Source organism: Taudactylus pleione, unplaced genomic scaffold (assembly GCF_031769625.1).
Source record: "Taudactylus pleione unplaced genomic scaffold, aTauple2 ptg000484l, whole genome shotgun sequence".
Taxonomy (NCBI): domain Eukaryota; kingdom Metazoa; phylum Chordata; class Amphibia; order Anura; family Myobatrachidae; genus Taudactylus; species Taudactylus pleione.
Genome location: NW_028284886.1, coordinates 6,818 through 295,175, shown reverse-complemented (window position 1 = coordinate 295,175; position 288,358 = coordinate 6,818). Strand labels below are relative to the sequence as shown.

The 288,358-nt window shown below is 47.1% G+C and overlaps 1 protein-coding gene, 1 long non-coding RNA gene and 1 pseudogene across 2 annotated transcripts; all 3 read right to left on the bottom strand.

Annotated features, from left to right (window-relative positions):
• Nucleotides 1-134,943: 134,943 nt before the first annotated feature.
• On the bottom strand, nucleotides 134,944-241,430 carry LOC148502728 (transport and Golgi organization protein 6 homolog). The gene is made up of 13 exons (XM_088449432.1): nucleotides 239,699-241,430; nucleotides 207,400-208,061; nucleotides 207,083-207,199; nucleotides 206,035-206,185; nucleotides 204,644-204,780; nucleotides 203,210-203,409; nucleotides 183,023-183,164; nucleotides 172,987-173,349; nucleotides 172,854-172,911; nucleotides 164,281-164,433; nucleotides 151,640-151,791; nucleotides 151,113-151,226; nucleotides 134,944-136,079 (listed from the first exon to the last, which is right to left on the bottom strand). The coding sequence occupies exons 1-13, from the start codon at nucleotides 239,754-239,756 to the stop codon at nucleotides 135,903-135,905; spliced, it is 2,484 nt and encodes an 827-aa protein (XP_088305558.1). The 5' UTR covers nucleotides 239,757-241,430; the 3' UTR covers nucleotides 134,944-135,902.
• Nucleotides 183,166-189,729, bottom strand: LOC148502729 (uncharacterized). The gene is made up of 3 exons (XR_015869977.1): nucleotides 189,712-189,729; nucleotides 183,719-183,831; nucleotides 183,166-183,199 (listed from the first exon to the last, which is right to left on the bottom strand). It is a non-coding gene; the product is annotated as an uncharacterized LOC148502729 (long non-coding RNA).
• Nucleotides 241,431-241,644: 214 nt separating the features above from the next.
• Nucleotides 241,645-266,242, bottom strand: LOC148502727 (hyaluronan synthase 3-like; annotated as a pseudogene).
• Between the last annotated feature and the right edge of the window lie 22,116 nt (nucleotides 266,243-288,358).

Here is a 288,358-nt window from a genome sequence, read left to right as displayed (position 1 = left end):
TGCAGCTCCTTGGGGTGAAGTGAGTGTTGGGAGGAGACCACACAGAGACAAGAGCTTCCTACAAGCAGAGGTAAGGATCTGTGGAGGAGGGGCAATTCTCAATGATATCTGGGGATTGGGGCATACTTACCAACTCTCCCTGATTGTCAGGCAGACTCCCTGATATAGCAGCAATCTCCCTGTCTCCCTGAAGACTCCAGCACTCTCCCTGATATAGCAGCAATCTCCCTGTCTCCCTGAAGACTCCAGCAATCTCCCTGAGTGCACCTTACCCCCATTATGAAGTTGTTATATAAAAAAACACAGAGATATGTACATTCAAATGGGATCATTAGTATAATTTCCCTGCATTGGGTATAAGGCACAATGATCCCTATGGCTACATGCATTTTCTGAGAAGAATCCGTGTGTTTTCATCACCAAGTAGATCTTAAGGCGGGTATCCATTTGCCAATTAAAATGAGCGATTGCAATGTTGTAATCGTACCATTGTTCCACTATCGGCTAGTGGATACGCACCTTAACTAACTGCTTTGGGGCTCATTTACATTTGGATGTAAGTCAGGTGTATGACACACGTCTCAGATGCAGCAGGACACGCCCACTTTACCGCCGCGCTCACAGGTGCTGCTTTCTCCCTGAAATGCTTTTTCAAAAGTAGGCAAGTATGGGTTGGGGTGTTCTTTACTTTTATCTTGTGCTGTATTAATATTATCTGTGGATAGGTTGTGTTGTAATTGTGTGTGTGTGTGTGTGGGGGGGTATTAACATTATGGGTTTGTGCAGTAATGTTCTATCGGGGTATATTGGGTATGTAGTCATTATATCGACATATAGAATGTCGACATGGTTGAGACTGAGTAAACATGTATGTACATAATGTGACATCATACCCCCCAACAAATGTTCCCTTAAAATCAAGACCCCATGTGCGCCAAAGGTGCGTGCGTCCAAAAAGAGGGGGTGCCAGATAAAGAAAGTGGTAAAGCAGTTCTTTATTAGTGAGATAAAGCATATTTTCCTTTTTTTAAAAAGTTAAATATATATACAGTGTGTGTGTAGGTGTGTATATATGTTTTGCTTTTGTTTGTTTTTGGGTTTTTTTACAAATGCATTATTTTCTTTATATTTTTCATTGAATCTGCCCCTGAAAGCCACTGACCGAGCTTCCACTACAGTACACCTGTGTGACCCGGCAATATCGGGTCACGTATGCGCAGAACTGCCCCGACTGACCAGCAATGTGGTTAGTCTCTTCCTGCTGCTACCTGCCAATATCATAGGGGAGCTGAGCATTACTTTGTCCTTACATTTAGGCTCACCCCCATTTAGATATCTTGCTGCAGCAGTGGAGCCTGGGCAGCATTTTGCACTAGACCTCCGGGTACCTGGACTGCAGACTCGCCAGCCAGGACATAGTTGCCGACTTTCTGGCTGCTCCTCCCGGGAGAGCACAAAGATCGGCAGGGCAGCGGGGGGGGGGGGGGCGTGGCCAAATGGGTGCCTGACCTTTGTAGGCATCACGGGGCGGGGTCACGCGATCGTGTCATTTTGGCCCCGCTACACAACGCCGATAATACAGGCATTGTGAGGCAGGGGGCGGGGTCAAAATGACGTGAATCGCGTCACTGGCTGCCCTCGCAGCGGGGGTTAAGAGTAAATTGTGGGGGATGTCGGGGGGATCGCCGGCTGCCGGGAGGCTTGCCTGCCTTTCCGGGGGGACGGGAGCTGCACCCGATTATCGGGAGGCTCCCGCCCAAATTGGGAGGGTAGGGCAGCCCTAAGCCAGGATCAGGCAAGAGTTCTCATTTTTATCATAAAAAATTGACGTGTGTGAGGAGCTGGGTGGTGGGTATTTGGGGGAGGAGGGGGAAGGCTTACATTTTCCCTTGGGCGCAGAGAACCCCTTGCATCGGCCCTGGTGGCAGATGCCCAAGGCAACCACATACATCCCTACAAGTGTAATATTATGCGGGGTGGGGCAATATGAATTTTATGAGGTCAAATTAACAATCAAATGTGTTGAAAACTAATTATAATAATAATAATAATAATTTTAGCTATTAGGCATTATTAATTGAAAACAAGATAGGGGCGTTATTTGTACTTTAATCACAGCTTGTACCTGTAGAACTAACGTGATGTCGTGTGCGTTGTAGGTGGGAACAGCGCGCAGTATGAGAAGTGCACCAGCGGGACGAGGGTCTCCATTGATTCATATTGGATACAACACAAATACTTTATATCTTCATAGGAGTGTTAGAAGTCGCGTTTGTAGCCCCACCCAGATGTAATTTTCACTGCCCTAGGCACTTTTATGCGTCCACCACTCCCATCACTTGCACAGTGCTCCGCAATTAAGCTGTACCCCACCCCTTATGGCAAATGTATTCTTTATAAACTCTATTACATGCATAAGTAAGCATATCGGAATTAGGCCGTTTGAAGTCGCTATTGATTAAATGTGTTTCTACTTCAGGGTCCATAGGGGGTCCACAGGGTTGACCTTGGGGTATAGGTTGGGAACCAAATCCGGGCACCACGCAGTTAAAGCTTTTAGCTCCCAGGGTGCACTTGGGTCCACTCTCCCTATAACCCCACCCCCCAGCCAGAGGCACCTCAGTTTAAGTTGGTGCCCGGCCGGAGTTGGGTCACCGTTACTGCAGGGGGGCTGCTTAGCAGCCCCTAAGCTTAAAAGAGTTTTATTTTATTATTTTTTACTACTCTTCAGAGCGGCAGCATCAGACTGTCCAATGGACGTCTGAGCTGCCGCTCCTACACCCCGCCGGCGCTGCGACGCCAGTACAGATCTGGGGATCGCAGCGGGACCCCAGAGTCTGTACTAGCCGGGCTCTGGAGGAATCCCTGGGCTGCTGCCGGATCGACTGGGACAGGTAAGTCGCGTGGTCACCGCTTGCGGTGATCCACGTGTGAATATGCAGCCTTATGCCTCCGGTCTCTGGGGACAGACCGGAGGCGCTAGCGGTGGCGGCGGGCTCCCCCTCCATGGAGGCATACCCCGCGTGTCCACAGCCCACCAGGGATTATAGCGGGAGCCGGCATCCCGGGGGGTTAATTGCTAGCCAGGGGAGGAAGCCTTCCCTGTCTAGCGGCTCCTCCCCTCAGCTCAGCGCGCCTTTCAATAATACAGTCTGGCGTCGCTGAGCTGCTTCCTCCGCGGGCCACGCTTCTTCTGAGGTCTCCAGTGGCCATTTTCTCTCTGTGGTTCTGCAGAACTCTTAGGAAGTCAGTGAGCCCAGTCCCCCTGCGTACCTGGCCATTTTGGGTGAGTGTACACAGCGCTATAGCCTTCCCAGACACTGAATCTGGGCAGTTGAATGTAGCGACATTGTGCAGTATATTATATGTCATGCTTATGTATGTATATATATTTTTCTGCATTGTATGTGACTTATGCTAGTGCTGACTGTCTGCTTTTTCTCTCACCTGTCAGTGTATATCTATCCCTTTTCTTTATCTGCCCTAATACAGGTGTACCTGGGGTGGTTCTGAGACCTCACATATATATATTTGTTAATATCTGTGAGGTTTGTCACATACTGTTGCGTGCTGCACGTTGCCATATTTTAGATGGAACTGTGAGTTGCATACGCTGATAATGGGTCCCTGCAGCTAATCTTAGCGTCAGTCAGGACCGGTATGGCGCTGCTTAATATTTCCGTCAAGATAGTCAGATATATCTGACCAGGAGATTGCACAGTACATGAATTACCTCCGATACCACATCGGTCTGTCATTCCCCTTGCAGGGATTACCACAACGGCCACCCTGGTGGATGTCGTTTTATAGAAATACTAATTGGCGTGATATACGCCCTGTGGTTACTGACCAGTGGCTCTGCCGTGAACTGGATGGTATATTCGGCTCTTTCCCTCTCACATGGGGGGAGCCGATTTCAAGTATTATTATCCCTGCTTTGGGGCTGGTAGCCAGGTTCATTCTGGATATAGAGAATGTCGATCCTGCACCTGTATCATACATCTCCCGTTTTCTGCCCAGCGGGTGGATCTCATAGCGGGAGTCTGGCTGTCGCCAGATACGAGGAGTCACAAAGGCCTCCTGTTTCCCATTCCCTGAGGGTCCTCACAAGTAATGGAAATCCCCTTCTGGGATGGATTTGTATGTTAATCATCGGGTTACAGGCATTAATACGCCTCCCATCCCGGCCTGGACGGATTTTACGGATCCGTAGGTGGTAACTTTGCCTGAAATCAATGTACTCGTTTTCAGGGCCTGTTGCCCGTCCTACCATGGCCATCGCATGGTGATGCTTTTGTAACGTTTTTCCCCTCCAACACGTCCTGAGGTTCAAATATCTTTTGCCGCTCACATAAAATATGCAGTGGTCATATGTGGGATTACCTCATGGGATGCCGGTCTTCTAACTTTCAGGGTTTCGGCGGCGTCTGTATCCGCCGCAGTACCCTATGGCTGCGTTATGGGAAAGCAGAGGTGCACACTTCTTCCATGGGGAAGATCTTGTTTGGTCCTGACCTTGACAAGATCGTTGCATCATTGGCAGTATCACTAATGGGGAGATACCGTCTTTAGCTACTCCCACTACATTCTGACTAACTCTGTTAAGTCTTTTTGTCCTCAGGGTCAGCCTAAAGGCCTGTTTTTTCCTAGGCTGTCGGCCTCCATGGGGGCCACCATATCCAGTACCGAGCAGTCCTGGACTTCCGGACGACCCTGTTTCTACACCTGAGGATATACCCTCAGCCTGACGGGACAGGTCTACATCTGGGGAATTTCCAGAGTGAGGTACTGATTCTCAACGGCCTCTCATTGCTCAGGCAGCCTCCTCACAGGCATTGTTACACGGGCCCTTCTTCAGACCTGATCAGGGCCTTACAATCCCAGAAAGCTATACAGTCTTTGTGGTAAGCAGAGCTATTTCGGCCAACCTCACTATCTCAGTGAGGGACTGGTTGTTCTACTTTCTTTCTGGGGCGGTGACCGACTGGTCCTCATTTGCCTATACTCTGTCTCAAATCCCTGAATCAGATTCCAACGGTGCCTGGACTCAGGTGGAATCGTCCATGCTCCATCATCCGACGTTTGGAACCTGGGGATTTTAGGGTATATCTGAGTATTCAGGATACGTACCTACGGGTACGTACAGGGGTGGGGTTATAGGGAGAGTGGACCCAAGTGCCTCCTGGGAGCTAAAAGTTTTAACTGCGTGGTGCCCGGATTTGGTTCCCAACCTATACCCCAAGGTCAACCCTGTGGACCCTATGGACTTCGTAGAAACAGAGATAACAAAGGTAAGTTCTTACCATATCTCTTGTTTTTTAATCACATTTTCTATAAAAACTGATTTTAGATAAGCCAGATTATGCCCCCATGTCCCAAGCACCAAGAACAGTTTGTACGTTCAGCTGGGTAGCGAGACCCGCTAGGACGACTATGTTGTGCCTTTCCGGCAGCCGTGGCCTGGTGGGCCCTAGTTCAACTGTAAGATCCACGGCGGCTGGAGACTCACAGCTAGGGATGGACAAAGTGATGTAGAAGAAATTCAGCAATTTGCAAATCGTTCCAGATTTGCCAAAAATGTGCAGAGCAATTAATTTATCAGGTCCATCCGAGTGCAGGAAACATGGAGACCAATCAGCAAGGATCCCTCCCATCTCTATACATAGTCTTATATGCCACTCATTCTTCCTGGGTTATTCCAGGCAGGGGAATAGTCTGTGGATGTTGGTATGTGTGGCTGTGGCCTGTGACTTATTAGTGACCTCTAACTATTCTGCTCTTCATCTTCTCCTCTATGTGCCCTTGCTATATCGCAGCATCCTCGGATTAATCTTTTTTTATGTTATTTTTTAATAAGTTACCCCAACAGCGACTCACATTGCTGGAATCCAGCAGCTGATTTGTGTGGGGCAGACCACATCCCACCTCCCTTTTTATTTAATTCAGTACTGCAATCATTCCAAGGGCCATTGTTTCTGTGATTATTACCCATATTTTGGGGAATTCAATACAATGCACCGCGGCTGCGCACATATCGTCCATATACGGTAGGGCCAACAGCACACTTGCACCTGTAACAGGTGCGAGGAAAACTTGTGATGCTGGAGGGCGCGATGTGCCGTTCCGGATCGGGACACCAAAAAAAAAAGTGCTGAATTGAATTCTTCTCCAGGTACATACTTGGGATCAGTGCCGTACCAGAGTAACCATCCTTGTTGAGGAGACAGGACTGCCAGCACTAGGAAGAACTTAACCACCTGGAGCTTCCTAAAGCTGGGCACACATTGAGACAATAATGTTACAATTTGTCCGATTTGGCCAAACCGTAATGGTGCATACACACAGTCAGATTTTTCTTCAGATCTGAACGATAACGATTTCAAAAATCGTTCATATCTGGAGGAAAATCTGACATATCTGACATGCCTGAACAATGCGCGTTCCCGATGGTCAGATAACGATATCTAACATATGATGTGTTTGCAGTCAGAGTTGGACGATTCCATTCATTTTAATGCACTCAAAAATCGTTCATAGTTCAAATTGTTCATCAAATCGTTCAGATCGTTCAAATCGTTCAATCATTCATCTGACACATCTGACCGTGTGTATGCTCCATAACAACAGATATTGCAGTGTGCATGTACAATGTGCGCGCTCCCGTGCGCGGCTCCATGCATGTTAAAGGAGGATGGAACGAGGGATCGTCGGCCGATGTAGTTCCAGTACACATCGTCTCAGAGTGTACCCAGCTGAATGGTAACTCTGTGCTGGCTCGCTAGGCTGCAAGGTGCCATTCCAGACACCCTGAAAGCCAAACACAGGTGCCACTACTGGGCAGCGATGGTGCCTCATCCTAGGCAATGCACCCTGGTTGGTGACACCGCTATCTCTGCTGGTGAATGACGCAAAAAAAAATATTGTAAATGCTGCAATTTGCTGTACACATGCCAAGGAAAACAAATGCCCAGAAAATAAATTACTACCGCTAACAAGAGCTGGAAAATACAAAAAGCCCCTAACCAGATTCTTTCTCCAATAAATAAATGAATAAACTGTAATATCTAAACAAATAAAATAACATAATAACTTGTAACAGAGGCTTATCTAAGGAATTGGCAGGTAGAATTGAATAATCATGTCAAATGCATTGTCATATTCTGAGCACCACATTGGCCATGTCTTGGCACATAGAACATATTCACTGTTATGCACCTGTAGGTACAGGCTGTCATTACTATTATCATTAATTGCAAACTGTGCAGCACTGGGTAGATCATACAGTGCATCCGGAAAGTATTCACAGCGCTTCACTTTTTCCACATTTTATTATGTTACAGCCTTATTCCAAAATGGAATAAATTAGTTTTTGTCCTCAAAATTCTACACTCAATACCCCATAATGACAACGTGTAAAAAGTTTTTTGAGATTTTTGCAAATAAAAAAAAAAACACTAAGAAATCACATGTACATAAGTATTCACAGCCTTTGCCATGAAGCTCAAAATTGAGCTTAGGTGCATCCTGTTTCCACTGATCATCCTTGAGATGCTCATACAGCTTAATTGGAGTCCACTTGTGTAAATTCAGTTGATTGGACATGATTTTGAAAAGCATACACCTGTCTATATAAGGTCCCACACTTGACAGTGCATGTCAGAGTACAAACCAAGCATGAAGTCCAAGGAATTGTCTGTAGATCTCCGAGATGGGATTGTCTCGAGGCACAAATCTAGGGAAGGGTACAGAAAAATATCTGCTGCTTTGAAGGTCACAATGAGCATAGTGGCCTCCATCATCCGTAAATGGAAGAAGTTCGGAACCACCACTATTGGCCGGCCATCTAAACTAAGCGATCGGGGGAGAAGGGCCCTAGTCAGGGAGGTGACCAAGAACCCGATGGTCACTCTGTCAGAGCTACAGAATTCCTCTGTGGAGAGAGGAGAACCTTCCAGAAGGACAACCATCTCTGCAACAATCCACCAATCAGGCCTGTATGGCAGAGTGGCCAGACGGAAGCCACTCCTTAGTAAAAAGCACATGACAGCCCGCCTGGAGTTTGCCAAAATGCACCTGAAGGACTCTCAGGCCATGAGAAACAAAATTCTCTGGTCTGATGAGACAAAGACTGAACTCTTTGGCGTGAATGCCAGGCGTTATGTTTGGAGGAAACCAGGCACCGCTCTTTACCAGGCGAATACCATCCCTACAGTGAAGCATGGTGGTGGCAGCATCATGCTATGGGAATGTTTTTCAGCAACAGGAACTGGGGGACTAATCAGGGATAGAGGGGAAGATGAATGCAGAAATGTACAGAGACATCCTGGATGAAAACCTGCTCCAGAGCGCTCTTGACCTCAGATTGGGGCGACGGTTCATCTTTCAGCAGTACAACGACACTAAGCACACAGCCAAGATATCAAAGGATGGCTTCAGGACAACTCTGAAAGTATTTGAATGGCCAGCCAGAGCCCAGACTTGAATCCGATTGAATATCTCTGGAGAGAACTGAAAATGGCTGTGCACCGACGCTTCCCATCCAGCCTGATGGAGCTTGAGAGGTGCTGCAAAGAAGAATGGGCAAAACTGCCCAAAGATAAGTGTGCCAAGCTTGAGGCATCATATTCAAAAAGACTTGAGGCTGTAATTGCTGCCAAAGGTGCATCAACAAAGTATTGAGCAAAGGCTGTGAATACTTATGTACATGTGATTTACTTTTTTTTAAATTAAATTTGCAAAAATCTCAAAAAAACTTTTTACACGTTGTCATTATGGGGTATTGTGTGTAGAATTTTGAGGACAAAAATTAATTTATTCCATCTTAAGGCTGTAACATAACAAAATGTGGAAAAAGTGAAGCGCTGTGAATACTTTTCAGATGCACTGTATATAATAATATATGTGAGGTAAATGTTGAAGGTGTGAGAATAGTTAATTAAGTCACCTGTACCCAAGCATGGTTATCCTTAAAACCTGGACCGTCAGGGTGCCTTGAGGACTCAGGGCCTGATTCAGACTCGGACGTTAAGCCTCGATCGCTCGCTATGGGTGATGGATCTAGTGACTTTTAGCGAACTGCGCACGCATTGGGGCCTGCATACGCAACTTAGAGAAATTACAGGTGACTCAAATTGCATGGAGGTAAACGTGGAGGCAATTTCTATAGTTAGTCACAGTCACATTGCCAAGGAGTGAGCGTGAGTAATACACATCAGGGGGTATTTGGTAATTAGCACATGACTGGCATATGAGACTGAAGTGTACCGGTGGGCTAACTGTCTGCTGTTGCACCTCTTAGTAACTGACTAGAACACAAAGCTGGGAGATGTAGTTCAACAATAACTGTTGTGCTGCAGAAAGACTGATTTTTTTTAGTAATAAACATCTAACTTTTCCCTTTTCACCATTTAGCTCCTGGCTTCCTGCCCGAGAATGGAGATCTAGATGGCCGGGGAGGAAGAGGCTGACGGCAGTCACCAGAGGATGACAAGGTGCCAACCAGGTGTGCCGAGCCTGCCAGCTGCGGGAAAATGGCATTCCAGCAACCGCCTGTGGGCAAACTGACACATTTTATGCCACTACGCCAGGCAAGTGGTTAAGGGGCACCCATGCAGATATTTCCTATGTATAGGGCCCCATGTATATATTTCCTATGTATAGGGCCCCAAATAGATATATCCTATATATGGGGCCCCATGCAGATATTTCTTATGTATAGGGCCCCATGCAGATATATCCTATGTATAGAGCCCATGCAGATATTTCCTATGTATAGGTCCCCATGCAGATATTTCTTATGTATATGTCCCCATGCATATATTTCTTATGTATAGGGCCCCATGCAGATATTTCCTATGTATAGGGCCCCATGCAGATATTTCTAATGTATAGGGCCCCATGCAGATATTTCTTATGTATAGGGCCCCATGCAGATATATCCTATGTATAGAGCCACATGCATATATGTCCTATGTATAGAGCCCATGCAGATATTTCCTATGTATAGGTCCCCATGCAGATATTTCTTATGTATATGTCCCCATGCATATATTTCCTATGTATAGGGCCCCATGCAGATATTTCTTATGTATAGGGCCCCATACAGATATTTCCTATGTATAGGGGCACCCATTCAGATATACCCTATGTATGGGGCCCCATGCAGATATTTCTTATGTATAGGGTGCCATGCAGATATTTCCTATGTATAGGGGCACCCATTCAGATATACCCTATGTATGGGGCCCCATACATATATGTCCTATGTATAGGGTGCCATGCAGATATTTCCTATGTATAGGGCCCATGCAGATATTTCCTATGTATAGGGCCCCATGCAGATATTTCCTATGTATAGTGCCCCATGTAGATGTTTCACACTCGTATTCAATTCATTTTAATTAATTTTAACCTGTTTTGTGTATTAACACTGGGCCTGTTTTAGGAATAGAGTAAAGGTGCCCACACACATACCGATCTGCCCACGATCAGCCGATGTGTACGATTTGTGTACGATTTCCCTTGAAACTCTCCCCGGCAGCTCTGCACACGATCTCCACACAGTCTGTACACGTTTTGGTTGCCCAATCTTCAAACGATCTCTCCTGCATCCAGACTGTCACAGTGCATCGCCTCCTAGATTGTCAGATCTGCCCTACTGCACGGCAGATCTGACGATGCAATGTGCGACCAACGGGGACGCGTTTCGCATCGTGATCATGAGTGTCTCACGATTTCCTCACGATTTGGCCATATTTTACACGATCTGTCGTTCCAATGTGTCGGAATCGGCCAGATCGTGTAAAATATCGCTATGTGTGTGGGCACCTTAAGATACAGCCAGTGACTGTGCACCTTGGTAACACCATGCTGCACTGCAGGTGGGACAGGTGTAACATGGGCAGAGAGAGTTAGATTTGGGAGTGGTGTGTCCAAATTGAAAACTAAATTGCAGTGTACCAATAAAGCTGTCCAGCATTTGTGGGCCGCATACAAAAGCAGCCAGTATTTACACGGGTTCAACCCGGCTCGCTATACAGTGTACACGGGTAACCCGTGTCGATGCAATCTGGTTCCCATTCACAGAATAGGAAGAGCTGGCACTTGGAGATGCTGGCTCAGCACGTGGTGGTGGTGATGTCAGGAAAGCATCTCTAAACTTCTAAATACGTATCCTAAACCAGTGGTCTCCAACCGGTAGCTCGCGGTCTTCATTTTGGTAGCTCCCCCAGCTGCAGTACTGCCGAGTCATCTAGGAGGAAGTGACCTCTGATGTGTGCTCCCCCGTGGTGTCGACGCCATGGGTGGAGCCACAGGGAAGCACGTCCGGTGATTGCCGCAGCCTCTACAGCAATGCCTAACCTGGTTCCACCCACAGCGTGTACGCTACGGCAGAGCGATTGACTCCCACCTTCCAGAAAATCACACAGCAGCTCTGCCTATATCTTTTAGTAGTTCTTCAGGAGGTTTCATTTTTCTAAAGTAGCTCACACCTCAATTAAGGTTGGCGACCACTGTCCTAAACACATTACATGTCTGTGGGGCCAGATCACAAAGTCAAGCAGACTACAAAGTTTCCTAAATGTAGGGTTCCCTCAACAAAGAGGAGCCATTGACCAAATATATGTTTTCAAGCTACACCATTAAAATCCAGTTTGAGACACTTTCAAGAGAATGTAAATGTGTTTAAGGTCGGACTGAATGCACCCGAACACAAGTGGTAATTGCCAGTCTATGTGATATAGCTACAGATGTGGGAGAGCCCGGCTTCCACTCACCCTAGAAGACCTGCGCTAAACTCTTTCCACGTCTGGGGGTTGTAGTGCACCAGAAACAAAATCATGCTCTAAAAGTCCATGGGAATTATATTTATAGCAGCTACTTTAATCCCACCAGCGTCTGATTGGTTGTTATTGCATGAGCCAGTGCTTTCTATGCAGACAAAGATAAATGGTCGGAGTGGCCGCAGCATAAGAGCAATTCTTACATAAATTTTGTTCAACTCTACATAAGACTATAATGAATATTGGGCACAATAATAGTGACACAGGTGCTTGTTACAATAGGTACAATAACAAAATATGATACAGGTGCTTGTTTATACAGTACAGGTACAATAATAAAATAATACTGGAATAAAAGAGAGGGGGAGGGAAATAACCGACCCACCCAACCTTCCAGTCATTTATACGTTCCAGGCCCAGAAAATAAAGACGTTCTCCTCACAGAGATATTACTGCACCTTCCGTGGAGTTGATGTCACCCTGCTTTGGAACCTGGGTAAAAGCCCCCAGACCTCTCACAGCTGCCCTATCCCAGCAAATTATGACACAACATAAATAATAGATTCAAGCAGAATTTTATTTATAATTGTCTCTAACTACAGATAAATGCTGCAGCTGTGCGACACGGGAAGCAGTCACTTTGGTGGGAGGAACTTGGCTTCAGCCGTGGGATACAGGTGGTCTTCAGTTAGGATGTGGAAGCACCTACAGCAGATGTGTTTATGAGACTAAGCTGTGGGATACGGGAGGACTTGACTGGATTTCTACTCCCTCAACCACAGTGGAGCCCTAATTCAGGTGTGTGGGAGGTGCTGGGATACAGGAAACCTTCCCCCTAAGGGCGCCTCTGGTCTTCAGTTTGGGAGCCGGAGTATCAAATGTCTTAATTGGCTTCAGCGCCGGGAGATGGGAGGGTTTCGGATTTAAGGCAGGAGCTGGTCCAGATATTTTGCTCAGGTTCATCCATGGCAATAACGGCAATTTAGTAACGAGCAGTGGAGACGCTGGTAGTTTGCCCAGGGTTGCCCAGCTACAGCCATCGGCAGAGTCTCTAGATGGCTGTGCTTTGATGCCGTGTCTTTGTGCAGGGCACTGTTCCTGCCGGCCCACGTTAGATGGCTGTTTGGAGGCTGAGTTGTGTAACAGCCTGGCGCAGATTCTATTTTCTGCCTTCTTTTTATAGCCATAGAAGTCCTCACCTAGGCTGTATGGCTTTCTAGGTGAGACATGTTTCCCCTCTACCTGTATCTCCTGCATGGTGGCATATGGACTTGTACAGCTGTCCGGCCTGGATGAAAATGGACTTGTTGATGCAGAGCTACATGCTGGGCTCCTCGATGGAGGGAGATGGGAGAGTTTCACATCTGAAGCATTATACACTGGTCCAAATGTTTTCCTTGGATTCATCAGTGGCAATAACGGCAATTTAGTAATGAGCAGTGGACATGCTGGTGGTTTGCCCAGTGTTGCCCTACTACAGCCATCACCATCAGAGTCTCTAGATGGCTGTGCTTTGATGCCATGTCTTTGTGCAGAGCGCTGTTCCTGCTGGCTCACGTTAGACGACTGTTTGGAGGCTGAGTTAGGTAGCAGCCTGGCGTAGATTCTATTTGCTGCCTCCTCTGTATAGTCATAAAGGTCCTCACCTAGGCTATATGGCTTTCTAGGTTTCTCCTCTCCATGTGTGCCCTTCATGGTGGCATATGGACTTGTTCTGCAGCTGTCCTGGCTGGATGAAAATAATGTGGAGCTACAAGCTGGGCTCCTTGATGGTATAGAACCACGACTATACGTGGCCAATTCTCTCATTTCTCTGGGAAATTGTAAATAATTCACTGACAAAAACCTCTGCTGCTCTGTAGGCTTACAGGCACACAGTGGTACAGAATTGCCAGCCAGCAGGGTTCTTAACTGTCACCTGACAATGCCCTTTATGACATAACACTGCTTACAGGTTCTGATGTCACCACTTATGCCTTAAAGGGCCAGTGACATGCTAAATTATGTTTGTATATAATGCTTTTTAAATATAGGGTAATATAGGTTTAGGAACACTTCAGCTGCCATTAAAGTGCAGTAGATTGGCATTGCCCAGGTTAGACCTGTACAATCTAGCTGGTGTTGTCTCTACCCCATGAAAGCCCTTCCACCATCACTGAGGCCACACTGAGAGGCTTCCACCAGAAAGCAATCACAATAAACATAATGGATAAATTATCTTATACAATATGTCAGTGGAGGGTTCCAGACTGTAGATAGACAGTAATTAGTTAGACAATGTCTAGAGAGACCCCAGATGTTAGACAGTCAGTAGGTCGACAGGTACAAAAGTTCGACACACTATAGGTCGACATGTAAGAAGGTCGACATGCAAAATGGTCGACATGAAAATTGTCGATACAAAAAATTTATTGACACTTTATTTTTTTTTAGGTTTATGCACTTACCCCCACGGTTAGGCACTTACCAAGATGGTTAGGGTTAGGCACTTACCAAGACGGTTACAGTTAGGCACTTACCAAGACGGTTACGGTTAGGCACTAGAAGGGAGGGTTAGGCACTAGAAGGGAGGGTTAGGGTTAGGCACTAGAAGGGAGGGTTAGGGTTAGGCACCAAGGGGAAGTTTAGACTTAGAGTTAAGTGCAGATTAGGGCTAAAAAACAAAAACCATGTGTCGACCATTTTCATGTCGACCTTTTGACCCTGTCGACCTTCTTACACGTCCACATTTAGTGTGTCGACCTTTTTCTACCTGTCGACCTATTGACTGTCTAACATCTGGGGTCTATCTAGACATTGTCTATCTAATTACTGTCTATCTCTTATACCACACCCATCAGTGGAGGCTGAGTGACCCTGTCACTGCTGATAAGGAGGATGATTCATGCACCTTGTCCCTGGTCAGATATTGTATATATAATAACATAAAATACAGTATGTTGGTGCATTTTAGCAACTGTGGAGATCTCAGTGGCTGCCTGTATTCCTGCACCTATATAGCTAACAGCATTAATGACAAGTACAGAACATAATTGGGTATTGTGGTGACCAGTGACCAGTGTGTTTGGAGAAGTGTTGGCAATGGATTGCCTGTATAAATCGACACTTGATAGATTCTGTGTCGACCATTTTCATGTCGACCTTTTGACCGTGTCGACCTTCTTACACGTCCACCTTTAGTGTGTCGGCCTTTTGTACCTGTCGACCTATTGACTGTCTAACATCTGGGGTCTATCTAGACATTGTCTATCTAATTACTGTCTAGGTGCGGGCTAACAGGGCCGTCGCCCGGAGTGCAGACACCTAGAGGGCGCCACTGAGTCCCCCCCCACCGAAAAAAAATCAGAATGGAAAAAAAAATGTGCCGGTCCAATCCCCCCCCAGCCGCCGCCGGGACGCTGCATTTGCCGGGCGCCCGCTGATATTTGTTATCAGCAGGCACCCAGCTCCCGCCCTGCAGCAGCAGCCGAAAGCTGGAGCTCACTCCTGAGCTCCGGCTTCCGACAGAGAGAGAGTACTATGGGAGGGATGTCATGATGTCATGACGTCTCCCCATAGACCCGAGGAGCCGCCGTCTGACCAGAAGGCAGCGGCAGCAGCAGCGGAAGCAGGAGCAGGAGCGCGGCTAAAGGTAAGTATTGTGTTTTTTTTGTTTTTTTTACAGTCGGAAACACCAGCACTGGGGGGCATTACTACTGGGGGACAACTATAGGGGGCATTACTACTAGTGGCCACAACTACAGGGGGCATTATTTCTGGGGACATTACTACAGTGGGCACTACTATAGGGGGCCAGTACTACTGGGGAGCATTACTAATGGGGGCAGTACTACTGGGGAGCATTACTAATGGGGGCAGTACTACTGGGGAGCATTACTAATGGGGGCAGTACTACTGGGGAGCATTACTAATGGGGGCAGTACTACTGGGGAGCATTACTAAAGGGGACATTACTAATGGGGGGCATTACTACTGGGGAGCATTACTAATGGGGGCAGTACTACTGGGGGGATTACTAATGGGGGCATTACTACTGGGGAGCATTACTAATGGGGGCAGTACTACTGGGGAGCATTACTAATGGGGGCATTACTAATGGGGGCATTACTACTGGGGAGCATTACTAATGGGGGCAGTACTACTGGGGAGCATTACTAATGGGGGCAGTACTACTGGGGAGCATTACTAATGGGGGCAGTACTACTGGGGGACAACTATAGGGGACATTACTACTAGTGGGCACAACTACAGTGGGCATTATTTCTGGGGACATTACTACAGTGGGCACTACTATAGGGGGCATTACTAATGGGGGCAGTACTACTGGGGAGCATTACTAATGGGGGCAGTACTACTGGGGAGCATTACTAATGGGGGCATTACTACTGAGGGAACTACAATAAGGGACATTACTACTGGCATTACTACTGTGGGCACTACTATAGGGGGCATTACTACTGTGGGCACTACTATAGGGGGCATTACTAATTGGGGAATAACTACTGTGCAGCTTTACTACTGGGGGAACTACTATAGGTGGCATTACCACTGGGGGTACTACTAATGGGGGGGCACTGCATGGGGGGCACCACTACTGGGGCCAATGTGTAAGGTGCACCACTGCTGTGGGCATTGTATAAGGGGCACTACTATTGTGGGCATTGTATTAGGGGCACTACTACTGTGGGCCTTGTGTATAAGGTACACTAATTTTGGCATTATGTAAAAGGGGGACCACTTTGTGTCATAACATAAGGGACTACTGTGTGGTGTAATTTGAATTGGGGATAATGTATTATAAAGGTAATTACTGTGTGTGGCACAATGTATTATACAGGTTATTACTGCACATAGCATAATGTGTTATACAGGGCATTACTGTGTGTGCATAATGTGTTAAACAGGGCATTACTGTGTGTCGCATAATGTGTTATAAAGGGCATTACTGCGTGTGGTATAATGTGTTATAAAGGGCATTACTGCGTGTGGCATCGTGTGTTATAAAGGGCATTACTGCGTGTGACATAATGTGTTATAATGGGCATTACTGCGTGTGGTATAATGTGTTATAAAGGGCATTACTGCGTGTGGCATCGTGTGTTATAAAGGGCATTACTGCATGTGGCATAATGTGTTATACAGGGCATTACTGGGTGTGGCATCGTGTGTTATAAAAGGGCATTACTGAGTGTGGCATCGTGTGTTATAAAGGGTATTACGCGTGTGGCATTGTGCGTTATAAAGGGCATTACTGCATGTGGCATAATGTTTTATAAAGGCCATTACTATGTGTGGCGTAATGTTATGTTATCTAAAAAAAAGTTCTTTCTTTTTTTTTTTGGGGGGGGGGGGGGGGGGGCGCAACTGGGAACTTTCGCCCTGAGCTCCACAATGTCTAGAACCGACCCTGAGTACACCTGTGCACCAGCGAGGTGGTCTGGAAAACATGACCTGTTAGGGATCCTGAGGACGGAGTATGAGAACCACTGCTCTAGAACGAACCAAGATGAATTAGGGGTAGATTTACAAACGAGCGGTTTGTCAAAGCCAACGATCATCAGCGCCTTTGGCTCAGTTTTAAAAGGGCAGTAGAAATAAATGCCAGACAAGCCTTGTTTAGCGTTTATCACTCAGTGTGTGAGGGGCTGGATGCTCAGTGTATAAGGCCATAGACTAGTCATGTGTGTTGATGCATTACTCTCCATGCACTATGATACGTCTGTTTCTCCGATGTGAATTATTTATTCAGAAATTGTATACATTTTTTAACAAATTTAATTTCAGAATCAATTGAGTCAATAACCCAACAGTAGTTACAGTGCAGCCCAGGTCTCGGGACCAGCAAGCAGAGGAGTACCTGGCGCATCCTATAGACACTCCAGGTGACTTTACAAGCTGTAGGGTTAGGGGACATTCCTGCCGCCTCTACAGGCTGCATTGTGCCGTGTCAGGCTCTCTGCAAACCAAATGCAGGTGTCATGGAGCAGCGACGCTGACACTCCCCTGGGCCCTGGGCGTAGGCACCACTCACACATCCCTAGTTACTGCCCTGAAGGTGCAGATATGGTGCCATGCCCCTGAATCTGTTGTCAGTTTGTATCTATCCCTTCGCTGCTTATCTGTCTTTACAGTAAAGGTGCCCATCCACTTGTAGATGCGGGGGTGACGGCACGATTACGACATCGTAATAATGCCGTTGCCTCCCTAGGGGAGAAGTGCATACACTGAACGTTCAGACGTTCAGTGTATGCACATCAATCATCTCCGGTAGACCGTCAATCATCGTCAGCAGGGCCGGATTAAGGGGGGGGCGACAGGGGCGGTCGTCCCTGGGCCCCCACACACGGAGGGGCCCCCACTAGCAGCGTTGCGCTGTCTGGGCCCGCAGCTAGCGTCCTCTCCGCTAGTGTAGTGTAGACTAAATAGTGACATAGTCAGACAGACTCTCATTGGCTGCTGTACAACGGAAGGGAGCCGGCTCCCCCCCGCAGCTGGTGATCATGACGCTGACGTCTCTCCCAACTGTGCAACAGAAGAGCCGGGACTCATGTAAGGAGCAGGGATTCAGGTAAGCTTTTTTTTTTGTGTGTGTGTGTGTGCGGCACTGTCACTGCATAGGGGGTGGGGGGAGCGTTACAGGCGTCCCTGTATAGGGGGGCAGCTACAAGGGTCACTGTATAGGGGGGCCATTTCATGGGGCACTGTATACGGGGGCGGTTTGCTACTGGGGGCAATGCATAGGGGGGGGCTACTACTGGGGCACTGTATAGGTGGGGACTTCTACTGGGGTAGAGCATGGGGGACTACTACTTGGGCACTGTATAGGGGGGACTACTACTGGGGGCAATGCTTTTGGGGGAATACTACTGGGGGCACTATAAAGGACACTGCATAGGGGGGGTTACTACTGAGGGCAATGCATAGGGGGGAACTACTACTGAGGGCAATGCATAGGGGGGAACTACTACTGAGGGCACTATATAAAGGACACTGCATAGGGGGATTACTACTGGCGGCACTGTATAGGGGGGTACTACTAATGAGGGCAATGCATAGGGGGTAACTGCTACTGAGGGCAATGCATAGGGGGGACTACTACAGGGGGCACTGCATAAGGAGCACTGTATAGGGGGGACAATTACTGGGGACATTGAATAAGGGGCACTTCTACAGTGGGGATTGCAAGAGGGGCATTAAGGTGAATAGAAAGAAAAAAAAATCCTAGGATGACGAGAAACGGTGGTATATAGGGGCTCCCACAAGTTTGTTGCCCAGGGGCCCCCACAAACCTTAATCCAGCCCTGGTCGTTTTAGACATTTAAATGCCCGATGTGGAGTTGATAATTGAGCGATTGCATGATTACGATGGCGTAATCGTGCAATCGCTCAGTATTATCGGCACGTGGATGGGCACCTTAAGTTCTTTCCTGAGATTCAGCTCGGTTCCGTTTATTGCGATAACTCACTGGGATGCTGACCCCACAACCAGTGGTAATTAAGGCCCTCATTCAGAGCCACTCGCAAACAGCAGTACGCTCGTTGCGTTCCGATGTTGACTAACCACGCATGCGTCGGTGTTACACTGCGCATGTGCGTACGGCAGATTGCGAGCTTTTTATCTGTCGTTCCTAAAATAGCGTACAGGAAGTGACATGTCAAATGTGATTGACAGAACAGGGCGTTTTTGGGTGTTGACGGGGGTGGAGATGGAAAAACGCAGGCGTGGCGAGGCGTTTTTGGGGCGTACATACATTAGCAGATGCGAACGTCAAATGTGTTCGGACCGTCACATACGTTACTGGAACATCCTCTTTCCCTTCAAAATGCTCGCACAGTTTCGGGTCTGGATTACTCGACCACATTGGCGATGGCCTTCTCCTCCGTCCCGGGACTCCACGATGTTGCAGCGATTAATCGCGGGTGGTCACAAAAGCAATTAGTGTTGTATTGAAAACCGGCTTGGTATGTGTTTGGAAAGCAGTTTATTGGGATAGCACAAAACCGTACGCAGGTGGAAATCATACCTGCTAATGTCAGGATTACACAATCAATTGGCGTACATTTTTTGGGGTTTTTTTTGGCCTCAATTTGTTGTTTATGGCCTATTGTGACAATAATGTCATCATGTTTTAATTAGCTCCCCTTTTTTTTTTTAATGTGCAATTTGCATCGTTATGTGTTTTTTTAAACGTTCCTTCAAGAGGCCTTTTTTTTATACAAATGAAATGGTTTTTGGTGTCCTTTTTTGCCTTTAGGTCCAGGATTAAATGTAACCCATTTGTCCAATAATGTCACAATACAATGTCAGATTTTTTTCATAAATTTATTGTTTAAACACAAACCAATTGGCATAATATTTTTTTTTAGTTTTTCTGCCAAAGATACTTTTTTTCAAAAATAAATAATCAATAACTGATAACATAAACGTACAAAAATAACTTAAAAACATTTCACAAGAAAGGAGAGGGAAGTTTTGACCAGAAAGGAATATGAGCCAAGCACAGAAGGAGTGTGGGAAAAGTCGCCATTGCTGTCACCGTTTTTTCGCCCGTTTGGATGGGGGAGGGTGGGCGCCAGACCGGGTCCGGGATGCCATCGGGCTGGCCTGTCCAGAGGCAGATGTTGTGGCCTCTGGACTAGGCACAGGGCTAGGCACATTTGGAGGATTGGCTGATGTTGTGCCAGAGGTGGAGGATCCTGATGTTCCGGCAGGAAGGGAGGTCGGCTCCACCATGTGCTGGCGAACGAGCTGCTCCAGGGCATCGGTGATGCGGATGTTGGCCCTGGTATTTTCCGCCAGGGCTTGACCAATGGTCACGTTGGCCGCAGCATTTTGCTCCAGGGCCTCAGCCACCCGTAGCAGACTGGCGTCCATCCTCTGCAGAATCTCCGTATGGAAATCCGATTTGAAATTGAGTTCTGTGAGGAGGCCCACTGCCTGCGAGGGGGCACGCCCTGGACTGGCTTCTGCAGGGTCCTCAGCCGGATGTACTGGTTCCTCCCCTGCAGAGCCAGCAGAAATTCTGCGGCCAAGGCTTCCCTCTGGAGCAGACTCATCCGCCTGTGTCTCTGTTGGAAAAATGAGAAAAGACTCACATTAGAATCTACATATTGGCACAATAGCATTTCAGAGTTGGTGACATCACAATACTTACCTGGGCCAACATGAGGAGCCGCAAAGTCTGGCATGTCCGTATCCATGTTGGACACGCCAAACACCTCCACAGGCTGCACACACCCCTGTGCCAGCTCTTCTAAATCCGTCAACTCCAATGACACAGGGGTGGGACCCCCACCTGTCCCCCTTGCATGCCTAGCCCTGTCCGCGAGTTTTTGCTTTAGGCGATATTTGAAGTCGCCCCATCTGTGGGGAAAAATGGAAGCCATTATCCTTTGGTTTAAAATGGGGTTTGTTTTTAGGGGGGGCAAGGGTTTACTTACCGCCGTTTGACATCCCGGGCTAGACGGACATAATCACCCACCGTATTGACAGCAACGGCTACCTCTTCCCACATTCTCCACTTCTGGCTTAGACTCATATTCCTGTCTGCCTGTGGCAGGATGTCCACACACTTCTGGATCAAAACCTCCATCTCCTTTCTTTTGAAATGTGGCTGCCTTTTTTTTTGGCCGCTTTGGCCGGAATACTGGGCCCAGCAGCCTCTTCCATGTCATCCTCCTCACCTATTTGTGTAAATTTACAGAATTCACAAAATCACAACTTGCCTCATCTTATGTTTCAAAGTAATCGTTGATAGAAAATGCATGAAAGACTTACCGCCTGACTCTTGGGCATTTTTTCCCTGGTCTGTCGCCATGTCTGCGGTCCAAACAAGAAATACACCAGAATTTGAATGTGTTTTCGTGACGTATTTATACATGCGTCCTTATTTTGCGGCCGCATCATTGATTGTGCGGCCCTATGATCCCTCCTTAATTTGTGCGGGAAACGAAACACTATTTATGGCTTGGTGTGTCTCAAGTCGAGGTGGCGTTTTTGGATTGTTGGAGGTTATCTTGGCTGGAGGTTATTGATTGTGTAGAAAGGAGTTGGAGGTTGGAGAATCGTTTGTTGTTTAGATTTGCGTTTTTTTTTTCCGTTATCTTTGTTGGTTTATATTTTTGGGACCTCGTTTGTTGATTTGGTAAGTTTTGTGAAGTCTAACTTTTGTTCAATTGTTGTTTCATTGTGTTTTGTATATTTTGTAATTTTTGGATACCTAATTTATTCTATTTTAGATTTTGTTTTTTTTCGACCCCAAAGACCTTTTGATTTTGCATCTTAGATATTTGCTCTTGGTAAGTCCATTTTTTATCTTGTATTAGCGAACTAATTAGCGCATTTTTAGTAGTTACTCTTGTGACTTGTATTTGCGAACTAATTAGCGCATTTTTAGTAGTTACTCTTGTGACTTGTATTTGCGAACTAATTAGCGCATTTTTAGTAGTTACTCTTGTGACTTGTATTAGCGAACTAATTAGCGCATTTTTAGTAGTTACTCTTGTGACTTGTATTAGCGAACTAATTAGCGCATTTTAAACAGCTTAATAATCATTCTAACTTTTTGATGGTTTAGCTTTCGCTTTTTGAGCCAACATTTCGACCCGTTTTGATGTACTGTGTTAAATGTCGCTTTGCGGTTTTGCTAAATGGGTGTTTGGCATATTTGAACTTTGGTCTAGCACAAAATGTATCCACAAAAATGCACAGAGTGAAATGTGTCAAGTAATTTTGTTGTTTATTTTCAGTTTGGACGTATCATGACAATACCCCGGCATGTAAGCAGCAATGGATGGTATCATCAAGCTAAGTTGTTTTAATATAGTTTGGGGGTGGGTCAAAAGCCTTACTTTTAAATTTTGGAATTTCAGGTTGATCTGGGGAGGATTGTTCTGGCCATGCTCCCGGAAGCCGACCAACCTCAATCTCATCCCAGGCGTAGGCATCGTAGGCATGCAAGGCCCCAGATATTTCGAACACGTGTCACCCTTTTTGGAATGCCCGATGATGAGGTTTTAAGACGCTACCGTCTACCTCCCAAAATCATCATAGACACTCTCTCATTAATAGAAAGTGATCTTGAGCGGCAAATTGACAGTCCAACAGCAATACCACCACTGACGCAATTTATGGCGGTGTTACATTTCTGTGCCTCAGGATCGTTTCAAACAACGGTGGGAATAGTGGCGGGCATCTCCCAATCCTCCTTTTCCCGGATCCTGAGGGCAGTGATGGAGGCACTTTTCAAGCACCTCCATCATTTTATTCAAATGCCTTTGGATATGGGTGCCCTTAGTGTGGCCAAGGCCAATTTTTACCAAATAGCTGGCTTCCCACATATCATAGGGGTTGTGGATGGTACTCACATACTTCAGCCTCCAGCACGGCTGGAGGCAATATTTCGAAACAGGAAACACTATCACTCCCTGAATGTAATGGTGGTATGTGATGCCTCCCTCCAGATCCTGTCCCTGAATGCTAAGTTACCAGGAAGTGCACATGACTCCTTCGTCATCCGGCAATCAGGGATATGGCAGAAATTAACCAACCTACATGCTGGTGATGCGTGGCTTCTGGGTAAGTGGAGACCTTTAGTACATAACAATGTTAAGCTTGATACACAGTGTTCCTGATGTCTCTTATTTTTCACAGGAGACAGTGGATACCCTTGCATGTCCTGGCTGCTCACTCCTTATTTGGCTCCCACACCAGGCCCACAAAGTGAGTATAATTCCGCACTTACAGCCACCAGGCAAGTGGTGGAGCGCTGTATCGGCCTTTTAAAAGGCCGATTCAGATGCCTCCACCGCTCTGGTGGCGAGCTCATGTATTTGCCGGATATGGTGTCGAAAATTGTGGTGTAGTGTGGGATATTTCACAACATCGCCATAAGGAGTGGTGTCCCAATGCAGCCAGAGGATGCCTTACCTGAGGATGGCCCCCCCGAGGTTGGTCGGAGGTCAGTATGTGGGGTGGCCATACGCGATGATGTGGTGGCCAGATTTTTTAGGTAAGTTTGACCCAAACTACAGTGTTTATACCTAATGTGTTTGTGTTTGTTTGCGAACATCTAATTTTTTTTTTTTTTTTCACCATCTTCTGTTTGTTCACATAATCTTTGCCACTCCAATGCTCACTACTTCCTGCTACCCTTACCAAACCTGGATCTGGTGATTTTGTCCATATATTCTGGAACCCATATCGCAACGCCATGTTTGTGGAATCATGTTGGCATGGTCCTTCGTCAACCAGTTCTTGATTGTTTTTTTTAATTAAATATTTTATTTGTATGTGTTGTATTTGAGATTATCACTGTTTTTTTTTTTGGGGACTGACCACTTTGATTTCTCATTTATGTTGTGAATAAATGTTTGGAGAGTGAAATGGTCTTCCTTTTTTTGGACGTTAACAGCAAGTGGAACCAGGTTAACACACCTTACAATTGACTAAGGGGTAATCCAGTACTGACACCAGTTGATGTAAACTAAAATATGTTTGCAGGTTCCCAACCCACACCAAAAGGAAGCCTGTCCAAACCTTTGGATTTTGAAGATTGGCCTAAGCAGCTTGCACACCAACTAGGAACCTGTAAAATTGCGAAATATCTAATTGACACTACACCCAAAAAGGGAAATGACATTGTTACTGTTATGTGTTTCTTGTGGCTGTTTAACATACAAATACAAAATACAATCTAACTTTTAAAAAATGGAAATCCGTGCAGGAACAGTCTACTTATGTCAGGGAAAACTATTTGTGTTTTAGAAAAAAAGAATGAGCCAGAACGTATATTAGAACTACAAAATTTATTTACAAAACGAAAAAAAAAAAAAAAATCTACTGGCGAAGGATGCCAGACAGCCGGTCAAGGGCCACAAGAAGGCCAATTACATGTTGGCGCATCTGGCCAACACAATCCTCCACCTCTTGACGACGCCTCTGTTCCTCTGTGGGTGAGAAAAGTGTGTGGATTAATAAAACAATAGGGAATCCACATTAAAAAAACAAAAACACAACGAAATCACTCCTAAACCGAAAAAAAACAAAACAAAACAAAAAGGGGGTGCTGGCAAAAATACAAGGCCTATGTACAAATTCACACAGGTGTGATATGTGTATGTTGAAATCAGCAGGAAGAGGTAAAGGCAAACTGCTAAATCACCAAAAGTAAACCAAACAAGCACGAATAAAGGCACGACACATGATTACATACAAACAGTTTGTGGTTAAAAAAAATTAGAAATAAAAACATACCGGGAGCCAAAACGGGAGCTCCGGAAGTCCCTCCATGTTCTTCCTCGGAGGAGCCTTCATTCCCCAAAGAACGGGGAGGGGTAATGATGGACTCCGGGGAGGGGGTAATTGGAAGAGGGGTGGGTGGAGGAGAGGGGGAAGTGGGACGGAGGGGAAGGAGGCCCGACAGTTCCGGGAGAGGGTCTGGGAAGGCTGGGGAGGAGTGGGGTATAGGGGAAATATTTGGGGTGGAGTGTTGGCTGGGGGTTGGGGATAGTGGCCGGGAACGCCGTCTGGCCGGACGGTGATGGCGTAGTCTTGGCTGTCCTCCTAAAATATGTCAAACAAATTGAGGTTAGTTTCTGGGCAAATCCGGGGCCCAAATTAAAAAAAAAAAACCAGCAACAAAAAACATGCAAAACGGAGTAGAATGAAAAAAACAGAAATAGAGGGAAAACAAGCACACGCTGATATGAGGACAAATAATTAATAGGACAGACAGGAAAACATGCACACGCAGATATGAGGACAAATAATTAATAGGACAGACAGGAAAACATGCACACGCAGATATGAGGACAAATAATTAATAGGACAGACAGGAAAACATGCACACGCAGATATGAGGACAAATAATAAATAGGACAGACAGGAAAACATGCACACGCAGTTTGCCCCACAAACACAAACATGAAAACCACAATACATAACACTTACTTTCAACGATCTGCATGCGAAAGCATGCCAGCAAGCGGGGCGTTCGCCGTTGCAGGTCTGACCACCTGCGCTCAAGCTGGCCGATGTTGCGGCGTGAACCCATCGACCGCAGGCGGGACCGTGCCTCCGCATACGCGGAGCGCTTCTGCCGGTTGGTGATGGGTGGAGGCTGGCTGGTGATCCGCCTATCCATCACCTCCGTAAGCACCAGCAGCTCGCGCCTGGTGAATGCGGAGGCTCTCATGATGGCAATGGAGTTTTTCATACAAAACATTTTTGATAAAGTGTGGCCAAAATTTCTGATTGGCTAATGTATTTTGGAAATTAACAGGAGCAATTTTATTGGTTAGTGTATGAGTCATGTGTTCAACAGGGCCAGAAATCTCTGGAGAGTTATGATAGGCTTGATGCAGTGACATGCGTTTGCAAATTTAAATAAAGAAATGAACCCCGGAAAATATGCGGGGATCCACAGCAATAGAACAATTGTTTAATTGTGGTTCACATGTTTTTTGAACAATAAAAGCGAATGTTCCATCCGTACGTATTCTGCGGGTAAACACAAACACGGACAAGAGTAAAGTTTCTTGCATTGTGTTGAAAAAAAAACAAACAATTAAGCTAATTGATACATTGATTGGCATGATACGATTGAGGGAGGTAGGCAGAATAAAGGAGCAGGTAATCGACATCTGACAAGGCCACTTCCGGTTTCACTGTGCGTGCGTTCCCTTCAAGCCATTTCGGGGATGTACGCTCGCTATTTCGCACGCTCGTTAGTTAGAGGAGGGGTCGCCTGAGTTTAGGGAGGAATTTTAGATGCGAACGAAAATACGAGCGAGCCATTGAATTTAAATATTTTTGTACGTACGCCTAACGTACGTGCGCCCGCTTGCGAGTGGGTCTGAATGAGGGCCTAAGGCCTCACTCAGATTACTGTCTGGACCGTGTAAGACCAGTCTGTATGTAACTATGGCTTCTGCTTCAAACAATCGATGGTCGGTCTAGAATATCCGGTTACTATCATATTTCTCTTTCACACAGCGCCAACATATTCTGTAGAGCTGTATAATCAGAGAACATTATTCAGGCACATACGTTTCTGCTCCAGCGGAGCTTACACTCTAATTTCCCATAGGCATAGATGGTATATACAGAAGTCAGGACCAATTCATTTAATGTCAAATAATTTACCAGTATGAGAGGAAATAACTCACACAAATGCTGGGAACACATACAAACTAGGCACAGAGACACCCTGGCCGGAGTAGAATGAGGCCCCTGCGCTGCTATTATGCATCCAATAAGGTAAAATTGCCCCTTACCATTAACCAGCAGAAACGTCAGCATCAATCATTTGCAGATTATCATGTTACTAACTGGCTGCATTCATTTCACTACCAATAGGTGTGAGGCGTTTCTTTATTACTGCATTAACATAACAAAGGAACATAATATGTATTCAGGGACACAAAGGTTTTTTTTTTTTTAATAATGTTTTCAGCTTTTGTGCTTATATACAGCTGAAGGTTAGTACAGCGCCAGCCACATTATCCACTGGGCACAGTGGGTCTGATTCAGAGCCGGACGCTATTTGCGGACGGTCGTTCTGAAAAAGGGGCTGGCTATTTAAATTGAGCGCTCGCTCTTTGTGGTCTGTTGACGCCTCTATGTCTGAGCGAGCGAGCGAACGAAACATGCGCTCGCTATTTTGTAAAGATGCCCCCTGGCCGCTCGCATCATACGTCATCTCCGCTATTTATTAGATTAATCGAGTACATCGAGAGGCGTATGAACTGCTCGCTATTCTTGTGGTAGCAATCATGCGAGCAGTTCACGGTAAAAGACAACCAAGTGACGTGGTTGATGACGCTGCTTTGTTAATTATGCACTCCCATTAAACGCCCATTTTGACCGTTTGGCACGCCTGCGTTCAGATCTCCACTCCCCGTTTTCATGCACCTTCCCCTATTACCACCCACAAACGCCTCATCCTGTCACTCAAATTAGCAGGCATTCGCCATTTTGCGAGCACACGATTTCCGACCGCACTGACTGGTTGGCGCATGCGCATTACAACCCATACGCATGCGCAGATGTGCGAACAACGCTCGGAGCGAACGAGCGGCTCTGAATCAGGCCCAGTGTCTGCACAATAGTATAAGTATACCTGCTTACAGAACATCCGGGAGATTCATGAATCTTGGGTGACTCTCCTGGATGCCCAGAAGAGTGGGCAAGTCTCCCGGAGGCCACCCACCCACGTTCCCTAGTGAAGTGCGTGGTATGGACAGACAATCACGTGATTCCGCTGAATTGTGTGGCCCTGCCTCAGGCTTCGCAGTGCAGATAACCCTAAGTGCGATATCGGGCACAAAGGGCCTGATTCTGAGTTGCGTGCAATCCCACCTGCTTATGGATCTAGTGACTTTTAGCGAACTGCGCACGCATTGGGGCCTGCATACGCTACTTAGAGCAATTACGGGTGACTCAAATTGCATGGAGGTAAACATGGAGGCAATTTCTATAGCTAGTCACAGTCACTTTGCCACGGAGTGAGCGTGAGTAATACACATCAGGGGGTATTTGGTAATTAGCACATGACTGACATATGAGACTGAAGTGTACCGGTGGGCTACCTGTCTGCTATTGCACCTCTTAGTAACTGACTAGAACACAAAGCTGGGAGATGTAGTTCAACAATAACTGTTGTGCTGCAGAAAGACTGATTATTTTTAGTAATAAACATCTAACTTTTCCCTTTTCACCATTTAGCTCCTGGCTTCCTGCCCGAGGATGGAGATCTAGATGGCCGAGGAGGAAGAGGCTGACGGCAGTGACCAGAGGATGACAAGGGGCCAACCAGGTGTGCGGAGCCGGCCAGCTGCGGGAAAATGACCTTCCAGCAACCGCCTGTGGGCAATCTGACACATTTTATGCCACTACGCCAGGCAAGTGGTTAAAGGGCACCAATGCAGATATTTGCTATGTATAGGGCCCCATGTATATATTTCCTATGTATAGGGCCCCATGCAGATATTTCCTATGTATAGGGCCCCATGTATATATTTCCTATGTATAGGGCCAGAAATAGATATATCCTATGTATGGGGCCCCATGCAGATATTTCTTATGTATAGGGCCCCATGCAGATATTTCCTATGTATAGGGCCCCATGCAGATATTTCCTATGTATAGGGCCCCATGCAGATATTTCTTATGTATAGGGCCCCATGCAGATATTTCTTATGTATAGGGCCCCATGCAGCTATATCCTATGTATAGAGCCACATGCATATATGTCCTATGTATAATGCCCATGCTGATATTTCCTATGTATAGGGCCTTTGCAGATATTTCCTATGTATAAGGGCCCCATGCAGATATTTCCTATGTATAGGGCCCCATGCAGATATTTCCTATGTATGGGGCCCCATGCAGATATTCTTATGCATAGGGCCCCATGCATCTATTTCTTATGTATAGGGCCCCATACAGATATTTCCTATGTATAGGGCCAGAAATAGATATATCCTATGTATGGGGCCCCATGCAGATATTTCTTATGTGTAGAGCCACATGCATATATGTCCTATGTATAGGGTGCCATGCAGCTATTTCCTATGTATAGTGCCCATGCAGATATTTCCTATGTATAGGGCCCATGCAGATATTTCCTATGCATAGGACCCCATGCAGATATTTCCTATGTATAGGGCCCCATGTAGATCTTTCACACTCATATTCAATTCTTTTAACCTGTTTTGTCTATTAACACTGGGCCTGTTTTAGGAATAGAGTAAAGGTGCCCACACACATACCGATCTGCCCACGATCAGCCGATGTGTACGATTTGTGTACGATTTCCCTTGAAACTCTCCCCGGCAGCTCTGCACATGATCTCCACACAATCTGTACACGATTTGGTGTCCAATCTTCAAACGGTCTCTCCTGCATCCAGACTGTCACAGTGCATCGCCTCCTAGATTGTCAGATCTGCCCCACTGCACGGCAGATCTGACGATGCGATGTGCGATCTGTCGTTCAAATGTGTCGGAATCGGCCAGATCGTGTAAAATATCACTATGTGTGTGGGCACCTTAAGATACAGCCAGTGACTGTGCACCTTGGTAACACCATGCTGCACTGCAGGTGGGACAGGTGTAACATGGGCAGAGAGAGTTAGATTTGGGAGAGTTGTGTCCAAATTGTAAACTAAATTGCAGTGTACCAATAAAGCTGTCCAGCTGTGGGCCGCATACAAAAGCAGCCAGTATTTACACGGGTTCAACCCGGCTCGCTATACAGTGTACACGGGTAACCTGTGTCGATGCGACCTGGGTCCCATTCACAGAATAGGAAGAGCTCGCTCAGCACCTGGTGGTGGTGATGTCAGGAAAGTATCTCTAAACTTCTAAATACGTATCCTAAACCAGTGGTCTCCAACCGGTAGCTCGCGGTCTTCATTTTGGTAGCTCCCCCAGCTGCAGTACTGCCGAGTCACCTAGGAGGAAGTGACCACTGATGTGTGCTCCCCCGTGGTGTCGACGCCATGGGTGGAACCACAGGGAAGCACGTCCGGTGATTGCCGCAGCCTCTACAGCAATGCCTAACGTGGTTCCACCCACAGCGTGTACGCTACGGCAGGGCGATTGACTCCCACTTTCGAGAAAATCACACAGCAGCTCTGTCTATATCTTTTGCTTCTCTACTGCACGTACCTCCAAGGAGCCAGTAATTAAGATTGAAATGTGCCTGTTATTAAATTTTATTTACAAACTACAACAATGGCCCTCATTCAGAGCCGTTCGCTATTTGCGTTCGTTCAAAAACAAGGGGTGGCTATTCAAATGATCCGTTCGCACATTGCAGTCTGTTCACACCTCTAAGTCTGAACGAGCGAGCAAAACATACACTCGTTTATTTGTTAAAAACGCCCCCTGGCCGCTCGCACCATACGTCATGTCCGCTATTTATTAGATTAATCGAGTACATCGAACAGGATATGAACTGCTCGCTATTCTTGTGGTTGGTTTTTTCAACCGCTATTTTGCGAGCAGTTCGGAGTTAAAAAAAAAACAAGTGACGTGGTCAATGACGCTGCTATATTAATTATGCACACCCATAAAACGCCCGTTTTGACCTTTACGCACGCCTGCGTTCTGATCTCCACTCCCCGTTTTCAAGCACCTTCCCCTGTTACCACCCACATACGCCTCATTCTGTCACTCAAAATAGCAGGCACTCGCTATATTGCGTACAAACGATTTTCAGCCGCACTGACTGGTTCGCGCATGCGTACTAAAAAACGTACGCATGCGCAGATGTGCGAACATCGCTCGGAACGAGCGTACTGCCGCTAGCGAGTGGCTCTGAATCAGGGCCAATATCACCGTAATAATTAAATACATTGTTATTTTCTATGAAACTTTTTTTTCATGTTCATTAAATGACCTTCAATTGTTCAGTTATTAGCCAGATTTTTTTTTTATACAATTTTAGTAGCTCTTCAGAAGGTTTAATTTTTCTAAAGTAGCTCACACCTCAATTAAGGTTGGCGACCACTGTCCTAAACACATTACATGTCTGTGGGGCCAGATCACAAAGTCAAGCAGATTCCAAAGTTTCCTAAATGTAGGGTCCCCTCAACAAAGAGGAGCCAATGACCAAATATATGTTTTCAAGCTACACCATTAAAATAGAGTTTGAGACACTTTCAAGAGAACGGAAATTTGTTTAAGGTTTGATTGAATGCACCCGAACACATGTGGTAATTGCCAGTCTATGTGATATAGCTACAGATGTGGGAGAGCCTGGCTTCCACTCACCCCAGGAGACCTGCGCTAAGCTCTCTCCACGTCTGGGGGTTGTAGTGCACCAGAAACAATAAAATCATGCTCTAAAAGACCATGGGAAATATATTTATAGCAGCTACTTTAATCCCACCAGTGTCTGATTGGTTGCTATTGCATGAGCCAGTGCTTTCTATGCAGACAAAGATAAATGGTCGGAGTGGCCGCAGCATAAGAGCAATTCTTACATAACTTGTGTTCAACTCTACATAAGACTATAATGAATATTGGACCCAATATTAGTGACACAGGTGCTTGTTTATACAATACAGGTACAATAACAAAATAATACTGGAATAAAAGAGAGGGGGAGGGAAATAACAGACCCACCCAACCTTCCAGTCATTCCTAAATTACAGGCCCAGAAAATAAAGACGTTCTCCTCACAGAGATATTACTGCACCTTCCCTGGAGTTGATGTCACCCTGCTTTGGAACCTGGATAAAAGCCCCCAGACCTCTCACAGCTGCCTTATCCCAGCAGATTATGACACAACATAAATAATAGATTCAAACAGAATTTTATTTATAATTGTCTCTAACTACAGATAATTGCTGCAGCTGTGCGACACTGGAAGCAGTCACTTTGGTGGCAGGAACTAGGCTTCAGCCGTGGGATACAGGTGGTCTTCAGTTAGGATGAGGAAGCACCTACCCCAGATGTATTTATGAGAGTCAGCTGTGGGATACGGGAGGACTTGATTGGACTTCTACTTCCTCAACCACAGAGCAGCCCTAATTCAGGTGTGTGGGATGTGCTGGGATTCAGGAAACCTTCCCCCTAAGGGCGCCTCTGGTCTTCAGTTTGGAAGCCGGAGGATCAGATGTCTTTCTTGGCTTCAACGCCTGGAGACGGGAGGGTTTAGGATCTAAGGCAGGAGCTGGTTCAGATCTTGTGCTCCGGTAATAATGGCAATTTAGTAACGAATAGTGGGACGATGGTAGTTTTCCCAGGGTTCATCTGTCCAATTATCCGATCAACTAATGCGGGGGATCAAGCGACTATCGATCATGATGGTGATCCTAGCCTGCGAGGTCAGTCGCAGTGCTGGGATTGCTAATGCAGCAAGGAGGGTGTCTGACACCTCCTTCTGCATTCATATCAGAGATGGACGGATTTGTACAGGCGCTTGTGTGCGGCCGTGCAAATCCGTCCATCTCTGATACAATATGTGTTCGGGAACAAATAGAAGGGATGCTGAGCGCCCAAGCATCAGGCTACAGTGTTGCTGGAAAAGAGAAATACTTATTTTCTTTGTTCAAACCCAAGAAGATCCATTTTTGCACCACAGGAGCCGTGGACTGGTCACGACCTAAGGACCTGATTCAGAGCCGCTCGGAAAGGCATTAGCACGCCCACTTTGGCTGTGCGAGCGATCGCTCTGTGTATGCAAACATCTGTTAGCGTATGTTGAGACGCCCACTAGCATTGGTACATCGAGGACCATCGGAAGCGATCGCAGCGCTTGTGGTTGCCTTACCTTACCGCAAGCACTGCGAGGACTTCAGAGTAAAAAACAGGCATGTGATGTGTACTATGACGCTGCCTGTTAATTATGCACGCCTTAGAAAGCATGCGCAGTCGCATACCATCGGGCCGCTTGCGAGCAGCTTCGAATCAGGTCCTTAGTGTGCTCTGAGCAGTACAGTAATATCCGCCCTTTCCAATGCAAAGCACAATTGCATTTCTGCAACTGTAGCGCACCCTCCGGTATTACAGCACTCGTATAATTCTGAGGGCAACAACTCTGAACCTGAGGGGACATCAAATGAAAATTGATTCACAAGCCCCAGCGTTTTACCTCCTGCAGCTAACAGCTTGCGCAACTACAAAGGCTGCCGCAAGCAGCGATTATACAACGTCATCTGTTTCTGTGGAAAACGTATTGGTTTTAGAATTGATGAAATAGCAGCATATTTTGGGAAAGAAAGCACCAACCATTTATTGAAGGCAATATAATAAAAACCAGCAATAACAATGTGTTGCAGGAAATGCAGGTGGCCGCTATGGGGGGCGTGGAGGGATGAATCGCGTTATAATTGCCTCAGTGCAAATTGCAGAGGGCGGAGTCGTGGGGATGCAAATACTGATACCACACCCATTTTACTAGGAAGTGGGAGGGACACCTGCTCTTCAGGGAGTCAATGGGGACTCTAAGAAATTTGGGAGACTCCCGGGCATTCTGGGAGCATAAGCAAGTGCTGATTGTACAATACACCAATGTGCGTTTAGACTGCACCATGTGTAACAAGCTTCCATTTACCTCAGCACCAGCACTGGCTTTACTATATGCCTGAATTCCACTTCACACAGGAGCACTTGTATGTTACCTCTCAGAGGCCACTGTCCAATGTCACGTTGTCACCTTCACCCATCAGGACATTTATAGAAGAGGCAGCTGCACGTTTTAACATTGGCAGTTGTGGCAGCCAGGGCCGGTGCTGCCATCAGGCAGATTTATAGCAGCTGCCTAGGGTGCCGACACCTGAGGGGCAGAATTGAGGCTGCCTAGCACAATAATAAAAGATGTCTCTGAAAGATAAATCCTTATTGTACTAAATCCTGGCCTCAGCCACAGAACTTATAAGCTGTTCCAGCCTTTGCTCTCTGCATGGTGGCTGCTGCTACCTCCCCTGGGACCAGACACCACTGGTGTACTGCAGTGCTAGCTGTCCTCCATGAGTCCCTGCCCCCTCCTACTTCTCTGCTCCTAACATGTGCCACCTTCCTGTCCTTCCCCTGCCTGCAGCTCCTTGGGGTGAAGTGAGTGTTGGGAGGAGACCACACACAGAGACAAGAGCTTCCTACAAGCAGAGGTAAGGATCTGTGGAGGAGGGGCAATTTTCAATGATATCTGGGGATTGGGGCATACTTACCAACTCTCCCTGATTGTCAGGCAGACTCCCTGATATAGCAGCAATCTCCCTGTCTCCCTGATATAGCAGCAATCTCCCTGAGTGCACCTTACCCCCATTATGAAGTTATATAAAAAAACACAGAGATATGTACATTCAAATGGGATCATTAGTATAATTGCCCTGCTTTGGGTATAAGGCACAATGATCCCTATGGCTACAGGCATTTTCTGAGAAGAATCCGTGTGTTTTCATCACCAAGTAGATCTTAAGGCGGGTATCCATTTGCCAATTAAAATGAGCGATTGAACGATATCGTTATCGTTCAATCGCTCATTAATCGTGCACAAATCGGGCATGAAAATGTCGGAAATGACCAGCAAAGCGCGCTCCCGCTGGTCATTTCCTACATCAATCATCGCCTGAACATGCTGTTCAATCTGCCGATAATGACAGATTCACCATATTCAGGGATGAGGGAGGGTGTCTACACTGAATGGCATATCGGTCAGTGTAGGCACTGCAGGGGAAGAGGAACGACTGTACGATTACAATGTTGTAATCGTACCATTGTTCCACTATCGGCTAGTGGATACGCACCTTAACTAACTGCTTTGGGGCTCATTTACATTTGGATGTAAGTCAGGTGTATGACACACGTCTCAGATGGGGGTAGGGGGGGTAAGGTGCGCTCTTCCTGCTAGTGATGGTGATGACTTGTGTGTGTTTGTGAGTGGTGTTAATTAGAATGTTTCTTCTGGTGGTGGTGATGTTTTGGGAGTGAGGAGGGTGTGATTGGGTATGGAGTGTAGTTTGGAGTAATGTGAAAAGGGGAATGGAATAGGATCAAAATGAGGCCAGCGAGACACAGAAATTTTGGGCAAAATCTTTTATTGAGTAGTCACAATGCTGCTCTGTTAAGATCCCGGGCAGGTGGGTGGGGTTCAGTGATGAGTGGTGATGAGACTGGGGGAGGTAGGTGGACCCTTTTAGGGGGCTCCTTCCCGTGCGGTTCAGTGACCTTGCACGTCACCCCTGCTGGACCTATGGTCGACAGTCTAGGAAGTCTCGGGGGGTGGGGGGATTTGCAGAGTGGGTTGGAACACCTGTGCGGCGTCCCGCATGTTGGTGTGAGTCTTGGTAGTACTTACCTACCGGTAGGTTTTTGTTATGGTGATGTAGGTCGACGTTGCGGCCGTTGCAGATAGGTTGGAAGCTGCAGGTTTGTTGGTGAGCTGGATCAGCGTGTTGCTGGTGTGCTGCAAGTGCACGGATGTTCTGATTGGTCTGCGGAGGTCAGCGACCGGAGTATGCAGCTGAAATAGGCTCTTGGTCATGCCGCTGGTGGTGCGGAGCCAGAGGTGTGGATGGGTGTGCTGCTGGGAGGCTGGGTTGCAGCGTGTGTGCTGGGACCACCCCTGGGGGGTGGTCTGCCCGGGATACTGATTCAAAAAAAGCCAGGGAGGAGGGGGGATGTGGAAAGTGTAACCGGGATGGAGCTGGTCACTGGCGATGTTGGCTGGGCGGACTTGCGGCCGGATGTGCGGGATGCTCTTATCACTGACGGTCCCTCGTGGAAATGGGGATTGACGGTGGAGACACCCCTGGTCAGGAGTGAGTTGCTGAGCACGCCTGGGAGCAGGTGGGAGAGGGGCTGGTCCGGGGTGGAGCCGGTCAATGGAGGTGTGAGCGGTGCGGACCAGCAGGCGGGTGGGCTGAGAGCTTTCTGCACTGGTGGTCCCTGGTGGGGATGGGGATCTTTAGTGGAGGTCAGCCTGGATCGGTGTCGGGTTTGATGTGAGGGTCTCCAACGCGTTTCGGCACAGGTGCCTTCTTCGTCTCAGATGTAGCAGGACACGCCCACTTTACCGCCGCGCTCACAGGTGCTGCTTTTTCCCTGAAATGCTTTTTCAAAAGTAGACAAGTATGGGTTGGGGTGTTCTTTACTTTTATCTTGTGCTGTATTAATATTATCTGTGGATAGGTTGTGTTGTAATTGTGTGTGTGTGTGGGGGGGGTATTAACATTGTGGGTTTGTGCAGTAATGTTCTATTGGGGTATATTGGGTATGTAGTCATTATATCGACATATAGAATGTCGACATTTTTGAGACTGAGTAAACATGTATGGACATAGTGTGACATCATACCCCCCAACAAATGTTGCCTTGAAATCAAGACCCCATGTGCGCCAAAGGTGCGTGCGTCCAAAAAGAGGGGGTGCCAGATAGAGAAAGAGACGTGGTAAAGCAGTTCTTTATTAGTGAGATAAAGCATATTTTCCTTTTTAAAAAAGCTAAATATATATACAGTATATGTGTAGGTGTGTATATATGTTTTGCTTTTGTCTTTTTTGTTTTTCTTTTTTTACAAATGCATTATTTTCTTTATATTTTTCATTGAATCTGCCCCTGATAGCCACTGACCGAGCTTCCACTACAGTACACCTGTGTGACCCGGCAATATCGGGTCACGTATGCGCAGAACAGCCCCGACTGACCAGCAGTGTGGTTAGTCTCTTCTTGCTGCTGCCTGCCAATATCATAGGGGAGTTGAGCATTACTTTGTCCTTACATTTAGGCTCACCCCGATCTACATATCTTGCTGTGGAGTCTGGGCAGCATTTTGCACTAGACCTCCGGGTAGCTGGACTGCAGACTCACCAGCCAGGACACAGTTGCCGACTTTCTGGCTGCTCCTTCCGGGAGGGAGCAGCCAGATCGGCAGGGCAGCGGGGGGCGTGGCCGAAAAAGGGGGCGTGTCCGGGCGGGTGCCTGCTCCTTCTGGGAGGGAGCAGCCAGATCGGCAGGGCAGCGGGGGGCGTGGCCGAAAAAGAGGGCGTGTCCGGACGGGTGTCTGACGTTTGTAGGCATCACGGGGGCGGGGCTACGCGATCGCGTAATTTTGGCCCAGCCCCCGCTACACAATGACGATAATACAGGCATTATGAGGCAGGGGGCAGGGCCAAAATGACGTGAATCGCGTCACTGGCTGCCCTCGCAGCGGGGGTTAAGAGTAAATTGCGGGGGATGTCGGGGGGATCGCCGGCTGCCGGGAGGCTTGCCTGTCTTTCCGGGGGGGCGGGAGCTGCACCCGATTATCGGGAGGGTAGGCAACCCTGACAGGATCAGGCAAGAGTTCTCATTTTTATCATACAAAATTGACGTGTGTGAGGAGCTGGGTGGTGGGTATTTGGGGGAGGAGGGGGCAGGCTTACATTTTCCCTTGGGCGCAGAGAACCCCTTGCACCGGCCCTGGTGGCAGATGCCCAAGGCAACCACATACATCCCTTACTAGTGTAATATTATGCGGGGTCGGGGCAATATGAATTTTATAAGAGGTCAAATTAACAATCAAATGTGTTGATAACTAATTATAATAATAATTTTAGCTATTAGGCATTATTAATTGAAAACAAGATAGGGGCGTTATTTGTACTTTAATCACAGCTTGTACCTGTAGAACTAACGTGATGTTGTGTGCGTTGTAGGTGGGAACAGCGCGCAGTATGAGAAATGCACCAGAGGGATGAGGGTCTCCATTGATTCATATTGGATACAACACAAATACTTTATATCTTCATAGGAGTGTTAGAAGTCGCGTTTGTAGCCCCACCCAGATGTAATTTTCGCTGCCCTAGGCACTTTTATGCGTCCACCACTCCCATCACTTGCACAGTGCTCCGCAATTAAGCTGTACCCCACCCCTTATGGCAAATGTATTCTTTATAAACTCTATTACATGTATAAGTAAGCATATCGGAATTAGGCCTTTTGAAGTCGCTATTGATTAAATGTGTTTTTAATCACATTTTCTTTAAAAACTGATTTTAGATAAGCCAGATTATGCCCCATGTCCCAAGCACCAAGAACAGTTTGTACGTTCAGCCGGGTAGCGAGACCCGCTAGGACGACTATGTTGCGCCTTTCCGGCAGCCGTTCAACTGTAAGATCCACGCCGGCTGGAGACTCACAGCTAGGGATGGACAAAGTGATGTAGAAGAAATTCAGCAATTTGCAAATCGTTCCAGATTTGCCAAAAATGTGCGGAGTAATTAATTTATCAGATCCATCCGAGTGCAGGAAACATGGAGACCAATCAGCAAGGATCCCTCCCATCTCTATACATAGTCTTTTCTACTTCAGGGTCCATAGGGTATCCACAGGATACATTGGGGTATAGGTGATGACGTCAGTCTTCAGGCACCACAGAGTTAAAGTTTTCAGCCTCCCAGGATGCATCTGGGTCCCTCTCCTATACCCCGCCCCCGGGCCAAGGCATCTCAGTTTCGTCGGTCCCTGGCCGGAGTCGGAGGCACTGTGCAGAGGGGGGCTGTGAAGAGCCCCTGAAGTTTCTTTTAAAGGCAGCGCTGGCTGCACATCTGGGAGTACAGCATGGACAGTCAGTACTGATGTCCATGCCATCTCCCCTACACCCCGCCGGTACCAGAACGCCGGTACTGATCCGGGGATGCTGGTAGACATCTGGGGTCACGGCTAGCGGTGCCCCCAGATGTCTTGGACCATGGCCGGATCCCAGGGGATAGCAGGTAAGCAGCGGGGTCCCGCGGTGGGTCCCCGCTGGTCACATGGTCCTGAGTCCCCAGGCAGGGGGCTCCCTGGGGACTGGCTGCAGCGTGGAGCCAGGCGACCAACCTGCGCTTCCACTACCCCCTGGGACAGCGGGCCGCTGCTGAACGGCATGCACTGCGGCGTCCCAGGGGTTAAATGCATGCCAGGGGAGCGCGCTTTCCCTGTCTCACAGCCGGCGCCTCCCCTGCTGCACACAGCCTCTCTGCTCTGTCTGATTGGCCATAGTGTGTCAGCGCTCCTCCCCCAGGCCGGCCACCTTCATCCTCTGCTCCTCGGTGGCCATCTTTGAAGCATGGTGAACGCTGCTGGAAGCCTGTGAGCGGTGGCATTGCGGTCTGGGTCCCCCAGCATACTTCTCCTCTGTTTGTCACAGGTCAGTGTATGCAGCGCTGAGTCCTACCAGCCTGAGGGTCTGAGTAGTTGAGAACCAGCGCTAATAGTGCAGGGATTTGTTTCTTTATGCATTGTATGTGACTAACTGCTAGCCTGCTGTCTGTACTTTCACTTTCTACTGTCCCTGATCTTGCTCTGCTCAAAGCCCTTGCGGTGCGCGGTGTGCAGGGTGTTATTCACACTATACCAAGTATAGGTGTGAGTGTCACATACTTACCATCATGTCTGAGACTGACTTTCCTCTCCAGCTCATGTGTACTAAATGTAAGGTACCAATAGCGGAGGGGGAGGGTAACGCGGAGGGGTTATGTCCCCAGTGCCTGGCACTGTCACGGCCGATTATGGTCACGTCCCGGTACAGGAACCTCCCTGGGCTTGTTTTGCTAAGGCGGTTACAACCCTTGTGGGCCAGCTAGCTCCGCCACCTGCGTTTACCCAGACGGGTTTGTCCCAGCAGTCAGTGGTGTCGTCACCCATGCGGGAGTTCCCGAGACAATTGATGGTACCCCACAGTCTCCCTGTCCCTTCCCAGGTTTCTCCGGAGCCTGCGTGGGTTAATACTCTAACTACATCGGTTCAGCATTTGTCCGATGTTTTACAGGGGGAGTCTGTGTTGCGGCCTCATAACGGCCGGTGGCGTCTTTATCTGCTCCTTATGGGGATGACGATGAGACGCCAGATGATGGGGAGATTCTGGATCTATCTGACCAAGAACCTCTCCGTACCAAAGAGCCGGACGCTAAGTCCAAGGTGTATATCCCTGGTCTTATTCGAGCGGTCCGCTCGGCTTTAGTTATTGAGGATATTGATCCTTCGGTGGCCACATTCATATATGCCTTTTTAAGGATATTAAGGGTGAGGCTACGGTGTTCCCTCTTTCTGATCAATTAGTGGATCATTTATAGGAGGCGTGGAAAAATCCAGGTAAACGGTTTCAGCCCCAGAGGCGCTTAGCCGTGGCTTATCCGTTTGCGGTCAATTATTTTTCTAAGTGGGAATCCCCTACGCAAGTGGATTCACATGTCACACGCCTAGTCAAAAGTGCCACGTTGCCTATGCCTTCGATGTCATCCTTGAAGGATATCACTGACCGCAAGGTGAAGATCTGCCTCAAATCCGTTTATTCCCTTGCAGGGAAGCATCCAGACCGGCTCTGGCCGTGTGTTGGGTAGCCAGAGCTATGGAGCGCTGGGCGGATAATTTGGAGGCGTCTTTGGACTCTGACTGTTCGGCTGAACAGACCGAGTTGGTGGGCAATCTCCGAGACTCGGCCACTTACATTAATGAAGCGGCCTTAGATATTTGTATGCTCACCTCTAGGAACTCCTCTGCAGCCGTGGCTGCTCGTCGCACCTTATGGTTGCGTTCTTGGAAAGCGGACGCGGATTCCAAAAAGGGATTAGAAGGTCTGGACAGGTACTATTTGGTCCAGATCTGGACAAAATTGTAGTTACGTTGGCAGCAGCAAAATCTGCATGTCTTCCATCTGCTACGATTCCTTCTAGTGCTGGTGGGTCGTCCTTTCGGACTCACAGGGCCCAAGGTAGGCCTAAAGTACAGTCCTTTCCACGGCAGGCTGGGACCAAGAAATTGTCCAAGCCCAAGAAACAGGTCTGGAGTACCAGACGTCCGGCTCCTAGGTCAGATAACAAACCTGCGGCCTGACGGTCCAGGCCTCCTTTTGGGGGACCCCAAAGTGGGGGGCGCCTGCTTCAGTTCATCCACTGCTGGTCGAGGACTACGACAGACACTTGGGTTCAGGAGGTGGTCTCTCACGGGTATGCCCTCTCCTTTCGGGACAGGCCTTCCGCTAGACCGGAGCAAAGCCTCGGAACTGCGGAAGGTTTTGCACATTATGCTCCAGGCCGGAGTTTCAGTGCATGTTCCAATTTCCCAGAGGGGCCTGGGTTTCTATTCCATTCTATTTTTGGTGCAGAAACCCAATGGGTCTTACCGTTCAATACTAAACTTAAAGGCCCTCAACAAGTCTTTGAGGGTGCCTCTGTTTCGGATGGAGACCCTGCGGTCCATTATTCTGGCACTGGAACCTGGGGACTACATGGTGTCATTGGACATCCAGGACGCTTACCTGCATGTCCCTATTCTTTTGCGCCATCAGCAGTTCCTCAGATTGGCAATCTGCAACGAACATTTCCAGTTCCGGGCACTGCCTTTTGGCCTGGTGACTGCTCCACGGGTATTCACCAAGGTCATGGCGGTCATGGCGGCTCTCCTGCGGACGCAGGGAGTCCGACTGTTGCCTTATCTGGACGACCTCCTGTTGATAGCGGGGTCTCCAGAGCTTTTTTTTTTTTTACACCATCTGGATCTGACGATTGCGGTACTGCAACGTCACGGCTGGTTGACAAACTGGCAGAGGTCCACTCTCACACCGTCTCAGAGGATCCTGCACCTCGGGGCCTTATTGGACTCCAGGCAGCAGTGGATCTTTGTGACGGAGGAAAAGATCCTTGCTTTGTAGTTGAGGGTGCGCAGTTGTCTGCAGTGTCGTCGAGTGTCGATACACTCGGCAATGAGGTTATTGGGCTCAATGGTGTCGGTATTCGACATGGTGGAGTACGCCCAATTTCACTCCAAACCTCTGCTGCTATTGATCCGGTCCAGATGGAATGGATTGCCTCAGTGTCTCAAGTTCCAGACGATGGGGCTCACTCCGGACGTTCGCCTGTCTCTAACCTGGTGTTTGCAGACGACCCACCTCAACAAGGGTCGCCCGTTCTGGGTTGCGAACTGGGTCCTGTTAACAACGGACGCCAGTCTCCGGGGCTGGGGAGCTGTCACGGGTCCACACTTGTTTCAGGGCAGGGGGACTCGGGTGGTACCTGAGCTTCCAATAAACATTTTGGAGCTCCATGCGGTGTCAAGAGCTCTCCAGCTGGCACAGCCGGTTCTCCATGGTCACCCTGTGCAGGTCCTGTCGGACAACGCCACCACGGTGGCCTATTTAAACCAGCAAGTAGGAACCCAAAGTCGGGCAGCACTCGCAGAAGTGTTCCGTATTCTGGTCTGGGTGGAGCGCAATCTCCCAGCATTATCAGCAGTGTTCATCCCGGGAGTCCTCAACTGGGAAGCGGATTTTCTCAGCAGGCAGGACGTGCATCCGGGAGAGTGGTCTTTACACCAGGACGTCTTTCGGAGTCTGGTGGACAAGTGGGGTCTTCCAGAGATAGACCTCATGGCGTCCCGGCACAACAACAAGTTGCCGGTGTACGGGTCTCGAACAAGAGACGAAAAGGCGTCTCTGGTGTATGCCCTGTCCGTCCAGTAGACGTTCCAGTTTGCCTACCTTTTCCCTCCGTTTTCCCTTCCGCGGGTAATACGGAAATTCAAATCAAGAAGGAGGTACGCTACTGTTGATAGCTCCCGAGTGGCCCAGATGGCACTGGTTCTCTGACCTCCAGAGTCTGTCAGTAGACGTTCCTCTGAGGTTACCATTACGACCGAATCTGCTGTCACAGGGTCCTTGTCTTCACCCGAACCTGACTCGGTGTGGCCTTTGAAACGGTCATGCTAAGGTCCAGAGGGTTTTTCTGGCTCCGTGGTGCAAACCATACTAAGAGCTCGTAAACCTTCCTCGGCAAGAATCTACCATCGTGTGTGGCATACTTTCTTCCAGTGGTGTAGACCTAGAGGGTATTTCCGCCTGTCTAGGGTGTTGGCTTTCCTACAGGCTGGACTGGATCATGGGCTTCGCCTGGCTTCTCTGAAAGTGCAGGTGTCTGCCCTGTCAGTCTGGTTTCATCGTAGGATTGCTGCGCTCTCTGATGTGCCCGCCTTTATGCGAGGTGTTCTTCGCATTCAGCCACCTTTTGTTCGGTGGCGCCTTGGAATTGGGCTGTGGTCCTGAGAGTTCTCCAGGGACCGCCGTTTGAACCACTGGACTCAGTGGACTTTAAATGGCTTACAGCTAAAACCATATTCCTTCTGGCCATTGCCTCGGCCAGAAGGGTTTCGGATTTAGGGGTTATCTCTTGTAGACCCCCTTTTTCTGATTTTTCATAGGAATAGGGCGGTGCTTCGCACTCGTCCGGGATTCCTTCCCGAAGTGGTATCCAGTTTTCACATCAATGAAGAAATTGTTGTGCCGGCTTTCAATTCACCTGGACTTTCAGTGGGTGACGCCACTTGGGATGTTGTGCGGGCATTGAGAATTTATGTTGACCGCACTTCTTCTTTTAGGAAGTCGGACGCGTTGTTTGTCCTCTATGGCTTCCGTAAAAAGGGTTGGCCTGCTTCAAAGTAGACTTTGGCAGGCTGGATTCGTATGGCAATTTCAGAAGCTTATCTTCATGAAGGTCTTCCAGTTCCCTCCTTGGTGAGGGCTCATTCCACTAGGTCTGTGGGTCCATCGTGGGCAGCTAGACGTGGTGCCTCTGCAGTTCAGATCTGCAAGGCTGCTACGTAGTCTTCTGTCCATACCTTGTGAGGTATTCCGCTTTTGACACCTTTGCCTCTCAGGATGCTTCCTTCGGGCGGCGGATTCTCCTCTCAGCACAGGAGCGTCCCCACCCTTAGAGGATACTGCTTTGGGACATCCCAAGGTATCCTGTGGATACCCTATGGACCCTGAAGTAGAAAATATGAGATATGGTAAGAACTTACCCTTGTTATCTCTATTTCTACGAAGTCCATAGGGTTCCACAGGACTCCCGCCCTGTCGCACCTGTACTGCAGATGGGCTTTATTCTGGTCACCGGTTTTTCCGTCTCCCTATGGTGAGAATGTGATTCTTGTGAGTGTCCAGATTTTTTTCTTCTCTCTCTTTCTTCTCCTCCTCCGGCCTATGGCTTGTGACGTAACTGAGATGCCTTGACCCGGGGGCGGGGTATAGGAGAGGGACCCAGATGCATCCTGGGAGGCTGAAAACTTTAACTCTGTGGTGCCTGAAGACTGACGTCATCACCTATACCCCAAGGTATCCTGTGGAACCCTATGGACTTCGTAGAAATAGAGATAACAAGGGTAAGTTCTTACCATATCTCATATTATATGCCACTTATTCTTCCTGGGTTATTCCAGGCAGGGGAATAGTCTGTGGATGTTGGTATGTGTGGCTGTGGCCTGTGACTTATTAGTGACCTCTAAGTATTCTGCTCTTCATCATCTCCTCTATGTGCCCTTGCTATATCGCAGCATCCTCGGATTAACCTTTTTTTATGTTATTTTTTAATAAGTTACCCCAACATCGACTCACATTGCTGGAGGTCAGCAGCTGATTTGTGTGGGGCTGGCCACATCCCACCTCCCTTTTTATTTAATTCAGTACTGCAATCATTCCAAGGGCCATTGTTTCTGTGATTATTACCCATATTTTGGGGAATTCAATACAATGCATCGCGGCTGCGCACATATCATCCATATACGGTAGGGCCAATGGCGCACTTTTACACTTGCACCTGTAACAGGTGCGAGGAAAACTTGTGATGCTGGAGGGCGCGATGTGCAGTTCCGGATCGGCACACCGCAATAAAATCGCTGACTTGAATTCTTCCCCAGGTGTTTACATACTTGGTATCAGTGCCATACCAGAGTAACCATCCTTCCCGAGGAGTCGGGACTGCCAGCGCTAGTAAGAACCTAACCACCTGGAGCTTCCTAAAGCTGGGCACACATTGAGACAATGACGTTACAATTTGTCCGATTTGGCCAAACCGTAATGGTGCATACACACAGTCAGATTTTTCATCAGATCTGAACGATAACGATTTCAAAAATCGTTCAATCGTTCTTATCTGGAGGAAAATCTGACATGTCTGAACGATGAGCGATGCGCGTTCCCGATGGTCAGATAACGATATCTGACATCTGATGTGTTTGCAGTCAGATTTGGACGATTCCATTTATTTTAATGCAGCCAGAAATCGTTCATAGTTCAAATCGTTGGTCAAATCGTTCAATCGTTCATCTGACACATCTGACCGTGTGCATGCGCCATAACAACAGATATTGCAGTGTGCATGTACAATGTGCGCGCTCCCGTGCGCGGCTCCATGCATGTTAAAGGAGGATGGAACAAGGGATCGTCGGCCGATGTAGTTCCAGTACACATTGTCTCAGAGTGTACCCAGCTGAATGGTAACTCTGTGCTGGCTCGCTAGGCTGCAAGGTGCCATTCCAGACACTCTGAAAGGCAAACACAGGTGCCACTACTGGGCAGCGATGGTGCCTCATCCTAGGCAATGCACCCTGGTTGGTGACAACGCTATCTCTGCTGGTGAATGACGCAAAAAATATATATTGTAAATGCTGCAATTTGCTGTACACATGCCAAGGAAAACAAATGCCCAGAAAATAAATTGCTACCGCTAACAAGAGCTGGAAAATACAAAAAGGCCCCTAATCAGCTGCTTTCTCCAATAAATAAATGAATCAACTGTAATATCTAAACAAATAAAATAACATAATAACTTAAAAAAAATGACAACCCCCGCCCATGCCACAAAACAAAAATCTATAAATATACATACAGTACAACATGAAAGTGATCCTAAATGGAAAGAAATAGAACATAAACTAGATTGTAACTTTAAGTGCCCTCCCTAGCTGTAAGTCGCTGAGCTACCGGTAGATGGCTGATCCGGAGGTGGATCAGAGGCTTATCTAAGGAATTGGCAGGTAGAATTGAATAATCATGTCAAATGCATTGTCATATTCTGAGCACCACATTGGCCATGTCTTGGCACATAGAACATATTCACTGTTATGCACCTGTAGGTACAGGCTGTCATTACTATTATCATTAATTGCAAACTGTGCAGCACTGGGTAGATCATACAGTGCATCCGGAAAGTATTCACAGCGCTTCACTTTTTCCACATTTTGTTATGTTACAGCCTTATTCCAAAATGGAATAAATTCGTTTTTGTCCTCAAAATTCTACACTCAATACCCCATAATGACAACGTGTAAAAAGTTTTTTGAGATTTTTGCAAATAAAAAAAAAAAAAAACACTAAGAAATCACATGTACATAAGTATTCACAGCCTTTGCCATGAAGCTCAAAATTGAGCTTAGGTGCATCCTGTTTCCACTGATCATCCTTGAGATGCTCATACAACTTAATTGGAGTCCACTTGTGTAAATTCAGTTGATTGGACATGATTTTGAAAAGCATACACCTGTCTATATAAAGTCCCACACTTGACAGTGCATGTCAGAGCACAAACCAAGCATGAAGTCCAAGGAATTGTCTGTAGATCTCCGAGACAGGATTGTCTCTAGGCACAAATCTAGGGAAGGGTACAGAAAAATATCTGCTGCTTTGAAGGTCGCAATGAGCATAGTGGCCTCCATCATCCGTAAATGGAAGAAGTTCGGAACCACCACTATTGGCCGGCCATCTAAACTAAGCGATCGGGGGAGAAGGGCCCTAGTCAGGAAGGTGACCAAGAACCCGATGGTCACTCTGTCAGAGCTACAGAATTCCTCTGTGGAGAGAGGAGAACCTTCCAGAAGGACAACCATCTCTGCAACAATCCACCAATCAGGCCTGTATGGCAGAGTGGCCAGACGGAAGCCACTCCTTAGTAAAAAAGCACATGACAGCCCGCCTGGAGTTTGCCAAAATGCACCTGAAGGACTCTCAGGCCATGAGAAACAAAATTCTCTGGTCTGATGAGACAAAGACTGAACTCTTTGGTGTGAATGCCAGGCGTTATCTTTGGAGGAAACCAGGCACCGCTCATTACCAGGCCAATACCATCCCTACAGTGAAGCATTGTGGTGGCAGCATCATGCTATGGGAATGTTTTTCAGCAACAGGAACTGGGAGACTAATCAGGGATAGAGGGGAAGATGAATGCAGAAATGTACAGAGACATCCTGGATGAAAACCTGCTCCAGAGCGCTCTTGACCTCAGATTGGGGCGACGGTTCATCTTTCAGCAGTACAACGACCCTAAGCACACAGCCAAGATATCAAAGGATGGCTTCAGGACAACTCTGTGAAAGTATTTGAATGGCCAGCCAGAGCCCAGACTTGAATCCGATTGAATATCTCTGGAGAGAACTGAAAATGGCTGTGCACCGACGCTTCCCATCCAACCTGATGGAGCTTGAGAGGTGCTGCAAAGAGGAATGGGCAAAACTGCCCAAAGATAAGTGTGCCAAGCTTGAGGCATCATATTCAAAAAGACTTGAGGCTGTAATTGCTGCCAAAGGTGCATCAACAGAGTATTGAGCAAAGGCTGTGAATACTTATGTACATGTGATTTACTTTTTTTTTAATTCAATTTGCAAAAATCTCAAAAAAACTTTTTACACGTTGTCATTATGGGGTATTGTGTGTAGAATTTTGAGGACAAAAATTAATTTATTCCATCTTGGAATAAGGCTGTAACATAACAAAATGTGGAAAAAGTGAAGAGCTGTGAATACTTTTCTGATGCACTGTATATAATAATATATGTGAGGTAAATGTTGAAGGTGTGAGAATAGTTAATTAAGTCACCAGTACTCAAGCATGGTTATCCTTCAAACCTGGACCGTCAGGGTGCCTTGAGGACTCAGGGCCTGATTCAGACTCGGACGTTAAGCCTCGATCGCTCGCTATGGGTGATGGATCTAGTGACTTTTAGCGAACTGCGCTCGCATTGGGGCCTGCATACGCAACTTAGAGAAATTACGGGTGACTTAAATTGCATGGAGGTAAACATGGAGGCAATTTCTATAGCTAGTCACAGTCACATTGCTGTGGAGTGAGCGCGAGTAATACACATCAGGGGGTATTTGGTAATTAGCACATGACTGACAAATGAGACTGAAGTTACCTGACTGCTGTTGCATCTCCTAGTAACTGACTAAAACACAAAGCTGGGAGATGTAGTTCAACAATAACTGTTGTGCTGCAGAAAGCCTGATTTTTGGATTAATAAACATCTAACTTTCCCTTTTTACCATTTATTTCCTGGCTTCCTGCCCGAGGATGGAGATCTAGATGGCCGGGGAGGAACAGGCTGACGGCAGTGACCAGAGGACGACAAGGGGCCAACCAGGTGTGCGGAGCCGGCCAGCTGCGGGAAAATGACATTCCAGCAACCGCCTGTGGGCAATCTGACACATTTTATGCCACTACGCCAGGCAAGTGGTTAAAGGGCACCCATGTAGATATTTCCTCTGTATAGGCCCCCATGCAGATATTTCCTATGTCATAGGGCCCCATGCAGATATTTCCTATGTATAGGGTCACCCATACAGATATTTCCTATGTATAGGGCCCCATGTATATATTTCCTATATAGGGCCCCATGCAGATATGTCCTATGTATAGGGCCCCATGCAGATATTTCCTGTCATAGGTCGCCATGCAGATATTTCCTATGTATAGGGCCCCATGTATATATTTCCTATATAGGGGCACCCATGTATATATTTCCTATATAGGTGTAGATAATGGGCCTATGTAGATAATGGGCCCATGTAGATATTTCCAATTGAAGGGGCCCTATGTGGATATTTCCTATATAAAGGGCCCCATGTAGATCTTTCACACTCATATTCAACTCAGTTTAACCTGTTTTGTCTATTAACACTGGGCCTGTGTTAGGAATAGAGTAAGATAGAGCCAGTGACTGTGCACCTTGGTAACACCATGCTGCACTGCAGGTGGGATAGGTGTAACGTGTGCAGAGAGAGTAATGGTGCATACACACGGTCAGATTTTCCTTCAGATCTGTACAATAACCATTTTAAAAATCGTTCATATCTGAAGGAAATTCTGACATATCTGACATGTTTGTCAGATGAACGATGCGCGTTCCCGCTTGTCAGATAACGATATCTGACATCTGATGTGTTTACAGTCAGATTTGGACGATTCCATTCATTTTAATGCTCTCAGAAATCGTTCAAAATCGTTTGTAAAATCTTTCAAATCGTTCATCTGACCTTGTGTATGCACTATTAGATTTGGGAGAGTTATGTCCAAATTAAAAACTAAACTGCAGTGTAACAATAAAGCTGTCCAGCATTTGTGGGCCACATGCAAAAGCAGCCAGTATTTACACGGGTTCAACCCGGCTCGCTATACAGTGTGAACGGGTAACCAGTGTCGATGCGATCTGGGTCCTGGTCACAGAATAGGAAGAGCTGGCTCAGCACGTGGTGGTGGTGATGTCAGGAAAGCATCTCTAAACTTCTAAATACGTATCCTAAACCAGTGGTCTCCAACCGGTAGCTCGCGGTCTTCATTTTGGTAGCTCCCCTAGCTGCAATACTGCCGAGTCAACTAGGAGGAAGTGACCTCTGATGTGTGCTCCCCCGTGGTGTCGATGCCATGGGTGGAGCCACAGGGAAGCACGTCCGGTGATTGCCGCAGCCTCTACAGCAGTCGCATAACATGGTTCCACCAACGCCGTCTACGCTATGGCAGAGCGATTGACTCCCACCCAGCCCTGCCAGAAAATCACACAGCAGTCCTGCCTATATCTTTTGCTCCTTTACTGCACGTACCTCCAAGGAGCCAGTAATTAACATTAACACAATGTGCCTGTAATTAATTTTTTTTACAAACTACAACAATATCACCGTAATAATTAGATGCATTGTTATTTTCTATGAAACATTTTTTTTCATTTTCATTAAATGACCTTCAATTGTTCGGTTATTAGCCAGATTTTTTTTTTATACAATTTTAGTAGTTCTTCAGGAGGTTTCATTTTTCTAAAGTAGCTCACACCTCAACTAAGGTTGGCGATCACTGTCCTAATCACATTACATGTCTGTGGGGCCAGATCACAAAGTCAAGCAGACTACAAAGTTTCCTAAATGTAGGGTCCCCTCAACAAAGATGAGCCAATGACCAAATATATGTTTTCAAGCTACACCATTAAAATAGAGTTTGAGACACTTTCAAGAGAACGGAAATGTGTTTAAGGTCTGATTGAATGCACCCGGACACAAGTGGTAATTGCCAGTCTATGTGATATAGCTACAGATGTGGGAGAGCCCGGCTTCCACTCACCCCAGGAGACCTGTGCTAAGCTCTCTCCACGTCTGGGGGTTGTAGTGCACCAGAAACAATAAAATCATGCTCTAAAAGACCATGGGAAATATATTTATAGCAGCTACTTTAATCCCACCAGTGTCTGATTGGTTGTTATTGCATGAGCCAGTGCTTTCTATGCAGACAAAGATAAATGGTCGGAGTGGCCGCAGCATAAGAGCAATTCTTACATAAATTTTGTTCAACTCTACATAAGACTATAATGAATATTGGGCACAATAATAGTGACACAGGTGCTTGTTTATACAATACAGGTACAATAACACAATAATACTGGAATAAAAGAGAGGGGGAGGGAAATAACCGACCCACCAAACCTTCCAGTCATTCCTAAATTCCAGGCCCAGAAAATAAAGACGTTCTCCTCACAGAGATATTACTGCACCTTCCCTGGAGTTGATGTCAACCTGCTTTGGAACCTGGGTAAAAGCCCCCAGACCTCTCACAGCTTCCCTATCCCAGCAGATTATGACACAACATAAATAATAGATTCAAACAGAATTTTATTTATAATTGTCTCTAACTACAGATAATTGCTGCAGCTGTGCGACACGGGAAGCAGTCACTTTGGTGGCAGGAACTAGGCTTCAGCCGTGGGATACAGGTGGTCTTCAGTTAGGATGAGGAAGCACCTACCCCAGATGTATTTATGAGAGTCAGCTGTGGGATACGGGAGGACTTGATTGGACTTCTACTCCCTCAACCACAGAGTAGCTCTAATTCAGGTGTGTGGGAGGTGCTGGGATACAGGAAACCTTCCCCCTAAGGGTGCCTCTGGTCTTCAGATTGGGAGCCGGAGCATCAGATGTCCTTCATGGCTTCAGCGCAGGGAGACGGGAGGGTTTCGGATTTAAGGCAGGAGCTGGTCCAGATATTTTGCTCAGGTTCATCCATGGCAATAACGGCAATTTAGTAACGAGCATTGGAGACGCTGGTAGTTTGCCCAGGGTTGCCCAGCTACAGCCATCATCGGCAGAGTCTCTAGATGGCTGTGCTTTGATACCGTGTCTTTGTGCAGGGCACTGTTCCTGCCGGCCCATGTTAGACGGCTGTTTGGAGGCTGAGTTGTGTAACAGCCTGGCGCAGATTCTATTTTCTGCCTTCTTTTTATAGCCATAGAAGTCCTCACCTAGGTTATATGGCTTTCTAGGTGAGACATGTTTCCCCTCTACCTGTATCTCCTGCATGGTGGCATATGGACTTGTACAGCTGTCCGGCCTGGATGAAAATGGACTTGTTGATGCAGAGCTACATGCTGGGCTCCTCGATGGAGGGAGATGGGAGAGTTTCACATCTGAAGCATTATACACTGGTCCAAATGTTTTTCTTGGATTCATCTGTGGCAATAACGGCAATTTAGTAATGAGCAGTGGACATGCTGGTGGTTTGCCCAGTGTTGCCCTACTACAACCATCACCATCAGAGTCTCTAGATGGCTGTGCTTTGATGCCGTGTCTTTGTGCAGAGCGCTGTTCCTGCCGGCTCAAGTTAGATGACTGTTTGGAGGCTGAGTTAGGTAGCAGCTTGGCGTAGATTCTATTTGCTGCCTCCTCTGTATAGTCATAGAGGTCCTCACCTAGGCTATATGGCTTTCTAGGTTTCTCCTCTCCATGTGTGACCTTCATGGTGGCATATGGACTTGTTCTGCAGCTGTCCTGGCTGGATGAAAATAATGTGGAGCTACAAGCTGGGCTCCTTGATGGTATAGAACCACGACTATACGTGGCCAATTCTCTCATTTCTCTGGGAAATTGTAAATAATTCACTGACAAAAACCTCTGCTGCTCTGTAGGCTTACAGGCAGACAGTGGTATAGAATTGCCAGCCAGCAGGGTTCTAAACAGTCACCTGACAATGCCCTTTATGACATAACACTGCTTACAGGTTCTGATGTCACCACTTATGCCTTAAAGGGCCAGTGACATGCTAAATTATGTTTGTATATAATGTTTTTTATATATAGGGTAATATAGGTTTAGGAACACTTCAGCTGCCATTAAAGTGCAGTAGATTGGCATTGCCCAGGTTAGACCTGTACAATCTAGCTGGTGTTGTCTCTACCCCATGAAAGCCCTTCCACCATCACTGAGGCCACACTGAGAGGCTTCCACCAGAAAGCAATCACAATAAACATAATGGATAAATTATCTTATACAATGTGTCAGTGGAGGGTTCCAGACTGTAGATAGACAGTAATTAGTTAGACAATGTCTAGATAGACCCCAGATGTTAGACAGTCAATAGGTCGACAGGTACAAAAGTTCGACACACTATAGGTCGACATGTAAGAAGGTCGACATGCAAAATGGTCGACGTTAAAATTGTCGACACAAAAAATTGATTGACACTTTATTTTTTTTTAGGTTTATGCACTTACCCCCACGGTTAGGCACTTACCAAGACGGTTACGGTTAGGCACTTGCCAAGACGGTTACAGTTCGGCACTAGAAGGGAGGGTTAGGGTTAGGCAACAAGGGGAAGGTTAGGCTTAGAGTTAAGTGCAGATTAGGGCGAAAAAACAAAAATTATGTGTCGACCATTTTCATGTCGACCTTTTGACCCTGTCGACCTTCTTGTACGTCCACCTTTATTGTGTCGACCTTTTGTACCTGTCGACCTATTGACTGTCTAACATCTGTGGTCTACCTAGACATTGTCTAATTACTGTCTATCTCTTATACCACACCCATCAGTGGAGGCTGAGGGACCCTGTCACTGCTGATAAGGAGGATGATTCATGCACCTTGTCCCTGGTCAGATATTATATATATAATAACATAAAATACAGTATGTTGGTGCATTTTAGCAACTGTGGAGATCTCAGTGGCTGCCTGTATTCCTGCACCTATATAGCTAACAGCATTAATGACAAGTACAGAACATAATTGGGTATTGTGGTGACCAGTGTGTTTGGAGAAGTGTTGGCAATGGATTGCCTGTATAAATCGACACTTGATAGATTCTGGGGGAGATGTATCATGCCTGGGAGAGTAGTAAAGTGAGGAGTGATAACAAGACTGAATACACAGACATGTAGCATTAGACTAGTGTACAGTAGACCAGGGTACTTATATCTGGTCACACATTGCATCCGCAGACACTTTCTACTAGAATCCGTGTTTCTCAAACTCCGTCCTTAGGACCCTCAACAGTTCATGTTTTCCAGACCACCTGTGGATCTTTTAAAATGTGTCGGTTAGTACTGAGTACACCTGTGCACCAGCGAGGTGGTCTGGAAAACATGACCTGTTAGGGATCCTGAGGATGGAGTATGAGAACCACTGCTCTAGAACGAACCAAGATGAATTAGGGGTAGATTTACTAACGAGCGGTTTGTCAAAGCCAACGATCATCAGCGCCTTTGGCTCAGTTTTAAAAGGGCAGTAGTAATAAATGCCAGACAAGCCTTGTTTAGCGTTTATCACTCAGTGTGTGAGGGGCTGGATGCTCAGTGTATAAGGCCATAGACTAGTCATGTGTGTTGATGCATTACTCTCCATGCACTATGATAAGTCTGATTCTCCGATTTGAATTATCTATTCAGAAATTGTATTAATTTTTTAACAAATTTAATTTCAGAATCAATTGAGTCAATAACCCAACACTAGTTACAGTGCAGCCCAGGTCACGGGACCAGCAAGCAGAGGAGTACCTGGCGCATCCTATAGACACTCCGGGTGACTTTACAAGCTGTAGGGTTAGGGGACATTCCTGCCACCTCTACAGGCTGCATTGTGCCGTGTCATGCTCTCTGCAAACCAAATGCAGGTGTCATGGAGCAGCGACGCTGACACTCCCCTGGGCCCTGGGCGTAGGCACCACTCACACATCCCTAGTTACTGCCCTGAAGGTGCAGATATGGTGCCATGCCCCTGAATCTGTTGTCACTTTGTATCTATCCCTTCGCTGCTTATCTGTCTTTACAGTAAAGGTGCCCGTCCACTTGTAGATGCAGGGGTGACGGCACGATTACGACATCGTAATAGTGCCGTTGCCTCCCTAGGGGAGAAGTGCATACACTGAACGTTCAGACGTTCAGTGTATGCACATCAATCATCCCCGGTAGACCGTCAATCATCGTCAGCAGGGTCGGATTAAGGGGGGGGCGACAGGGGCGGTCGTCCCTGGGCCCCCACACACGGAGGGGCCCCCACTAGCAGCGTTGCGCTGTCTGCTCCCGCAGCTAGCGTCCCCTCCGCTAGTGTAGTGTAGACTACACAGTGACATAGTCAGACAGACTCTCATTGGCTGCTGTACAACAGAAGGGAGCTGGCTCCCCCCCGCAGCTGGTGATCATGACGCTGACGTCTCTCCCAACTGTGCAACAGAAGAGCCGGGACTCGCGTAAGGAGCCGGGATTCAGGTAAGCTCTTTTTTTTTGTGTGTGTGTGTGTGTGGGGCACTGTCACTGCATAGGGGGTGGGGGAGCGTTACAGGCCTCCCTGTATAGGGGGGCAGCTGCAAGGGTCACTGTATAGGGGGGCCATTTCATGGGGGCACTGTATACGGGGGGTGTTTGCTACTGGGGGCAATGCATAGTGGGGGTTACTACTGGGGCATTGTATAGGTTAGGACTACTACTGGGGTAGAGCATGGGGGACTACTACTTGGGCACTGTATGGGGGGGCTACTACTGGGGGCAGAGCATGGGGGGACTACTACTGGGGTCAATGCTTTTGGGGGAATACTACTGGGTGCACTATATAAAGGACACTGCATAGGGCGGATCACTACTGGGGGCACTGTATAGGGGTGGACTACTACTGAGGGCAATGCATAGGGGGGTACTACTAATGAAGGCAATGCATAGGGGGGAACTACTAATGAGGGCAATGCATAGCGGGGAACTACTACTGAGGGCAATGCATAGGGGGGACAACTACAGGGGGCACTGTATAGGGGGGACCACTACTGCGGGCATTATATAAGGGGCACTGCATAGGGAAGACCAATACTGGGGGCACTGCATAAGTGGCACAACTACAGGGGGCACTGCATAGCGGGGACTACTACAGGGGGCACTGCATAAGGAGCACTACTACAGGGGGCACTGCATAAGGAGCACTACTACAGGGGGCATTGCATAGCGGGGACTACTACAGGGGGCACTGCATAAGGAGCACTGTATAGGGGGGACAATTACTGGGGACATTGAATAAGGGGCACTTCTACAGTGGGCATTGCAAGAGGGGCATTAAGGTGAATAGAAAGAAAAAAAAATCCTAGGGTGACGAGAAACGGTGGTATATAGGGGCCCCCACAAGTTTGTTGCCCAGGGGCCCCCACAAACCTTAATCCAGCCCTGGTCGTCAGGTTGACCGTCATGTTCGGGCGATGATAGATGTCAGAAATGACCAGCGGGCGCACGCCTTGCTGGTCGTTTTAGACATTTAAATGCCCGATGTGCAGTTGATAACTGAGCGATTGCATGATTACGATGGCGTAATCGTGCAATCGCTCAGTATTATCGGCACGTGGATGGGCACCTTAAGTTCCTTCCTGAGATTCAGCTCGGTTCCGTTTATTGCGATAACTCACTGGGATGCTGACCCCACAACCAGTAGTAATTAAGGCCTCACTCAGATTACTGTCTGGACCGTGTAAGTCCAGTCTGTATGTAACTATGGCTTCTCCTTCAAACAATCGATGGTCAGTCTAGAATATCCGGTTACTATCATATTTCTTTTTCACACAGCGCCAACATATTCTGTAGAGCTGTATAATCAGAGAACATTATTCAGGCACATACGTTTCTGCTCCAGCGGAGCTTACACTCTAATTTCCCATAGGCATAGATGGTATATACACAAGTCAGGACCAATTCATTTAATGTCAAATAATTTACCAGTATGAGAGGAAATAACTCACACGAATACTGGGAACACATACAAACCAGACACAGAGACACCCTGGCCGGAGTAGAATGAGGCCCCTGCGCTGCTATTATGCATCCAATAAGGTAAAATTGCCCCTTACCATAAACCAGCAGAAACGTCAGCATCAATCATTTGCAGATTATCATGTTACTAACTGGCTGCATTCATTTCACTACCAATAGGTGTGAGGCGTTTCTTTATTACTGCATTAACATAACAAAGGAACATAATATGTATTCAGGGACACAAAGGTTTTTTTTTTTTTAATAATGTTTTCAGCTTTTGTGCTTATATACAGCTGAAGGCTAGTACAGCGCCAGCCACATTATCCACTGGGCACAGTGGGCCTGATTCAGAGCCGGACGCTATTTGCGGACGGTCGTTCTGAAAAAGGGGCTGGCTATTTAAATTGAGCGCTCGCTTTTTGCGGTCTGTTGACGCCTCTATGTCTGAGCGAGCGAACGAAACATGCGCTCGCTATTTTGTAAATATGCCCCCTGGCCGCTCGCATCATACGTCATCTCCGCTATTTATTAGATTAATCGAGTACATCGAAAGGCGTATGAACTGCTCGCTATTCTTGTGGTAGCATTTTCCTACCGCAATCATGCGAACAGTTCAGGCTAAACGACAACCAAGTGACGTGGTCGATGACGCTGCTTTGTTAATTATGCACTCCCATTAAACGCCCGTTTTGACCATTTGGCACGCCTGCATTCAGATCTCCACTCCCCGTTTTTATGCACCTTCCCCTGTTACCACCCACAAACGCCTCATCCTGTCATTCAAATTAGCAGGCATTCGCCATTTTGCGAGCACACGATTTCCGACCGCACTGACTGGTTGACGCATGCGCATTACAACCCATACGCATGTGCATATGTGCGAACATCGCTCGGAGCGAACGAGCGGCCGCTTACGAGCGGCTCTGAATCAGGCCCAGTGTCTGCACAATAGTATAAGTATACCTGCTTACAGAACATCCGGGAGATTCATGAATCTTGGGTGACTCTCCTGGATGCCCAGAAGAGTGGGCAAGTCTCCCGGAGACACGTTCCCTAGTGAAGTGCGTGGTATAGACAGACAATCACGTGATTCCGCTGAATTGTGTGGCCTTGCTTCAGGCTTCGCAGTGCAGATAACCCTAAGTGCGATATTGGGCACAAAGGGCCTGATTCTGAGTTGCGTGCAATCACACCTGCTTATGGATCTAGTGACTTCTAGCGAACTGCGCACGCATTGGGGCCTGCATACGCTACTTAGAGCAATTACGGGTGACTCACATTGCATGGAGGTAAACATGGAGGCAATTTCTATAGCTAGTCACAGTCACTTTGCCACTGAGTGAGCGCGAGTAATACACATCAGGGGGTATTTGGTAATTAGCACATGACTGACAAATGAGACTGAAGTGTACCGGTGGGCTACCTGTCTGCTATTGCACCCATTTTATGCCACTACGCCAGGCAAGTGGTTAAGGGGCACCAATGCAGATATTTGCTATGTATAGGGCCCCATGTATATATTTCCTATGTATAGGGCCCCATGCAGATATTTCCTATGTATAGGGCCCCATGTATATATTTCCTATGTATGAGGCCCCATGCAGATATTTCTTATGTATAGGGCCCCATGCAGATATATCCTATGTATAGAGCCACATGCATATATGTTCTATGTATAGGGCCCCATGCAGATATTTCCTATGTATAGGGCCCCATGCAGATATTTCCTATGTATAGGTCCCCATGCAGATATTTCTTATGTATATGTCCCCATGCATATATTTCTTATGTATAGGGCCCCATGCAGATATTTCCTATGTATAGGGCCCCATGCAGATATTTCCTATGTATAGGACCCCATGCAGATATTTCCTATGTACAGGGCCCCATGCAGATATTTCTTATATATAGGGCCCCATGCAGATATTTCTTATGTATAGGGCCCCATGCAGCTATATCCTATGTATAGAGCCACATGCATATATGTCCTATGTATAGGGCCCATGCTGATATTTCCTATGTATAAGGGCCCCATGCAGATATTTCCTACGTATAGGGCCCCATGCAGATATTTCCTATGTATGGGGCCCCATGCAGATATTTCTTATGTATAGGGCCCCATGCATATATTTCTTATGTATAGGGCCCCATACAAATATTTCCTATGTATAGGGGCACCCATTCAGATATATCCTATGTATGGGGCCCCATACAGATATTTCTTATGTATAGAGCCACATGCATATATGTCCTATGTATAGGGTGCCATGCAGCTATTTCCTATGTATAGGGCCCATGCAGATATTTCCTATGTATAGGGCCCATGCAGATATTTCCTATGTATAGAGCCCCATGTAGATCTTTCACACTCATATTCAATTCTTTTAACCTGTTATGTATAGGGCCCCATGTAGATCTTTCACACTCATATTCAATTCTTTTAACCTGTTTTGTCTATTAACACTGGGCCTGTTTTAGGAATAGAGTAAAGGTGCCCACACACATACCGATCTGCCCACGATCAGCCGATGTGTACGATTTGTGTACGATTTCCCCTGAAACTCTCCCCGGCAGCTCTGCACACGATCTCCACACAATCTGTACACGATTTGGTGTCCAATCTTCAAACGGTCTCGCCTGCATCCAGGCTGTCACAGTGCATCGCCTCCTAGATTGTCAGATCTGCCCTACTGCACGGCAGATCTGACGATGCGATGTGCGACCAATGGGGACGCGTATCGCATCGTGATCGTGAGTGGGGACTCACGATTTCCTCACGATTTGGCCATATTTTACACGATCTGTCGTTCAAATGTGTCGGAATCGGCCAGATCGTGTAAAATATCGCTATGTGTGTGGGCACCTTAAGATACAGCCAGTGACTGTGCACCTTGGTAACACCATGCTGCACTGCAGGTGGGACAGGTGTAACATGGGCAGAGAGAGTTAGATTTGGGAGAGTTGTGTCCAAATTGTAAACTAAATTGCAGTGTACCAAGAAAGCTGTCCAGCATTTGTGGGCCGCATACAAAACCAGCCAGTATTTACACGGGTTCAACCCGGCTCGCTATACAGTGTACACGGGTAACCCGTGTCGATGCGACCTGGGTCCCATTCACAGAATAGGAAAAGCTCGCTCAGCACGTGGTGGTGGTGATGTCAGGAAAGTATCTCTAAACTTCTAAATACGTATCCTAAACCAGTGGTCTCCAACCGGTAGCTCGCGGTCTTCATTTTGGTAGCTCCCCCAGCTGCAGTACTGCCGAGTCAACTAGGAGGAAGTGACCTCTGATGTGTGCTCCCCCGTGGTGTCGACGCCATGGGTGGAGCCACAGGGAAGCACGTCCGGTGATTGCCGCAGCCTCTACAGCAATTGCTTAACATGGTTCCACCAACACCGTCTACGCTATGGCAGAGAGATTGACTCCCACCCGGCCCTGCCAGAAAATCACACAGCAGTCCTGCCTATATCTTTTGCTCCTTTACTACACGTACCTCCAAGCAGCCAGTAATTAACATTAACACAATGTGCCTGTAATTAATTTTTTTTACAAACTACAACAATATCACCGTAATAATTAAATGCATTGTTATTTTCTATGAAACATTTTTTTACATGTTCATTACATGACCTTCAATTGTTCGGTTATTAGCCAGATTTTTTTTTTTATACAATTTTAGTAGTTCTTCAGGAGGTTTAATTGTTCTAAAGTAGCTCACACCTCAATTAAGGTTGGCGATCACTGTCCTAAACACATTACATGTCTGTGGGGCCAGATCACAAAGTCAAGCAGACTACAAAGTTTCCTAAATGTAGGGTCCCCTCAACAAAGATGAGCCAATGACCAAATATATGTTTTCAAGCTACACCATTAAAATAGAGTTTGAGACACTTTCAAGAGAACGGAAATGTGTTTAAGGTCTGATTGAATGCACCCTAACACGAGTGGTAATTGCCAGTCTATGTGTTATAGCTACAGATGTGGGAGAGCCCGGCTTCCACTCACCCCAGGAGACCTGCGCTAAGCTCTCTCCACGTCTGGGGGTTGTAGTGCACCAGAAACAATAAAATTATGCTCTAAAAGACCATGGGAAATATATTTATAGCAGCTACTTTAATCCCACCAGTGTCTGGTTGTTATTGCTTGAGCCAGTGCTTTCTATGCAGGCAAAGATAAATGGTCGGAGTGGTCGCAGCATAAGAGCAATTCTTACATAAATTTTGTTCAACTCTACATAAGACTATAATGAATATTGGGCACAATAATAGTGACACAGGTGCTTGTTTATACAGTACAGGTACAATAACAAAATAATACTGGAATACAAGAGAGGGGGAGGGAAATAACAGACCCACCCAACCTTCCAGTCATTCCTAAATTACAGGCCCAGAAAATAAAGACGTTCTCCTCACAGAGATATTACTGCACCTTCCCTGGAGTTGATGTCAACCTGCTTTGGAACCTGGATAATAGCCCCCAGACCTCTCACAGCTGCCCTATCCCAGCAGATTATGACACAAACTAAATAATAGATACAAACAGAATTTTATTTATAATTGTCTCTAACTACAGATAATTGCTGCAGCTGTGCGACACGGGAAGCAGTCACTTTGGTGGCAGGAACTAGGCTTCAGCCGTGGGATACAGGTGGTCTTCAGTTAGGATGAGGAAGCACCTACCCCAGATGTATTTATGAGAGTCAGCTGTGGGATACGGGAGGACTTGATTGGACTTCTACTCCCTCAACCACAGAGCAGCCCTAATTCAGGTGTGTGGGAGGTGCTGGGATACAGGAAACCTTCCCCCTAAGGGCGCCTCTGGTCTTCAGTTTTGGAGCCGGAGCATCAAATGTACTTCATGGCTTCAGCGCCGGGAGACGGGAGGGTTTCGGATTTAAGGCAGGAGCTGGTCCAGATATTTTGCTCAGGTTCATCCATGGCAATAACGGCAATTTAGTAACGAGCAGTGGAGACGCTGGTAGTTTGCCCAGGGTTGCCCAGCTACAGCCATCATTGGCAGAGTCTCTAGATGGCTGTGCTTTGATGCCGTGTCTTTGTGCAGGGCACTGTTCCTGCCGGCCCATGTTAGACGGCTGTTTGGAGGCTGAGTTGTGTAACAGCCTGGCGCAGATTCTATTTTCTGCCTTCTTTTTATAGCTGTAGAAGTCCTCACCTAGGCTATATGGCTTTCTAGGTGAGACATGTTTCCCCTCTACATGTATCTCCTGCATGGTGGCATATGGACTTGTACAGCTGTCCGGCCTGGATGAAAATGGACTTGTTGATGCAGAGCTACATGCTGGGCTCCTCGATGGAGGGAGATGGGAGAGTTTCACATCTGAAGCATTATACACTGGTCCAAATGTTTTCCTTGGATTCATCAGTGGCAATAACGGCAATTTAGTAATGAGCAGTGGACATGCTGGTGGTTTTCCCAGTGTTGCCCTACTATAGCCATCACCATCAGAGTCTCTAGATGGCTGTTCTTTGATGCCATGTCTTTGTGCAGAACGCTGTTCCTGCTGGCTCATGTTAGACGACTGTTTGGAGGCTGAGTTAGGTAGCAGCCTGGCGTAGATTCTATTTGCTGCCTCCTCTGTATAGTCATAGAGGTCCTCACCTAGGCTATATGGCTTTCTAGGTTTCTCCTCTCCATGTGTGCCCTTCATGGTGGCATATGGACTTGTTCTGCAGCTGTCCTGGCTGGATGAAAATAATGTGGAGCTACAAGCTGGGCTCCTTGATGGTATAGAACCACGACTATACGTGGCCAATTCTCTCATTTCTCTGGGAAATTGTAAATAATTCACTGACAAAAACCTCTGCTGCTCTGTAGGCTTACAGGCACACAGTGGTATAGAATTGCCAGCCAGCAGGGTTCTTAACTGTCACCTGACAATGCCCTTTATGACATAACACTGCTTACAGGTTCTGATGTCACCACTTATGCCTTAAAGGGCCAGTGACATGCTAAATTATGTTTGTATATAATGCTTTTTAAATATAGGGTAATATAGGTTTAGGAACACTTCAGCTGCCATTAAAGTGCAGTAGATTGGCATTGCCCAGGTTAGACCTGTACAATCTAGCTGGTGTTGTCTCTACCCCATGAAAGCCCTTCCACCATCACTGAGGCCACACTGAGAGGCTTCCACCAGAAAGCAATCACAATAAACATAATGGATAAATTATCTTATACAATGTGTCAGTGGAGGGTTCCAGACTGCAGATAGACAGTAATTAGTTAGACAATGTCTAGATAGACCCCAGATGTTAGACAGTCAGTAGGTCGACAGGTACAAAAGTTTGACACACTATAGGACAACATGTAAGAAGATCGACATGCAAAATGGTCGACTTGAAATTTGTCGACACAAAAAATCTATTGACACTTCATTTTTTTTTTAGGTTTATGCACTTACCCCCACGGTTAGGCACTTACCAAGATGGTTAGGGTTAGGCACTTACCAAGACGGTTACAGTTAGGCACTTACCAAGACGGTTACGGTTCGGCACTAGAAGGGAGGGTTAGGCACTAGAAGGGAGGGTTAGGGTTAGGCACTAGAAGGGAGGGTTAGGGTTAGGCACCAAGGGGAAGGTTAGACTTAGAGTTAAGTGCAGATTAGGGCTAAAAAACAAAAACCATGTGTCGACCATTTTCATGTCGACCTTTTGACCCTGTCGACCTTCTTACACGCCCACCTTTAGTGTGTCGACCTTTTTCTACCTGTCGACCTATTGACTGTCTAACATCTGGGGTCTATCTAGACATTGTCTATCTAATTACTGTCTATCTCTTATACCACACCCATCAGTGGAGGCTGAGTGACCCTGTCACTGCTGATAAGGAGGATGATTCATGCAGCTTGTCCCTGGTCAGATATTGTATATATAATAACATAAAATACAGTATGTTGGTGCATTTTAGCAACTGTGGAGATCTCAGTGGCTGCCTGTATTCCTGCACCTATATAGCTAACAGCATTAATGACAAGTACAGAACATAATTGGGTATTGTGGTGACCAGTGTGTTTGGAGAAGTGTTGGCAATGGATTGCCTGTATAAATCGACACTTGATAGATTCTGTGTCGACCATTTTCATGTCGACCTTTTCACCCTGTCGACCTTCTTACACGTCCACCTTTAGTGTGTCAACCTTTTGTACCTGTCGACCTATTGACTGTCTAACATCTGGGGTCTATCTAGACATTGTCTATCTAATTACTGTCTAGGTGCGGGTGCGGGCTAACAGGGCCGTCGCCCGGAGTGCCGACACCTAGAGGGCGCCACTGAGTCCCCCCCCACCAAAAAAAAAATCAGAAAGGAAAAAAAAATGTGGCGGTCCAATTCCCCCCCAGCCGCCGCCGGGACGCTGCATTTGCCGGGCGCCCGCTGATATTTGTTATCAGCAGGCACCCAGCTCCCGCCCTGCAGCAGCAGCCGAAAGCTGGAGCTCACTCCTGAGCTCCGGCTTCCGACAGAGAGAGAGTACTATGGGAGGGATGTCATGATGTCATGACGTCTCCCCATAGATCCGAGGAGCCGCCGTCTGACCAGAAGGCAGCGGCAGCAGCAGCGGGAGCAGGAGCGTGGCTAAAGGTAAGTATTGTGTTTTTTTTGTTTTTTTTACAGTCGGAAGCACCAGCACTGGGGGACAACTATAGGGGGCATTACTACTAGTGGGCACAACTACAGGGGGCATTATTTCTGGGGTCATTACTACAGTGGGCACTACTATAGGGGGCCAGTACTACTGGGGAGCATTACTAATGGGGGCAGTACTACTGGGGAGCATTACTAATGGGGGCAGTACTACTGGGGAGCATTACTAAAGGGGACATTACTAATGGGGGGCATTACTACTGGGGAGCATTACTAATGGGGGCAGTACTACTGGGGGGATTACTAATGGGGGCATTACTACTGGGGAGCATTACAAATGGGGGCAGTACTACTGGGGAGCATTACTAATGGGGGCATTACTAATGATGGCATTACTACTGGGGAGCATTACTAATGGGGGCAGTACTACTGGGGAGCATTACTAATGGGGGCAGTACTACTGGGGAGCATTACTAATGGGGGCAGTACTACTGGGGGACAACTATAGGGGACATTACTACTAGTGGGCACAACTACAGTGGGCATTATTTCTGGGGACATTACTACAGTGGGCACTACTATAGGGGGCATTACTAATGGGGGCAGTACTACTGGGGAGCATTACTAATGGGGGCAGTACTACTGGGGAGCATTACTACTGGGGAGCATTACTAATGGGGGCATTAGTAATGGGGGGCATTACTACTGAGGGAACTACAATAAGGGACATTACTACTGGCATTACTACTGTGGGCACTACTATAGGGGGCATTACTACTGTGGTCACTACTATAGGGGGCATTACTAATTGGGGAATTACTACTGTTGAGCTTTACTACTGGGGGAACTACTATAGGTGGCATTACCACTGGGGGTACTACTAATGGGGGGGCACTGCATGGGGGGCACCACTACTGGGGCCATTGTGTAAGGGGCACCACTGCTGTGGGCATTGTATAAGGGGCACTACTATTGTGGGCATTGTATTAGGGGCACTACTACTGTGGGCCTTGTGTATAAGGTACACTAATTTTGGCATTATGTAAAAGGGGCACCACTTTGTGTCATAACATAAGGGACTACTGTGTGGTGTAATTTGAATTGGGGATAATGTATTATAAAGGTAATTACTGTGTGTGGCACAATGTATTATATAGGTTATTACTGCACATAGCTTAATGTGTTATACAGGGCATTACTGTGTGTGCATAATGTGTTACACAGGCCATTACTGTGTGTCGCATAATGTGTTATAAAGGACATTACTGCGTGTGGCATAATGTGTTATAAAGGGCATTACTGCGTGTGGTATAATGTGTTATAAAGGGCATTACTGCGTATGGCATCGTGTGTTATAAAGGGCATTACTGCGTGTGACATAATGTGTTATAAAGGGCATTACTGCGTGTGGTATAATGTGTTATAAAGGGCATTACTGCGTGTGGCATAATGTGTTATAAAGAGCATTACTGCGTGTGGCATAATATGTTATAATGGGCATTACTGCGTGTGGTATAATGTGTTATAAAGGGCATTACTGCGTGTGGCATCGTGTGTTATAAAGGGCATTACTGCGTGTGGCATAATGTGTTATACAGGGCATTACTGCGTGTGGCATCGTGTGTTATAAAAGGGCATTACTGAGTGTGGCATCGTGTGTTATAAAGGGCATTACGCGTGTGGCATTGTGTGTTATAAAGGGCATTACTGCATGTGGCATAATGTTTCATAAAGGCCATTACTATGTGTGGCGTAATGTTATGTTATCTAAAAAAAGGTGATTTCTTTTTTTTTGGGGGGGGGGGGCGCGCAACTGGGAACTTTCGCCCTGAGCTCCACAATGTCTTGAACCGGCCCTGAGTACACCTGTGCACCAGCGAGGTGGTCTGGAAAACATGACCTGTTAGGGATCCTGAGGACGGAGTATGAGAACCACTGCTCTAGAACGAACCAAGATGAATTAGGGGTAGATTTACTAACAAGCGGTTTGTCAAAGCCAACGATCATCAGCGCCTTTGGCTCAGTTTTAAAAGGGCAGTAGAAATAAATGCCAGACAAGCCTTGTTTAGCGTTTATCACTCAGTGTGTGAGGGGCTGGATGCTCAGTGTATAAGGCCATAGACTAGTCATGTGTGTTGATGCATTACTCTCCATGCACTATGATACGTCTGATTCTCCGATGTGAATTATGAATTCAGAAATTGTATAAATTTTTTAACAAATTTAATTTCAGAATCAATTGAGTCAATAACCCAACACTAGTTACAGTGCAGCCCAGGTCACGGGACCAGCAAGCAGAGGAGTACCTGGCGCATCCTATAGACACTCCGGGTGACATTACAAGCTGTAGGGTTAGGGGACATTCCTGCCGCCTCTACAGGCTGCATTGTGCCATGTCAGGCTCTCTGCAAACCAAATGCAGGTGTCATGGAGCAGCGACGCTGACACTCCCCTGTGCCCTGGGCGTAGGCACCACTCACACATCCCTAGTTACAGCCCTGAAGGTGCAGATATGGTGCCATGCCCCTGAATCTGTTGTCACTTTGTATCTATCCCTTCGCTGCTTATCTGTCTTTACAGTAAAGGTGCCCATCCACTTGTAGATGCGGGGGTGACGGCACGATTACGACATCGTAATAGTACCGTCACCTCCCTAGGGGAGAAGTGCATACACTGAACGTTCAGACGTTCAGTTTATGTACATCAATCATCCCCGGTAGACCATCAATCATTGTCAGCAGGGCCGGATTAAGGGGGGGGGCGACAGGGGCACCTGTCACTCAAATTAGCAGGCATTCGCCATTTTGCGAGCACACGATTTACGACCGCACTGACTGGTTGGCGCATGCACATTACAACCCATACGCATGCGCATATGTGCGGCCATCGCTCAGAGCGAACGAGCGGCCGCTTACGAGCGGCTCTGAATCAGGCCCAGTGTCTGCACAATAGTATAAGTATACCTGCTTACAGAACATCCGGGAGATTCATGAATCTTGGGTGACTCTCCTGGATGCCCAGAAGAGTGGGCAAGTCTCCCGGAGGCCACCCACCCACGTTCCCTAGTGAAGTGCGTGGTATGGACAGACAATCACGTGATTCCGCTGAATTGTGTGGCCTTGCCTCAGGCTTCGCAGTGCAGATAACCCTAAGTGTGATATCGGGCACAAAGGGCCTGATTCTGAGTTGCATGTAATCCCACCTGCTTATGGATCTAGTGACTTCTAGCGAACTGCGCACGCATTGGGGCCTGCATACGCTACTTAGAGCAATTACGGGTGACTCACATTGCATGGAGGTAAACATGGAGGCAATTTCTATAGCTAGTCACAGTCACATTGCCATGGAGTGAGCGTGAGTAATACACATCAGGGGGTATTTGGTAATTAGCACATGACTGACATATGAGACTGAAGTGTACCGGTGGGCTACCTGTCTGCTATTGCACCTCTTAGTAACTGACTAAAACACAAAGCTGGGAGATGTAGTTCAACAATAACTGTTGTGCTGCAGAAAGACTGATTTTTTTAGTAATAAACATCTAACTTTTCCCTTTTCACCATTTAGCTCCTGGCTTCCTGCCCGAGGATGGAGATCTAGATGGCCGAGGAGGAAGAGGCTGACGGCAGTGACCAGAGGATGACAAGGGGCCAACCAGGTGTGCGGAGCCGGCCAGCTGCGGGAAAATGACATTCCAGCAACCGCCTGTGGGCAATCTGACACATTTTATGCCACTACGCCAGGCAAGTGGTTAAGGGGCACCAATGCAGATATTTGCTATGTATAGGGCCCCATGTATATATTTCCTATGTATAGGGCCCCATGTATATATTTCCTATGTATAGGGCCCCATGCAGATATTTCCTATGTATAGGGCCCCATGTATATATTTCCTATGTATAGGTCCAGAAATAGATATATCCTATGTATGGGGCCCCATGCAGATATTTCTTATGTATAGGGCCCCATGCAGATATATCCTATGTATAGAGCCACATGCATATATGTCCTATGTATAGGGCACATGCAGATATTTCCTATGTATAGGGCCCCATGCAGATATTTCCTATGTATAGGGCCCCATGCAGATATATCCTATGTATAGAGCCACATGCATATATGTCCTATGTATAGGGCACATGCAGATATTTCCTATGTATAGGGCCCCATGCAGATATTTCCTATGTATAGGGCCCCATGCAGATATTTCCTATGTATAGGGCCCCATGCAGATATTTCTTATGTATAGGGCCCCATGCAGATATTTCCTATGTATAGGGCCCCATGCAGATATTTCCTATGTATAGGGCCCCATGCAGATATTTCCTATGTATAGGGCCCCATGCAGATATTTCCTATGTATAGGGCCCCATGCAGATATTTCTTATGTATAGGGCCCCATGCAGATATTTCTTATGTATAGGGCCCCATGCAGCTATATCCTATGTATAGAGCCACATGCATATATGTCCTATGTATAGGGCCCATGCTGATATTTCCTATGTATAGGGCCTTTGCAGATATTTCCTATGTATAAGGGCCCCATGCAGATATTTCCTACGTATAGGGCCCCATGCAGATATTTCCTATGTATGGGTCCCCATGCAGATATTTCTTATGTATAGGGCCCCATGCAGATATTTCTTATGTATAGGGCCCCATACAGATATTTCCTATGTATAGGGGCACCCATTCAGATATATCCTATGTATGGGGCCCCATGCAGATATTTCTTATGTATAGAGCCACATGCATATATGTCCTATGTATAGGGTGCCATGCAGCTATTCCTATGTATAGAGCCCATGCAGATATTTCCTATGCATAGGGCCCCATGCAGATATTTCCTATGTATAGGGCCCCATGTAGATCTTTCACACTCATATTCAATTCTTTTAACCTGTTTTGTCTATTAACACTGGGCCTATTTTAGGAATAGAATAAAGGTGCCCACACACATATACCGATCTGCCCACGATCAGCCGATGTGTACGATTTGTGTACGATTTCCCTTGAAACTCTCCCCGGCAGCTCTGCACACGATCTCCACACAGTCTGTACACGATTTGGTGCCCAATCTTCAAACGATCTCTCCTGCATCCAGACTGTCACAGTGCATCGCCTCTTAGATTGTCAGATCTGCCCTACTGCACGGCAGATCTGACGATGCAATGTGCGACCAACGGGGACGCGTTTCGCATCGTGATCATGAGTGTCTCACGATTTCCTCACGATTTGGCCATATTTTACACGATCTGTCGTTCCAATGTGTCGGAATCGGCCAGATCGTGTAAAATATCGCTATGTGTGTGGGCACCTTAAGATACAGCCAGTGACTGTGCACCTTGGTAACACCATGCTGCACTGCAGGTGGGACAGGTGTAACATGGGCAGAGAGAGTTAGATTTGGGAGGGGTGTGTCCAAATTGAAAACTAAATTGCAGTGTACCAATAAAGCTGTCCAGCATTTGTGGGCCGCATACAAAAGCAGCCAGTATTTACACGGGTTCAACCCGGCTCACTAAACAGTGTACACGGGTAACCCGTGTCGATGCAATCTGGTTCCCATTCACAGAATAGGAAGAGCTGGCACTTGGAGATGCTGGCTCAGCACGTGGTGGTGGTGATGTCAGGAAAGCATCTCTAAACTTCTAAATACGTATCCTAAACCAGTGGTCTCCAACTGGTAGCTCGCGGTCTTCATTTTGGTAGCTCCCCCAGCTGCAGTACTGCCGAGTCATCTAGGAGGAAGTGACCTCTGATGTGTGCTCCCCCGTGGTGTCGACGCCATGGGTGGAGCCACAGGGAAGCACGTCCGGTGATTGCCGCAGCCTCTACAGCAATGCCTAACCTGGTTCCACCCACAGCGTGTACGCTACGGCAGAGCGATTGACTCCCACCTTCCAGAAAATCACACAGCAGCTCTGCCTATATCTTTTAGTAGTTCTTCAGGAGGTTTCATTTTTCTAAAGTAGCTCACACCTCAATTAAGGTTGGCGACCACTGTCCTAAACACATTACATGTCTGTGGGGCCAGATCACAAAGTCAAGCAGACTACAAAGTTTCCTAAATGTAGGGTTCCCTCAACAAAGAGGAGCCATTGACCAAATATATGTTTTCAAGCTACACCATTAAAATCCAGTTTGAGACACTTTCAAGAGAATGTAAATGTGTTTAAGGTCGGACTGAATGCACCCGAACACAAGTGGTAATTGCCAGTCTATGTGATATAGCTACAGATGTGGGAGAGCCCGGCTTCCACTCACCCTAGAAGACCTGCTCTAAACTCTTTCCACGTCTGGGGGTTGTAGTGCACCAGAAACAAAATCATGCTCTAAAAGTCCATGGGAATTATATTTATAGCAGCTACTTTAATCCCACCAGCGTCTGATTGGTTGTTATTGCATGAGCCAGTGCTTTCTATGCAGACAAAGATAAATGGTCGGAGTGGCCGCAGCATAAGAGCAATTCTTACATAAATTTTGTTCAACTCTACATAAGACTATAATGAATATTGGGCACAATAATAGTGACACAGGTGCTTGTTACAATAGGTACAATAACAAAATATGATACAGGTGCTTGTTTATACAGTACAGGTACAATAACAAAATAATACTGGAATAAAAGAGAGGGGGAGGGAAATAACCGACCCACCCAACCTTCCAGTTATTTATACGTTCCAGGCCCAGAAAATAAAGACGTTCTCCTCACAGAGATATTACTGCACCTTCCCTGGAGTTGATGTCACCCTGCTTTGGAACCTGGGTAAAAGCCCCCAGACCTCTCACAGCTGCCCTATCCCAGCAAATTATGACACAACATAAATAATAGATTCAAGCAGAATTTTATTTATAATTGTCTCTAACTACAGATAAATGCTGCAGCTGTGCGACACGGGAAGCAGTCACTTTGGTGGGAGGAACTTGGCTTCAGCCGTGGGATACAGGTGGTCTTCAGTTAGGATGTGGAAGCACCTACAGCAGATGTGTTTATGAGACTAAGCTGTGGGATACGGGAGGACTTGACTGGATTTCTACTCCCTCAACCACAGTGGAGCCCTAATTCAGGTGTGTGGGAGGTGCTGGGATACAGGAAACCTTCCCCCTAAGGGCGCCTCTGGTCTTCAGTTTGGGAGCCGGAGTATCAAATGTCTTAATTGGCTTCAGCGCCTGGAGACGGGAGGGTTTCAGAATTAAGGCAGGAGGTGGTTCAGATCTTGTGCTCCGGTTCATCTATGGCAATAACGGCAATTTAGTAACGAGCAGTGGAGACGCTGGTAGTTTGGCCAGGGTTCCCCAGCTACAGTCATAATCGGCAGAGTCTCTAGATGGCTGTGCTTTGATGCCATGTCTTTGTGCAGGGCACTGTTCCTGCCGGCCCACTTTAGATGGCTGTTTGGAGACTGAGTTGTGTAACAGCCTGGCGTAGATTCTATTTTCTGCCTTCTTTTTATAGTCATAGAAGTCCTCACCTAGGTTATATGGCTTTCTAGGTGAGACATGTTTCCCCTCTACCTGTATCTCCTGCATGGTGGTATATGGACTTGTACAGCTGTCCGGCCTGGATGAAAATGGACTTGTTGATGCAGAGCTACATGCTGGGCTCCTCGATGGAGGGAGATGGGAGAGTTTCACATCTGAAGCATTATACACTGGTCCAAATGTTTTTCTTGGATTCATCTGTGACAATAACGGCAATTTAGTAATGAGCAGTGGACATGCTGGTGGTTTGCCCAGTGTTGCCCTACTACAACCATCACTAGCAGAGTCTCTAGATGGCTGTGCTTTGATGCCGTGTCTTGGTGCAGAGCACTGTTCCTGCCGGCTCACATTACACGACTGTTTGGAGGCAGAGTTAGGAAACAGTCTGGTGTAGATTCTATTTGCTGCCTCCTCTGTATAGTCATAGAGATCCTCACCTAGGCTATATGGCTTTCTAGGTTTCTCCTCTCCATGTGTGTCCTTCATGGTGGCATATGGACTTGTTCTGCAGCTGTCCTGGCTGGATGAAAATAATGTGGAGCTACAAGTTGGGCTCCTTGTTGGTATAGAACCACGACTATACGTGGCCAATTCTCTAATTTCTCTGGGAAATTGTAAATAATTCACTGACGAAAACCCCTGTTGCTCTGTAGGCTTACAGGCACACAGTGGTACAGAATTGCCAGCCAGCAGGGTTCTTAACTGTCACCTGACAATGCCCTTTATGACATAACACTGCTTACAGGTTCTGATGTCACCACTTATGCCTTAAAGGGCCAGTGACACGCTGAATTGTGTTTGTATATAATGTTTTTTATATATAGGGTAATATAGGTTTAGGAACACTTCAGCTGCCATTAAAGTGCAGTAGATTGGCATTGCCCAGGTTAGACCTGTACAATTTATCTGGTGTTGTCTCTACCCCATGAAAGCCCTTCCACCATCACTGAGGCCACACTGAGAGGCTTCCACCAGAAAGCAATCACAATAAACATACTGGATAAATTCTCTTATACAATGTGTCAGTGGCGGCTGAGTGACCCTGAGTCACTGCGGATAAGGAGGATGATTCATGCACCTTGTCCCTGGTCAGATATCATTCATATAGTAACACACCTGTGGAGATCTCAGTGGCTGCCTGTATTCCTGCACCTATATAGCTAACGGCATTAATGACAGCTACAGAACATAATTGGGTATTGTGGTGACCAGTGTGTTTGGAGAAGTGTTGGCAATGGATTGCCTGTATAAATTGACACTTGATAGATTCTGAGGAGATGTATCATACCTGGGAGAGTAGTAAAGTGAGGAGTGATAACCAGACTGAATACACAGACATGTAGCAGTAGACCAGGGTACTTATATCTGGTCACACATTGCATCCGCAGACACTTTCTACTAGAATCCGTGTTTCTCAAACTCCGTCCTTAGGACCCTCAACAGTTCATGTTTTCCAGACCACCTGTGGTTGTTTTAAAATGTGTCAGTTAGTAATGAGTACACCTGTGCCCCACGAGGTGGCCTGGAAAACATGACCTGTTAGGGATCCTGAGGATGGAGTATGAGAACCACTACTCTAGAACGAACCAAGATGAATTAGGGGTAGATTTACTAACGAGCGGTTTGTCAAAGCCAACGATCATCAGCGCCTTTGGCTCAGTTTTAAAAGGGCAGTAGAAATAAATGCCAGACAAGCCTTGTTTAGCGTTTATCACTCAGTGTGTGAGGGGCTGGATGCTCAGTGTATAAGGCCATAGACTAGTCATGTGTGTTGATGCATTACTTTCCATGCACTATGATACGTCTGATTCTCCGATTTGAATGATCTATTCAGAAATTGTATTAATTTTTTAACAAATTCAGATCACGTATTTAATTTCAGAATCAATTAAGTCAATTCACCCAACAGTAGTTACAGTGCAGCCCAGGTCACGGGACCAGCAAGCAGAGGAGTACCTGGTGCATCCTATAGACACTCCGGGTGACTTTACAAGCTGTAGTGTTAGGGGACATTCCTGCCGCCTCTACAGGCTGCATTGTGCCGTGTCAGGCACTCTGCAAACCAAATGCAGGTGTCATGGAGCAGTGACGCTGACACTCCCCTGGGCGTAGGCACCACTCACACATCCCTAGTTACGGCCCTGAAGGTGAAGATATGGTGCCATGCCCCTGAATCTGTTGTCACTTTGTATCTATCCCTTCGCTGCTTATCTGTCTTTACAGTAAAGGTGCCCATCCACTTGTAGATGCGGGGACGACAGCACGATTACGATATTGTAATTGTGCCGTCGTCTCCCTAGGGGTGAAATGCATACACTAAACCTTCAGACGTTTAGTGTATGCACATCAATCATCCCCGAACTTGGGCAACCTGACGACGGTCGTCGGGTTGACCGTCATGTTCGGGCAATGATAGATATCAGAAACGACCAGCAGGTGCGCGCCACGCTGGTCGTTTTAGACATTTAAATGCCCGATGTGCAGCCTATAACTGAGCGATTGTACGATTACGATGTTGCAATCGTGCAATCGCTCAGTATTATCGGCAAGTGGATGGGCACCTTTAGTCCCTTCCTGAGATTCAGCTCGGTTCCGTTTATTGCGATAACTCACTGGGATGCTGACCCCACAACCAGTGGTAATTAAGGCCTCACTCAGATTACTGTCTGGACCCTGTAAGACCAGAATGTATGTAACTATGGCTTCTCCTTCAAACAATCGATGGTCGGTCTATAATATCCAGATATTTCTTTTTCACACAGCGCCAACATATTTTGTAGAGATGTACAATCAGAGAACATTATTCAGGCACATAAGTTTCTGCTCCAGTGGAGCTTACACTCTAATTTCCCATAGGCATAGATGGTATATATAGTCAGGACCAATTCATTTAATGTCAAATAATTTACCAGTATGAGAGGAAATGGGAGTTCCTGGAAAGAACTCGCACGAATGCTGGGAACACATACAAATCAGGCACCAAGACCTGAAGGACTCTCAGACCATGAGAAACAAAATTCTCTGGTCTGATGAGACAAAGATTGAACTCTTTGGCGTGAATGCCAGGCGTTATGTTTAGAGGAAACCAGGCATCGCTCATTACCAGGCCAATACCACCCCTACAGTGAAATCATGGTGGTGGCAGCATCATGCTGTGGGGATGATTTTTAGTGGCAGGAACTGGGAGAGTAGCCAGGATAGAGGGAAAGATGAATGCAGCAATGTACAGAGACATCCTGGATGAAAACCTGCTCCAGAGCGCTCTTGACCTCAGACTGGGGCGATCTTTCAGCAGGACAACAACCCTAAGCACACTGCCAAGATATCAAAGGAGTGTCTTCAGGACAACTCTGTGAAATTTTTTGAGTGGCCCAGCCAGAGCCCAGACTTGAATCCGATTGAACATCTCTGGAGAGATCTGAAAATGGCTGTGCACCGATGCTTCCCAACCAACCTGATGGAGCTTGAGAGGTGCTGCAAAGAGGAATGGGCGATACTGCCCAAAGATAGGTGTGCCAAGCTTGTGGCATCATTTTCAAAAAGACCTGAAGCTGTAATTGCTGCCAAAGGTGTGTATTGAGCAAAGGCTGTGAATACTTATGTACAGTCAGGTGCATAAATATTGGGACATTGACAGAATTTTCATATTTTGGCCTCTATTCACCACCACAATGGCTTTGAAATAAAACAAACAAGATGTGCTTTAACTGCAGACTTTCAGTTTTAATTACATCCAAAGCAGGTGAATGGTGTAGGAATTACAACGGTTTCTATATGTGCCTCCCACTGTTTAAGGGGCCAAAAGTAAAGGGACTATCAACTCATAAGCTATTTCATGAACAGGTGTGGGCTATTCCTTCATTATTTGATTATCAATTAAGCAGGTAAAAGGTCTGGAGTTGATTCTAGGTATGACATTTGCATTTGGAAACAGTTGCTGTTGACTCTCAATATAAGATCCAAAGAGCTGTCACTATCAGTGAAGCAAGCCATCATTAGGCTGAAAAATCAGGAGAATGCAGAAGCTATGATGGGACTCTTCTTCCTGCCACCCAGTCTCTCCATCAAGTAAGCAATGTGTTGTCCTCCGATAAGGTAATGCCAGTGGGGGGGAGGGGGTCTGAGCCAAGCACTCAAGGAACCCGCTGATTAAATCAGCACTGTACCCTACAGCCGTGGCCAAAAGTTTTGAGAATGACACAAGTATTGGTTTTCACAAAGTTTGCTGCTTCAATGTTTTTAGACCTTTTTTGTCAGATGTTACTATGGTATACTGAAGTAAAATTACAAGCATTTCATAAGTGTCAAAGGCTTTTATTGACAATTACATTAAGTTTATGCAAAGAGTCAATATTTGCAGTGTTGACCCTTCTTTGTCAAGACCTCTGCAATTCGTCCTGGCATGCTGTCAATCAACTTCTGGGCCACATACTGATTGATTCTTTCCTAATCAATGCTTGGAGTTTGTCAGAATTTGTGGGTTATTTGTCCTCCCGCCTCTTGAGGATTGACCACAAGTTCTCAATGGGATTAAGGTCTGGGGAGTTTCCTGGTCATGGACTCAAAATTTCGATGTTTTGTTCCCCGAGCCACTTAGTTATCACTGTTGCTTTATGGCAAGGTGCTCCATCATGCTGGAAAAGGCATTGTTCCTCACCAAACTGTTCTTGGATGGTTGGGAGAAGTCGCTCTTGGAGGATGTTTCGGTGCCATTCTTTATTCATGGCTGTGTTCTTAGGCAAAATTGTGAGTGAGCCCACTCCCTTGGCTGAGAAGCAACCCCCCATATGAAGGGTCTCAGGATGCTTTACTTGGGCAATATAGCAAAATAATCGGTAACATCGGACCCATAAGCACAGTTAAGACAGGTCAGATCTCACTCAGGAATTGCTAACTTCAGCACGCGCTATGAGGTCTTAGGCTGCGTATGGTATTGCAGTGGATAATTTATGCACGGCCCTGCAACATCGTTGCAACGCACTGACATGCCTGCATTCGCCTGACCACTCCCCGTCACCACCAACAAACGGCACTTCATGTCACTCTATGTGCTCTGGGTCTGCGTAGCCTCTGCAGTTCCCATCGCAAATGTTAGTTCGCGCACTGCGATGCATACGCATGCACAATGCAAATTAATCGACCCATTGCATTTTAATTTTAATTAAAAAGAGCCTTTAAATTTCTGATGCACTTAATTTATAAAGAAATTTTAATACATGTTCCCATAACTGTTCTTTTTGTTTCTGGGGCCTAAATGGAAGGGTGGGGTGGATTTTACTAGCTCAGCACCTTCTAGGATATGCTGGTGTTCTGGATTTAGAACTTAGGACCCTATTAGTATTAGGGGTGTGCACCGGCCACTTTTCGTGTTTTGTGTTTTGGTTTTGGATCTTTCTTCGTGTTTTGGATCTGGATTGGTTTTGCCAAAACCACCCTTCCGTGTTTTGGGTTCTGGGTTTTGTGTTTTGGATCTGTATTTTTTTTTTAAAAAAAGCATAAAAACAGCTAAAATCACTGAATTTGTGGGTTTTTCTGCTCCTATGCTATTATTAACCTCAATAACCTTAATTTCCACTCATTTCCAGTCTATTCTGAACACCTCACACCTCACAATAGTGTTTTTATGTCCAAAAGGTTGCACCGAGGTAGCTGGATGACTATGCTAAGAGACAGGAGTGGGAAGCACAAACACGTGGCCAGGGCTGTCTTAACAGCAGTGTGGGCCTTGGGCAATGCACTGGGGCCCCTACCCACCCATTCACGGGAAAAAAATGTCACTGCACTGTGAGAACAGCTCTCATCCACTCATAGTAAAAGAAGATATATATATATATATAAATATTCAGTACCTACAGTACTGTGTATATATGCTGGCTGCCCAGAACACTGATATGACACAGCGAGCCACCACCATATATTACACAAGAGAAGCCTGCTTCCCGTATTGGTGTTATCTAGCCTGGTACTGTATGTATTGCACTTTTTTAGTGGGAGATCATGTAATGTAACATCTGATCCATTCCTGAATCCCAAACCCTAATGAAGGCCTGCCCAGTCAGACCCTGTCACGGAGAACAGGCTCTCACCTGCCGGGTTGGGCAGTGCCAGATTAAGGTCCACATGGGCCTGGAGCTGACATTTATGAAAGGCCTATTGTGTGGTGTTGGGGGGGGGGGTGACCTACACTGTGGGTGTGTGTCTACTGATGTGGGGTGTGGCTAGTACCATGGAGGACATAGCTACCACCTACCGCCAACTACCTCAATCTCTCTCCCCTCTTCCCATATATGAAGTATGCACCATCTGCTTATACATACACACATATATACACATCCACATATATATATATATACATCCACAAATCTCTAAAAATAAACACACACACTGCGAGGGAGACGGGCTGCCGGGCTAAGTATGGGGGTGGCGATGGGGAGGGGGTGTTGGGATAGAACCGCGATGGGGTGGGGAGGAGGTACATGGCCACGATGGGGGTGGAAGAGGAGGACAGCAGAGAGGGGTGGGACCAGTGAAAGAAAAGGTGGTGGTGCAGAGCAAGGGAGGGGGGATATATATATATATATATATATATATATATGCACCAGAGAATGCCTCCCATTCTCTGGTGCATACATTAGCTTTTTTGGGGATGGACACCAGAGCCTGTACACCAGTTTGAGCAGAGTGCCGGGTATTACAACTTTATCACAATGTCCACCAAATGTAAGTGCTTGCATACCAAGTCGTAGAGATCAGTCAGTAGCAGCTGGCCAGCAGGAAGTGACACCTTACTCAGCAGCACTGCAGGACTGTAGTGCTGCACACTATGGTCAGGAAGGATCATTCATCCAGTTGGTCGGGGCCAGGCAGCCTTCACAGAGCTGAGGCTGAGCTCCTACTTGGGGGCAGTGTTTATGTTGCAAACGTCAGGGTGACATCACATGGAGGCGCAGAGACGCTGCACAGTGAGGCTAGTGAAGCCGCTGCGTGTGATGTCTGGCATTTGAACAGCGAGCTGAGAGGACTGGTCCGGAGGGGGCGGGCGCCGCCGGGGGCTTCAGTGGGCGGGGCCTTGACGGCAGCTGCCAGTGAGGCAGGTGGTAACAAAAAGTAATCATTACCCGGTCGGGAGTCGCCGGGACAGAGGCAGTGGCTGGCCTGGCCTGGCAGTCAGAGGAGTCTCCTAAGTCCTGACTCCTGAGGAGGCTGAGACCGGGACGCCGACGACGAAATAGATCCTCCAGTCTGGCACCGTGACCAGACTACGCGGCAGGCGGCGGCGGCTGAGCGGCACACATGGAGCCAGCAGCAGGTCTCAAGGCAGGCAAAGCCCAACTGCCTGGCCTGGGCGGAGCTGCTGTGGCTCGCGCATCTAGCAGTCACTGAGGTGACAGGTCAGGTGAGTACTCGTCACGGGGGGGGGTTAGGGGGGTGTCGCTTGTCACCAAGGGGGATCGGAATACATACAGTGCTCTCAAAAACAACAATCATTTACCAACTTGCCACGGCTGCGAGGCAGGGGGGCTGGCGGGCCCCTTGAAGCCTCGGGCCCTTGGGCAGCAGCCCAACGAGCCCAATGGAAGAGACGGCCCTGCACGTGGCCCATCTAGGAGTGACACTACAGTGGCAGACAGGATGGCAGTTTGAAAAACTAGGCCCCAAACAGTACATAATGCAAAGAAAAAAAAGGTGCAAGATAGAATTGTCCTTGGGCCCTCCCACCCACCCTTATGTTATATAAACAGAACATGCACACTTTAACAAACCAATCATTTCAGCGCCAGAGTCTGCCACACGACTGTGGCTGAAATTATTGGTTCGTTTGGGCCCCCACAAAACAAGCTGGCAATTAATCTGTCCCTGCACAAACTGGCTCTACGGAGGCAAGATGTCGTCCTCATCCTCCTCATCCACCGATTCCTCACCCTCTTCAGTGTTGTGTACATCCTCATCCTCACAGAGTATTAATTCGTCCCCGCTGGAATCCACCACCACAGGTCCCTCTGTACGTTCTGGAGGCTGGTCTCCCTGGAAGAGTTGATAATTAATTTTTATGAACATCATCTTCTCCACATTTTGTGGAAGCAACCTCCTACGCCTTTCGCAGACAAAGTTCCCGGCTGCACTAAACACTCTTTCGGAGTACACACTGGAGGGGGGGCAACTCAGGTAAAATAGAGCCAGTTTGTACAGGGGCCTCCAAATTGCCTCTTTTTCCTGCCAGTACAGGTACGGACTGTCTGACATGCCTACTTGGATGCTGTCACCGATGTAATCCTCCACCATTCTGTCAATGGTGACAGTATCATATGCAGTGACAGTAGACATGTTAGAAATTGTTGCCAGGTCCTTCAGTCCGGACCAGATGTCCAAACTTGGTCCTGCCTGCCCTGCATCACCGCCAGCGGGTTGCTTAGGATACCTAAGTTTTTTCCTGGCAGCCCCAGTTGCGGGAGAAAATGAAGAAGGAGCTGTTGACGTGTCATGTTCCGCTTCAGCTGACAACGTTTTCACCAGCAGGTCTTTGCAGCTCTGCAGGCTTGTGTCGGCTAGAAAGAGAGACACCACATAGGCTTTAAACCTAGGATTGAGCACGGTGGCCAAAATGTAGTGGTCTGATTTCAACAGATTGACCACCCTGGAATCCTGGCAAAGCGAATGAAGGGCTTCATCCACAAGTCCCACATGCCGAGCGGAATCGCTCCGTCTTAGCTCCTCCTTCACTTTCTCCAGCTGCTTCTGCAAAGCCTGATGAGGGGAATGACCTGACTTAAGCTGGCAGTGTCTGAACTGACTTCACATGTGGCAAGTTCGAAGGGCTGGAGAACCTTGCACAACACGGAAATCATTCTCCACTGTGCTTGAGTCAGGTGCATACCCCCTCCTTTGCCTATGTCATAGGTGGATGTATAGGCTTGAATGGCCTTTTGCTGCTCCTCCATCCTCTGAAGCATATAGAGGGTTGAGTTCCACTGCGTCACAACCTCTTGCTTCAGGTGATGGCGGGGCAGGTTCAAGAGTGTTTGCTGGTGCTCCAGTCTTCGGCACGCAGTCGCTGAATGGCGAAAGTGGGCAGAAATTTTTTCGGGCCACCCAAAGCGTCTCCTACACGCCCCTGTCGCTTTTCAGAAAATTCTGCACCACCAAATTTATTGTGTGAGCACAACATGGGACGTGCTGGAATTTGTCCAGATGTAATGCCCGCACAATATTGGTTCTGGAGGCTGGTCTCCCTGGAAGAGTTGATAATTAATTTTTATGAACATCATCTTCTCCACATTTTGTGGAAGCAAATCCCCAGGAGAGTTTAAGTGGGGTAAGCCACTGGGCGATGATTTCCCTCAATTTCTCTAAGAGGTTGTCGGCGGTGTGCCTCTTACTGAAACCGGTGATACACAGCGTAGCCTGCCTTGGAACGAGCTGGCGTTTCTGAGGTGCTCCTACTGGTGACGCTGCTGTTGTTGCTGCGTAAGGTGATACATCTACCCAGTGGGCTGTCACAGTCATATAGTCCTTAGTCTGCCCTGTTCCACTTGTCCACATGTCCGTGGTTAAGTGGACATTGGGTACAACCGCATTTTTCAGGACACAGGACACTTTTTCTGACGTTTCTGTACAGTCTCGGTATCGCCTGCCTAGTGAAGTGAAATCTAGATGGGATTTGGAACCAGGGACACATTACCTCCATCAATTGTCTAAATCCCACTGCACTAATGGCGGATACCGGACGCACATCTAACACCAACATAGCCTCAGTTATACGTTTTGCTTCAGGATGACTGCTGTCGTACTTCATCCTCCTTGCTAAGGACTGTTGGAGGGTCAATTGTTTAGTAAAAGTAGTGGTGTTCCTACTTCCTCTCTGGGATGATGAACGACTCCCAGCAGCAGTAGGCATAGCAATGCAGGATCCTGCGGAGGAATCCCGGATAGGAGAGTCAGTCATGCCAGTGACATGGCCTGCAGGACTACTTCCGATCCTGACTAAGGAGGAAATTGATGAGGAAGGAGTTGACGGTGTGGTTTGCAGGCGCTTGGATACAGGTCGAAGGGATTTAGGTGTCCCTGGACTGCTTACGGTCTTAGCCAAAGTTTCTGAACTTGATAGTAACTTTTTATGAATGCGCTGCAGGTGACGTATAAGGGAGGATGTTCCTAGGTGGTTAACGTCCCTACCCCTACTTATTTCACCTTTACATATGGTACATATGGCAAGACAGTTGTCCGGATTTGGATAGAAATATTGCCAGACCAAAGAGGTGGAATGTTTGGTCTTCTGCCCAGGCATGACCGTGATGGGCTTTTTTGATCCCACGGACAACAACTGTCTTCCCCGGAGCCTGATTTACACAAACCACATCACCATCAGAATCCTCCTCACCAACTTCCTCCTCAGCGCCAGATACACCAGTATCCTCATCCTGTTGTACTTCAACAGTGACATCTTCAATTTGCATAACAGCAAGTGGACTGTGGGTGCTCCTTTCAGCACTTGCAGGGGGCGTGCAAATGGTGGAAAGAGCCACCTCTTCCCGTCCAGTGCTGGGAAGGTCAGGCATCGCAACCGCCACCACACTTGGACTCCTTGGGGATTTGTGATATCTTCTTAGAACGCACAGTTCTTCGCAGTCCTTTTGCCAGCTTAACTCGTTTGATTTTTTTAGCGGGATAAAGGCTTCCATCGTCATGTGAAGCTGAACCACTAGTCATGAACATAGGGAAAGACCTTAGCCGTTTCTTGCCACTCTGTTTCGTAAATGGCATATTGGCAAGTTTACGTTTCTCCTCAGATGATTTAAATGTTTTTTTGTAAGGTCATTTTCCTGAACTTTGTCATTTGGGATTGTATATGCCCTCTACTATGACATTGGGCATCGGCCTTGGCAGACGACGTTGATGGCATGTTATCGTCTATGTCATGACTAGTGGCAGCAGCTTCAGCACTAGGAGGAAGTGGTTCTTGGTCTTTCCCTATTTTATTTTTATCGGAGAAAGTTTGGTCCCCCATTTATGTTATATTGATATATAAGGCGCACACAAACACAGAAAATAATTTTATATTTTTGTTGGAGACTAGTGCACTTTGTGGGTTACACCACCTTTTAAGAAATAAGCCAGCCGGCTCTTTACTTATGGGACACAGGCGCACGCTTGGCGCTGCTCCTTTGTTGATGCACGTGCAGCTACAGTGCACACAGTTCACAAAGACAGAAAAAAAATCATTTTTTATTTTTTGTGGAGCGCACTTTGAGGGTTACACCACCCTTTAACAGACAGACGCACGCTTGGCGCTGCTGCTTTGAGGATGCACGTACAGTGCAGACAATTCACAAACACAGAAGAAAATGTTTTTTTTTTGTTTGGAGTGCACTTTGGGGGTTACACCACCCTTTAACAGACAGACGCACGCTTGGCGCTGCTCCCCCCTTGTTGATGCACGTGCAGCCACAGTGCACACAATTCACAAACACAGAAAATAATTTTTTATTTTGTTTGGAGTGCACTTTGGGGGTTACAGCACCCTTTAACGGTCAAGCCAGCCGGCCCTTTACTTATGACAGAGGCGCACACTTGACGCTACTTTGTTGATGCACGTGCGGCTACTGTGCACACAATTCACAAACACAAAAAAAATATATATATTTTTTTTTTGGGAGTGCACTTTGGGGGTTACAGCACCCTTTAACGGTCAAGCCAGCCAGCCCTTTACTTATGACACAGGCACACGCTTGGCGCTACTTTGTTGATGCACGTGTGGCTTCTGCGCACACAATTCACAAACAGAAAATAATTTTTTATTTTGTTTGGAGTGCACTTTGGGGGTTACAGCACCCTTTAACGGTCAAGCCAGCCGGCCCTTTACTTATGACACAGGCGCACGCTTGGCTCTACTTTGTTGATGCACGTACGGCAACAGTGGACACTGGGCCTGATTCAGAGCCAGGCGCTCTGACAGAGCGCTCGCTCTGAATCAGGGCCAGCCCTCTGTTTTTTTAGAGCGGCCTCCGGGCCGCTCACATAGCTGTGGGTGACCACCCATAGCTATAGCGAGTGCCCAGGAAGATGGTCGCGATGGTCAAGACCATCGAGACCACAGGGCTTGCGACGAGACCCTTATGGTATGGTCTCGTTGCCGCAAGCCCAATAGTGCTTTCGGCTCTAACAGAGCCGAAAGCACTCCCACTGACATCACTTGTGATGTCAGTGGGGCTGGCCCCAGACGGTAGGCGTTCCCATGGGAACGCCTCTGTCTAGGCAGCCACGCCCACGGCCCGCCCACCAAAGGGGTCGTGCTATCACTCAACATCGACAGCACGCCCCCTTTGGTATTAGACACGGAGCGTCGGCTTGGCCATCGCTATCCGGGTCTCGCACATACGCACGACGGAGCCGGCTCCGTCGTACGCATGCGCACTGGGCCACCATCGACCCGCTTGTGAGCGCTCAACGCTCGCGAGCGGGTCTGAATCAGGCCCACAATTCACAAACACAGAAAATTATTTTTTATTTTGTTTGGAGTGCACTTTGGGGGTTACAGCACCCTTTAACGGACAAGCCAGCCGGCCTATTACTTATGGGACACAGGCGCACGCTTGGCGCTGCTCCTTTATTAGACACGGATCGACGGCTTGGCCGTCGCTATCCGGGTCTCGCGCATGCGCACGACGGAGCCGGCTCCGTCGTTCGCATGCGCACTGGGCAACCATCGACCCACTTGCGAGCGCTCAACGCTCGCGAGCGGGTCTGAATCAGGCCCACAATTCACAAACACAGAAAATTATTTTTTATTTTGTTTGGAGTGCACTTTGGGGGTTACAGCACCCTTTAACGGTCAAGCCAGCCGGCCCATTACTTATGGGACACAGGCGCACGCTTGGCGCTGCTCCTTTGTTGATGCACGTGCAGCAACAGTGCACACAATTCACAAACACAGAAAATAATTTTTTATATTGTTTGGAGTGCACTTTGGGGGTTACAGCACCCTTTAACGGACAAGCCAGCCGGCCCTTGATTTATGACACAGGCGCACGCTTGGCGCTACTTTGTTGATGCATGTGCGGCTACTGCGCACACAACTCACAAACACAGAAGGAAAAAAAAATTTTTTTTTGGAGTGCACTTTGGGGGAGCACCCCTGATGCACAGATCACCCCCTGGACAACACTACAGCACCCCTCTAGGACTACAGCCTTTATGGTACACTGCACAACACAGTCCAGCCAGCCCCTATGACAGCAGCACAACACAGCCCAGCCAGCCCCTATGGACAACAGCAGCACAACACAGCCCAGTCAGCCCCTATGGACTGAGTGGTCACAGCCCCTATGGACAACAGCAGCACAACACAGCCCAGTCAGCCCCTATGGACTGAGTGGACACAGCCCCTATGGACAACAGCAGCACAACACAGCCCAGCCAACCCTAGCTCCTACCCTCCCTCTTCACTGTCCACAGCCGGAGTGAGAAATGGCACCGACGCGGGGACCTTTTATAGAATCCAAAACCCGCGAGATCTGGAAGGCGGGATGATGACGTTTTGCCTCGATTTCAGATCCGAGTCAGGCTGGAAAAGTCGAGCCTAACTCGGATACGTCTCGGATCGGGGGGGTTCGGATTTCAGAAATCCGAACCCGCTCACCCCTAATTAGTACAGGTATCTAACTAAGAGCCTGAGGGCCTGATTCAGAGCCGGACGCTCTGACAAGAGCGCTCACTCTGAATCAGGGCCCTCCTACCTAAAATTGGAGCGGCCTCCTGGCCGCTCGCATAGCTGTGGGTGACCACCCACAGCTTATGCGAGCGGCCAAAAAGAAGGTCGCGATGGTCAAGACCATCGCGATTATCGGGCTTGCGATGAGACCCTGCGGTAGGGTCTCGCTGCCGCAAGCCCAGGAGTGCCTTTGGCTCTATCAGAGCCAAAAGCACTCCCACTGACATCACTAGTGATGTCAGTGGGGCCGGACCCAGACGGTAGGCGTTCCCATGGGAACACCTCCGTCTGGGCAGCAACGCCCCCGGCACGCCCACCAAAGTGGGCGGTCTGTCACTCACCATCGACAGCACGCCCCCTTTGGTGCGAGACCCATAGCGACGGTTGGCCGTCGCTATGCGGGTCTCGCGCATGCGCACTAGGTCACGAGCGGGTCTGAATCAGGCCCTGAGTCCGCTGAGGACGCAATTGCAAAGCCGCACACAGCAGATTTACACTTCTGTCCTTGCTAAAATGCAAATGCAGCAAGAGGAGCCTGACACCTCCAGCTGCATCTGCGTGATCCCGGCGCTGGTTGCGATGTTGGATGGCGCTGGCCAGCTGAGTAAGCCTGGGTCCATGGACGCAGATCCTGGCCTTGCCCCAATTTCTTTCAATCAGGCAGAGGCATAGCAGGGGCTGCGAGCGATCTTGCTTTAGTGAGACCCCTCTGGCCACCTATAATCACACTCATGAACTAGCAAATTTCGTATCATAATATTCAGTAATTAAGGGCTTGATTCTGATCCGGACTAGATTCCAATTGCATTTGTGATTTCACCTGCTCCACAAATGTGAATATATGCTAATGACTCAGAAGTTTACCTGAGCATAGGGACGCCCACTGCTGCCTCCTCATATCCGTCCGACGACATGCAATAACGTAAACACCAGTAACATTGATGCAGATTGGGTGCCCAACGTCCTTCTGAGTAAGTCTGACCTGTCCCAAACAGAGCGGCTCTCCAAGCACGCAGAGGGCTCTCCAGCTGCGAACAAGATCCCATCAGCTAATATACAGTATGCACAACCAGAAGGCAGTGTTTCTGTAGCCCCCCCCGTATCCTCCCCCAAAGGTCGACTCCTGTCAATCACTTTGCGAGTAAATCCACTTTGTGACCAAATTAGCAATTCAATCACTGTACGTGTGTACTGCGGCTTATACGCACGCGCAATGGTGGAAATCACCTAAGCTACATAAAACATCAACTTTGCGTCCGGATCAGGATCAAACCCTAAGTGCGATATTGGGCATAAAGGGCCTGATTCTGAGTTGCGGGCAATCACACCTGTTGATGGATCTAGTGACTTTTAGCGAACAGCGCACGCATTGGGGCCTCCAAATACAACTTAGAGCAATTACGGGTGACTCAAATTGCATGGAGGTAAACATGGAGGCAATTTCTATAGCTAGTCACAGTCACATTGCCATGGAGTGTGCGTGAGTAATACACATCAGGGGGTATTTGGTAATTAGCACATGACTGGCATATGAGACTGAAGTGTACCGGTGGGCTACCTGACTGCTGTTGCACCTCCTAGTATCTGACTAGAACACAAAGCTGGGAGATGTAGTTGAACAATAACTGTTCTGCTGCAGAAAGACTGATTTTTGGATTAATAAACATCTAACTTTTCCCTTTTCACCATTTAGCTCCTGGCTTCCTGCCCGAGGATGGAGATCTAGATGGCCGGGGAGGAAGAGGCTGACGGCAGTGACCAGCGGATGACAAGGGGCCAACCAGGTGTGCGGATCCAGCCAGCTGCGGGAAAATGACATTCCAGCAACCGCCTGTGGGCAATCTGACACATTTTATGCCACTATGCTAGGCAAGTGGTTAAGGGGCACCCATGCAGATATTTCCTATGTATAGGGTCCCATGCAGATATTTCCTATGTCATAGGGCCCCATGTAGATATTTCCTATGTATAGGGCCCCATGCAGATATTTCCTATGTCATAGGGCCCCATGCAGATATTTCCTATGTATAGGGCCCCATGCAGATATTTCCTATGTCATAGGGCCCAATGCAGATATGTCCTATGTATAGGGCCCCATCTATATATTTCCTATATAGGGGCACCCATGTATATATTCCCTATATAGGGTACCCCATGTAGATAAAGGGCCCCATGTAGATCTTTCACACTCATATTCAACTCAGTTTAACCTGTTTTGTCTATTAACACTGGGCCTGTGTTAGGAATAGAGTAAGATAGAGCCAGTGACTGTGCACCTTGGTAACACCATGCTGCACTGCAGGTGGGACAGGTGTAACATGTGCAGAGTCAGTAATGGTGCATACACACGGTCACATTTTCCTTCAGATCTGTACTATAACGATTTTAAAAATCGTTCATATGTGAAGGAAAATCGGACATATCTGACATGTTTGTCAGATGAACGATGAACGATGCGCGTTCCCGCTTGTCAGATAACGATATCTGATATCTGATGTGTTTGTAGTCAGATTTGGACGATTCCATTCATTTTAATGCAGTCACAAATCGTTCAATCGTTCAAATCGTTTGTAAAATCTTTCAAATCGTTCATCTGACCGTGTGTATGCACTATTAGATTTGGGAGAGTTGTGTCCAAATTAAAAACTAAATTGCAGTGTAACAATAAAGCTGCCCAGCATTTGTGGGCCACATGCAAAAGCAGCCAGTATTTACACGGGTTCAAACCAGGCTCGCTATACAGTGTGAACGGGTAACCCGTGTCGATTTCATCTGGGTCCCGTTCACAGAATAGGAAGAGCTCACTCAGCACGTGGTGGTGGTGATGTCAGGAAAGCATCTATAAACTTCTAAATACGTATCGTAAACCAGTGGTCTCAAACCGGTAGCTTGCGGTCTTCATTTTGGTAGCTCCCCTAGCTGCAGTACTGCAGTGTCGATGCCACAGGGAAGCACGTCCGGTGATTTCCGCAGCCTCTACAGCAATCTCATAACATGGTTCCACCAACGCCGTCTACGCTATGGCAGAGCGATTGGCTCCCACCCAGCACTGACAGAAAATCACACAGCAGCCCTGCCTATATCTTTTGCTCCTTTACTGCACGTACCTCCGAGGAGCCCGTAATTAACATTGAAATGTGCCTGTAATTAATTTTTTTTTACAAACTACAACAATATCACCGTAATAATTAAATGCATTGTTATTTTCTATGAAACTTTTTTTTTCCATTTTCATTAAATGACCTTCAATTGTTCGGTTATCAGCCAGATTTTTTTTTTTATACAATTCTAGTAGCTCTTCAGGAGGTTTCATTTTTCTAAAGTAGCTCACACCTCAATTAAGGTTGGCGACCACTGTCCTAAACACATTACATGTCTGTGGGGCCAGATCACAAAGTCAAGCGGACTACAAAGTTTCCTAAATGTAGGGTTCCCTCAACAAAGATGAGCCAATGACCAAATATACGTTTTCAAGCTACACCATTAAAATAGAGTTTGAGACACTTTCAAGAGAACGGAAATGTGTTTAAGGTCGGACTGAATGCACCCGGACACAAGTGGTAATTGCCAGTCTAAGTGATATAGCTACAGATGTGGGAGAGCCCGGCTTCCACTCACCCCAGGAGACCTGCGCTAAGCTCTCTCCACGTCTGGGAGTTGTAGTGCACCGGAAACAATAAAATCATGCTCTAAAAGACCATGGGAAATATACTTATAGCAGCTACTTTAATCCCACCAGCGTCTGATTGGTTGTTATTACATGAGCCAGTGCTTTCTATGCAGGCAAAAAAGATAAATGGTTGGAGTGGCCTCAGCATAAGAGCAATTCTTACATAAATTGTGTTCAACTCTACATAAGACTATAATGAATATTGGGCACAATATTAGTGGTACAGGTGCTTGTTTATACAGTACAGGTACAATAACACAATAATACTGGAATAAAGAGAGGGGGAGGGAAATAACCGACCCACCCAACCTTCCAGTCATTCCTAAGTTCCATGCCCAGAAAATAAAGACATTCTCCTCACAGAGATATTACTGCACCTTCCCTGGAGTTGATGTCACCCTGCTTTGGAACCTGGGTAAAAGCCCCCAGACCTTTCACAGCTGCCCTATCCCAGCAGATTATGACACAACATAAATAATAGATACAAACAGAATTTTATTTATAATTGTCTCTAACTACAGATAATTGCTGCAGCTGTGCGACACGGGAAGCAGTCACTTTGGTGACAGGAACTAGGCTTCAGCCGTGGGATACAGGTGGTCTTCAGTTAGGATGAGGAAGCACCTACCCCAGATGTGTTTATGAGAGTCAGCTGTGGGATACGGGAGGACTTGATTGGACTTCTACTCCCTCAACCACAGAGCAGCCCTAATTCAGGTGTGTGGGAGGTGCTGGGATACAGGAAACCTTCCCTCTAAGGGCGCCTCTGGTCTTCAGTTTGGAAGCCGGAGGATCAGATGTCTTTCTTGGCTTCAGCGCCTGGAGACGGGAGGGTTTAGGATTTAAGGCAGGAGCTGGTTCAGATCTTGTGCTCCGGTCCATCTGTGGTAATAATGGCAATTTAGTAACGAACAGTGGAGACGATGGTAGTTTTCCCAGGGTTCATCTGTCCAATTATCCGATCAACTAATGCGGGGGATCAAGCGACCATCGATCATGATGGTGATCCCAGCCTGCGAGGTCAGTCGCAGTGCTGGGATTGCTAATGCAGCAAGGAGGGTGTCTGACACCTCCTTCTGCATTCATATCAGAGATGGACGGATTTGTACAGCCGCTTGTGTGCGGCCGTGCAAATCCGTCCATCTCTGATACAATATGTGTTCTGGAACAAATAGAAGGGATGCTGAGCGCCCAAGCATCAGGCTACAGTGTTACTGGAAAAGAGAAATACTTATTTTCTTTGTTCAAACCCAAGAAGATCCATTTTTGCACCACAGGAGCCGTGGACTGGTCACGACCTAAGGACCTGATTCAGAGGCGCTCGCTAAATGCGATCGTTCGCATCCAGCGTATGCAAATTCAGCTAAGTGATGCCATGGCAGGCGCTCGGAAAGGCATTAGCACGCCCACTTTTGCTGTGCGAGCGATCGCTCTGTGTATGCAAACATCTGTTAGCATATGTTGAGACGCCCACTAGCATTGGTACATCGAGGACCATCGGAAGCGATCGCAGCGCTTGTGGTTGCCTTACCTTACCGCAAGCACTGCGAGGACTTCAGAGTAAAAAACAGGCATGTGACGTGTACTATGACGCTGCCTGTTAATTATGCACGCCTTAGAAAGCGTGCGCAGTCGCATACCATCGGGGTGCTTGCGAGTGGCTTTGAATCAGGTCCTTAGTGTGCTCTGAGCAGTACAGTAATATCCGCCCTTTCCAATGCAAAGCACAATTGCAGTTCTGCAACTGTAGCGCACCCTCCGGTATTACAGCACTCACATAATTCTGAGGGCAACACCTCTGAGCCTGAGGGGACATCAAATGAAAATTGATTCACAAGCCCCAGCGTTTTACCTCCTGCAGCTAACAGCTTGCGCAACTACAAAGGCTGCCGCAAGCAGCTATTATACAACGTCATCTGTTCCGGTGGAAAACGTATTGGTTTTACAGTTGATGAAATAGCAGCATATTTTGGGACAGAAAGCACCAACCATTTATTGAAGGCAATATAATAAAAACCAGCAATAACAATGTGTTGCAGGAAATGCAGGTGGTCACTGTGGGGGGCGTGGAGGGATGAATCGCGTTATAATTGCCTCAGTGCAAATTGCAGAGGGCGGAGTCGTGGGGATGCAAATACTGATACCACACCCATTTTACTAGGAAGTGGGAGGGACACCTGCTCTTCAGGGAGTCAATGGGGACTCTAAGAAATTTGGGAGACTCCCGGGCATTCTGGGAGCATAAGCAAGTGCTGATTGTACAATACACCAATGTGCGTTTAGACTGCACCATGTGTAACAAGCTTCCATTTACCTCAGCACCAGCACTGGCTTTACTATATGCCTGAATTCCACTTCACACAGGAGCACTTGTATGTTACCTCTCAGAGGCCACTGTCCAATGTCACGTTGTCACCTTCACCCATCAGGACATTTATAGAAGAGGCAGCTGCATGTTTTAACATTGGCAGTTGTGGCAGCCAGGGCTGGGGCTGCCATCAGGCAGATTTATAGCAGCTGCCTAGGGCGCCGACACCTGAGGGGCAGAATTGAGGCTGCCTAGCACAATAATAAAAGATGTCTCTGAAAGAGAAATCCTTATTGTACTAAATCCTGGCCTCAGCCACAGAACTTATAAGCTGTTCCAGCCTTTGCTCTCTGCATGGTGGCTGCTGCTACCTCCCCTGGGACCAGACACCACTGGTGTACTGCAGTGCTAGCTGTCCTCCATGAGTCCCTGCCCCCTCCTACTTCTCTGCTCCTAACATGTGCCACCTTCCTGTCCTTCCCCTGCCTGCAGCTCCTTGGGGTGAAGTGAGTGTTGGGAGGAGACCACACACAGAGAAGAGCTTCCTACAAGCAGAGGTAAGGATCTGTGGAGGAGGGGCAATTTTCAATGATATCTGGGGATTGGGGCATACTTACCAACTCTCCCTCATTGTCAGGCAGACTCCCTGATATAGCAGCAATCTCCCTGTCTCCCTGATATAGCAGCAATCTCCCTGTCTCCCTGATATAGCAGCAGTCTCCCTGATATAGCAGCAATCTCCCTGTCTCCCTGATATAGCAGCAATCTCCCTGTCTCCCTGATATAGCAGCAATCTCCCTGTCTCCCTGATATAGCAGCAATCTCCCTGACTCCCTGATATAGCAGCAATCTTCCTGTCTCCCTGATATAGCAGCAATCTCCCTGTCTCCCTGATATAGCAGCAATCTCCCTGTCTCCCTGATATAGCAGCAATCTCCCTGACTCCCTGATATAGCAGCAATCTTCCTGTCTCCCTGATATAGCAGCAATCTCCCTGTCTCCCTGAAGACTCTAGCAATCTCCCTGAGTGCACCTTACCCCCATTATGAGGTTGTTATATAAAAAAACACAGAGATATGTACATTCAAATGGGATCATTAGTATCATTTCCCTGCATTGGGTATAAGGCACAATGATCCCTATGGCTACATGCATTTTCTGAGAAGAATCCGTGTGTTTTCATCACCAAGTAGATCTTAAGGCGGGTATCCATTTGCCAATTAAAATGAGTGATTGAACGATATCGTTATCGTTCAATCGCTCATTAATCGTGCACAAATCGGGCATGAAAATGTCGGAAACGACCAGCGATGCGCGCTCCCGCTGGTCATTTCCTACATCAATCATCGCCTGAACATGCTGTTCAATCTGCTGATAATGACAGATTCACCATGTTCAGGGATGAGGGAGGGTGTCTACACTGAATGGCATATCGCTCAGTGTAGGCACTGCAGGGGAAGAGGAACGACTGTACGATTACAATGTTGTAATCGTACCATTGTTCCACTATCGGCTAGTGGATACGCACCTTAACTAACTGCTTTGGGGCTCATTTACATTTGGATGCAGGTCAGGTGTATGACACACGTCTCAGATGTAGCAGGACACGCCCACTTTACCGCCGCGCTCACAGGTGCTGCTTTCTCCCTGAAATGCTTTTTCAAAAGTAGACAAGTATGGGTTGGGGTGTTCTTTACTTTTATCTTGTGCTGTATTAATATTATCTGTGGATAGGTTGTGTTGTAATTGTGTGTGTGTGTTGGGGGGGGTATTAACATTGTGGGTTTGTGCAGTAATGTTCTATTGGGGTATATTGGGTATGTAGTCATTATATCGACATATAGAATGTCGACATGGTTCAGACTGAGTAACATGTATGGACATAGTGTGATATCATACCCCCCAACAAATGTTCCCTTGAAATCAAGACCCCATGTGCGCCAAAGGTGCGTGCGTCCAAAAAGAGGGGGTGCCAGATAGAGGAAGTGGTAAAGCAGTTCTTTATTAGTGAGATAAAGCATATTTTCCTTTTTAAAAAAGTTAAATATATATACAGTATGTGTGTAGGTGTGTATATATGTTTTGCTTTTGTTTTTTTGTTTTTTGTTTTTTCTTTTACAAATGCATTATTTTCTTTATATTTTTCACTGAATCTGCCCCTGAAAGCCACTGTCCGAGCTTCCACTACAGTACACCTGTGTGACCAGGCAATATCGGGACACGTATGCGCAGAACGGCCCCGACTGATCAGCAATGTGGTTAGTCTCTTCCTGCTGCTGCCTGCCAATATCATAGGGGAGTTGAGCATTACTTTGTCCTTATATTTAGAATCACCCCCATCTAGATATCTTGCTGCAACAGTGGAGTCTAGGCAGCATTTTGCACTAGACCTCCGGGTACCTGGACTGCAGACTCGCCAGCCAGGCCAGGATTAGGCAAAGTGCCACTACTGGGCAGCGATGGTGCCCCATCCTGGTTGGTGGCACCGCTATCTCTGCTGGTGAATTACGCAAAAAAAATATATTGTAAATGCTGCAATTTGCTGTACACATGCCAAGGAAAACAAATGCCCAGAAAATAAATTACTACAGCTAACAAGAGCTGGAAAATACAAAAAGGCCCCTAACCAGCTTCTTCAGTAAATAAAATAACATAATAACTTTAAAAAAATGACAACCCCCGCCCATGCCACATAAAAAAATCTATAAATATACATACAGTACAACATGAAAGTGATCCTAAATGGAAAGAAATAGAACATAAACTAGATTGTAACTTTAAGTGCCCTCCCTAGCTTTAAGTCGCTGAGCTACCGGTAGATGGCTGATCCGGAGGTGGATCAGAGGCTTATCTAAGGAATTGGCAGGTAGAATTGAATAATCATGTCACATGCATTGTCATATTCTGAGCACCACATTGGCCATGTCTTGGCACATAGAACATATTCACTGTTATGCACCTGTAGGTACAGGCTGTCATTACTATTATCATTAATTGCAAACTGTGCAGCACTGGGTAGATCATACAGTGCATCCGGAAAGTATTCACAGCGCTTCACTTTTTCCACATTTTGTTATGTTACAGCTTTATTCCAAAATGGAATAAATTAGTTTTTTGTCCTCAAAATTCTACACTCAATACCCCATAATGACAACGTGTAAAAAGTTTTTTGAGATTTTTGCAAATAAAAAAAAAAAACCACTAAGAAATCACATGTACATAAGTATTCACAGCCTTTGCCATGAAGCTCAAAACTGAGCTTAGGTGCATCCTGTTTCCACTGATCATCCTTGATATGCTCATACAGCTTAATTGGAATCCACTTGTGTAAATTCAGTTGATTGGACATGATTTTGAAAAGCATACACCTGTCTACACAAACCAAGCATGAAGTCCAAGGAATTGTCTGTAGATCTCCGAGACGGGATTGTCTCGAGGCACAAATCTAGGGAAGGGTACAGAAAAATATCTGCTGCTTTGAAGGTCGCAATGAGCATAGTGGCCTCTATCATCCGTAAATGGAAGAAGTTCGGAACCACCACTATTGGCTGGCCATCTAAACTAAGCGATCGGGGAGAAGGGCCCTAGTCAGGGAGGTGACCAAGAACCCGATGGTCACTCTGTCAGAGCTACAGAATTCCTCTGTGGAGAGAGGAGAACCTTCCAGAAGGACAACCATCTCTGCAACAATCCACCAATCAGGCCTGTATGGCAGAGTGGCCAGACGGAAGCCACTCCTTAGTAAAAAGCACATGACAGCCCGCCTGGAGTTTGCCAAAATGCACCTGAAGGACTCTCAGGCCATGAGAAACAAAATTCTCTGGTCTGATGAGACAAAGACTGAACTCTTTGGCGTGAATGCCAGGCGTTATGTTTGGAGGAAACCAGGCACCGCTCTTTACCAGGCGAATACCATCCCTACAGTGAAGCATTGTGGTGGCAGCATCATGCTATGGGAATGTTTTTCAGCAACAGGAACTGGGAGACTAATCAGGGATAGAGGGGAAGAGGAATGCATAAATGTACAGAGACATCCTGGATGAAAACCTGTCGAGCATTTGTGGGCCACATGCAAAAGCAGCCAATATTTACACGGGTTCAACCCGGCTCGCTATACAGTGTGCACGGGTAACCCGTGTCGATTCGATCTGGGTCCTGGTCACAGAATAGGCAGAGCTCGCTCAACACGTGGTGATGGTGATGTCAGGAAAGCATCTATAAACTTCTAAATACGTAACCTAAACCAGTGGTCTCCACCCGGTAGCTCGCGGTCTTCATTTTGGTAGCTCCCCTAACTGCAATACTGCCGAGTCAACTAGGAGGAAGTGTCCTCTGATGTGTGCTCCTCCGTAGTGTCGACGCCATGGGTGGAGCCACAGGGAAGCACGTCCGGTGATTGCCGCAGACTCTACAGCAATCGCATAACATGGTTCCACCAACACCGTCTACGCTATGGCAGAGCGATTGACTCCCACCCAGCCCTGCCAGACAATCACACAGCAGTCCTGCCTATATCTTTTGCTCCTTTACTGCACATACCTCCAAGGAGCCAGTAATTAAAATTAACATTAACACAATGTGCCTGTAATAAAAAATTTTTTACAAACTACAATATCACCGTAATAATTAAATGCATTGTTATTTTCTATGAAACATTTTTTTTCATTTTCATTAAATGACCTTCAATTGTTCGGTTATTAGCCAGAATTGTTTTTCTACAATTTAGTAGCTCTTGAGAAGGTTTCATTTTTCTAAAGTAGCTCACACCTCAATTAAGGTTGGCGATCACTGTCCTAAACACATTACATGTCTGTGGGGCCAGATCACAAAGTCAAGCAGACTACAAAGTTTCCTAAATGTAGGGTCCCCTCAACAAAGATGAGCCAATGACCAAATATATGTTTTCAAGCTACACCATTAAAATAGAGTTTGAGACACTTTCAAGAGAATGGAAATGTGTTTAAGGTCTGATTGAATGCACCCGAACACGAGTGGTAATTGCCAGTCTATGTGATATAGCTACAGATGTGGGAGAGCCCGGCTTCCACTCACCCCAGGAGACCTGCGCTAAGCTCTCTCCACATCTGGGGGTTGTGGTGCACCAGAAACAATAAAATCTTGCTCTAAAAGACCATGGGAAGTATATTTATAGCAGCTACTTTAATCCCACCAGCGTCTGATTGGTTGTTATTGCATGAGCCAGTGCTTTCTATGCAGGCAATAAAGATAAATGGTCGGAGTGGCCGCAGCATAAGAGCAATTCTTACATAAATTTTGTTCAACTCTACATAAGACTATAATGAATATTGGGCACAATAATAGTGACACAGGTGCTTGTTACAATAGGTACAATAACAAAATAATTCTGGAATAAAAGAGGGGGAGGGAAATAACCGACACACCCAACCTTCCAGTCATTCCTAAATTCCAGGCCCAGAAAATAAAGACGTTCTCCTTACAGAGCTATTACTGCACCTTCGCTGGAGTTGATGTCACCCTGCTTTGGAACCTGGGTAAAAGCCCCCAGACCTCTCACAGCTGCCCTATCCCAGCAGATTATGACACAACATAAATAATAGATTCAAACAGAATTTTATTTATAATTGTCTCTAACTACAGACAAATGCTGCAGCTGTGCGACACGGGAAGCAGTCACTTTGGTGGCAGGAACTAGGCTTCAGCCGTGGGATACAGGTGGTCTTCAGTTAGGCTGTGGAAGCACCTACCCCAGATGTATTTATGAAAGTCAGCTGTGGGATATGGGAGGACTTGATTGGACTTCTACTCCCTCAACCACAGAGTAGCTCTAATTCAGGTGTGTGGGAGGTGCTGGGATACAGGAAACCTTCCCCCTAAGGGCGCCTCTGGTCTTCAGTTTGGGAGCCGGAGCATCAGATGTCCTTCTTGGCTTCAGCGCCTGGAGACGGTAGGGTTTCGGATTTAAGGCAGGAGCTGGTCCAGATATTTTGCTCAGGTTCATCCATGGCAATATCGGCAATTTAGTAACGAGCAGTGGAGACGCTGGTAGTTTGCCCAGGCTTGCCCAGCTACAGCCATCATCGGCTGAGTCTCTAGATGGCTGTGCTTTGATGCCGTGCCTTTGTGCAGGGCACTGTTCCTGCCAGCCCACGTTAGACGGCTGTTTGGAGGCTGAGTTGTGTAACAGCCTGGCGCAGATTCTATTTCCTGCCTTCTTTTTATAGCCATAGAAGTCCTCACCTAGGCTATATGGCTTTCTAGGTGAGACATGTTTCCCCTCTACCTGTATCTCCTGCATGGTGGCATATGGACTTGTACAGCTGTCCGGCCTGGAAGAAAATGGACTTGTTGATGCAGAGCTACATGCTGGGCTCCACGATGGAGGGAGATGGGAGAGTTTCACATCTGAAGCATTATACACTGGTCCAAATGTTTTTCTTAGATTCATCTGTGGCAATAACGGCAATTTAGTAATGAGCAGTGGACATGCTGGTGGTTTGCCCAGTGTTGCCCTACTACAACCATCACCAGCAGAGTCTCTAGATGGCTGTGCTTTGATGCCGTGTCTTGGTGCAGAGCACTGTTCCTGCCGGCTCACATTAGACGACTGTTTGGAGGCTGAGTTAGGTAACAGCCTGGTGTAGATTCTATTTGCTGCCTGCTCTGTATAGTCATAGAGGTCCTCACCTAGGCTATATGGCTTTCTAGGTTTCTCCTCTCCATGTGTGTCCTTCATGGTGGCATATGGACTTGTTCTGCAGCTGTCCTGGCTGGATGAAAATAATGTGGAGCTACAAGCTGGGCTCCTTGATGGCATAGAACCACGACTATACGTGGCCAATTCTCTCATTTCTCTGGGAAATTGTAAATAATTCACTGACAAAAACCTCTGTTGCTCTGTAGGCTTACAGGCAGACAGTGGTACAGAATTGCCAGCCAGCAGGGTTCTAAACAGTCATCTGACAATGCCCTTTATGACATAACACTGCTTACAGGTTCTGATGTCACCACTTATGCCTTAAAGGGCCAGTGACACGCTAAATTGTGTTTGTATATAATGTTTTTTATATATAGGGTAATATAGGTTTAGGAACACTTCAGCTGACATTAAAGTGCAGTAGATTGGCTTTGCCCAGGTTAGTCCTGTACAATCTAGCTGGTGTTGTCTCTACCCCTTGAAAGCCCTTCCACCATCACTGAGGCCACACTGAGAGGCTTCCACCAGAAAGCAATCACAATAAACATACTGGATAAATTCTCTTATACAATGTGTCAGTGGCGGCTGAGTGACCCTGAGTCACTGCTTATAAGGAGGATGATTCATGCACCTTGTCCCTGGTCAGATATCATTCATATAGTAACACACCTGTGGAGATCTCAGTGGCTGCCTGTATTCCTGCACCTATATAGCTAACGGCATTAATGACAAGTACAGAACATAATTGGGTATTGTGGTGACCAGTGTGTTTGGAGAAGTGTTGGCAATGGATTGCCTGTATAAATCGACACTTGATATATTCTGGGGGAGATATATCATGCCTGGGAGAGTAGTAAAGTGAGGAGTGATAACCAGACTGAATACACAGACATGTAGCACTAGACTAGTGTACAGTAGACCAGGGTACTTATATCTGGTCATACATTGCATCTGCAGACACTTTCTACTAGAATCTGTGTTTCTCAAACTCCGTCCTTAGGACCCTCAACAGTTCATATTTTCCAGACCACCTGTGGTTCTTTTAAAATGTGTCAGTTAGTAATGAGTACACCTGTGCACCAGCGAGGTGGCCTGGAAAACATGACCTGTTAGGGATCCTGAGGACGGAGTATGAGAACCACTGCTCTAGAACGAACCAAGATGAATTAGGGGTAGATTTACTAACGAGCGGTTTGTAAAAGCCAACGATCATCAGTGCCTTTGGCTCAGTTTTAAAAGGGCAGTAGAAATAAATGCCAGACAAGCCTTGTTTAGCGTTTATCACTCAGTGTGTGAGGGGCTGGATGCTCAGTGTATAAGGCCATAGACTAGTCATGTGTATTGATGCATTACTCTCCATGCACTATGATACGTCTGATTCTTCGATTTGAATTATCCAGAAATTGTATTAATTTTTTTAACAAATTCAGATCACTTATTTAATTTCAGAATCAATTAAGTCAATTCACCCAACAGTAGTTACAGTGCAGCCCAGGTCACGGGACCAGCAAGCAGAGGAGTACCTGGCGCATCCTATAGACACTCCGGGTGACTTTACAAGCTGTAGGGTTAGGGGACATTCCTGCCGCCTCTACAGGCTGCATTGTGCCATGTCAGGCACTCTGCAAACCAAATGCAGGTGTCATGGAGCAGCGATGCTGACACTCCCCTGTGCCCTGGGCGTAAGCACCTCTCACACATCCCTAGTTACTGCCCTGAAGGTGAAGATATGGTGCCATGCCCCTGAATCTGTTGTCACTTTGTATCTATCCCTTCGCTGCTTATCTGTCTTTACAGTAAAGGTGCCCATCCACTTGTAGATGCGGGGACGACAGCACGATTACGATATAGTAATTGTGCCATCGTCTGCCTAGGGGTGAAATGTATACACTGAACCTTCAGACGTTTAGTGTATGCACATCAATCATCCCCGAACTTGGGCAACCTGACGACGGTCGTCGGGTTGACCGTCATGTTCGGGCGATGATAGATATCAGAAACGACCAGCGGGTGCGCGCCACGCTGGTCGTTTTAGACATTTAAATGCCCGATGTGCAGCCTATAACTGAGCGATTGTACGATTACGATGTTGCAATCGTGCAATCGCTCAGTATTATCGGCAAGTGGATGGGCACCTTAAGTCCCTTCCTGAGATTCAGCTCGGTTTCGTCTATTGCGATAACTCACTGGGATGCTGACCCCACAACCAGTGGTAATTAAGGCCTCACTCAGATTACTGTCTGGACCCTGTAAGACCAGAATGTATGTAACTATGGCTTCTCCTTCAAACAATCGATGGTCGGTCTAGAATATCCGGTTACTATCATATTTCTTTTTCACACAGCGCCAACATATTTTGTAGAGATGTATAATCAGAGAACATTATTCAGGCACATACGTTTCTGCTCCAGTGGAGCTTACACTCTAATTTCCCATAGGCATAAATGGTATATATAGTCAGGACCAATTCATTTAATGTCAAATAATTTACCAGTATGAGAGGAAATGGGAGTTCCTGGAAAGAACTCACACGAATGCTGGGAACACATACAAATCAGGCAGAGACCTGAAGGACTCTCAGACCATAAGAAACAAAATTCTCTGGTCTGATGAGACAAAGATTGAACTCTTTGGCGTGAATGCCAGGCGTTATGTTTGGAGGAAACCAGGCACCGCTCACCATCAGGCCAATACCATCCATATAGTGAAATCATGGTGGTGGCAGCATCATGCTGTGGGGATGTTTTTCAGTGGCAGGAACTGGGAGACTAGCCAGGATAGAGAGAAAGATGAATGCAGCAATGTACAGAGACATCCTGGATGAAAACCTGCTACAGAGCACTCTTGACCTCAGACTGGGGCAATCTTTCAGCAGGACAATGACCCTAAGCACACTGCCAAGATATCAAAGGAGTGTCTTCAGGACAACTCTGTGAAATTTTTGGAGTGGCCCAGCCAGAGCCCAGACTTGAATCTGATTGAACATCTCTGGAGAGATCTGAAAATGGCTGTGCACTGACGCTTCCCAACCAACCTGGTGGAGCTTGAGAGGTGCTGCAAAGAGGAATGGGCGATACTGCCCAAAGATAGGTGTGCCAAGCTTGTGGCATCATATTCAAAAAGACCTAAAGCTGTAATTGCTGCCAAAGGTGTGTGAACAAAGTATTGAGCAAAGGCTGTGAATACTTATGTACATGTTATTTGTTAGGTTTTCTAATTAAATTTGCAAAAATCTAAAAAAAACTTTTACGCGTTGTCATTATGGGGTATTGTGTGTAGAATTTTGAGGACAAAAACAAATTTATTCAATTTTTGAATAAGGCTTTAACATAACAAAATGTGGAAAAAGTGAAGCGCTGTGAATAGTTTTCGGATGTACTGTATATGATAATATATGTGAGGTAAATGTTGAAGAATAGGATAGAGAGGGCATGTGACATGAGGGCTTACACTCTAGAGCAGCGGTTCCCAAACTCAGTTCTCAAGGCACCCTAACGGTTCAGGTTTTATGGGTATCCATAATTGAGCTCAGATGGTTAAATCAAAAGACTGATGTACTAATTAAGTCACCTATACCCAAGCATGGTTATCCTTAAAACCTGGACCGTCAGGGTGCCTTGAGGACTCAGGGCCTGATTCAGACCCGGACTCTAAGCCGCGATCGCTCGCCATGGGCGATAGTTGCCCGTCTGCGCATACGCATGCAGCAATATGCGCATGTGCGAGTCACTCACTGCGATCGGGAAACGTGCGCTCAAAGTACACAGACTGGTCGCTACTTTGAGTGACAGTGCAGTTTGTGGGTGGTACTGGGAAGGTGCTTGTGAGAGTGGTGCTGCGAACGCAAGCATGTTTGGGCGTCAAAACGGCATTTAATAGGCATCCAAAATTAGCATGGAAGGGTCATTGTACACATCACCTGGGTGTATTTCAGCCTGGAGTGCTTGCGGCGGGGTAGGGTCTACCTCAAGGGCTGCGTGCAGCTCCGATGGCTCTCAATGTTACTGATTAATCATACACTTCCTGGAGATGACGTGTGCTGAGAAAGAAAAGTGGGCATCTTTAGACCGGTGTGCGTTCGTTCTGCCAACGCTCTCTATGACATAGAGGGCGTCCTTAAGCCATTCTGTGGGATCGCGGAATTTGCATACCCGGCCCCTGACGGCTGCGAAAGTGCACTTCGTTGCGTCCGGGTCTGAATCGCCCCCTGAGTTTGGGAACCTCTGCTCTAGAGGGAAAGGGCAATGCTGAGATAATAGGAACTAGTGGGACATCAAGTGTACATTGGGAAAGTAGCATAGCATACTTGCCTACTTTTCATTTTGGGCGGTGATGGGGGCGGGGCCGGTTGCTTCATGTCATTAAGCCCCGCCTCTTGTGGTAAATTGTCACAAATAGCGCCTATTTAAACGGGGCAGGGCCAAATAACGTGATTCTTGTGATTCTGCATTAAGCCCCGCCCCCTACATGGAAAATTCTACAGATTTTGCCCACTTCACTAGGAAGTGGGCAGGAATGCGGGAGAAGTGCCTACTCTCCTGGGAGTGTGGGGAATTGGCATTCCTCTGTGTGGTGGTATTTCCTCTCCTGTCAATCAAAGTGGGTGGTCCTGATACCCCCAGGGGTTTGGCCAGCCACCAGAGAGGGACTTGGCCAACCATTAGAGAGGAATGCAAAAAACAGGGCACCTTTATAAAGGAGGGGATGGGTGTGTCAGGACCACCCACTTTAATTGGCAGAAGAGGAAATCTTTGTGCAGTTTCCACAGAAACAAACCAAGAACCCAAAATCATCCATGATCCTGTTTCACCAAGTTACTGACCCCTAGACGAGAAGGTGAGGCCCTAAGGCAGTGGCGACCACCGGGGACTTTCCCTTTACACCTGTGGGCCAGTCCGACCCTGACCATATGTGTGGAGCAGAACGGCAGAAGAGACTTTAATGTTGAGGGTGTATAGAGTAAATTGGATTGTGGAGAGTGGTGGCAGTCAGTGCAGTAGAAGGACAGACTGTAGTTGGGAATCTGCTTGCAGGACCAAGGAGAGTTCGATACTGTAGGTATTGAGGTTAACGTGAGGCGCTGAAGATGAGCTCAGGTTTGGACATGGTGAGCTTTAGGTAGTGCTGGCATATCCATGTGGGGTTGGCATAGAAGCGAGTGGACATAGGATAAAGAATAGGGGAGTGTCATGATTGGTGTCTGCGAGTTACCTGTCTCAGGTGGTGATCGGGTTTCAAGGGAGGCCGGCATGACTGAAATCACAGATAATGTAAATAGCTCTATTTACAAGACTTGGGTAGCAGTGAAAACTGCCTTTGATGATAAATGACAGGAACTGGAGGGACCGGACTGGGGCCGGCAGGAAGACTTGTTGAATTGAACTGATGAACTGAGAACTTGACTGTGGACTGGAACAACGTGGACTGAACTGATGAGCTTGGAACTTGACTCTGGACTGGAACAACGTGGACTGAACTGATGAGCTTGGAACTTGACTCTGGACTGGAACAACGTGGACTGAACTGATGAGCTTGGAACTTGACTCTGGACTGGAACAACGTGGACTGAACTGATGAGCTTGGAACTTGACTCAGGACTGGAATGTGACAATGGCTGGATTGGATAACAGGGAATAACAGGTTTCAGGAAGGAATGGGTAGGTTTGGGAATTTTAGGTTCAGGGAGGGAATAGGTAGGTAACAGGGGCAGGAGTTGATCCACAGCAGGAAGCAAGGCAGGGTAACACGATGCAGGTTTACAGAGTTCCAGGGACCAACCAGGAGTAGGACTAACAGCAGAGCACAGGCCAGGTATTCTGTAACAGGACGTCTGGATGCCAGGTATTACTGTAGCAGGTTTTCGGGATGCACCGGGGGTTGCTGCCAGCAGATTTACTGGATTGCCAGGTACAGCTGAAACAGGTTTTCTGGATAGCGCCAGGGATTGCTGTAGCAGGTTTCAGGGAAATACTTGAATGCAGAAACAGCATGAACCATTCACCACGGGAAGACGAGATGTTCAGGCCCAGAATGCTATCAGGAGAGGATATATATACCATGGGTCTGGCAGCAATTGGTGGATACGGACAGGTGGTCTGGTAGTAGCATTCTGAGTGGTGGAAGGCACAACATGCAGAGGGAGTATTCATCTCAGCAGCTCTGAGAATCAGAACCACACCTGTGATTCCAATCAGGGCTAGCAGTGCTCACAGACAGAGGAGAGGCCATGTGCAATAAACAGAGCAAATCCTCCAGGCAAATTACACACACAGATCCATGGGGGAGCTGACAGGGGTAAGTCCCAAGGCAAAAAGGTGACAACTAGACAGGGTCGTGACAGTACCCCCCTCTTTATGGTTGGACTCCGGACACCAAAACAAAAACTTTCTTCAGACATCCTCCCAATTCTCAATTTCTTGGGATACTTGGAATGGAAAGTCTTCAAAAGAGATAGTTCAAGACCTTCGCCGATTCTTCTTTTTGCTGCGAGAACGTTTTGTGCCAACCAACGGACCAGGAATCTTTGGTAACTCCTGTGGAAATATGTGGCTGGGAAGGACAGGATCAGAATTTTGGGAGGAACAGTAGCAGATAGGGGACAAGGAGGTGTGTGCACAAGTCATGTTCTGGGTTACAGATTCAAAAGTACTGCTCTCTTGGGATGCCTGGAATTCGGCACGCTGGCCCTTGAAAACTTGACCTTGTTCAGATTTCAGAGGAGTGGAGGACGAATTCTTGGTAGCACAAACAGAGTGCTTGGACAATATTTTGGAACTGAGAACTTCGCTAGAATTTTGGTTTACAGGGTAAGGACCAAATTCTTTGACAACAGCTTCACTGAAAGTCTTTATATTTTGAAGCATTGGATCTTTGGAGTTGGAAATAGGGGCAACCCAGTCCCAAGCTTTACCTTGAAAAGATGAGATAACAAACTCTACAATATTAGTAGACTTGACTCCACATGGCAGAGAAGAATTCATCATACCGAAGAATTGTTTCAACAAAGCATAGTATTGAGTTAAGTCCCCATCAAAATAAATGCATGGTGAAGTATCTGACGAATCCTGTGTGTTCAAGGATTGTGGAGCACTTTCAGGTGCCTGGCAGGAGGAAATTTGAGGATGCTCCGATTGATGAGGAGTCGAAATAACTGAAGCTGACCGATGTTCAGAATTCGGACCAATTGATGGAACTGGAAGGAGTCCTGGGGAGCTAGAGACAGTAGCATCAACAATCAAAGCTGAGAACAGACTACAGAGATTGTCATCTTCTGGAACAATATATGCAGGAGACAGTGAACAGGAACCATAATCAGATTTTGTAGCACAAGACACTTCTCCCTGATAACAGGAACTTGAGACCCCCTCCTGGGGCGCGAGACTTGAGACCCCCTCCTGGGGCGCGAGACTTGAGACCCCCTCCTGGGGCGCGAGACTTGAGACCCCCTCCTGGGGCGCGAGACTTGAGACCCCCTCCTGGGGCGCGAGACTTGAGACCCCCTCCTGGGGTACGAGACTTGAAACCCCCTCCTGGGGTACGAGACTTGAAACCCCCTCCTGGGGTACGAGACTTGAAACCCCCTCCTGGGGTATGGGACTTGAGACCCCCTCCTGGGGTACGAGACTTGAAACCCCCTCCTGGGGTACGAGACTTGAAACCCCTCCTGGGGCTGCTGACTGGAGTCCCCTGCTGGGACAGGCAGAATCCGGGCTGGGACCGGAATGGGCAGAATCCGGGCTGGGGCCGGAACAGGCAGAATCCGGGCTGGGGCCGGAACGGGCACTGAGACGTTGACACTTGGAACCACTGCTGGAGTTGCAAAGGAAACAGTCTTTAATTAAGTGGTCAGAACTCCCACAATAGAGGCAGAGCTGTAAATCTTTGCGCCGCTGGCGTTCGGCCACAGAGAGCTTGGGGCGTGGGTAACTACGATGTCTGACATTACTTGGTTTGGAAGAATCCTTGTTTCTTAGGGATTCCAAGGCAGAGGTTTTAGTCGAGACAGAGGCAGCTCTAAGAAATTCAGGAATGATGTGAAAAATTTTGCTGAGTAGAGCCTGAAGCTGTTCCAGCAGTTGATGGAAGGTAGTTAGGGGTTCAGGTAAGGTTTGGGTAACATCTAGCCGGTTATTCAGGATTTGCAAAAGCTGTAGCACTTGATGCTGTATGGCCTCCTGTGAATCCAAGCGGGTGACCAGGTTACGGAAAGCATCTAGTCCCTTAATAGGTGCTTGATCCGCCACCATCGTTGGGCCTGAACATTCTGTCATGATTGGTGTCTGCGAGTTACCTGTCTCAGGTGGTGATCGGGTTTCAACGGAGGCCGGCATGACTGGAATCACAGATAATGTAAATAGCTCTATTTACAAGACTTGGGTAGCAGTGAAAACTGCCTTTGATGATAAATGACAGGAACTGGAGGGACCGGACTGGGGCCGGCAGGAAGACTTGTTGAATTGAACTGATGAACTGAGAACTTGACTCTGGACTGGAACAACGTGGACTGAACTGATGAGCTTGGAACTTGACTCTGGACTGGAACAACGTGGACTGAACTGATGAGCTTGGAACTTGACTCTGGACTGGAACAACGTGGACTGAACTGATGAGCTTGGAACTTGACTCAGGACTGGAATGTGACAATGGCTGAAGGGAAGTCAGGTAATGCTGAGACGAGGGCTAAACAGGGTAATCTGGAATTACTATGACAAAGGCTAGAACTCAGGTGCAGGCTGGATTGGATAACAGGGAATAACAGGTTTCAGGAAGGAATGGGTAGGTTTGGGGGATTTGCAGGCTGGACAGGATAATTGGAAATAACAGGTTTCAGGAAGGAATGGGTAGGTTTGGGAATTTGCAGGCTGGACAGGATAATTGGAAATAACAGGTTTCAGGAAGGAATGTATAGGTTTGGGAATTTTAGGTTCAGGGAGGGAATAGGTAGGTAACAGGGGCAGGAGTTGATCCACAGCAGGAAGCAAGGCAGGGTAACACGATGCAGATTTACAGAGTGCCAGGGACCAACCAGGAGTAGGACTAGCAGCAGAGCACAGGCCAGGTATTCTGTAACAGGATGTCTGGATGCCAGGTATTACTGTAGCAGGTTTTCGGGATGCATCAGGGGTTGCTGTCAGCAGGCTTACTGGATTGCCAGGTTTGGCTGTAACAGGTTTTCTGGAAGCACCGGGGGTTGCTGCCAGCAGATTTACTGGATTGCCAGGTACAGCTGAAACAGGTTTTCTGGATAGCGCCAGGGATTGCTGTAGCAGGTTTCAGGGAAATACTTGAATGCAGAAACAGCATGAACCATTCACCACGGGAAGACGAGATGTTCAGGCCCAGAATGCTATCAGGAGAGGATATATATACCATGGGTCTGGCAGCAATTGGTGGATACGGACAGGTGGTCTGGTAGTAGCATTCTGAGTGGTGGAAGGCACAACATGCAGAGGGAGTATTCATCTCTGCAGCTCTGAGAATCAGAACCACACCTGTGATTCCAATCAGGGCTAGCAGTGCTCACAGACAGAGGAGAGGCCATGTGCAATAAACAGAGCAAATCCTCCAGGCAAATTACACACACAGATCCATGGGGGAGCTGACAGGGGTAAGTCCCAAGGCAAAAAGGTGACAACTAGACAGGGTCGTGACAGAGAGAAGTCAGGGGAGCAGAGGTAGATTTAGGTGTTGTCTGCATATAGGGGGTAGTGTAGACTGGGGCTAATTCAGAAGTGGACGGAGAAGCGGCTGCGTCTATTGGGTGTCGTCTGTCATTATGCAAATGCCACTACAACCTTCCCTGGTGTACATCCGTGCGTCCATATGTGCAAGGACTGAGATGCTCACAGTCAGTGGCCGTAGGTACTGAAATAGCGATTGGTGCAGCATAGTGCCCTTCCATCGGTTGCATCATCCAAACTTATACCAGTTCTATGGCAGGTGCCGGTTCCCCGTCCAAGTATGGCCTCCTGTGTCAGTGGACGAACTCCTGTGTAAACAACCACTTTCACTTTCGGCCATGACATCTCCGTGCGTCTGTTTAGCTATCTCAAAGACTTACCTGGGGGCTGGTGTCCATGCGATCCTCAGGGTGGCCTGATGTGACACCAGAGGTGCTCTGCCACTAGGCAGCAGGCCAGGTTGTTACAAGTCGCGGTCACGACTTGTCTCCCTCGAGCAGATTACCCAGTCAGGACGGGGTTACTTCAGTTTCCCCTGTTGCTAGGCAATCGGCATGCCTCAGGAAGTGACGTGCCATCCACAGTACAGCGTGATTGGTGATTCCTCCTATTTGTACACACTGGACTTTTGCCGTCTCGCCGACTATAGCGTTCTTGAGGGTTCCCCCGGCTTGGCTGCATGGTCAGCGTTCTGTTCCTCCTCGTGGTGAAGATTCTGGTTTTCCTGCAGTGGCTTCCGTGCTGTCTCCAGCTCTCCAGCCTCTCCTACGTCTTCCTAGCTGCACCAATACCACCGTGCTACCATCGGCTCTCAAAGCCGCAGCATCTACTACCAACTCTCTACCATCGGCTTTTGCAGCACCATTGGCACGTTAGCCGCATCAGCAGCTTCCGTGCTGTCTCCGGCTCTCCAGCCTCTCCTATGGCTTCCTAACCGAACCAATACCACTGTGCTGCCATTGGCTCTCAAAGCCGCAGCATCTACTACCATCTATCTACCAGTGGCTATAGCTGCATCATCGGCACACAAACCACATCATCGACACATTTGACGTACCATCGGTTTTCAAAGCCGCAGCATCTACTACCAACTAACAGTGGCTATAGCCGCATCATCGGCACATTTGCTGCACCATCGGCTCTCAAAGCCGCAGCATCTACTACCAACTATCTACCAGTGGCTATAGCCGCATCATCGACACACAAGCCGCACCATCGGCACATTTGCCACTCCATTGGCACACAAGTCGCACCTCTCAAATACACCATTGATTCTTCCTGTTCCAACTCTTTCCCTCATCACAAGATTCCTACTGTCACTCCTGTAAGCTGCTACTACTTCGAGCAGTAAGTCCAGACGGCCGCCTAAGTACCGGTGAGCTACTACCTCTAAAGGAACAACAGGCGGTTGTTAGTGGCGGAAGACCTCGTAGCCCGAGTTCTAGATGGCTTACTAGGAGTGGTCACTGGAATTCATAACATAGGTATCTGGATGAGCACCAGTCGCAGGAGAATGCAGAAGCTATGATGGGACTCTTCTTCCTGCCACCCAGTCTCTCCATCAAGTAAGCAATGTGTTGTCCTCCGATAAGGTAATGCCAGTGGGGGGGAGGGGGTCTGAGCCAAGCACTCAGGAAACCCACTGATTAAATCAGCACTGTACCCTACAGCCGTGGCCAAAAGTTTTGAGAATGACACAAGTATTGGTTTTCACAAAGTTTGCTGCTTCAATGTTTTTAGACCTTTTTGTCAGATGTTACTAATGTATACTGAAGTAAAATTACAAGCATTTCATAAGTGTCAAAGGCTTTTATTGACAATTACATTAAGTTTATGCAAAGAGTCAATATTTGCAGTGTTGACCCTTCTTTTTCAAGACCTCTGCAATTCGCCCTGGCATGCTGTCAATCAACTTCTGGGCCACATACTGACTGATGGCCGCCCATTCTTTCCTAATCAATGCTTGGAGTTTGTCAGAATTTGTGGGTTATTTGTCCTCCCGCCTCTTGAGGATTGACCACAAGTTCTCAATGGGATTAAGGTCTGGGGAGTTTCCTGGTCATGGACTCAAAATTTCGATGTTTTGTTCCCCGAGCCACTTAGTTATCACTGTTGCTTTATGGCAAGGTGCTCCATCATGCTGGAAAAGGCATTGTTCCTCACCACACTGTTCTTGGATGGTTGGGAGAAGTTGCTCTTGGAGGATGTTTTGGTGCCATTCTTTATTCATGGCTGTGTTCTTAGGCAAAATTGTGAGTGAGCCCACTCCCTTGGCTGAGAAGCAACCCCACATATGAATGGTCTCAGGATGCTTTACTTGGGCAATATAGCAAAATAATCGGTAAAATCGGACCCATAAGCACAGTTAAGACAGGTCAGATCTCACTCAGGAATTGCTAACTTCAGCACGTGCTATGAGGCCTTAGGCTGCGTATGGTATTGCAGTGGATAATTTATGCATGGCCCTGCAACGTCGTTGCAACGCACTGACATGCCTGCATTCGCCTGACCACTCCCCGTCACCACCAACAAACGGCACTTCATGTCACTCTATGTGCTCTGGGTCTGCGTAGCCTCTGCAGTTCCCATCGCAAATGTTAGTTCGTGCACTGCGATGCATACGCATGCATAATGCGAATTATTCGACCCATTGCATTTCAATTTTAACTAAAAAGAGCCTTTCAATTCCTGATGCCCCTAATTTATAAAGAAATTTCAATACATGTTCCTATAACTGTTCTTTCTTTCTGGGGCCTAAATGGAAGGCTGGGCTGGATTTTACTAGCTCAGCACCTTCTAGGATATGCTGGTGTTCTGGATTTAGAACTTAGGACCCTATTAGTACTAGGGGTGTGCACCGTCCACTTTTTGTGTTTTGGTTTTGGATCTTTCTTCGTGTTTTGGATCTGGATTGGTTTTGCCAAAACCACCCTTCCGTGTTTTGGGTTCTGGGTTTTGTGTTTTGGATCTGTATTTTTTTTTTAAAAAGCATAAAAACAGCTAAAATCACAGAATTTGTGGGTTTTTCTGCTCCTATGCTATTATTAACCTCAATAACCTTAATTTCCACTCATTTCCAGTCTATTCTGAACACCTCACACCTCACAATAGTGTTTTTATGTCCAAAAGGTTGCACCGAGGTAGCTGGATGACTATGCTAAGAAACAAGAGTGGGCGGCGCAAACACGTGGCCCATCTAGGAGTGACACCGCAGTGTCAGACAGGATGGCAGTTTGAAAAACTAGGCCCCAAACAGCACATAATGCAAAGAAAAAAAAGAGGTGCAAGATGGAATTGTCCTTCGGCCCTCCCACCCACCCTTATGTTGTATAAACAGGACATGCACACAGGGTCTGCCACACGACTGCGGCTGAAATTATTGGTTCGTTTGGGCCCCCACAAAACAAGCTGGCAATTAATCTGTCCCTGCACAAACTGGCTCTACGGAGGCAAGATGTCATCCTCATCCTCCTCATCCACCGATTCCTCACCCTCTTCAGTGTTGTGTACATCCTCATCCTCACAGAGTATTAATTTGTCCCCGCTGGAATCCACCACCACAGGTCTCCCTGGAAGAGTTGATAATTCATTTTTAGGAACATCATCTTCTCCACATTTTGTGGAAGCAACCTCCTACGCCTTTCGCTGACAAGGTGCCCGGCTGCACTAAACACTCTTTCGGAGTACACACTGGAGGGGGGGCAACTCAGGTAAAATAGAGCCAGTTTGTACAGGGGCCTCCAAATTGCCTCTTTTTCCTGCCAGTACAGGTACGGACTGTCTGACATGCCTACTTGGATGCTGTCACCGATGTAATCCTCCACCATTCTGTCAATGGTGACAGTATCATATGCAGTGACAGTAGACATGTCAGAAATTGTTGCCAGGTCCTTCAGTCCGGACTAGATGTCCAAACTTGTTCCTGCCTGCCCTGCATCACCGCCAGCGGGTTGCTTAGGATACCTAAGTTTTTCCTGGCAGCCCCAGTTGCGGGAGAAAATGAAGAAGGAGCTGTTGACGTGTCATGTTCCGCTTCAGCTGACAGCGTTTTCACCAGCAGGTCTTTGCACCTCTGCAGGCTTGTGTCGGCCGGAAAGAGAGACACCACATAGGCTTTAAACCTAGGATTGAGCACGGTGGCCATCATGTAGTGGTCTGATTTCAACAGATTGACCACCCTGGAATCCTGGCAAAGCGAATGAAGGGCTTCATCCACAAGTCCCACATGCCGAGCGGAATCGCTCCATCTTAGCTCCTTCTTCACTTTCTCCAGCTGCTTCTGCAAGCCTTATGAGGGGAATGACCTGACTCAAGCTGGCAGTGTCTGAACTGACTTCACGTGTGGCAAGTTTGAAGGGCTGGAGAACCTTGCACAACACGGAAATCATTCTCCACTGTGCTTGAGTCAGGTGCATACCCCCTCCTTTGCCTATGTCATAGGTGGATGTATAGGCTTGAATGGCCTTTTGCTGCTCCTCCATCTTCTGAAGCATATAGAGGGTTGAGTTCCACCACATCACAACCTCTTGCTTCAGGTGATGGCGGGGCAGGTTCAAGAGTGTTTGCTGGCGCTCCAGTCTTCGGCACGCAGTCGCTGAATGGCGAAAGTGGGCAGAAATTTTTTGGGCCACCCAAAGCATCTCCTAAATGCCCCTGTCGCTTTTCAGAAAATTCTGCACCACCAAATTTATTGTGCGAGCAAAACATGGGACGTGCTGGAATTTGCCCAGATGTAATGCCCGCACAATATTGGTGGCGTTGTCAGATATCACAAATCCCCAGGAGAGTCTAAGTGGGGTAAGCCACTGGGCGCTGATTTCCCTCAGTTTCTCTAAGAGGTTGTTGGCGGTGTGCCTCTTACTGAAACCGGTGATACACAGCGTAGCCTGCCTTGGAACGAGCTGGCGTTTCTGAGATGCTCCTACTGGTGATGCTGCTGTTGCTGCTGCGTAAGGTGGTACATCTACCCAGTGGGCTGTCACAGTCATATAGTCCTTAGTCTGCCCTGTTCCACTTGTCCACATGTCCGTGGTTAAGTGGACACTGGGTACAACCGCATTTTTCAGGACACTGAGGACACTTTTTTTGACGTTTCTGTACAGTCTCGGTATCGCCTGCCTAGTGAAGTGGAATCTAGACGGGACTTGGAACCGGGGACACACTACCTCCATCAATTGTCTAAATCCCACTGCACTAATGGCGGATACCGGACACACATCTAACACTAACATAGCAGTCAAGGCCTCAGTTATACGTTTTGCTTCAGGATGACTGCTGTCGTACTTCATCCTCCTTGCTAAGGACTGTTGGAGGGTCAATTGTTTAGTAAAAGTAGTGGTGTTCCTACTTCCTCTCTGGGATGATGAATGACTCCCAGCAGCAGCGGCAGCAGTAGGTGTAGCAATGCAGGATCCTCTGGAGGAATCCCGGATAGGAGAGTCAGTCATGCCAGTGACATGGCCTGCAGGACTACTTCCGATCCTGACTAAGGAGGAAATTGATGAGGAGGGAGTTGACGGTTTGGTTTGCAGACGCTTGGATACAGGACGAAGGGATTTAGGTGTCCCTGGACTGCTTACGGTCTTAGCCAAAGTTTCTAAACTTGACAGTAACTTTTTATGAATGCGCTGCAGGTGACGTATAAGGGAGGATGTTTCTAGGTGGTTAACGTCCCTACCCCTACTTATTTCACCTTTACATATGGTACGTATGGCAAGACAGTTGTCCGGATTTGGATAGAAATATTGCCAGACCAAAGAGGTGGAATGTTTGGTCTTCTGCCCAGGCATGACCGTGATGGGCTTTTTTGATCCCACGGACAACAACTGTTTCCCATGGAGCCTGATTTAAATAAACCACATCACCATCAGAATCCTCCTCACCAACTTCCTCCTCAGCGCCAGCTACACCAGTATCCTCATCCTGTTGTACTTCAACAGTGACATCTTCAATTTGCATATCAGCAAGTGGACTGTGGGTGCTCCTTTCAGCACTTGCAGGGGGCGTGCAAATGGTGGAAAGAGCCACCTCTTCCCGTCCAGTGCTGGGAAGGTCAGGCATCGCAACCGCCACCACACTTGGACTCCTTGGGGATTTGTGATATCTTCTTAGAACGCACAGTTCTTCGCAGTCCTTTTGCCAGCTTAACTCGTTTGATTTTTTTAGCGGGATAAGGGCTTCCATCGTCATGTGAAGCTGGACCACTAGTCATGAACATAGGGAAAGACCTTAGCCGTTCCTTGCCACTCTGTGTCGTAAATGGCATATTGACAAGTTTACGTTTCTCCTCAGATGATTTAAATGTTTTTTTGTACGGTCATTTTCCTGAACTTTGTCATTTGGGATTGTATATGCCCTCTACTATGACATTGGGCATCGGCCTTGGCAGACGACGTTGATGGCATGTTATCGTCTATGTCATGACTAGTGGCAGCAGCTTCAGCACTAGGAGGAAGTGGTTCTTGGTCTTTCTCTATTTTATTTTTTATCGGAGAAAGTTTGGTCCTCCATTTATGTTATATTGATATATACGTGCGGCTAAGGCGCACACAAACACAGAAAATAATTTTTTATTTTTGTTGGAGACTAGTGCACTTTGTGGGTTACACCACCCTTTAAGAAATAAGCCAGCCGGCTCTTTACTTATGGGACACATGCGCACGCTTGGCGCTGCTCCTTTGTTGATGCACATGTAGCTACAGTGCACACAATTCACAAAGACAGAAAAAAATATATTTTTTATTTTTTGTGGAGCGCACTTTGAGGGTTACACCACCCTTTAACAGACAGACGCACGCTTGGTGCTGCTGCTTTGAGGATGCACGTACAGTGCACACAATTCACAAACACAGAAGAAAAATTTTTTTTTTGTTGGAGTGCACTTTGGAGGTTACACCACCCTTTAACAGACAGACGCACGCTTGGCGCTGCTGCTGTGAGGATGCACGTGCAGCCACAGTGCACACAATTCACAAACACAGAAAATTATTTTTATTTTGTTTGGAGTGCACTTTGGGGGTTACAGCACCCTTTAACGGTCAAGCCAGCTGGCCCTTTACTTATGACACAGGCGCACGCTTGTCGTTACTTTGTTGATGCACGTGCGGCTACTGCGCACACAACTCACAAACACAAAAAAAATAAAAATATTTTTTTGGAGTGCACTTTGGGGGAGCACCCCTGATGCACAGATCACACCCTGGACAACACTACAGCACCCCTCTAGGACTACAGCCTTTATGGGACACTGCACAACACAGTCCAGCCAGCCCCTATGACAGCAGCACAACACAGCCCAGCCAGCCCCTATGGACAACAGTAGCACAACACAGCCCAGTCAGCCCCTATGGACTGAGTGGTCACAGCCCCTGTGGACAACAGCAGCATAACACGGCCCAGTCAGTCCCTATGGACTGAGTGGAGACAGCCCCTATGGACAACAGAAGCACAACACAGCCCAGCCAGCCCTAGCTCCTACCCTCCCTCTTCACTGTCCACAGCCGGAGTGAGAAATGGCGCCGACGCGGGGACCTTTTATAGAATCCAAAACCCGCGAGATCCGGAAGGCGGGATGATGACGTTTTGCCTCGATTTCAGATCCGAGTCAGGCGGGAAAAGTCGAGCCTGACTTGGATACGACTCGGATCGGGGGGATTCGGATTTCAGAAATCCGAACCCGCTCACCCCTAATTAGTACAGGTATCTAACTAAGAGCCTGAGGGCCTGATTCAGAGCCGGACGCTCTGACAAAAGCGCTTGCTCTGAATCAGGGCCCTCCTACCTAAAAAAGATGGTCGTGATGGTCAAGACCATCGCGACCATCGGGCTTGCGACAAGACCCTGCGGTAGGGTCTCGCTGCCGCAAGCCCAGGAGTGCCTTTGGCTCTATCAGAGCCAATAGCACTCCCACTGACATCACTAGTGATGTCAGTGAGGCCGGACCCAGATGGTAGGTGTTCCCATGGGAACACCTCCGTCTCGCCAGCAAAGCCCCCGGCACGCCCACCAAAGTGGGCGTTCTGTCACTCAGCATCGACAGCACTCCCCCTTTGGTGCGAGACCCATAGTGACGGCTGGCCGTCGCTATGCGGGTCTCGCGCATGCGCACTAGGTCACCATCGGCCCACTTGCGAGCGCTCGCGAGCGGGTCTGAATCAGGCCCTGAGGACGCAATTGCAAAGCCGCACACAGCAGATTTACACTTCTGTCCTTGCTAAAATGCAAATGCAGCAAGAGGAGCCTGACACCTCCGGCTGCATCTGCGTGATCCCGGCGCTGGTCGCGATGTTGGATGGTGCTGGCCAGCTGAGTAAGCCTGGGTCCATGGACGCAGATCCTGGCCTTGCCACTCGCACCCCCATTTCTGTCAATCAGGCAGAGGCATAGCAGGGGCTGCAAGCGATCTTGCTTTAGTGAGACCCCTCTGGCCACCTATAATCACACTCATGAACTAGCAAATTTCGTATCATAATATTCAGTAATTAAGGGCCTGATTCTGATCCGGACTAGATTCCAATTGCATTTGTGATTTCACCTGCTCCACAAATGTGAATATATGCTAATGACTCAGAAGTTTACCTGAGCATAGGGACGCCCACTGCTGCCTCCTCATATCCGTCCGACGACATGCAATAACGTAACACCAGTAACATTGATGCAGATTGGGTGCCCAACGTCCTTCTGAGTAAGTCTGACCTGTCCCAAACAGAGCGGCTCTCCAAGCATGCAGAGGGCTCTCCAGCTGCGAACAAGATCCCATCAGCTAATATACAGTATGCACAACCAGAAGGCAGTGTTTCTGTAGCCCCCCCCCTATCCTCCCCCAAAGGTCGACTTCTGTCAATCACTTTGCGAGTAAATCCACTTTGTGACCAAAATAGCAATTCAATCACTGTGCGTGTGTACTGCGGCTTATACGCACGCGCAATGGTGGAAATCGCCTAATCTACATAAAACATCAACTTTGCGTCCGGATCAGGATCAAACCCTAAGTACGATATTGGGCACAAAGGGCCTGATTCTGAGTTGTGTGCAATCACACCTGTTGATGGATCTAGTGACTTTTAGCGAACAGCGCAATCATTGGGGCCTGCATACACAACTTAGAGCAATTACGGGTGACTCAAATTGCATGGAGGTAAACATTGAGGCAATTTCTATAGCTAGTCACAGTCACATTGCCATGGAGTGAGTGTGAGTAATACACATACACAGGGGGTATTTGGTAATTAGCACATGACTGGCATATGAGACTGAAGTGTATCGGTGGGCTACCTGTCTGTTGTTGCACCTCTTAGTAACTGACTAGAACACAAAGCTGGGAGATGTAGTTCAACAATAACTGTTCTGCTGCAGAAAGACTGATTTTTGGATTAATAAACATCTAACTTTCCCCTTTTCACCATTTAGCTCCTGGCTTCCTGCCCGAGGATGGAGATCTAGATGGCCGGGGAGGAAGAGGCTGACGGCAGTGACCAGAGGACGACAAGGGGCCAATCAGGTGTGCGGAGCCTGCCAGCTGCGGGAAAATGACCTTCCAGCAACCGCCTGTGGGCAATCTGACACATTTTATGCCACTACGCCAGGCAAGTGGTTAAGGAGCACCCATGCAGATATTTCCTATGTATAGGACCCCATGCAGATATTTCCTATGTCATAGGGCCCCATGCAGATATTTCCTATATAGGGTCACCCATGCAGATATTTCCTATGTATAGGGCCCCATGCAGATATTTCCTTTGTCATAGGGCCCCATGCAGATATTTCCTATGTATAGGGCCCCATGCAGATATTTCCTATGTCATAGGGCCCCATGCAGATATTTCCTATGTATAGGGCCCCATGTATATATTTCCTATATAGGGGAACCCATGTATATATTCCCTATATAGGGTACCCCATGTAGATAAAGGGCCCTATGTAGATGTTTACAATTTAAGGGGCCCTATGTGGATATTTCCTATATAAGGGGCCCCATGTAGATCTTTCACACTCATATTCAACTCAGTTTAACCTGTTTTGTCTATTAACACTGGGCCTGTTAGGAACAGAGTAAGATAGAGCCAGTGACTGTGCACCTTGGTAACACCATGCTGCACTGCAGGTGGGACAGGTGTAACGTGTGCAGAGAGAGTAATGGTGCATACACACGGTCACATTTTCCTTCAGATCTGTACAATAACGATTTTAAAAAACGTTCATATCTAAAGGAAATTCTGACATATCTGACATGTTTGTCAGATGAACGATGCGCGTTCCCGCTTGTCAGATAACGATATCTGACATCTGATGTGTTTACAGTCAGATTTGGACGATTCCATTCATTTTAATGCTCTCAGAAATCGTTCAAATCGTTCATCTGACCGTGTGTATGCACTATTAGTTTTGGGAGAGTTGTGTCCAAATTAAAAACTAAATTGCAGTGTAACAATAAAGCTGTGCAGCATTTGTGGGTCACATGCAAAAGCAGCCAATATTTACACGGGTTCAACCCGGCTCGCTATACAGTGTGAACGGGTAACCCGTGTCGATTCGATCTGGGTCCCGTTCACAGAATAGGAAGAGCTGGCTCAGCACGTGGTGGTGGTGATGTCAGGAAAGCATCTCTAAACTTCTAAATACGTAACCTAAACCAGTGGTCTCCAATCGGTAGCTCGCGGTCTTCATTTTGGTAGCTCACCTAGCTGCAGTACTGCAGTGTCGACGCCATGGTTGGAGCCACAGGGAAGCACGTCCGGTGATTTCCGCAGCCTCTACAGCAATCGCATAACATGGTTCCACCAACACCGTCTACGCTATGGCAGAGCGATTGGCTCCCACCCAGCCCTGCCAGAAAATCACACAGCAGCCCTGCCTATATCTTTTGCTTCTCTACTGCACGTACCTCCGAGGAGCCAGTAATTAACTTTGACATGTGCCTGTAATTAATTTTTTTTACAAACTACAACAATATCACCGTAATAATTAAATGCATTGTTGTTTTCTATGAAACATATTTTTTTCCATTTTCATTAAATGGCCTTCAATTGATCGGTTATTAGCCAGATTTTTTTTTCTACAATTTTAGTCGCTCTTCAGGTTTAATATTTCTAAAGTAGCTCACACCTCAATTAAGGTTGGCGACCACTGTCCTAAACACATTACATGTCTGTGGGGCCAGATCACAAAGTCAAGCAGACTACAAAGTTTCCTAAATGTAGGGTTCCCTCAACAAAGATGAGCCAATGACCAAATATATGTTTTCAAGCTACACCATTAAAATAGAGTTTGAGACACTTTCAAGAGAACGGAAATGTGTTTAAGGTCTGATTGAACACAAGAACACGAGTGGTAATTGCCAGTCTATGTGATATAGCTACAGATGTGGGAGAGCCCGGCTTCCACTCACCCCAGGAGACCTGCGCTAAGCTCTCTCCACGTCTGGGGGTTGTAGTGCACCAGAAACAATAAAATCATGCTCTAAAAGACCATGGGAAATATATTTATAGCAGCTACTTTAATCCCACCAGCGTCTGATTGGTTGTTATTGCATGAGCCAGTGCTTTCTATGCAGGCAATACAGATAAATGGTCGGAGTGGCCGCAGCATAAGAGCAATTCTTACATAAATTTTGATCAACTCTACATAAGACCATAATGAATATTTGGCACAATATTAGTGGTACAGGTGCTTGTTTATACAGTACAGGTACAATAACACAATAATACTGGAATAAAGAGAGGGGGAGGGAAATAACCGACCCACCCAACCTTCCAGTCATTCCTAAGTTCCAGGCCCAGAAAATAAAGACGTTCTCCTCACAGAGATATTACTGCACCTTCCCTGGAGTTGATGTCACCCTGCTTTGGAACCTTGGTAAAAGCCCCCAGACCTCTCACAGCTGCCCTATCCCAGCAGATTATGACACAACATAAATAATAGATTCAAACAGAATTTTATTTATAATTGTCTCTAACTACAGGTAATTGTTGTAGCTGTGCGACATGGGAAGCAGTCACTGTGGTGGGAGGAACTAGGCTTCAGCCGTGGGATACAGGTGGTCTTCAGTTAGGCTGGGGAACCACCTACCCCAGATGTGTTTACGAGAGTCAGCTGTGGGATACGGGAGGGCTTGATTGGACTTCTACTCCCTCAACCACAGAGTAGCTCTAATTCAGGTGTGTGGGAGGTGCTGGGATAGAGGAAACCTTCCCCCTAAGGGCGCCTCTGGTCTTCAGTTTGGGAGCCGGAGCATCAGATGTCCTTCTTGGCTTCAGCGCCTGGAGACGGGAGGGTTTCGGATTTAAGGCAGGAGCTGGTCCAGATATTTTGCTCAGGTTCATCCATGGCAATAACGGCAATTTAGTAACGAGCAATGGAGACGCTGGTAGTTTGCCCAGGGTTGCCCAGCTACAGCCATCATCGGCAGAGTCTCTAGATGGCTGTAGCTGGGCTGAGTTGTGTAACAGCCTGGCGCAGATTCTATTTTCTGCCTTCTTTTTATAGCCATAGAAGTCCTCACCTAGGCTATATGGCTTTCTAGGTGAGACGTGTTTCCCCTCTACCTGTATCTCCTGCATGGTGGCATATGAACTTGTACAGCTGTCTGGCCTGGATGAAAATGGACTTGTTGATGCAGAGCTCCATGTTGGGCTTCTCGATGGAGGGAGATGGGAGAGTTTCACATCTGAAGCATTATACACTGGTCCAAATGTTTTTCTTGGACTCATCCGTGGCAATAACGGCAATTTAGTAGTGAGCAGTGGACATGCTGGTGGTTTGCCCAGTGTTGCCCTACTACAGCCATCACCAGCAGAGTCTCTAGATGGCTGTGCTTTGATGCCGTTTCTTTGTGCAGAGCACTGTTCCTGCCGGCTCACGTTGGACGACTGTTTGGAGGCTGAGTTAGGTAACATACTAGATTCTATTTGCTGCCTTCTCTGTATAGTCATAGAGGTCCTCACCTAGGCTATATGGCTTTCTAGGTTTCTCCTCTCCATGTGTGACCTTCATGGTGGCATATGGACTTGTTCTGCAGCTGTCCTGGCTGGATGAAAATAATGTGGAGCTACAAGCTGGGCTCCTTGATGGTATAGAACCACGACTATACGTGGCCAATTCTCTCATTTCTCTGGGAAATTGTAAATAATTCACTGACAAAACCTCTGCTGCTCTGTAGGCTTACAGGCAGACAGTGGTACAGAATTGCCCGCCAGCAGGGTTCTTAACTGTCACCTGACAATGTCCTTTATGACATAACACTGCTTACAGGTTCTGATATCACCACTTATGATTTAAAGGGCCAGTGACACGCTAAATTGTGTTTGTATATAATGCTTTTTATATATAGGGTAATATAGGTTTAGGAACAGTTCAGCTGCCATTCAAGTGCAGTAGATTGGCATTTCCCAGGTTAGACCTGTACAATCTAGCTGGCGTTGTCTCTACCCCATGAAAGCCCTTCAACCATCACTGAGGCCACGCTGAGAGGCTTCCACCAGAAAGCAATCACAATAAATATAATGGATAAATTCTCTAATACAATGTATCAGTGGAGGCTGAGTGACCCTGAGTCACTGCGGATAAGGAGGATCATTCATGTACCTTGTCCCTGGTCAGATATCATTCATATATTAAAACACCTGTGGAGATCTCAGTGGCTGCCTGTATTCCTGCACCTATATAGCTAACAGCATTAATGACAAGTACAGAACATAATTGAGTATTGTGGTGACCAGTGTGTTTGGAGAAGTGTTGGCAATGGATTGCCTGTATATATCGACACTTGATAGATTCTGGGGGAGATGTATCATGCCTGGGAGAGTAGTAAAGTGAGGAGTGATAACCAGACTGAATACACAGACATGTAGCACTAGACTAGTGTACAGTAGACCAGGGTACTTATATCTGGTCACAAATTGCATCCTCAGACACTTTCTACTACAATCCGTGTTTCTTAAACTCCGTCCTCAGGACCCTCAACAGTTCATGTTTTCCAGACCACCTGTGGATCTTATAAACTGTGTCGGTTAGTACTGAGTACACCTGTGGACCAGCGAGGTGGCCTGGAAAACATGACCTGTTAGGCAGCCTGAGGACGGAGTATGAGAACCACTGCTCTAGAAGTATCCAAGATGAATTAGGGGTAGATTTACTAAGGAGCGGTTTGTCAAAGCCAACGATCATCTGCTCCTTTGGCTCAGTTTTAAAAGGGCAGTAGAAATAAATGCCAGACAAGCCTTGTTTAGTGTTTATCACTATTGCCGTTTTAAAACCATCAGTCAAACCTCGCCTTAATAAATCTACCCCTCAGTGTGTGAGGGGCTGGATGCTCAGTGTATAAGGCCATAGACTAGTCATGTGTGTTGATGCATTACTCTGCATGCACTATGATACGTCTGATTCTCCGATGTGAATTATTTATTCAGGAATTTTAGAATCAATTGAGTCAATTCACCCAACAGTAGTTACAGTGCAGCCCAGGTCACGGGACCAGCGAGCAGAGGAGTACCTGGCGCATCCTATAGACACTCCGGGTGACTTTACAAGCTGTAGGGTTAGGGGACATTCCTGCCGCCTCTACAGGCTGCATTGTGGCGTGTCAGGCTCTCTGCAAACCAAATGCAGGTGTCATGGAGCAGTGACGCTGACACTCCCCTGGGCCCTGGGCACAACTCACACATCCCTAGTTATGGCCCTGAAGGTGAAGATATGGTGCCATGCCCCTGAATCTGTTGTCACTTTGTATCTATCCCTTCGCTGCTTATCTGTCTTTACAGTAAAGGTGCCCATCCACTTGTAGGTGCGGGGACGACGGCACGATTACGACATCTTAATCGTGCCGTCGTCTCCCTAGGGGTGAAGTGCATACACTGAACATTCAGACGTTCAGTGTATACACATCAATCATCCCCGAACATGCGTAACCTGATGACAGTCGTCGAGTAGACCGTCATGTTCGGGCGATGATAGATGTCAGAAACGACCAGCAAGCACGCTCCACGCTGGTTGTTTTAGACATTTAAATACCCAATGTGTAGCCGATAACGGAGCGATTGCATGATTACGATGTCGTAATCGTGCAATTGCTCAGTATTATCGGCACTTGGATGGGCACCTTAAGTTCCTTCCTGAGATTCAGCTCGGTTCCGTTTATTGCGATAACTCACTGGGATGCTGACCCCACAACCAGTGGTAATTAAGGCCTCACTCAGATTACTGTCTGGACCGTGTAAGATCAGTCTGTATGTAACTATGGCTTCTGCTTCAAACAATCGATGGTCGTTCTAGAATAACCGGTTACTATCATATTTCTTTTTCACACAGCGCCAACATATTCTGTAGAGCTGTATAATCAGAGAACATTATTCAGGCACATACGTTTCTGCTCCAGCGGAGCTTACACTCTAATTTCCCATAGGCATAAATGGTATATACACAAGTCAGGACCAATTCATTTAATGTCAAATAATTTACTAGTATGAGAGGAAATGGGTTCCTGGAAAGAACTCACACGAATGCTGGGAACACATACAAACTAGGCACAGAGACACCCTGGCCAGAGTAGAATGAGGCCCCTGCGCTGCTTTTATGCTTCCAATAAGTTAAAATTGCCCCTTACCATAAACCAGCAGAAACGTCAGCATCAATCATTTGCAGATTATCATGTTACTAACTGGCTGCATTCATTTCACTACCAATAGGTGTGAGGCGTTTCTTTATTACTGCATTAACATAAAGGAACATAATATGTATACAAGAACAATTTTATAATGTTTTCAGCTTTTGTGCTTATATACAGCTGAAGGCTAGTACAGCGCCAGCCCCATTATCCACTGGGCACAGTCTCTGCACAATAGTATAAATATACCTACTTACAGAATATCCGGGAGATTCCTGAATCTTGGGTGACTCTCCTGGATGCCCAGAAGAGTGGGCAAGTCTCCTGGAGGCCACCCGCCCACGTTCCCTAGTGAAGTGTGTGGTATGGACAGCCAATCACGTGATTACGCTGAATTGTGTGGCCCTGCCTCAGGCTTCGCAGTGCAGGTAATCGTGAAGGTGAGGCCACAGTAGCGTAATCGCACCCCCTTTACTATGCCATGTCCCCCACATTGCCAACATCATACCCTTCAACATAACCTGCTCTACCAGGTACAAAATGATCTCCTCCAGGACTGCCCCCATAATGTATTATTGCCGTCACCTGTGTAGAAACATCCTTCTCATCAATTAACTAGTGCAACACAGGTGGCTGCAATTATACATTAGGTGGGAAGGCCAGGGGCAGAGCATTGTGAACCTGATGGGAAGGGTCATGCTGGAGGGTCTGTGATTTCGGGGGCAGCCATAACGTCATCTACTATGAGTATAAAGGCCCCCATACATCAGCAATTGATTGCAGCAATTTGCAATCGATTGAAAAAGGGAAATATTTTTATACACAATCGATTGTGGCAATTCTGCAATCGATTGAAAAAGGGAAAGATTTTTATACACAATCGATTGCAAATTGCAGAATTGCTGCAATCAGTTGCTGATATATGGGGGCCTTTAGTCGCACCAATTTTGAAACCACGCTTTAGTTTTTTTAATGGTATGGTACATGCAATGCACAGCCTCAATTGAAGGAATTAGGCATGGACACAAGTCTGGTATAGTTACGCTCAGCATTTTGCTTCCTATTTATTTTCAGATCCATATTACTAGGAAAAAAACACAGATACAGGACAAACTATTACCGGCAGGTAAAAACAAAACATAAATACGATTAAAAGATAACTTACACGTCCAGCCCATTAAACCACAAATTTGAAGAAAGTACAATTCAGTACAAAACAACAGCAAACAGCCCAAAGCACTAAAACAGACACGTACATAATCACACATACATATATTCTGTACGGACAGACAGTAGCAATCTACCACATCTTGGCCCTCACAACAGAGACGTGGCATCTAATAACCATAGCCTGGCGTCATACACCACATGTAAATGCCTATCTGATGCCCAGGCAAAGCATCCTCAGCAGTGGTGAAATGTGTGCCCAGCAATTTAGTTGAGGAGCCAAACCAGGAGTTTTTCAGCCAGAGGCATAGACTGACATGCGATATCTATACAAAGAAGACAACTTTTCCAGGAGCTCCGTGGAAACAGCCCAACAATAGCCACAAATCCAGGGTTCTCACACCAGACCTGCTCTGCATGCAGAGCGGACAAGAGTTGGCACGACTGCAAAGCCCGACGCCAGCAGTGTATGGACTACTGATAAGAGAATGGCATGACCCCAGATAACCTCAGACGCCTACAAGATGATCAGATCTCTCTGGGATTTTTTATTTCTGTGTTTTTCTAGCATAGCCTCCGATATAAACAAGGCTGGTAACTTGTGACTCCGCAGGCGGAGGCTGTCAGGACATGCTGGATCTTGTAGTCCCATGGCAAGCGAAGTGCCTCCAGTTGGCCTTAGCTTTCAGCCGAGTAATCAAGTGGTTATTGCAAATGACATGCGACAGAAATATAAATGTTGCAAACCTCACTTCTGATTATCACACTCAGGGGAAAGTGCAGTAAAGTATTTCCCACTCCCCGGCTTTGTCCGCACATTACATCCATCCACTGTGGCCACATTGCAAACAAGTTATTATTACACAGTAATTTACCTATTAATCTGTAAGAAAGATTTTTGTAGTGTCTTACCTTTTGCGCTGAGCAGCTCTGCTTACACTCCCTCTTCCTACCTTCCTACCATGTTATAAATAAAATTCTTCCCTTTTTTTTTTAAAAGCACAAAAATCTCCTTGTTTGGAGTCTGAAACTGGATCCAGGAGAGGAGAGAGGAACAGGCGGCTCATTCTCTCATCGTCCTGGAACTGAAAAAAAAAGAAAAATCCCCCAAAACACCCTCATCTATAAACATCATCAGGACATACACCTACGGGGAGTGAGTGTCCCCACAGCACCGGGGAATATAGACTGCAGGAATGACTGAGCTACTGGTGTCCATCAGGACATACACTTACGGGGAGTGAGTGTCCCCACAGCATCGGGGAATATAGACTGCAGGAATGACTGAGCTACTGGTGTCCATCAGGACATACACCTACGGGGAGTGAGTGTCCCCACAGCACCGGGGAATATAGACTGCAGGAATGACTGAGCTACTGGTGTCCATCAGGACATACACCTACGGGGAGTGAGTGTCCCAACAGCACCGGGGAAAATAGACTGCAGGAATGACTGAGCTACTGGTGTCCATCAGGACATACACCTACGGGGAGTGAGTGTCCCCACAGCACCGGGGAATATAGACTGCAGGAATGACTGAGCTACTGGTGTCCATCAGGACATACACCTACGGGGAGTGAGTGTCCCCACAGCACCGGGGAATATAGACTGCAGGAATGACTGAGCTACTGGTGTCCATCAGGACATACACCTACCGGGAGTGAGTGTCCCCACAGCACCGGGGAAAATAGACTGCAGGAATGACTGAGCTACTGGTGTCCATCAGGACATACACCTACGGGGAGTGAGTGTCCCCACAGCACCGAGGAATATAGACTGCAGGAATGACTGAGCTACTGGTGTCCATCAGGACATACACCTACAGGGAGTGAGTGTCCCCACAGCACCGGGGAATATAGACTGCAGGAATGACTGAGCTACTGGTGTCCATCAGGACATACACCTACGGGGAGTGAGTGTCCCCACAGCACCGGGGAATATAGACTGCAGGAATGACTGAGCTACTGGTGTCCATCAGGACATACACCTACGGGGAGTGAGTGTCCCCACAGCACCGGGGAATATAGACTGCAGGAATGACTGAGCTACTGGTGTCCATCAGGACATCTGTAAAACTCCTTGCTGGAAACTGTGGGCTCAGGAGAGTCCGGATAAACTTCATCACACGAGTGCTAGGACACTGACAAGTTACAGAAGTCTTTCATTTTATTTAAGATGTGTATTAAATCTCTTCCAATTATAGCACTTTGCTAGTCCTCCGCCTGGACCCCTTATTCTCTGTGTTTGGCAGGGTCCTATGACTAATATACAGCCAGACCTTTTGCCCATCACAATGGGGTCTATTTACTAAGCCTTGGATGGAGCTAAAATGAACGGAGATAAAGTCCCAACCAATCGGCTCCTAGCTGTCATTTTTCAAATGCAGCCTGTGAATTGGCAGTTAGGAGCTGATTGGTTGGGACTTTATCTTCATTCACTTTATCTCTGTCCAAGGCTTAGTAAATAGACCCCAATATCTGTAATTGGTTCTGGTAGTGCATGGGAGGTATAACTCTGTGATGCGGCGGTACACACCCTATGAGAGCTTCCGAATGAGCAGAGATACGCCCCAACCTATTTCAGGGTCCCACCTAACTTGCTAACGGCCTTTTGTATGTTAAGCCTGCGTTCCTGCCATCACAGTACCTTTACTGGGAAGGATGGGGATTTATGTCATTTAGAAAAAGGGGCAAAATTGGGACAAATGAAGTAGTCTTCATTCTAGCACCCTGCATCGGTCACCAACCCGTGCAGTTACTCTTTCCTGCCTGGGGTGTCGCTCTCTGCTTTGGTTCTTCTAGCACACACTGGTCTGTATATCAGCAGTGTGTTGCATCAGCTGAGTGTGCTAGAAGCACCAGAGCAGAGAGTGACACCCCAGGCAGGAAAGAGGAACTGCACGGTATGTGACAGGTGTAGGGTACTAGAATGAAGACCAAATTAAGCCCTACCCCCGATCCACCCGAACACACCAAATTTTCTCACCCACATTTTGACAAAGCAAATCAGTGCAAACACCCAAAGTGACTGTCATGCAGAAATAGGGACAGCTGGGAGATGTGGGAAAATCACTTAGCGCCTGGTTTATCGTCACACCAAACAAGGACATCAAATAATAATGGGAGATCTGGACTATAGGAAAAACATCCAGATAAATAGAAGTGATGGAAATATAAAGCAATAGAAAAAGGCAGAAAACAGGGCCAGATACGGTCACATAAAAAAAATAATAATAATACACATTTTAGTTGGATATTCAGTATAAATCATTAAAAAATTGTAAATAGCACGAAAAAAAAAAAATCTCAGATAATATATAATAATTTAGCAAAAATTGTATAAATATATGTAAAAATATTCGTATTTACTCGCTCCTGGATGGTAAGTCAGAGTGCCGCAGTGTCCATAACTAGATGGCTGGAATGGGATGTTGTACATGAATAGCAGCAGGCACTCAAATGCAATAACGCTGAAACCTTGGGGTATATTTACTAAAGCTTTTGGCAAATTTTTTCAAATTGCTTACAATTCCTTTAAACTGCAAAGGTCTGTGCTAATGGTGATCATCCCCAGAAGTACTTTTACACTAGGGGATGAACACCTGCTAGAGACAGACAGATCTGCAGGTGGCCTCTTATCAAGGTGAAGCATTAACACCGAGATGTATTAACATCTCAGTGCCGGAATGGGGAGAGAAAACTCCCACCTCTGGCGATCCGTGCAATACCCACAACGCATAGCCTAGTGCTGAGTTTTACCTCCTGACTGGCCCTACTGCGCAAGTGTGAGATCTCACAAACAACGCAAGACCTAGTGCGCAGCCTTAAAGACCCCCACAAAAGTCGCTGCAGGTTAGAACACACACCGGCAGATATTCCTGCCGATATGAAAAAAAATATTAAGCCACAAAAGGGCCTTTCTCGTGTTTTAATAACATTTAAATGATTTTCGATGACGAAATCATTACATTTTTGCAAATAAGATGGAGAAAAGTGGTTTTCTCTATGTTATCTGCTTTCTTACATACCGAATTTTGTTGTGTCAAATAGTGGTGATTATAGCGTATATAGGGGGTCATTCAGACCCACTCGCGAGCGGAAGTACGCTCGCAAGTGGGTTGATGTTCCCCGCTGCGCATGCGCACGACGGAGGGAGCTCCGTCGTGCGCATGCGCGAGACCCGGCGAGCGAAGGACTTTCCATCGCTCTGGGTCTCGCACCAAAGGGGGCGTGCTGTCGATGTTGATTGACAGCACGCCCCCTTTGGTGGGCATGCCGGGGGCGTGCCTGCCAGATGGAGGCGTTCCCATGGGAACGCCTACCGTCTGAAGCCGGCCCTACTGACATCACTAGTGATGTCAGTGGGAGTGATTTTGGCTCTGATAGAGCCAAAATCACTCCAGGGCTTGTGGTTGAGAAACCCGACCACAGGGTTTCACTCGCAAGCCCGATGGTCGCGATGGTCAAGACCATCGCGACCATCTTGTTGGACGCTCGTATATGCTGTGGGTGGTGACCCACAGCTATACGAGCGTCCAGGAGGACGCTCCATTTTAATGGAGGAGGGCCCTGATTCAGAGCGAGCGCTCTGGTCAGAGCGTCCGGCTCTGAATCAGGGCCTTAGCCTTTTCTTACATTTTGCCCCAGGTTACTACAGTAATGGGAGCCTGGATGAAGATAAACGATTTCCTCTCTGGAGAGTTAACATGATGCGTCCATGTAAGTATTACGTAGGTGGCCCCCGGCTGCATCATGTACTTTCAGGGCCAAATGTGTACCGGCACATGCTCCCCTGCCCAGCCCTGCACCTGTGTCACCTCTACAGCTGGCACCGCAGCTCTAGTCTGTTCTCCGGCTGCCCCTCAGGTCCATCGAAACATCTGCACTCGTTGTTCTTCATTGGCCGGCGCCAGAGGAGGGCTTGTAACTTTTGGCCTGGGGAGCAAACACAACAAATTGACCCAGACTGTTCTACCGATTCATCAGCTACAGAAAAATAGGCATGATGAGCGCTGGGGTTGGGTACAGGATGCCGGCACTCAGGATCCCGGTGCTCAGAATCCCGACGCCAGCATCTCTACTGGGTCACAGTGCCGACAACTGCCGGTAAGTAGGATAACCCTACCTGTAACCCTCCCCCTATAGCCTAACCCTAACCCCCCCCACACCCGGCAGCCTAACCCTCACAGAAAACCCCTGCAGAAGGCTGATTTGCACTGCAGATCACAGTCCCCATTATTATCAATGGGGACTACAGTCTGACACCTATGTGCCAAACTCCAAAAGCGAAGCGCGTGCGCAATGTCAGATTTCCCCGGAGGACACCTCCCATATGGCGGGGTAGTAACTCACAGGGATTATCATTACCAATGTCCCAGCGGGTTCAGTTTAGTACATAGAGGGGATATTTTTCAAAAAGAAAATATCCATAACCTATAGATTGTTAATTATCGCGATTATTGATACATAGGCCCCTTACTTTGCAAAAGTACACAAAACATGTGCTGCACTAGCTGCTCCTACGTCTATAAATCAGTGTGACCCTTACCATATATTCCCCAGGTTTCTGTCATTCTTCTCCCGCAGCCGCTTCTCGTCTCCAAACTGGACACAGGATAAATCCTGCATGATGATAATTATGTCTCGCTAGACCAAGAGCTCCGCGGCCCCCGATCTCCATGTCTGTGATGTGACTGTCCCACCACAGTCAGTCACGGAACTGGTGAGGAACAGAGACGGCCTCCTCAGTGCCTAGCAGCTGCGACCCTCCTCGGCACCTCTGCGTGAAGCTGTCATGGAGCGCAGCCTGCAGGAGGCCGCCACAGGTCTGACGGTTAGGTCTAGACTATACAGGGCTGATGGCCCTGTGACGTCACACCCACGTGACTCGGCCTGAAAGGGGGAGGGGCGGGGATACTAACGGGGGACCAAAAGTGTCCGCTCGCCACGCTTCGGGCACGGTGGCTCGCTGCGCTCGCCACAGATATTTGTTCCCCCTGTATGCCCTAGTGGATGGTAACGCAGGAGCGGTCCAGCCTCCTGCAGCGGTGACGTGGTGTCTACGTCACAGAGGTCCTTTCTCCAACTTGGAAATAGCAGCAACCCAGGTCGGACCGACCGGCCAGGGCGCAAGGAATGCTGGGAGCAGAAGGACGTAGCAGGTAGTCAGGCTCGGGCAGCAGCTATGATTGGCAGCGTGATTGGGTGTAGGGGGGGAGGCTGCACCCGATCGCGTCAGTTGGCCCGCGGAGGTGTGAGTGAGTGACGGGCGCAGGGCTGCCCACTGAGGGGACAACCACGTGACTGTCCCGACGGCCCAATCCCAGCCCCTGCTTATGGTGCAGCATAAAGACATGGGCAGGGGCGTCAGGAGCAGGGATCAGGTAAGTGTGTGATTGTTTTTTTTATTTCTGTGTAAGCCTGGCACAGCAGGGGTGGGGGGGCAGTGGCCGCTACTGGGACCACTGTATAGGGAGGACTCCTACTGGGGGCACTATATAGGGGGGCTACTACTGTGGACAAGCAGCATAGGGGGGATTTCTACTGGGGGCAATGCAGCATTGGAGGGATTACTACTGGAGGCACTGTATAGGGGGCAATGCAGCATAGGGGGACTACTACTGGGGGCACTGTATAGGGGGGACTACTACTGGGGGCACTGTATAGGGGGGACTACTACTGTGGACAATACAGCATAGGGGGGATTTCTACTGCGTGGACTTCTACTGGGGGCAATGCAGCATAGGAGGGATTACTACTGGAGGCACTGTATAGGGGGCACTACTACTGGGGGCAATGCAGCATAGGGGGGATTACTACTGGGGGCACTGTATAGGGGGGACTACTACTGTGGACAATACAGCATAGGGGGGATTTCTACTGCGTGGACTTCTACTGGGGGCAATGCAGCATAGGAGGGATTACTACTGGGGGCACTGTATAGGGGGCACTACTACTGGGGGCAATGCAGCATAGGGGGGATTACTACTGGTGGCACTGTATTGGGGGGGACAAACTACTGGGGGCACTGTATGCGGGGGACTACTACTGGGGCACTGTATAGGGGGGACTACTACTGGGGGCAATGCATAGGGGGACTACTACTGGGGGCAATGCAGCATAGAGGGGACTACTACTGGGGGCACTGTATATGAGGGACCACTACTGGGGGCAATGTATAGGGGGTATTACTACTGGGGGCATTTCGTAGGGGGGACCACTTCTGGGGCCACTGCGTAGGGGGGGCCTAAAGCATATTCTTCCACCTGGGCGCACCACGCTCTAGTTCCACCACTGATAGAGATCCATATAATCCATTATTGGTGGACATTTTTAGTGTGGAGTTCTCCCCCCCCGTCATTGTATCTGCTTTGTGTGTGCGTACAGTTGGCACGTGCACATTTAAGGGTTTATGTTGTGTTTAATTACTTGAGGTTCCCATCTCTATCTAAGATGGGGGCTTTGCGCAGGTGCCAGGTATTCTTTCTTTACCAGCCAAAGCATACGCAGTAAATACATAACTGCGCTTCTGTTACGGCTTTATGTTGGGAGTAAATTAATTTTTTATTATTTTTACTACATTCTCGGAGCATATTTATCGGTTTGTATTTATGATACTTAATTAGAAGCCACAGCACTCCTGTAACCTACTAATCAATGTTTGTTTATTTTTACCATTTAATACAAACGTAGTTAAATTCTTAATAAAATGTGTGTGACCTAACAGTGCTCATCCTGTTACCATGTAACCTCTTCATATGTGATACAATCACTTCAACACCCCAGTGAGCACAATGGTGCCCATATCATGCAAGGAGAGATCCGGCCAAAGTCGCCACATACGCAAAGATGTGTGAATCTGCTTCTGCGCAGTTTGCTAAGCTCACTATTTGCAGCGGTATAAGGAGCTGCCTCCAGCCTGGAATCTGGACCATACTGTGTAAGGGGCAGGAAACTGACAAAGCCAAACTGCTGCAATGTATCCGATGAGCTTTACACCGAATATCCTCAATATTATATTATCTAGAACCTGTTGAGCGAGCTGTGGTCATCTATAAAGGTTACTGCTAGAGTACTGTATAAGAAGTCTACTCCCTAGCTATACTGTACCATTGTCTGGCTTCCCATCCAGAGAGTAGCAGGTATCAGTGGTAGTGGATAGTAGTTAGTGGTAATGGTTAGTACTTAGTGGTAAGTAGTAAGTGGTAGTGGTTAGTGTTTTCAACATATACGTGGTTCAGTGGCATCCTGCAGCACAGCCTGTCACTGTCGTTCCTGCCAGGACAGCTCCAAGAGAAGAAGTCTATTATCTTACAGCTGGGGCAGCATACAGGAAATGTCTCTCATATAGAGTCATACAGCGTGGCGACTGCTTCCATTATTAAAGAAATGCAGCAAACAGAACCCTTACCAACAGTCAGCCTTCCTATGCAAGCCAGAACCACCGGCCTTCCTACGCGAGCCAGAACTGACAGCATTCCTGTGTGAGCCAGGATCAACAGTCACCTTCCTATGCGAGCCAGAACTGACAGCCTTCCTGTGTGAGCCAGAACTGACAGCCACCTTCCTACGCGAGCCAGAACCGCCAGAATTCCTGTGTGAGCCAGAATCGACAGCCACCTTCCTATGCGAGCCAGAACTGACAGCCTTCCTGTGTGAGCCAGAACTGACAGCCACCTTCCTACGCGAGCCAGAACCGCCAGAATTCCTGTGTGAGCCAGAATCGACAGCCACCTTCCTATGCGAGCCAGAACTGACAGCATTCCTGTGTGAGCCAGAACCGCCAGCCACCTTCCTACACGAGCCACAACTGCCAGCCACCTTCCTACGCGAGCCAGAACCGCCAGCCTTCCTTGTGTGGCAGAATAGTACTCTGCACAAATCTGACGGCACTCTCAGGACCCAAGAATTCTGCCTGTGGTGGCTGTACCTGGGTAATACCCTTTGCATAGCAACACCTTTTTTTTTAGAAGTAAAACAAAAGTTTATTTAAAAAAAAAAAGTGGGTGCTCTAAAAAGTTGGACGTTGATTTGACACTAACACTTTTTGTTTGTGTGGGTTTCCTCCAACACCCCAAAAACTTACTAGTAGGTTGTTTGGCTTGTGGCAGAAAAAAAAACCCTAATGTGTGTTCATGTGACAGAGAATATAGATTGTAAGCTCCAATGGGCAGGACTGCTCTGAATGTTGGATATACTCTGCAAAGCGATGCATAATATCTGTGCACTGTATAAAGGTTAATAAAAAAATAATTAATGGGACTCTGAAGATTTTTCTGGCTTCATGTTTGCAGTGGGGTGCGGAGATTAGACGTGCAGTATACGCATAGATTTGTCACCATCTGTGCTGGTCCGTGTCACTGAATGTCTCTGTCATTTCATCTTGGATGGCATCTCACCACCTCAAACTTAATATTTCTAAACAGAATTAATTATATTTCCACCGGCCAACAGCAGTTACCTACCTGATCTCTCCATCACTGTGGATAACTCGACAATCCACCCTGCCCCACAAGCTCGCTGCCTAGGTGTCATCCTTGACTCTGAACTGTCCTTTGTTCCCCACATTCAATCTGTCTCAAAATCATGTTACATACATCTAAAAAACATAATTCGACCATTTCTCACACAAAGCACTGCAAAAACTAATCCATGCACTCATTATTTCCCGCATTGACTATTGCAATAGTCTCCTTACTAGTCTTCCCAAAAACAGGCTATCGCCATTACAATCTATTAAGATGCAGCTGCAAGGCTGATCGTCCTTGCCAAACGTTCACCGTCTGCTGCTCCACTCTGTCCCTCCATTGGTTGCCAGTTTTCTACCGTAATCAATACAAAATACATTTACTTACACATAAGGTTATTAACCAAACCACACCAACATACATCTATCTCTTCACTCATCTCAAAATATCTCCCAACCCGTCCTCTCCACTCAGCACAAGATCTGCGTCTCTCATCCCCGTGCATTACTTGCTCCCATTCATGGTTACAGGACTTTTTATGGGCTGCACCCACTCTGTGGAATGCCCTCCCACGCACAATAAGACTTTCATCTAGTCTCCAAACATTCAACTGTTCCCTGAAAACTCACCTCTTCAGACTCCAGATTCCTGAACAGCCCGCATAACCTTCATAGCTTCCACAGCTAATTAGATCCCCTTTCACAGTCCACACACAACCTCACACAGTCTTTCTTGCATATCCTCCTGACATTTGGCCAACATTCCTGTGTGACTGGATCATAAAGCCCACCAAGAAACTCTGCATTCTGGCTAGACCAAAATGGAATATATAGCACCTATCCTTGTGTATCAATGCCCATATCCCTATGGATTGTAAGCTTGCAAGCAGGGCCTTCCTACCTCTATGTCTATCTGTTATTACCTATTTTTGTTCAATGTTTCCAATTGTAAAACGCGTATAAGGAAATATGTTGCACTATACAAGAAACGGTTAATAAATAAGTAAAAGTGTTCTCAAGACCACGTTGTAAATTACCCCAGTGGCCAGCAAGAGGTACTGCACGCAGTAAAATTATATTTTACCTGGGAAGTTTGGGCCATATTCAATTAGAGACGAAAAGCCTTTTTCGCCTGTTTTTTTTTTTTTTAAATTTCGCCAAATTCAATTCCAGGACAATTTCGCCTAAACGGAAACTCGATGCATTGAATTCTCCAAAAAAGATTCTCCAATCAATAGCAGGTGAAAAGAAGTACAAAATCTTTATTTTGGGTTGCGAACGTGGGGAAACTACTCAGAACCCTTGGTACAGCCCCCCAAAAGACAAATCTGAAAAAAAAAAAAAATCCTAAGAACACCCCAAAAAAAAAAATTGAATTTTTGAGGTAAAAATGTAAATAGTGGGGGGACAAGCATAAAAATGAGCGCAATAGGTTTCATGGGGTGCTGCAAGGATGGGTCAGGTGTTTTTGGGATTGCAGGTGCACGCAGCAGGTGGATTTTTCACGTTTTTAAAAAGTTCACTTTAGAGACATACAAATATGCTAGCGCCCATTTTCAAGTACCCCGAATTTCACTGGACTACTTATTTTCACCAAAAAATACTGCTTAATGCTATTCTTTTACAAAGATGCTAATAGCAAGCAATTTACACAACTTAAGTACACAAAATAGCTTTATTAGGGCTATTAGTACACATCTATATTGATTTCCTGTTAGTGCATCTTTTTCTGGGGTACAGACTGATTTCCCCAATTCTTTCAGTACTTTTCGCCTGTTCCGCATTCGCCTAATTCCCTTTTCGCCTATTTTGCAATCGAATTAGGCGAAAATCGGGGAACGCACGGAATGATTTCGCCTCTGAAACAGGCAAATGAGGCGGAAAGTCAACAGGCCAAAATATTCTGACTTTTCGCCTCTAATTGTCTACCCTTCTTTGTGTGTAACCAATGCTCCTCTAAAGAATAGAATGACCTCTAATCACATTTATACCACAAATAGCATTACCTTTACTACAAGTTATTGTGTGTTTTTAAAAACACAATTTAGGTAATGAAGCAACATTATAAAACATTGTAGGATAATAATAAAGATAATGTCCAGTTAAAATCCTTATTGCTGCTGTTGTGGGAACAGAGCTGTCTAAGCCTCCAAAATGCCCCTTTCTGTCACACACATATACAGAGATATTTCCAGGATGGGTTTCACATTTCTTAAGGTAAAACAATAATTTTCTTCTCCAGTTTCTGTGGGGGGAACAGAATCGCCCTCATGATGGTGTCCAATTCCTCCAGTGCGAGCTGTGCGTGCAGTACAGACACAGAGTCCGACTCGCACCGCACCACAAATTTCAACAAGCGGTACAAGTCCCGGAGCACGTCACGTAATACCTGGGGGAACACGTGGGAGAGGAGGGTCAGAGACATCTTTCAACGAGGAGAACACACATCATAACAGTATTTAGTGGGGACTCCAGCTTCCAACAAAACATGTAAAAAAATAAAGACTATAATATTATTTTTGTGGTCATTTATATTTATTTTAATTGCATAAACATATTGTACACCACTGGGAGGGAATACCGGCGGCTCAATAGTCCTGACAGCGGCATCCCGATATCTGAAGATCCCGACAGGGGTGGTAAGTATGCTATCCCTACCCCTCTCCCCTACTAACCCTCCCTTAGTGGCGCCTAACCTCCCCCCCTAGTGCCTAACCCTAACTCCCCCCTTTCCAGCATCCTAAACCTAACCTTCCTGGGGGGGTGCCTAACTCTAACCTTCCCCCGGGGGTGCCCCCTCCATGTTGTCTAACCATCCCCGGTGGGTGCCTAACCCTAAGTCCCCCCAGGGATGCCTAAACCTCCCCCCCCCCCACCACCGCAGCTAAGGGCTAAGAAACCCAGCGTACCTTCGTTCGGGATGCCGGCTTTTGGGATTTTGGCGTGGGGCTAAAAGTAGGCGTCGGGATTTCGACACCTATCTTTAGTCCCAGGTCGGGTTTCCACTGTCGGGATTCCGACGACTGGCATCCCGGCCGCCAATAATCTAACTACATCCCAGTGGGAGAATAGGCCAGTGGAAATAGACAGGCTGAAGAGGTGTACATCCAGTGTGGGAGAGAGGGCAAAGAACATAGGTAAGCAAGGGCAGGTTGTAGGGTGATGAGATGATGATATGGGTGTAGGAGAAGGTGGGTGTGTTGTGCGGGGTCCGGCAAGAAGAGATATCTTGGTGATTGGTGTCAATTTTCTCTCTGTAGTAGATGACAAAGCCAAATGGGCTGTGAGAGAGTAAGGCAGAGGTTCCCAAACTCCCCATTACAGTCCAGGTTTTAAGGATATCCATGCTTGAGTCCAGATGGTTAAATCAAATTTACTGAGGTACTAATTAAGTTACCTATGCTCACGCATAGATATCCTTAAAACGTGGACTGTAATGGCGGAGTTTGGAAACCTCTGGAGCAAGGGGAAGGTGGTGCAAGTAGCCAGAACAGTGAGTTACAAGCAGTAAAGCAGGGGTTATAAGAATGGGTGGATAATAAATAAGTAAAGCATGTTTGCATGGCAATGTTGGGAGATAAAACCTGACTTTATAGTAGAGGAAATCTATGTTGGAGCGAAGGATGGGGAAATAGGAGAGATGATAAAGGAAGGGGAAACAGGAAAGATGATAAACGATGGGGAAATAGAAGAGATCATTATAAAGGATGGGGAAATAGGAGAGATGATAAAGGATGGGGAAATAGGAGAGATGATAAAGGATGAGGAAATAGGAGAGATGATAAAGGATGGGGAAACAGGAGAGATGATAAAGGATGGGGAAACAGGAGAGATCATTATAAAGGATGGGGAAATAGGAGAGATGATAAAGGATGGGGAAACAGGAGAGATGATAAAGGATGGGGAAATAGGAGAGATCACTATAAAGGATGGGGAAACAGGAGAGATGATAAAGGATGGGGAAACAAGAGAGATGATAAAGGATGGGGAAATAGGAGAGATCATTATAAAGGATGGGGAAATAGGAGAGATCATTATAAAGGATGGGGAAATAGGAGAGATGATAAAGGATGGGGAAACAGGAGAGATGATAAAGGATGGGGAAATAGGAGAGATGACAAAGGATGGGGAAATAGGAGAGATCATTATAAAGGATGGGGAAACAGGAGAGATGATAAAGGATGGGGAAACAGGAGAGATGATAAAGGATGGGGAAACAGGAGAGATGATAAAGGATGGGGAAACAGGAGAGATGACAAAGGATGGGGAAACAGGAGAGATGACAAAGGATGGGGAAACAGGAGAGATGATAAAGGATAGGGAAACAGGAGAGATGATAAAGGATGGGGAAACAGGAGAGATGATAAAGGATGAGGAAATAGGAAAGATGATAAAGGATGGGGAAATAGGAGAGATGATAAAGGATGAGGAAATAGGAGAGATGATAAAGGATGAGGAAATAGGAGAGATGATAAAGGATGGGGAAACAGGAGAGATGATAAAGGATGAGGAAATAGGAGAGATGATAAAGGATGGGGAAATAGGAGAGATCATTATAAAGGATGGGGAAACAGGAGAGATGATAAAGGATGGGGAAATAGGAGAGATGATAAAGGATGGGGAAATAGGAGAGATGATAAAGGATGAGGAAATAGGAGAGATGATAAAGGATGGGGAAATAGGAGAGATAAAGGATGGGGAAATAGGAAAGATGATAAAGGATGGGGAAATAGGAGAGATGATAAAGGATGGGGAAACAGGAGAGATGATAAAGGATGGGGAAACAGGAGAGATGATAAAGGATGAGGAAACAGGAGAGATGATAAAGGATGGGGAAACAGGAGAGATGATAAAGGATGGGGAAATAGGAGAGATGATAAAGGATGGGGAAATAGGAGAGATCATTATAAAGGATGGGGAAATAGGAGAGATGATAAAGGATGGGGAAACAGGAGAGATGATAAAGGATGAGGAAATAGGAGAGATGATAAAGGATGGGGAAATAGGAGAGATCATTATAAAGGATGGGGAAACAGGAGAGATGATAAAGGATGGGGAAACAGGAGAGATGATAAAGGATGAGGAAACAGGAGAGATGATAAAGGATGGGGAAATAGGAGAGATGATAAAGGATGGGGAAATAGGAGAGATGATAAAGGATGAGGAAACAGGAGAGATGATAAAGGATGGGGAAATAGGAGAGATGATAAAGGATGGGGAAATAGGAGAGATGATAAAGGATGGGGAAATAGGAGAGATGATAAAGGATGGGGAAACAGGATGCCTGAGAGAAAAAGTCTGGCGGTCTGGTGAAACTGATCCAGATAGTGTGGGTAGTGGAGGAGATGTAAGGGGGAGAGATGTATCAAGCCTTGGAGAAAAATAAAGTGGAGTGAGATAAGTACCAACCAATAAGCCTCTGTCACGTTACAGGCTGTGTTTGAATAATGACAGTTAGAAGCTGGTTAGTACTTCATCTCTTTCCAAGATTTGATACATCTCCACCATGGTCCAGGAAAGTGACCATTGGGATCAGTGTGCCCAGCAGTCACACAGAGATGGCAGCAGCAGCAGTGAGCTATTATCACTACTACCATCTCTCTCAATGCCATTCCATGCAAAGACTTTACACTTCTTGTCAGTGAAATAAGCCTCATAGCATACACGTGCCGCTCCGTCTGGAACAGATTATATGCGTCGCCATGGAAACCAGCTGAGCGTAAAAGCTTCGGCCTAGCTGTGACTACGACCTGTTCTGCTGCTATGACAACCGATCGGAAACCATGGCTATGTAAAATAAAAAACCCTGCCAAAAAAAATGAATAAGTGACAGTGAGAGCAGAGGACCAGGCCCAAGTCGGTGCTTTTTGACAGTTCAGTAAACGGAACAGATGTTGGGAAAACATGATTATATAACCGCACACACTCCTCAAACATTTATTAGATAGTAACCTTTCCAAAACCATAGAATTCAGATGACTAGGGTCAGCTAAGATACCTCTAGTCCTCTTTAGTACTCTACTCTCATAGAGATCCTAACTTTGTGGCAATTTTACACCAGTCAGTCTTAACATTTACATACATTCAACTACGAGAACTGTTTCTACTCCACAATTTCTTGACCGCTGCCCAAGTCTTAAATACTTTGTTGGTAGAAAACATACAGCAGAAAGAAATTCACTACAGTAAACCGTTCCTTCTGGAATTTTGTAAAACTCTGCATGAGGCACGGGAGACCGCCGGCTTTGCAGATCCCGGCAAGTGCGTACAAATACGCAGATCTTTCCTATGGTTACGCAGAATGGCCGCCTGAACAGAGATGTAGGAACCACTTTATCTGTGTACGGGATAGCAGACGCCACTCCCTGCCAAACAGTCAGTCATTCTGCTAAGAAAACCCCTCTACGAGCAGCATTGCAACTGTGACGCACACACAGTCCACCGATAATCGCTCAACTGTGTAAATATCGGAATAGTGTACATCTCTGAATGGGGCCCCTAAAGCTTTTAGAAACCTTTTGCATTGTGTTGCTAAATACTTTGCGGACTACATTACAGGCTGCGGAGGGACGAGATGCATGGGCTAGAACCAATTGTAAAAGGCCCGAGTGCTGTATTTCGCCCATCCAGGGTTTAGTGCAGAGCAGAAGTCACCAAAGGTTCTCTGACTACAGGCTACAATAATACATTTTATCGGAGACAAACATGCATAAAGTAACAAAGCGATGCAATAAAACATCCTTGAAATCCTGACATACATACACATTACACCCAAGGACACAATAACCCATGGATGTACTATAGGGTTAACTCTACGCTTCTAGTTGTGAATTGTCTTTTATTGACCTCTGGAGGAGTCAGGGATACCTTTATAGATTGTGCCTGGTGTCAAAGAAATTGCAGACAAGTGCAAAAAGGAAAAATCAATAGGCACTATAGAGGCTGAGACGGGGAGCATCTACGCACAGGGCAGAGATCAGATAGTAAAACATTGTTATAGTTATATGTGTATGTACAAACAATCCTTCTAAACAGGGGTTCATAGATGAGAGCGTTGGGGAGTGAGAGGAGCTTCGTAGCAGAAAAAAAACCTGTAATTTAACAAGAGTGTTAGGGATAAAAAAAAATTGGACATAAAATGAAAAAAATCCTGTAGCTCTAAGTCTCCTGCGTTACAGGAATCTCTATGGCAGTAATTAGTCCAGCCCTGATATAAGCAGCCAAACTCATGAGGCTCGGAGGCTTAGGGACCCCTGGGGTGATGGAAGGATGGCATATCGTAGCTTGGATTGAGCACTAAGCAGGATAAGATGTGAAATCAAGGCCTGAGCTGACACCGCGCTGCTGATAAACTAGTGTATAATGCTCCTCATTGCAGAATCAGTCACAGAAATATCCTGTCCTCCTGCAGTCACCACGTAGCCCTATGTGACACACAGTTAAGGCAAACGATGGGTTTTCAGCAAATTAGGCATACGGATTTTATACATACGTGTCCTCGCACATCTTTGCTGCAGCTGCGCCAAACAGCCCCTCTCGGCATGCTAAGGGGGTCATTCAGACCCACTCGCAAGCGGCAGTACGCTCGCAAGTGGGTCGATGTTCCCCACTGCGCATGCGCACGACGGAGGGAGCTCCGTCGTGCGCATGCGCGAGACCCGGACTGCAACAGCCATGCTGTCGCTCCGGGTCTCGCACCAAAGGGGGCGTGCTGTCGATGGTGACTGACAGCACGCCCCCTTTGGTGGGCGTGCTGGGGGCGTGCCCATGGGAACGCCTACCGTCTGAAGCCGGTCCCACTGACATCACTAGTGATGTCAGTGGGAGTGATTTTGGCTCTGATAGAGCCAAAATCACTCCAGGGCTTGTGGCTGGGAAACCCTACCGCAGGGTTTCCGTCGCAAGTCTGATGGTCGCGATGGTCAAGACCATCGTGACCATCTTTTTGGACGCTCGTATATGCTGTGGGTGGTCTCCCACAGCTATACGAGCGTCCAGGAGGACGTTCCATTTTAATGGAGGAGGGCCCTGATTCAGAGCGAGCGCTCTGGTCAGAGCGTCCGGCTCTGAATCAGGCCCTAAGTCCCGTGCCAGCGCCGGCTGTCTTTCTAATTTTTTTTGCCGATAATGCGTCTAAGCCGCAATGCAATGTGACTAGGACGCAGCAGCAGACTGCCTGGATTCATTTGATAAGCGGCACTTTTATAGCTGTGTGCGACGTAGTCTCTGCATCAGCCTATAAAATGCTTCCATGCAGCGTCCACAGATTTGTTCCACGCCAAGTGCCGTTTACATACACTGTCACACACAGCTATACAATTGTTGCATATTAAATTAATCAGCAGAGTCTCCTGGTGCGTCCTAGTTGCATCTCGTTGCGCCTAAGACTCACTTTCGGGAAGGAAAATAAAAAAACAACGCCATACGCTAGCAGTGTAGCACTGGACCTGGCGGCTCACTCACGCCAGGCAAGTCGCGCTGTGCGGCGTATTGAGGATAGATGTAGGAAGACACATCTGTAGCTCTCTAACAATTCTGAGAATTTTGACAGGTTGTGCTGGGACTTGTAGTCTGTGACAGCTGGCGAGCCACAGACTACTGAAATTTGATAGAGAGAAAGGTCACTTATATAAGTTTTAGGGGTTACAATTGAGCTACAATTAGGCGTCCATTCGATTAGCTGCGAGCAGTCTCACGGGGATGCGCAGTACAATCCGCAAATCAGCTGCTAGATTGGGGCGACCTAAGGCGCCGTTGCCGATGTTTCCACACCGCGGCAACTGTAATTTACCCCACTCGCTCCCCTTAGCATGAAAGGGACTATTACCATAGTATTGAAATTATTATTGATGTATAAAATATCTACATTTCTTATTATATTTGGAATAAACATGTTTAATGACAAATACATATTTTTACGAGGTAATCTAAAGGTGCCTATACACTAGACGATTAAAATGAGCAATTGAACGATAACTATATCGTTCGTTCGATAATCGTTTGCAGATTGTATAAAAAATTGGTCTTGTAGACATCTATCATCGGACAAACATGTTGGTCAACCTGACGATAACGCCGGGTTCAGCACGTTAGCAGATGATTGATGAGCCTGCACTGAACGACTGCTCGCTCAGTGCAGGCTCATCACAGACTGACAAACGTCTGCACGCTTACAATGTCGTCATCGTGCAGTCTTTTGCCTGCCTTCCAGTGGATAGGCACCTTAAGACTGGGCACGGCATAGTGCCTATCAAACATGATTGCGGGCATCAGAACGAGATTATCTGTGCACCTGCGCGATCTGCTCTTGGATTTACACTTTTGTTAGCACCCGAGACTTTCTCTCCTATTTGAATACATTTCTGCAGCGAGCCTATAAATAGAAGCCCGGGAAGCGCCTCCTCTGCCCCCCTCATCATGAGAAATGAACAGAGCAGCAGAAATTGGCAGTTTATCACAGTGGGTAATTAAGAAATTGAATTCGTGCAGGAGCCGAGCTTAAAATACTCATACACACAGGCTGCTTGTACTACGCAGAATGAAATTAACCCTGACGGGACTGTAATGAGTCTCTGACATTCAAAAGTAAGTGTACATATAAGGGAACCAGGCAGAGGAAACTAGCAAATAACATGTACACCTGTTAGGAGGTGTATTGTCTGCACATAAGGGGCAAATACACAAGGATGATGACTAAGTGGAAACTAGGCACGTATGCTGGTATTTGTCCGTGCACTCTCTTTTTTTTTCAGTAAGTTCTGCCCACTTTGCTCCCAACTTTGCACCAGCACCCTGAGTGTTGTGTATAACGATCCTGGCGCAGGAAACCGTAAACGTCATTTCAAGATCCTTCAATGGAAGCAAAGGCTGAGATGGGCAGCCGGGTTTCCATGCATGGAGTTTTACGCTGCAGAGTGCACAGTCATTTGAAGCAGATATATGGTGCATACACGCGGTCAGATGTGTCAGATGAACGATTTGGCCAACGATATGAAAGATTGAACGATTTCTGACTGCATTCAAATGAATGGAATAATCCAAATCTGACTGCAAACACATCAGATGTCAGATATCTGACAATCAGGAACGCGCATCGTTCATCGTTGAAGGCTCACGTTAGATTTTCTGTCAGATATGAACGATTTTTAAAATCGTTATCATTCAGATCTGACAGAAAATCTGACCGTGTGTATTCACCATTAAACGTAGGTCTGCTCAACCAGAGACCTGCAAACTGTACATAAAATTGTACGACAGGTGTGATGTGTTGTATGGAAGTTAAATATTATGAAGCTTTGCTATCTGTATTGTGTACAGTTTCTTGTTATCGTCACCGATCTCTTAAGTACATTGCCCAAGGATTTTTTTTTGTCTCAGATCACATCAGGTTTGTATTGATGTCATGATCTCATCTTTTACAAATTTGGCGGGAAACACACTGAAGATTAAATTGCAAAGATCTGTTCATTCACAAGCTGAATGACTATGGGGCTAATTCAGCATGGATCCCAATTGCAACTGCGTGCGCAGATCGATCGATGATGCATACTGCACATGGGTACGCACCGCAGTGCATCTGCGCATGATTGCAGTGCGATCGCACTGCGATGACGCAAGCAGAAACAAAGCCATCGTAGAGTGAGTGTAGGGACGTCAGCATATGGGGGTGGTGACGGGGGAGTGGTCGGAGAAACACAGGCGTGCCTGTCTGTGTGAACACCGTTACATTGGCGTGCATAAATTAGCCACTGCGAGGTCAGAACTGCTGTAATTGTGCATGAGGGACCGATGTTACTCAATGTTACCGATGTATACGCAGGACAGCAAGTTTTTACGGATACGAGATAGCGGTAGTGGGCGTCTCTATGCTGGCTGTGCGATTGCAAACATTAGCATATTTTCGCAGCAGACCTGCCTGTGTGATCGCAGCCGCTGAAGCAGGCCCTATGTCCAATCGGTTTCAATTAGAGATGAGAACTCTGGTTTTGGCTGGGATCTTCCCACAGAGGGCCTGATTCAAAGCCGGACGCTATTTGCGCTCGCTTGTCCAGAAAAAGGGGCTGGCTATTTAAATTAACCGTTCGCTCTTTGCGGTCTGTTCACGCCTCTATGTCTGAACGAGCGAACAAACCATGCAAACGTAATTTTGAAAAAAACGCCCCCTGGCCGCTCGCATAATACATCATGTCCGCTATATATTAGATTAATCGAGTACATCGGACGGCGTATGAACTGCTCGCTATTCTTGTGGTTGGTTTTTCCTACCACAATCATGCAAGCAGTTCTAACTATAAAACAACCAAGTGACGTGGTCGATGATGCTGCTTTAGTAATTATGCACACCCTTAAAACGCCCGTTTTGACCTTTAGGCACGCCTGCGTTCTGATCTCCACTCCCCGTTTTCAAGCACCTTCCCCTGTTACCACCCACATACGCCTCATTCTGTCACTCAAAATAGCAGGCATTTGCTATTTAGCGAGCACACGATTTTCGGCCGCACTGACTGGTTCGCGCATGCATATTAAAATCCGTACGCATGCGCAGTTGTGCGAACATCGGTCGGAACGAACGAGCGGCCGCTTACGAGCGGCTCTGAATCAGGCCCAGAGTTCGGATCTCTGTGTCGAGATGTCCGTGAAAGATTACATTTTGCCTCGTTCTGGGATCCGAACAGGGCAGGAAGATCTGAGCCGAAACCAAACTGCTCATCTCTAGTCACAATGCCTTATTGCGATTGGCAGGTGACCACATGCACAGAAATTGCGGTAATCTGCCAATGAACTTAGGGTCTCATTCAGACGTGCTCGCAAGCGGATCGATGTTTGACTGTGCACACGCGCAGCGGGCGTACTGCGCGTGCGCAAGCTCCAGAGCGAGAGAGAAATTCTCTCGCTCCGTGGCTCACTACAAAAGGGGCGGCTGTCGATGTTGATCGACAGCTCGCCCCATTTTGTAGGCGTGGCGGGGGGGGTGGCATCACAAACAGAGGCGTTCCCAAGCGAATGCCTGCCACCAGTGATGTCAGTGGGAGAGCTTCCGGCTCTATTAGAGCCAAAAGCTCTCTGGGGCTTGCGGCAGATGAGACCCTACCACATGGGTCTCGTCGCAAGCCCCGATGGTCGCGATGGTCTGTACCATCGCGACCATCATCTTGGTCGCTCGTTAAAGTTGTGGGTGGTAACCCACAGCCTAGCGAGCAGCCAGGAGGCCGGATCAGAAAATGGATGCGGCCGCCCTCATTCAGAGCGAGTGCTCGCATTTTGCGAGCGGCTCTGAATGAGGTCCTTAGTCTGATCATAGTCTAATCAAATCTAATAGGGCACAAGTTCTCAAACTCAGCCCTCAGGACCCCAAACAGTGCATGTTTTCCAGGTCTCCTCACAGAATCACAGGTGAAATAATTAGCTCCACCTGTGGATCTTTTAAAATGTGTCAGTGAGTAATGATTACACCTGTGCACCTGCTGGGTGACCTGGAAAATGTGTAGGGTCCTTACCGAGTTCGAGAACCATTGTAATAGGATATAAATCAAGACAGATCTGATTGGTTGCAAATTTTCCATGTGCCCGCCTTGCTCAGTGAGCGCCTAAAAACTTGTGTAATTTTTAATATATTGCTTAATTTTATATATTAAAAAATATTTTCCTAACAGATTTCCTTTGAAAGGAATTTTATTGTCAACACAACGCTCTGTAACATGACTGTCTAACAGTAACCTATAAGGGTAAGGATTACACAACGCTGTCACATGATTGTCTCGCAGTAACCTATAATGGTAAGGATTACACAACACTCTGTAACATGACTGTCTCGCAGTAACCTATAAGGGTAAGGATTACACAACGCTCTGTAACATGACTGTCTCGCAGTAACCTATAAGGGTAAGGATTACACAACGCTCTGTAACATGACTGTCTCGCAGTAACCTATAAGGGTAAGGATTACACAACGCTCTGTAACATGACTGTCTCACAGTAACCTATAAGGGTAAGGATTACACCACGGTCTGTAACAAGACTGTCTCGCAGTAACCTATAAGGGTAAGGATTACACAACGCTCTGTAACAAGACAGTCTCGCAGTAACCTATAAGGGTAAGGATTACACCACGCTGTCACATGACTGTCTCGCAGTAACCTATAAGGGTAAGGATTACACAACGCTCTGTAACAAGACTGTCTCGCAGTAACCTATAAGGGTAAGGATTACACAACGCTGTCACATAACTGTCTCGCAGTAACCTATAAGGGTAAGGATTACACAACGCTGTCACATAACTGTCTCGCAGTAACCTATAAGGGTAAGGATTACACAACACTGTCACATGACTGTCTCGCAGTAACCTATAAGGGTAAGGATTACACAACGCTGTCACATGATTGTCTCGCAGTAACATATAAGGGTAAGGATTACACAACGCTCTGTAACAAGACTGTCTCGCAGTAACCTATAAGGGTAAGGATTACACAACGCTGTCACATGACTGTCTTGCAGTAACCTATAAGGGTAAGGATTACACAACGCTGTCACATGATTGTCTCGCAGTAACATATAAGGGTAAGGATTAAACAACGCTCTGTAACATGACTGTCTCGCAGTAACCTATAAGGGTAAGGATTACACAACGCTCTGTAACAAGACTGTCTCGCAGTAACCTATAAGGGTAAGGAATACACAACGCTCTGTAACAAGTCTGTCTCACAGTAACCTATAAGGGTAAGGATTACACAACGCTCTGTAACAAGACTGTCTCGCAGTAACCTATAAGGGTAAGGATTACACAACGCTCTGTAACATGACTGTCTCGCAGTAACCTATAAGGGTAAGGATTACACAACGCTCTGTAACAAGACTGTTTCGCAGTAACCTATAAGGGTAAGGATTACACAACGCTCTGTAACAAGACTGTCTCGCAGTAACCTATGGGGGTAAGGATTACACAACGCTCTGTAACAAGACTGTCTCGCAGTAACCTATAAGGGTAAGGATTACACAACGCTCTGTAACAAGACTGTCTCGCAGTAACCTATAAGGGTAAGGATTACACAACGCTCTGTAACAAGACTGTCTCGCAGTAACCTATGGGGGTAAGGATTACACAACGCTCTGTAACAAGACTGTCTCACAGTAACCTATAAGGGTAAGGATTACACAACGCTCTGTAACAAGACTGTCTCACAGTAACCTATAAGGGTAAGGATTACACAACGCTCTGTAACATGACTGTCTCGCAGTAACCTATAAGGGTAAGGATTAAACAACGCTGTCACATGACTGTCTCACAGTAACCTATAAGGGTAAGGATTACACAACGCTCTGTAACAAGACTGTCTCGCAGTAACCTATAAGGGTAAGGATTACACAACGCTCTGTAACATGACTGTCTCGCAGTAACCTATAAGGGTAAGGATTACACAACGCTCTGTAACAAGACTGTCTCGCAGTAACCTATAAGGGTAAGGATTACACAACGCTCTGTAACATGACTGTCTCGCAGTAACCTATAAGGGTAAGGAATACACAACGCTCTGTAACATGACTGTCTCACAGTAACCTATAAGGGTAAGGATTACACAACGCTCTGTAACAAGACTGTCTCGCAGTAACCTATAAGGGTAAGGATTACACAACGCTCTGTAACATGACTGTCTCGCAGTAACCTATAAGGGTAAGGATTACACAATGCTCTGTAACATGACTGTCTCACAGTAACCTATAAGGGTAAGGATTACACAACGCTCTGTAACAAGACTGTCTCGCAGTAACCTATAAGGTTAAGGATTACACAACGCTGTCACATGACTGTCTCGCAGTAACCTATAAGGGTAAGGATTAAACAACGGGACCAGCTCTGTATTTATAATCTGTACAATGAAACATGTTACAGTAATTCCTGCACTAGTGGCATCTCATTACTGTAGTACTGAAAGGACAGGACATTCATTTCCATAACATGACATTAGCAAATGATTCAAGCGTTGAAAGAAAAAATGTAACTGAGGAAAGCCTATAATGGAACAGTTAATAAAATTTTAAATATGACGTATTACTGGTTATGGGATGGGGTTTCTAGCTAAAAAATAAGGGGGCTTTTGCTGCCAACTAAGAGGTTTAAAATGTGACTAAAACCACATTTCAGACATTTTGAAGAAAAAAAAACCATAAAACAAATGACGCAGCTTAGAACAAATCACTTTCTATCAATCAATTAGTGAAACCCCAAAGTGTAATCAGCCCCGCACCACACACCCTGCATCCATAATAATACTTACCTCTCCGGAGTCCCACGTCGGCGGGGGCGTCCGGCGCTGTAAAACGACTGGAAAATTGCCATGGCGGCCATTTTCCCGTCGTTTGCGCATGCGCTGTACAGGGACAATGGCCGGCACGCCCATTTTCCCAGTGACCTGTGCATACGCTATAGACTCTGGGCACACTCTAGTGCCCACAGTCTATAACTCTGGCGCTGGCCGCACACAGCTCGGTGCGCTGCTGCCCGCCGGGCAGAGAGGAGGGGGACCGTGTAGGAGACTGCACATGGGCCCCCTCCTCTCTAGAAACGCCCCTGCCGGTATCTCGACAGCAGGATCCTGATCGCCAGCATCCAAACGGTAGGGAAAGGGTTAAGTTTAGGTACTAGGGGGAGGGTTAGGCTGCAGGTATGGGGGGAGGGTTAGGAGGCAGGGAGGGGTTAGGTTGCAGGGGGTTAGGATTAGGCTGCGGGAGGGGAGGGTTAGGGTACTTACCTAGTTGGGTCGGAATTCTGACTGTCGGGATGCCGCTGTTGGTATTCTGACCACAGGCATCCCATACCCAACCCCTCCTAGATTATAGGTGCCCCAGATATGTCTTCTGTACTCCAATGTACGCAGAAAGTCCAGAGCTGTCTCTGTACATAAGATGTTAGGGTGAGAAAAAGGATATTCATAGCCAGAACATCCATTAGGCAACCTATGCTCCACCCTAAGGCCCAGTAGGGCGTGGATTACCCCAACCAGTCCTAATTTTTTGGGCACTTTTGACAAATGCATGTGGGAAGGGGCCTAAACCACTATAGGGTCCAGCTCTTCAATCATTGGGTAGCAGATCCAATATGTTGCTATTCGGGTGTTATTTATGCTTCATCGAAACATATCCTCAGTCTGAGGGTATAAAGGATGACAGCGGTCTATTTTTTATGTTTTTCTAACCATTTTTGGGGTTTTTTATTTTTAACAAGAAAGACCCTGATAAAGTTTAGGATAACGTCAGAGTTATTTACCTTGTTCAGCAGTGAAAATCTGCAGTAAAACCACAGCAGCCAATCAGCAATTAGCTTTCATCCATCTAGTGCTCGTTTGTGTGTTGCCAGCACTGATAGGTTTGGTGTAACCAGGATCTAACAGTAACTGAATTGTGCAGCACAGGTCTGGGGCTGCTCTGTACAGCTGCCAGATTCCATTCACCTCGTAGGTATAAGAATGGTTGGCTTGGTGGTTATGTTTCTGCATATTCCATTGACAATACAGAGGTTTCTGCTTTCTCTGAAGGCAGTAATCATACTGAGAAGCAAAACAAAGGATTCCCAGCCTCGCTCAATGACAGCCTGGTGCCACATATACAGGCTCGGAACAAGGACAATCCTAAAGACACATTGTAACATTAAGGGGCATATTCAACTAGACGCGAAAAGTTGGAAAGGTTTCGCCTGCCGTACTTTTCGCCGACGTCGAGTGTATTGGTGGCGAAAACTTTTCGTGTGCGGCCCCGCTTTTCGCCCTATTCAATTCCAAAGGATGCGAAAACAGGACCCGAGGGAAACTCAAACAGGCAAAAAGTGCTGTCAAATTTGGGTCAAATTTGGGGAAATTACCCTGACACCCCCCAAAAGATGCTCTAACATTTGGGACCAATGTAGATGCCCCCAGCCCTACTGAAGCTATTTGGGGTACTTAAATGCTCTCAATAGCTGCTAATTAGCGTCTTTGCACAAGTGGTGAAGAATGGCATTTAGCAATTTTTTCTGAGAAAATAACTAGTCCCAGCAAATTTGGGGTACATGCACCCCAACTATGTACTTTATCGCCCCCTTTTTCAAAGTAATTTTTGGGGATGTTATTCATTTTTTTTAATGGATTTTTTTTGGCGCAGTTTACCTTTGGGGGGCTGTCCCAAGGGTGCAGGGTGGTTTCCCCACCTCTGCACCACAAAACCGCAATTCTGCACTTTTTTCGCCTGCTTTCATAGGCAAATGTTTTTCACCTATTCCAATGCATTGACTTTCCGCGTACGTGAAAAGTCTTTGGAATTGAATACGGGGATAAGTTTTCGCCTGGCGAAATGACGTCATCAGCGATACTTTTCCGCCGAAAACGGCTTTTCACGGCTAATTAATATGCCCCTAAGGCGTTTAGGTAAATCATTAATTCTAAAACATATTTACCTCTGTGGCTCGCTCACTCAGCCCTCTCAGGAGCAGGACGACAACGTGAATGGCCGCCCTTCGCACCTGGGCCTCTGGATCAGTACTAATCACAGCTGATAAACAGGAGCTGACCTGAAGAAGAGGAAATAAATCTAAGCTATGTACAGATACAAGTTGTAGAGAGCAGTTTCCTTAGAGTAAGGTCACGTCAGTGTTTCTGAAATGCGTCAGCTTTCTACCAGTACGCCACAGCTTTCTAAAGTGATGACATGATGAAAATTCACCATCTCAGTGCAACAATGTAAATCAGGAATGTGGTTCCCCCTCTCACACCATCGCAATCCCACTAAGTGAGGCATGCAGAATCGCTATGATGGGGCAGGAAAACGGCTTTCTCCATTATCTTCCGCGTTTCGCCGACTGGACAGATCATCACTTTAGGACACTTGATTCCTGGCCAGGACACCAGAGTTCTAAAACACCCTTGTGACCTTACCCTTATTGTGGGGCTAGAGAGAATCACCGATAAGACATCTGTAACCTACCTCATGGATGATAGTTCCCAGCGAGAGCTGTAACTGCTGGCAGAGCTCACCAAGGTTGGAAAGGCTGCTAGCCCTCACCGAGCTGTCCGGATCCCGGGAACCTCTCAGAAAGACGTTAACCAGAGCATCTTTGTGCCGGAGAACCATGTCCCCTGCAAGCAATGGAATGGAATGTAAATGTATCTTGGTGTTTTATTAAGTTTCGTTGTATTTTAATTAACCACCCTTTAGGGAGTATCTTATTTTAAGAGAACAAATACGTTTTCCTTATAACCGTGAGACAGGGCTGACCACTGCCGCTGTAATATTTGCACGTGAGCTGGATCCAGGCTGTAAGCAGTTATGCTCACAACGTTTGACGATGTTCCCGAGTCAGAGGTGAGCGCATGTATCCGAACTGCGCAATCGTCCCGATGGTTGCCGCTCATTGATGCAGATCGAATTTGCATAACAGGTGCGAGGGGCTAGCCAGATGCAGACGTGATGTGTTCAGCCATGTTCAGAAGTAGATTCTACACCACCATAAGGCTGATGCAATCTTCGATGGTTCGACCGATGGTGTATCTTAATTGTGTGCCGGAACATAAAAAGGGCACTTGTGCGCATGCCGAAAAAGGGGGCGTGGTCACCAGAAAAATGGACATATCCTTAAGACACTCCCTCTTTTCATCACTCTTAGGGGCGTACCCACCACTTACAGACATGCTGGGCTGCCCCCAAGCTCTCACCTCATCGCTCTGCACTGCAACTGCCCCCGCTCCTTGGGATACTGTGGCCCGTGGGTGGGGACAGCACCCGGCAGGCTGTTTCAGCAGGGCGCCACCATAAGGGCAGGGCACATTTTGCCATTTTGAAATCGGACACAGCGTGGCGCCCTGCTAAAACAGCTTAGCGTGAACACTACTTAATACGCACAGGGATGGATTAGTGCTGCAGCCAATGGGCATCTTGGTATGAAGCCTGTCGGCTGCGGCATTAGCATAAAGATGCAGTCACGGCTGTGTAAGAAACCGCAGTCCCAGCTGCTACTGCGCCCACCCCTGAATGAGGCCCAATGTGTTATCACAGTATAGACTATTAGAATATACACTAGAGCAGGGATGGGGAACCTTTTTTCTGCCGAGGGCCATTTTGATATATATAACATTATTTGCTGCCTGGTCTAGGCCATGCCCCCTCCGTGTGATGTCACATGGGGCGTGGCCACAATCACTGATGATTACAGCAATGCCCGAAGCATCCTGAGGATGTTCCGGGGAGCTGTAAGGGCAGCGGTGTGACAATCTGAAGCATCCTAACGACGCTCCAGGCAGCACTGCTGCATAGATTCTGGCTACAGGGTGACATTCTAGGTACAAATGAGGCTAGCAGAAAAAAGCTCTGAAGGCCAGACCAAATCATTCCGGGGGCCTTATGCGGCCCCCGGCCAGGAGGTTCCCCATCCCTGCACTAGAGGTATTGGAACCTGAGAACTAAAGGTAACTGCAAAACTCCCAGGACTGTAACATGGAATCCCCCTAATGCTGAAGGAACACGCTGCAGCCACATAAAGCCTCAGTAAGGAGCGCCTGTCTAAGGCTCATACACTTACAGTTCCATATGACACTGATTGTGAGAACATTACAAGTGCACGTTATTGACTAGGACCTGTTATTATACAATCAGGTTACCATAACAACATCTACAGTAAAACAGAAAAGCAGCATGCTGTCACGCTATACAACACGCAAGTGGGGTATTTATAGACACATCACCACAAATAACAGCATAAATATCTATATAGTCAAATTCATACAGGGATTTATAAAGGCAATGCCTAATAATTACACATATACATTTTATACTTATATACATCCATACGGCTCACAGCAGCCTCCCCGTGCAGATCCCCAGGGGATTTTCCATTGCAGAGACCACTGGGAAAGGCAACGACTGTACAGCCTAATGGTATGTGCATGACAGGGGGAAGGGAGTCAGCCTGGATTAGGGTTTGCTACCCACTACCTCTGCACTGAGGTTGTTCTATACATGACCCAAGTTACATGTTCCCACTGTGACCCTATTTCCAACAGTCTAGCTAGGTGCCCTTATTCTATTACAGTGACAGGACAGCCATGTTGGAGGTGGTTTAGCTTGGGTCAGTGACTGGACAGCCATGTTGGAGGTGGCTTAGCTTGGGTCAGTGACTGGACAGCCATGTTGGAGGTGGCTTAGCTTGGGTCAGTGACTGGACAGCCATGTTGGAGGTGGCTTAGCTTGGGTCTGGGTGTGTTTGTCTATTGAATGAAGCACAAGAAAGTTTAGGTTTTTCAGGACATTTCAGCTTATTTAAGTCTTTGCCCTAATGTGTAAATGTCCCTGTTACTCCTGGAAGCGGTTATTGCACTTGACCCCAAACAGGATAATGGTAATATACAGACGTGTCCTCATACATCTAACCTCAATAAGCCATGCAGCGTGACATGCCAAGAGAGCTGCCAGGTCCCGTGCTACACTGCTAGCATAGGGTATATTTTATGTGGAAAATGCAGCTACGTCGCAATGCGATGCGACTAGGACGCAGCAGCAGACTGTGATCATTAATGTGATATGTGACACTTGTGTATCTGTGTATGAAGCGCAATGGAACTTGGAATGAAAACATGTAGGGGTCCCCCATATTTGATGAACCTGCACCAGGCTCCACTAGCAGGGGGGTAATGCCACAGCCAGGGGGGACACTTGATGGGGTCCCCTGGCCAAAGCATTCATCCCCCCTAACTAGTCAGCCCAGGCCGGGGATGGGGGGTTAGGTTTAGGCACCACCGGGGGGAGGTTAGGGACAGGCACCGCCGGGGGAGGGTTAGCCTACTTACCAGCCCTTGTTGGTATCTTGCACATCGGGATGCCGTTGTCAGTCTTCTGACCACCGACATCCCGTCCGCCGGTATATCATACTGATTCCATGTATATATAAATAGCTAACCTTGTCTGCCTAAGATGAACTTTATGAGACTAAGATAAGAGATTTTTTCAAATCCACTATACAATTATCTGTCAGATAGCTGTCCAATCTGGCTGGTTGGAATGAAAACCTGGTAATGTATGGGAGCCAATGACAATCGACCATATGGTCTTAAACACTGGAAAATGGGCAAAAATGATTGGTCAAATTGGTTACATTTGTGTGTTTTAACCAATTTGTCTGAACGACCATTTTTGTCTGTTTTCCAGTGTTTGTGAGCATATGGACGATTGTCATTGGCTCTCATACATTACCAGGTTTTCATTCCAACCAGCCAGATTGGACAGATATCTGACAGAAGACTGTGTAGTGGATGCCCAGCTTTTAAGATGCATTTCTTTATCTATGTTTGATGTGATAATCAATGTTCCATATATACATTCTAAACACCAGAAGGTGCTAATATCCAAGTATATCGTTATACATTTCTCTCTCAGGGCTGGATAACCACAGCTCTATTCCTCTTGGACACAGCTGCCACCTTAACATAAACAATACAGGGGGTGTATTCATACAAGTTTTTCTCAGACTTTCTACATCTTAAATATTTACTAATCACAGATATATCAACCATCCGGCGCATTAACCGTCACTTCTTTTACTTTTCTATATATAAATATATATACACAAATATTATATATATAGTCAGGTGCATAAATATTGGGACATTGACTGAATTTTTATATTTTGGCCTCTATTCACCACCACAATGGCCTGACTGTGTGTGTGTGTGTGTGTGTGTGTGTGTGTATATATATATATATATATACACACAAACACACACATATATACAAGCATCTTTTACATTTATATATATATATATATATATACACACACACACTTATATATGTACATCTTTTACTTTCTCTCCCACCCCTTTCCTTGTCCCCCCCCCCCGTCACTCTTTCCCCCTTCCGAGTAACTAAGACTCACCATGAGGAACTGTAAAGTCTCACACCCAGGATGTTACTCTCCCTAAGAGCAAAACAACTTCTTCACCCAAATGTCCTCAGGAAATTCCGTTTTCATTGTTAGTTTACACAATATATTGTCTAATGCATAGACAGGGATGTTTTATGCTATGAATTAGTATGACAATGCACATTTCAAAACTAAATGAAACAGAAGAAAAAAACTAAAAAACTTGACATATATTATACTTAACCTCCTCCCCTGAAATGTCAGGGATTGTCCTGCCCTTCCGAGATGCCGGCCCGGCCTCCCACATCCCAGTGAATAGGAGGTACCAGTGCGCCATGAAACAATTCACATTGAATCGTGCCAACGCTTCATCCAAATATATAAGGGGTAAACTTATTTACATAGGCCTTTTTACATATTATATATACAGGTTGAGTGTCTCATATTCAAATTACTTGGGACCAGAAGTATTTGAGATATCGGACTTTTCGGTATTTTGGAATATTTATTATTATTATTATTATTTATTACCAGTTATTTATATAGCGCACACATATTCCACAGCGCTGTACAGAGAATATCTTACCATTCACAACAGTCCCTGCCCCAGTGGAGCTTACAATCTAAGGCCCTGATTCAGAGCCGGACGCTCTGACCAGAGCGCTCGCTCTGAATCAGGGCCCACCTCCATAATTATGGAGCGTCCTCCTGGACGCTCGTATAGCTGTGGGTCACCACCCACAGCATATACGAGCGTGCAGGTTGATGGTCGCGATGGTCTTGACCATCGCGACCATCGCCACTGCGAGCCGAAGCCTGCGGTTGAGTTTCTCAACCGCAAGGCCCGGAGTGATTTTGGCTCTATCAGTCCCACTGACATCACTAGTGATGTCAGTGGGGCCGGCTTCTGACGGTAGGCGTTCCCTTGGGAACGCCCCTGTCTGGGAGGCACGCCCACCAAAGGGGGCGTGCTGTCAATCAACATCAACAGCACGCCCCCTTTGATCAGACACAACGAGTGAAGGAAAGTCCTTCGCTCGTCGCGTCTCGCGCATGCGCACGACAGAGCTCCCTCCGTCGTGCGCATGCGCAGTGCACACCATCGACCCACTTGCAAGCGGACAGCCGCTCGCGAGTGGGTCTGAATCAGGCCCTAAGTTCCCTATCACATGCGCACACACATACACACTATGGTCAATTTTGTTGGGAGCCAATTAACCTACCAGTATATTTTTGGAGTGTGGGAGGAAACCGGAGTACCCGGAGGAAACCCACGCAAGCACAGGGAGAATATACAAATTTGCATACCATAATGAGATATATTGGGAATGGGACCCAAATCTAAACACAGAATGCAATTATGTTTCCTATACACCTTATACACACAGCCTGCAGGTCATTTTATACAACATTATTAAGAATTTTGTGCCTTAAACAAAGTTTGTGTACATTGAACCAACAGAAAGCAAAAGGTGTCACTTTCTCAGTCGTGCTCCAAAAAATGAAAAAAGTCCCCTTACAGGTAAAGTCAATGGAGCGAAGGGGTTTATAAAAGACTGAAACGTTGACACTATATCCAGCCGCAAGGAGCATTTATTAAGCTAGGAGGGCCGCACCTTCATTCCATATATACTGTATATATAGGCGATGTGAGTTATCGGAGTTCGAACGGGGCATGTTAGCGGATGGGACATTCAACATTCCTTGATCTACGGTGTCACGTGTGAACCGGGAATACCTCATGGAAGGCATTACCTCGCACCGTGGCAGCGCAGTGGCCGACCACGGGTGCTTAATGATCATGACCAGCTCGTCTGGTCAGAATTGTCCGTGGTAACATACAAGCGACACTGGCTCAAATCCAGTGGCGTAACTCCCGGAGACAATGGAGTCATTTGCCGCCGGGCGTCAGCACTGAAGGGGGCACCTGGCTCCATTGTCCCCGGGAGCTGCATGGAGAAGGAGCGCCGCTGAATGGCGCTCCACCTCCATTGGCGTAACTACGGAGGGAGCAAGGGGTGCGGTCGCACCCCTGCACCCTCCATTTGCCAGGCGCCCGCTGTGTTACCAGCGGGCGCCCGGCTCCTATCCTCCTGGCGGTAGCCGGAGGACGGAGCTCCCTCCGTCTTCCGGGTCCCGCAGTGTACTATGGGAGTGACGTCATAACGTCACTCCCATAGTGCCGAGGAGCAGACACATGGGATGGATGGCAGCAGCAGTGGAGCGGGGATAAAGGTAAGTGTTTGTTTGTTTTTTTGTGTGTGTGTGCGCGCGGTGCGGGCCATCACTACTGGGGGCAACTACAGGGGCCTACTACTGGGGGCAACTACAGGGGCCTACTACTGGGGGCAACTACAGGGGCCTACTACTGGGGGCAACTACAGGGGCCTCACTACTGGGGGCAACTACAGGGTGCTCACTACTGGGGCAACTACAGGGTGCTCACTACTGGGGGCAACTACAAGGGGGCTCACTACTGGGGGCAACTACCGGGGGCTCACTACTGGGGGCAACTACCGGGGGCTCACTACTGGGGGCAACTACAAGGGGCCTCACTACTGGGGGCAACTACCGGGGGCTCACTACTGGATGTACTGCATAGGGGGACCATTACTGGGGAGCACTACATAGGCGGACCACTACTGGGGGCATTATATAAAAGGAACTGCATAAGGGGGGCGGCGGCAGCTGGGGCTGGCATAGGTGCTGGGGGGTGGTACATTTTAGTTTGGGGGGGGGCACCAACATTTATCTTGCCTCCGGGCACCTGGGATGAAGTTACGCCACTGCTCAAATCACACACGACATTCAATGCAGGAGGTACCAGACGCATATCCAGCAGGTCAGTGCAACGTTCTTTAGTTTCCGTGGGATATAGGAGAAGACTCAGCCGAGTGCCCCTTTTAACATTACGACACCAGACACAGCACCTCACTTGGGCTCATGATGTCGCTAATTGGACCCTAGAATACTGCCAACATGTGGCGCGGTTCGTTGAATCCTGATTCCAGTTGTTTCGGGCTGATGTAAGGATACGGTGTTTGGCACAGAATCCTATAATGCCATACACTCCAGTTGTCAACAAGGCACCGTGCAGGCTGGTGCTGGTTCCATAATGGTGTGAGATGCGTTCACATGGCATGGGTTGGGTCCGCTGGCCCGTCTGAACATGACATTGACCGGTAACTGCTACACTGAATCGCTTGATGACCATTTGCAGCACTTAATAGATTTCATGTACTCCCACAATGGAATATTCCAGCAGGATAATGCACCTTGTCATCATCCCAAGTTGTCCAGAGTTGGTTTAGGGAGCATTCTGGAGAATTCCGACGAATGGTGTGGCCACCACGTTCGCCTAACATAGGGGGTCCTACACAATGGTAGGTACCTCTCCCATGACTTTAGGCACTTCAGTGTATATAATTATATACACACACTATAAAGGCCTCTATAACCTACAAAATTAGTCGACATAAGATTTACACTATACGGGAGGAAAAGATGATGAAATACCTCATGGATGAAAGCCATCATTCTCCCATAACCAGACAGGAATTACAGAAGGCCATCTCATAGTCTCCTTCAGGGGAAGAGTTGTGTGAGGAAATAAATTCTCCCTTCAAGTTACTGGAACCTATTTCCCAATCTCTCTCAGGAAAGCATGCAGGTGGACTCCAATTAAGCTGTAGGAACATCTCAAGGATGATCAGTGGAAACAGGATGCACCTGGGCTCAATTTTGAGCTTCATGGCAAAGGCTGTGAATACTTATGTACATGTGATTTTTTTTTTTTATTAAATTTCCAAAAATCTAAAGAAAAAACTTTTTACACGTTGCCATTATGGGGTATTGTGTGAAGAATTTTGAGGACAAAAATTTATTTATTCCATTTTGGAATAAGGCTGTAACATAACAAAATGTGGAAAAAGTGAAGCGTTGTGAATACTTTCCGGATGCACTGTACATGTTTATGTACATGTACAATGCAGTAGTGGGTGTCAATGTTGATCATGGATGACCATAGCTGTAATCCAATCTCCAATGACCCCCAGGGAACAACACAGCCACTTCTGGCACACCTGGGAGGTGCGGGTAACTTTCATGTTGGGGGAGAGTTATACAAGTCTGATGGCAAGTGCAACTTAAGTAGTCTTTAGACTGAGTGACTCAAACCATTGCAGGACCCATAAGGCGAAAAAGTTAAATATACATGCAGATTGCCCCGATACAGAATGCCAACAGATGATTTTTTTTTTATTTTTGGGTTAGGGTTAAGCTGTGGTCAAGATCAGGCTGTGGTCAGGATCAGGCTGTGGTCAGGGATAGTAGGCTGTGGTCAGGGATAGTAGGCTGTGGTTGGGGACACTTAATTCATCAATGCAAAACCGCAAGGTTGACATGCTGACTGTCGACATTCACAACATCAACATTCTGGCAATGTCCATTGTGAAGGTATACATTGACCGGTAACTGCTACGTTGCATCGCTTGATGACCATTTGCAGCCCTTAATGGACTTCATGTACCCCCACAACGATGGAATATTCCAGCAGGATAATGTATCTTGTCATCATCCCAAGTTGTCCGGAATTGGTTTGAGAATTCTGGAGAATTCCGACGAATGGTGTGGCCACCACGTTCGCCTAACATAGGGGATCCTACACGATAGTAGGTACCTATCCCATGAGTTTAGGCACTTCAGTGTATATAATTATATACACACACTATAAAGGCCTCTATAACCTACAAAATGACACAAGATTTACACTATACGTGTGGAAAAGATGATGAAATACCTCATGGATGAAAGCCAATCATTCTCCCGTAATTAGACAGGAATTACAGGAGGCCATCTCATAGTCTCCTTCAGGGAAGAGTTGTGTGAGGAAACAAATTCTCCCTTCAAGTTACTGGAACCTATTTCCCAATCTCTCTCAGGAAAGCATGCCGAGGTCATATTACGGCACCTTCCAATATTCTCACTTGCCTCCATATTACACATTTTCTGAGGAATCATTACAGGTTCCCACGACTGTTATACTCTAAGCTGGAAAACATCCTACCTCATGCCCAAGTTATCTCTTCATTAAATAAAGATCTAACAATGTACAACAAATCGATTGTGAAGAGAATTAAACAACTACTGGCACCACTCAGGGACGGCCGCTGCCCTCTAGTATCTTCGTATTACGCATTGGAACACTGTCACAGGCAATAGGGCAAACCCCATGTGTCCAGTTTGCTTGTCAATTATCATGACCAGAAATTAGTTCCATTTCTCTGAGACCATCTTTCCTTTATACCCAACCCCACTATAATCCTGTTGAATTACCGGAGTATGTTAAACAACTCCAGGGTATCCTCTCAAACTTCAAATGGAGCAATAAAAACCATGTAATCAGCATCCACCATCCTTATGCAGCTCATGTGACAAGCAGGGGGTTGGGTCCGCTCCCCAATGTCTACAGATATTTTACAGCCTCTCTTCTACAAGGATCAGCAGCCTGGCATAGAGATGTTGGATAAAACAAGCAGCAGCATTGGGTGGATGTGCCGCTGTCATTGGCCCTTCACCCCGATCTCACACAATCCCTTATCTCCACTCAAATTCTCAAACTTTTTGAGTGGGCAAGACCAAGTGCATCAGTATCAATTGGGCAGCTACTGACACACCTAATCCTATCTACTTAATGATCCCTACACATGCCTCAAGACTTTCCCCAGTTCCCTCCAAGGAACTGAAAATACTTGAAAATAAACCAACTTATTCAGCTATCTGGACAATAAGAATTCAGTACAAAATTCAAAACCCTGTGTTTAGTTGGGTACTAGTACCTATCCTCTTATATGACCTCACACAGACAGCTATGCCGGGCAGAGGCAGACATACCACAAAATAGGAGGAAGCAGACCAGTTCTTTTAGGACAACAATGGGCCACCTCAGATATATGTCCCGATAGTACAGGTTGCCGCCCACTGTGCACTCCATATATCCCACATGTACTGGTTTATGCAGTAGGTACAATGCGGTAGTGGGTGTCAATATTGATCAAAGATGACCATAGCTGTAATCGAATTTCCAATGAGCCCCAGGGAACAAGACAGCCACTTCTGGCACACCTGGGAGGTGCGGTGAACTGTCATGTTAGGGGGAGAGTTATACAAGTCTGATGGCAAGTGCAACTTAAGTAGTCTTTAGACTGAGTGCTCAAAGGCCCAAAAGTAAAGTATACATACAGATTGTCCTGATGCAGAATGCGAACAAACAAATTTTTTCATTTTTGGATTAGGGTTAAGCTGTGGTCAGGGATAGGCTGTGGTTAGGATCTGGCTGTGGTCAGGGATAGGCTGAGGTTAGGATCAGGCTGTGGTCAGGGATAGGCTGAGGTTAGGATCAGGCTGTGGTCAGGCATAGGCTGTGGTCAGGGATAGGCTGTGGTCAGGGATAGGCTGTGGTCAGGGATAGGCTGTGGTCAGGGATAGGCTGTGGTCAGGGACACAAATCATCAACGCAAAACCGCAAGGTTGACATGCTGACTGTGGACATTCACAACATCAACATTCTGGCAATGTCCATTGTAAAGGTATACATTTGGCCTCCTGTCCATGTCGACATTCTGAATAGCGACATTTTTGTACCCTACACAAGCAGAATATTAGTAACAGACCCCTTGCTGAACTTGTCCTTTCACTCCTGTATATGCTGTGGCTCCATGCTCCGTTGTCAACAACTGCTTCATAGAAATCTACATGTATCCTTACATTGATGCTTATGCCCTCAGATCACTATATATCTATCTATATACACCCATCAGCCATAACATTAGAACCACCTGCCAAATATTGTGTAAGTCCCCCTCGTGCCACCAAAACAGATCTGACCTGTTGAGGCAAGGGCTATACAAGACCTCGGAAGGTGTCCTGTGGTATCTGGCACCAAGATGATAGCAGCAGATGCTTTAAGTCCTGTAAGGTGGGGTACACATTATATATATTGGAACATTTGTCGTTTTGAGGCAAATTTGAATGACATTGTCCACATAGCATAGTGTGCGCACTCAATCGCGAGTTCATGTGTGTCGTACATCACAGCTGATGAGCTGCACGTCAGATGGGAAGATGTCATGAATGATGTGGTGCACATCGTGCAGTGTGTACATCCAACCAGAAGACCACACGATATATTGGTCCAAGCTTTCCTCTGAAGACGTCACCTAAACTGCCAGTGATCTGCACGATGATTGCACAGTGTGTACAGGAGAATTTCATACAATGTTCCCACATGATATATTGTGCCGTCGTTCGGTAGATTGCATAGTGTGTACGCTTTATATCATGTGTTCTGGGATGAAGGCAAATTGGAACGACCATCACGCCTTTTGGACGTCGTTCTGATGTGTACCTTGGCCTATGCTGCGAGGTGGGGTCCCCGTGGCCCAGACTGGTTTTTCGAATTGAGATCTGTGGAATTTGGAGGCCAAATCAGCACACTGAACTCTTTGTCATGTTCCTCAAACTGTTCCTGAACAATGTTTGCAGTGTGGCAGGGTGTATTATCCGGCTGAAAGAGACCTCTGACATCAGGGTACACCGTTACCATGAAGGGGTGTACTTGGTCTGCTACAATGTATAGGTAAGTGGTACGTATCAAAGTAACATCCACATGAATGGTGGTTGCCCAGCAGAACATCGCTGCCTCGGCCCTTCTTAAAGGGGTAATCATTTAAGAGGCAAAAACAACCTGGTTTTGCCTTTTAAATGATTGCCGCCTTAAAAACATTGGCCAGACTCGCCAGAGCCTACAAGTTGCATAATGTTACATTTACCCCATTGTCTTCTACTGAAAGATTTTTAGAAAATTATTTAAAACAGAATCTACTTTCACATGTACTTTCCTGTACACATGTAAGACACATTTTGAGTTCCTTTAACCAAGATGTCGGGCACACAGGAGCCAACATGTTATGAAAGTCTTCCAAGTTAGAGGTGAGGCAGAGATTAATATACATAGGAATGTCAGAGTACTATGTACAGCCCTAAACAAGTCACCTTACATCCCCAGAACATCTAAAATCACAGATATAATATCACCGCCCAGAGCAATAATTACTTAGTGCCGCATTGTACAGTGTGTGGGACACAAAGCTGATCAAACAAGTTGAAACTTTACCGAAGATTGCTTTTAAATATACCTAAAAATATGTAAAATCAATGATTTCCTTTTAGTTTTCACACTTTTTCCAGCAGTTTTTATCCCACATCTATAAATGTGTTGGGTACGGGATGCCGGCTTTCAGGATCCCAGCATCTCGACTGGGTTAGACTACCGACAGCTACTGCTAAGTAACGTAACCCTACCCTCCTTCCCTGCAGCCTAAACATAACTCTCCCCCCCATAGCCTAACCCTAACCCTAATCCTCCCCTTAACCCCAATACTTACCGTCGGCATGTTAGCAGTCGGGAAGCTGGTGCCAGGATCCTGACTGCCTGGAACATAACTACATCCCCTATAAACATATTTTTATTGCTGAAACAGATTTACTAAAATGCACAGCATACATACAGTAAGCAGCAGGCCTTATTATTGGAACACAGAGAATAATAAAGTGAAATAGGCCTTTGGTTTGTACATTTTACAGATGGAGTTTGTAGCCAAATGAAAGTACGTGGTAGATGGGTGGTCACCCATGTGCCCCTGGTAAGCGCACTCACCCAATGTTCTGGTGCACCTCATCAGTGCCTCTCCCACCTTCATCCTGGTCTCCGGAGTTTGTGCCTTTGTGTTGGATGACGCACCGCTATCATAATGCGCCAGAAGGACCGGCAGGACGCGATCAGGGATGTCCCCAGACAGTACCGCAATGCCTGTTTACCAAAACAAGATGGAATTGTATTTATGGTGATGTAAGGATCATCTGTGCTTTGTACTATTATTATGTGTTTTGTTTTAAAATGGGGCAGATTCAATTAGCGGCTGGACATACTGCGCGGCTGCAGATCCTGGGTTTAACGCCTGGAGCCATTTCCACCTGCGTTATTTGGCCAGAGTTATGTAAATACCCCGCACAGTGAGCCCCAGAGGGAGGGTGCACTTAACGCAGATTTTTCCTCGTATCTCCACGTTAAGTGCACCCTTGGGGCAGCGAGCAGTAATTGAATAACTCAGGGCAGAGCGGAAACCGCGCGGTAAGTCTAGCCGCTAATTGAATCTACCGAAAAAGCTACCATCATATTAGGCAGCTCTGGACAGGGTAGTTTCTAGGGTCTGAGGCTCCCAGTGCGAGCAGTCAAAATGCGCTCCCCCCCAAGAAGCAGTAATATTGCGGAGTGGGCGTGGCCTCATCGTGAGGGGGTGTGGTATCATGGTAAGGGAGCGTGATCTCGAAAGACCACAGAATGTCAGCCACTGTGACTACTGAGTACAGGGGTGTCTAACCTGTCAGAGGCAAAGTGCTGATAAATACATGTAGCTAAAAAAAAGACAGAAATGGGGTGTGGCCAAGCTGTCACAAGCCCACGCCGCATTGCTGTGTGCACGCCTTTGGTGTGACATTTGCAGAAGTATGACCTTGCATCACACCCGGTTTTAGTCGCGTTGGGAGCGAACCCAGCACATTGAAATACAAGCCAGATCCACATATAATACACGGCAACAAACCACTTCCACATAATATATTGGAAAAGCCAGAGGCACATAAACTACGTTTTAAAACCACATCCACCTCAAATACATTATTACATCCAGAACCACATAAAACACATTGAAAAAACAAGATTCACATAATACACACTTCATTCCAGCCCCCTCCCTTACCATTCCAGCCCCCTCCCTTACCATTCCAGCCCCCTCCCTTACCATTCCAGCCCCTCCCTTACCATTCCAGCCCCCTCCCTTACCATTCCAGCCCCCTCCCTTACCATTCCATCCCGACAGGTCTTAGGCTTCCCCCCCACTGGCTCTCAGGCAAAAGTGCCCATTATGCAGTGTCCCCTGTAGTTGTGCCCCTTATGCAGTGCCCCCCCTGTATTTATGCCCCTTATGCAGTGCCCACAGTGGTGGTGCAACTTATGCAGAGCCCACAGCAGTGGTGCCCTTTATGCAGTGCACCCAGTAGTAGTGCCCCCAGGAGTGGTGCCCCCTATGCCATGCCCCATTAGTAGTGACCCCTGTAGTCATGCCCCCATCAGTAATGCCCCAGTAGTAATGGTCCCTGTTGTAGTGCCCCAGTAGTAGTGTCCCCAGTTGTATTGCCCCCAATAGTAGTGCCCCCTGTATAAATTCCCCAGTATTTATGCCCCTGTATTAGTGCCCCCAATAGTAATGCTCCCTTTGTAGTAGTGCCCCAAGTAGTAAAGCCCCAAGTAGTAGTGCCCCTGGACCCTGAGTAATGCCCCCAGTAGTGGTGCCCCCCAAGTAATGTCCCCAGTAGTAGTGCCCGAGTGCCCCCAGTAGTGGTGTCTCCCCCAGTAGAAGTGCCCCCCTTGTAATGTCCCTAGTAGCTGTGCCCAGGTGCCCCCAGTAGTGGTGGCACCCCCAGCAGAAGTGCCCCCAGAGGAATGTCCCTAGTAAAGACTGCCTGCACAAAAAAATAAAACAGTAATACTTACCTTCAGCCCCGCTCTGGCGTCCGCTCCGCTCGGCTGCTCCTCTGCACTATGGGAAAGATGTCATGACGTCCTCCTATAGTTCACACAGGGGGAGCCGGAAGCCGGAGCCTCCGTATCCGGCTGCTCTGCCGGGCGCCCGCTGGTAACTGAATCTCAGCGGGCACCCGGCAGTTCACAAGCTGTTTCTACAGCAGGGTCGGAGGCGGCGCGCCCCCTGCGATTGCACGGGTCGCCTGCCCCTAGAAACGGCCCTGGCTCTGGATCATGTTACAAACATACACAATGTCATGAAACAGTTGGGAGCTGATTGGCTGGAGCACCATTATCATACGCAGTGAGCTATAAAACTCATTGCGTATGATAAAGTGCGCCATAAATGGGCCCCAGAGCTTCTTAGTGCTAGCTTGGCCAAGTTAGTAAGCTTACCCCACCAAAGGCAAAGTGATCTCTGTTCGGGGGGGACCAAACACTGACATCTACTCCATGACTGTGCAATTAGGTATTTATAAACCGAGGGAGAATTAGCTCAGCTACAAACCGGAATAGAGAGATATCTCTCTCAGCTGGGAACCTGTACAAACCATGGGCCTGATTCAGAGCTGGACGATCTTTCAGAGCGCTCGCTCTGAATCAGTGCCCTCCTTCTCTTTTTTAGAGCAGCCTCCTGGCCGCTCGCATAGCTGTGGGTGACCACCCACAGTCAAGACCATCGCAACCATCGGGCTTGCGACGAGACCCTTGTGGTAGGGTCTCGTTGCCGCAAGCCCAGGAATGCTTTTCGCTCTATCAGTGATGTCAGTGGGGCCGGCCCCAGATGGTAGATGTTCCCATGGGAACGCCTCCTTCTGGCCAGCCACGCCCCCAGCACGCCCACCAAAGGGGGCGTGCTGTCACTCACCATCGACAGCACGCCCCCTTTGCTGCGAGACCCATAGCGACGGCTTGCCCGTCGCTATGCGGGTCTTGCGCATGCGCACGACGGAGGCGTCTCCCTCGTGCGCATGTGCACTGCCCCAACATTGACCCGCGAGCGGGTCTGAATCAGGCCCCATGTTGCAATGCAAGGGGTGTAAATACAGAATTTTTTTACATGTGGGGTAAATACTGGCTGCTTTTCCATGTAGCCCACAAATACTGCACAGCTTTATTATTACTCTACAATTTATATGTCAGTTTGGAAACACTCCTCCCAAATCTAAATCTCTCTGCACATTTTAAATCTGCCCCATCTGCAGTGCAGCATGGCTTCACCAAGATGATCAGTTGAGAGAGATCTCTCTCTCTGGGCCTGATTCAGACCTGCTCGCAAGCGGGTCGATGGTGGCCCAGTGCGCACGCGCGGCGTGACCGAGCACAAAAAGCACTCTCTCCGTGGCTCACTACAAAAGGGGTGGCTGTCGATGTTGATCGACAGCTCGCCCCGTTTTTAGGCGTGGCCGGGGATGGCTTCATAAACAGAGGCGTTTTCCGAAGCGAACGCCTGCCGTTTGTGGGCGGCCCCACTGACATCACCAGTGATGTCAGTGGGAGAGCTTCCGGCAATATTAGAGCCAGAAGCTCTCTGGGGCATGCGGCAACGAGACCCTACCACAAGGGTCTCGTCGCAAGCCCGATGGTCGCGATGGTCTTGACCATCGCGACCATCATCCTGGCCGCTCGCAATAGCTGTGGATGGTCACCCACAGCTATGCGAGCGGCCAGGAGGCCGCAACTAAAAAAAACAGCGCCCGCCCTGATTCAGGCCCTAAGATCAATAGGCTACCCCCTACCAGCAGCCACACAAAAAGGGCCAATGCTAGCTTTTCTATACAGTGCAATAACTTTTAATACAAGCCAGCTATAATTCATGGGAATATGCAAACCAAGAACAAAGTACGTGCATGCAGGTGATATCTTCTATGGACAATATTATATATTCAGCACATAGAAAAGCTGCCAGCACTTAAGCTATCCCACTACCTGTACAGTGAAATGCCCTCTCCATGTGCCCCTTTGAAGCTGGACTCCGCCCTTAGTAATTTATTAATCATTAGTGAGAGGCCTCTCGGGAGTTAGATGAAAGGCCGCTCCCCGCCCGGCTTCTGCGCTCAGACCTGTGAAGGATGTGTAACATAGGTGGTATTGTCCCACTGCCACAAAGGGGGCTCTCACCACACCCCCACCCTCCCCAGACTTGTTACCAGCATCATTGGAGCAGAACGACGTGTGAGGGGGACACACACAAATAGCTGTTTCCAAGAACAATCACTAAAATGGCCGCTTGCTATAAGTGTGTAATGTGTAATGAATCGTGCTCCCATTTATAACCAGAGGGACCAAAATGGGGTAAAAACAATTTGATATTGTATAATAGGATAAGATATTAATACAGAAGAGATGCTGTAAGAAGCTCAGCACAATTGTACTTCTATACACATGTGAAGGTCTGTACCGTATATTACATAAATAGGGCTCACCCACAATACTGCACTGACCACAGTAACCAATCATCAATTGGCTTTCATCGGTCTAGCACATTAGAACATGAATGCAAAAGTCTGATTGGCTGACATAGTCCAGTGCAACTTTTGCAAATAAATTAGTGTTTCTAATAGTTTTTTTTATTTTATTTTAAACCTCAGAGGCCATAATGGGGGAAGTTGAAGTAACAGCGTAAAAATGGTTGTGTTGCCCAGGGCTACAGAATTAAATTAAATAAATCATTTTATTTATTTTCTTGACACGTGCGCAGTCGGACGATATTTTGCTGAATTGCGTAAGTATCAGCATTACGTTTACATCAGAATCAGCCCCTATGATCCATTTTCATTCCAAAATGCATTTTTTTCTGAACAGAGGCAGTAAGACGGGCATGGGAAATGGGAAAGTGGGAATTAAAAGCTTTACACGAAAAATAGGGACGATCGCATGCGTTATATCAGCGTTTTCCCCCAGACAGCGTTTCAGCTGTTCACTTGCTTCTGGCAGGATAAACTAATTATCCTCTCTCTGCTATCACCACCCTGATAATAGCTGCTCAATGCACGGGAACACGGGGCTGGATTAATATTCATAGTCAGGTATAGCTTTTCCACAGGGCTCCATTAATGAGTTTCATTGCTTTGCACTGGACGCAGCTGTGTGGTGGGAAAACCGGTCAGGGAGAAATTATCGAGCAGTTTGTGGTTCTATTCCCGGCTTCAGCATAATGATTTAGAGAAATTAAATAAACCGTTATTGAAGGTTCAAAGAATAAAGTTTGCACACGACATGAGTAAGACTTTGTCATGAGCCCTTGTTCCCATGTAGGCGACCATGCGTGGCCTATGTGTGACATCTGCCTTCACCTAACTCAGGGGTCTATTTACTAAGCAGTGTTAGGAGACAGAGTGAAAAGTCATAAGAAAGTGATAAGGTGGCAGCCAATCAACTCCCAACTGTCATTTTTCAAACACAGCCAGTGAGATGACAGTTGGGAGCTGATTGGCTGGTACCTTATCACTTTCTTGTCACTTTTCACTCTGTCTCCTAACACTGCTTAGTAAATAGATCCTTTAGAGTCTAATCATCTGGAGAAATCTGCTAAGTAGGGCTCATGGGAGTACCTTCTGCGGAGACCCCCTAACACTATCAGCAGCAGCTTTCCCCTACGCTCCCTTGCATTGGGTTCACCATGGATGATGAGTCTTTCTGAAAGCGCAGAGTTCATAGGTCCCGTACACACAGGTGTCGCTCTTAAAAGCTTATTAAATGCAAATTGACAGTACAAAATCCATAAATAACGTACGCAAATGGAATTGTACACGTACTCACTAGTGCTTTTCTGGTCAGCCTGCAGAATACAGACGCATTGGATAACACAGAGAAGTTCTATAGGTGTGGGCAATGAGGTGCACTATGCTGCCGGGAGGATCTGAGAACACGCTTCTAATGTTCTGCTAACAGAGGACAAGGTACAAGGCTTCCAAACCCTTGTGTACGAGCCAACCAATCAAGAAGCTTCTGTCAGTGTATTGGATCCAATATCATTTGAGCACGAGCACAAGTATGTATAGGGTACATCTGCATTGCCCACATGGTGTTAGGTAGGTGAAGACCCCCCCCTCGGACCTACTGGAAAGATAATGGCAGCGAATATAATAAATGCCATGCTAGCGCAACAGTCACGATGACCCCTATAAATATAAAAACGTTGTGGTTCCATGTCAGTAACGATTGTCACTGTCCCATTAGCGTAATACAGGCATATTGGAGATTGAAAACTTTGGGTCTGACGTTGAACACACGTTGGATGTAATTGCTCCCACATTGCGTGCAGATAAATAAATGCATATATTCACTCGTATGCAGACATTGTGGGGAGACTGCCCCTATCCTAGTACAATAGCCGTCATCATCAGGGCACGATCACACCAATCCGAATATTGGTGAAAAAAAGATCAGTATAAAAAGGGGCGTAATTATGCTTTCCCTCTGAAGAAACTGCCATTAAATACGGCGGAGAAACGTGTTAGAATATATTGGACATTACTGTCTGCATGGTTTATTATACCCATATGACACTTCATGCTACCAGCTAATTATAGTCCACAATTGCACTTCTGAGAGCAGCTCCAATAGTGAGCTATCATTACCCCTCACCATTGGACTAAGGCTGCTCACCCTGCACTCCTGCATTTGGCAGGGAATACACTTATCCCCAGTGATTCCAGCATCTTGTCACCAGCGATCACGAGCAGACCGAGGCTGCTTTTGTACTGGCCACAGATAGAGCTTTACCATCAGCGCTAGCAGCTTATTCTAACCAGCGCCTGCACACGGGCTGAGACTACTTGGCATAAACCCTGTATTGCTACCACATGACTAGGCGGCTGTCACATCCACATCTATTCAACTGCCAGATATCCATTGCGGCTTTGTGGATTACAGCTAAACTCATTCCAGTCTATCTGGTAATAACCAATGGAATATACTGACCAGGACAAACTGTCATCTCTTGTGGCAGAGACTGTTATATATGAAGGAGTATTTATCCATATACAGCCTCTTTATACACATATTGGCTGTTTTCTGGACTCTCATTAAGACTCACCACCAGGTCGTATGTCGGATACAAGTTATATCTGTATGATGCCAACATCTATTTCATTTTAACAATCCATACGTACTGGCAACATAGATTTAATTGGGTATATTAACCATTTGCAGCTATACGCCGTTTTAATTTATGTTGAATAAATGTCAGTTATATTTTAGTTCATGCGCTCCTTGGACCGTTCATATATCACAATGCCCCTCTCATGGTCTGGTCTGTAGGAGCTGCAATAAAATATTAGTACTAATTACAATGTTAATTATCCTCATATCGGCTAACCTGAAATACTGGGCCTGATTCAGAGCCAGACGCTGTGACCAGAGCGCTCGCTCTGAATCAGGGCCCTCCTACCTCTTATTGGAGCGGCCTCCTGGCCGCTCGTATAGCTGTGGGTGACCACCCATAGCTTATGCGAGCAGCCATGATGATGGTCGCGATGGTCAAGACCATCGCGACCATCGGGCTTGCGACGAGACCCTGCGGTAGGGTCTCGCTGCCGCAAGCCCTGGAGTGATTTTGGCTCTAACAGAGCCAAAATCACTCTCACTGACATCACTAGTGATGTCAGTGGGGCCGGACCCAGACGGTATGCGTTCCCATGGGAACGCCTCCGTCTGGCAGCCACGCCCCCGGCACGCCCACCAAAGGGGATGTGCTGTCAGTCACCATCGACAGCACGCCCCCTTTGGAGCGAGACCCATAACGACAGCCTGGCTGTCGCTATGCGGGTCTCGCGCATGCGCACGACGGAGCTCCCTCCGTCGTGGGCATGCGCATTAGGGCACCATCGACCCGCTTGCGAGCGTCCTGCGCTCGCGAGCGGGTCTGAATTAGGCCCTCTGTGTAGAACTGCTTACGTAATTACACTTCCGCCCAACTCAGCGCAGCCCGTAACTCCAGCAACACGCCCTCTCCGAACATTGCTTATGTAAGAACATCCTGTACAGTCCAGTTACAATCCCCCTTCAGTTGTAAGTGTTATGAAACTTAAACCCCCTTTCACACCAATATCCTGGGTCCGACCCGTTTACACTGAACCTTCGAACAGGGTTACTCCCGGGTAGGCCCCCGTTCACACTAAACCCAGGTCTACCCTGCTAGACGTGTGAGGTCATAAAAAGTGGGAGGTGACTCCTGTACAGCCGCCAATCAGCTCATTTTAAGCAAAACCCAGGTCGGATAACCCGAGTTGGACTGTTCACACTGCACCGTGACCCGGGTAGTTCCCTTGTCCAACCCTGGTCACTACCCAGGTCAATCTTGCAATACCCAGGCAGTGTGAAAGGGGTATTGGATGGAAATTAAATGCGCACCACACTGCATTGCTCGCACTGCCGTACGCCTGGTTCCGCAGCATGCGCGGTAAGAAAACATGCAAGATAGATACTCCCCACAAACGCATATTTAACTCTGTATTAGCCGCATTGTACTCCAGCAACTTGGTTACATCCCAGATGCCACAACATTTAACACCAGTTTTGGCTGGGAGAATATTTGGTTCCTTTCTATTTTACTTCTTTGATTTGAATGCCAATCTGGAACATTTAAAAACAGAAAACAGGAGTAAGGTCATGACTCAAATAATATGTCAGTGAGAGGTTACCTTGAATTGCCGACAGGTACACAAAGGGGTCCCCTTGCTCCAAGTTCTCTAAGAACAGCTGAAACAAAGTGAGGGCATTACTGGAATATTCTGCAAACAGCGCCACCTACTGGCCAACGAGACATTAGCTTACCTGCATCACCTGCTCCCTGCGTTCCATCACCTCCGGGTGCCTCTGCTCCAGCAGACGGGTGAGAGTGCGCAGGGCCGCTGCCCGTGTGGGGATGTCAGGGTCTGTTGCGGAGCTCAGCACCTCCTGAATGTCACGCAGGGTAGCGGTTGTATGGTCCGTGCTTGGCTTATGATGTCTTGGCTCTTTTTTCTCTGTGTCCTGGGAGGTAGTTGCCATGTGTGTAAGTGGCACAGCACAATGTGTGGCAATGGTAACACGCAGGTCACTCGCCAGCTCCTGAATAACCGGCTCTGGGTGGCAGAGGGAGACTTTTTCCAACGCTGGAAGTAACTTCTTCAGGTGCTTGAAATCTGATGACGTCAACTGTGGATAAAAGTTGACCGCGGGTCAGTATTGCGAATGCATGTTGCATGTTTTTTGCAGAGCGTGCGCAACTATGAGAAATGCAGAGTCTAATGCAACGCCACCTGCAGCTGAACGAGCATAGAAGGCTTATTACGAGGCGAAGCTGAGCTAGGGGGTGTAAATGGAACTGCGAGCTCAGCATAGATATGTGCAAATTACGCCTCAAGTGCTCACTGACGATGACGACGGGTATGAAACCAGGCGTATAAATAGCGGCGGCCGGGGCGCAGAGACGCATACGACACTGCACGCAAGCAAATATCTGCATATTGCTCTAAGTACACAATGTGGGTGCAATGAAGTCCCAGTTGTATTCAACTGTATACAAGCCCCATTGTCTTACACTCAGGGCTGTGACAAAATACCTGACACTATACACAGGTGAGACATACAGTACATGTTGTGGGCTGAACCATGTGGCAGCCTATCAATTTGCTGGGAATCGGTGACAATAAGAAGCACTGGCTGATATTTATGATACCTCTCTCACATTCATGAGGTAACGATACTAGTGATAGATGGCAGTTCAGCCAACAAAATGGCTGCTGCCACAGTAGCCACCAGATATGAGGCATATATATATATATATATATATATATATATATATATATATATTAGGCATTTAAAAGAGGGCTATGAAATGGTTTCTATTCTCTGGGGGCAATTACAATTTTAGCGCCAGGCGCGCCCGACGGAGCAATGCAGTTGTTCCTCTGCTCAAGCGTGATAGCGGTCAGCACAGGCATTTTGGCTTGCCCCCGAGAAGGTGAGCAGAAGTCTTGCTTTTGGGTGCACAAACTTCTGTTTCTGTGTCCTAACCAGGACCGCGTACAGCGGCTAAACGACAAGAGCGATAATTAATGGGCACCCAAAAAGAATTGAATTGCAACATTGACAGCCCGTTAATTGAATCGCCTGAATCCACTGGGGAACACTGGGGTATAGAGGCTCAGCTGGAGATTAGAGGGCAGATGTACCAAACCTTCAAGGGAGATAAAGTGGAGAAGTCACTTATAGTAACCAATCAGCTTCTCGCTACATTTACCTAGCACTGCGTGTAACAGGACAATGCTCTGGGAAACTTCTCCACTTCCCCTCTCTCCAAGCCTTGATATATCTCCCCATAGGCATTTTACATTTTGCTCTAAGCTGCTCCCCCTCTATACCTCTGCAACCTATAGGGGTAATCGGTTATTTCTAACAAGCCACGGGACAGAACAAATGGGGGAACATAGATACAAGGTCCTCCAGCAATACAGACCTATAGAACAAATGTTACAACAAGGAGAATGAGAACAAGAGCGTAAAACAAGAGATATGGTAAGAACTTACCTTTGTTATCTCTGTTTCTACGAAGTCCATAGGGTCCACAGGGTTGACCTCGGGGTATAGCTGGATCTGGATCCACAGGCACCACGCAGTTAAAGCTCTGCTGCTCCCAGGATGCACTTGGGTCCGTCCTCCTCTACACCCCGCCCCCGAGCCACAGGCACCTCAGGTGGTAAGCAGCCAAGGCCGGAGGAGGAGACTAAACAGAGAGAAGGAAGACTGGAACACACAAGAAACCATACTCACAGAAATGGGAGACGGAAAACCGGAGACCAGACACACAGCCCATATGAAGCCAGGTGCGTCAGGGCGGGCGCCCTGTGGACCCTATGGACTTCGTAGAAACAGAGATAACAAAGGTAAGTTCTTACCATATCTCTTGTTTTCTACTTCAGGGTCCATAGGGGGTCCACAGGGTTGACCTTGGGGATGTCCCAAAGCAGTTCAACTAAGGGCGGGGACGCTCCTGTGCTGAAAGGAGAACCCGGCGCCCAAAGGATGCATCCTGAGAGGCGAAAGTGTCAAACGCATAAAACCTCAAAAACGTCTGAATTGAAGACCAAGTGGCCGCCTTACACAGCTGAACAGCAGAGGCGCCACGCCTAGCAGCCCAAGAGGAACCCACAGAACGAGTGGAATGAGCCTTAACAGAGGCCGGCACAGGTAAACCCTCCTGTGCATAAGCCTCTCAAATAACGGAACAAAGCCAACGGACTAACGTTTGCTTGTTGGCAGGCCAATCCCTTTTGTGAAAACCAAAGAGGACAAACAACGAATCAGACTTCCTAACCGAAGCAGTCTGGTCCACATAGATTCTAAGCACCCGGACTACATCTAAGGAAGCCTCGCCAGCTGAAAGATCAGGTGACTGAAAAGCTGGCACAAGTTCCTGATTGATGTGGAACTTCGAGACCACTTTAGGTAAAAACTCAGGACGAGTGCGGAGCACCGCTCTGTCCTGGTTAAAAATCAGAAAAGGAGGGTGACAGGAAAGCGCCCCCAATTCTGACACCCTCCTGGCAGAAGCAATTGCCAGGAGAAAAACAGTCTTAAACGTCAGCCACTTGAGTTCCACTGACTCAAGAGGCTCAAAAGGAGGACCCTGCAGGACCCGTAGCACCACCGCCAAGTCCCAAGGAGCCACAGGAGGCACGAAGGGAGGCTGGATCCTGAGAACACCTTGGAAAAAGGTGTGAACATCTGGCAGGGTAGCAATCCGTCGTTGGAACCACACGGACAAAGCGGACACATGAACATTCAGAGAGGCAAGGCGTAAGCCGAGGTCCAAACCTGATTGAAGAAATTCCAAGATTCTAGAAACTCGGAACACCTGAGGATCATAGCTTCTGGACTCACACCACTGAAAGTAAGTGCGCCACACCCTGTGGTAAATCCGTGCGGAAGCAGGCTTGCGTGCCCTAAGCATGGTACCAATAACCGAACTGGAGAAACCCTGAGACCTCAAGACGGCTGTCTCAAGAGCCACGCCATCAAAGACAGCCGACCCAGATCCGGGTAAAGGCAGGGCCCTTGAGACAACAGGCCCCGACACTGAGGAAGAAGGTACGGAGCGTCGATGGAGAGGCTCCTCAGATCGGAGTACCAAGGACGTCTGGGCCACGCCGTAGCCACCAGCACGAGTGTGCCGCCATCCTGCTTGAATTTCCGCAGGACCCAAGGAAGTAGGGATATCGGAGGAAACAGATACGCCAGGTGAAACGTCCATTTCACTGACAGCGCGTCCATTAGACATGCGCTTGCGTCTCTTGTCCTTGACCCGTAAACGGGCAACTTGTGATTGTGACGGGAGGCCATCAAGTCCAGTTCCGGCAGCCCCCATCTGTCTACGAGTAGCTGAAACACCTCTGGGTGAAGCGACCATTCCCCGGGATACACGTCGTGACGGCTGAGGAAGTCCGCCTCCCAATTGAGGACTCCGGGGATGAACACCGCTGAGATCGCTGGAATGTGGCACTCCGCCCAAGCAAGGATGCAAGACACCTCCTACATCGCTGCCCGACTGCGAGTTCCTCTTTGGTGGTTGATATATGCCACCGTGGTGGCGTTGTCGGACTGCACCTGAACCACCCTTCCGTGAAGAGCGGGGCCGGACGACTGCAGGGCCCTGTATACTGCCCGCAGTTCCAGGATGTTGATGGGGAGAAGAACTTCTTCCGCAGACCAACGACCCTGAAGTGACAACGAGCCGGTCACTGCCCCCCAACCCCTGCTCCGTCGTGAGCAGGACCCAGTCCGGGATCCAAAAGGGGCGCCCCTCCACTAGATGAGCTGTCTGAAGCCACCAAGCCAAAGACTGCCGAACCTCCGGGGACAACACCAGCATCTGAGAATGGATCCGGTGAGGTAACCCGTTCCATTCCGATAGAATCAGCCCCTGCAGGGGCCGGGAATGGAACTGGGCAAATTCCACCATGTCGAATGTCGACACCATGGACCCCAGAACTGTCATAGCCGAATGGACCGACAGGCGGCAACTGCTCAGGCAACTGCGTATCCGCAGTTGGAGGGAGGAGATCTTCTCCGGAGTCAGGAAGATCCTTTGCTGACGAGAATCCAGCAGGGCTCCCAAATGAACCATCCGTTGCGATGGAATCAGGGAGAGTTCTCCAATTTATCAACCACCCGTGCGCTTGCAGGCAAGCGATTGTCAGGTGGAGATGTTGAAGCAGTACCTCCGGGGAGCTCGCCAGCAACAGGCGGTCGTCCAGATACGGCAGCAGCCGTACATTCTGGTTCCGAAGATGTGCGGCCATGACTGCCATAACCTTTGTGAATACCCTCGGTGCCGTGGAGAGACCAAAGAGTAGCGCCCGGAACTGATAATGATGCTGAAGGATAGCGAACCTCAGATACCGCTGGTGTGAAGGTGCTATCGGAACATGGAGGTAGGCGTCCTGTATATCCAGGGACACCATGTAATCCCCAGGTTCCATCGCCAGAATGATGTAACGTAACGTTTCCATCCTGAATTTGGGAACTCTGAGGAATTTGTTCAGAGACTTCAAATTGAGAATAGGGTGATGAGAACCATTGGGTTTCTGCACCAGAAACAGAGTACAATAGTACCCCGTCACTCGTTGTGATTGAGGAACGGGAACAATGACCCCTGCTTTCAGCAAGGACTCTATAGCCTCCTGAATCTGTAAAGCCTTGGTCTTGTCCTGAGAAGGACTCGTGCAGAAATACTGGTGGGGCGGTCTGTGCCGAAAAGACAGGGCGTACCCCTGGGAGACCACTTCTCGAACCCAGGCATCCGTGGTGGTATTGTGCCAGCACTGGGCAAATTGAAGAAGTCTGCCTCCCACTCTGGGGTCCCCCAGAGGGAGGCCCGTCCCATCAGGCAGAAGGTTTATCTTCCTCCTTGGAAGAAGGGCGCCTGGCACTCCAGGCCTGCTTCTTGGGCTTAGAAGCGGCCTTGGTCGCCGACTGTCTCGGGAAGGACTGACCTTTGGCCTTGCCCTGAACCCGAAAGGCAGAGCTCCGTACCTTGGTAGGTGCAGAAGCCGAAGGGAGGAAAGCTGAGTTAGACTGCCAGAGTATTCACTATTTTGTCCAAGTCTGGACCAAAAAGCAACTCTCCATTAAAAGGTAAGGCATCCAGGCCCTTTTTGGAGTCTGCGTCAGCTCTCCAAGACCGCAGCCACAAGGACCGACGTGCCGACACAGCTACCGCCGATACCCTACAGGTCAGCAAGCTTGCATCCAACGATGCTTCCCCAATGTAGGAAGCCGCATCCCTCATTTGTCCTATCAACGCTCTCTGGATATCCGGAGCATCATCCGGAAAGGTATCCTCTAAAGCGTTGGCCCAGCTCTCGATGGCCTTAGCCACCCAAGAGATGGCCATGGACGGACGGGCCACAGCGACAGAGAGTGAGTAGATAGACTTTAAACAAGTCTCCACTTTCCTGTCCGTGGGATCTTTCAGAGAGGAGATCGACGGCAAAGGCAACGTAGCGCTTTTAATTAAGCGGGTGACATGGGAATCCACCGCAGGCGGAGTTTCCCATTTCCTGCAATGAGCCTCAGGAAAAGGAAAGTTGGAAGCCAACCGTTTCTGCGGTTGGAATCTCTTGCTGGGCAACTGCCAGGCCCCCGCCATAAGATCCGTCAACTGGTCGGACAGGGGAAAAACAGTCGAAGCTACTTTGGCCTTTTTAAAATTAGGATACTTCCTCCTCTATATGAAGGATGGCCCGCACCGCCCTAACCAAAGCCAGCACATTAATGGAGGACTTAGCCTCCACCTCCTGGGCCCCGGCATCCGAGTCAGAGTCCTCGTGGATCTCTCCGTCATCCGAAAACACGTCCGTGAACTGCGCCGCCAGTGAAGCCGACACGGGTCGCTTGGACGCCTTTGGGGGCAAATCACTGTGCAACATTGACTGAAAAGCCGATGACGAGGCCGCCAGGCTCTGAACAGAGCTGGAGAGGACATCCACCCAGGGAGGGGGTACCGTCTGAGGATACCCCTGAAAGGGTACCACTGACTGCTGCGTCACCGTGGGAGACTGCATGTATACAGGCAATCCCGCATAAGGACCCATAGTCTGAGACCCGGGAGGAGACTGCACCAGATGCGTAAGCCCCGCAAAGTGCTGCACGCGGCTTACCTGGCCCCGTAGAACCCGGCAGCAGTCAGTGGGAGGTCCCGGAGCCACGCTAGTACTGACTCCGAGGTCCCACTGCGATCCCCAGATCAGTACTGGCGTCGCAGCGCCAGCGGGTCTGTTGGAGCGGCAGCGTGGACGTCCAGATGGACAGTCTGATGCTGCCGCTCTGAAGAAGTAAAAAAAAATAATTAAATAAAATCTTCTTTTTAAAAATAAAAATAAAGCTTATGCAGCCCCACTGCCCAGGGTGACCCGACTCCGGCCGGGCACCAACTAAAACTGAGGTGCCTGTGGCTCGGGGGCGGGGTATAGAGGAGGAAGGACCCAAGTGCATCCTGGGAGCAGCAAAGCTTTAACTGTGTGGTGCCCGTGGATCCAGATCCAGCTATACCCCAAGGTCAACCCTGTGGACCCCCTAAGGACCCTGAAGTAGAAAGGATGGGTTTCCACAGTCCACTCGGAGAAAAGGGTTTGGGATAAAAATCAAAGTTTCTATTTCATCTTCGTGGGGGTCATTGGAACACTGGGGACATTCCCAAAGTTGCCCCAACGGGTGTAGTAGGTATTACCGCCGGCCGCATGGTTCAAATTCCGACAGCAGCAGCCCGACAAGGGTGAAGATCCCGATCCTCCCTAAGGTAAGTATAGCTAACCTAAATCCCCCCCCAACCCTGACCTTCCCTTAGGGGTGCCTAAACCTAACCACCCCTTCCCCGCAGCCTAAACCTAAGTCACCGGGGGGTGCCTAGCCCTAACCCCACCTTCCCCTAGCCTAAACCTAACCCTCCCAGGGGTGCCTAACCCTAAGTCACCCTGGGAGCCCTAAACCTAAAAGCAGGCCGCGCCCGGCTTACCTTCGTCCGGAATGCCGAGCGCCGGTCTTCCGGCGTCTGGTTAATGACAGGCGTCGAGTTTTTGACGCCTGTCATTAGTACCACGCCGGGATTAGAAAGTCTGGAAGCCGGCGGTCGGCATTTAGACCGTCGGCTTCCAAACTACATCCCGCCCCGAGAAGGTGTGCTAGCTTAGCAGTTTATGATGGACCTCAAAAACTCCAACCTGACGTAGCCCATCCGAAGCTGGATGTTCAGGGACTTCAGGTTCAGAATGAGACGAAAGGATCTGCCTGGTTTGTGGCCCAAGAAGATATCGGAGCAGAAACCCCATCTGGTCTTATGTACTGCATTCAATCCTTATTAAAACACTGTTTATATGAAGGTTTTGACAGGGGATAAGATATTACGGAAAGAGGACTAACTGTCCTGTTGCCAGCTTTACCGCTCACATACAAATCATCACAACTGCTTGGACATGCGGGGGTTAACATTCCCCACAGAATGAAGCACTCGCAGGTAGACAAGCTGGCATGCTCCGGGCAGAGGTTCCATGCCCACACATGTAACTGGATAGACCTACAAAGCTGGAGGGCTGGTGGAATGTGCAGGACTCTGACATGAAGTGGAGCCAGAGATCAGTACAGAGGTTTCCTTTCCTCGCCCTGGCCGTGACGTGGTTAAATCTCAGCACACACAACAATCTAGATTTCAGGCGGAGTTACAGGCGAGGCTGTAATTAGCTGTAATTAGCTCCTCTGCCAGCACTCTGAAGGCTCCTGTGTGCCTGTGCTGTGCCAATTTACTGAAGGGTTGGGCCTTGATTATTGCCATCACCTGGTATCCTGCAGCCATTCATAAAATATCAGCTATTGTATCAGGTTACGGCGTTCCTAGCTAGCGGATAAGTCGCATTGTCATGAATAATGGCTCCACTTGCACTTTAAAAAGGGACATTGTACTGTGTCTGGGATACCAAATAGTTCCCTGGGAAATGTACGTATGGTATATATGGGGAGTGAGCATTTCCACTGCTAGTACCTGTGATCTAATGCAGCTTGGCAAAATATAGAGTAGGTTTTCTCACGTTGTAACTCACCCGGGGAGCTCCGGTCAAGGGGACGGGCACCTCCCAGCTCAGCCGCCCACATATTATAACCCATGGGGGACCTGCAGTCACTCGATGCCAGGGAAGGCCATCTGCACATTACCCCAACCTTGCTTTATGCTGCGACCGCCGGTCACAGAGCCTCCATGATGTAGAGGACCAGAAGGGCAGCGCTCAGTTACCTTGGCAACACTGCAGTGTACGGTCAGTGTGGCATGTTACAGCACTGCAGTGTACGGTCAGTGTGGCATGTTGCAGCACTGCAGTGTACGGTCAGTGTGGCATGTTACAGCACTGCAGTGTACGATCAGTATGGCATGTTACAGCACTGCAGTGTACGGTCAGTGTGGCATGTTACAGCACTGCAGTGTACGGTCAGTGTGGCATGTTACAGCACTGCAGTGTACGGTCAGTATGGCATGTTACAGCACTGCAGGGTACGGTCAGTATGGCATGTTACAGCACTGCAGGGTACGGTCAGTATGGCATGTTACAGCACTGCAGCGTACGGTCAGTATGGCATGTTACAGCACTGCAGCGTACGGTCAGTATGGCATGTTACAGCACTGCAGTGTACGGTCAGTATGGCATGTTACAGCACTGCAGTGTACGGTCAGTGTGGCATGTTGCAGCACTGCAGTGTACGGTCAGTGTGGCATGTTGCAGCACTGCAGTGTACGGTCAGTGTGGCATGTTGCAGCACTGCAGTGTACGGTCAGTGTGGCATGTTGCAGCACTGCAGTGTACGGTCAGTGTGGCATGTTGCAGCACTGCAGTGTACGGTCAGTGTGGCATGTTGCAGCACTGCAGTGTACGGTCAGTGTGGCATGTTGCAGCACTGCAGTGTACGATCTGTATGGCATGTTACAGCACTGCAGTGTACGGTCAGTGTGGCATGTTACAGCACTGCAGTGTAGGGTCAGTATGGCATGTTCCAGCACTGCAGTGTACGGTCAGTATGGCATTTTACAGCACTGCAGTGTACGGTCAGCATGGCATTTTACAGCACTGCAGTGTACGGTCAGCATGGCATGTTACTGCACTGCAGTGTACGGTCAGCATGGCATGTTACAGCACTGCAGTGTACGGTCAGTATGGCATGTTACAGCACTGTAGTGTACAGACAGTATGGCATGTTACAGCACTGTAGTGTATGGTCAGTATGGCATGTTACAGCACTGTAGTGTACGGTCAGTATGGCATGTTACAGCACTGCAGTGTACGGTCAGTATGGCATGTTACAGCACTATAGTGTGCGGTCAGTATGGCATGTTACAGCACTATAGTGTACGGTCAGTATGGCATGTTACAGCACTGTAGTCTACGGTCAGTATGGCATGTTACAGCACTGCAGTGTACGGTCAGTATGGCATGTTACAGCACTGTAGTCTACGGTCAGTATGGCATGTTACAGCACTGTAGTGTACGGTCAGTGTGGCATGTTACAGCACTGCAGTGTACGGTCAGTGTGGCATGTTACTGCTGCAAATAACAGCTGTCATGTTAGGGACCAATTTATCCCAAAAATCAACATTTTCATATATAAATAATATCAGAACTGATCTTCTGATTGTACAACACACTGACCCATGCCAATTAAAAAAAAAAATAATAAAAAAAAGCTCCTAATATTAGCAGAACTTTCATTTTGCTGCCCATTGGAGTTTGGTAAATTAGAGCGCCATCTAGTGGTGAGTAACAGCAGTGACAATGACCATACCTCTTACCTCTGGTCTTCCCGTACAATGATGAGGGCTCCGCCCAAGCTCCCTGGCTTGATGTGACAGCAGTGAGGCAGAGAAGGGAGGGAGGCTTCCATGCCACTCAGTCCTGCCAGCGCTGCCACTGCCGAGTCTCTGTCGGACTTCTCTAGGAACCAAAGCAGTACGTCCTGGCATGGAGAGCTGTGAGTAGCGGGCATGAATTGGTTAAATAGAATTAAGAAAATCCCAACACACTGTAAAAATTGTTTATAAAACACAAGAACTCTGCTCCTTAATGGCACATTACAAATGAGATACATATCAGTCATACAAACATTACAAATGGGACAAAGTTTAGCAAACTATTGTTTGGACCCAACTTCCCATCAGGGTAAGTTTTCCAACTGTCACCCAATACACTGTTTATTAAAATGTGGCTTTTTTTTCTTAATATTAATCCATTTCTACATGCATACGTCTGTGATTTTGTTGTACTATTTGTATGCCTTCCGCTAAGATCACATCTAAGGTGGTTTTACATTTAAATCCACTTTCATGGTTGAAAACTCTGTAACCGACCCACTCACACAGGTACAGCAGTAACGCCTGCACGTGTGCATATGCCCACCGGATTTCAGCCCATGTAGATATCGGACCTACAAAATATAAACTAGTATCTGGGTGTTACCTGCTATAAAATAGTTTTGGCTGTTTTCTTACCGTAAATGGGAGGCGTTCTGCCGAGAGAAACAGTATGTGGAGAAAATGACGGAGAGGACTTGTCTGGTGAAATTCAACAAGGTGGATGTGACGTCATTGCCAACCACAAACACCTGCAAATCACAGGACCAGCGATGAAGAGCACAGGACATCCTGCATTCATAATGGTGTTATGTGACTATTCCCTACAATGTACCCTTCATTACCATACCCCGTATCTTCAATCAGCAATAAATTACAGAATTTGGAATAAAACTGAATAAAATTTGAGTTACAAAAAAAAAATAAAGTCAAAAACCATAATAAATTCTTTGGTATAGCTAACCTGAAAAGTCAAGAAAACTACCAGAACACCGAGCCGGCCAGCACAGTTATTCGGGGGAAGCGCCGCCGGCTGATGTTCTCACGCACTACTGGTGGTCTGCGCTCTCTCATGGACCCGGCGCTCTAGCCACGTGCGGACACGGTTTACGTTCTGCCCAGTTCGGCTCCTGATTGGCCGGCTGGCTGCATGACATAGCTATTACATCAGTGCTCGAAGTGTGCCGGTATGCAACGGTATGACATACCGGCACTTCAAGCACTCAACATTTTTTTTTTGTTTGGCCTGCAGGGCTGTAAGCGGAGGCTTGGCTTACTCAAGCACGATCAGAAGCCCTGCTGTGCTGCTGCCCTCTATCTCCCACTACCCTGATTAATGACAGGACAGACCCTCATACTACGCCCGCCCGCCCGCCCGCTGCCAGTCGGATCATCATCATTGATAATCCACAGACCGGCTGGTCCTTCATTGTAGCTTAGCTTAGCAGCAGTGATCCCACTGCTGCTGTTAACGTAAGTCCAGTCCAGCACCTCTGTAGGGAACTGAGATGGCTCCTGCTGGTGACTGATCCTAAACCGCAGCAAGCGGTGGAGGACGATCTCCGCTGGCCCGGCGAGCCAGCTTGAAAGTGCCCAAGTCTTCCCTTACTGGGCAGGGGTATCATCAAAGTGATCCGCGGTCTGGGGCAGAGTATAACTGCTGTAGGGATGTCTAAGGAAATCTCCGCGGGAGGGGGCGGAGACAAGACTCGTTACGTCAGCAGCCACTCTCAGTCTCCGCACAAGCACAGCACAGCACAGTCCCTTCCAGCCGGGTGCTGAGTGATCCGACCGCTCGTCTTTGTCCCCTGCATGTCTCCGGCTGCTGAAATAAGACTCTTGCTGCGAAAGTAGCAGGGCACTCCAGCATACACAGGTCAGTGTGACCCGCGAGTACCGAGATGAAGTGGCCTGTGCTGCATGTATCTCTCGCCAGCTGCACAGAGCCACCATATATGCAGCTCAGCCTGGCCCTGGTGTTTGCACTGCAGGGATTATGCAGGAGATGGGGGCACAGTGACATAGGGGTAGGGGGGAAAGAGGGATCTGTGCAGGCTCTGTGTCATGTGGTATAAGACAATACTCCAAAGTGGCAGTGCCTGTCACCTGCATGCACCATACACATACTAGTCTATGTCTTATGTCAGCACACTGCCAGTCTCCTTTAGATAACATGTACTATGCCCTATGTGGGCACACTGCCAGTCTCCTGTACAGGGCCAGCACCACCATTAGGCAGCTGCCTATGGGTGCTGGCACCTGGAGGGCGGCGCTAAGTCTGCAAAAAAAAAGAAGGATGTCTCTTTTACTATATGACAGTGGCGGCAGCCGCGGGTCACTGCAGCCGCCGCTATGCCCAATGTGTGCCTCTACTCCATGGTTTGCAAGCAGCCATAGAAGAAACTACTGGGTAATCCAGAATTGCATAGGACCACCTTTTAGCAGTGCATTCGAGGGTGGTGTGCTCCTCCCCTTTCCAGCGGCCCTTACCAGGTCTGCCAGTACACTACTCAGACAAGTCCTACACATGTGACAGGCCATGTGGCCCCGGCAGTGTCACAGGACAGGTACAGTAAGTGGGAGGAAGCGATCAGTGACTGGGAGTACCATCAAGTGCTGCGGAGCCCTGCTGTGAGAGGTGATGTAAGCTGGGTATGTCCTGCAGGTCAGGATGTATGGGTCTTTAGTTGCGTGGTGGAGGCAGGAGGGGACAGTATGGTGGGCACTGTCTGCAGTAAGTGCCCAATGCACTCTGAAGTGAGCTGACACTCCCTAATAACTGGTGACAGATGAGGTGACTGAGTATGACCCTGTTAACTAGAGCCCACCTCACCTGACTCCTCAGCCTGCCCACTACCCCCCATCCACAGCCCCACTACCATCCATCCCCAGCCCACTGTAACCCAGTCTATGCTCTGCCCTAGCTTATCACAAGCACCCCTCAATGTCTTCCAGGATCATTGATCTCTCTCTCCTCTATCTCTATATGATAAAAGGGTGAAAAGTGGTACATTTATTTTTTTTAAATATATACAAAATTATATCCTGAGCAGGTTACAGTTGATATAGAATTTTTTAATCACTTATTATTATTATGCTCTTCTGGACCTTCTTTATATATAATAATTTTTAATACTTCACTTATCAGAATCCCAATTTAGGGGAAATTAATTATGTGTTTTACAGAATAATGGTCTATAGAGCACAATGTAGCTAGAACTGTTTCTTTCATTGGGGCAATAGGATATGTAAGCAAAAAGCTGTTTGGGGGGGTAAGATGGTGGGCAGATGTGCATGTGAGCATATGTTGGAGGGCAGATGTGCATGTGAGGATATGTTGGAGGGCAGATGTGCATGTGAGGATATGTTGGAGGGCAGATGTGCATGTGAGGATATGTTGGAGGGCAGATGTGCATGTGAGGATATGTTGGAGGGCAGATGTGCATGTGAGGATATGTTGGAGGGCAGATGTGCATGTGAGGATATGTTGGAGGGCAGATGTGCATGTGAGGATATATTGGATGGCAGATGTGCATGTGAGGATATGTTGGATGGCAGATGTGCATGTGAGGATATGTTGGAGGGCAGATGTGCATGTGAGGATATATTGGATGGCAGATGTGCATGTGAGGATATGTTGGATGGCAGATGTGCATGTGAGGATATGTTGGATGGCAGATGTGCATGTGAGGATATGTTGGAGGGCAGATGTGCATGTGAGGATATGTTGGAGGGCAGATGTGCATGTGAGGATATATTGGATGGCAGATGTGCATGTGAGGATATGTTGGATGGCAGATGTGCATGTGAGGATATGTTGGAGGGCAGATGTGCATGTGAGGATATGTTGGATGGCAGATGTGCATGTGAGGATATGTTGGATGGCAGATGTGCATGTGAGGATATGTTGGAGGGCAGATGTGCATGTGAGGATATGTTGGAGGGCAGATTTGCATGTGAGGAAAATGTTAAGGTGCCTACACACTTAGCGATATTGTACATGGTTTGCCAGATTCTGACGCATCGTGACGACAATTCGTGTAAAATATGCCCAAATCGTGAGTGTCCACTCACGATCACGATGCGCGTCCCCGCAGGTCGTATATCGCATCTTCAGATCTGCTGTGCTGTAGGGCAGATTTGCCAATCTCGTAAACGATGCACTGGAAATAGCAGGATGCACGATACATCATGGGTGAATTTATACAGTTTTTAACACCAAATCATGCCCACGACTGCCAGGGAGCTGCCAGGGAGAGTTCAAGGGAAATCGGACACAATGTCGGATCGAGAGCACATCGCCAAGTGTGTAGGCACCTTTAGAGGGCAGATGTGCATGCGAGAAATGACCCTCTGTCCATCACCCACTGCTCTTTACCCTGTGTCTCTCTCATCACCCACTGCCTCTGGCCGCTACCCTCTGCCTATCATACTCTGTCTATTCCCATCACCCTCTGCCCATCACCCTCTGCTTCTGGGCAATTCAGTCTGCCTGCCAACCTCTGCCCATCACCCTCTGCCTCTGTCCATCAACCTCTGCATCTGCCCGTCGCTCTCTGCATCTGCCCGTCGGTATGCAGTCGGGAAACCGGCTACCTTAATACCGACAGCCGGCTTCCCGGCTGCTTTATCCTGGCGTGGGATAATTGACCCGCGTCTATATCTAGACGCCTGTCATTTACCGCATGCCGGGAGACCGGCGCCCGGCATCCCGATCAAAGGGATGCCGGGCGCCGCGAGCGGACAGGGTTAGGTTTAGGGCACCCGGGGGGGACTTAGTGTTAGGCACCCCCCAGGAGGGTTAGGCTAGGGGATGGGGGGGTTAGGCACCCCGGGGGGAGGTTAGAGTTAGGCACCCACCCGGGGGACTTAGGTTTAGGCAGCGGGGAAGGGGGGGTTAGCGTTAGGCACTTAGAGGGGGGATTAGGGTTAGGCACTTGGGGGGGAGGTTAGGGTATGGCACCCCTAAGGAGGGTTAGGGTTAGGGGGTTAGGTTAGTTTATACTTACCTTAGGGACGATCGGGATTTCCAGCGCTGTCGGGCTTCCGCTGCTGGGCTCTGCTGATCTGTCAGGCTTCCGCTGCCGGAAATCGAACTGCCGGCCATGCGGAAGCCGGGATTCCATACCGATTCCTGCCCATCACTCTCTGCCAGCAGAGCAATTATTATTCCTGTGTAGTGTATACACCACCACCCCTGTCCCTCACCTCCTATGTGTATCCCACCACTCCTGTGTCCCTCACCTCCTATGTGTATCCCACCACCCCTGTGTCCCTTACCTCCTATGTGTATCCCACCACCGCTGTGTCCCTCACCTCCTATGTGTATCCCACCACGGACGGTGAGTAGAAGTAACAGTGCATTATCATTTGCATCTATAGGGGCTCAGCGTGCAATACCCCCTGGAAACGGGCCATTTTGCTTCAGAGTCCATAGCCAAATATATCACACTTAAAAATAGGCGAAATGGTAAAAAAAAAACAAAAAAAAAAAAACCATAAAACGGCTTGACTTAGGCGGTTATGTTTCACACACGTCTTTTATTACCCGATTCCGTCTTATTAACATATGAACTAGCCATTATCTACCAAAGCATTTTCCAAATGTATGTTCTCGGCACAAATTGGTGAAATGTTCGCCACGGGCATACTAGTTTATGATAAAAGATCAATATAATCATTTATAAGAGATAGATAGATAGATAGATAGATAGATAGATAGATAGATAATCAGTATGATTCCCGGCAGCGGCAGCCCGAAACTGGAATAGATCCCGGCAGTGGCAGCCCAACAACGCTGGAAATCCCGATCGTCCCTAGGTAAGTATTAACTAACCTAAGCTATCCCCCTAACCCTAACCCTCCCTTAGGGGTGCCTAACCCTTACCTCCCCTCCAAGTGCCTAACCCTAACCCCCCCTTCCCCGCTGCCTAAACCTAAGTCCCCTGGGGGGGTGCCTAACCCTAACCCTTCCTCCCCCTAACCTAACCCTAAGTCCCCCCCGGGAGCCCTAAACCTAACTCTCCACCCCCCGCGGAGCCCGGCATCCCTTCGATCGGGATGCCGGGCGCCGGTCTCCTGGCGTCAGTGAAATGAGCGGCGCCTACATCTAGACGCCGGGCATTTCACCCTCGCCAGGATATGACAGTCGGGAAGCCGGCTGTCGGTATGATGTCAGCCGGCTTCCCGATTGCATCCCATAGATAGATAGAATAGATGAGATGCCCCGGAAGCCTGTTTTACTACCTTATGCTAATGCGAGCTTCCATAGGGCTAATGCAGCCGTCACAATTAGTATCACCACTCGCACCAGCCTGATGCTAGATGCAAGAGATCTGTCTGACCCAGGCGCCTCATCCCCGTTAGGACAGCTCAGGATAACACAGAACTCCAGCTAAACACCCACGGCACTCCAAGAAGACAGAAGTTCTGTGCAGTCCCACGGTCACCGCCCAGTTCACGCCCCAAAGCGCCAATTTCCCGAAAAGACAGATCTGACCAAAAACTGCAACAATGCGTAAATTGACTTCCGCGCATGAGTTCACCATTGCAGGAATCTGCTCAATAACCTGCAGTGTTCTCTGTATAACTCAGATTAACCAACCAGCTGAAATACGGCCGGGTTTTTTTACCTTAACGATGTCTTCCACACACCAAGACAGCTCCAGTTCCGATACCAGTGTCTCACCCGGGGCTGCCGGCTTCTCTAAGACAAAGAGAAATAAAAAGATGAGAACGGGACAGTGTCTGCCAGGAAAAAGACTTTGAAACTCAATGTTAGCCCTTGCATGTCATCTAAAATACTTTCCCTTCCCACCCATTAAAGCCCACTAAATACCTCAACCTGTAATAGGAAATCTTTGGTTTTTTTCTACATGTGAGCACAATACAAGGCACCCGGAGTGCACCCAGGCCGTATTCTGCATGCGAGCACAATACAAGGCACCCGGATTGCACCCAGGCCGTATTCTGCATGCGAGCACAATACAAGGCACCTAGAGTGCACCCAGGCCGTATTCTGCATGCGAGCACAATACAAGGCACCTAGAGTGCACCCAGGCTGTACTCTGCATGTGAGCACAATACAAGGCACCTAGAGTGCACCCAGGCCGTATTCTGCATGTGAGCACAATACAAGGCACCCGGAGTGCACCCAGGCCGTATTCTGCATGTGAGCACAATACAAGGCACCTAGAGTGCACCCAGGCTGTACTCTGCATGTGAGCACAATACAAGGCTCCCGGAGTGCACCCAGGCCGTATTCTGCATGTGAGCACAATACAAGGCACCTAGAGTGCAACCAGGCCGTACTCTGCATACGAGCACAATACAAGGCATCCTGAGTGCACCCAGGCCGTACTCTGCATGTGAGCACAATACAAGGCACCAAGAGTGCACCCAGGCCGTATTCTGCATGTGAGCACAATACAAGGCACCTAGAGTGCACCCAGGCTGTACTCTGCATGTGAGCACAATACAAGGCACCCGGAGTGCACCCAGGCCGTACTCTGCATGTGAGCACAATACAAGGCACCCGGAGTGCACCCAGGCTGTATTCTGCATGTGAGCACAATACAAGGCACCAAGAGTGCACCCAGGCTGTACTCTGCATGTGAGCACAATACAAGGCACCCGGAGTGCACCCAGGCCGTATTCTGCATGTGAGCACAATACAAGGCACCTAGAGTGCACCCAGGCCGTATTCTGCATGTGAGCACAATACAAGGCACCTAGAGTGCACCCAGGCTGTACTCTGCATGTGAGCACAATACAAGGCTCCCGGAGTGCACCCAGGCCGTACTCTGCATGTGAGCACAATACAAGGCACCCAGAGTGCACCCAGGCCGTATTCTGCATGCGAGCACAACACAAGGCACCCGGAGTGCACCCAGGCCGTATTCTGCATGCGAGCACAATACAAGGCACCCGGAGAGAACCCAGGCCGTATTCTACATGTGAGCACAACACAAGGCACCCGGAGTGCACGCAGGCCATATTCTGCATGTGAGCACAATACAAGGCACCCGGAGTGCACCCAACCCGTATTCTGCATGCGAGCACAATACAAGGCACCCGGAGTGCACCCAGGCCATATTCTGCATGCGAGCACAATACAAGGCACCCGGAGTGCACCCAACCCGTATTCTGCATGTGAGCACAATACAAGGCACCCGGAGTGCACCCAACCCGTATTCTGCATGCGAGCACAATACAAGGCACCCGGAGTGCACCCAGGCCATATTCTGCATGCGAGCACAATACAAGGCACCTAGAGTGCACCCAGGCCGTATTCTGCATGTGAGCACAATACAAGGCACCCGGAGTGCACCCAGGCCGTATTCTGCATGTGAGCACAATACAAGGCACCCGGAGTGCACCCAGGCCGTATTCTGCATGTGAGCACAATACAAGGCACCCGGAGTGCACCCAACCCGTATTCTGCATGTGAGCACAATACAAGGCACCCGGAGTGCACCCAGGCCGGACTCTGCATACGAGCACAATACAAGGCACCCGCAGTGCACCCAGGCCGTATTGGGCAAGAAAGGCCCCCAGTATTACGCAGCTCCTTCCAGACCCGGCAATCTTGTAACACAAATTAATTCATTTCCCGTATAAATGGGAAAACTTGTGCAAAACAAAAAGGAGCAAGACGTCACAAAATGCTATTTAATGCCGAATGACAGCATTATGTGGTTAAGTTACCTCTGATTTACATAATAGATTTTATATAACAAAAAATGGACGACATTCGATTTTTGTCCATCATGATTACAGAAGGAACTTTATTTACTAATATTTTCAAATTCGTTATTAGCAAAAAATTTGAAGAAAATAAAAATGTTTTCACTCCTACTGGAACGTTGGTCCGCATCAATTGGTTGCACAATCTCTGAATAACAGTTGCGGATCTATAATGAGGGCAGGGCGTGTGAGGTGCACCTGGGCCCATGGGTCCAGGGGGTCCACACTGCACCCATTTCAGCCACCGTGTCCGCTCTCGCCCGCTCCTTTCTCCTGACTATATCTTACTATAACATCTGCACACGGGCACCCTCCAGTCCTAAATTGCCAATGTTAAATACTTTACGTTCATCATTAGGCTAATGGGCCATGATTAGGGAGGCCAATCCCGGGATCAGAACCGGCGGGATTTTGGCCTAAAATAGTCGAGATTTGAATCCCGGAATTGGAGCTTCCAATCCCAGGATTTCGAGACTAACGATCGCATGCGCCATTTAGTTATTTTTTATGTCGGGCAGCGCTGAGCACCTGCAGCTCTCACCCAGACGCTGCCCCGGCCCCCAACCGTGCGGCGTCTGAGGAAGGATGCGCTCTCTGCGACCAGATACAAGTACCCCGGACTCCTGTATACTGGTGCTACATGCCTGTGTATTCAGTCTGGCTGGTTCAACTCCTCCCTGTTATTTGTTACTCGTTTTCCATTCTCACTGCTACACACCGATCACTGCAAATAACAATTATGTTCTATACTCGTCATTAGTGACATTGGGAGGGAGGGGGAGATGTACTAATCCGTGGAGAAAAAAAGTGGAGAGAGCTTAAGAACCTACCAATCAGTGTCTAACTTGGCAGATATAAAGTACTAACCAATCAGATCCTGTCATTTTTCAAACACTGTGCTGATTGGTTGGTATTTAATATTTCTTCACTTTATCTCTCTCCAAGGCTCGATACATCTCCCCCTGAATCTCTCCAAGTTTCGATATATACAGGCAACCATTGCGAACACTTCTCCAAACACACTGGCCGCCACAATACCAAATTATGTTCTGTGCTTGTCATTAATGCTGTTAGCTATATAGGTGCAGGAATACAGGCAGCCACTGAGATCTCCACAGGTGTGTTACTATATGAATGATATCTGACCAGGGACAAGGTGCATGAATCATCCTCCTTATCCGCAGTGACTCAGGGTCACTCAGCCTCCACTGACACATTGTATAAGAGAATTTATCCATTATGTTTATTGTGATTGCTTTCTGGTGGAAGCCTCTCAGTGTGGCCTCAGTGATGGTAGAAGGGCTTTCATGGGGTAGAGACAACACCAGCTAGATTGTACAGGTCTAACCTGGGCAATGCCAATCTACTGCACTTGAATGGTAGCTGAACTGTTCCTAAACCTATATTACCCTATATATATAAAATAGCATTATAAACAAACACAATTTAGTGTGTCACTGGCCCTTTAAGGCATAAGTGGTGACATCAGAACCTGTAAGCAGTGTTATGTCATAAAGGGCATTGTCAGGTGACTGTTTAGAACCCTGCTGGCTGGCAATTCTGTACCACTGTCTGCCTGTAAGCCTACAGAGCAGCAGGGGTTTTTCGTCAGTGAATTATTTATAATTTACCAGAGATATGAGAGAATTGGCCACGTATAGTCGTGGTTCTATACCATCAAGGAGCCCAGCTTGTAGCTCCACATTATTTTCATCCAGCCAGGACAGCTGCAGAACAAGTCCATATGCCACCATGAAGGGCACACATGGAGAGGAGAAACCTAGAAAGCCATATAGCCTAGGTGAGGACCTCTATGACTATACGGAGAAGGCAGCAAATAGAATCTACGCCAAGCTGCTACCTAACTCAGCCTCCAAACAGTCGTCTAACGTGAGCCGGCAGGAACAGTGCTCTGCACAAAGACACGGCATCAAAGCACAGCCATCTAGAGACTCTGCTGGTGATGGCTGTAGTAGGGCAACACTGGGCAAACCACCAGCATGTCCACTGCTCATTACTAAATTACCGTTATTGCCACAGATGAATCCAAGAAAAACATTTGGACCAGTGTATCATGCTTCAGATGTGAAACTCTCCCATCTTCCTCCATCGTGGAGCCCAGCATGTAGCTCTGCATCAACAAGTCCATTTTCATCCAGGCCGGACAGCTGTACAAGTCCATATGCCACCATGAAGGACACACATGTAGAGGGGAAACATGTCTCACCTAGAAAGCCATATAGCCTAGGTGAGGACTTCTACGGCTATAAAAAGAAGGCAGAAAATAGAATCTGCGCCAGGCTGTTACACAACTCGGCCTCCAAACAGCCGTCTAACATGGGCCGGCAGGAACAGTGCCCTGCACAAAGACACGGCATCAAAGCACAGCCATCTAGAGACTCTGCCGATAATGGCTGTAGCTGGGCAACCCTGGGCAAACTACCAGCGTCTCCACTGCTCGTTAGTAAATTGCCGTTATTGCCACAGATGAACCGGAGCACAAGATCTGAACCAGCTCCTGCCTTAAATCCGAAACCCTCCCGTCTCCAGGCGCTGAAGCCAAGAAAGACATCTGATGCTCCGGCTCCTAAACTGAAGATCAGAGGCGCCCTTAGGGGGAAGGTTTCCTGTATCCCAGCACCTCCCAACACACCTGAATTAGGGCTGCTCTGTGGTTGAGGGAGTAGAAGTCCAATCAAGTCCTCCCGTATCCCACAGCTGACTCTCATAAACACATCTGCTGTAGGTGCTTCCACACCCTAACTGAAGACCACCTGTATCCCACGGCTGAAGCCTAGTTCCTGCCACCAAAGTGACTGCTTCCTGTGTCGCACAGCTGCAGCAATTATCTGTATTTAGAGACAATTATAAATAAAATTCTGTTTGAATCTATTATTTATGTTGTGTCATAATCTGCTGGGATAGGGCAGCTGTGAGAGGTCTGGGGGCTTTTACCCAGGTTCCAAAGCAGGGTGACATCAACTCCAGGGAAGGTGCAGTAATATCTCTGAGAGGAGAACTTTATTTTCTGGGCCTGGAACTTAGGAATGAATGGAAGGTTGGGTGGGTCGGTTATTTCCCTCCCCCTCTCTTTGATTCCATTATTATTGTGTTATTGTACCTGTACTGTATAAACAAGCACCTGTACCATATGTGTTATTGTACCTGTACTGTATAAACAATCAAGTGTCACCATATTGTGCCCAATATACATTAATGGGGCTCATGTAGAGTTGAACACAAGTTATGTAAGAATTGCGCGTATGCTGCGGCCACTCCGACCATTTATCTCTATTGTCTGCATAGAAAGCACTGGCTCATGCAAGATCAACCAATCAGGCGCTGGTGGGATTAAAGTAGGTGCTGTAAATATACTTCACATGGTCTTTTAGAGCATAATAACAAGAGATATGGTAAGAACTTACCTTTGTTATCTCTGTTTCTACGAAGTCCATAGGGTCCACAGGGTTGACCTTGGGGTATAGCTTGGATCTGGATCCACGGGCACCATACAGTTAAAGCTTTAGCTCCCAGGATGCACTTGGGTCCTCCTCTATACCCCGCCCCCGAGCCACAGGTACCTCAGTTGGTAAGTAGTCCAGGCCGAAGGAGGAGACTAAACAGAGAGAAGGAAGACTGGAACACACAAGAAACCATACTCACAGAAATGGGAGACGGAAACACCGGTGACCAGTACCACAGCCCATGTGAAGCCAGGTGCGTCAGGGCAGGCGCCCTGTGGACCCTATGGACTTCGTAGAAACAGAGATAACAAAGTTAAGTTCTTACCATTTCTCTTGTTTTCTACTTCAGGGTCCATAGGGGGTCCACAGGGTTGACCTTGGGGATGTTCCAAAGCAGTTCAACTAAGGGCGGGGACGCTCCTGAGCAGAAAGGAGAATCCTGCGCCCGAAGGATGCATCCTGAGAGGCAAAGGTGTCAAACGCATTAAAACCTCAAAAATGTCTGAATTGAAGACCAAGTGGCTGCCTTGCACAGCTGAACAGCGGAGGCACCACGTCTAGCAGCCCAAGAAGGGCCTACAGACCGAGTGGAATGAGCCTTAACCGAGGCTGGAACAGGCAAACGTTCCTGTATATAAGCCTCCCTAATAACAGAACAAAGCCAACGGGCTAAAGTTTGTTTGTTGGCAGGTCAACCCCTCTTAAGGAAACCAAAGAGGATGAACAACGAATCGGACTTCCTAACAGAGGCCGTCCGTTCAACATAAATTCTGAGAGCCCGGACCACGTCCAGCGAAGCCTCGCCAGTCGTAAGACCCGGAGCCTGAAAAGCTGGCACCACAAGTTCCTGATTTATGTGGAACTTAGAAACCACTTTAGGCAAAAACTCAGGATCCGAAGAACCACTGTCAAGTCCCACGGAGCCAATGGAGGCACAAAGGGAGGCTGGATCCTCAGCACACCTTGGAACAAGGTGTGAACGTCAGGCAGTGTGGCAATCCTTCGTTGGAACCACACTGACAGGGCCGATACATGAACTTTTAGGGAAGCAAGCCGTAAGCCCAGGTCAAGACCTGACTGCAGAAATGGCAAAATCCTAGAAACTCTGAACACCTGAGGGTCATAGCTTCTAGACTCGCACCACTGAAAGTAAGTGTGCCACACTCTGTGGTAAATCCGTGCAGAGGCAGGTTTATGTGCCCTAAGCATGGTACTGTTGACAGAGCTTCAAAAGCCCCGGGACCTTAAGACGGCTGTCTCAAGAGCCACGCCGGCAAAGACATTCGACCCAGATCCAGGTAAAGGCAGGGACCCTGAGACAGCAGATCCCGACATTGAGGCAGAAGGTACGGAGCGTCTACAGACAGGCCCCTGAGATTGGAGTACCAAGGACGTCTGGGCCACGCTGGAGCCACCAGCAGAAACGTGCCTCCGTCCCGTTTGATCTTTCTGAGTACCCGAGGGAGCAGGGAGATTGGAGGAAACAGATACGCTAGGTGAAATGACCATTTCACTGACAACGCATCCACTAGGCTTGCGCCTGCGTCCCTTGTCCTTGAGCCATATATGGGCAACTTGTAATTGTGACGAGAGACCATCAGGTCCAATTCCGGCAGTCCCCACTTGTCCACGAGAAGTTGAAACACCTCTGGGTGAAGCGACCATTCCCCGGGATGCACGTCGTGACGGCTGAGGAAGTCTGCCCCCCAATTGAGGACTCCCGGGATGAAGACTGCCGATATTGCTGGAAGGTGGCAATCCACCCAAGTCAGGATTTGGGACACTTCCGACATCGCAGCTCGACTGCGAGTTCCTCCCTGGTGATTTATGTATGCCACCGTGGTGGCGTTGTCTGATTGCACCTGAACTGTTCTTCCGAGAAGAACGGTGCCTGACGCCAGAAGAGCACGGTACACTGCCAGTAGCTCTAGAATGTTTATGGGAAGGACGGCCTCCTCCGCCGACCAACGGCCCTGAAGAGACAACGAGCAGGTCACTGCCCCTCAACCCTGGAGACTGGCCTCTGTCGTGAGCAGAACCCAGTCCGGAATCCAAAAGGGGCGACCCTGGCTGAGATGAGCTGACTGCAGCCACCACGCCAAGGACCGGCGCACTTCCGGGGACAATACCAGCATCTGGGATCGGATCCGGCGGGACAACCCGTTCCATTCCACAAGAATCTGCCCCTGCAGGGGACTGGAATGGAACTGGGCGAACTCCACCATGTCGAATGCCGACACCATGGACCCCAGGACTCTCATTGCCGAATGTATTGACACCCTGCCACTGCTCAGGCAACTGTGTATCCTCAGTTGTAGGGAGGATACCTTTTCCAGAGTCAAGAAAATCCTTTGTTGACTGGAGTCCAGAAGTGCTCCCAGATGGACCATCCGTTGAGATGGGATCAGAGACGACTTCTTCCAATTTATTAACCACCTGTGTGCTTGAAGACAAGCAATTGTCAGGTGGAGATGATGAAGAAGCACCTCCGGGGAGCTCGCCAGCAGCTGCAGATCGTCCAGGTACAGCAGCAGCCATATACCCTGACCCCGAAGGTGGGCAGCCATGACTGCCATCACCTTGTTGAAAACCCTCGGAGCCGTGGAAAGACCGAAAGGCAACGCCTGAAATTGGTAGTGATGGTTTAGGATAGCAAACCTCAGGTACCGCTGATGTGCCGGTGCTACGGGCACATGGAGATAGGCGTCCTGGATATCGAGGGAGACCATGAAGTCCCCTGGTTCCATCGCCAGGATGATGGACGCAATGTTTCAATCCTGAACTTGGGAACTCTGAGGTACTTGTTCAGAGACCTTAAATTCAGAATAGGGCGATGAGACCCATTGGGTTTCTGCACCAGAAACAGTGATGGGAAGCTTTGGACTCGTCCAGCGAAGGACTCGTGCAAAAAAAATTGGTGAGGCGGCCTACACCGAAACGACAGGGCGTACCCCTGAGAGACTACTTCTCGAACCCAAGCATCCATGGTGGTACTGGAGAGGCCCGTCCCGTCAGGCAGCAGGTTTATCCTCCTGTTTGGAAGAGAGGCGCCGAGCATTCCATGCCTGCTTCTGTTTCTCATCCGGTTTGGATGAGGCTTTGGTCGCTGAATGTCTCGGGAAGGACTGACCCTTGGCCTTACCCTGAACCCGAAAGGACCGAAAAGCAGTGCTCCTCACCCTAGCCGGCGCAGAAGCCGAAGGGAGAAAAGCCGACTTGGACTTAGCCAAGGTATCCACTATTTTGTCCAAATCCGGACCAAATAGCAATTCTCCATTAAAGGGGAGAGCCTCCAGACCCGTTTTAGAGTCCGTATCAGCCCTCCAGGACCACAGCCACAAGGATCTCCGAGCAGACACATCCGCAGCCGAAACTCTAGAGGTTAACATGCCTGCGTCCAATGACGCCTCCCCAATATAGGAAGCGGCATCCCTCATTTGTGCCACTAATGCCCTCTGAACATCGTCCGTAAGAGAATCCTCCAAGGCATTGGCCCAGTTCTCAATGGCTTTAGCCACCCAGGAAATGGCCATGGATGGGCGCGCCACCGCTCTGGAGAGCGAGTAAATGGACTTCAAACAAATCTCCACTTTCCTGTCCGTTGGATCCTTTAAAGAGGAAATAGACGGCAATGGTAGCGTAGCGGTTTTAACCAAGCGAGTGACATGTGAATCCACCGCCGGTAGAGTCTCCCATTTCCTGCAATGATCCTCAGGAAAGGGATAATGAGAAGCCAACCTTTTCTGCGGTTGGAATCTCTTGCTGGGTAATTGCCAGGCCGCCGCCATATGATCCACCAACTGATCGGACAGAGGGAACACATTAGAAGTAACCTTTGCTTTCTTGAAGTCAGGAAACTTCGACTTAGGGACCGGTGCCTCTTCTTCTATATTGAGAATAGCCTGCACCGCCCTAACTAATGCTGGAACATTAATGGAGGACCTAGGCTCAACCTCCTGTCCCACAGCAACCAAATCAGAATCCTCATGGACCTCTCCATCATCTGAAGAGGGATCCGCTTCTGATACCTGCGCAGTGAGTAAACTCACAACAGGCCGCTTAGTCGCCTTCTGTGGCACATCACCCTGCAAAAATGACTGAAAAGCCAAGGATGAGGCCGCCAAACTCTGTACCGAGTTGGAGCGAACATCCACCCAAGGCGGAGGAGCCGACTGAGGGAAGCTCTGAAAAGGCACCACAGACTGTTGTGATACAGGGGGAGGCTGGACATACACAGGCAGCCCCGAATACTGTCTCACAGTCTGGGCCCCGGAGGGAGATCGCAATACCTGCGGAATATCCGGGGAATGGGACAATGCCCCAGAAGGGGTCACTGTAGGGATCGACAACTTGTCTGCAATAGATGTCAGCACTTGTGAAAACATCGCCCAAGGGGGGTCCTGCTGCATAGGGGGTATAGAGGGGCCTGCACGCACAGACCATCCTGAGATAAATCCCCCCCATTAACACCAGCAGAACAGCGTCTGCAGGAAAGCAACACAAGAGCCCCGGAGTGCTCAGTCTCCTCATCAGACATGATGCAATAAATACTTATCAGCAGAGGACATACAGTGTTAACACCCCCGCACTCACCAGCATGCAACACAAACAGGCCCAAAAATATGGTACTGTGTAGCACACAACAGTATGTGACTGACCTCACAAATACATGATTTATAAGAGTGAGGTTAATAGAAAAACGCCCCTCCTCCACACACCTTCGGGCTGTAGGAGAAGCAAAGGGATAGATATAAGCTGACAGTAATTAGAAAATAAGTACAGACAGCAGCACTAGCAAAGTCACATACAATGCAGGAAGATTGTACTTACTGCACCAATCGCTACCATCAACCACCCAGATTCAGTGTCTGGGGGGAGTTATAGCGCTGTGTACACTGTCCTTTTGGTAGGGGAGAGGTACACAGGGGGACCTGACCATGCACCTGCCTGGGAGTCTGCGTTATAGCCTTCTAAAGATGGCCGCCGGAGAGCTCTGAGGAGGAGTGGCCAGCAGAGGAGCAGCTCAGCGACGCCAGTACACATGAGAAAAGGCGCGCTGAGCTGAGGGGAGGAGCCGCTAAACCAGGGAAGGCTGCCTCCCCTGGCTAGTATTTAACCCCAGGGATGCCGGTTCCCCTCCGGAACTTATACTCTGGTGGTCCAGCGGAGCGCGGGGTATGCCTGCATGAGGGGGAGCCCGCCGCTACTAGCGCCGCCGGTCTGTCCCCAGAGACCGGCGGCAACTGACTGCGTTTATCCCTGCGAGCGGCGCTAAGAGCTGCTCCTGCAGCCCCACTGCACAGTGCAACCGACTTCGGCAGGCACCAAACTGAAACTGAGGTGCCTGTGGCTCGGGGGCGGGGTATAGAGAAGGACCCAAGTGCATCCTGGGAGCTAAAGCTTTAACTGTATGGTGCATGGTGGAAGAAACCCAGAAGGCTTGAAATTTATGGGCATTCAAAAAGTGACCCCCAATTGGAGGGGTGAGGACATAATCACTTTATTGAAAAAAACTGAAACAAAATGGATCTATATGTTGAGAACTTTGGACCCATATGGGTTGAATATAGACATTGAACTAAAAGCTTTTTTATAAATTTTAAAAATGACATAGAATTCCTAGTATATATCTTCATACATGACAATATCCTTTTAATAATTTTACACACACATAGTATTTATAGAATGAGCGGCGAATCGGCAAGAAATACAAATGACTAATATATGGATTTTAAAGTGGATTTTATTTAAAAAAAAAAAAAAAAAAATTTTTGTCAACACATGGTTGCCACCAAAAAAAGAAGGAAGTCACAAGGTACAGACTTCCTGTTTTAACTTAGCACTTAATAAAGAACAGTATAAATAGAGGCAATGAGCAGCCCAATCCCTATCCTTGACAAAGGACCCAGCGAGGTCCGAAACGCGTTGGAGCAGGAGAGTTTGGAGTCACGTGGAACAGTCCTCACCGCTAGAGCCTGCAGATACCCGGCTGCCGCGGCCGCACTTACAGCGCTGCAAGCAGAGTCGTGTTCCGGAGTGAGAAGGCACCCCGTGCAAGGGAGAAGACCGCCGCTATCACCGGACACTCTGAGGTATAGTAAGGGACAGTTAGGAGAGGAACGGGCATACGGACTCCCACCCACAGCAACGCTGATAAGATACCAGCAAGCTGCCACTCTCATTAGTAACAAAAGAGCATAAACATATATGTGTTATTTGTATGTTTGTTTTGTTTGTCCGCTCAGATCACCACAAGCGCTTAAACACTTTTTGCACTATTACTATTTTAATTTTAAGCAGCTAATTAGTCAAGCGCATACACTCCATTTCTTCCTTTAACTGTATGGTGCCTGTGGATCCAGATCCAAGCTATACCCCAAGGTCAACCCTGTGGACCCCCTATGGACCCTGAAGTAGAAATGATTGTTTCTGGTGCACTACAACCCCCAGACATGGAGAGAGCTTAGCGCAGGTCGTCTGGGGTGAGTAGAAGCCGGGCTCTATCACATACAGGGGCCCATTTATTAATGATATCATTTGTATGCAATCTGGGCATAGGCAGCTGCTAGAATGTAATTACCCGGAGTGTATATAGCAGGGGTGGCTGACCGCAGACACTCAACCAGCCGATCGCGTTGGCCCGTCCCTGTCCAACAGCATTCAGCAGCGTCCAAAAAGAAATTGGAGTTCCTCTTTCTCAAACAGGTCAGTATTCTGTAGGGGGCTGGGGCAATTTAATGTATATATTTTTTTATGTGAGGGCCAATGTGTGTATATGGTTTTTTATTTCCCCTCTGGGGGGCCAATGTGTGATTTTAGCAGGACAGTCCCCATGCCCCTTGCTTCAAGGCCACGCCCACATTTTTGCACACCACTCCCCTTTTTCACGCTTGTGAGCAAATGTAGATACTCGGTAGATTACAAAAGATTTTTATCTTTAAATGTAGATCCCAGAGTACAAAATTCTGGCCACCCCTGGTCTATAGGATGCGCCAGGTACTCGCTGGTCCCATGACCTGGGCTACACTGTAACTAGTGTTGGGTGAATTGACTCAATTGATTCTAAAATTAAATACGTGATCAAAATTTCTTAAAAGATGAATACAATTTCTGAATAAATAATGCACATCGGAGAATCAGACGTATTATAGTGCATGGAGAGTAATGCATCAACACACATGACTAGTCCATGGCCTTATACACTGAGCATCCAGCCCCTCACACACTAAAAGGGGTAAATTTACTTAGATGCGGTTTGTCAAAGGCGCTGATTATGAAGACCAATCTTGGGATCGGGATCGATTGGATCCCGGGATTTTGGTCCAAAATTGGTGGGATACGAATCCCGGGATTGGAGCTTCCAATCCCGGGATTTCGGGACTAATGATCGCATGCGCTATTTCGTTTTTTGATATGCCGGGCAGCGCTGAGCACTTGCAGCACTCACCCGGGAGCTTTGCGCAGTGTGACGTCACACTGCGCAGCCCCACTTCTGACCGCCCCTTCAGCCACACTGCCGGCCCCATTGTCCAACTCAATCCCAGTAATCCTGGGATTGAGCGTTTTTCAATCCCGGGATTGAGCGTTTTTCAATCCCGAATCCTGGGATTGAAATAACAACCCGGGATTGGCCTCTCTAGCCATGATCTCTGAATAAACATAACTGTAAATGATAGTTAGGTATATATTCGCTAATCCCACCAAACTGCTCATTGTTTTATTCTTTAATGTCGTGATTTCCTGACGTTTTCTACTGTACTGTTTTGAGCCACAATAAATATATTTTTGAAAAACAAAAAGGAATTTAACTGCAAATAGACGTATGTCGCAGATTCAGCATCAGCAATTTGGTGCATGAGATGAAAGCAGTTTAGGGGAAGAACTACCTCCTCACTACAGCCTACAGGTAAGTGGCTCATACATTTCCGTCTCTCTGAAGCAGTTCAGCCGCTCCCCTGCTTGTGCCATGGTGCAGCACAGTAAGGGCTGCAGCATGGGTAGAATGAGATGTTCCTCTGCCAGCTGAGGGTGATCCCGTGCCATCTTCAGGAAAATTTCAGTAGCGACTCTTTGAAACTGACGTGCTGTCAGCGTGTCCTGGATGTGTAGTAAGTCCAGGATCTGGGAACAACAGAAGAAAATAAATTTGCATTTACCACCCCGGTGTTTCCAACACTAGTCTGAAAGGAACCTCATCACTAAACTGCATTATAAGGGCGATATTCAATTGTTTTCGCAGTCCGTATCTCCCGTCTAAAGTGACGGGAGATCACAGGGCGCTATTCAATTGTTACTGCTTTTTCGGTCGGGTTTAGCCACGTAAATCGGCTTCCCCCGACCAAAGTGCTGGGCGCGATCGTGAAAAGTGCAGTTTGGACGCCCAAACAGGTCATTTTTCGCCTATTTCGGCTCGCCCCCCCCCTGGGGCGGCGAGCTGAAATGGAGTGCTGTCAGCTGATCGCGCCCGACATGAGCAACAATTGAATTCCGCCCTTAATGTTTTAATGCAGAAATTGGATACTACAGCTATCAGTTGGGAGGTCACGGGAGTTAGTCAATCTGAAATACTTTGCACTGCTGATAAATTTAGTATGCTGCGATTGGCTACAGGTTGATCTAGCACAGTTCCTCTGCTGCCTTGTTCTGAGGAATGAAAGCAATAGGGGGCGCCAGTAACAGCTGCATGCAGTACAATGTAAAACGGGTTCCTCAAAGGTCTGAGCAATGCTTGTGCACAGTGGTACTCCCCAAAATCAGGGTGACAGTGAGCACTTATGGGGCCTGGTTCTGAGTCAGACGCAAGAGCATTTGTGGACAGATGTCACCAATTTCAGCATACTGCGAATGCGCCAAAGAAAGAAAATCGCCGGCTAAGCCGGATCAGGCAGATGTTCACTGAAGGAGATCGGCAGTGCGGACGGATTGATCTGCCAGTAGAGAAACCACACTACAAATGGGCCTATCTGAACAGTGACCATGCCCCGTGTCATAAGTGTGTCGTAGGCGGGTAAGCCGGCCTCAATACGCGAGTGTAGCGTGCAGACAGAGCCTGTTTTTAACGGATAATTTGAACGTGGGTGCATTGTCACGATACTAGTGACGGCGACTCCGGCTGTGGATGTAAAAACAGTGGGCGGGATAGGCTTCTGCGTGCAGTCATTCAGGATTTGCCAAACACACTGGCGGACTCTCACATTAGAGTAAGTAGGAAGCCGCGGGCGAATGAAAACAGCAGCCGCCGATGCGTCCCGCTCAGAACCAGGCCCATGTTCTCTACTGACCAATAACTAAGAATAAAAGACAAATACGGGAATTTTTGGCAGTGACCAATAGTGACAGTTCCGTGGTCTGTTACCTGTGGGCAGACCTTCTGGTAATATTCTTCCACGGTCAGTGACTGCTGCGGACAGGATGCCAGGATCTTGGCTACGGCATCACACTTCTTCCAATTGCTGGCAGCAGCTTCCGCTTCACGTCCCCCAGCTGCACCCACTGTAATATAAGAGAGTCCGCTCCTTACCTGGTGTTGCCAAACATTTTTTGGCTCTAAGGAAGCGGATTGTATGCAGAACACAAGACAGTAACGTGCAGCAGCAAAGGCTATTATAGAGCCTGACTTCCTTACACTTCAAATTCAATCTATCAGCATATTACGCAGAGCTATACAGTGAGGGGTACAAACCAATTACATACAACAGGACAGATTCCGAGACGGACGCTGGACCGATTCGGTCACAGCTGTCCGGTGGTTTTTGCCATCTGGGTAAGCTTAAGGTTACTCAGATAGCGAATGCCTGCCTGATAGTGGCGATGATGATCTGATGCTGCGTCGTCGGACGCAGCAGCGGATCAGATAAGCCGTCAGGAGGCGTCTTTTTACACAAGGCGCCTCCTGCAACTTTTGCATATTTTCCATCTCTGAATCAGGCCCAATGACATGAAACATGGGGTAAGGAAATCCAAATGAGCTCCCAATAAAAGAGATGTGGGGGGGCACTTAGTATATGAGGTAGTGGAATAACATTTGTAGTTTCAAGTGGGGAAACACGTTTATTCGATACAGGCACAGTGCTAGTTCCTGGCTCTGTGTAATTTGTGATTACAGCATTAGTTCTGGATAGCTGATGATCACAGGCAGAGTGCTGGTTTCTGGCTCTGGGCAATTGCTGAGTTATTGGTGATTACAGGCACTGTGTTTGTTCCTGGCAATTGCTGCTTGACTATACTGTGCTAGCTCCTGGCATCGGGCAATTGGTGATTGCAGACACTGTGCTAGTTCCTGGCATCGGGCAATTGATGATTAGAGACACTGTGCTAGTTCCTGGCATCGGGCAACTGGTGATTGCAGACACTGTGCTAGTTCCTGGCTTCGGGCAATTGGTGATTGCAGACACTGTGCTAGTTCCTGGCTTTGGACAATTAGTAATTGCAGACACTGTGCTAGTTCCTGGCATTGGGCAATTGCTGACACTGGGCTAGTTCCTGGCATTGGGCAATTAGTAATTGCAGACACTGTGCTAGTTCCTGGCATTGGGCAATTAGTAATTGCTGACACTGTGCTAGTTCCTGGCATCGGGCAACTGGTGATTGCAGACACTGTGCTAGTTCCTGGCTTCGGGCAATTAGTAATTGCAGACACTGTGCTAGTTCCTGGCATTGGGCAATTAGTAATTGCAGACACTGTGCTAGTTCCTGGCATCGGGTAATCCCTTAAGCGCAATAAAGCATTTCTAATATTAAACCAACCTCGAGCTCCTTCTAGGATCCCGCGCACCACAGACTGGACCCCATGCGGCCTCATAAGTCGCTCAGACAGCAGCTGCCCACAGAGACGGCGCAGCCAGGCAGGAGCCGGGGCACGCTGCACTATGGCTGCAACACCAGAAGGACGGGGACCCTGGAAATAGGGTAGGGATCAGTGTCTGCAGTCAAGTCATATAGAGCTAATGTGTTCTTTCTTTACCAAAGACGATTAACAAACCCTGACAATGAAGATAAAGAAAGTAAACCTGAAACATGCACCTAAATGGATATGAAGACAACCAGGAAACGTTAAATGTGGAACCTTTCACATTAAATGGCTGCAAATTTCTGTACAACCCTGGCTAGTCCCCCAGATGTACCTTATCTGTGTGCACATCTATCATTACTGGGATGTACCCATGTATTGAGCGAGTGTAGTGTTCCTTCTAGCACCCTGCATGTCACAACCCGTGCGGTTATTCTTTCCTGCCTAGGGTGTTGCTCTCTGCTCTGGTGCTTCTAGCACACTCATTGAATAAGGTCCTTGAGGATGCATTTGCAGAAACAGAACTAGGACGGCTTGTGTGTGACTACATGAATCTGTATTGCATTAGTGAAATAATTGTCAGAATGAGTACTATACTTTCTCAATACAAAATAAAAAAATATCATCCACTGACTGCAACTCCACAAATAAGATATTATTATGAAAAAAAAGACATCACAAATGTCTATTCTAAAAAATAGCAATTAAAAGAAACAAACACACTAAAGAAAAAGTTACTAAAAAAAAAACTATTAAAGTAGTAAACGGTTAACTGGACACAGCTCTAAACAGAAAGAACACTGGTGGGAATCTATCAAACCTTCAACAGTGGAGAAGTTCTCCATGGCAACCAATCAGCTTCAAGCTAGCATTGATCAGTCAGAGTCTATAAAATAATAGGTGGATGCTAATTTGTTGCAATAAGCAGCTTCTCCTCTGTAGATGGCTTGATACATTACCCCCTATATTAGATAAGACCGGACTACAGTCATATAGAGAATGTACCTGTCTGGGTCTCCCCTGCAAGACCAGCAGCTCTCTGATGACCAGCGGCTGGTATAACTGATCCAGGAGACCCCTCAGAGCCTCCTTACATTGGCTCCTCTCGCTCTCCGTCAGATTCTTTGAAAAAAAGAAAAGCTGTTGGAGCGATACAGATATAGAATATAAACATTTAATGTATTTTAAAACAGTATAAAAACTTGGCCGAGTTGTTCATTCCAGGCCAGTGTTGTATGCGATCCAAGGGAACAGGACACGGACAACATAAAGTAATCATATACACCGTCACCGCCCATGGTGGCTCCAGCAATGTATTCTACCTTCAGTCTCCCCTCTGTGCCCGGATCGCAGTTTGCTTTGGTCGGGCAGCATCCCAGCTGGCACAGCCCAGCCATGAGGTCCCCAAGATGCTGAGTAAAGAGTATAGTCCCCAGTGAGGAATGGCCAGACACCTCCAATAGAGCAATGCAAGAGATGTACAGCCTGCGGGTACGAACTTGGGGCAGGTCACATGACGCCATTGAGCACACGAGGGCTCCAAATGTGGAACGATGTTTCAAGGGGAGGCCAATCCCGGGTAGTAGATATGGGCAGATTCCCAGAGACACCACAAACTGCAGAACAGACTGGACGGTCTTCTGCTGAGCGATGCTAAGTGTGTCTGGGCTAAGTGCTGGGGCAGCCTCAGGAGTCCTCAGGTTGGGTTTCGGGGGCTGGAAAGAGGCAGCCAACTGAGTCATACACTCCTTGAGAGACAGGAGTAAGAGCAGAGCTTCTGACGTGAACTTCCATGATGGATCTGCAGGTGTTTCCGAGCATCCTCCCAGCCATGTGGCCACCCGGGAGACCCTGGCCCTTAGGATCTGTAGTTCCTCCCATTTAGGAGCCGTTTGAAGCTCCTCCTGCAGGCAGGACACATTGAGCTGCAATGTACTGAGTAAGGCAGCTTGTTCATCGGTACCATGAGCGACTGACCCAGCATCTGTAATACATACATTACACATATAGATCAGAATACACTGGCACTTCATGTATTACATAGAAGCTAGTATACTAACATTAACACCACAATTAATTTCTCAGCGATGTGAGCAAACATTACAGAGACACATCTCTGATGGGCTGAGAAGGAAAATCTGTGAAGTTTGTGGCCGTGAGTTGACAAGGAAACGGTCCGAACGCTGGCAACTTCTGACCATCGCTAGTGACTAAATTGTCCCCATAGTAACTAAAAAAAAATCATTCTATTTTGGTTTGAAAATGAGAAATACCTAACAATAGTTTAAATGGACTTAGGACCTCATTCAGATCCACTCGCAAAATGCGAGCACTCGCTCTGAATGAGGGCGGCCGCTTTTCTTTTGAAAGGCGGCCTCCTGGCCGCTCGCTAAGCGGTAGGTTACCACCCACAGCTTTAGCGAGTGACTTGGTGATGGTTGAGACCATCGGGGCTTGCGACGAGACCCTTGGGGTCGGGTCTCGTCTACCGAAAGTCCCAGGCAGCTTCCTGCTCTAACAGACATCCCTGGTGATGTCAGTAGGGCCGCCTACAAACGGCAGGCGTTCCTTCAGGAACGCCTCCGTTTGTCTGGCCACCCCCCCACCATGTCTACAAAACGGGGCGAGCCATCGATCAACATCGACAGCCGCCCCTTTTGTAGCGAGCCCCGTAGTGGGAGAATATCTCTCTCGCTCCGGGGCTTGCACACGCACAGTGCCCCCACCATCGACCCGCTTGCGAGCGGGTCTGAATGAGGCCCTTAGTTTCACAAGAAAAGAAAAATAATGTTTATTCTTTCTTAGTAACGCATTCTACTAACTACTAAGTCTAAATGCGTTACTAAGAAAGAATAACAATTATTTTTCTTTTCTAGTGAAACTCACGTCAAACGTCTGGCTTGTTGTAGACCAGCACTCCAGCATATGTGTACAACACACAGATGTGTCCTAGTGCCCAATTATCACTCTGCGCATATACACAACGGCGCAATATACAGTCGTGCATATCTTGCACTTGTAGCCCCCCATTTAGGGTCGGACATCAGTAGGGTCCGGATTGATCTTTGGTATATACCTGGTATTGATACATAGCGATCATCATCTGAAAAGGGGTTGGGTATCTGACAGTGCCGGTAATGTAAGCGTCGGCATCCCGACTGCTGCTGAACGTATCCCTCTGAAAGATAATCAATCGCTTGGAATATTGATAACCTGCACATTCGAGCGGGAGACCAGCTTCTTCCATCACAGAGCGCAGCAAGGGTGTAGTAGTAATGTGAGGGACTCTGGACCTGATTCAGCGCCGCTCGCATCCAGCGTATGCAACTTTGTCAAAGTGACACCATGGGAAGCGCTCGCTCGCCAAGGCATAAGCACACCCACCTTGGCGGTGCGAGCGATCGCTCTGTGTATGCAGACACCCACTAGCATATGTAGAGACGCCCACTAGTGCACGTCATCTCCAGGAAGTATTAAAACATTGGTATATCGAGCACCGTCGGATGCGATCGCAGCGCTTGTGGTTGCCTTACCCTACCGCAAGCACTGCGAGGAAATCAGTGTAAAAAACAGGCATCTGACGTGCACTGTGATGCTGCCTGTTAATTATGCACGCCTTAAAAACGGCGTTGAAACACCCAGGCACGCCTGCGTTCGCACCACCACTCCCCCGTTATTAGTGTCCTGCCCCTGTTACCACCCACAAACAGCCTCTCCTGTCACTCATTTCACTGGGCTGTCTTTGCTGGGCGAGCGAGTGGGTTGCGATCACACAGAGTAGTTCGCGCATGCACAGAACGAAGCATGCACGTACGCATACCATCGGGCCGCCTGCGAGCAGCTCTGAATGAGGTCCTCTGTCTGAGCAGCCTGGGAGGCACTTGAACCACTTCTGGTGAAGGGTTATCATTTAAAAGCGCAGCAAAGAGTGGTTATTAGCAACAGGAGTCATTTACCTTATCACTGCTGCATGGGAACACAGACACCACATGCCTGGCACAAGTATGTACCCTAGTAATACAATATTACCTTTGTGCTGAATGACAAGAGCTGCAAATGTAAGGTGTATTGGCAGCCTATACAGTGTGTGTACATACTAAATGGGCCATGTTAAAGGGAATAGCAGAGAAGTAATACTGAAGTCTGCATAGGGGCAAATGTATTCATCCAGACGATAAATCTTATTGCCTCTATCAAACCGAAACTGCACCAAGTATAAACCCCAAACACTGACATATTTGAATTATCGATCTTTGATGTCCAAACCTACCAACCTTGTGCTTGGAGAGGTGGAACAGCTGCGCTATCGTGCAAGCACAGTACAGGCAAGGTGTGCAGATGTGGAATATGAAGTGACCAGATATAGAAAATATGCCAACAGTTCACTTTTAAGACCCTAAGCCCCATATTTTATTCCCAGAGATAAGCGGTCACCAAGTTCATCTGCGCTCACCCTCGAGAATTAAAGTACAACAACACAGCACATTTTCCTGCACACCTCTATGGGATAGAAGGAAAAATTGGGATGCTGGTGGCTGCGGGGTGCTGGGGAAATGGTAGGAAAGCCGGCACCTTGCGGTTAAGTGAATTGCACCCTTCATGTCTAAAGCAGGTATTCCGTGAAGGACACTATAATGGATTTACATAAATGATACAATCTCAGCTCTATCTAGGCTCAGGTGACGTCTTCAATATGGAGGGCACCCCCTCTGTACAATCCACCACGTTTTGTTCTTCTAATGTTTACTTTTTTAACTAAAACTGGTTTCCATTTCCTCTCATTTGCTGTTATATGACCAGTAATATTTATTTTACACAAACTTTATAGATCCAGAAAAATCCTAAAGCAAAGATATGACAGTATATTAGTATAGATGGCACGTGATTATACAGGGGGGTGTCTGTCACACAACACAGAGGCCAGGTCAGACATACAGCATCTTTTTGCACTGAATTATAATAATGCATCTGTGTACAGGATAAACAGCAGTAGGGCTGGACTATGGGCTACTATGGAACTACAGGACCCAGCATGCTCTGACACCAGTAGCATGCTGGGAGATGTAGTTCCACCCCAGCTCGGGGACTGCAGGCGGCCTCAGCTTTCTCCCAGCCTCTGCTCACCTTTTGGAGTAATCAATACTTTCAGCGCCTCAATCACCGTCCCCACGTTCAAGTTGGCCGCCATCTTTCTACACCCAACACACGGGCGCAGTTGTATTGCGTCATCATGACGTGTATCCTGGGGAAGGCAGCCATATTGCGCGTGGCAAGGTGTGGCATGCTCTCTCTCACTGTGGATGGAACAGCTGAGTCTGAGTGTGATTTTTGCTAGTATTACAGAGGGTTGGGGTGAGGGAATGATTTCATAGCTTCAAAATGTGCACATATCACCATGCTGAGGCCAAATGCAAATTAACAGACAATATTTTGCTAACATTATAATGTGCTGTAATACTGCAAGCAACCAGCCAGTTACTGCATTTGTAAGGCGCTGAGGAACGCTTGTGGTTTCATATAAATAAATGATAATAATAATTATCTGATCTAGTAAAATAGTAATAAAAAAACAGAGCTTAGATAAGGCAACTTGTGCACTGACCGGGTTAGTCATTTATTTCCTCATTGTCTCACTATAAGAGAAGGATTATTTAGCAACAGTAGTCTTTCTGCTTATAGGCATGGCCATAGAGAGCAATGATGGGCCCAGTGATGGGGGGAGAGGTCTCCAAATACTGGGTGCATGGCTGTGCCCACTCCGAAAAAATCAATGAAAACCACTGTGTGTGCCACCAAAAAGTGTGGGGGGGGGGCATTCATCCCCCTGTACAGCGTCCACAAGCCCCTAAGGAAGCCCGGGCGCAGGAAATTTTTACCCGTACCATCACCCCTACCCGTCTGCTGATAGGGCTAAGCTACAAGAGTGATTTTTACCTGGGGTGAGTGCACGTACAGGTAGTGGACACACGAATGAAAACACCAGTAGAACGCACTTAATCAGGCGTTAGGCCTCCACGTCTGCCAGTACAACTTGTGTGCCCAGTGGCAATCAGTCTACCAATACCTGCCATTGTGCAGGAGTCTCATTCCCGTGTGTCCCATAATGACTTAATTGGGTGTAGACCTGGTGACCAAGGAGGACATGGTTTATGGATATCGTCAGTGTTATGCTTGTCCAGTCATTGGGTGACTGTGCCCAGTGGATTGGTGCATTGACATCCTTGAAGACACCCCTCCTATTTGAAAATAAATGCAGAGACCTGGGGCAGTGCTTTTTTATGATGGTGCCGAGTACCGGCACCTCTTTTGTTTTCTTTAGAAACCCAAAGTTCTTCTGCCCTCATCACTAGTATATTTAACACTCCTGCCTGCAACTGGTCTCACCAGATTCCCCTGTTCCAGCTACTTTATAGACCAGGCAGGGGTGCTGAAAAAGGGGAGCGGGGTATTAGTTACCTGAACCGGGCTTGCTAGCTTGCTCCTTACCTGTCAGGAGCCCAGCACATGCTGCTGTATGCTGGGCTGCAGTGGAACCAGGGAGACTACTGCTGTTGAGTAGCAGCTGCAGTATCCTCTCCACTGCCTGTCGGGGGGGGGGGGGGAGTGATCACACCGATTTGCTTGGATTTACCCCTGGATGAGAGTCTCACAGTGCCCCTAACCTCAGTGCTTAGTTCTTTTTCTTCTAAGAGGGGTGTGGATACACCTCCCGTGATTAGGCCACGTCCCCCGAGAGTAGCGGGAAGTGCTATGTGGCCACGCCCTTATACTGCAAAGCCACCCCCCATCTTACAAGGCCATGCCTTTTTATGATGCGCACAGAGCATCCATCTCCCCTCCTGCCAAATGTTGGGAGCTAAACTTCACTGTTGGAAACAAGCACTCTGTAGACCGCTGCTATTGCCAGCGCAACTTCAGGATTGATATGGCCTGGTTTGTTTTTGGGTTCTGCTCGAGAAGAGAGATCTGCAATATAAGTTCAACTCAGGGATGGCCACTGTTGGGTTAGCCATCAATGTTCAGTAGAGTACCATTAGTGGCTAACATTGATGGCATGTAACCATCGACAGGAAACTATCAATGATTTCACCCACCAATGGTCAGTCCTGTTCTAGTAGTTCCTGGGTAGTGGGCTAATCAGATTTTGGGGGCGGGGCTTCAAGAGTCACGGCGGGGGCAGAGTTATGCTTTGTGCCCCAGAGATAAAAAATAAAAATAAAGCACTGTGGAGCTCTGAGTAATCGATGGCTGGGAATCATTGGCTCTCCGCCATCGATGGCAAAGCTATCGACCATTGGTGGTTAACCATCAATGTTTGGCAATCATCGATGGTCGATGGCTATCCCTAGTTCAACTCAGATATGCTCGCTACAGCCCACACTCAGTAAATCAGTTGAACCTGTAAGTAATGTAAACTTTTTGCCAGTTTTCTCCGATAACAGTAAGTGTTACCAATACCATAGGCTTATTCATTTTAAGAGTGATCAAAATAATGGTCTCTATGTAAAACAAGATCTAACCTCCTGGATTTGTCCTGTGTGATGATCAGTACCTCTCCCTTCCACAGCTGGCACTGATTCCTGCAATTACCAGGGTATATCAAGCAGCAGTCGCACAATTCAGAGGTGAGGCAGCTATTTTGGGTTATAAATTCCAAAGATTATTCATTCTACCCATGAAGTTACCAGACGAGGCAGCCATCTTTGGCACAATACATACAGTAGGATACACCGGTGTGAAATAGGCAATACCTGGATGAGATGACACCCAATGGCAGAGCTATAGAATACTGAAGTAATATACTCACAGTGAATTACGTAATTGTGGCCCCATTCCCTGATGTACATTTCTGGCATTGTGCACCGCTAAGAGGCCACGATGACACAATTCACCGCAAATCTCATCATGAAACCCCCGGACTGCCCACTTCCCCAGCGATCTGGGATGATGTCTACTCTCCTGGGATTATTGAAGAACTGCCCAAAATTTGGGAGTCTCCCAGACACCCGGGAGACTAGTCAGGTGTACTTCAGTGGAAAACAATTATAACATTCTGCGCTACACACAGGTGAAAATGCTGCTTAGTAAAAATGTGATCCCCACCACATATATATATAAACATGCATTACCAAAATTTACCAGGCGCAACTTTCTTTAGGGTATCAGTGATTATACATACATCTGTAAATCTGAAATTATTGCAGATTAGTCTGTAATAAAGTTCAAAAGTCCTCTTTTTTATGTTGATCCTCTTCCACTCGTTCCACAAATAGAGAAAGAAAGTAATATACCATTCAATAGATGTAGGTGGGTATAATGGAATTGTAATATTCCTACTTACATCTAAGATTTGGTGTAAACCCTTGAATGTACAATCCTGATCATGCGTACCCACTGTCACAGGGAGGAGGTCACATGACACACTAGCTGCAGTGTCTTACTTCCCCTTCACGGAGAGGACCCTGACGTCATCAGCCAGTGTCCAACGTCATTCCCTACCATCCACGTGGGCATAGTAGGCCAACGACGGGTGTGTGATGTGACCTCCTGCCTGTGACAGCGGGCAGAGCCGTAACTAGACTTTTTGGTGCCCTGTGCCAAAGAGAGCATTGGTGTCCACACACCCCTATTTTTAAATAGGGACATAAGATAGTGCACCAGAAAAAGTGGAATGGCTTCATGGGGAAGGGCCAGGGAAGAGATAGGGGAGGCCAGGAGATGCTGGGGACAACAGAAGAGGAAGCTACAAGTGAGAATGATAATAAATACGAAAATTGACAGGCCCAAACAGTGCCCCCTGCCCTGCAGTGCCCTGTGCCATGGCACTGGTCGCACTACCTTAGTTACGGCTCTGGCAGCGGGTACGCATGATCAGGATTGTACATTCGAGGGCTTACACCAAGTCTGAGAGGAAATTGAGGGAGAAGGACTACCGAATCTTAGATGTAAGTAGGAATATTACAATTCCATTATACCCACCTACATCTATTGAATGGTATATTCCTTTCTATCTCTTTGAGGAACGAGTAGAAGAGGATCAACATAAAAAGAGGACTTTTGAACTTTTTTACAGACTAATCTGCAATAATTTCAGATTTATAGATGTACTTCAGTTTCCAGCTGCATTTCGGATCTTAAGCTGGGTACACACACACGCGCTGTACACACTGCACAATCCGGCGTATGACGGCGCAATGTATGGTTACATGCTGCGTGTAACCTCCCCGGGTCGTTCATTGCAGCATCCCATTTGTGCAGAACAGCAGATGGGATGATGCAATGAATGACCATCGCGCACGCCTGATCAGTACGATAAATATCTGTACAATATAGTGTTCCGATCCTCGTATACGGCATTACTTTGCTGCGTCCAACAAGTCTGGAGATTGTTACAATGTCTATCTGTAATTCTTCCACTCTACTTGCCAGGTGCTAGAGCTGATGAGATTGATCCAGACCTATCCTGAGATAAGACTTGTGGTTCGGAGAATGCCAAGAGAAATGACTGTACACAGGGTGTTGTTGTCTCCATATGTCCACCAATTGGAAGTGAGAGATATATGAGCGACATGAATCAGTGATGGGCTGGTTTGTACTTTTTATATTTATCTGTGTTTGAGTTTAGAGCCGCATTAAAATATCTCACTGGGTTTGAGAGAGATGTGTCATACCTGCTTTCAACACTTGGGGGAGATAGAGCAATGAAATATAGATATTGTAAAAGGATAGATTAGATACAGGATACAAAAATGTTTCCTCTTACTTACAGTAATGTACCTTATTATTACCAGTTATTTATATAGTGCACACACATATTCTGCAGTGCTTTACAGAGAATATTCGGCCATTCACATCCATCCCTGCCCCAGTGGAGCTTACAATCTATATTCCCTACCACATGCGCACACACATACACACACACTAGGGGTAATTTTGTTGGGAGCCAATTAACCTACCAGTATATTTTTGAAGTGTGGGAGGAAACCGGAGCACCCGGGGGAAACCCCTCAAGCACAGGGAGAATATACAAACTCCACACAGTTAGGGCCGTAGTGGGTATCGAACCAACGACCTCAGTGCTGTGAGCCAGTAATGCTACCATTACACCATCTGTGCTGCCCATCTGTACCTGTCTCAGTCTTCCCAAGTATTTTGAATCTTACGGGACAAGCTTTTTTTTTTTTTAGAAATAAAATGCAGACTTATCTAGATTCATTTGATTGTAGCGAATGATTCAAATACCCAACCCACTTTTTTACCCTGATAATCTGATTTATAAGGTGAGCCTCATGGAACAATCAGTATCCAGAACATGATGTTTTCGGCTAGATCAATCTCTTTGGCCACTTACGCTGTAGATTTATATGTCGCTGATTGTTGTGCATGTATTTGCCTCCTTGTGTATTTGTTTTTTAGATTTTGTAATTCTTTTGTAATAATAAACAGATTTATAAAATAATAGTTGAGGTTACATTTCTCCCTGCACACGGGTTGCACATGGGCAGCACACGGGTAGCACACGCATGTGTCAGCACATGACAAAAAATGAAAACAGAACATGCAAACATACAGATTAGATGCAGATTATAATCTCCCATTAGAATACATGCTCGTTATCATTTGCCTGGTTTTCCCTGTGCCCATCACATGCAACTGAGCAGATTTAGGACGTATCTATTAAAAAAAAATTGTGGGAAATCCCCTGAAAACACCTGTTTGGGGGGGGGGGGGGAGGGGATGGGGGTTACCTGTACATATTGAGCATCCCCAGGATGTACAGTCAGGTCCATAAATATTGGGACATTGACAGAATTTTCATATTTTGGCCTCTATTCACCACCACAATGGCTTTGAAATGAAACAAACAAGATGTGCTTTAACTGCAGACTTTCAGATTTAATTTGAGGGTAATTACATCCAAATCAGGTGAACGGTGTAGGAATTACAACGGTTATTAGTCTATTGCTTGCAGGCTGTGTGTATCATTAGACCGTGAGCAAATCCAAGTTATTACTAAGATCAGCTATATGGGTTATACTTGACACCTCTGTAGCACCACACCTTAAGGCCCCCATACATCAGCAATTCATTGCAGCAATCGTGCAATTTGCAATCGATTATGTATAAAAATCTTTCCCTTTTTCAATCGATTGCAGATTACAGAATTGCCACAATCGATTGAAAAAGGGAAAGATATTTATACACAATCGATTGCACGATTGATGCAATTAATTGCTGATGTATGGGGGCCTTTAGACCCGAGGAGTAACTGTGTTTTCCACCCATTATGGAGACGGTGCAGGATTCATTTGCTTTTCCATGATTATTTTGTATATGGAGACGACGAGCTGGGAACATCAGGCCATCGCTTATTTGTACCATCTTTTCATAAAAGCCTACAGAGTGTCTGGGAGACTCCCAATCATGGCCGGAATGGCCGTCTGAAAGCCTAGCCGCCTCCATTAGCTCTCCTCTTCTTCAGCAGTGTCATGTCAGGTCAGACTGCCAGGGGCATTACTGCAGAAGTGTTATGCCGGGTACACAGTACACACTAGACAATATGTCGTCCAATCCAGGAGGTCGGTTGACATATTGTACACATTGGCGAGTGTGTACCTGCTATGTCGCTGATGATGCACACTCCCTTGCATCATCAGCGACATCGCTTGTCAGACCTGCATGCAGGTCCGACTGGCAATATTGTCAGTGGGGGCCATGCTGCTGAATGCAGTTTGGTCCCCGCTCCCGGAATCAGCAAGTGTGTACGCGCGGGGAGGAACGCTGTGAGGTGTGTAATTGAGGAGCACTGTGATGTGTTAAAAATTGAAGGGGGGAGCGATGTGAGGTGAATATTGAAGGAATGGTTGGGGTGCTGTGATCAGATGTGGTGAATACTGAAGGAAGGTGGGGGGGAGTGTTGTGTGATGTGGTGAAGAGTGCATTGAAGTGGGGGAGTGCTGTAAGAGAATAACATTGAAGGGGGGGAGGGTAGATCTGCCTACAGACTCTCTCACCCTGTCACCCACAAGATATGCCCCACAAACACTTATGCTATCACCTACCAGACCTGTCCCCGTACACTCACCCTGTCACCTACCAGACCTGTCCCCGTACACTCACCCTGTCACCTACCAGACCTGTCCCCGCACACTTACCCTGTCACCTACCAGACCTGTCTCCACACACTCATCCTGTCACCTACCAGACCTGTCCCCGCACACTCACCCTGTCACCTACCAGACCTGTCCCTGTACACTCATCCTGTCACCTACCAGACCTGTCCCCACACACTCACCCTGTCACCTACCAGACCTGTCTCCACACACTCACCCTGTCACCTACCAGACCTGTCTCCACACACTCACCCTGTCACCTACCAGACCTGTCTACACACACTCACCCTGTCACCTACCAGACCTGTCCCCACACACTCACCCTGTCACCTACCAGACCTGTCCCTGTACACTCATCCTGTCACCTACCAGACCTGTCCCTGTACACTCATCCTGTCACCTACCAGACCTGTCCCCACACACTCAGCCTGTCACCTACCAGACCTGTCTCCACACACTCACCCTGTCACCTACCAGACCTTTCTCCACACACTCACCCTGTCACCTACCATACCTGTCCCTGTACACTCACCCTGTCACCTACCAGACCTTTCTCCACACACTCACCCTGTCACCTACCAGACCTTTTTCCACACACTCACCCTGTCACTTACCAGACCTGTCCCTGAACACTCACCCTGTCACCTACCAGACCTGGTCTGTACACTCACCCTGTCACCTACCAGACCTGTCCCTGTACACTCACCCTGTCATCTACCAGACCTGTCTCCACACACTCACCCTGTCACCTACCAGACCTGTCTCCACACACTCACCCTGTCACCTACCATACCTGTCCCCACACACTCATCCTGTCACCTACCATACCTGTCCCCGCACACTCACCCTGTCACCTACCAGACCTGTCCCTGTACACTCACCCTGTCACCTACCAGACCTGTCTCCACACACTCACCCTGTCACCTACCAGACCTGTCCCTGTACACTCACCCTGTCACCTACCAGACCTGTCTCCACACACTCACCCTGTCACCTACCATACCTGTCCCCGCACACTCACCCTGTCACCTACCAGACCTGTCCCTGTACACTCACCCTGTCACCTACCAGACCTGTCTCCACACACTCACCCTGTCACCTATGATAACGCCAGAATATGTGACCGTACATATTCCTTCAGCAATTCACAAATATATGCATGCGTATGTCTTTCATTATTTTCATTTCAATTAAGAGTACATAGAAATGATTCAGAATATATATTAGTTGTAAGTTGCGGAGGACCGTCATGTGTCAAATGGCCGCAGGCCTAGAGATGAGGTTTACCCTCTCTCTAAAGTAGGCAGGTGTGTGTCTGAAGCAACAGTTATTATTGTTTAATATTGTATAATCTAAAGGTATAAATGTTATTACAGAAATAGGTATAAATTAGAACTGATCAAAATCATTTCTTCTCTAGCAAGACAGAATAATGGGTTAGTTGAGTATGAACAGACTAGGAGACAGGAGGTCTCAGATCTGGCTAAGCAAGAAGGGAGCCAATCAGGATAGCCTTGGCCTATATGCGGTCACCAGTATTTTGAGAACATAGAAAGGAGATTGTGGGTTTTGTTATGATTAAAATATATAATTAGTGAAATGTTTAGTGCGCATGAATATTGAATTAATTAATATTCGTCATTTTAGAATATGTCAGTAGCAGAGAGGAAAAAGTATAAAAGATTGATCAAAAAGGGGAGAGGTCAGTCGGGTTGAGCAGGAGAGATCGTAGGTCGAGAGAGTTGCGGGGCGCTGGGCTGTAAGTATAAACATGGCTGACTGTCACCTTGGGAGTCTATGCTAGGCATTGCAAATAATCATTTTGTTACTGTTGCTGAACTAATTTTTTTTATGTTGTAAGTCTGCTTTGACAATAATACCATAATACATATAGAATTGATTTGCTTTTGAAGTAAAACATTGTCATTTATTTTAAAGTTGCAGTTTTTGTTTTTCTCTCTCCTTCAGTCATTGATATGATGGTTAAGTTAATTGCGCTGTATTGATTGTTTGGGATTTGTTTTGTTTTGGTAGGATTTGTTTCTCAAAATAAGGTTTTTCTCCATTGTGTAGTTTGTATAAGAAAGTTTTGTATTTTGGAGAAATGGTGTTAGGAGGAGAGATTTCTCCCCTCCTTTTCTGTTCTGGGCAGTGTGCCCAATAGATAGGGAAAGTAAATGGTATTTGCTGAGGATTTTTTTTTTCCTTCCCCGTACACTAAAATATGTTGTGTGTAGAATAGAGAGGATTTTTAAATTTGCAAGTTCAGTAATTATCTTGGCATTTTTGTTAGTTGAGATATCTATTTCTGAAATTATTGGTAGATTGATGTTTTGTTAAGAAGTTTTATTGATACTTTCTATTTTCTTTTTCTGCTCTCTCTGAGAAATTAAAAATTTTTTTGCGCAAACCAGTTTTTTTTCTTCTTCATTTTTTCTTCCTTCCCTGCTCTGTATGAAAGAGTGACGTATGATTGGTTCAATGATGTATGGTTGGGTAATTGGCTGACCTTCACGGCGGCAGAGTCTGGCAAGAAGCCCACCCAAGTATCGCTTACGGCTTCCGCTTGGAGTTGGGGTTAGATTAGGGTCTTGTGTCAAAAAAAAAAAAAAAAGACACTATAAAAAAAAAAAACGTAGACAGCAGTGTATGCAACTTGTGTGAGTGAACTATATATTTTTTTTTCTTAAAAAAAAAGAAAAGGTTGTGCATACTGTCTTTTACCTTTCCTCATTCTTCTGTCTTTCTCTTTCATTGACAGCCCCATTGACAGGGACCTCTGATGTGTCTTAATTGTGCATATGTTGCTGTGCTAGAGTTAGTTAGGGATTTGATTACCATAGATGAGTTTTTCCTAATATTTTATGACATATGCAATGTTGTTTTGTTTTTTGTTTTTTTGAAATTGAGGTTTGAGGATTTTGATCCAATAGTGTTGTTAGAGAGTGATTTGTCATTTGATTCGGTTTTTGGACTTGGGTTCCGACAGAAGCAGTTCAGAATTGCTGTTTGTTTTCTGGTTTCCAGAAATTTGAAATTGTATTTGAGTCATTTTTCCCAGAAATTAGGGGCAGTATTGTTGAGTTTTTTTGATGGTTGGTTTTGTGGTTATAAAAATTAAGTGTCAGCAGGGGGTTAGGACGAGAGGCATTTGCTGAGCTAACTTTTCCCATTTTCCCCTGTAGTATGCCTTACATAGAAGTGGAGTAGAGAGGCATAAATCTGGTTATGTGAATTGCTGGGTAATATTATAAACAAAGAAGAGAAGTCCACGTGGCTAGATAGTGTAAAATTGATCTGCAGATATTTAAGAACAAGATAATATTGATGTAAAAGTGCTAAATCTGATAACGAGGGCAGGTGCACAAGGTATACGTATAGTCACAGGTGTAACAGGTGTGCAGAACCCTGATAACGGGGACAGGGGAGGCACCAGGTAACTGAGGTACAAATCTGTTAACGAGGTCAGATTGTACATGAGAGGTGTTGACCTGATAACGAAAGACAGGTAACACGAGGGTAGAGTTTTTTGGGTTTTCATTTTGACAGACGTGTCACAATTTTAAAGTGAAAGAAACAGTTAGTCTCATTTGATTTTTAAAAGGCAACATTGTCTAGTACATGTATGGGATTGGAGTTGGTTCTTGTAAGTTATAAGAGGGTAAGAGTAAGTGATTTGAGGGTGAAGAGGTGGATTGTAGCTTGATAAGCTACAGAGTATGGGGAGAATGGCGCATGATGCACCTGGATGGTAATGGTTGTTTGAATGAAGGTGAGAAGGAATTGGTTTGGTGAAACGGAAAATTGTTTCCAGGGTAGTTTACCATGAAATTGTAAAGGTATCCCACTAACAAAACTTGTACTTAAGAAAGAATTAAGTTTCTCATTGCAAGTGTAAAAGCTTATTTGAGGAGCTGGAAGAGTGTTCCCGTTTCAGGGTCATAGAGATTGGCTGTTTGAGAATAAAAAATGCAGTTTTATTTTTGCAGCAGAGCGAGAGAAAGACATTTTTTTAATATGGCATCGAGTGAGTTGCCAAGAGTTAAGAGGGTAGTCATTTAAAAAAAATATATATATGTGATTAGGAATGACCAGTATGTATGCGGTTATGAAAGACAAGTACGGAGATGAGAGTGTGAGGTTTGTTGCAGGGTGGAGTGGGATGATTGAATGGACCTCTGGTCATTTCCCCATGGCTGGCACATTTAACCAATATGTTCTGGATGCTTTGAAAGCAACAATTATTTTGACTAGGTTGGTGAAGAATAGGGTTAAGTATTTGCAATGTCTGGCAATACGGCAACGGCAGGTGGAACAAGGTGGCAGTCAGCCAACAGCACCGGCAGCGCCCCCGGCTCTCACAGCTGGCCCAGCTGACCCCCCTTTTGTTGTTTTTTTTATTTTGTTTTTTGTTTTGTTTTTTCCAAGATTTGAACCCCAGAGACTCCTGTCTCTGGTGATGACAATACTGATTTTTAATTTTTTTTTTTTTTCAAGATTTGAACCCCAGAGACTCCTGTCTCTGGTGATGACAATGTTGATGTAACGCTTAAGCTCATTGCTTTCTCTATGCTTGCTTATTTTAATCAATAATACCAAGATTTGTACCTCACAGACTATTGTCTCTGAAGCTAACTTAAATGTCTAAGCTTACTGCTATAGTTATGCCTGTTTATTCTATTCAACAATTTGTTTATGACTATTCCCCAGAAGTGAACTGTTAGATCTGATTCAGCTGATACAATTGATGATTATTACTGATATTCATGTCCTTCCTGCAACTAATCTCACTATCATTAGCAGGTTCAGTGTGTCCTGGATACCTTGTGTTTATGTGACCATTTATTGTTTGTGAGGACTTCACAGTTTCCGGATGTTGTCACAGAAATCCTACATCATGTGCAGCATCATTCACAGATAAGAAATTGTGCAGTTATTTATGTTTCCAGATATAATATCGTATCCCATGTGTTGTTGAAGGTGACAGAGGTACACATTTTACAGGGAAGGTATTACAAGCAATATGTCAATATATGGGTTTATAAAAAAACAACAAAATTGAATGTGTAAACGCTAACATTGAGTACAAGTTAGATGAGGTGGGTATGGAGACTACCATAAGTTGACTGGGGGCTTTTACCTCTAGTTTTGTATAGCATCCACACCACTCCAAAGCGATCACTTACCCTGTGCCTTTTGAGCTATTTTTTTTCGTTTTTTTTTTAAAACTGCCTATCCTTATTGTAAGTCCAGCAACAGACTTGTCACTGTTATATGATTTAACTACGGACTATGTTATACAATTCTCACAGCATCTGAAGAAAAGCAAGGAAAGCTTATGAAGAGACTCCCAGAAGAACCTTGTCATGGAGTCCAGTCTGGAGACTATGTAATGGTGAGAAATTTCTTATGTTCTGGTTGTCTCATAGATCGCTGGCAAGGCCCGTTCCAGGTTCTGCTAACAGCCTCGATGTGGCTGAAAAGGACAATTGGATTCACAAAATCTCACTGCAAGAAGGTTGCCGACCTGGCGGTGAGGTCAGTTAAAGCCAAAGAAGATGCAGATAAAGAAATTGACTGTGATTTAAATTTAATAAACTTATTTGATGATGGGCCTGATCAAAGTCACAGTTCAGGCCAAGATAAGGTTCACAGAATCGGGGACATTATTAGTAGTGTTCTGCGGGTTGTGAACAAAGAAAAGGAAAGATGGCTGTTGGTGATCAAGTCTCTGTGTATCCATTGATTGGGAAAGTTATTTTTTTTTCCATTTTTAAATTTTTTATAGTAAATAGGAGCTGAGAAGGACTGGTGACTGATGAGGACGGTGAGGAGTGTTATCCTAGGGGTACTGCCGGGATCATATTGGTAGACTCCACTCCTATTTTAAAACTCATGATCATAAGGGATATGGTTTTAATCACATTAAGAGTCATAAAAGACGCACACAGTCATTTTACTACTGATACTCCCAGGTATAGGTACGCATCAGAGGATGGTCAAAAGACCAAGGGAAGGGGGGCGTGGCCTAGCTGCTGAAAGTGGAGGAAGCAGGAGACAGGAGCTCCTGCTTTTAAAAGCACAAATACAGTGCAAATCGGCTCCTTTTGGGGATAGTATACAGCAGCCCTCTGCCCTGGCATCCGCCTGTACCTCTGAACGTAGAGTGGTGTCTCTGGACCGCATCCCGATGCTCCCGCTTGTGGGGCCTACTACATTGACAGAAGCAGCGGCCTCAATTTGCGGGACTCCCCGGTGGCCTCATACGCGGCGTTTCCGCGTCCTCGCAGAAGATCTCAAGCGGGGTCATCTCCCTTCCCTGCCTGCCGAGTGGCCTTCCCGGGTGCGATATCGGTGCTTCCCCGCACTGCTCCACGGCTGCCTGCTCACCTGTTAGGAGCATTCCTGTTGCTGCTCCGTTGGCGGCCGCCATTTTGGAAGATGGGATCCGGCTCTGTGAGCGCTGCTCCCCACATCCCTCTCTGCTATACCCGCGGTGAGTGACCTGTCAGCTGGCCTGGGGTCTTTGCTCTCCCTCCTTTGCTGGGCTAGGTGCCTGAGGGCAGAGTGGTGCTCTCATAGTTCCTGAGACATATGTAGCATACTCTCTTCACTGACCACAGCTAAATTGGAACATTCATCTGTGTTTTTGCTCTCTCAACTCTCAATTCTGCGCCCTCTGTTTTACATTTGAGTTTCCATCCTACTATCATTTTGCTGTGAATAACCGTCAATACTCCTTTTTTTTTACTCTCCATTTTTGCTATATGGCTATGAGTGTATGTGATATTTAATGGTCTCCAACAGTGACATTCTACTGCCATCGTGTGGCTAGTGTGATATATTGCTTCAAAAGGAATTTCCTATACTCCAATATCCCCACATGGAAGTGATAATATTCTAATGTGAATATTTTCCCACCACCACCGCAACTACACACCGCATAGCATATCCCCATTTTTCCAGAGATTACTTAGAAGCTATCTTTTCAATTGGTCATATCCAGTAAACATGGGGCCTAAGAAGACTCCTAAACCAGCTAAAGGTATCCCTCCGGTGAGTTTTTTCAAGTCTGCATCTGCGACCCCCCCACTGCCGAAAGACTCCGTACAATCTCCACGACCGCGAATGTCACAAGATAAAACCTGCTTCTTCCCCTTCAGCTTCATCCACACATGCTCCCTCAGATGATGCTTCTATGGACGAACCTATCACTGTGCGGCGCATGCTGCAGCTCTTAGGTGATCTTAAGAAAGATATCACAGCTGAATTATCTTCTACTGTTGGGGAATTGAAGCATGATGTTGCTGAACTAGGTGGTCGTACGGACCTTCTCGAAAATAAGATGGGAGAAGTAGTCGCCTCCCACAATGACTTAATATCCGCTCACGAAACTACCCAAGCGGAACTCTCTGCACTTCGGGACAAAATGGCTGACCTTGAAGACAGGGCTCACAGAAATAACCTTAAAATCCGTGGAATTCCGGAGTCGATACAGTTTTCGGAGCTTCCCGAGTTTGCTGTGACCCTATTCCAGAAACTAATCCCAGACATGCCTTCTTCACAATTTCTTTTAGACCGTATCCATCGTCTCCCTAAAGCTCACAATGCCCCTGAAGCCTCTCCGCGAGACACTATTATGAGGATGCACTATTTCCACGTGAAGGAGCGTCTACTTCGAATATCTAGAGAGGCAGGGTCTTCCTCCGATGTATTGGGAAACTTACAAATTTTTGGTGATCTCTCCCCGACTACGTTAAATAAAAGAAGATCCTTCTCTAGCATCACATCAGCTTTACGTCAAGCTCGAATACAATATAGATGGGGGTTTCCAACAAAACTTATTGTCACTTACGATGGATCTACAAAAGTGCTATACTCCCCGGAAGACGTTATGAAGGCTCTGGACCTCTGGCGGATCCCATTCACTACGAAATCTACTGATCATATTCCTACAATCAGTTCTGATTGGCTCTTAGCAGGCAAAAACGGTTGACTGTTTTATGATCTGCATTCCTTTATCTTAATTTAGTCCTTGTGTCCATGTTTAGGATGTTTCCTGTATCGTGGTCGCTGGACACTTTATTGAAGTTTTCTGGTTTAGGCAGTTTTTGAAACTCCAATTGTTTTTTCTATATGTTGCACAGTTATAGATTATAACTATCTTCTAAATTTTATTTATTTTCAATATTGATTGATGTAAGGTGTATATGCTTTAGTACCATTTTCTATGTCTATTATTGCTAAAAAAGTCTTATCTTTTTGTTTTTCCTTATATCTTTTAAGTGGTACTCGTTTTTTCAGATATATTTGGTGTGTGTTTGCTATGTTACTTTTGAGTGTTATTTGTTATTTTGTTCCCTGGTGGTGGGAAACGTGTCACTACCCCCGTGGTTCTACCATTTTCGCCACTCTGTTTAGTGGCCCCTGTGACTCCCGCCGTGGAGTCATTTCTATTCATACTCTTTTCTATTTTCTTTTTTTTTTCTTTTTTGACCCAATTTACAGGCTCTATATTGCTTACCTTTTTTTGTATTTTTATGCCAATGTTGATCAACCCAGGACAGATAGGATGTTCTTTCTCTGTTTACGCATGTCTTTAGATTTGTTAAAATGGTGAATCTTATGTCTAACAATACTAAGGGTTTAAATTCCCCTCAGAAACGTAATATTGCCCTCCGCTATTTTAGAACTCACAAAATGGATGTAATAGCGATTCAGGAAACCCATTTTGCTAAGGATGCCTCTCCCGCTTTTTCTGACCCTCATTATCCATATGGTTATTTTGCATCAGGTCCCACAAAGAAGAGGGGAGTGGCAATTCTTTTTCACCGCAACTGTAATTTTGTTTTAAAATCCCAAGGAGCAGACCCCTTGGGTAGATATCTTGTCTTGATGGGAGAGCTGGAGGTTAAAGCAGTTACTATAGCTTCTGTATATGCCCCAAATACTGGTCAATTGTCATTCATCAGGAAATTTTTCAGAGTTACCCAGAGAGTGTGTTCAGGTCAGATTATTTTACTCGGCGATTTTAATTTAGTTCTAGACCCTTGTATGGATAAATCGAATAATATTGGAGGTGGCACCGCTACTGACCCTGCTGGTGTATCGGGGGCTTTTGGCCGGTCGATTCTGGAGTATGGTCTGTATGATGTTTGGCGGGCAATGCACCCTACGACCCGTGATTACACCTTTCTCTCTCGGGTTCATGGATCATATTCCAGGATCGACCTTGCTCTAATGGATAAATGGTCCCTCCAACAGGTAAGAGGTGCAAATATTCTCCCTATCACATGGTCTGATCATGCCCCTTTGACAATTACGTGGGATTGTAGTGTACCTCTCCCCTCCAGTAGACCATGGAGGTTCAATAATTTTCTTTTATCCTCTACTGAGGGGAGGCAGGCCATTCAGTCTGCCCTATCAGAATACTTTCAACATAATAAACCCACGGATACTACTCCCTTTAATTTTTGGTGTGCCTTTTACGGCAGTTCTTAGAGGAACAGTAATCCAAGTAGCATCTAGAATTAAGCGTATAGAAGCTCAAAAACAAAAGGAAGTTGAAACTAGACTTCGGGACCTGGAAGACCAACATAAATCTGATCCTTCCAACTCTGTACTTTTCCAAAAGATCCTTAAAGTTAGAGGAGAATTAGAGATATACACTTTAAAAAAGATTAAGGGCCTGATTCAGACCCACTCGCGAGCGGCTGTCCGCTCGCAAGTGGGTCGATGGTCTGCACTGAGCATGCGCACGACGGCGGGAGCTCCGTCGTGCGCATGCACCAGATGCGACGAGTGAAGGACTTTCCTTCGCTCGTTGTGTCTGATCAAAGGGGGCGTGCTGTCGATGTTGATTGACAGCATGCCCCCTTTGGTGGGCGTGCCGGGGGCGTGCCTCCCTGACGGGGGCGTTCCCAAGGGAACGCCTACCGTCAGAAGCCGGCCCACTGACATCACTAGTGATGTCAGTGGGAGTGATTTTGGCTCTGATAGAGCCAAAATCACTCCGGGCCTTGCGGTTGAAAACCTCAACCGCAGGCTCCGGCTCGCAGTTTCGATGGTCGCGATGGTCCAGATGATGTAAACACAGCTCAACCCACGTCAGAGACTATCTCTGCTTTTCTATCAGACCTTGCTCTGCCCTCCCTTACTGAACAGTCACTAGTTTCTTTAAATTCCCCTCTGGACAGAAGAAGAGCTGAAAAATGCCATCAAAGCCTTGAAACGTGATAAAGCACCTGGACTGGATGGCTTCTCTAACAATTTCTATATGGAGTTTCAATCGGACCTTATTCCGGCGCTGATGGGGGTGTTTGAGGCGGGGACCAATTCAGGCTTATTTCCCCCTGAGATGCTTGAGGCTCGAATTATAACTATCCTTAAACCAGGCAAAGACCCCACCCATGCCCAAAATTATAGACCCATAGCTTTATTAAACACTGATATTAAATTATATGCGAAAATGGTAGCCAACAGACTAAATCCGTTACTCCCTTATTTGATTAACCCAGATCAGGTTGGTTTTGTGATGGGCCGACAAGCTCCAGATAACACACGAAGAGCCTTAAATGTCATTGAACATTTTTCACAGGTCGGGGACCCGCTTCTGGCACTTTCATTAGACGCCGATAAAGCCTTTGATAGGCTGCACTGGGGTTTTATGAAGGCTGTACTCTCCAAATTTGGTTTTACAGGATGGTTCTTAGATGCCATTCTTGCACTTTATAGTGCCCCTGGAGCACGTGTGTGTTGCAATGGTTTCTTATCTTCTTTGTTCCCTATAAGCAATGGTACCAGACAGGGCTGTCCTTTATCTCCCTTAATTTTTGTTCTAGCAATAGAACCTCTAGTAGAATATATCCGCACTTCCTCCCTTCTTCATGGCCCTTTTATAAACGGGTCACATCATAGAATTTGTCTTTTTGCGGACGATGTCCTTCTGTTTGTAACACATCCGGAAACCTCTCTTTCAAATTTACAACAGCTGCTTAATAGTTACTCTGCGGCCTCATATTATAAATTAAATACATCTAAAACGGAAGTATTAGCAATAAATGCCCCACCCCAGCTCCTGTACTCTCTTAAATCTCGTTATAATTACAATTGGCAAACACAGTCTCTCCGCTATCTCGGTATTTCTTTGTCGGCTGCAGAAGACACTCTCCTTGAATTTAATTATGGCCCCTTATTGAACCAATTTGTTATTTACACAAAAGATTGGATGAATCACGAGGTTTCCTGGATGGGCAGAATGGCGGCCGTCAAGATGACTCTTCTCCCCAAACTTATGTATTTATTTAGATCAATTCCCAGGACACTCCCTCTCTCATGGCTAAATAGATTTAATGCAGTACTGAATAAATATATCTGGAATAATAAGAGAGCCAGGATTGCTAAGACATATCTGATGATGTCTAGATCATCAGGGGGTTTGACTTATCCCAATTTAGCTCTTTATCAAACAGCATGTCTGATCGATCAACTCAGTGACTGGTCAAATGTTCTCAATCCTAAACCTTGGGTTAAATTGGAAAGTGATATGTTAGGCAAATTCCCCCTTGGTGATTTACTTTGGGTTCCACCCAGCTCTAGAAAGTCCTTAAAAAATATGTCTAGAGCCACATTAGCTTCTTTAAAAGCGTGGGATAGTTTATCTACCCTCCTACAATTTAACCTGCCATCTTTACACCTCTCTATTCAGGGCCTCTCACAATTAATTCCAAATTTAAATTTATCCTCTTGGCACCCCAAAGGTATTCGTACTCTTCATGATTTTTTTATAAGTAACACTTTCCTTTCTTTTGCCCAATTACAAGCTAGGTTCTCTATCCCCTCTAGAGATTTTTACAAATTTCTTCAAATCAGACATTGGGTTCAATCTTTCCCACATTTAGTAGGGTTGACTGATACAATCCCTTCTCATGTTTGTTCACGTATATTCTCAATTTCCCGTAAAAGGGGTATATCTTTCTGGTACTCTTTAATTCTAACAGCAGAAGAACCAGCTAAGATACCAGCTATTATTAAATGGGAAAATCATTTAAATATATGTTTAAACCCACATGTATGGTCCCAATTATTTTTTTCTATAGTCAAAATGTCTAGATGTATCTCTCATATTGAAATGTATATGAAACTATTTTATCGTATCTATTTGACCCCGGACAGATTACACAAAATTTGGCCTTCCCAATCTAGTTTATGATGGCGTTCATGTGGTCAAACGGGAGAGATTCTCCATATTTTCTGGAGTTGCCCTGCTATACGTCCCCTCTGGCTGGAGGTAGAAGCCTTGATTCTGGAGGTTACTGGTTTGTGGCTGTCTTTGTCCCCAGCCACAGCTCTTTTACATATATTTCAGGAAGACGTTCCAGTTAACCATAGGTATTTTATCGGACATGTACTTATTGCTACTAGGGCAGCCATCGCTCAATTCTGGAAGCAAGATAAACCCCCCCCCCTTTCCTTGATAAAGACTAAATTAAATCATAGTTTTTTGATGGAAACGCTGAATTGTCCATATTCTCCCTCTACTAATTCACCAATGATAAAATGGTTCAGTTGGCATGAGTTCAATATGGGGGGTCCATGCCTCCCAGTAAACACAAATTGATACTCCAAGGTTCCGATATGTTCTCTCTTTTGATTTGACTGTTGCAGTTATGGAGTGGTCTCTGTTATTAGTATATATTATCTACTACCTTTTAATGATATTTTATATTTGGTATAATATAATGTAATGTTTTATCTGTAATATTTTTTTCTTTCTATTGTCTTATTTTATTGCCTGTATTCCCCATTCCTTTCTTTTTTTCTGTACCTCTCTTTTCTTTTTTCATTTGAAAAAAAAACCTAACAAAATATTCAATAAAAATGAATGTTTAAAAAGACCAAGGGAAAAAAATTCTTAAAATGGTTGAAAAGAAAATACATTATAGGTAAATAAGGTCTCATACTGGTACTAGGTGCAAGATACATCTGATGAAGTATCGTAAAAAAGAGCCATTACTGTAAGACAAAGGTGTGAAGGGTTGTCTCACAATTCCAAGGTGTATATGTAAATACTGTGGTTTAAATTCAGAAAAGGGGTATACAATGGTGCAAAGAAAGCATCTCTATACAAACTGACACTTCTTCCCTGGACACTTATCATGAGCTTATAGAAAGAACAATAAAGGTGATTGTTGGGTATGTAGTCACAATGTCATTCAGGGAATGTTGTGCTAATGTCTATCTCATTGCACTCAAATCAAACAACATTTCACTCACGATGTGGAACTCTCACACTTGAACCTTATAATGTCACAGGTTCCCTACGTTTAAAATTAACAAGGTATCCAAGGTATGATCAGGACAACATCATGTCTATTAACAAAATGGTACAGGAGCTGAAGGTAATTATTTGGGAACCAGTGTTTGTAACACAATCTTACAAGGAGGATCTTACTGAATCAAACTTGTTTGGGGATCTTTTAGAAATTATTAAATACACAAAAACCTAATAAAAAATTATTATATGTGAGTGCATTAATAAACTGTGTAATAACAGAAGGAATGTTGGGGTACAATAAAACATACAGTCATCATATCGCAGAATGGAACAAGCAAGAAGAAAGCGTGGATGAAAAGGGTGCCCGTTGTAATGTTCCTTATAATGCTTTTCTAACACATTGTCTAATAAACCTAAATAAATAGGCCTAGAGATGAGGTTTACCCTCTCTCTAAAGTAGGCAGGTGTGTGTCTGAAGCAACAGTTATTATTGTTTAATATTGTATAATCTAAAGGTATAAATGTTATTACAGAAATAGGTATAAATTAGAACTGATCAAAATCATTTCTTCTCTAGCAAGACAGAATAATGGGTTAGTTGAGTATGAACAGACTAGGAGACAGGAGGTCTCAGATCTGGCTAAGCAAGAAGGGAGCCAATCAGGATAGCCTTGGCCTATATGCGGTCACCAGTATTTTGAGAACATAGAAAAGAGATTGTGGGTTTTGTTATGATTAAAATATATAATTAGTGAAATGTTTAGTGCGCATGAATATTGAATTAATTAATTAATATTCGTCATTTTAGAATATGTCAGTAGCAGAGAGGAAAAAGTATAAAAGATTGATCAAAAAGGGGAGAGGTCAGTCGGGTTGAGCAGGAGAGATCGTAGGTCGAGAGAGTCGCGAGGCGCTGGGCTGTAAGTATAAACATGGCTGACTGTCACCTTGGGAGTCTATGCTAGGCATTGCAAATAATCATTTTGTTACTGTTGCTGAACTAATTTTTTTTATGTTGTAAGTCTGCTTTGACAATACCATAATACATATAGAATTGATTTGCTTTTGAAGTAAAACATTGTCATTTATTTTAAAGTTGGTATTGATGTGAATTATTCCATTTCTTCTTATAATAAGTAAGGTTTAAAAATAATATCCAAAACACCTCGCGTTATCACCTACCAGACCTGTCCCTGTATACTCACCCTGTCACCTACCAGACCTGTCCCTGTACACTCACCCTGTCACCTACCAGACCTGTCCCTGTATACTCACCCTGTCACCTACCAGACCTGTCCCTGTACACTCACCCTGTCACCTACCAGACCTGTCCCTGTATACTCACCCTGTCACCTACCAGACCTGTCCCTGCACACTCACCCTGTCACCTATCATACCTGTCCCTGCACACTCACCCTGTCACCTACTAGACCTGTCCCTGTACACTCACCCTGTCACCTACCAGACCTGTCCCTGTACACTCACCCTGTCACCTACCAGACCTGTCCCCGCACACTCACCCTGTCACCTACCAGACCTGTCCCTGTACACTCACCCTGTCACCTACCAGACCTGTCCCTGTACACTCATCCTATCACCTACCAGACCTGTCCCCGTACACTCATCCTGTCACCTACCAGACCTGTCCCCGCACACTCACCCTGTCACCTACCAGACCTGTCCCTGTACACTCACCCTGTCACCTACCAGACCTGTCCCTGCACACTCACCCTGTCACCTACCAGACCTGTCCCTGTACACTCACCCTGTCACCTACCAGACCTGTCCCTGTACACTCACCCTGTCACCTACCAGACCTGTCCCTGTACACTCACCCTGTCACCTACCAGACCTGTCCCTGTATACTCACCCTGTCACCTACCAGACCTGTCCCTGCACACTCACCCTGTCACCTATCATACCTGTCCCTGTACACTCACCCTGTCACCTACTAGACCTGTCCCTGTACACTCACCCTGTCACCTACCAGACCTGTCCCTGTACACTCACCCTGTCACCTACCAGACCTGTCCCCGCACACTCACCCTGTCACCTACCAGACCTGTCCCTGTACACTCACCCTGTCACCTACCATACCTGTCCCTGTACACTCATCCTATCACCTACCAGACCTGTCCCTGTACACTCATCCTGTCACCTACCAGACCTGTCCCCGCACACTCACCCTGTCACCTACCAGACCTGTCCCTGTACACTCACCCTGTCACCTATCAGACCTGTCCCTGCACACTCACCCTGTCACCTACCAGACCTGTCCCTGTACACTCACCCTGTCACCTACCAGACCTGTCCCTGTACACTCATCCTATCACCTACCAGACCTGTCCCTGTACACTCATCCTGTCACCTACCAGACCTGTCCCCGCACACTCACCCTGTCACCTACCAGACCTGTCCCTGTACACTCACCCTGTCACCTACCAGACCTGTCCCTGTACACTCATCCTGTCACCTACCAGACCTGTCCCCGCACACTCACCCTGTCACCTACCAGACCTGTCCCTGTACACTCACCCTGTCACCTACCAGACCTGTCCCTGTACACTCATCCTATCACCTACCAGACCTGTCCCTGTACACTCATCCTGTCACCTACCAGACCTGTCCCTGTACACTCATCCTGTCACCTACCAGACCTGTCCCCGCACACTCACCCTGTCACCTACCAGACCTGTCCCTGTACACTCACCCTGTCACCTACCAGACCTGTCCCTGTACACTCATCCTGTCACCTACCAGACCTGTCCCTGTACACTCACCCTGTCACCTACCATACCTGTCCCTGTACACTCACCCTGTCACCTACCAGACCTGTCCCTGTACACTCATCCTGTCACCTACCAGACCTGTCCCCGCACACTCACCCTGTCACCTACCAGACCTGTCCCTGTACACTCACCCTGTCACCTACCAGACCTGTCCCCGTACACTCACCCTGTCACCTACCAGACCTGTCCCTGTACACTCACCCTGTCACCTACCAGACCTGTCCCTGTACACTCACCCTGTCACCTACCAGACCTGTCCCTGTACACTCACCCTGTCACCTACCATACCTGTCCCTGTACACTCACCCTGTCACCTACCAGACCTGTCCCTGTACACTCATCCTGTCACCTACCAGACCTGTCCCCGCACACTCACCCTGTCACCTACCAGACCTGTCCCTGTACACTCATCCTGTCACCTACCAGACCTGTCCCTGTACACTCACCCTGTCACCTACCAGACCTGTCCCTGTACACTCACCCTGTCACCTACCAGACCTGTCCCTGTACACTCACCCTGTCATCTACTAGACCTGTCCCTGTACACTCACCCTGTCACCTACCAGACCTGTCCCTGTACACTCACCCTGTCACCTACCAGACCTGTCCCTGTACACTCACCCTGTCATCTACTAGACCTGTCCCTGTACACTCACCCTGTCACCTACCAGACCTGTCCCTGTACACTCACCCTGTCACCTACCATACCTGTCCCTGCACACTCACCCTGTCACCTACCATACCTGTCCCTGCACACTCACCCTGTCACCTACCAGACCTGTCCTCGCACACTCACCCTGTCACCTACCAGACCTTTCTCCACACACTCACCCTGTCACCTACCAGACCTGTCCCTGTACACTCACCCTGTCACCTACCATACCTGTCCCTGCACACTTACCCTGTCACCTACTAGACCTGTCCCCACACACTCACCCTGTCACCTACTAGACCTGTCCCCACACACTCACCCTGTCACCTACCAGACCTGTCTCCACACACTCACCCTGTCACCTACCAGACCTTTCTCCACGCACTCACCCTATCACCTACCATACCTGTCCCAGCACACTCACCCTGTCACCTACCATACCTGTCCCAGCACACTCACCCTGTCACCTACCAGACCTATCCCTGTACACTCACCCTGTCACCTACCAGACCTGTCCCTGTACACTCACCCTGTCACCTACCAGACCTGTCCCTGTACACTCACCCTGTCACCTACCATACCTGTCCCTGTACACTCACCCTGTCACCTACCAGACCTGTCCCTGTACACTCATCCTGTCACCTACCAGACCTGTCCCCGCACACTCACCCTGTCACCTACCAGACCTGTCCCTGTACACTCATCCTGTCACCTACCAGACCTGTCCCCGTACACTCACCCTGTCACCTACCAGACCTGTCCCTGTACACTCACCCTGTCACCTACCAGACCTGTCCCTGTACACTCACCCTGTCATCTACTAGACCTGTCCCTGTACACTCACCCTGTCACCTACCAGACCTGTCCCTGTACACTCACCCTGTCACCTACCAGACCTGTCCCTGTACACTCACCCTGTCATCTACTAGACCTGTCCCTGTACACTCACCCTGTCACCTACCAGACCTGTCCCTGTACACTCACCCTGTCACCTACCATACCTGTCCCTGCACACTCACCCTGTCACCTACCATACCTGTCCCTGCACACTCACCCTTTCACCTACCAGACCTGTCCTCGCACACTCACCCTGTCACCTACCAGACCTTTCTCCACACACTCACCCTGTCACCTACCAGACCTGTCCCTGTACACTCACCCTGTCACCTACCATACCTGTCCCTGCACACTTACCCTGTCACCTACTAGACCTGTCCCCACACACTCACCCTGTCACCTACTAGACCTGTCCCCACACACTCACCCTGTCACCTACCAGACCTGTCTCCACACACTCACCCTGTCACCTACCAGACCTTTCTCCACGCACTCACCCTATCACCTACCATACCTGTCCCAGCACACTCACCCTGTCACCTACCAGACCTATCCCTGTACACTCACCCTGTCACCTACCAGACCTGTCCCTGTACACTCACCCTGTCACCTACCAGACCTGTCTCCACACACTCACCCTGTCACCTACCAGACCTGTCTCCACACACTCACCCTGTCACCTACCAGACCTGTCCCCGCACACTCATCCTGTCACCTACCAGACCTGTCTCCACACATTCACCCTGTCACCTACCAGACCTGTCCCCGCACACTCATCCTGTCACCTACCAGACCTGTCCCCGCACACTCATCCTGTCACCTGCCATACCTGTCCCTGCACACTCATCCTGTCACCTACCAGACCTGTCCCCGCACATTCACCCTGTCACCTACCAGACCTTTCTCCACACACTCACCCTGGGCTCTATTTATTAACATTATTTTTACTAAAATAAAGTGAAAAAGGGTGTTTTCACACCCTTTTCACATTATTTTAGTATAACCTGTAGTTACTATAGGGCAATTGGAGTAGAATTAGTAAAATTCTACTCCAACCCCTAGTATCACTTATTTTTAGTAAAGCAGATCGCATTTCCCATAATTGTAATGGGAAATGTGATCTGTGTGCAAGTTACTAAAAATAAATTGTAAAAAAATACCGGGGGAAGCCTTGTGATAATAACGCCACCTGGAGGTGGCATTATCCAGGGTCTCCCTCGGTTACTGGGCTCCCACTCTGCTCTAACGGGGAGAGCAGAGGCGGGAGCCGGTACCAGTAATCAGCTGTGTGGTCTAAACAGACCGCAAGCTGATTGCTGTAAAAAAAAGAAAAAAAAATTGAAACATTTTTTTTTACTTACCTGAATCCAGGGACCGGTGATCGGGCCTCCGGTGATGGCTCCTCTCCGGTCAGCTGGTCTCCCACAGTGCACTGGGGCCCGGTCATCAGGTGATCGGGCCCCAGTGCAGTATGGGAGATCACCTGATCGGGAAGCCTGGAGAAGATCACCGGAGGCCAGGAGGATGCAGGTAAGTGTAATGAAGGGAGGGGGGGTCGCGGGGAGGGGGAGGGGGGGTCGCGCCGGTGGGGCTTAGCGCCTGGGGGCGGGGCTTAGCATCTGTGGGGGGTAGCAGCGACGGTGGGTTGGCGCATGCGCGGGCTCTTAGTCGCGGTATTTTTTCCAAAAATACCGCGACTAGAGTGCGGATGGGATCCACAGGGACAGAGCTTTATCGCAAGCTCTGTCCCTGCAAGGGATTTATAGTAAATCCCTGTGATATTGCCTGAATTCGCAATGCGAATTCACTCGGTAATATCACACTACAATCCGCATTCAATATGCGGATTGTAGTAAATAGAGCCCTAGGAGAAGTAGCTGATTACACTTTGGGGTTTCACTAATTGATTGATAGAAAGTGGTTTGTTCTAAGCTGCGTCATTTGTTTTATGTTTTTTTTTTCTTCAAAATGTCTGAAATGTGGTTTTAGTCACATTTTAAAGCTCTTAGTTGGCAGCAAAAGCCCCCTTATTTTTTAGCTAGAAACCCCATCCCATAACCAGTAATACGTCATATTTAAAATTTAATTAACTGTTCCATTATAGGCTTTCCTCAGTTACATGTTTTCTTTCAACGCTTGAATCATTTGCTAATGTCATGTTATGGAAATGAATGTCCTGTCCTTTCAGTACTACAGTAATGAGATGCCACTAGTGCAGGAATTACTGTAACATGTTTCATTGTACAGATTATAAATACAGAGCTGGTCCCGTTGTTTAATCCTTACCCTTATAGGTTACTGCGAGACAGTCTTGTTACAGAGCGTTGTGTAATCCTTACCCTTATAGGTTACTGTGAGACAGTCTTGTTACAGAGCGTTGTGTAATCCTTACCCTTATAGGTTACTGCGAGACAGTCTTGTTACAGAGCGTTGTGTAATCCTTACCCTTATAGGTTACTGCGAGACAGTCTTGTTACGGAGCATTGTGTAATCCTTACCCTTAAAGGTTACTGCGAAACAGTCATGTTACAGAGCGTTGTGTAATCCTTACCCTTATAGGTTACTGCGAGACAGTCTTGTTACGGAGCGTTGTGTAATCCTTACCCTTATAGGTTACTGCGAGACAGTCTTGTTACAGAGCATTGTGTAGTCCTTACCCTTATAGGTTACTGCGAGACAGTCTTGTTACAGAGCGTTGTGTAATCCTTACCCTTATAGGTTACTGCGAGACAGTCTTGTTACAGAGCGTTGTGTAATCCTTACCCTTATAGGTTACTGCGAGACAGTCTTGTTACAGAGCGTTGTGTAATCCTTACCCTTATAGGTTACTGCGAGACAGTCATATTACAGAGCGTTGTGTAATCCTTACCCTTATAGGTTACTGCGAGACAGTCTTGTTACAGAGCGTTGTGTAATCCTTACCCTTATAGGTTACTGCGAGACAGTCTTGTTACAGAGCGTTGTGTAATCCTTACCCTTATAGGTTACTGCGAGACAGTCTTGTTACAGAGCGTTGTGTAATCCTTACCCTTATAGGTTACTGCGAGACAGTCATATTACAGAGCGTTGTGTAATCCTTACCCTTATAGGTTACTGCGAGACAGTCTTGTTACAGAGCGTTGTGTAATCCTTACCCTTATAGGTTACTGCGAGACAGTCATGTTACAGAGCGTTGTGTAATCCTTACCCTTATAGGTTACTGTGAGACAGTCTTGTTACGGAGCGTTGTGTAATCCTTACCCTTATAGGTTACTGTTAGACAGTCATGTTACAGAGCGTTGTGTTGACAATAAAATTCCTTTTAAAGGAAATCTGTTAGGAAAATATTTTTTAATATATAAAATTAAGCAATATATTAAAAATTACACAAGTTTTTAGACGCTCACTGAGCAAGGCGGGAAAATGGAAAATTTGCAACCAATCGGATCTGTCTGATTAACATCCTATTACAATGGTTCTCAAACTCGGTCAGGACCCTACACATTTTCCAGGTCACCCAGCAGGTGCACAGGTGTAATCATTACTCACTGACACATTTTAAAAGATCCACAGGTGGAGCTAATTATTTCACCTGTGATTCTGTAAGGAGACCTGGAAAACATGCACTGTTTGGGGTCCTGAGGGCTGAGTTTGAGAACTTGTGCCCTATTAGATTTGTTTAGACTATTGTGGCACCCCACCAACACCCTGTGTTCCTACCCACACTGATGTGCCTCTATGAAAATGTAAAATATTAATGTGACTACTGCCATTGTCTAATATAGGGCATGATTTAACTGGTTTCCTTAAGGTTCAGGGACTATTTGCGCTGTCCCCTCAGTGGTGGTGGACGTTAGGGGACCAGTGAGTACTGTAGCAGGCTCAAGGATTTGAACTAGAGAAAAATGGCAGTTGGTGTGTGCAGTTGGTGAGGTAGCTGGACAGGAGAAGGGGCTGCGCTGCCTTGATGCTTACTTGAGGGCAGCGGCCGTACTCCGGGACAAGCAGCGGAGGTCTCTGAGGCGGGGACCATCCGATGGGACTAAGCTGTGTCATCCAGGGAGGTTTCTGAGAACAATCAGCATAAGAGGGATGTGTGGGACGACCCCTAAGGGAGTGCCTCAAGCGGAGCTGCGGAAATAGAGAGAGACTGAGCTTGTAAAGGAGCCGGAGGTTGGGAGCTGATACTGGAGGGGTAAGAAGCTGCTGCAACCTCCCAAATAGACACTCAGTGACATTAGCGCCTACTAACTGGAGGCCTGCAGTTGTCCACCGTTACATATGATGGCATCGACACCACGGGGGAGCACACATCAGAGGTCACTTCCTCCTAGGTGACTCGGCAGTACAGCAGCTGGGGGAGCTACCAAAATGAAGACCGGAAGCTACCGGTTGGAGACCACTGGTTTAGGATACGTATTTAGAAGTTTAGAGATGCTTTCCTGACATCACCACCACCACGTGCTGAGCGAGCTCTTCCTATTCTGTGACCAGGACCCAGGTCGCATCGACACTGGTTACCCGTGCACACTGTAAAGCGAGCCGGGTTGAACCCGTGTAAATATTGGCTGCTTTTGCATGTGGCCCACAAATGCTGGACAGCTTTATTGTTACACTGCAATTTAGTTTTTAATTTGGACACACTCCTCCCAAATCTAATGGTGCATACACACAGTCATATGTGCCCATCCACTAGCAGACCATAGAGATGACAGCACGATTATGACATTGTAATCATGCTGTCGTTTCTATGGGCTCTATTTATTAACATTATTTTTACTAAAATAAAGTGAAAAAGGGTGTTTTCACACCCTTTTCACATTATTTTAGTTTCACCTGTAGTTATTATAGGGCAATTGGAGTAGAATTAGTAAAATTCTACTCCAACCCCCAGTATCACTTATTTTTAGTAAAGCAGATCGCATTTCCCATAATTGTAATGGGAAATGTGATCTGTGTGCAAGTTACTAAAAATAAATTGTAAAAAAATACCGGGGGAAGCCCTGTGATAATAACGCCACCTAGAGGTGGCCCGCGATCGCGGGGGGCGGGGCTTAGCGCCGAGGCTTAGCGTTGGCGGGGGGGTAGTAGCGGTGGTCGGTCGGCGCATGCGCGGGCTCTTAGTCGCGGTATTTTTTCCGAAAATACCGCGACTAGAGTGCGGATGGGATCCGCAGGGACAGAGCTTTATCGCAAGTTCTGTCCCTGCAAGGGATTTATAGTAAATCCCTGTGATATTCAATGCGAATTCACTCGGTAATATCACACTACAATCCGCATTCAATATGCGGATTGTAGTAAATAGAGCCCTATGTCTGTGATAAGCCTACACTGAATGAGCAGTCGTTCAGTGCAGGCTCATGAATCATTTGGCAACATGCTGAACCTGACGATATCGTCAGGTTGACCAGCATGTTTGCCCGATGATTGATGTCGGAATCGACCAGCGGACGCGCACATCGCTGGTCGTTTCCGACTTTAAAGTGCCTGATTTGCAGACGATTTGCAAGCGATTGCACGATAACTACGTCATTATCGTGCAATCGCCTGTCAAAATCGCCTAGTGGATGGGCAGCATTAGATGTGTCAGATGAACGATTGAATGATTTTACAAACGATTTGAATGATTTCTGACTGCATTACAAATGAATGGAATCGTCCAAATCTGACTACAAACACATCAGATGTCAGATATCGTTATCTGACAAGCGGGAACGCGCATCGTTCATCTGACAAACGTGTCAGATTGTCCTTTAGATATGAACGATTTTTAAAATCGTTATTGTACAGATCTGAAGGAAAATGTGACCGTGTGTATGCACCATTACTCTCTCTGCACATGTTACACCTATCCCACCTGCAGTGCAGCATGGTGTTACCAAGGTGCACAGTCACTGGCTCTATCTTACTCTATTCCTAACAGGCCCAGTGTTAATAGACAACACAGGTTAAACTGAGTTGAATATGAGTGTGAAAGATCTACATGGGGCCTTTTATAAGGGTAATATCCACATGGGGCCCCTTAAATTGGAAATATCTACATAGGGCACATTATCTACATGGGGTACCCTATATAGGAAATATCTGCATGGGTGCCCCTTAACCACTTGCCTGGCGTAGTGGCATAAAATGTGTCAGATTGCCCACAGGCGGTTGCTGGAATGTAATTTTCCTGCAGCTGGCAGGCTCCGCACACCTGGTTGGCCCCTTGTCATCCTCTGGTCACTGCCATCAGCCTCTTCCTCCCCGGCCATCTAGATCTCCATCCTCGGGCAGGAAGCCAGGAGCTAAATGGTAAAAAGGGAAACGTTCGATGTTTATTACTCCAAAAATCAGTCTTTCTGCAGCAGAGCAGTTATTGTTGAACTACATCTCCCAGCTTTGTGTTCTAGTCAGTTATTAGCAGGTGCAACAGCAGTCAGGTAGCCCACCGGTACACTTCAGTCTCATATGCCAGTCATGTGCTAATTACCAAATACCCCCTGATGTGTATTACTCACGCTCACTCCATGGCAATGTGACTGTGACTAGCTATAGAAATTGCCTCCATGTTTACCTCCATGCAATGTGAGTCACCAGTAATTGCTCTAAGTAGCGTATGCAGGCCCCAATGCGTGCGCAGTTCGCTAAAAGTCACTAGATCCATCAGCAGGTGGGATTGCACGCAACTCAGAATCAGGCCCTTTGTGCCCGATATCGCACTTAGGGTTACCTGCACTGCGACGCCTGAGGCAGGGCCACACAATTCAGCGTAATTATGTGATTGGCTGTCCATACCACGCACTTCACTAGGGGACGTGGGCGAGTGGCCTCCGGGAGACTTGCCCACTCTTTTGGGCATCCAGGAGAGTCACCCAAGATTCATGAATCTCCCGGATGTGGGAGTGGTGCCTACGCCCAGAGCCCAGGGGAGTGTCAGCGTCACTGCTCCATGACACCTGCATTTGGTTTGCAGAGTGCCTGACACGGCACAATGCAGCCTGTAGAGGCGGGAGGAATGTCCCCTAACCCTACAGCTTGTATAGTCACCCGGAGTGTCTATAGGATGCGCCAGGTACTCCTCTGCTTGCTGGTCCTGTGACCTGGGCTGCACTGTAACTACTGTTGGGTGAATTGACTCAATTGATTCTGAAATTAAATACGTGATCTGAATTTGTTAAAAAATTAATACAATTTCTGAATAAATTATTCAAATCGGAGAATCAGACGTATCATAGTGCATGGAGAGTAATGCATCAACACACATGACTAGTCTATGGCCTTATACACTGAGCATCCAGCCCCTCACACACTGAGTGATAAACGCTAAACAAGGCTTGTCTGGCATTTATTTCTACTGCCCTTTTAAAACTGAGCCAAAGGCGCTGATGATCGTTGGCTTTGACAAACCGCTCGTTAGTAAATCTACCCCTAATTCATCTTGGTTCGTTCTAGAGCAGTGGTTCTCATACTCCGTCCTCAGGATCCCTAACAGGTCATGTTTTCCAGACCACCTCGCTGGTGCACAGGTGTACTCAGTACTAACCGACACATTTTAAAAGATCCACAGGTGGTCTGGAAAACATGAACTGTTGAGGGTCCTGAGGACGGAGTTTGAGAAACACGGATTCTAGTAGAAAGTGTCTGCGGATGCAATGTGTGACCAGATATAAGTACCCTGGTCTACTGTACACTAGTCTAGTGCTACATGTCTGTGTATTCAGTCTTGTTATCACTCCTCACTTTACTACTCTCCCAGGCATGATACATCTCCCCCAGAATCTATCAAGTGTCAATATATACAGGCAATCCATTGCCAACACTTCTCCAAACACACTGGTCACCGCAATACCCAATTATGGGCCTGATTCAGAAGTGATGTCAGTGGGAGTGCTTTCGGTTCTGTTTGAGCCGAAAGCACTCAAGGGCTTGCGGCAACGAGACCCTACCACAAGGGTCTCGTCGCAAGCCCGATGGTCGCGATGGTATTGACCATCGCGACCATCTTCCTGGCCGCTCGATATATCTGTGGATTGTCACCCACAGCTATACGAGCGGCCAGGAGTCCGCTCTAAAAATCAAGAGGGGCGGCCCTGATTCAGAGAGAGCGCTCTGTCAGAGCGACCGGCTCTGAATCAGGGCCTATGTTCTGTACTTGTCATTAATGCCATTACCTATATAGGTGCAGAAATACAGGCAGCCACTGAGATCTCCACAGTTGCTAAAATGCACCGACATATACAATATCTGACCAGGGACAAGGTGCATGAATCATCCTCCTTATCAGCAGTGATAGGGTCACTCAGCCTCCACTGATGGGTAATTAGTAATTAGATAGACAATGTCTAGATGGACCCCAGATGTTAGACAGTCAATAGGTCGACAGGTACAAAAGGTCGACGCGAAAATGGTTGACACAAAAATAGTCAACACATGATTATTATTTTTTTAGCCCTAATCTGCACTTTAACCCTAACCCTCCCTTCTAGTGCTTAACCCTAACCCTCCCTCCTGGTGCCTAAGCGTAACCATCTTGGTAAGTGCCTAACCCTAACCGTGGGGGTAAGTGCCTAAACATAAAAAAAAAAGAAAAAAAAAATGTGAATCATTTTTTTGTGTCGACCGTTTTCATGTCGACCATTTGTACCCGTCGACCTATTGACTGTCTAACATCTGGGGTCTATCTAGACATTGTCTAATTACTGTCTATCTACTGTCTGGAACCCTCCACTGACACATTGTATAAGAGAATTTATCCATTATGTCTAGTGTGATTGCTTTCTGGTGGAAGCCTCTCAGTGTGGCCTCAGTGATGGTGGAAGGGCTTTCATGGGGTAGAGACAACACACCAGCTAGATTGGCATTGCCCAGGTTAGACCTGTACAATCTACTGCACTTGAATACTTGAATGGCAGCTGAACTGTTCCTAAACCTATATTACCCTATATATAAAAAGCATTATATACAAACACAATTTAGCGTGTCACTGGCCCTTTAAGGCATAAGTGGTGACATCAGAACCTGTAAGCAGTGTTATGTCATAAAGGGCATTGTCAGATGACAGTTAAGAACCCTGCTGGCTGGCAATTCTGTACCACTGTCTGCCTGTAAGCCTACAGAGCACCAGGGGTTTTTGTCAGTGAATTATTTACAATTTACCAGAGATATGAGAGAATTGGCCACGTATAGTCGTGGTTCTATCCCATCAAGGAGCCCAGCTTGTAACTCCTCGTTATTTTCATCCAGCCAGGACAGCTGCAGAACAAGTCCATATGCCACCATGAAGGGCACACATGGAGAGGAGAAACCTAGAAAGCCATAAAGCTTAGGTGAGGACCTCTATGACTATACAGAGAAGGCAGCAAATAGAATCTACGCCAGGCTGCTACCTAACTCAGCCTCCAAACAGTCGTCTAACGTGAGCCAGCAGGAACAGTGCTTTGTTGCACAAAGACACGGCATCAAAGCACAGCCATCTAGAGACTCTGCTGGTGATGACTGTAGTAGAGCAACACTGGGCAAACCACCAGCATGTCCTCTGCTCATTACTAAATTGCCGTTATTGCCACAGATGAATCCAAGAAAAACATTTGGACCAGTGTATAATGCTCCAGATGTGAAACTCTCCCATCTCCCTCCATCGAGGAGCCCAGCATGTAGCTCTGCATCAACAAGTCCATTTTCATCCAGGCCGGACAGCTGTACAAGTCCATATGCCACCATGAAGGACACACATGTAGAGGGGAAACATGTCTCACCTAGAAAGCCATATAGCCTAGGTAAGGACTTCTACGGCTATAAAAAGGCAGAAAATAGAATCTACGACAGGCTGTTACACAACTCAGCCCCCAAACAGCTGTCTAATGTGGTCTGGCAGGAACAGTGCCCTGCACAAAGACACGGCTTCAAAGCACAGCCATCTAGAGACTCTGCCGATGACGACTGTAGCTGGGCAACCCTGGGCAAACTACCAGCGTTTCCACTGTTCATTACTAAATTGCCATTATTGCCATGGATGTTCCGGAGCACAAGATCTGAACCAGTTCCTGCCTTAAATCCTAAACCCTCCCGTCTCCAGGCGCTGAAGCCAAGAAAGACATCTGATGCTCCGGCTCCCAAACTGAAGACCAGAGGCGCCCGTAGGGGGAAGGTTTCCTGTATCCCAGCACCTCCCAACACACCTGAATTAGGGCTGCTCTGTGGTTGAGGGAGTAGAAGTCCAATCAAGTCCTCCCGTATCCCACAGCTGAGTCTCATAAACACATCTGCTGTAGGTGCTTCCACACCCTAACTGAAGACCACCTGTATCCCACGGCTGAAGCCTAGTTCCTGCCACCAAAGTGACTGCTTCCCGTGTTGCACAGCTGCAGCAATTATCTGTTGCTAGAGACAATTATAAATAAAATTCTGTTTGAATCTATTATTTATGTTGTGTCATAATCTGCTGGGATAGGGCAGCTGTGAGAGGTCTGGGGGCTTTTACCCAGGTTCCAAAGCAGGGTGACATAAACTCCAGGGAAGGTGCAGTAATATCTCTGTGAGGAGAACGTCTTTATTTTCTGGGATTGGAACTTAGGAATGACTGGAAGGTTGGGTGGGTCGGTTATTTCCCTCCACCTCTGTTTTATTCCAGTATTATTGTGTTATTGCACCTGTACTGTATAAACAAGATCCTGTACCATATTTGTTATTGTGCCTGTACTGTATAAACAAGCACTTGTACCATATGTGTTATTGTACCTGTACTGTATAAACAAGCTCCTGTACCATATTTGTTAATGTACCTGTACTGTATAAACAAGCACTTGTACCATATGTGTTATTGTACCTGTACTGTATAAGTATAATGTACAGTGTGACATAAACTCCAGGGAAGGTGCAATAATATCTCTGTGAGGAGAACGTCTTTATTTTCTGGGCCTAGAATTTAGGAATGACTGAAAGGTTGGGTGGGTCGGTTATTTCCCTCCCCCTTCTTTGATTCCAATATTATTTTCTTAAAGTACCTGTACTGTATAAACAAACACATGTGTCACTAATATTGTGCCCAATATTCATTATAGTCTTATGTAGAGTATACTTCCCATGGTCTTTTAGAGCATGATTTTATTGTTTCCGGTGCACTACAAACCCCAGACGTGGAGAGAGCTTATCGCAGGTCTCCTGGGGTGAATGGAAGCCGGGCTCTCCCACATCTGTAGCTATATCACATAGACTGGCAATTACCACTTGTGTTCGGGTGCATTCAATCAAACCTTAAACACATTTACATTCTCTTGAAAGTTTCTCCAACTCTATTTTAATGGTGTAGCTTGAAAACATATATTTGGTCATTGGCTCATCTTTGTTGAGGGGACCCTACATTTAGGAAACTTTGTAGTCTGCTTGACTTTGTGATCTGGCCTCACAGACATGTAATGTAGGTCGCCAACCTTAATTGAGGTGTGAGCTACTTTAGAAAAATGAAACCTCCTCAAGAGCTACTAAAATTGTAGAAAAAAAAATCTGGCTAATAACCGAACAATTGAAGGTCATTTAATGAAAATGAAAAAAAATGTTTCATAGAAAATAACAATGCATCTAATTATTACGGTGATAAAAAAAAATTAATTACAGGTGTAAAAAAAAAATTAATTACAGGCACATTTCAATGTTAATTACTGGCTCCTCGGAGGTACGTGTAGTAAAGGAGCAAAAGATATAGGCAGGGCTGGGTGGGAGTCAATCGCTCTGCCATAGCGTAGACGGTGTTGGTGGAACCATGTTATGCGATTGCTGTAGAGGCTGCGGAAATCACCGGACGTGCTTCCCTGTGGCTCCACCCATGGCATCGACACCACGGGTGAGCACACATCAGAGGTCACTTCCTCCTAGTTGACTCGGCAGTATTGCAGCTAGGTGAGCTACCAAAATGAAGACCGCAAGCTACCGGTTGGAGACCACTGGTTTAGGATACGTATTTAGAAGTTTATAGATACTTTCCTGACATCACCACCACCACGTGCTGAGCGAGCTCTTCCTATTCTGTGACCAGGACCCAGATCGAATCGACACGGGTTACCCGTTCACACTGTATAGCGAGCCAGGTTGAACCCGTGTAAATATTGGCTGCTTTTGCATGTGGCCCACAAATGCTGGACAGCTTTATTGTTACACTGCAATTTAGTTTTTAATTTGGACAAAACTCTCCCAAATCTAATAGTGCATACACACGGTCAGATGAACGATTTGAAAGATTTTACAAACGATTTGAACGATTTCTGACTGCATTAAAATTAATGGAATCGTCCAAATCTGACTGTAAACACATCAGATGTCAGATATCGTTATCTGACAAGCGGGAACGCGCATCGTTCATCTGACAAACATGTCAGATATGTCAGATTTTCCTTCAGATATGAACGATTTTTAAAATGGTTATTGTACAGATCTGAAGGAAAATGTGACCGTGTGTATGCACCATTACTGACTCTGCACATGTTACACCTGTCCCACCTGCAGTGCAGCATAGTGTTACCAAGGTGCACAGTCACTGGCTCTTTCTACATCAGGGTCCATAGGGTATCCACAGGATACCTTGGGGTATAGGTGATGACGTCAGGCATCAGGCACCATAGAGTTAAGTTTTCAGCCTCCCAGGATGCACTAGGGTCCCCCTCCTATGCCCCTCCCCCCGAGCCAAGGCAGCTCAGTTTCACTGGTGCTCGGCTCGGAGTCGGAGCACCTGTTTAGAGGGGGGCTAAGGATAGCCCCTGAAGTTACCTGCGCGGCAGCTGTGGCTGCCCATCTGGAAGTACAGCATGGACAGTCAGTACTGACGTCCATGCTGTCTTCCCTACACCCCGCGTGTACCAGAACGCCGGTACTGATCTGGGGATGCTGGTAAGCATCTGGGGTCACAGCTAGCGGTGACCCCAGATGTTTTGGACCATGGTCGGTTTGAAGGGGGCAGCAGGTAAGCAGTGGGGTCCCGCGGTGGGTCCCTGCTGATACATGGTCCAGAGTCCCCAGGCAGGGGGCTCCCTGGGGACTGGCTGCAGCGTGGAGCCAGGTAACCAACCTGCGCTTCCACTACCCCCCTGGGACAGCAGACCGCAGCTGAGCGGTAGCGCTGCGGCATCCCAGGGGTTAATTGCATGCCAGGGGAGCACGCCTTCCCTGTACACAGCCGGCTCCTCCCCCGCTGCACACAGCCCTCTCTGCACCTGCCGATTGGCCCTGTGGCAGTGCATCTCCCCCATGCCGGCCTCCTCTCTGCTCCTCGGTGGCCATCTTTCAAGAAGGATGGTGAACGCTGCTGGAAGCTGCTGATCGGTGGCATCGCGGTCTGGGTCCCCCGGCATACCTCTCCTCCATTGAAACAGGTCTGTGTATGCAGTGCTGTGTCCTACCAGGCTCTGTGTCTGTGTAGTTGAGGATCAGCGCTGATAGTGCAGGGATTAATTTCTTTGCATTGTATGTGACTGCTGCTAGCACTGCTGCCTGTACTTTCACTTTCTACTGTCAGCCTTTTCACTGTCCCTGCTCTTCTTCTGCTAAAGCCCTTGCGTTGCGGTGATTGCAGGGTGGTTCTCCCACTATACTAACGAATATCAGTGAAAGGGTCACATACTTACCATCATGTCTGAGAGTGAATTTCCTCTCCAGCTTATGTGTACTAAGTGCAATGTACCAATAGCGGAGGGGGAGGGTAACGCGGAGGGGCTATGTTGGCAGTGTTATTTATTGGCGCGGCCAATTACTGTCACGGCTCCGCTACAGGAAACGCCCTGGGCTTGTTTCGCCAAAGCGCTTACAACCCTAGTGTGCCAGTTAGCTCTGCCACCTGCGTTTTCACAGATGGGATTGCCCCAGCAGTTAGTGGTGTCGTCACCCATACAGGGGTTCCCGAGACAACTTATGGTACCCCACAGTCTCCCTATTTCCCCTACCCAGGTCTCTCAGGAACCTGCGTGGCTTAATTCACTGACAAATTCGGTACAGCATTTGTCGGACGTGTTACAAGGGGAGTCTGTGTTGCGGCCACATAAGCGGCCTGTGGCATCTCTGTCCGCTCCTTATGTGGTTGACGACCAATGATGGGGAGATTCTGGATCTATCTGACCAAGAACCTCTCCGTACTAAAGAGTCGGACGCTAAGTCCAAGGTTTCTATTCCTGTTCTTATTCGGGCAGTCCGCACAGCTTTAGTTATTGAGGATGATGATCCTCCGGTGTCCAAGTCCAAATATGCCTTTTTTAAGGATATTAAGGGTGACACCACAGTGTTTCCTCTTTCGGGTCAGTTAGTAGACCATTTAGAGGAGGCGTGGAAACACCCTGGTAAACGCTATCAGCCTCAAAGACGCTTAGCGGTGGCTTCCCCTTTTGCGGACAATTATTTTTCTAAGTGGGAATCCCCTCCACAGGTGGATTCTCATGTGACACGCCTAGTTTGAAGTGCCACATTGCCCATGCCCTCCATGTCCTCCTTGAAGGATGCTACGGACCGCAAGGTGGAGATCTGCCTAAAGTCCATTATTCCCTGGCGGGGGGGGGGCATCCAGACCGGCTATGGCCGTATGTGGGTAGCCAGAGCTATGGAGCGCTGGGCTGATAGTTTGGAGGCGTCTTTGGATTCCGACTGTTCAGCTGAACAGGCCGAGTTGGTAGGTAATCTCCGGGATTCGGCCACTTACATCAATGAAGCGGCCTTGGATATCAGTACCCTCACATCTCGGATTTCTTCGGCAGCTGTTGCTGCTCGTCGCACCTTATGGTTGCGATCCTGGAAGGTGGACGCTGATTCCAAAAAGGGTTTGGAAGCTTTGCCTTTTAATGGAGAAGTCCTATTTGGTCCGGATCTGGACAAAATTGTGGCCACGCTGACGGCAGCCAAGTCTGCATGTCTCCCGTCTGCTGCGGTCCCTTCCAGTTCGGGTACGTCGTCCTTTCGGCCTTACAGGACCCAGGGTAGGCCTAAAGCACAGTCTTTTCCCCGACAGGCTGGACCCAAGAAATCGGCCAAGCCCAGGAAACAGGCCTGGAGTACCAGACGTCCGGCCCCTAAGTCTGATGACAAACCTGCAGGGATCCCAAAGTGGGAGGCCGCCTGCTGCAGTTCGCCCAGTGTTGGTCGGTAACCACGACAGACAATTGGGTTCACGAGGTGGTTTCTCACGGGTATGCCCTCTCCTTTCGGCACAGGCCCCCATCCTGATTCTTCACCACGGGTCTTCCCTTAGACCGGAACAAAGCCATGGAACTGCGGAAGGTTTTGCACACTATGCTCCAGGCTGGAGTTATAGTGCCTGTTACATTCTCCCAGAGGGGCCAGGGTTTCTATTCCAATCTATTTTTTCTGCAGAAACCCAGTGGGTCGTATCGTCCAATTCTCAACCTCAAAGCCCTCAACAAGTCCTTGCGGGTGCCACGGTTTCGGATGGAGACCCTATGGTCCATCATTCTGGCGCTGGAACCTGGGGATTACATGGTGTCGTTGGACATACAGGATGCTTACCTGCATGTCCCTATTCTTTTATGCCATCAACAGTTCCTCAAGTTTGCAATCCGCAACGATCACTTTCAGTTCCGGGCGTTACCTTTTGGCCTGGCGACAGGTTCACCAAGGTTATGGCGGTCATGGCGGCTTTCCTGCGGCTGCAGGGAGTCCGCATGTTGCCGTACCTAGACGACCTTCTGTTGGTAGCAGGATCTCCAGAGCTCCTTCTACGCCATCTGGACCTGACGATTGCGGTACTGCAATGGCACGGCTGGTTAATAAACTGGCAAAAGTCCACCCTGATCCCGTCTCAGAGGATTCTGCACCTCGGAGCCTTATTGGACTCCAGATAGCAAAGGATCTTTGTGACGGGGGAAAAGATCTCTGCCTTACAGTTGAGGGTGCGCAGTTCTCTGCAGAGTCGCCATGTGTCCCTGCACTCGGCGATGAGGTTACTGGGCTCCAGATGGTGTCAGTATTCGACATGGTGGAATATGCCCAGTTTCACTCCAGACCTCTGCAGCAATTGATCCTGTCCAAATGGAAAGGACTGCCTCAGAGTCTAAAGTCCCAGACGATGGTGCTCACTCTGAAGGTTCGCCTGTCCCTAGCCTGGTGGTTACAGACAACCCATCTCAACAAGGGTCGTCCATTTTGGATGGCGAACTGGGTCCTGTTGACAACAGACGCCAGCCTTTGGGGCTGGGGAGCAGTCACGGGTCCACACTTGTTCCAGGGCAGATGGACTCAGGCGGAAAAGGAGCTTCCAATAAACATCTTGGAACTCTGCGCGGTTTTCAATGCTCTCCAGCAGGCACATCGGGTTCTCCAAGGTCACCCCATGCAGGTCCAGTCGGAGAACGCCACCACCGTGGCCTACATAAATCGGCAAGGAGGAACCCGAAGTCGGGCGGCACTCGTAGAGGTGTCCCGCATCCTGGTCTGGGCAGAGCGCAATCTCCCGGCCATATCAGAGGTATTCATCCCGGGGGTCCTCAACTGTGAGGCGGACTTTCTCAGTCGCCAGGACGTTCATCCGGGGGAGTGGTCTCTGCACCAGGACGTCTTTCAACTTCTGGTGGACAAGTGGGGTCTTCCAGAGATCGACCTCATGGTGTCACGGCTCAACAACAAGTTGCCGGTGTACGGGTCTCGAACAAGAGACGAAAAGGCGTCTCTGGTGGATGCTCTGTCCGTCCAGTGGACGTTCCGGTTTGCTTATCTCTTTCCTCCGTTTTCCCTTCTTCCACGGGTAATCCGGAAATTCAAATAGGAAGGAGGGATGCTCCTGTTGATAGCTCCCGCGTGGCCTAGGCGGCACTGGTTCTCAGACCTTCAGGGTGGGTCTGTCCGTGGACATTCCTCTGCGGTTGCCGCTACGACCGGACCTACTGTCACAGGGTCCTTGTCTTCACCCGGACCTGACTCGGCTGTCTTTTTTTTATAAATTCTTTATTTAAATTTTCAATGGAAAAAAAAGAAATATTTGCATTTCTAACAGATATACATACATAAAGTAATATTTGCTCTTACATTTACATTTTAAATTGTAACAATAATATGCAAAAACCGAAATAATCAAAACAAAAATCATAATAAAGACAAAAACAGAGGGGGAAGGAAAAGGCAAGGGAAGAAAGGGAAGGAAGAGTTAAGATGAGAAGATGTGCAAACGGGACAAGTATGAGAAACATACAAATTACTTCCTGTTATTGAAACAACTGCGTAGTAGCACAGCATCCACTCAAATCTTCTTATCGGTTAGTCTCGTAGGCAGCTAAAAATAATAAACTTTAGCTTGGAGTCTGAGGGATAAGTTCCTTATATGACTGAGAAAGTTTAAATTCTAACCAATTAAACCACCGGGTAGTAAAATCAGACTGTTTTTCTGGGGTAGAATAAAATATGTCATCCATGTACATATAAAAATCTAATTTTTGACACCAATCCCATATGGTGGGAGGACATTGGGAACGCCACCTAACCGGAAGTACAGCTCTCGCTGCATTATTCATATGTCTCAAAAGGGATTTTTTATATTGAGAAATAGGAATGTCCGAGTGGGATAGCAACCAGAAGTCTGGGCCAGTGGGAACAGAAAAACCAAGTATGTCTGATGCCAAAGCTATAACTGCCGCCCAAAATGGGGTAATCAAGTCACATTCCCACCAGATGTGAAATAACGATCCTTTATCCTTCTTACATCTCCAACAAAGAGCAGATACTCCTGGGAATACTTATGTAAAACATCTGGACAGCGGTACCACCTCGTCAATACTTTAAATTGTGTTTCCATAGTTTCTAAACTAGTAGAACAGGCATTAATGCATTGAAAAACTTTATCCCAATTTAATTGTATTTTCTTAGAGGCCATGTCTTTATCCCAAGCATCCTGGTATGTCGAAGTAGCCGGGAGAGAAGTGGATAGGAGAATTTGATAAATAACAGAAATAACGTGCTTAGGAGCGGTGTCAACCGTACATAATGAGTCAAAGGGAGTCAGAGCTCTCCCCATTTGAGCACACCCACCTAAAGAGGCCAAAAAAGAACGTATTTGCAGATAGAACCAATAATCTTGTTTATTTAACTGCAAATCGCTAGCTAAGGTGGTATAAGATTTAATTGCCCCCTCAGAGACCAATCCCCCCACTTAGTAACACCCAAGGCACTCCATTTGGCCGCTACATGACCTGAGGTTCCGGGTGTAAACCAAGGGTTGTGTATAAAGGGGGTAAGGGGGGAAATTAAAGAAGAGACACCAGTCCTCTCTCGCAGTTTCCACCACAACTTAAGAGTCGGTCCCACGGTAGGATGATCTGAACTGATAACCTTATTACACCACGGAATAACTGATAAATGTAAATTCGTAGAGGCAGATTCAATAGCAACCCATTGTTTCTCTTGCGAGTTACGAAACCAATCCACAATCCTATTAAGGACCGTGGCCTGGTAATATGCTGTAACCATCGGGAGTTGTCTACCGCCTTGCAATTAAATCTCGGTCTCCTACCATTCCATACAAAATCCCTCAAAACATTGTGAACTATTGAAAGAAAGCGGAGTGGTAAAGCTGTAGGTATGGTTTGAAATAAATACAACAATCTGGGAAGTACATTCATTTTTACCACATTCATTCTACCCAACCACGACAGTTTCTTTGGAAGCCATCTAGAAAAATCGGATCGAATCTTATTGAGAAGGGGGACATAATTTAAATCATATAAATTAGACAATTTGCAAGGTATTAATATCCCCAAATATTTCAACTGAGTGGGATGCCAAGTAAATGGAAATGAGGTCTGAAGAGCAGAAACAGTCTCCATTGAAGCGGTAATATTCAAAGCAGTGGACTTAGTATAATTTATTTTGAAATTTGATATCCTGCCGAATCTATCAAACTCCTCCATCAGGTTAGGGAGCGAGGTCACAGGATTCGTTATTACTGCCAACAGGTCGTCCACAAATAGAGCAAGACGATGTTCCTGCGTACCAATCTGAAGGCCAGTAATATTAGGATTGCTCCTGATCGCCCTCGCCAATGCTTCCATACAAATTACAAAAAGTAAGGGCGAAAGTGGGCAACCCTGTCACGTGCCATTGGTAATATGTATGGTGTCCGACAAAACCCTGTATAGCGATATAATCTTTTGGAGAAAGACTTCACTCAAGCCCAATCGCCTCAGAACTGCCAACATAAAACACCAGTCTACCCGATCGAAGGCTTTTTCTGCGTCTGTGGAGAGAAGTACCATCGGTATTTTATTTGTGGTAGCATACTCTATCAAATTGATAACTTTAATAGTATTATCTTTAGCTTCTCTCCCCGTCACAAAGCCAACCTGGTCAGAATGAACTATGGTGGGTAACCACTGCTTGAGTCGGTTGGCTATAAGCTTAGCATGCAATTTTACATCTACATTAAGAAGAGAGATAGGCCTATAACTTTCGGGGAGACATGGATCTTTCCCTTCTTTAGGTATAACCGTGATATGAGCGCCCGGGGACTGGCCAGAGAAAGGGGTCTCAGCCGAGACACCATTACAGGCACGTAAAAGAAGGGGAAGCAACCGATCCTGGAAAGCCTTATAATAAGTAACTGGGAACCCATCAGGACCAGGGATTTTCCCACTTGGGGTCGCTTTAAGAGCATCTAGCAATTCTACCTCCGTAAAAGGGACATCTAAAGCCTGGAGCACCTCAGTAGAGAGAGCCGGAAACTGAATACCATCCAGATATCTCTGCATCTCCAACTCATGACGCAAACAGTCAGATGGGGATCGAGTTGAGGTCAAATTATAAAGATCCGAATAATATTTTTTAAATACATTCGCGATCTCCGAGTCAGAGGAGCAAAGAGTACCCGACGCATTTTTTAGTTTTTGGAAATATGTGTGAGACCTCTGCTCCCGAAGTGCTCTCGCCAAAACCTTCCCTGGCTTATTCCCCCATTGATAATATTTATGGCGGCAACGCCTAAAGGCCTTCTTAGCTCCCTCATTCAATAGAGTATTAAGAGATTCTCTAGCTCTTTGTAGCTCTACATATACATCAGGAGCAAGAGATCCTTTATGTGACTCTTCAAGCTTTTTAATTTTGGTAAGTAAAGAGTCCCTGCGTTCCGTTTTTTGTTTTTTAATAAGTGATCTCAATTGTATACATCTGCCCCTGATGACACACTTATGGGCCTCCCATATCGAAACCGGGGAAACATTGTCAGTCACGTTGGACTCTTAATATTGATTAATGGCCTCTAGCAAATGAGCTCGGCAACTAGTGTCTCTAAGAAACTGTTCATTAAATGTCCAGCGCCAGTGACGATGCGATGGATGACTGCCTCTCAATCGCAAGGAAATAGGTGCGTGATCTGAACCCGTTATTTGGCCAATTGCCATATCTTCTATTAAATCTAAGTGGGAATGACCCATAAAAAAATAATCAATACGAGAATATGACTTATGTGGTGGAGAATAAAATGTATAATCTCTCTCGACAGGGTGCTGCAACCGCCAGGTATCCATTAGCTGAAATTCATGTAAGATCATTCTAAACTTAGAGACTCTTTGCGGGATGATCTGGGAGCACCAGAAGAGGTAATCTAATTGGGGTTCAAGAACCCAATTAAAGTCACCCCCCACTATAAATATACCCTCTATATGATGTTCAATGGCTTCCAAAGATTCACGCAAAAAATGTGATTGGCCTGTATTAGGGAAGTATAAGTTAACAAAAGTGTACCGCTGTCCAGCCATCGTCACTTTAACAAGTAAACCCCTACCATCACCTATCAATACCTCTTGAGGATCAGATAAGTTCAAACCCTTGGAGAATAAGATGGCAACCCCTCTAGCCTTAGCGCCAGAATAATTATTAAAAAACCCAGAAGTGTAATGGCGGGAAAGTAAATTAGGGGCGGCATCTCTTTAAAAATGTGTCTCCTGCAGGAAAGCTACATCAACCTTGTCTACATGGAGTAAATGGAGGAGATTAGATCATTTCTCTGGAATGTTAAGACCTTTGACATTATTGGAAAACAATAACAAATTAGCCATAAGTAAAATAACGTTTACGGACCCATCGACGGGGCCCCTGATCCGTATTGGTTGTCTCACTTGTCCGAGACATGCACACCGACTTCTGAGGGGGAGGGGGGAGACATGGGTGCAGGAAAAAACATAGGGATAGGGGGACAGACAGAGACAAAGACATAAACAAATAAACAAATAACAGCACAATGTGAAAGCCCATATTACTGAGCAAACCTAGTAAACCTAGTAATAACACACATCTAACAAGTAAACATGTATAACTCTCTGCATAAGAAGCCGTGTGAGGCCTATACGGGGACACGGTCAACATATATACAGCAGAGAAAGGGGGAATTGAGGGTACTAGTGTCCATGACACCAAACCATAATCTCGTCCAAACTCAACATAAATCTCAAAATAAATCTCAATCAAAGATTTCTATCTAAAATATTCAGAATAATATAAGAAAATACACAGCAGTGGAAACAGTTCGAAAACTACAGCAATTAGATAAAATATTAAGGAAATAACCATATTAGAACATGGCTAAAGTATTTGGCACAACAACAAGTACTATAGAGCACATAGCTAACTAATGAGATGGTTTAACTCAAGTGGCTGCCGAATTATCTTCATCAGGGGAGTGACGCGACCCGTGCCTGGAAGATTTACTTTTCTGCCAAGCTTCTTTCTTAGCAATGGGAGCAACAGATGGTTCCACAGGGTCGCACCAGTTCGGAATAGATATTGTAGGAAGACCCAACGTCGAACAAAATTGCGGTATATCTTCATGATCTTTAAGGATACATAGAACTCCCTCATGAAACACGTGAACACTCAAAGGGAATCCCCAGCGGAACCTAATATTCTTTTTCCGCAATTCCTCAAGTAGTGGTCGGAGTATTCGCCTCTGGTGTAGCGTGTGCCAAGATAAGTCCTGGTATATTTGTATAGAATGTCCATTAAAGTCAATGTTGTCGACTAATCGAGCTTTTTTCAATATATCCTCCTTGGTCGTGTAATAGTGCAGACGACATATAATATCCCGTGGCTTTTCCGAAGGCATGCCTTTTGGGCGCAGTGCTCGATGTGCTCGGTCAAAGTGTATCTGAGAGTCTGGTGCCGCCTCCAACTCATTAAAGATTTTTGTCAGTACATCTACTAGACCTTGTTGTGGTATTTCCTCTGGAACCCCTCTAACTCTTAGATTGTTTCAGCGTCCCCTATTGTCAATGTCATCCAGTCGGCGCTGCATATCAATCAACGCTCTAGATTGGCGACGACAAACAGCATCCAGGTCAGCAATTTTATTGACAACCTCATCACGATGCTCTTCTAGTGATTCAACTCGTTCCACCACTTGTGTCAAGTCTGATTGGAAAGCCGCTAAATGGACCTTAACAGATTCCTGTAGACGTTGTTCCAACGATTGCAAATCTTGGATATCCTGTCGTGTCGGCAAGGAGCGCAAATGAGTTAAAATGTCACTGATTTCTGAATTCCTATTCTGAGTTGAGGGTGACAGGTGAGGAGAATGAAGTTCAGGAGTCTGACAACCCTCCGAGCTACCTGAAGCCATCGGGGAAGACCTGGTTGTAGTAGTGTCTGTTGTAAAGGAAGATGTGGCTACAAATAGAGTATGAAAAGCTGTGGTCTTAGTAGATTTAGCTGGAGTGGCAGAAGATTTTTTAGTAACGCTGCGTCTCCCCATAAGGTAATACTGTGTGATGCTTCAATTTAGATTAACTTTTATGGTCGGTATCATGATACAGGTTCCCCTCAACACAATGTGATCATGGTCTAGCGGGTATCCTCCTAATCAAGTAAGCCACATTCTGCCAGGCAGAGACACACCCCTTTCAAATTGGGGCATGAAGGTGTACAAGTATGCAGCCGATAAAATAAAATAATGGAGCCCAGGTAAAGTACAGTGTCGGCTGTAATAGTTGATCAGCTGAAAAGGGAATTTATAGAATAGAGATACCACGTACTGCCACACGAGGGAGCCAGAGCACTAAGAATCAGAGCTTTATAGTTAATAGTGATGAAGCAGTGCTTTAAAGTAGTGTATTTTCAATATCAGTGCACTGACAAGCCATCAGCACACAAAAAAAAAATGTCGCACAATACCTTGCAAATGTCTCTCAGGGTCTAGACAGCCGGGCCATGCGTAGATATCACTCTAATATCCTTTAACAGCGGCGTCCCCTACCTAAGGTCACAACTACAGCAAGGTGGGCCAGTCACAACCTGCAGAGGCAATACACCTCCCGGCTCTGCAACCTATGCCCCCTATACCGGAGATACAACCAGGTAGATGCTGTAAGAAGATCCTCCACGGGTAATAACAGGTGTTGGCGCTAACCCAGGTGTTGGACAGGGGATCAGCAGACCAAAATGGCGCCTTATCGCGGGTGCACGGGCCCCAGCATCAGCGGTGTGCCTGCGGCAGGAGGTGAGGCCACTGGGTCAGGGAGACTCTAGAGAGGGCTGTGTGAGTCATTCATCAGCGGCAGCTGCGTCCGGCGGCAACCCCCGGCAACTACTACAGCTAACCAGGAGCAGTGGAGCAGCCGCAAGCCATGTCTCCCCGCTCTGGACGAGTCCCACAGACTGCGCACAGCGGGAGTGTCGGCGGGCAGCCAGGACACCCAGTCCGCCTCAGGCAGAAGAAGATCACTTCCACGGCACCAGTCAGATGTCCCGCCGCGCGTCAGCTTAGAAATAGAGGCCCCGGCTTCAGCTTCAGGGCCGACTTCTAGGCCTCAGCTTCCAGGAGGGCTCCTGATCCTTCCCCCGCTCTGAGAGCCCAGCCGCTGCCTCAGGTAAGGCAGTCAGGGTCTCCAGGCACAGTTTGCGCCCAAAATCGGTCCCACCAGAAAGGCTATGGGCCGTGTAATCCGGGACCCGGCAGGAGCTGTATCCAGATACGTCTGCCCATGGAGGTGTTTCTAATGGTTTTATATAATACTATATTTCTTTGGACCCCATTAGATCATATATCATATGTGGGAACATGTAATACAAGTTACTGTATGTTAGTGTGCTCTAAAGCTACATACACACGGTACGATCTGTACCACCAACGACTTGAAAGATATCTTTCAGTGAAGTCATCCTGCCACATCTCGGAACGGGCAAAGTTGACGATATCGTCTAGATTGGCCTGCATGTACGGACGATCATAGATATCGCTATCGTTCATGTGGGAGCGCACATCGTTGGTCGTTCACTGCATAAAAATTAATGATATATCGTTGAACAATATCGTTCATATCATTCATAGATATCGTACCGTGTGTCTGCACCTTAAGCAAAGCATGATATAAATTGCTTCATCTTTCTTACCTGCACATAGTCCACACTGTCCCCAAGGGCCCGGAACGCAGTATACATAACCTCTCGCTTCCCTCCCCACTTCTGCATGATACAGGAGTAATGGAACTTCTGCACCAGTTCCCGGACCCCTCTTTCACCCTGCTGGCCCCCCTCTGCCGTTTCATGGTAATTGTTGTCCCACAAGTAGCAGCATGTGCCTTCCGATCCCATCACCTCTCGGAAGATGTCCATCATGTATCTGTCTTCCTCCGAATTTCCGTCCACCACCATGACCACTCACAGGTGGGGGTAGGAGAGACGTCGGACTGACTGCAGACATTTTCTCAGGTACTCTGGGTCTCCCTGATAGGCTGCGATGCACAGCGCCACTGTGGACCTGCGTGTAGGGATTCTCCCACCTGTCCGCATTCGCCTGTGCTCCAGGAAAGCAAAGAGGCTCTGAGTGAGCAGGTGCAGGCCCAGGATGGCTCCGTACAGCCCGAAGGAGAGGTGGTGATGGTCAGTGTGTATAAACTGGTATCCCGTCACATAGGCTGCGAGTATGCCCCCCAGGACCAGCAGAGCAAACAGGCTTGTGCCAAGGATCTTCAGAGCACTCTGCAGCCGTCCAGGCATCTGTGCCAAAAGAGATTGAGGCAGTGAGGAATGAGCATAGACAAACTCATATATAGAGATACCTGCAGCACCAAGTCAACACATGCAAGCCTCCCAGTCTACGTGCAGTGTCTGCCAGTACAGTACGCAATTACATTTGGTAATTGTTTTAATTATATATGCGATTCACTGTCTTCTTACATTGCAAGAGTTCACTTTAGAACAAAAGAGCAAAATATCCCTTAGCCAACAAATCGGATGCCCCCATATGCCCAAATATAGAATTGCTGACAGCAGCTCATTGACTCTGGATAATTAGGGCTCACTTACTGGTAAGTGAAAACCCAGTGGCTGAGATAAAGATTTCTTTCTTTTCTTAATGTAAACCTCAGTTCTCAGACGACTGATCTGCCGAGAACAATTGCAGCCGCCTACAGAAGCTAAATTGCCAGTTAGGCAGAGACCTGTTATCCCGCAGTTATGTCTCCAATCTTGTGTTATTACCAGGCGGTTTCGGTCACAATAACTTCAGACGTGTTCATTTACTGGGAGCACCGATTCCAAACGCTATGCAAGGTCAGAGCAATATATATAGGGCAGGGGTAGGCGGCACAGGGCGTGCTCCAGGGGTTGTGGAACTACAAGTCCCAGCCAGAGGCTGAAAGACATTTCTTGGACTTGTAGTTCCACAATTGTGATTCAGCCTGATCTCACGTAACCTCCCGCGATTTTCCCACCAACTTTTTTCTCGCCAAGACTGAAGGAGTTAAAGAAGAGGAGGAGGAAATGGGAACGCTACCTATTAATGACCATCCTGGGAAACAGAAGACATCAAACGGCTTTAATGCTGAGGGGCGGGGACAGCTGGTAATGACAGGTTACAGCTATGGGAGACTCCAGCTTGTCTTTAAATGAGACTTCTAAAGGAAGGATCATGGCTACAAAGCCTAAAGGTACTGAACCTGATGCCCCAGCTGTAAGCTCAGCCATGGGAGGCAGAACGTGGAGTCTCAGGTCTCCTTTATAAAGGGCTGTCCTGATTATAATTCCCCCTTATTATAACTGCTTCAGATCATTCTAAATTCATTTATTTTAATTGTGTATAATAATAAACTCTTATTTTTCATGTTCCATACACTTTACAAGTGTTTGACTTAATTTGGATTGGATTTTGTGTTTCCATCTGTGCTCTTCAGCGCTGTGTTTGTATAATTAGGACGTTATATGTATCAGAAAGTACTTGCAGTTGTGCGCACTCTCCGGGGTGTGATCACCTAAGAACCGGAATCATCCAAACAATAAAGCTGCATACACACACAACGATTTTTTGAATGATTATCGTTAAACAATATCGTTTAACGATAATCGTTTGAAAAAATTGTTCACTTTCTGAGTCGAACGATTATCGTTCATGCGCGTTCACGTTTGTAGTTTAGTCAGACTTGTTAACTGAATGATTTTCATTAAGGGAACATGCAAAAATCGTTGTGGTAGTTAAAAAAAATCGTTCATTACACTTTAAAAAATCTGACAGATAATCTGACAGAAAATCGTTCATAAAATCGCTGGTAACAAAATCGTTGAGTGTGTATTTAGCTTTAAGCTCCATACACACACAACGATATAGTAAATGAACGATTTAGTAAACGATTTTCGTTCATCTTTTCAAGGGAAAAATGAACGAAAATCGTTTACTAAAATCGTTCATTTACTAATTGTAGTGAACGATTTTTGCATATTCCCTTACTGAAAATCGTTGAGTTGGTCAGTCTGACTGAACTACAAATGTGAACGCGCATGAACGATAATCGTTCATCGTTTTAACTCAGAAAGTGAACGATTTTTTCAACGATTGAACGATATCGTTATCGATAATCGTTCAAAAATCATGTATGCATGCATGTTAAAGGGGCCTATCCATTAGCAGATCTTTCTAAAAGACAAAAGATTATCCCTTGAAAATTTCGGTGGCTGCGGTGACAGATATCTGTCATGTACATGACAGATTTTTGCAAACGACGAACGATATTGCATGACATCATTCTGGGAGTGGATTTTTTTTAATGTTTCTATTCATTTTCATTAAAAAAATCGTTTGTCGTTTACCACGACAGATATTTCTAATATCTGTCAGCGATAAACGATAATTGACCAACATGTTGGAGAGACAAAAGACCAAATTTGTCGGCCGCGGGAATGCGCATTTTTATCGTTCAGAGCCTATCCATTAGCAGATAAATTGAACGATAAATCGTTCATCGTTCAAATTTATCTGCTAATGGATAGGCCTCTTAACTATTCAAAAATCCCTTTCTCAGAGGATCCACTTCATATGGAGTTCTTTAAACAGGGGAGGTATTTCCCACCTTTGTTACGGATATTCGCTCCCCCAGATAAATCTTTATTGTAATCCACTCTCTTTCCTCCGTATGGACATATAAACAAAAAGATAAGGACACCTTTTCTATGTGTATATACGCTAACTGGAGCGGGGTTTGGGGAAACCAATAAGGAGGGAGTTGATGGTATTTTAAGGAGAGATGACCACCAGAGGTATACACCTTGATAGAGGCCATAGGAGAGCCGAAACGTGTTGGTGGAGTCAGGAGAGAGGCAATCCAGGTTGAGATAGCAGGGAACTGTGGATTCTTTCACGGAACCAAAAGTACTCCAGTACCTATACCCGGGAGGTAGCTGGCACAACTTCAAACTCGTGAGTTAGCATGTGTTACATCCATCAGCACCCCACTTAATCTGATACGCTGCTTCCTATGTCATTGTGGAGGTTATGTGGTGATGACTTTACTTAATATTTTGTAGCAATAACCAATACTTTACTATATATGATATCTCCTTGTTTATATGTCCATGAAGTGGATCCTCTGAGAAAGGGACTTTTGAATAGTTATTGTTTGGATGATTCCGGTTCTTAGGTGATCACACCCCGGAGACTGCGCACAATCGCCAGTACTTTCTGATACATATAACTGTTTGAGGTGTGAGACAACCTCAGTGTATTGGACGTCGCACTATTGTGTTGAAGCGCTGGTTGCTTTATATATTAGGAAGTGTTTATGGTCATTAGGCCTGATTCAGAGTGGTGCGCTATGCCGATTGTTTATACCGACTGTATCCAGAGAGCGGCCTTGTGTCTATATCCATGGTCAGCAATACATTCTAATGTTATAAAGATGTGGCCAGAGCTGGAACATGCATCAGGCAACCTGGGCTCTCGACGTTTTCATTTGTTTGGGTTAAATTATTGGGAGAAAGGGCTCAAAGCATTTCTTGTCTAATGTCCCACCAGGCTCTGGCCATGGCTGAAGGACACAGAAAGATAATGCAGTGTGCTTAGTAATACATGTAGAAGACAACATATTGAACTCATGTGAGTATTGAAAGCCACTTCATGGGCCCTAGACAGTTTTTTGCTTAGGGCCCTTTCTATACCCAGCCATGCATGATGGGACATATAAGGTTCTGTATAGAGTGTAGGCTTCAGTTATTTTTGACGCTCCATATGGTGTGTCCCAGACCTGTCCTGCCAACATGGTCTGATATTTCCACAAAGCCTGCAGAACCACAGAGAGCCGCAGTCGCCTCGTGGGAAGTAAAAACTGTATGTGTAAAATGAGATACAGATATGTCCACATACATCTTACTTCCGTGCGCATTAAGCAGCCCTTCTAGTGGCGCGACTCGGCAGCACCGAGCACAAGCAGCTTTTGTTGGTTAAAATGATATGCAGCATGCCTATATTCTGTGTGCGCCTGTATCTGCATGCCAAATGCTACGTTACAGTATCATAGCCGCTGACACTGTAACGTAGCATTTTGTATGCAGATACACCCGCAGCTGCACACAGAATTTAGGCATGCTGGGTATCATTTTAATCAGCAGAAGCTGCTTGTATGTGTTATTCGCGTCGCTTTGTGAATAAGACGCATTTTAAGGGAAAGTGTCACACATAAAGACGCAAGGCGCTACCGAGTCGCACATCTCCCACCTTATTGCGTAACGCAACTTGTAGCGCACGGAGCATAGATATATGTGGACACATCTGTAGTACTAATTCTTTTTTTTTACGGTCTCTGTTTCAGACCTGAGAGTCAACCAGCAGCCTCACAAGTGTCACTAACAATCACAGCCTTATCTCAGCTATTCATATTTTACCTGCATGTTTGTGAATGTCATCAGTAACAACAGTATTTATACAATGCAATGTGCATTTAACAGCTAATCACCAACAAGGGCTGTGCAAGCACCAGACCCGAGTCCTCCTGCAGGCACTGAACACCGGACCCTCTTTAAAAATCTCCTGTTAAGGCATTTTAAGTTTAAAAAAACACATTAGGCTTCTTTGTATAACTGCTGTGCGAGGTCTGGGGTTTTCCTCCCATGTAAGCTATTCTGTCCCTGCAATGCAGGCCTGATGCAATTATTTAAAATACTTTTAGAAAGTCTGGAACTAGGCCGTGCTGCAGTGCACACCCACTGAGCTCCACCTGTGCCATCTTTCCTTCCCAACAATGTTATTAGCCTGCCCACAGAGCTTGCACTCTACTGTTATGTCCTCACAGGCAGGAGCAGGATTTCTACAAAGGAAGATTCTAACTTGGCATCTCGCTAATACCTGCATTATACATAGTGATATTATACATAACATGCTGCTCTGGTTCGGTCTGCGAATTATGCTGCCATGCAGAAAGACGCCAGCGAGGAACGTGCACAGTGTCAGCAAAGCCATTAGTACAGCAAACAATATTCATATGTACACAAGGGGGTCTGGTCTACAAAGGGGAATCACCACAAAGCACCTGAAAAGTTGACTAAACTCTGTGGAGAGGCTATATGTATTGTATGGGTACATACTGTAGAACAGAGGCGCAACGCCCCAGTTGTTGTGGAACTAGAAGACCCAGCAAGGGAATGCTGGGACTTGTTGTTCCATAAGAGTTGAAGACCCATGAGTTCTATACCTTGGATCTGGGGGGCGTGAGCACAGAGATCTAGGAGAATAGATCTGTAACTGCAATGAATGAGGGGGAAGGGGTCTGACAAGCATTGCTCTGGTGACAAGGACATGAGGAAGGGGATTTACTATTCAATTAGCTGCATGATCATAGTCCTGCTGCCCAGTGACACAATGCAGAGAAGCAGCCACATGCATTTATACACTTACACAGAATGGTGCGTATCACTGCCTGCTTTACATTGCATATATATATATATATATATGTGTGTGTGTGTGTGTGTGTGTGAGGGGGAATGGGTGCATGGATTCTAATATATAGATATTTATCCCCCGGCTGCAATACTCTGATGCTGCACAATGTATCCATGTGTAAGAGGACACACACACACACATATATATGTACACCCAGTGTGGTCTCACCGTTCTGTAGCCCCCTCCGGATTATTGCACAGTCCCCTCACTTGCAGCTCTCAGCATCTTCTCTTCCTCGTCTCCTCAGGCAGCCTGTGCACTCCGTACTACTGAGCACGTTATCAATCCTCTGCTCTCCCCGGCATCCTGTCAGCACTACACCGTGCGTACTCTGCATCACTTTACACTGCACCCCTCTCAGTATCCTCATCTCTCCTACACTCACCTCACCTCCCTCCATCAGCAGGTTGCATTAACCTCTAACTCCCCTCCCCCTAGCCCACCACCGTCTACAAATCAGCCTCAGTCACAGTGACACCCCCCCACACACACACGTTATACACCCCACCTTATCACCAGGCACCTCCTCTTATGCCCCAGTGAGGGGTCTCCCATGTGCTGTAGTTGCACCGTGACCTGCAGCACTATCAATGCCAATGAATGAAACCATTCTGCAGAGACTTGCCCGACTCAGCCATTGGATGCTGGTAATGGTTAGTTTGCTGCTATTTAGTTGTTCAAATTCACATAAAATGTATATTTAGACCCAGGAGCCACCAACAGCTGTCACTATAAGGAATTTGGCAGCAGGTGTTTTTAGGACTGGTGGTCTTTCAGTGCAGCAGGGAATTATAATGGGACAACTGCACCAGCAAGAGGCTGATTTACAGCAGGCAAAGGGTGGTCCCCTCCTGCACTAGTGACACTGGACAGTACACGGACAGTAAGAGCCTGGGACAGTGTGAGACTTATTAAGGCCCTTTATGAAGACTGCAGAGTTCCTGCTTAGACACTAAAATCACATCTAGGAGTTTATAGCTATTTTTAAAAATATATATGTTATTGCCCATGTACATGTTTCCGTAACTCCTACATTATGAGGCCAATTCTGAATTGGAGGAAGGATCCAATGCAGGCAGATAAATGCATACCACGCACAGAAAGAAATCAGCGCAGGTGCTGTACAAGGCGCACAGACATGGACGAAGTTTGCAAGTGCGTACGGATTGATACGCCCATCAACAAAGCATTCTTTCTGTCCAATGGGATTTTCTGGGTGGTGGATGAGCAGCGACTATGCGGACGCACGGAAGTAATTTGTCTCATGGGAAAGTAAGGGGGCGTGTAAGCCGGTTTCTGTGTGCGGACGCAGTTGGGGTCCGGCTTATGTGTGTGGACGCAGGTGGGGTCCGGCTCATGTGTGTGGACGCAGGTGGGGCGCCTGTTTCTGGTGGATCTTTTGCACCCAGCACGATATTAATAATGGCGGCTGCGGCCGGTAAAACAGTGGGCGAGATGGACTTCCGCATGCAGATGCGCGGATGTTCGGTATACACGGGCGCATTCTCGCATAAGATAGTAAGATGGCTGCTGCTGCCATATGGAAAAGCGTCTATTATGTATTCTAGCACAGTTCTATCCGGGATGAATTCATCAATGAATGAAACTCATCAAGGTAACATACCCTTGTTTTTTAAACTTTTACTGGGAACAATCTAAAAGAGAGATAAAAATGTTTTCTATCAGCATAATATAATAAATATAAAGATTTAATAAATATAAGAAATTATCAGATTAGTTAAAAAGTTTAGGTGATAGTTAAAAGAACACCCAGGTGCCACTACAAACGTATCAAACATCATATAGCATAAAACTCCTGATGACACTGTTAAAGGAGTAGGACAGAAATGGGCTGGTTAAAAATGGAGATGCCCTCAAAGAAACCACTTCAAATCAAAGTTCTGATTTAGGGGGTCATTCAGACCCGCTCGCGAGCGACAGGACGCTCGCAAGGGGTCGATGTTCCCCCACTGCGCATGCGCACGACGGAGGGAGCTCCGTCGTGCGCATGCGTGAGACCCGGCGAGCGACGGGCTCTCCATCGCTCCGGGCCTTGCACCAAAGGGGGCGTGCTGTCGATGTTGATTGACAGCACGCCCCCTTTGGTGGGCGTGCCGGGGGCGTGCCTGCCAGATTGAGGCATTCCCATGGGAACGCCTACCGTCTGAAGCCGGCCCCACTGACATCACTAGTGATGTCAGTGGGTGTGATTTTGGCCAAAATCACTCCAGGGCTTGCGGCAGCGAGACCCTACCGCAGGGTCTCCGTCGCAAGCCCGATGGTCGCGATGGTCATGGACGCTCGCATAAGCTGTGGGTGGTAACCCACAGCTATGCGAGCGTCCGAAAGGCCGCTCCAGATTTACATAGGACGGCCCTGATTCAGAGCGAGCGCTCTGGTCAGAGCGTTCAGCTCTGAATCAGGCCCTTAATCCTTTAGGACTGAGTGTGTGGAATTTACCATCCATGTGATTGTGCTGGCGCCCACACATCATCATGTTTTTTTGGACACATGTTTCTCTGCCTATGGTTCCTTTAGTACCCACCCTATCATATTTTATTAGCTATTTTTGGGAAAGATTGACCCAATACTTCGTTCTGACCTTTATTGGTTCTGATTTTGGATTTCATGGATTTTTAATATAGTCACATTTTTTTGCTATGTGCATTACGAAATAAATATCTTTGTATTATATTCTAGGCATTTTTGGAGGTTTTTGAAAAGATACCTTGATGAGTTTCATTACGCACCAGAAAGTGTGAGTATGGGTACGCATCCACTAAATATACATTTAACAGGTAAGATTGATTTCAACCGAACAACTGCCTGATTGAAAGAAACCTTTATATGCTTCCTAGCACACCTTACATGTGTAAGTCAGGTGTGTGAATTGCCATTAATAGTTATAGATTCATGAATAATTGTTTGGAAGATATTTTTATGTGTCTGGGAACACACTTTACAACTATAAGTCAGGAAAACGACCAATAACAACGTTTGTGGAAAAAGGAAGAAAACAATCCTATGTTTTCTAGATAAGTATTCTCCTTCTGTTATCCCTTGACTTCACACACAGACAGCGCCCCCACTCTATGCCACACCTATTTTTTTAAGTCCACAGGTGTATTCATCATTTACTGACACATTTTAAAAGATCCACAGGTGGAGCTAATTATTTCACTTGCAATTCTGTGAGAAGACCTGCAAAACATGCACTGTGTGGGGTCCTGAGGACCGAGTTTGAGAACCTGTGATCTAGACAAGCTCCTGCCAGAGACCTGGTGCTTCTTCCAATTCCAACCCGTCCATGGACACATCTGCACATGGATTTCGTGACTGACTTGCCAGTTTCCAATGGTTACACCACCATTTTCGTGGTGGTCGATCGTTTCTCAAAGATGGTCCATTATGTTCCACTCAAAAAACTACCCTCCGCTTCTGAACTGGCTCAGTTGTTTGTACACCTTATATTTCGTCTGCACGGACTCCCAAATGAAATTGTATTGTACCGTGGGGTAAAGTTCATGGCCAAAGTTTGGAGAGCTCTCTGTTCTACTCTGGAAGTCAAATTAAATTTCTCTAAAGCCTATCACACTCAAAGTAACGGATCCAGAGAGGGTGAACCAGGACCTGGATAACTTTTTAAGGATTTACATATCGTCCTCCCAAGATAACTGGTCTGACTCTCTTCCTGGGCAGAATTTGCACACAACTCCTCTTACCATCCCTCATCCAGTCAGTCACCATTCTATGTGGTTTATAATCTCCATCCTATAGTTCCTGTGTTTAAAAACCTGATGTTCCTGCAGTTGAATCTACTCTATGTCAATTTGCTCAGATTTGGACACAAGTTCATGCAACTCTCCTCCAGACCAGCGTTATAAAAAAGGGGCAGATAGGAAACGTAGAGCTGTTCCCAAGATGCAAGCAGCTCTGGCTTTCCGTTGGTATAAAAAGTGTACAATGCTATTTTTGAGGGTAAAATCACAACCAGATGAAGTGTGACATATATAAACAGCTTAATGAATGAATTAAAATTGATTGCAATTAAAATAAGATATAAGACTTAACACAATCTGAACATATAAAACAATTTAGCAATCAGATGACATTGAGCACCTTATCTCTGTGACGGGTAAGTTTGTGTGATATATAGGGATAAATACTGGAAATGTCCTGTTTCTATATGACTCCGTAATGGTGGACAACAGATGTTAATGACTTGATGCTAAGCCCAGTGGGAATATACAGTCTCGTACCAACTCACAATAATGAGGGTCCTCCTTGTAAATAAGCGGAACAGCAATCTCGCTTTGGTAGGTCCCTTGGAGAGATGTATGAGAATTGATCCCTGGAGGCTTAGGTACTTGTAGTCCAACCGTTATCCACTTCCCCAAGTGGGGTAGCAAAAGATGTCCAGGAGTCTGGTTCAGGTCACAATATCCATAATACAAAGATGGGTATTCCAAAAGTTCCCGACAGAGTAGGAGGCTCCACCTCTAACGCGTTTTGCTAGGTAACTCCCAGCTTTATCTTACATGTAGTAAGTGTTATATCCACAGTGTGCCTCATAAGATGTGCCAATTTATACAGCTGCTGTGGAACAAATACCTATTAGAGCGCCTGATACCAAAGATATCTTTGTATTCTTCAATTTGAGGTCTGGCTTTCCACCCGCAACTTACGCCTCAGGGTTCCGTCCATGAAAGCACCCCGGTTCATCGATCCTTTCTCCATCATTGAGGTCATTAACCCTGTGGCTTACCAACTAAAACTCCCTTCTTACCTCAAGATTCCTAAATCATTTCACATTTCCCTACTAAAACCTCTTGTTCTCAATAAGTTCCTCAAAGTCCTATCTTCACCTCTTAAGGTTCTCACTGAGAAAGGGGTAGAATTCGAAGTGAAACATGTCCTGGACTCCTGCTTTCAATATGGATATTACAGTACGTGCTGGACTGGAAGGGTTACAGCCCAGAAGAACGATGCTGGATTAAAGCAGACGATGTTCACGCTCCTAGCCTCATTCGCAAGTTCCATGCCTCTAACCTAGAGAAGCCTGGGAAGTGTCTGGAGGCCACTCGTAAAGGAGGGGGTTCTGTCACAACCAGAGTTGTTGAACCTGGCGAGTCGCGGTCTCTGCCTGTGCTTTGGTGCGGTCCTACTAGTGGGGGTGCAGGTGTCTGAAGGTTGGCGCGAGGTGCGCGTGGATGTCCGAAGGGTACAGGCCATATGGTGATAGGTGAGACTGGCAGTGCTGCCACGCTGGGGATTGCTGGGCGCCGCCATCTTGGTATTAGGCATGTGACCTGAATGGGCCAATCAGGTTGGAGCATCTTGTGTGTACTCTCAGCAGCCTATCATGCACATTCCCATGGTACTTAAGGGTGTTCAGCATATCCTCTAGTTGCCAGTGCAACGTATACACAGCACAAGCTGTGTGAGAGTTCTCTGTGCTCCTTAGCTTGGTGTGATAATTGCAGTCCCAGCAGTGCTCCGTTTCCTGCTCTGTCGCCATCACAGGCTGTTCCCGCATACCCGCATCTACCCTGCTATACCCTGATACTCGCCCCACGGTTTGTGAACCCTCCAGCACTCTGGACAGAACCCACTCCAGTACTTCAGACCTCTGGCCCTGATTCAGAGCCGGACGCTCTGACAGAGCGCTTGCTCTGAATCAGGGCGTCTTTTTTTTTTTTGTTTTGGAGCGGCCTCCTGGCCGCTCGCATTGCTGTGGGTTGCCACCCACAGCTAATGCGAGCGGCCAGGATAATGGTCGCAATGGTCAAGACCATCGCGACCATTGGGCTTGCGACGAGACCCTTGTGTTAGGGTCTTGTGGCTGCAAGCCCCAGAGAGCTTTCGGCTCAAACAGAGCCGAAAGCTCTCCCACTGACATCACTTGTGATGTCAGTGGGTCTGCACCCCGACGGTAGGCGTTCTCATGGGAACGCCTCCGTCTGGGCAGCCACACCCCCGGCCCGCCCACCAAAGGGGGCGTGCCACTCAACATCGACAGAACGCCCCCTTTGGTGCGAGACCCGGAGCGACGGTTTGACCGTCGCTATCCGGGTCTCGCACATGCGCACGACGGAGCCGGCTCCGTCATGCGCATGCGCTCTGGGCCACCATCGACCCGGTTGCGAGCACTCAGCGCTTGCGTCCGGGTCTGAATCAGGCCCTCTGTTCCTCATTCACACCTCCATTGGACTTTTGTTTTTTTGTGTCAGACAACTGCTCCAAGCCTCACTAATTGGACTTTTCTGCCTGACACCTGTTTCCAACCTCATTAATTGGACTTTGGCCCTCATTCAGAGCCGCTCGTTAGCGGCAGTACGCTCGTTCCGAGCGATGTTTGCACATCTGCGCATGCGTACGGTTTTTAGTACGCATGCGCGAACCAGTCAGTGCGGCCGAAAATCGTTGGTACGCAATATAGCGAGGGCCTGCTATTTTGAGTGACAGAATGAGGCGTATGTGGGTGGTAACAGGGGAAGGTGCTTGAAAATGGGGAGTGGAGATCCGAATGCAGGCGTGCTTAAAGGTCAAAACGGGCGTTTTATGGGTGTGCATATTTAAAACAGCAGCGTCATTGACCACGTCACTGGGTTATTTTATAGCCAGAACTGCTCGCAAATTTGTGGTAGCAAACACCAACCACAAGAATAGCGAGCAGTTCATACGCTGGTCGATGTACTCGATTAATCTAATAAATAGCGGACATGACGTAGGATGCGAGCGGCCAGGGGGCGTTTTTAACAAATAAACGAGCGTATGTTTTGCTCGCTCGTTCAGACTTAGAGGTGTGAACAGACTGCAATGTGCGTACGGATCATTTGAATAGCCACCCCTTGTTTTTAAACGAGCGACCACAAATAGCGAACGGCTCTGAATCAGGCCCTTTGTTTTCCTGCAAGACATTTGTTTTCAACCTCCCATCACTTGGACTTGTGTATTTTCTGCCAGTTTATATAGCTATTACCATTTCATGAATAATAATATTCCTATTAAACTTGCTGCATTCCAATACTACAAACCCATTCCTGTTTCTTCTCCTGCATCCAATCCGGGTTCAAAAAATAATCCAGACCTGACAACATGCAAATAAGGGGCACTACTGTGCATGATGTGTATAAATGACACTTCTGTGGCATTGTATAAGCGACACTACTGTGGCATAATGTGAATTATAGGCACTACTGTCTGGCATAATGTGCATTATGGACACTACTGTGGCATAATATAAAATGTGGGCATTATTGTGGTAGAATATGAATAAGTGGCACTATAGTGGCATGTGAATTGCGGGCACTTCTGTGTGGCATAACATGCATTGTGGGAATTACTGTATAGCATAATGTGAATAAGGGGGACTATTGTCTTGTATAACATGAATATGAGGCACTACTGTGGCTAAACGTGTATAAAAAGCACTACTGTGTGGCATAATGTGAATAAGGGGCACTACTGTGGCGTAATGTGAATTGGGGACACTATTGTGTGGCATGTGAAGTTTCTGCACTTTATGTGGCTTAATGTGAAATGGGGGCATTATATTACTGTACATATAATGTAACATTACTTATTTTGATGTATATATTTTAATAGTGGAATTACTTTAGCGGGTTGAACTATATATAGCCCTCCGTGTTCCAGTTTTATACTGCCCCTAATGTTTATTTTTATTTCCCTTTAATTTGCCCCTAAATGCTGGACACGCCCCCTACCTGGACACGCCCCCTCCCCACACTTGTGGGGAGGGGGTGGTAGCACACACATGCTCTGGGAAACCATGGCTACACGCTACACTTCGGACTACATATGTGCACCCCAGGAGAAGGGTCTGGATAGTGGGGGGTGATTCTGTCCATTAAGTGTCGGGTTATCAACATTACAGTGGTATCATATACAGGATCCATATAGGTAATTGATTAATAAATATCCACTGCTACACAACAACCAATATAATTAATAATAATGTGCAGCGTACATTTGTTTTAATAATTTTCCATCACTTTTTGCACATCTATAAACTTTTAAAATTTATCTTAGTTTAAGAGGATCTCATGGAGAAAGAATGAAATTACATTAAATGTGCCTTTAAATGATATTGAACAAAGTTTAATACTTTTATCCATTTATTTTGATCCCTAGTGCAATGTGACTTTAAATGAGCTCGCTTGCTACATCTGTGTCGCGCAGACCTCAGTTCAAGGCTGCAAACATCGATTTTGTCCATACAGCGCATTCGCAGATGAGAATTTACGCACTTTTACGTATGGCCATCCCATGCTGAGCTAGACACAACCTGGGCGGATCTGTGCTTCTTGCAAGAGTGTCACAGGTGCGTCGTGGGCGCAAATCAAAAGCTCCATGCGATTCTGATTGGAGCGTACGGGGAAGGGAAGCCTGTTTCTGACAGATCTCTTGCAGCCAGCAATGGGGTTGGTGCATGTGCAGATGCGAATGGAGGTTGCCGCGGTCAGCGTAAAGTCAATGGTTGGCACTGTTTTCCGTTTGCACATCCACGATCCCCCGCATTAGTTGATCAGATAAATGTATTAGCATAAGGTAGTAAATCAGGCTTCCGCAGCTACAGTAGCCTTCATTCTAGCACCCTGCACATTTCACAACCTGTGCAGTTCCTTTTTCCTGCCCGGGGTGTCACTCTGCTCTGGTGTAGCAGAGCAGATAGCGACACCCTAGGCAGGGAGGAGGAACTGCATGGGTTGTGACAGGTGTAGGGTGCTTGAATGAAGGCTACTGTAGCTGCGGGCATTTATCCGATCAACTAATGCGGGGGATCAAGCGACCATCGATCATGATGGTGATCCCAGCCTGCGAGGTCAGTCGCAGTGCTGGGATTGCTAATGCAGCAAGGAGGGTGTCTGACACCTCCTTCTGCATTCATATCAGAGATGGACGGATTTGTACAGCCGCTTGTCTGCGGCCGTGCAAATCCGTCCATCTCTGATACAATATGTGTTCGGGAACAAATAGAAGGGATGCTGAGCGCCCAAGCATCAGGCTACAGTGTTGCTGGAAAAGAGAAATACTTATTTTCTTTGTTCAAACCCAAGAAGATCCATTTTTGCACCACAGGAGCCGTGGACTGGTCACGACCTAAGGACCTGATTCAGAGCCGCTCGCATCCAGCGTATGCAAATTCAGCAAAGTGATGCCATGGCAGGCGCTCGCTTGGAAAGGCATTAGCACGCCCACTTTGGCTGTGCGAGCGATCGCTCTTTGTATGCAAACATGTTAGCATATGTTGAGACGCCTACTAGCGCACGTCATCTCCAGGAAGTGTATTAAAACATTGGTACATCGAGGACCATCGTAAGCGATCACAGCGCTTGTGGTTGCCTTACCTTACCGCAAGCACTGCGAGGACTTCAGAGTAAAAAACAGGCATGTGACGTGTACTATGACGCTGCCTGTTAATTATGCACGCCTTAGAAAGCGTGCGCAGTCGCATACCATCAGGGCGCTTGCGAGCGGCTTTGAATCAGGTCCTTAGTGTGCTCTGAGCAGTACAGTAATATCCGCCCTTTCCAGTGCAAAGCACAATTGCAGTTCTGCAACTGTAGCGCACCCTCCGGTATTACAGCACTCACATAATTCTGAGGGCAACACCTCTGAGCCTGAGGGGACATCAAATGAAAATTCATTCACAAGCCCCAGCGTTTTACCTCCTGCAGCTAACAGCTTGCGCAACTACAAAGGCTGCCGCAAGCAGCGATTATACAACGTCATCTGTTTCTGTGGAAAACGTATTGGTTGTAGAGTTGATGAAATAGCAGCATATTTTGGGAAAGAAAGCACCAACCATTTATTGAAGGCAATATAATAAAATCCAGCAATAACAATGTGTTGCAGGAAATGCAGGTGGCCGCTATGGGGGGCGTGGAGGGATGAATCGCGTTATAATTGCCTCAGTGCAAATTGCAGAGGGCGGAGTCGTGAGGATGCAAATACTGATACCACACCCATTTTACTAGGAAGTGGGAGGGACACCTGCTCTTCAGGGAGTCAATGGGGACTCTAAGAAATTTGGGAGACTCCCGGGCATTCTGGGAGCATAAGCAAGTGCTGATTGTACAATACACCAATGTGCGTTTAGACTGCACCATGTGTAACAAGCTTCCATTTACCTCAGCACCAGCACAGTGCTAGCTGTCCTCCATGAGTCCCTGCCCCCTCCTACTTCTCTGCTCCTAACATGTGCCACCTTCCTGTCCTTCCCCTGCCTGCAGCTCCTTGGGGTGAAGTGAGTGTTGGGAGGAGACCACACAGAGACAAGAGCTTCCTACAAGCAGAGGTAAGGATCTGTGGAGGAGGGGCAATTCTCAATGATATCTGGGGATTGGGGCATACTTACCAACTCTCCCTGATTGTCAGGCAGACTCCCTGATATAGCAGCAATCTCCCTGTCTCCCTGATACAGCAGCAATCTCCCTGTCTCCCTGATACAGCAGCAATCTCCCTGTCTCCCTGATATAGCAGCAATCTCCCTGTCTCCCTGATACAGCAGCAATCTCCCCGTCTCCCTGATATAGCAGCAATCTCCCTGTCTCCCTGATACAGCGGCAATCTCCCTGTCTCCCTGATATAGCAGCAATCTCCCTGTCTCCCTGATACAGCAGCAATCTCCCTGTCTCCCTGATACAGCAGCAATCTCCCCGTCTCCCTGATATAGCAGCAATCTCCCTGTCTCCCTGATACAGCGGCAATCTCCCTGTCTCCCTGATATAGCAGCAATCTCCCTGTCTCCCTGATATAGCAGCAATCTCCCTGTCTCCCTGATATAGCAGCAATCTCCCTGTCTCCCTGAAGACTCCAGCAATCTCCCTGAGGGCACCTTACCCCCATTATGAAGTTGTTATATATAAAAACACAGAGATATGTACATTCAAATGGGATCATTAGTATAATTTCCCTGCATTGGGTATAAGGCACAATGGGGGAGATGTAAGAAGCCCAGAAACTGTATCAGCGCACATAACGTATGATATGATATGTATGATCGGGGGTCTGGGCGGTAAATGACAGGGGCGCTATGCTCCCCTGTCATTATCGGCGCTGCTATCTACAAGATAGCAGCGCCGATAGCCTGGGCTATGTACAAACGGTCAAATCGTCTGACCGTTTGGCCGGCTGTAGCTGTCGTTATCGACACCTATCCCCACAGCAGGGACAGCGCTGTCCCTGCTGCGGCTACCGGCTCCAGGCTGCATACGGGGATCTCACGATACTTGCGAGATCCCGCGCATGCTCACTGGAGCCGGCCAGGACAGAGACACAGCGCATCAGCACTAGGCTGATGCGCTGCTGTCTCCAGCGGGTAGCGCCGGAGGGGGGAGTTAACGCTCCCCCTCTCCGGCCGATGAGATGTTTATACATCTCATCGGTAGTGCTTCCTGCTTCGCCTCGGTAAAGAGGCGAAGCGGGAAGCGTTATAGCGGCACGGTAGGTGCCGCTATAATACATCTACCCCAATGATCCCTATGGCTACAGGCATTTTCTGAGAAGAATCCGTGTGTTTTCATCACCAAGTAGATCTTAAGGCGGGTATCCATTTGTCAATTAAAATGAGCGATTGAACGATATCGTTATCGTTCAATCGTTCATTAATCGTGCACAAATCGGGCATGAAAATGTCGGAAACGACCAGCGATGCGCGCTCCCGCTGATCATTTCCTACATCAATCATCACCTGAACATACTGTTCAATCTGCCGATAATGACAGATTCACCATGTTCAGGGATGAGGGAGGGTGTCTACACTGAATGGCATATCGGTCAGTGTAGGCACTGCAGGGGAAGAGGAACGGCTGTACGATTACAATGTTGTAATCGTACCATTGTTCCACTATCGGCTAGTGGATACGCACCTTAACTAACTGCTTTGGGGCTCATTTACATTTGGATGTAAGTCAGGTGTATGACACACATCTCAGATGTAGCAGGACACGCCCACTTTACCGCCGCGCTCACAGGTGCTGCTTTTTCCCTGAAATGCTTTTTCAAAAGTAGACAAGTATGGGTTGGGGTGTTCTTTACTTTTATCTTGTGCTGTATTAATATTATCTGTGGATAGGTTGTGTTGTAATTGTGTGTGTGTGGGGGGGTATTAACATTATGGGTTTGTGCAGTAATGTTCTATTGGGGTATATTGGGTATGTAGTCATTATATCGACATTTTATATCGACATATAGAATGTCGACATGGTTGAGACTGAGTAAACATGTATGGACATAATGTGACATCATACCCCCCATTGAAATCAAGACCCCATGTGCGCCAAAGATGCGTGCGTCCAAAAAGAGGGGGTGCCAGATAGAGAAAGAGACGTGGTAAAGCAGTTCTTCATTAGTGGGATAAAGCATATTTTCCTTTATAAAAAAGTTAAATATATATACAGTATGTGTGTATGTGTGTATATATGTTTTGCTTTGGTTTGTTTTTGTTTTTTTTACAAATGCATTATTTTCTTTATATTTTTCATTGAATCTGCCCCTGAAAGCCACTGACCGAGCTTCCACTACAGTACACCTGTGTGACCCGGCAATATCGGGTCACGTATGCGCAGAACGGCCCCGACTGACCAGCAATGTGGTTAGTCTCTTCTTGCTGCTGCCTGCCAATATCATAGGGGAGTTGAGCATTACTTTGTCCTGACATTTAGGCTCACCCCCATCTAGATATCTTGTTGCAGCAGTGGAGTCTGGGCAGCATTTTGTACTAGACCTCCGGGTACCTGGACTGCAGACTCGCCATCCAGGACATAGTTGCCGACTTTCTGGCTGCTCCTTCCGGGAGGGAGCAGCCAGATCATCAGGGCAGCGGGGAACAGGTGCTTGTCCGAAAAAGGGGGCGTGTCGTTTGTAGGCATCACGGGGGCGGGGTCACGCAATCGCGTAATTTTGGCCCAGCCCCAGCTACACAATGCTGATAATACAGGCATTATCAGGCAGGGGGCGGGGCCAAAATGACGTGAATCGCGTCACTGGCTGCCCTCGCAGCGGGGGTTAAGAGTAAATTGCGGGGGATGTCAGGGGGATCGCCCGCTGCCGGGAGGCTTACCCGTCATTCCGGGAGGGCGGGAGCTGCACACGATTATCGGAAGGCTCCCGCCCAAATCGGGAGGGTAGGCAACCCTGACAGGATCAGGCAAGAGTACTCATCTTTATCATACAAAATTGACGTGTGTGAGGAGCTCGGTGGTGGGTATTTGGTGGCAGATGCCCAAGGCAACCACATACATCCCTTACAAGTGTAATATTATGCGAGGTTGGGGCAATATGAATTTTATAAGAGGTCAAATTAACAATCAAATGTGTTGATAACTAATTATAATAATAATAATAATTTTAGCTATTAGGCATTATTAATTGAAAACAAGATAGGGGCGTTATTTGTACTTTAATCACAGCTTGTACCTGTAGAACTAACGTGATGTTGTGTGCATTGTAGGTGGGAACAGCATGCAGTATGAGAAGTCCATTGATTCATATTGGATACAACACAAATACTTTATATCTTCATAGGAATGTTAGAAGTCGCTTTTGTAGCCCCACCCAGATGTAATTTTCGCTGCCCTAGGCACCTTTATGCGTCCACCACTCCCACCACTTGCACAGTGCTCCGCAATTAAGCTGTACCCCACCCCTTATGGCAAATGTATTCTTTATAAACTCTATTACATGTATAAGTAAGCATATCGGAATTAGGCCGTCTGAAGTTGCTATTGATTAAATGTGTTTTTAATCACATTTTCTATAAAAACTGATTTTAGATAAGCCAGATTATGCCCCCATGTCCCAAGCACCAAGAACAGTTTGTACGTGCAGCTGGGTAGCGAGACCCGCTAGGACGACTATGTTGTTCCTTTCCGGCAGCCGTGGCCTGGTGGGCCCTAGTTCAACTGTAAGATCCACGGCGGCTGGAGACTCACAGCTAGGGATGGACAAAGTGATGTAGAAGAAATTCAGCAATTTGCAAATCGTTCCAGATTTGCCAAAAATGTGCAGAGCAATTAATTTATCAGGTCCATCCGAGTGCAGGAAACATGGAGACCAATCAGCAAGGATCCCTCCCATCTCTATACATAGTCTTATATGCCACTCATTCTTCCTGGGTTATTCCAGGCAGGGGAATAGTCTGTGGATGTTGGTATGTGTGGCTGTGGCCTGTGACTTATTAGTGACCTCTAACTATTCTGCTCTTCATCTTCTCCTCTATGTGCCCTTGCTATATCGCAGCATCCTCGGATTAACCTTTTTTATGTTATTTTTTAATAAGTTACCCCAACAGCGACTCACATTGCTGGAGTCCAGCAGCTGATTTGTGTGGGGCTGGCCACATCCCACCTCCCTTTTTATTTAATTCAGTACTGCAATCATTCCAAGGGCCATTGTTTCTGTGATTATTACCCATATTTTGTGGAATTCAATACAGTGCACCGCGGCTGCGCACATATCATCCATATACGGTAGGGCCAATGGCGCACTTTTACACTTGCACCTGTAACAGGTGCGAGGAAAACTTGTGATGCTGGAGGGCGCGATGTGCAGTTCCGGATCGGCACACCGCAATAAAATCGCTGACTTGAATTCTTCCCCAGGTGTTTACATACTTGGTATCAGTGCCGTACCAGAGTAACCATCCTTGCCGAGGAGACGGGACTGCCAGCGCTAGGAAATACCTAATCACCTGGAGCTTCCTAAAGCTGGGCACACATTGAGACAATGATGTTACAATTTGTCCGATTTGGCCAAACCGTAATGGTGCATACACACAGTCAGATTTTTCTTCAGATCTGAATGATAACAATTTAAAAAATCGTTCATATCTGGAGGAAAATCTGACATATCTGACATGCCTGAACGATGCGCGTTCCCGATGGTCAGATAACGATATCTAACATATGATGTGTTTGCAGTCAGAATTGGACGATTCCATTCATTTTAATGCACTCAAAAATCGTTCATACTTCAAATTGTTCATCAAATCGTTCAGATCGTTCAAATCGTTCAATCGTTCATCTGACACATCTGACCGTGTGTATGCTCCATAACAACAGATATTGCAGTGTGCATGTACAATGTGCGCGCTCCCGTGCGCGGCTCCATGCATGTTAAAGGAGGATGGAACGAGGGATCGTCGGCCGATGTAGTTCCAGTACACATCGTCTCAGAGTGTACCCAGCTGAATGGTAACTCTGTGCTGGCTCGCTAGGCTGCAAGGTGCCATTCCAGACACCCTGAAAGCCAAACACAGGTGCCACTACTGGGCAGCGATGGTGCCTCATCCTAGGCAATGCACCCTGGTTAGTGACACCGCTATCTCTGCTGGTGAATGACGCAAAAAAAATATATTGTAAATGCTGCAATTTGCTGTACACATGCCAAGAAAAACAAATACCCAGAAAATAAATGACTACCGCTAACAAGAGCTGGAAAATTCAAAAATAGCCCCTAACCAGCTGCTTTCTCCAATAAATAAATGAATCAACTGTAATATCTAAACAAACAAAATAACATAATAACTTTAAAAAAATGACAACCCCCGCCCATGCCACAAAAAAAAATCTATAAATATACATACAGTACAACATGAAAGTGATCCTAAATGGAAAGAAATAGAACATAAACTAGATTGTAACTTTAAGTGCCCTCCCTAGCTTTAAGTCGCTGAGCTACCGGTAGATGGCTGATCCGGAGGTGGATCAGAGGTTTATCTAAGGAATTGGCAGGTAGAATTGAATAATCATGTCACATGCATTGTCATATTCTCAGCACCACATTGGCCATGTCTTGGCACATAGAACATATTCACTGTTATGCACCTGTAGGTACAGGCTGTCATTACTATTATCATTAATTGCAAACTGTGCAGCACTGGGTAGATCATACAGTGCATCCGGAAAGTATTCACAGCGCTTCACTTTTTCCACATTTTGTTATGTTACAGCCTTATTCCAAAATGGAATAAATTTGTGTTTTGTCCTCAAAATTCTACACTCAATACCCCATAATGACAACGTGTAAAAAGTTTTTTGAGATTTTTGCAAAAAAAAAAAACCACTAAGAAATCACATGTACATAAGTATTCACAGCCTTTGCCATGAAGCTCAAAATTGAGCTTAGGTGCATCCTGTTTCCACTGATCATCCTTGAGATGCTCATACAACTTAATTGGAGTCCACTTGTGTAAATTCAGTTGATTGGACATGATTTTGAAAAGCATACACCTGTCTATATAAGGTCCCACACTTGACAGTGCATTTCAGAGCACAAACCAAGCATGAAGTCCCAAGGAATTGTCTGTAGATCTCCGAGACAGGATCGTCTCTAGGCACAATTCTAGGGAAGGGTACAGAAAAATATCTTCTGCTTTGAAGGTCGCAATGAGCATAGTGGCCTCCATCATCCGTAAATGGAAGTAGTTCGGAACCACCACTATTGGCCGGCCATCTAAACTAAGCGATCGGGGGAGAAGGGCCCTAGTCAGGGAGGTGACCAAGAACCCGATGGTCACTCTGTCAGAGCTACAGAATTCCTCTGTGGAGAGAGGAGAACCTTCCAGAAGGACAACCATCTCTGCAACAATCCACCAATCAGGCCTGTATGGCAGAAGTGGTCAGACGGAAGCCACTCCTTAGTAAAAAGCACATAACAGCACGCCTAGAGTTTGCCAAAATGCACCTTAAGGACTTTCAGGCCATGAGAAACAAAATTCTCTGGTCTGATGAGACAAAGACTGAACTCTTTGGCGTGAATGCCAGGCGTTATGTTTGGAGGAAACCAGGCACCGCTCATTACCAGGCCAATACCATCCCTACAGTGAAGCATTGTGGTGGCAGCATCATGCTATGGGAATGTTTTTCAGCAATAGGAACTGGGAGACTAATCAGGGATAGAGGGGAAGATGAATGCAGAAATGTACAGAGACATCCTGGATGAAAACCTGCTCCAGAGCGCTCTTGACCTCAGATTGGGGCGACGGTTCATCTTTCAGCAGTACAACGACCCTAAGCACACAGCCAAGATATCAAAGGATGGCTTCAGGACAACTCTGTGAAAGTATTTGAGTGGCCCAGCCAGAGCCCAGACTTGAATCCGATTGAATATCTCTGGAGAGATCTGAAAATTGCTGTGCACTGACGCTTCCCATCCAGCCTGATGGAGCTTGAGAGGTGCTGCAAAGAGGAATGGGAAAAGCTGCCCAAAGATAAGTGTGCCAAGCTTGAGGCATCATATTCAAAAAGACTTGAGGCTGTAATTGCTGCCAAAGGTGCATCAACAAAGTATTGAGCAAAGGCTGTGAATACTTATGTACATGTGATTTACTTTTTTTTAAATTAAATTGGCAAAAATCTCAAAAAAACTTTTTACACGTTGTCATTATGGGGTATTGTGTGTAGAATTTTGAAGACAAAAATTAATTTATTCCAACTTGGAATAAGGCTGTAACATAACAAAATGTGGAAAAAGTGAAGCGCTGTGAATACTTTTCTGATGCACTGTATATGATAATATATGTGAGGTAAATGTTGAAGGTGTGAGAATAGTTAATTAAGTCACCTGTACCCAAGCATGGTTATCCTTAAACCTGGACCGTCAGGGTGCCTTGAGGACTCAGGGCCTGATTCAGACTCGGACGTTAAGCCTCGATCGCTCGCTATGGATGATGGATCTAGTGACTTTTAGCGAACTGCGCACGCATTGGGGCCTGCATACGCAACTTAGAGAAATTACAGGTGACTCAAATTGCATGGAGGTAAACATGGAGGCAATTTCTATAGCTAGTCACAGTCACATTGCCATGGAGTGAGCGTGAGTAATACACATCAGGGGGTATTTGGTAATTAGCACATGACTGGCATATGAGACTGAAGTGTACCGGTGGGCTACCTGTCTGCTGTTGCACCTCTTAGTAACTGTCTAGAACACAAAGCTGGGAGATGTAGTTCAACAATAACTGTTCTGCTGCAGAAAGCTTGATTTTTGGATTAATAAACATCTAACTTTCCCTTTTTACCATTTATTTCCTGGCTTCCTGCCCGAGAATGGAGATCTAGATGGCCGGGGAGGAAGAGGCTGACGGCAGTGACCAGAGGACGACAAGGGGCCAACCAGGTGTGCGGAGCCGGCCAGCTGGGGGAAAATGACATTCCAACAACCGCCTGTGGGCAATCTGACACATTTTATGCCACTACGCCAGGCAAGTGGTTAAGGGGCCCCCATGCAGATATTTGCTATGTATAGGGCCCCATGTATATATTTCCTATGTATAGGGCCCCATGCAGATATTTCCTATGTATAGGGCCCCATGTATATATTTCCTATGTATAGGGCCAGAAATAGATATATCCTATGTATGGGGCCCCATGCAGATATTTCTTATGAATAGGGCCCCATGCAGATATATCCTATGTATAGGTCCCCATGCAGATATTTCTTATGCATATGTCCCCATGCATATATTTCTTATGTATAGGGCCCCATGCAGATATTTCCTATGTATAGGGCCCCATGCAGATATTTCCTATGTATAGGGCCCCATGCAGATATTTCCTATGTATAGGGCCCCATGCAGATATTTCCTATGTATAGGGCCCCATGCAGATATTTCTTAGGTATAGGGCCCCATGCAGATATTTCTTATGTATAGGGCCCCATGCAGCTATATCCTATGTATAGAGCCACATGCATATATGTCCTATGTATAGGGCCCATGCTGATATTTCCTATGTATAGGGCCTTTGCAGATATTTCCTTTGTATAAGGGCCCCATGCAGATATTTCCTACGTATAGGGCCCCATGCAGATATTTCTTATGTATGGGGCCCCATGCAGATATTTCTTATGTATAGGGGCACCCATTCAGATATATCCTATGTATGGGGCCCCATGTATATATTTCCTATGTATAGGGCCCCATGTAGATCTTTCACACTCATATTCAATTCTTTTAACCTGTTTTGTCTATTAACACTGGGCCTGTTTTAGGAATAGAGTAAAGGTGCCCACACACATACCGATCTGCCCACGATCAGCCGATGTGTACGATTTGTGTACGATTTCCCCTGAAACTCTCCCCGGCAGCTCTGCACACGATCTCCACACAATCTGTACACGATTTGGTGTCCAATCTTCAAACGGTCTCTCCTGCATCCAGACTGTCACAGTGCATCGCCTCCTAGATTGTCAGATCTGCCCTACTGCACGGCAGATCTGACGATGCGATGTGCGACCAACGGGGACGCGTATCGCATCGTGATCGTGAGTGGGGACTCACGATTTCCTCACGATTTGGCCATATTTTACACGATCTGTCGTTCAAATGTGTCGGAATCGGAAAGATCGTGTAAAATATCGCTATGTGTGTGGGCACCTTAAGATACAGCCAGTGACTGTGCACCTTGGTAACACCATGCTCCACTGCAGGTGGGACAGGTGTAACATGGGCAGAGAGAGTTAGATTTGGGAGAGTTGTGTCCAAATTGTAAACTAAATTGCATTGTACCAATAAAGCTGTCCAGCATTTGTGGGCCGCATACAAAAGCAGCCAGTATTTACACGGGTTCAACCCGGCTCGCTATACAGTGTACACGGGTAACCCATGTCGATGCGACCTGGGTCCCATTCACAGAATAGGAAGAGCTTGCTCAGCACGTGGTGGTGGTGATGTCAGGAAAGTATCTCTAAACTTCTAAATACGTATCCTAAACCAGTGGTCTTCAACCGGTAGCTCGCGGTCTTCATTTTGGTAGCTCCCCCAGCTGCAGTACTGCCGAGTCAACTAGGAGGAAGTGACCTCTGATGTGTGCTCCCCCGTGGTGTCGACGCCATGGGTGGAGCCACAGGGAAGCACGTCCGGTGATTGCCGCAGCCTCTACAGCAATGCCTAACGTGGTTCCACCCACAGCGTGTACGCTATGGCAGAGAGATTGACTCCCACCTTCCAGAAAATCACACAGCAGCTCTGTCTATATCTTTTGCTTCTCTACTGCACGTACCTCCAAGGAGCCAGTAATTAACATTGAAATGTGCCTGTTATTAAATTTGATTTACAAACTACAACAATATCACCGTAATAATTAAATACATTGTTATTTTCTATGAAACTTTTTTGTCATGTTCATTAAATGACCTTCAATTGTTCAGTTATTAGCCAGATTTTTTTTTTATACAATTTTAGTAGTTCTTCAGGAGGTTTCATTTTTCTAAAGTAGCTCACACCTCAATTAATGTTGGCGATCACTGTCCTAAACACATTACATGTCTGTGGGGCCAGATCACAAAGTCAAGCAGATTCCAAAGTTTCCTAAATGTAGGGTTCCCTCAACAAAGAGGAGCCAATGACCAAATATATGTTTTCAAGCTACACCATTAAAATAGAGTTTGAGACACTTTCAAGAGAATGTAAATGTGTTTAAGGTCGGATTGAATGCACCCGAACATGAGTGGTAATTGCCAGTCTATGTGATATAGCTACAGATGTGGGAGAGCCCGGCTTCCACTCACCCCTGGAGACCTGCGCTAAGCTCTCTCCACGTCTGGGGGTTGTAGTGCACCAGAAACAATAAAATCATGCTCTAAAAGACCATGGGAAATATATTTATAGCAGCTACTTTAATCCCACCAGTGTCTGATTGGTTGTTATTGCATGAGCCAGTGCTTTCTATGCAGACAAAGATAAATGGTCGGAGTGGCCGCAGCATAAGAGCAATTCTTACATAACTTGTGTTCAACTCTACATAAGACTATAATGAATATGGGGCTCAATATTAGTGACACAGGAGCTTGTTTGTACAGTACAGGTACAATAACAAAATAATACTGGAATAAAGAGAGGGGGAGGGAAATAACAGACCCACCCAACCTTCCAGTCATTCCTAAATTCCAGGCCCAGAAAATAAAGACGTTCTCCTCACAGAGATATTACTGCACCTTCCCTGGAGTTGATGTCAACCTGCATTGGAACCTGGGTAAAAGCCCCCAGACCTCTCACAGCTGCCCTATCCCAGCAGATTATGACACAACATAAATAATAGATTCAAACAGAATTTTATTTATAATTGTCCCTAACTACAGATAATTGCTGCAGCTGTGCGACACGGGAAGCAGTCACTTTGGTGGCAGGAACTAGGCTTCAGCCGTGGGATACAGGTGGTCTTCAGTTAGGCTGTGGAAGCACCTACCCCAGATGTATTTATGAGAGTCAGCTGTGGGATACGGGAGGACTTGACTGGATTTCTACTCCCTCAACCACAGAGCAGCCCTAATTCAGGTGTGTGGGATGTGCTGGGATACAGGAAACCTTCCCACTAAGGGCGCCTCTGGTCTTCAGTTTGGAAGCCGGAGGATCAGATGTCTTTCTTGGCTTCAGCGCCTGGAGACGGGAGGGTTTAGGATTTAAGGCAGGAGCTGGTTCAGATCTTGTGCTCCGGTCCATCTGTGGTAATAATGGCAATTTAGTAACGAATAGTGGAGACGATGGTAGTTTTCCCAGGGTTCATCTGTCCAATTATCCGATCAACTAATGCGGGGGATCAAGCGACCATCGATCATGATCCCAGCCTGCGAGGTCAGTCGCAGTGCTGGGATTGCTAATGCAGCAAGGAGGGTGTCTGACACCTCCTTCTGCATTCATATCAGAGATGGACGGATTTGTACAGGCGCTTGTGTGCGACCGTGCAAATCCGTCCATCTCTGATACAATATGTGTTCGGGAACAAATAGAAGGGATGCTGAGCGCCCAAGCATCAGGCTACAGTGTTGCTGGAAAAGAGAAATACTTATTTCCTTTGTTCAAACCCAAGAAGATCAATTTTTGCACCACAGGAGCCGTGGACTGGTCACGACCTAAGGACCTGATTCAGAGCCGCTCGCATCCAGCGTATGCAAATTCAGCAAAGTGATGCCATGGCAGGCGCTCGCTCGGAAAGGCATTAGCACGCCCACTTTGGCTGTGCGAGCGATCGCTCTGTGTATGGAAACATCTGTTAGCGTATGTTGAGACGCCCACTAGCATTGGTACATCGAGGACCATCGGAAGCGATCGCAGCACTTGTGGTTGCCTTACCTTACCGCAAGCACTGCGAGGACTTCAGAGTAAAAAACAGGCATGTGACGTGTGCTATGACGCTGCCTGTTAATTATGCATGCCTTAGAAAGCGTGCGCAGTCGCATACCATCGGGCCGCTTGCGAGCGGCTTTGAATCGGGTCCTTAGTGTGCACTGAGCAGTACAGTAATATCCGCCCTTTCCAATGCAAAGCACAATTGCAGTTCTGCAACTGTAGCGCACCCTCCGGTATTACAGCACTCACATAATTCTGAGGGCAACACCTCTGAGCCTGAGGGGACATCAAATGAAAATTCATTCACAAGCCCCAGCGTTTTACCTCCTGCAGCTAACAGCTTGCGCAACTACAAAGGCTGCCGCAAGCAGCGATTATACAACGTCATCTGTTTCTG

What these genes read in the sequence shown, in the direction of transcription:
- LOC148502728 (XM_088449432.1), bottom strand. Translation starts at nt 239,756, where the DNA reads ATGGTCCCCGCCTCAGAGACCTCCGCTGCTTGTCCCGGAGTACGGCCG. An exon ending in TGCAGGGGAGACCCAGACAG is followed by an intron (nt 206,186 to 207,082) that starts GTACATTCTCTA and finishes CCCTATTTCCAG; the next exon opens with GGTCCCCGTCCTTCTGGTGT. An exon ending in TGAGTGAGCGAGCCACAGAG is followed by an intron (nt 136,080 to 151,112) that starts GTAAATATGTTT and finishes GTGTTCCCCCAG; the next exon opens with GTATTACGTGACGTGCTCCG.